The 250,374-nt window shown below is 39.3% G+C and overlaps 4 protein-coding genes and 1 long non-coding RNA gene across 19 annotated transcripts; all 5 read right to left on the reverse strand.

Moving 5' to 3' along the window:
• Window positions 1-38,779: 38,779 nt before the first annotated feature.
• Window positions 38,780-55,053, reverse strand: LOC308666870 (somatomedin-B and thrombospondin type-1 domain-containing protein-like). The gene is made up of 6 exons (XM_081325859.1): window positions 54,946-55,053; window positions 54,038-54,520; window positions 49,955-50,149; window positions 47,847-47,925; window positions 44,866-45,042; window positions 38,780-39,937 (listed from the first exon to the last, which is right to left on the reverse strand). The coding sequence occupies exons 2-6, from the start codon at window positions 54,441-54,443 to the stop codon at window positions 39,820-39,822; spliced, it is 975 nt and encodes a 324-aa protein (XP_081181985.1). The 5' UTR covers window positions 54,444-54,520; window positions 54,946-55,053; the 3' UTR covers window positions 38,780-39,819.
• Window positions 55,054-67,265: 12,212 nt separating this feature from the next.
• On the reverse strand, window positions 67,266-73,081 carry LOC308664717. Of its 2 annotated transcripts, none has more exons than XR_014025729.1 (7): window positions 72,514-73,081; window positions 70,868-70,999; window positions 70,094-70,208; window positions 69,319-69,436; window positions 68,422-68,494; window positions 68,000-68,062; window positions 67,266-67,674 (listed from the first exon to the last, which is right to left on the reverse strand). It is a non-coding gene; the product is annotated as an uncharacterized lncRNA (long non-coding RNA). The 2 variants fall into 2 exon arrangements; XR_014025730.1 differs by having other exon boundaries at window positions 70,868-70,982; window positions 72,514-73,076.
• A 3,349-nt stretch (window positions 73,082-76,430) lies between these two features.
• STAU1 (staufen double-stranded RNA binding protein 1) lies at window positions 76,431-118,566 on the reverse strand. 11 transcript variants are annotated; one of them, XM_081325035.1, is made up of 19 exons: window positions 118,372-118,565; window positions 109,743-109,760; window positions 109,556-109,626; window positions 107,302-107,394; window positions 103,961-104,135; window positions 101,149-101,426; window positions 98,834-98,958; window positions 97,363-97,519; window positions 92,667-92,805; window positions 89,924-90,089; window positions 85,596-85,694; window positions 84,040-84,270; window positions 83,478-83,615; window positions 80,595-80,741; window positions 80,188-80,260; window positions 78,929-79,245; window positions 77,749-77,871; window positions 77,272-77,357; window positions 76,431-76,682 (listed from the first exon to the last, which is right to left on the reverse strand). In XM_081325035.1, the coding sequence occupies exons 6-19, from the start codon at window positions 101,351-101,353 to the stop codon at window positions 76,595-76,597; spliced, it is 2,094 nt and encodes a 697-aa protein (XP_081181161.1). In that variant the 5' UTR covers window positions 101,354-101,426; window positions 103,961-104,135; window positions 107,302-107,394; window positions 109,556-109,626; window positions 109,743-109,760; window positions 118,372-118,565; the 3' UTR covers window positions 76,431-76,594. The 11 variants fall into 11 exon arrangements, with proteins under 11 accessions (XP_081181161.1, XP_081181156.1, XP_081181162.1 ...); XM_081325030.1 differs by lacking the exon at window positions 109,743-109,760 and having other exon boundaries at window positions 118,372-118,566; XM_081325036.1 differs by lacking the exon at window positions 103,961-104,135.
• A 2,187-nt stretch (window positions 118,567-120,753) lies between these two features.
• Window positions 120,754-152,899, reverse strand: CSE1L (chromosome segregation 1 like). Of its 2 annotated transcripts, XM_081324483.1 has the most exons (25): window positions 152,812-152,899; window positions 149,284-149,376; window positions 146,118-146,260; window positions 145,335-145,436; window positions 142,363-142,508; window positions 142,133-142,223; window positions 141,698-141,805; window positions 141,221-141,313; window positions 140,860-141,027; window positions 140,637-140,766; window positions 140,029-140,094; window positions 139,611-139,813; window positions 138,655-138,739; window positions 138,384-138,445; window positions 137,721-137,857; window positions 137,269-137,372; window positions 136,582-136,679; window positions 133,936-134,086; window positions 133,032-133,240; window positions 132,378-132,475; window positions 132,183-132,268; window positions 131,639-131,720; window positions 129,794-129,940; window positions 127,721-127,952; window positions 120,754-123,263 (listed from the first exon to the last, which is right to left on the reverse strand). In XM_081324483.1, exons 2-25 carry the CDS (start codon window positions 149,366-149,368, stop codon window positions 123,174-123,176), a joined length of 2,916 nt encoding a protein of 971 aa, XP_081180609.1. In that variant the 5' UTR covers window positions 149,369-149,376; window positions 152,812-152,899; the 3' UTR covers window positions 120,754-123,173. The 2 variants fall into 2 exon arrangements, with proteins under 2 accessions (XP_081180609.1, XP_081180610.1); XM_081324484.1 differs by lacking the exons at window positions 146,118-146,260; window positions 149,284-149,376; window positions 152,812-152,899 and having other exon boundaries at window positions 142,363-142,531; window positions 145,335-145,404.
• A 3,346-nt stretch (window positions 152,900-156,245) lies between these two features.
• On the reverse strand, window positions 156,246-215,087 carry ARFGEF2 (ARF guanine nucleotide exchange factor 2). 3 transcript variants are annotated; one of them, XM_081323376.1, is made up of 39 exons: window positions 214,801-215,087; window positions 206,328-206,358; window positions 204,608-204,731; window positions 203,933-204,079; window positions 201,721-201,900; window positions 199,994-200,213; window positions 198,543-198,611; window positions 198,086-198,249; window positions 196,665-196,795; window positions 192,384-192,618; window positions 192,023-192,122; window positions 191,021-191,160; window positions 190,537-190,645; window positions 184,802-185,003; window positions 183,356-183,467; window positions 181,558-181,763; window positions 180,673-180,757; window positions 180,410-180,581; window positions 178,935-179,086; window positions 178,462-178,590; window positions 177,907-178,065; window positions 176,830-176,977; window positions 176,329-176,428; window positions 175,731-175,771; window positions 175,476-175,645; window positions 174,400-174,551; window positions 174,124-174,296; window positions 172,914-173,074; window positions 172,209-172,339; window positions 171,918-172,047; window positions 170,867-171,002; window positions 169,401-169,539; window positions 169,261-169,315; window positions 168,698-168,806; window positions 164,484-164,614; window positions 164,088-164,256; window positions 163,733-163,871; window positions 161,406-161,523; window positions 156,246-160,955 (listed from the first exon to the last, which is right to left on the reverse strand). In XM_081323376.1, exons 1-39 carry the CDS (start codon window positions 214,937-214,939, stop codon window positions 160,779-160,781), a joined length of 5,385 nt encoding a protein of 1,794 aa, XP_081179502.1. In that variant the 5' UTR covers window positions 214,940-215,087; the 3' UTR covers window positions 156,246-160,778. The 3 variants fall into 3 exon arrangements, with proteins under 3 accessions (XP_081179502.1, XP_081179501.1, XP_081179503.1); XM_081323375.1 differs by having other exon boundaries at window positions 198,543-198,614; XM_081323377.1 differs by lacking the exon at window positions 198,543-198,611.
• Window positions 215,088-250,374: the final 35,287 nt, after the last annotated feature.

Genomic DNA, 250,374 nt, shown 5'->3' on the forward strand with positions numbered 1-250,374 from the left:
TAACACTAGAAGTGATTCCCACAGAGTTTGGCACATCACATTTGTTCTTCTGGGCTTGGAAACCATGCATGTTGCAGAACCGCAAATCTTTCAATTTAATTTTACAACATAAAGCAACTCAATTGAGTTTCTCTGTGTTATGTACTGTATTGTAAATATGCTAAGCCACTTGACCCCACCTATTGTGGAGAAGCTAAGCGGGTATTTCCTGCCAAGCTGAGGCTAGCACTCAGGGAACCCTGACGGTTAGTCCCAGCCGTTTTGGTGGGAACATTCGGATTTGGGCGGGAGATTCCAGGCAGGTAATTGGGTGAACAACTGAGGGCTTAAGTGTATAAGTACCGGCCATTACCTGTCGTTCTCTCAGTTCTGTTCCTGTTGCAGTAAAGCTATGCTATCACCCTGTGTTGCTCCTTGCCTATCGAAGCAACCCACTACATAAAACTCTGAGTACTTGATAAGTCTGCTCAACGTAACTGTAGCTCCAGCAAATAGAATGCCTGCCAAGGAAAGCACCTGGAACAAAAGGTTAACAATGCTTGACAGAATGATATGCATCCTCTGGACTAAAAGATAGACTCAGAAATGCAATAGAGAGAAAATAAACTCATTCATAGGTATTGGAAACCACTAGCTGAATAATTCTTTCTGGGCATAAGAGCCTAAGCAGCTGATACACCCCCAAGCCAAAGCAATCTTTTTCAAATAGTCCTCCAAACAATTATCTCTGTAGTTGAATCCTAGTATGAATCAATGCTAGCTAAAGAGTGCTAAAATGTTTAATGGAACATTTCTCTGCTGTTTATTTGATGGAACAGCTTTTCCCCAATTATATCTACCTATACCATTCAATCTGGCTAGAAATGTATATTATGGGTTCCCTGTAGTAAGGAATGATGATACCCAGGAGAAAAACCCTCTCTGCTATGATATCCTTTGAAAAATTATTTCCCCAGAACTTAGATTATGAGCTAATCTTCTGGTTTTAGATAGACCCTAAAGACACTGCTCTGCCACCATGATTTAGAGTCCAGTTGTAGTGGTGAGCCACTCCAATGCTTACACTAAATTGAACGTACTGGTTGTATTTACCTGCTGACTGTGTTAATTGACTGTAAAGGCAAGGAGGGAGAGATGAACTTTCAGGCTTGCTAAATTCTGTTCATGTAATCTTACAAAAAAGTTAGTACTTCAGGGTATGCTTGTCTAGACTATCTCACAAGGCTGCCATCAATCTTGCCAGTATGAAAGATACATCTCTACAGGAAGGGAGGGAGGGAGGGAGGGAGGGAGGGAGGAAGGCTTCCTTCTAAGCCATTTGCCATGATCCCATTGCTTCTTGATAAGCTGCCTCTTATCTAGTCGGCTGCTCTTTCTCCTGACTCTTATGGTCATTCCCTCATACCATTTCAGTTTCCTTCAACAATAGAGTAAACATCCCATAAAATACATTCCAGCAATCTGAGAGAGTATCAGCATGTGGATCATAGAAGCCAGGATGGACAAAGATGATAGGCCAGATTAATTAATTAATTAATATTTACCTTCTTATGAAGCCAGCTTGTTTGATATTATAGTGGATAACTCGATGCCTGATTACCAGCAAATATCTGATGATAGCTGTTTCTATTTTAAGATCATTTAGAAGTGTTCATATTGATATAAAAATATCAAATGTATGAACTGAGATTGTAGCCAAAGCAGCAATAGTATGGCCAATCCAACTCTCTGAGTAGTGAGCAAGTGCCACATTCTGGTGTGGCTTAGTAAAGTAGGCTGTTTTTATTACTACCAACAAGTAGCCAGAAATGTATATTATGTTTTTTATAATTTGGACCCCTTTAAGATCTCAGAAACCTAGCTGGAAGTGAAAGCAATAATAATGGGAAAGGCATTAAAATTATTTCCAAGTAAATCTAATCATTCTTCATTAATCTGAATACAGGTAGTCCTCAACTTGCAAGCACACTTGAGACCGAAATTTATGTTGCTAAGAGAGAAATCATGCATTTAAGTGACTTTTGCCCCATTTTAGGACTTTACTTGACACATTTGTTAAGTGAATCCCTGCAGTTGTTAACTTAGTAACAGGGTTGTTAAGTGAATCTGGTTTCCTCGTTGACTTTGCTTGTCAGAAGATCGCAAAGGGCAATTACATGATCCCACTGCAACCGTCATAAATGTGAGTCAGCTGTCAAGCATCTGAATGTAAGTCACATGACCATGAGGATGCTGTAACAGTCATTAAGTGTGAAAAATGGTCATAAGTCACTTTTTGGTGCTGTTGTAACTTTAAATGGACACTAAGTGAACTGTTGTAAGTCAAGGAATACCTATACTTCTCCCCAACCATAGAAGTGGATGTGTGGAAGTGCTGAACTCCACCTTGAACTGAGTGGAGCAGCTGAGTTGCTTGTTTGTTTGCTTTTCTACAGGACAGAAGATATGAGGCAGCAGGCAGGCATGGATTTTCCATCAACCTACAATTACTTAACAAGACAGTAATCCATATCCTGAGAGCTAGTAGTGGTTAAGCCACCTGGCCGGAAACCAGGAGACCGTGAGTTCTTTTTCTGCCTTAGATTCAGCCAGCAGGGTGAACTTCGACCAGTCCCTCTCTTTCAGCTTTAGGAAGAAGGCAATGACAAATGACTTCTGAAATCTTGCCAAGAAAACTTCACAGACTTGTCCAGGCAGTTGCCAGGAGTCAACACTGATTTGAAGGAACCAATATATACACACACAGAGACAAACGCACAGAGAGAGAAATATCCTAAGTATTCTCCAATCCTACTTTTCAAACCATATTGGCATACATAAAAGCAGTATACATATGGTTGTGTCTTTAATGTTTACCTAGTTTTATAACAGACTTTTTTATATATTTATTATGACTCCCAAAATATTGAAAACCTCAATCCAAGAAGCATTGAACTGTCACCATTGATGCTCTGTGGGATTTAAACAGAATGCCAAATTGTTCTTTCTACCAATCTATCCAATGTTTTAAATTAAAAAGCCGGATATTAAATCAGATTGCTCAGTCACTGAAAAAACTCAGAATCTGCCTTAATGGGTAACTCTTAGAAATGCAATACCAAGTTAGATGTGAGTCATTTTTGACTGATTAAAGATGATCGTTCCAGAATTTTGCTGTCTTAATTGTGTTGTTTTGACATACTGGTTTTAAAGCTGTCACTTAATTTAAGAATGCTTGCTGATACAGGAAGCAAGGACAAGTTGCAAAAAGAAAAACCCCAATCATTTGAAATGGCACTTTAATGAGATAAATATGACACCAAATTAGTCCTGCATCTGAATGTGTTTCCAGATTTTGGGATGAGATCACACATAGTAGTCACTTGGTAATTTCCATCAAGTGAGGACTTTCTATGGGGAACAGTCACTGGAGATCCAAACCCATAAATCAATATTGTTGTCATTATTATTGTTGCTATTATTATTACCAAATGGCCTCTTTTCCATATTTGCAGACAACTATACTGTTCTTCCCTTAACCATTATATATTCCCAAAAATTATTTGAGGCAGACCATGGCTGTAAAGAAATTTGATCCTAGCTCTTTCACTCTTAATTGTACTTCACCACACTGGTGTTTTGGTTTTTTTACCTCAAACTCATCATTTTTATACAATTGTTATTAAAAAAATTTAAGAGAAATAAATACAAATTTTGAAAAAAGGTAAAGAAAATAAAGTTAGAAAGAAATGTATAGCAGAAATATAAAGAAGCAGTTTTCATTTTTTTCACAGCCATTACATTTATATTTTACCCTAAGTTTGCAACATAATTTTTTTGTTTCCATAATCTACCTTTTCAAATCATCACAACCATAAATCACAAGTTAATTGTTTTTTCTTTTTTTCAGCAAAAAGACCATAAGGGGTTTCCAGTTGCTAAGAAATGTGATTACCTGTCTCTAATCAGGCAAGTCAATTTTGCCACTTCTGCTCATTCTGTCATCTCCCCCAGCCCTTGTGGGTATTTCAGAGTCATACTCGATCATTTTTGAGCGAAGTAGCTCAACTGTGTGTAATCAGATAATATATTCTGCCTGTGTAAATCAGGATGGATTTCCCTGAATACCTACTGTATAATTTCAACCATGATTTCAACATCATTCAACAGTGGTGACCGGAATCATATTGTTCTCTCATAAAAATAGTATTGATATTTTATTTTGCATCCTTCAATTAAGAATGCATAGGCATAAAGTAATTCGTCCTTGGATCAAAAGTCTTTAATGCTGAGAAGAAGCAAATCTATGATTTGTCTAATATGAGAAATCATTCAGAGAAGGAATGGGAATGGATTCCACTGAGATTTATAGAAAAGGTAAACAACTGTTGCTTTGTCTGAATCACGGCATATGTGGATGGAAATTTGATATCCCATTTGCCAGTTTGTTTTGCTTGATAGTAAAGTAATAACTCCACTGAACATTGAGATACAGTGGTACTTCAGTACTCATCTGGGATTCATTCCAGGAGGCACGATGAATACTAAAAACATTGATTTCCAAGCAAACTATGTGAATTACCATATGACCCTTTATTTTAGCCAGAAGGAGTCACGAGGTAGCTGATGACAGCAAGTTCTACCTTACGTGTTGAGTACTGGGAGAAAGATGAGTACCAGGATAAGATTTTCGCTTCAAAACATGTCAATTACCAAATTCAATGAATTTCGAAGCAGTTGAGTACTGAGGTACCACTGTATAAAGTTCTTGATTTCTCGAGATAAAGTGAATGAGGCATACATGTTCATGATGCAATATAATATTCTAAATTCAAACTCTAACGTGAACCACAAACTTTGGTTTCAAAGGAATGAGAAGAAAATGCACTGATGTGAAATAGTTCTCTTTATATAGGAATTAAGCTTGAAAGGATTGGCTAAAGAAGCTTTTACTTAATTCAGAGCGTCAGGTAATTCCCTTTGCACTGAATGAGAGATTAGCATCTTTTTGTGTTTCAGCATTCTTGATGTCAAGGAAAGTAGTTTTACAGGAAGGGAGATTTTACTATTTTCTTCCCATGGATTGTGTTTGTTGCTGTCAAAGTCAAGTCTATTGGAGCTCAGCTTCTTGCAAGTAGTTTTACAATCTGCAATAAATTGTGTTAGGCTATCTAATCTGAGCTATAAAAATATGGTTTAATAATTGTCAGAGAGAGATAGCCAAGTCTCCAGATTTTTTCAGTCCAGATTTCATTGCTCTAAAATGCATAGAGCAATCTTCCTGAGTTTCCAATCCTCTCCTATCCTCATCACTCTGAAGTTAAGGACTAACACCTCACTATCTCTTTCCAAACAGGCCAGAGAATATACAAAATGGAATGTCAAGGCATTGTCTACATTGTACCTGAGGGCAAAACAAGAAGTAACCTTGCTCTTCTTGTAGGGTCAACCTGTCTTCTAGGGTCAACCTATTCTCCAAACCACCTGAAGGAAGGACAAGAAGCAATAGATAGAAAATAATCAAGGAGAGAACCAACCAGAAATAAAGAGAAATTTCCTCCCAGTTAGAACAATTAATAAGTGGAAAGGCTTGCCTTCAGAAGCTAGGGTGCTTCATCACTGGAGGTTTTTAAGAAGACATTGGACAGCCATTTTTCTAGAATGGTATAGCGTTTCCTACTTGAACAGGGAGTTGGACTAGATTAGAAGAACTGCAAGGTCCCTTCCAACTCTATTATTTTGTATTCTACATTTGAAGATGAACCAATCACTGAGCAATTCTTCCATTCTGACATCAAATCACCTAATCTCTATGTATAAAAACATAAAATTTGCTACAGAATGGGCCTTGTGGTTTTTTTTTTTAAAACAGCCTTTACTGCTTCACAGGGGAAACAGCAAATATTGCCTTTTTTCATCACTTAAATGGTATCTACACCAGTTGTTTTCCCTTTAACTCATTTTCCGTTGCAGTGCAAAATTGTAGTTCCCATGGCACTTTGGATACATTATTATACTGAGCCATTTCTTTTGGAAGAAAGTCTAATTAACTGTGCCTGCTTGTGCCCAGCCTGCCAAATGCCTTGTTTTATCATTTCTGAACAACAACTGATGTATGGTATTAGTAGAACTGTGCAACAGTAATGGATGCATGCAAAGGTCAAGGAAAGGAGCACATCTGATGTTTCCTTATTATCACAGCAATTATAGCACTGATATCTACATGCCTGGAATCTTGTCTTAAATTAATTGTCTTAACTAACCTTCACTCCCTCAGCATTGCTCCCTTTAATTTTAGCCAAATCTTCTGAATTCAGTCACTGGCTGTATTCACTTAACACTCTTAACGTGGCCAGATTAAACTCAGAAAATGGATTAATTCAGTCATCAAGTTAAATGCATTGGGTTTAGACATCACACTAATCATATGGTTCCTTTGTAGATAATTTGGTGAACTGCAAACTATGTAAACGTTGCTATGGTTTATGATATCAATATGTGAAATTTTTCATGTTGGCTTTTCACTGCATTACAGTAAAAACAATCCATGGCTTAGTAGAATGGATAAACCCAGATATCAGCTAGAAGAGGGATAAACCAAGAACCTGCAAGCCATTTGATTGTATGGAACTGGTAAATTATTTTATTAAATGTAAATAAACTTGTCCCACAGTCACATGATCACCTTTCGTGACCTTCTGAAAACAAAGTCAATGGGGAAGCCAGATTCACTTTAGATTCATGTTATTAACTTCACAAGTGTAATGATTCACTTTGGCAAGAAATGTCATAAAATGGGGCAAAACTGACTTAACAACTGCCTCGCTTAGCAACAGAAATTTTGGGCTTAGTTGTGGCTGTAAATCAAAGACTACCTGTATACAAAAAAAGACCCTTCCAAAACAACAATAATAATCCAAAATACCCTTCCCCATTTCAATAGCTATAGTGGATAATTATGTTTGAATCCTTCCCTCCTTCCTGTGCAATAGGAATGACCAACATTCTGCGCCATATTTAGTGACATTAATTGGAGTAATTGGAAACCCAGATCATAGGTTGCATGTGGCTAAAGTGAGGGGGTGAGCTTTCCTTTAGTGTTGAAGTTTGGAAAGTTTTCATAAAGAGAGGTCCCTTTCTCTATTCCCCCATAATGCTGGTCTTGTATCCAACTTCTATGTTTTCTGCCGAATAGGAGACAAATATGCACTTTGTATTATTTGCACCGAATCCTAGGGATTTTATTCAACAAAATTACTTTCTACTTTAGATCCAATTATAACAATATTTATGAATGAAATATAGTTATCTTAGTAAAATCAAGTCTAACCATCAGCATGGTGGAGACTATTAGAACGTGGCAAATGTTTAAGTATGCAACGGTTGCCTACCTGGGCAAGATCATTTTCTTCCTTATCTCACAATCATGTGAAAGGGGCTTTGAGTAAGTAATTTTATCCAGAAGTGATTTTACCAGTTTATCTGGGGCATCCCATTATCCCTGCATCCCCAGATAACAGGTTTTTTAAGGGAATATTTATCATTTTGGATTCCTCAGAAGTTATAGAATTATAACTTTCATAATCACCAATGGTCAATGAATTATGGAAGCATTTGGGATGTAAGTTTTTTACTCCTTTCCCATTGTAAAAGGGATTTGAAGCCTGACCGAATGTGCATTTATTCAGAGGTAATTTCAGCATTATTATTTTATGTATTTATTAGGTTCACATATCACTCTAGTCATAACTGACTCAGAAGAGCTTATAGATCACAAGCAGAAGGATTAAAATATAAAGATGTCTCATGTAACAATACCTGTCTCTAAGAATTAACCCACACATTCACCCACTAGGAGAAAACAAAGCTAGCAATTATTCACATCTCAAAGGCCCACTGGAAAACCCAGGTTTTAACTATAGGATGTCTAGGAGGATCCCCAGGTTGTGGACAAATTCTGCATGAGATGTAATCCCATACAGAGCCAAAAATGGAATACGGCCTTCTCATTCAAAGTCACTCCATCTCATTGTGATTGAGTGAGTCTGCCCAGATCTTGTGTCATTAGAATAAATATATATTACTGGGTATCATTAGCATATTGATCATCCTCTATGCCAGTAGATGATCACTTCCAATGATTTGATGTAGATATTAAATAGGAGGAATAAACTGTAAATACTAGTGGAATACAGGAACTCATGTTTCAACAATGTTAGCAAAACATCCTAATAACAATTTGACAATAGAGCCAAATTAGCAATTATGGACTCTCTTCCTTGGATCTCTTCAAATAGTGATTAGGCAATTATTTGTAAGGAATGCTTTAATTTGAATGTTTAGACAAAATGTCCTAATGTTTTCTTGTAAATCTATAACTCTATCATTCTTCATAGACAAGACTATACCATATTATAGGCACTTGCTATAGCTATTTGGTTATTCCCATAGGTGTGGGTGTCCCCTAAGTGCAATTTTTCTGCATTTGAGAAAAGAATATTAAATGCACTGTTTATACATTTTCCAGAGCTCAGCTAACAGAAAATATCTTTGAGACAATGGCTTGGGATTCCCAACTGAATTTATTATAGATAGAAAGAAGCAAAATATTAGACCCCAGCTGTGTTTCCAGACACCCCTTTAATATATTTATATTTATATTTATATATTTATTAAACTTATATATCGCCCTTCTCCCGTAGGACCCAGGGCGGTTCACAAGGCAATTAAAATAACATTACAATACAAAAATTAATAGCAATTAAAATAGATTAAATTTTCCTTGATTAAAATCTAAAACCCCTATATCTCTGATTAAAAATCCATCAGATACCAAAGTTTCCTGCCCCACCTACTTTTTTTTCTTGAATAAAACATTTAAATAGAAAACCAGAATGAATTACTTATAAAGTAATAATGGCAGAGTTAAAATCTAATAATTAATAATAATAGATCTGGCAATGGCTAAGAGTAGAAAAGTTGAAGAAAGAAACAGAAGGGTAAATTCTTGCTATAAACCAAGTCTTAAAAGCAAATCCATATAAAACCATAATTGAGAAGACACCAGAGAAAGCAATTGCTGCCTCTGCAAAGAAGTTGAAGAAATAGTGGACTAGTTAGCTACTGCAAGATCATCATGCAAACTGACTACAAACAGTGTCATGACAAAGTAGCAACAATTTGCACTGGAATATCTGCAAGAAATACCACTTTCCTGCAAGCAAGTGATGAGACTATAAATAGACAAAGCAATCAAAAATGAAGAAGCTTAGGTTCTCTGGGACTTTAGAATTCAAACAGACAAGCACCTGCCACACAACATCCCAGATTTAACAATTAGAGTAGCAATAACAATAGCACTTAGACTTATATACTACTTCACAGTGCTTTACAGCCCTCTCTAGGTGGTTTACAGAGGTTGCATATTGCCCCCAATAATCTGGTCCTCATTTTACCGACCTCAGAAGGTTGGCAGGCTGAGTCAACCTTGAGCCGGTGAGAATTGAACTGCTGAACTGCTGGCAGACAGGAGTCAGCAGAAGTAGCCTGCAGTACTGCATTCTAACCACCAGGCTCATGGAATACCTGGAGACAGCAGAACAGGAGAGAAAGAACTGAAGAAAACCACAAAATACAAAAACCTGCAAATAAAAGTACTACTCCTTGGGTGCAGTCCCAAAACATCTGGAGCACTACGTGAACACAATTGGCACTGGCATTGACATAGTCACAATCAGTAAATTGCAAAAGGCAATTCTATTTGAAACAGCTTACATTCTGTACCCCTTCATGGATTACTGCCTTGTCGTGGCGAAGGGGCTTGCATAATTCAATGAAGCTATGAGCTATGCCGTGCAGGGCCACCCAAGACGTAAAGGTCATAGCAGAGAGTTCTGACAAAACGTGATCCACTGGAGAAGGAAATGGCAAACCACTCCAGTATCTTTGCCATGAAAACCCTATGGACAGTACCAAAAGGCAAAATGATATGACACTGGAAGATGAGCCCCTCAAGTCGGAAGTTGTCCAATATGCTACTGGGGAAGAGCAGAGGGCTAGTACTAGTAGCGCCAGAAAGAATGAAGCGACTGGGCCAAAGCCGAAAGGACGCTCAGCTGTGGATGCATCTGGTGGTGAAAGGAAAGTCCGATGCTGTAAAGATTTTTTCTCCATAGGAACCTGGAATGTAAAATCCATGAATCAAGGAAAGCTGGACGTGGTCAAACAAGAGATGACAAGACTGAACATCGACATCTTAGGTATCAGCGAACTAAAATGTACAGGAATGGGTGAATTTAATTCAGATGACCATCAGGTATACTACTGCAGGCAAGAATCCCTCAGAAGAAATGGAGTAGCCTTCATAGTCAATAAAAGAATAGGAAAAGCAATACTGGGATACAATCCCCAAAATGACAGAATGATCTCAGTTCGAATCCAAGGCAAACCATTCAATATCACAGTAGTCCAGGTCTATGCCCCAACCACCGGTGCTGAAGAGGATGAAATTGACCGGTTCTAAGAAGCCCTACAGCACCTTATAGAACTAATACCAAAAATGATGTCCTTTTCTTCATGGGGGATTGGAATGCTAAAGTAGGAAGCCAAAAGATAACCAGAATAACAGGCAAGTTTGGCCTTGGAGTATAAAATGAAGCAGGGCACAGGCTGATAGAATTTTGTCAAGAGAATACGATGGTCGTAGCAAACACTCTTTTCCAACAACCCAAGAGACAGCTGTACACATGGACATCACCAGACGGTCAACACAGAAATCAGATTGACTATGTGCTCTGCAGCCAAAGATGGAGAAGCTCTATACAGTCAATAAAAACAAGACCAGGAGCTGACTGTGGCTCAGACCATGAGCTTCTCATTGCAAAGTTTAGGCTTAAACTGAAGAAAGTAGGGAAAAGCACTAGGCCACTCAGATATGAATTAAATCATATCCCTGTTGAATATACAGTAGAGGTGACAAATAGATTTAAGGAATTAGATCTGATAGACAGAGTGCCTGAAGAACTATGGACAGAGGTTCGCAACATTGTACAAGAGGTAGCAACTAAAACCATCCCAAAGAAAAAGAAATGCAAGAAAGCAAAATGGCTGTCTGAGGGAGCTTTGCAAATAGCTGGGGAAAGGAGGGAAGCAAAAGGCAAGGGAGAAAAAGAAACATATGCCCAATTGAATGCAGAATTCCAGAGAATAGCTAGAAGAGATAAGAATGCCTTCTTAAATGAATAGTGCAAAGAAATAGAAGAAAACAATAGAATAGGGAGGACCAGAGATCTTTTCAAGAAAATTGGAGAGATGAAGGGAACGTTTCATGCAAAAATGGGCATGATAAAGGACCAAAATGGCAGGGACCTAACAGAGACAGAAGAGATTAAAAAGAGGTGGCAAAATTACACAGACGAACTATACAAGAATGAGCTTAACATCCCTGATAATCATGATGAGGTGGTCACTGACCTCGAGCCAAACATCCTAGAATGTGAAGTGAAGTGGGCCTTAGAAAAGCTGAGCAACAACAAAGCTAGTGGAGGTGACAGTATTCCAGCTGAGCTATTCAAAATCTTAAAAGATGATGCAGTAAAAGTGCTACACTCAATTTGCCAGCAAATTTGGAAAACTCAACAGTGGCCAGAGGAATGGAAAAGATGAGTTTACATTCCAATTCCAAAGAAAGGCAGTGCCAAAGAATGTTCAAACTATCGCACCATTGCACTCATTTCACATGCTAGTAAAGTCATGCTTAAAATCCTACAAGCTAGACTCCAGCAGTATGTGGATCGAGAACTACCAGAAGTACAGGCAGGATTTCAAAGAGGCAGAGGAACTAGAGATCAAATTGCCAACATATGCTGGATCATGGAGAAAGCTAGGGAGTTCTAGAAAAACATCTACTTCTGCTTCATTGACTATGCTAAAGCTTTTGATTGTGTGGCTCACAACAAACTGTGGCAAGTTCTTAAAGAGATGGGAGTACCAGATCATCTTATTTGTCTCTTGAGAAACCTATATGTGGGCCAAGAAGCAACAGTGAGAACTGGACACGGAACCACTGATTGGTTCAAAATTGGGAAAGGAGTCCGGCAAGGCTGTATACTGTCGCCCTGCCTATTTAACTTATATGCAGAGCACATCATGAGAAAGGCAGGGCTAGATGAATCAAAAGTTGGAATTAAGATTGCCGGAAGAAATATCAACAACCTAAGATATGCAGATGATACCACTCTAATGTCAGAAAGTGAAGAAGAACTAAAGAGCCTCTTGTTGCGGGTGAAGAAGGACAGTGCAAAAGTTGGCTTGAAACTTAACATTAAGAAAACCAAGATCATGGCATCCAGCCCTCTCAATTCCTGGCAAATAGATGGGGGGAAAATGGAGGTACTGACAGATTTTATTTTCCTGGGCTCCAAGATCACCGCAGATGGGGACTGTAGCCAAGAAATTAAAAGACGCTTGCTCCTGGGGAGGAAAGCAATGGCAGATCTAGACAGCACACTAAAAAGCAGAGACATCACCCTGTCAACAAAAGTGTGTATAGTCAAGGCTATGGTCTTCCCAGTTGCAATGTATGGCAGTGAAAGTTGGACCATAAGAAAGGCTGAGTGCCAAAGAATTGAGGCCTTTGAACTATGGTGCTGGAGAAGACTCCTGTGAGTCCCTTGGACTGCAAGGCGATCAAACCGGTCAGTCCTAGAGGAGATCAATCCTGACTGCTCTTTAGAAGGCCAGATCCTAAAGTTGAAACTCAAATACTCTGGCCACCTAATGAGAAGGAAGGACTCACTGGAGAAGAGCCTAATCCTGGGAAAGATTGAGGGCAAGAGAAGAATGGGATGACAGAGAATGAAGTGGCTGGATGGAGTCACTGAAGCAGTAGGCGTGAGCTTAAATGGACTCCAGAAGATGGTAGAGGACAAGAAGGCCTGGAGGAACATTGTCCATGGGATTGCGATGAGTCAGACACGACTTCGCAGCTAACAACAACAACAACATTCTGTGACGATACCTCTAATATCATCAAACAACATCTCCCTATCCCAGGGGCTTGGGAAGGACTCAATAGGTGGATTAAATAAATATCTGGCTGACTGTGTGAGCAATCATTATCATCATCATCATACAGCCAACAACAACCTTTGATGCAAATTAAAAATTGGAACTTACTGAATGTATAGGAAACAAAGTGTGAATATCAAAAAAACTGTAATTAAAAACATGAAAAAATGCTGGCAAGGAAAAGCTTTAAATGGTCACTTTCTACAAAAAATCAAAGGGAAAGGAGATAAAGATAAAACCTGTAATGGCTAACAACTGAAGCATAAAAAAAAGCTGAAGGCTTGATTTTGTCTGTGCAAGACCAAGTTTTTCAAATTAATGTCTTCAAGACCAGAGCTGAAAAATCATCCAGTGATTCAAAATGAACATAATGGAAAGAAGCAGAAGAAACAATAGCTCATATACTCAGCTTGCGAAAGAAGTACAATCACTCGCCCAGATTATAAATAGCAATATAGCACAGTCACCAAAATGATTCATTGAAACATCTGTAAAAATTATCATGTGACAGTAATGAAAAAATGGTGGGAGTATATAATTGAAAAAATAATCAAAAATAAGCAGGTTCAAATATTGTGGGATTTCAGAATCCAGATTGATAAAATCTTGGCTCATAATACACAGCAGCCATTTTGGAACAGGCACGTCTCTCATGACAACTGGTGTTCTCTCATAGTAACTTTTAGTGTATCAGCATATATCCTTTAAACTCCAAATATGTGCCCCAAACGACTGTGTGCCCCTGGTTGAAAGTGGGGGCAAACTAATTGCAGCCACCTATTGTTATTCTTTCAGACACTGGACTCTGGTTTAAAAATGGCTCCTATTGTTGAGAAAGTCACTCTTCCCGAAAAATAGTTACCTAACTTTGGTGCAAAGTATGCTAGTTTCTTCAATAAACTTCTTTCTTTGATGCTTTTTTCCTGCCTACACATTTCTTATATTATGAAGGGGAATTCAAATCCTTTCAGGTAAATATTATCTCCTGCCAAACTACTCTGTTCTCTACTGCACTGTATTTTTCTACCAACTTCAAAGGGTTTAAAACAGAGTGAGGGAATTGATGCAAGATATTCAGGCTTTGTACTTCTGCATTAACAACAGATGCAGATTCCCTGAAGAACATCCCGAGGTGGGGTATCTCCAAGAAAAAATGCTTGGTGTTTTCTTTTGTTTTTACTGTAGATAGTCCACAAGTTACAACCATAATTGAGCTTGCCCATCATGGTCGTAATTTGTGGTAGTGGTAAATTGGGTCACCCATGTGTCTGACCCGATTTTATGAGGTTTCTTTGCACCAGTTGTTAAGCAAATGTCATGGTCATTAAGCAAACCAATGGTTTGCTATGGGTCAGTTTTCAGCGAAAGCATAGCAAAACACAGTCATGTGACCCTGGGAGGCTGCACACGGCTGTGAATGTGGCCCAGTTGCTAAGCACCCAAAGTGCCGTCATGCAAGGGGCGTGGCCTTCAGAACTTCAGTCATAATTACCCTAGGGGAGTCCATTATAACTTATTTATTTTCTTTTAAGGAATGTTGACCTTAGCAATTAATCAATTATTAAGCGAATGGTGATAAGTCAAAGACTATCTGTACTCCATTTTCTGTGAAGCTCCATCTTTCTACTAATATACAAATGTCATGTATTCCAACTAATCAAAATCAGATATAAGAACTAACAGCTTGAATTGATTAATTGCTAAGGTCAACATTTATCAAAAGAAAATAGAGACTCAATGGTCAGCACAAAATGAAAAAGCAGCTTCTACAACAAGTACCCTAAAACTAGATGTTTCAAAATATGTAAACCAGTGCACCCTTTTTTGTACATTGCCTACAACAGGGGTGGGCAACTATATCAACTTTGTGTTCTGGGGACTTCAACTTTCACTGGCTGGCTCAGGAATTATGGGAGTTGAAGTCCATCAGTCGCAAAGTTGCCATGGTTGCCCACCCCTGCTCCAGAACATGCTTTATGTTGAGATTTTGATTGAAGCATTTAAATGACAGACCAACCAAAGCAAAGCAAAAGAGAAATCAGCTAGACAGGATAAAAGAGGGAAGGTTCATAAATGTATCTTTTTTATCATGGCATAATGAGGTATGTAGGAGAAGTTGGTCAGTGCAAGAATAACCTACTTATCCACTCTTGGAGTAAATTGAAACACTAGCCTTACTTAATTTGTAGTGTTACAAAGCACTGGACCTCAGTCCCATCTGGCATGGGTATAATCATGCTGGCAAGATATAATAGAAATTATATCTCATACATCTGGAGGATGTTATATTACAAGAATCTGGTCTAATCTATCATTTGTTTGCAAAAGTAATTTTGTCTCTTATTCCTAATAAGAGCATTAGAAACTCTCTTATATAAGTGATCCTATTTGTCTCTCTACTTCCATGTTTTCTATTCTGATTGGTGTCAGCTCTCCAGGGTCATAATCTATTGCCATCACTTCCTAAATAATCCACCAGGAGACACCAGGATTTAACTTTTTATGTGCCAAGATTCTACGTTCACCTGTGACCAAATTCAGAAAATTCTGTATTTTTAAGATGACATCAAAACCCTTGACTTCTATATCAGATAAGGCTACAGCTTCTGGAGAACTGCGAAATAAGTTAGGCCAAGAAATAATAACAATAGTAATTGTAATTGTAATAGTATAATAATAATAATAATAATAATAATAATAATAATAATAATAATAATAATAATAATAATAATAATAATAATAATAACAACAACAACAACAACAACAACAACAATGTTATGTATATAGGAGATGTTCACAGAGATAGCCACTGACACCACCAGGTGGCAGGGTGCCCTGTCAGGATTGGCAGGGCAGTCTTTGGCGGGAAATCCGGACAATGGGATTGGTTCCAAGTATACCTGGCTAGGTATATAAGAGGGGCAGTTGCCCCTTTGTTTGCCAAGTCTGTGCTACATCAATAAAGAATGTTATGCTGAACCCTTTTGTCCTGCGTCGTCCATCTTGGCCATGCGGTCCAAAGCCCACGATCTAACAGTGGCGACGAGGATGGGATGCTGTTTCAATCAGAGCTGAAGTCACTCTGAAGCGGGAAAGGCAGGAAAAAAAATTTCTGAGACCTTCCTAACGAAGCAGCATTATAGGACCAGTGCAACATGGCTAAATTTGGAGCGACCAGTGAATTTAATTTCAACATCGACGAGCCAGAGCGATGGGGAGCGCATCTGGGATGAGTCTAAGGGTTCCTGATGATCAACAAGATCACAGAAGATAAAATGAAAGCAGCGGCGCTTTTGTGCTTAAGTGGTCAGGACATGTATGATGTGGCCATTGGTCTGTGCTCTCCTACGCCTGTTGAAAACGTCTCGTATGCTGATTTAAAAAAGAAGTTAGAGGAGCATTTCATGCCAGTGAGAGCTCCAATGCAGCCAGCATCCAGGTGAGCCGACCTCGCAATTCATCTTGGCGCTGAGATAGGCTGCTCGCCAGTGTAAATTTCCTGATCTTGAAGACAGGATCAGGGATCGAGTGGTGTTTGGACTGAGAGACCAGCAATGCCGACAAAGGATCCTCGCAAAACCACCGATGAATCTGCGGGAGGTTTTAGACGAGGTGATGGCTTACGAGGCAGCCAATGACTCTGGGCAAACACACACACCGCAATAGCAGTAGCTCAGGAGCGATCATACATCACAAGTGTGCTTTGAGTGGTGGAAGCAGTGACCTGGACGAATAGGCAGAGGTAGATGCGATACAGCACAGACCTGGAAAGCACCCACCACGGTGGGACAACGACGGGGGCCAGTGGAGACAATCATCAGCCAACAAGAGCACAGCATGCAGCTGTGGATGCAAGGAACCAAGGGGAGCCAACTCATCCAACCAGAAATGTGCCAGCTGTGGGGGAAACCATCTGCGAGCGACCTGCCCATTCAGATCCATAAAGTGTCATTCCTGCGGCAAGACGGGCCACATTGCAGCCATCTGCCAGAATCGGAGCAGAGACAGCCTGAATAAATTACAAGCTATGACATCGGAGCTTGAAGGTACTGTTCTCCCTCGGCACAAACCCCGGCACAATCCCTCAGTCCCTGAAAAGAGCAGATGGACCGTGTCTCACACAGAAGTCCATCAGCTGCTAAAGCCAAAAATAACAACACAGGTCCATCTGCAAAGGGTACCTTGCATGATGGAGCTGGACTCTGGCTCTGCAGTCTCAATAATCTCCTATGAGACATTTAAAAGAATTTGTGATCGGAGTAAGCAGAGGATTCCTTTAAAGCCCACCAGTTTACAGCTGTCAGATTTTCAGCACACCCCTATTAAAATCAGGGGAAAGGCCACCGTGTCTGTGGGGTTTAAGGATTTTCTGGGTCCTTTAGATATTTTGGTAACCGATGGGCGGAGAACTAGTTTAGCAGGGCTGGATTGGTTTGATGCCCTGGGCATTTGGTTGGGGGAGTGAATAGCATCCAGCACAAACATCTTGAATCCGTTTGTAATGAATTTGCAGACGTATTTGATGACAGGCTGGGGAAGTACACGGGCCCTCCCATTAAATTTAAACTAAACCCAAACGTTTCACCGGTTCGGATTAAGCCCCAAGGAGTCCCATTCGCGTTCAAACATAAGATTGAGAGCAAACTGGACAAACTGGTAGAACAGGGAGTGTTAGAACCGGTGGACGGGGGAGACTGGGAAACTCCAATTGTGACTCCCTTAAAGGCAAATGAAGAAATTAGAATATGTGCTGATTATAAGGCTACGGTAAACCGAGCCTTAAATATGCACACTTACCCGGTTCCGTCGGTCCGGCAAGTCCTCGCCACTGTCCAAGGTGGTGCGCTCTTTGCAAAACTTGATTTGGCGCAAGCGTATCAGCAGCTGTCAGTTAATAAGGAAGCAGCTGATGCTCAAACAATAGTGACACATAGAGGAGCTTTCCGAGTTAACCGGTTACAGTTTAGTATCTCAGCAGCTCCTGGGATTTTCCAGGAAGTGATGGAGAGGACTCTGAAGGGCATTCCAGGTGTGTGTCCCTATTTTGACGATGTCCTCATCACTGGGGGATCTGAGGAGATCTTGGCTGACAGGCTGCAAGCTGTTTTAAGCAGATTTTGCTCTGCTGGGCTTAAACTTAAAAAAAGTAAGTGCAGCATTGGTGTGGCATCCACTGAGTTCTTAGGGTTCAGGATTGATGCCAAGGGTATTCACCCCACTGACTCTAAGGTGAAAGCAATTAAGTTGGCTCCAACCCCAACAAATAAGGCTGAATTGCAATTCTGTGGTTACTTAACTTCTATCACACGTTTTTAATTTAATTTAATTTAATTTAATATTTGCATTTGTATACCGCCCTTTCCCTGAGGACTCAGGGCGGTTTACAGGGAATTAAAAATCAAAACATACAAAAGTTAAAACCAATTAAAAAGCATTAAATTCACCCTGTACATTAAAACCCCAGTTAAAATTTTCTCCTCAGCCTGGGCCCGAGAGCTCAAAGAGCCAGGTCTTCAGGCCCCGGCGGAATGATCGGAGGTCGGGAGCAGTCCTCAACTCTACCGGCAGCTGGTTCCAGAGGGCAGGCGCTCCCACTGAGAAGGCCCTATCCCTGGGTGTCACCCGCCGGCAATCTCTCACCGGCGGAACCCTGAGCAGACCCTCCCTGTGAGAGCGCACTGGGCGAAGGGCGTTTGATGCCGGCAGCAGGTGTTCCCTCAAATAACCCGGACCCAGGCCATGTAGGGCTTTATAGGTGATAACCAGCACCTTGAATTTCACCCGGAGGGCAACCGGAAGCCAATGCAGCTCGCGGAGTAGAGGTGTTACATGGGAGTATCGGGAAACCCCCATTACAACTCGCGCGGCCGCATTCTGCACCAGTTGAAGCCTCCGAGTGGTCTTCAAGGGCAGCCCCATGTAGAGAGCGTTACAGTAGTCCAAACGGGAGGTCACAAGCGCATGAGTGACTGTGCGTAGGGCGTCTCGGTCCAGATAGGGACGCAACTGGCGCACCAGGCGAACCTGTGCAAAAGCCCCCCTGGTCACGGCTCCTATGTGATCTTCAAAATTTTACCCCACATAGCAGCAATTGCAGAACCTTTACACAGGCTGTTAGATAAGAAAATTCCAGATCTGGACCAAGGTCCCCTGAGATAGTGGGAGGCACGGTTTTTCAGTGGTTCTCCTCCTATCTCCTGGGACGTTCACAGTCGGTGTTGGCAGGGGGGCAGAGGTCGACCTCGAGGCCTCTCGCTTGTGGAGTCCCTCAGGGGTCGGTCCTCTCGCCTCTCCTGTTCAACATCTACATGAAACCGCTGGGTGAGATCATTCGTGGTTTTGGAGTTGGGTATCATCAGTATGCTGATGATACCCAGCTTTTTATTTCGACCCCAAACCACCCCAGTGATGACCTCAACGTGATGTCCCGCTGCCTTGAGGTGGTTCAGGTCTGGATGGGGAGGAACAGGCTTCGACTCAACCCTGACAAGACTGAGTGGCTGTGCGTACTGGCATCTCGGGATATTCAGGATATCCCATCTCTTTCTATGGGGGGTGAGTTATTACCCCCTGTAGATAGGGCTCGCAACTTGGGAGTCCTCCTACATTCACAGTTTTCTTTAGAAGACTATATAGTAGCTGTGACTAGGGGGGCCTTCGCCCAGGTTCGCCTGGTGCGCCAGTTGCGGCCCTATTTAGACGGGGATGCCTTACGTACAGTCACTCACACGCTCGTGACCTCTCGTTTGGACTACTGCAATGCTCTCTATATGGGGCTGCCCTTGAAAGACCACTCGTAGGCTCCAACTCGTACAGAATGCAGCCGCGAGAGTTGTGCTGGGAGTTTCCCGATACTCCCATGTTACACCTCTGCTCCGCGAGCTGCATTGGCTTCCAGTTGTCTTCTGGGTGAGATTCAAGGTGCTGGTAATGACCTACAAAGCCCTACATGGCATGGGTCCAGAATACCTTAGGGAGCACCTGCGGCCAGCATCAACTTCCCTCCGCCCAGTACGCTCCCACAGAGAGGGCCTCCTCAGGGTGCCACCGATCAAAGAATGCCGACTGGTGGCCCCCAGGGGGAGGGCGTTCTCTGTGGGCACGCCGGATTTATGGAACCATCTTCCGGTTGAGCTCCGGATGGCGCCTGACCTCCGCTCCTTCCGGCGCGATCTAAAGACTTACCTCTTCGAACAAGCTGGCCTGGCCTGATGGGATGGGGTTGGGTTTTATTACTTTTTAATGTGTTTTAACCTATTGTAAGAGTTGTGGGCATTTTGTTTAATCTCTTTTAATTTTTGTATTTTGTCTTTTAACATGTACTGCCCTGTTCACCACCCTGAGTCCTCCGGGAGAAGGGCGGTATACAAATAAAATTAATAATAATAATAATAATAATAATAATAATAATAATAATAATAATAATAATAATAATAATAATAATAATAATAATAATAATATTGGAACACTGCTATTGTGTCCCCCCTTGTCCTTCTCTTCATTAAACTAGACATACCCAATTCCAGCAGCTGTTCCTTATATGTTTTAGCCTCCACTCTCCTGATCATCTTTGTTGCTCTTCTCTGTACTCTTTCTAGAGTCTCAACATCTTTTTTACATCATGGTGACCAAAACTGGATGCAGTATTCCAGGTATGGCCTTACCAAGACATTGTAAAGTGGTATTAACAGTTCACGTGATCTTGATTCTATCCCTCTGTTAATGCAGCCTAGCACTGTGTTGGCTTTTTGGGCAGTTGCAGCACACTGCTGGGTCATATTTAAAAGAGCCTTGGTGGAGCAGTGGGCTAATGCCTTCAGTAACACCAGCTGCCTGCAATTAGTGCAGGTTCGCATCCCACCAGGCTCAAGGTTGACTCAGCCTTCCATCCTTCCGAGGTAGGTAAAATGAGGACCCAGATTGTTGGGGGCAATTAAGCTGACTTTGTAATAATGCCGCTTGGGGTGTGTGTGAAAGCCCTAATAAGCAGGCATATACATAGGATGAAGGCTACTGCTAAGCTTGAGTCTTCGGAGAAGGGCGGGATATAAATTGAATTAAAATTTAAAAAAAATTAAGTGATTGTCCATTAGGACTCCAAGATCCCTCTCACGGTTGCTACTATTGAGCAAAGTACCACCGTACTATACCTGTGCATTTGGTTTTTCTTGCCTAAACGTAGAATCTTACTTTTAGTAGGTAATCAGTCTTCAAAAAGTTTTAGTACAGACATGTCAAACACAAGGCCCGGGGGCCAGATCCGGCCCACGAAGTGGTTTCATGTGGCCCGCAAACCCACCCTGGAAACAGTGAAGGAACGGCCCCCGCTACCTTGGCCCTGGCCGGCCGGGAGCCAATGTACAATTTCATGGTGGCCATCTATGCTGAAACGCATTCAGTCTTAGCTCCACAAGGTCATCTGGAAACAGCAAGGGACCAGGCCCTGCCGCATCAGCCCCGCTCACTGGGCACGCGCTGGGGAGGTACCACCCTTTGTGAGGAATGAAGAAATGCACCATTGCCTGGAAGTGGCCAGCACATGACCCTGCCTACTTCGGGCAGCCTACGGGCAGGGCAGCATTGCGCTTCTCTTCAGATTCATGCCACCCGGTTCAGCCTCTGAGCACTGTGAGGAGACCACCCCCCTGCCTGCCAAAACGGGCAGGCTGGAGACTGGGCAGCATTGCGCAGTTAATGTCAACTCTCACATTGCTCCCCCAAAGCCTACCAAGCCAGATATGTGAAGTAGGTGAGGGCCATGTGCTGGCCACTTCCAGGCGATGGTACATTTCTTCATTCCTCACAAAGGGTGACACCTCCCCAGCTGCATTTCTTGCCTGTTTTTCTCCCTCTCTCATCTCAAATATTTTCCCACCACTCTGTTCTAAGGAAGGAAGGAAGGAAGGAAGGAAGGAAGGAAGGAAGGAAGGAAGGAAGGAAGGAAGGAAGGAAGGAAGGAAGGAAGGAAGGAAGGAAGGAAGGAAGGAGAGTCCTGCCCTGCTGCCCTTTCACCATCCCCTTGCCCCCCCTCCTGGTCTATCCTGGGGGTCTCCCATCCTATTGGTAAGGATACAAAGCCAGGTCTCCTCACATGGAGAGGGAGTGGGCCTCCCTCTTGACTTTGTCCTCATACCCATCATGAGCAACCTGGCTAAGGAGAGCAAGCACAGCAGCAGCAGCCTTGAGGAGGTAAGTGCAGCTGGGCACCCCCTTGGGGAAGTGGGGCTGGACTTAGTGCCACAGGTGCTTGAGGGCTGGGCTGGACATTTGACCTCCGTGCCACCCCTGCATGGCCTGAGAGGAACAGTGAGGCTCCTCCAGTGGACCATACCTTGGCACTTGCCCCTGTCCCATCTCCTTCTTCCAGAGACCCTCAGATATGCCCCACTCCTGCCCAGGCCCCCATAAGTACCCTTGATGCGAATGATGTAGAACTGGCCATGCCCACCCAGTAGGCCACATGCACTCCAGCCACACCCACCCTGTAGGCTGCGCCCACCCTGGCCACACACACGCCAAGGGCAACCGCAGTGCTGATGTAGCCTTCAATGAAATTGAGTTTGACACCCCTGTTTTAGCAGAACCGCAGGGTACAACCTGTTGTTGGCTTCTAATTCTGAAATATAATTTAAAAAAATTATGGTAATTAAAGTTTTTTTAATCCCATTTATATCCTGCCCTTCTCTGAAGACTCAGGGTGGCTTACAATCTAAGAAGCACAAATCAATAGTGCTTAGCAATAGCCTTCGTTCTATGTATATGCCTGCTTATTAGGGCTTTCGGGGGCCCCCAAGCAGCATTTTTTACAAAGTCAGCTTATTGCCCCCAACAATCTGGGTCCTCATTTTACCTACCTGGGAAGGATGGAAGGCTAAGTCAACCTTGAGCCTGGTGGGATGCGAACCTGCACTAATTGCAGGCAGCTGGTGTTACTTAAGGAGGCATTAGCCCACTGCTCCACCAAAGTTAGTTTCTGTTCCATAAAAAAATGTTTTGCTGTTCCAGAAAATAAGTAAAAATCTGAAAGGCCATCACTGCACATAATGTTTTGAATTATAACCATCCATATTTCCTGTTCTACGTTTCTCATTCTGTAGATTCAAACAGCAGTGACATCCTGTTAACAGATTCTGAAATCTGAGTCAAATCACATTGCCTCCTGCTTCAAATTTTGTGCTACACTGCACTTCCTAATAAGTTTCAAATTCCCAGCAGAACTTGCAAGTATATTATTGGTCTCATTTGTGTTTTATTTTAAACATTGCAATTTTTCCACCCAAACAAAAATCCTTTTATTGGTAATATATCTGTTTTCACATTGTCATTTCTTGCTTCCAGGAAACCTGTATTTTTCATTGTGGTTGTGAATATCAAAATGTAACCTGACAGATAATCTGAATGAATCTGTTGCCCTTGCTTCTCTTAACCATCTGTCTCTCTATTATGTGACAGAAACTCAAGCCAAGTGGCTGACATGTGCTAAGAACAAAATTAAATTGTCTTACCAACACTGAATTGACCCTGATTCTGTGCCATCTGATGTAGCTTACTTATGAGATTTTTTTCAATAAGAGGATAAAAAAAAAGCAGAGAACATCATCTGAAAAAAATGAAATGTCTGAAAGGCCTTTTTTTGGTATCTCTATGGAAAATGAAAAAAGGCTATTTTTCCCAATGAAAATTAGATAGACCATAATTAATTTAGGTAGTATTAGGAAATTCGGTTTCTCTTGTTTTTTACATATTTTGGGAAATCTGGCAAGATGGTTTTCTTTATCATTTTTGCAGATCGAACTAAGCTCAAATATGTATCCTGGTATGTATTTTTTCATGTATCTTTACAAATTTTACCTAGTATATAATACTTTCAGGAAAGATCACATCTTTAAAAAACCAAGTTGTCTCAGACCCACCATAATACTAATTACTCTTTCTTTTTTTAGCTTTTTAAAGGTGAATTAATAGTGTCTGTTTTTGTTTTTGTTTTGTAGTTCCTCTAATTCCATAAAAAAAGGTTAGCTATAGTTCCGGCATTTCTAGAAAAGGCGAAGGAAAAGAGATGCTTCTGGATCATGGAAAAACATTTTTCAAATTTTTTATTTTTTTTTTATTTTTATTCCATTTATATCCTGCCCTTCTCCGAAGACTCAGGGCGGCTTACAAGCTTAGCAGTAGCCTTCATTCTATGTATATGCCTGCTTATTAGGGCTTTCACACACACACACCCAAGCGGCATTATTACAAAGTCAGCTTAATTGCCCCCAACAATCTGGGTCCTCATTTTACCTACCTCGGAAGGATGGAAGGCTGAGTCAACCTTGAGCCTTGTGGGATGCGAACCTGCACTAATTGCAGGCAGCTGGTGTTACTTAAGGAGGCATCAGCCCACTGCTCCACCAAGGATCAGGGCTGCTAGAAATAGACTACCTACAATCTGGATGAAGAAATAACATTTCAATACTACATGATCTGGAGACCTTCCAAATATCAGATGTAGCTGTGTCCACACTATATTACAATAAATTTAGTGCTCTACTGTATGTTGGTAAAACAAATTCAGTGGGGCTGCATTCCTAAACATACTAACCTGGGAATAAGCATTACTGTATTATTTCTGTGTCACTTCATTCCCACTAAATATTCATAATATTTATGCATTGTTGGATGTTGTTTTCACACCCTGCACACACTTATCTAACTGCATATCAAATATCCACGCCAAGTATTCAAAATTATATTACATTTCAGGATTCTTTTACCTTCCCCATCTATTTCATTACTTTGATGCATTTAGTTAATCATGGATTGCTGTGTGAGGCTCGGTAGCTTAGTTCACACCTAATGATAATATATAAATCCTAGTTACAAAGCAAAATGCTTGAGAGCTTTTGGACTCTTGCTGGAGCCCATCCTCCAGGACAAGTCCAAAAGCTCGGAAGACAAAACCTCTGATCGACCCAGATTGGATCCTGCAACAATATCCTGGAACATATACTGTATATTTGCTTTCATTCATCAGAATGCTTGAGTTTATGCATCTTCCTTTGTGAATCACATTAAGATGTAGCTTGATAGGTAACTCAAAATACTGTGCTTCTGAAACAGTTTGTTGTTTTTCTGTCTCACACACAAACACACACATACACACACACACACACACACACAGAGAGAGAGAGAGAGAGAGAGAGAGAGAGAGAGAGAGAGAGAGAGAGAGAGAGAGAGAGAGAGAGAGAGAGAGAGAGAGAGAGATTCAAACACACATTTATTCAATAGGAAGGTCACCTTCTCAAGCTGATCCCTTTTGTCTTCCAAGCCAGTCTATGACAATTAATTTCCATACAAGAACACTTTTCTGTCTTTCACAAGTCATTATCAAGTAATTTGTATGAAAAGGGTAAAGCCAGGCCAACTTCTATAACAATATGACTACCTTAATTTCAGAGAGAGAAAATATAAGTTTTAGGATACCTACTATGATTATATAAAACATGCAATGGTAGGGTGGGTGGATTGCAGTATGTATATAGGTAGCTTTCCTAACTGACCTGTGCAGCAGATGCAAAGCCAACATTCAGTTGTGTAATGTCAACTGTCTAGCTGGCAGATCCAGAAAAAGAAACTCCTGGTTTTAACAACAGTATAAACTTTACTGAATAAACCATATCGGCACAGACAAAGCGAAACCAGCTCTGGGTTTCCCGCAAAAGCTAGCATAGTTAATTTCCCCCTTTCCCTATGGGCTACCCACAGTCCATTACATCCACCAATCGCTTCTGATCATTTTGTTATGGGAACCAGCGAGTCACACTAGTCCATCTGCTCGATGTGTCCTTGGGTTGGAGCACTGTCTGATGGGGACTGATGATGCTCAGATGCAATTCCCCCGAGCCTTGCATTCCATCCCACCTCTTCTCTTTTCTTTGCCTAGCTGAGAATGAAGTGGAATATAGGTGACAGTGCAAATCAGTCTTGACATGTAATCTGAGGCATCAGCACAAACGAGAGGGAGGAAGAAAGAGAAAGAGAGAGATGCTTATCCTTTAATTTATGATATTTTCACAAAAACAACTTAGTGCAAGAATTTGAAAGTATGGCAGAGAGATGGCTCTCCTGCCTCTGCTTGAACTGTCTCCCTCACTAAATGGTTGATCTGCTCATACTATTGAGCAGCCCTTTTGCTTTTTCTCCAATTTCATTCTGTTCATTCTAAGATCTGATCAGCCTTCCCACTGCATTCTACAGGATCCCACCAGCATTTTCTTAACTACCATTCTCCCTAACACTCCACTTGTTTGGCAACTTCTATTCTGAACCCCATTTTCATTATTTATTTTCATTTAATTTCTATTTTTCCCCTGGCAAAAATGACCTCCATGTAATGAACGAAGATCAAGAATCCTAAACAAAGTCAAAACAAGTGTTGCTCTGTGAGCGAAATGGACAGTTTCTAAATGTGATCTATGAATTAAGGTATGTAAAGGTAAAGTTTTCAAGTTCGTCTTGGCCAGGGGTAGGCAACCTTGGCTCTTTTATGAATCGTGGACTTCAATTCCCAGAATTCTTGAGCCAGCCATGCTGGCTCAGGAATTCTGCGAGTTGAAGTCCACGAGTCATAAAAGAGCCAAGGTTGCCTACCCCTGGTCTTGGCTATGATGATGCCAAAATGTTAAAATTTGCATCATCATGTCATAACACAAGTTCTACATTCTGTACTGGGATTATACCATCACAAACAAGAAGAGAAGAGGTGAATACCTGCTTTTTCACTTTCTTCCCTTTCCTCCTCCTTTTTGCAGATATGTATGATCATGCAGTTTTCTTGACAATAGTATAGATGGTGTTTGCAAGCACCTTCTCACAGGATATTTTTTTTCAATTTTACAGTCAAACTCTTGAGATTTCCTGACAATCTCCCATCCAAGTATACTAATGAAATCTAATTTTGCTTGGCTTTTCACAGTCAGCCAAGGTTGTCTAAGCATGCTCGTACAATGAAACAAAAAATGAAAACCATTTCATATCAGGCTAGCAAAAATAAAACCCAGATCACTGCTCAAGCCGCCCAAACCATAGGAATTTAAACCATCATCTCCAGTACTGGGTCTCCTTTGGAATGAGAATCCTAAAGGAAAGCCCTGGCTAGTTCAACCATTTCTTAAGGTCCTAATGTTCAACTCTTATAGGTCCTAAATGATAGGGAAGAGTTTATACATGCAACCACCAGGAACACTGCAAGCTGATATCTCCTCCCCAAGACCCTAATCAAATAGGCACAGTAAATAATGGCATATTCTGGAATAAGGGGAGGGAAGGGATTTGAGCAATAAGATGTAAATATTTAATTTTTATCAGCCTATTATAACATAGGATGCTAATCAATGAAAGGCAGAAGAGGATTTCATTACCTTTTGTGGGAAAACTCAGAAAAATCAGAAGTTGGAGTTAACAGGGAGATTAGATTTTCCACTAGGAAAAGTGAAGAAAGCAATGTAGATGCTGTAACTATTATAAATAAACAAATGTTGTTTAATTGACTCTCAAGTACTTGTATATAAAACAAGCAGCCATTGACCAAACTTCTCTTATATTATAAAAATAAACTGACTGATTGCAAAGAGCTAAATAGTTTGCAAAAAACATTTTGGATATAATGCTATAGGGTACAATTTGGATGAAGATAAAAAGCAGAGAGTCACAACAACCCGTAATCAGTTAGGAGTCTAATTGTGTGGATGGGAGTACAAACAATGTCTGTGACTGGTATGCATGATTGCACAGAAATCCCTTCTATGTTTGAGAAATTTCTGTGCACAAATGATGCGAGCACTATGTATAGTTTAGAAAATAGCAAGAGTGCAAATAATTGATGAAAATTGTAAGAGAATATGTACAATACGGGCATAAGAAAAGCAGAGTCCTTGCAAATAAAACAAACATAATGCTTCTTAGTGTCTATGTCGTGTGCATATCTATCTCCCTTTCACTATCTTCAGGTAGCATTTTGTCTCACCTGGCTGACCTTCTTTGGTCTCAGGATTAAGACTTGAACAGGAAGAGCATAGGGAATACCATTACTTAAGGTTTAGGCTGGAAAGTGAAAAGCCTTGTCAACAAAGCTACATAGTTGTACCCCCTGGGGATCAATTTTGACTTTAGGTCATCTTATGTTTGCCCTATACAGCATGAAAAAAAAATACCATGCAGGCTTTTATTTATATAAAAAGCATGAAAAAGGTTTTGGAAGAATTGTTTCTTATGTTTATCAAGTAAACTTAACCTGATACTTGCAATAGTGGTGAATATCTGTAGCTTGGGAGAAGGATGAGGGTAAAGGTTAGTTCTCTGAGCTTGTGGGTTGGTATCTGGATGTTTCATTACCAGTCTAGGTAACATCTTCAGCAGAGTCTAGGGTATGTCAGTGTCAGTGTTCTTCTGTTTATAAGGGCTTCAGGTATAGGTGTGTCAAGTGAGGGTCTTGGGGCAGGTCTTGTGATGGGTTGTGAGTCATCAGTGAGAGGCTTCTGATGGGTCTTGTGATGGGTAGGTTACATTAGGTCAGGTTTATTGGGAGGTGAACTCCTGGTGCTGGGCCTTGCATGGGTTGGTTGATGGTCAGTGCTGTCTCTGGTTGGCTATGTGGTTGATTTGGATTCTGAGGGGTTCATAGGCTGGTTGTAGGTCAATGTGTCAAAGCTTTCCAATCAGATAGATTAGCTCCATCTCAGATTTAAATATATGACTTGCAGACTCAAGGGGGGGAATGAAAAATTGGCGCAATTGAAATAAGAATGTCTATAAACATGGATAAATCTTGAGTCCATTAGCTCTGGCATTCTGCCACACACTCCTTCCAGTAATTCATGATGCACAATTATTAGTATGAAAGGCTGCAAGGTAAAAAAAATAAAGTAAATAAGCACTAAGCACATAATAATAATAATAATAATAATAATAATAATAATAATAATAATAATAATAATAATAATAATAATAATAATAATAATAATAATAATAATAATAATAATAATAATAATAATAAAGTTGGAAGGGACCTTGGAGGTCATCTAGTCCAACCCCATGCTCAGGCAGGAAACCTTATACCATTTCAGGCAAATGGCAAAGAAATCAAATTTCTTGACTCTGAAAAGCAGAAATGTTGATCTTAGTATAGAGGATACTTCAGGGTGGCAAAAGGACTCCCCTAGTCAGAGTGTGCTTATGTTGCTAATATATATATATATATTATATGTCATATATATACGTTCTGTTATTTGAGGCAAGAAATAAGATAGAATCCTGTTCCATATAAGAAAAGTTGATTAAAGAACTAAGTGAATCTTATTTCAGTCCTGGTAATAGGTAGCATTTTTCATCATACTAAAGGAGAAGACCAGTTTAGGAGAGCAGAAGAGTCTATATGTATGCCTATATGTACAGTATATGTATCTATATATCCATATGTATATGTGTGCCTCTCCAAAAATAGAGAAATGAAAATCACTGGTTCAAGACAAACAATGAGTTTTCACCATTGGCAACATTCTGTAAATTACAACTTAAGGCAAATGACTCATTCTGCCCATTGATAGGCCAATCTTGTTCAAAAGAGCAAAACACTTCAAAATAATGTACAAAAGCTATGAAAATCTTCCATTTGGTCACCACAGCTTTGTATTTATTCCAAGGACTCATTGACCAGCTTTGTAGGCCTTCACGTTCCAGACAAAGAAATCCTGCTCTCATCTCCAGTCAATTTAGCAAATGAGAAAAGCTCAGAGAATAAACTTGCTTTATGGCAACTTCTACAGCAAACATGACATTTACTGAGTAACAGAATCTTTGCTTATTAAAGTGGGAAGGAGGGAGGAACCTTGTCCGTTCTCAATAACCTTTCCTCACATTAAGTCATAATCTGCTTGAAATATCACAGCCATCTCCACAGCAACATCTTGCGTTGCCATGAGTAGCCGAACATAGTCATAGTAATGTGGAAAACTATGCCCAATGATTACCATTTCTGAAATACTTCTGAACATAGGCTAAATGGGTTGGGTAACCAACAAGTCATGCAAACAGCTGTCAGAGGGCCATTTACAAGATGAGAAGCTTTTAATGGGCATTTTGGCAAATATTCAGTTCTGGCAGGAAAAGATTCTATGAGACTTGCCATTATATGAGCACCGTGATGTATAAGCTATAGCAGTGAACAGACTTAATGAATATTAAAGGTTATTGGCCACATTGCTATAGAATTGACAATGTTTGGTTAATGATCACCTGCAAAATTTCATACACTCACAAGTACCATGCAAAGGCACTGATGGGACAGGGAAAGGCTTATCTTTAACTTTAGCAATCCCAAATCCATGCCAAAATATTATTTTTTTCTCCTTTTAAGAAAAAGAGAATGGGAAAAAGAAAAAGAAGAAAGGGCATTCAAAAAGAGGGGAAAGAAAAGGAAGAATAAAGTACAAAATAAACATGAAACTTTCAATTTACTCCCTAAAGACAGGGGTAGGAAGAGACACAGGAGCAGTCTTCTGATACATGAAGGAATGTTATAAGAGAAGAGGAAGTAGAATTATTCTCCTAGCACCTGAAGATAGGACAATAACCAATGGTTGGAAGCTGAACAGTGAGAGATCCAAATGTTAAATAAGGAGGAATAAGGAGAGCTATTAAGCAATGGAGCAGCCAACCTCCTGAAGTTGTGGGTGTTTCATCACTGAGGTCTTCAAGAAAAGTCTGGATAGCCATTGGTCCAGAATAGTATGAGGAGTCTCACACTGGCCAGGGAATTGGATTAGAAGACCTCCAGGCCTATCACTCTACAAACATGATAAGGTAAAGGTAAAAGTTCCCCCGCACATGCGTGCTAGTCGTTTCCGACTCTAGGGGCCGGTGCTCATCTCCATTTCAAAGCCAAAGAGCCAGTGCTTGTCCGAGGATCTCTCCATGGTCATATGGCCAGCATGACTAGACGCCAAAGGTGCACGGAACGCTGTTACCTTCCCACCGTAGTGGTCCCTATTTTTCTACTTGCATTTTTATGTGCTTTCGAACTGCTAGGTTGGCAGAAGCTGGGATGAGCAATAGGCGCTCACTCTATTACGTGGCACTTGGGATTTGACAAACATGATAGAACAAGGTTAAAATGTTCAGTATTTCATATTTAGTTTAAGCAACTGAATATGCTACAAGTTTTTTTTAAAAAAAATACCAATCATTATTAAAATGCAAGTAATGCAATCTAAATGATAACATTAGATTAAAAATTACAACAATTTTTGTTCAAGCAATAAAACCTTTTTAGAATTGACAATGAAAATATTGAAGTGGTAGATCAATTCTGCCTTTTAAGATCAATTACATTCTCAGCAGTAAGGAAAGTATTCAGAGCCATGAAGGTGTTGGAAAAGATATTTGACTAAGTTCGAATGATCATAATTCAGACACATAATGCAAAAGACCCAACTCTCTGGGAAAGGATATAATGCTGGGAAGGGTGGAAGGAAAGAGAAGAAGGGGATTACTAGCATCAAAATGGGTGTTTACGGTGATGATAGGTGCACCGTTGGAAGGCAAGGGACTGATCATCATGGAGAAGATCTATGTGATTGCTAAGAATATACACTGACTTGATGACACATAATCAATCAATAGAATCAATAAAACCATTATGTTAAGGAAAGCCCAAATTTCAGATATAATACACGCTTGAATATAGAGTTGTACTCCAAAAAATTGTTTTCATGTTGCATTAAATTCTTTGCCAAATTTATTTTTGAAATAAAAAGTTGCTTTAGCTGATTGCTAAGTAGTGATTACTTTCCAATAAGAAGTATAGAGTATTCTTGTAACACTTACTGAAAGCAAAGCTTATCCAATATACTTTAAGATTTAATAATATTTTATATAAAAATAGCAGGATGTAAGGAAAATTCAACTTTTAAAATTGGTTTCATTCTATTAGAAATAATTCTTCAAAATTACTGAGCTTTATCACATTGCCACTAAACATGGGAAAGATATTCAAGGTGACATTTTTAAAGCAGCCATGGCCCACCCTTTTAAGGGTATTGGATAGGAAGCAAAGAAAAGCAAGTCGTGGTGGGCCAGTGATCTCTTGGAATCAATAGCAACAATCTCATAGGGTGAGATTCTTGGCAGAGGCCTAATGATGCCAAATAGTGGTTGATTGGATGGAGTTTAGTGACTTGATGGTCTTTAATTAATTCTGGGGTTTTTCAATTCTGCCACCACATTTAAAATTGAATGTAAAGACAATGATGGCAGGTTCCTGCCGAAGCATGTAATTACGACTGTCTTTGGGCTATGTCATCCAGCTACCAGCTCCTCAAACTAAAACTGAGTGTTCTGTAAAAGACCTGACAATAATGTACATGCCTAACCTCACAAGAAAAGGGTTCATACAACCTACTAAACTAGGCTGAAATGAGTAGTCTGTGGTTCAGAATGTCGAGGAACCCAACTATTGTCTTCGCATGTTGCCTAAATCAAAACAATTTCTTATATAATATATATGGTATAATCTGGAGCACAATCCCCCTAGAGATTATTATATTCCCCCATCCCACCTGCCTTCAGATGACCACTAAAAATGTGGTGCTTTCACCAAGTGCTGGATGAGGGTGTGTGGCAGGCCCTTTTAGGCTGGGAGGGATGGGGGAAAGTATTTATCTGACACCTTAGAGCAGGGGTATCAAACTCGTAACATCAGTGACGTGTCACGACGTATCGCAACTTTTTTTGCCATTGCTGGCAATGGAGTGAGCAGTTTTGCTCTTTGTAAATTGGCAAGAGTACCTGGAGTTGGGAGGCCTAAAAGTGGGATGGATGGATGGGAGAGAGAAGAGATTTGTTTGGATACCTTGGCTTTAGGTTAATAATAATAATAATAATAATAATAATAATAATAATAATAATAATAATAATAATAATAATAATAATAATAATAATAATAATGATAATAATGATAATGATAATGATAATGATAATAATAATAATAATAATAGTAAAGAAGAAGAAGAAGAAGAAGAAGAAGAAGAAGAAGAAGAAGAAGAAGAAGAAGAAGAAGAAGAAGAAGAAGAAGAAGAAGAAGAAGAAGAAGAAGAAGATGGAAGGGATCTTGGAGGTCATCTAGTCCAACCCCCTGCTCAGGCAGGAAACCCTATACCATTTCAGGCAAATGGCTGTCCAGTCTCTTCTTAAAAACCTCCAGTGTTGGAGCATTCTCCACCTCTGGAGGCAGGTTGTTCCACTGGTTAATTGTTCTAACTGTCAGGAAGTTTCTCCTTAGTTCTAGGTTGCTTCTCTCCTTGACTAGTTTCCATCCATTTAAATGTCTTCAGGATGCTTGGACAAGAGACAATCTTGCTAAACTGTAGTCTGGCAAGAATTGGAGTGCCTTCTCTTTGCATTATCAGTAACAGCTGGGTAGGAGTGGGTTTTTTCCCTCCTGCTTGTCAAAATCTGATTAATGTGTTCTGAGTTGTGCTGTGTTTATCACAGATTGCTTGCATTGAAAGAGCATCTCAGTATCAATTAGATAAACCAAATTATTTAGACATCATGGTGCCTCTAGCAAATATCAAGCTAGAGCCCCCTGCTAGAAAACAAGTCTATCACATCTGATAAAATATTTGGACCATCAGCTCCATCTCTTCTTCCATTATAACCAATAGCAAAAGAGGCACACGGTTGCCATGGGAAAACTCACATTCCTTAGGGGGGGGGGAAAGCTATATAAGTAAAGCCAGCAGTCTTCTTTGTGCATAATGCAATTCTGATCTGCATTAAAAAAGAATAACTACTGCAGTTTGGAGATGGGAAGACTTGGGGGGAAAAAGAGACAGGAACTATTTTTATCCTTCTATATCTACTGTCACAGCTCCAAGTCCTTTTTTTCAGAGTATATATTTCCAGAAATATGAAAACTAGGGTGAGGGGTGGTGGTAGAAATAGATTGGGAAAAATAATAATTTTCTTTCTTTCAAATGTATCTCTCTATGTCTTCCTCCCTATCCCTGCCATTCTGATTTCAGGCACAGCTACAACATACAGTACTGGGAAAGCTGGCAAGGATTTATTAGTTGGATTGGATGTTGCTTCTTGACATTTATAGATAAAAAAAATTGTCCTTCATGAGAGCCTTTCCATCTCTTATTTTAATATTAACTTTCCATTTAAGATTTCCAGACTTTAAAAAGATAAAAGAAAACAGGATTTACCTTATATGGGCTTAGTATTAAAAGAAGAGAGCTGCCCTCTTGTGGACTACATTAGTAGATTTCACTGCAGTACCCATTTTTGAGCTGCACATTTTCGGTAGTTCCATTATTCTGTAGCACATTCAGTCTGCAATGCCTTCTGGAGTGTACGCCCATCTCTATGGAGCTTATATCTGTGTATTTTGCAAAGCAAATGACTTCTTTCCCAAGAAACGAATTCGAGAGTCAATTTGATAATGCCAAAGATTGCCCCACCTTGACATGCATGCACACCTCTTGCTTGAGCATTTTATTTTAAACCTTTATATCCTGCTTGTTCTCTGCAGAGTTCTAGGAAGCTCACTCCCATCAATCAAATTTTAATAAATTGCTGGAAAGGCTTAGTAGAGCCAAACCAGCCTCCTATAAGCATGGGTGGGGCCACAGATAGGCAGCAGCTTTGAAGGGATGACATAGTCCTGTTTAGTTGTATCTCTGTTATGCATTGTGGCATCTCTTTTTCACCCCAATAAAACCAGGATTACATCATCTGCAATATAGACTCCATGCACGTTAAAGAGATATAAACAGATACAATTCCTATCACATGAGAGGTCTGCCTACTCCAGAGATAATCACATGAGAAAAGCATTGAAATCACACCAAGCAGACCAGCAGAGCAAGCAGACCAGGAACTGCCCCCTAGACAGGAAGTTGTCTGCATAGAAAGGACTGTAAAACATTCACCTTTCAAATAATTAACTTTGCAGTACATGATCTTTACAAGGTTTATAGACTGTAAAGAGACCTAGAATTGTCCTTGTTCTTAAGGATCAGCAGCACTTTTAAGACAAGCCACTCTACACACACTTTTCTTGTCAGGAGCTTAACTTCAAGAATTGTTTATTTAGGGACAACTAGGATAGAGGTGAATCTTTTCCCCTGCAGCGTCAATGTTATGCATTAAATTTCTTCACAGCTGTGTAGCTTGAAGTCCTAGTTGTATACATTTTTTTGTTTCAAGCACAAAACAATAATTTCACAGGTAGGGTAATACTTAGCAAGAATATTGCAATTGCCTGGTTCTGGGCTATGCTCTGCTGGTCTCTTGCCTAATATGTCCACACAGAAGATAAATTATAACATTAGCATTGTATTTATGTTTGCTAGAACTTATATTGGAATCTCATATTGCCAGTTTGCTTCATTGTACATTAACCATTTTCACACACATATAAATAAACAGAAGAGTCTCACATAAAAGCACTCCATATCCATAAAAATATGTTCCATCGCAACAAACAGCTCTTTCAATTTCCTGACTATCCAATAGCAGATGGTTAAAGTTCTAGTAGAAGAGAATATTTATAACTCAGGGTTGAACTGTGGGGTTATTGGTGCTCTCTGAGCTTGGTTGTTTTCTTGCTGATGTTTCATTACCCCAAATAGGTAACTTCTTCAGATGCTGGATATTATTCAGATCCCACAGTAATGTTATCAAACTACTCCACTTTAATGCCCTTTAGGTCAGTTGGACATCTCCCAGTAGACTACCCATATAAATACAGCTTGATTCTAATCGTTTAATAAATTGCCTCCTCATAGCTATGTGTATATATGCACATAACACAATTCCAATTTCTGATTTCAACATTGCAAAGAGAAAATGTTCCCAATATTCCCTGGTTCAGATCTCTTCAATAGAACTAAGTTCCTGACCTGTAGCCTAAAGATGGTAAGACATGTCCCCTTTATTCAGAGTAAATTCAACCTGACCTTAATGACACTTTGGGAGAAGGTCCACTGAATAGCCAAACACTGGCTGATAGTATGTTATACCTATTGGCTATGATGCATTATACCTAATGGCTAATAAACATGCCAATCTGGCTTCTTTGAAAAAAGAAGAAGCAGGTGTTCACCTTGCCACTCTGTCTATTCAATTATTTTGTATAGCACTAACTTAATGTGGAGTACAAACATTGGGCAAGCATTGCTTTGGAATGGAATGGGAATTTCTAGAATTGAGCATCCCCAGCTGATATTTAGATCTCACGATAGACTTGAGATTTTTATTAGGTATTATCCAAGTGGCTATTTCACAATCTCATTGGCACAAATGACAGAAGTGGACCTGAACAGGTTGTAAAGCACCTCCCAACGTTTGCTATCTTTGATACCTTGCTTTTATCTATTGGATGTCAATCAATATTTTTATTGGATGACACATGTGGACTCATCTCAAATAATGTCTGAGTACCACTTACAATAGGGCTACGTTGGATCTAGTGTTTTTATACTGCCCATCTGGTCAAACTGGAAATTGTGGCTACTTAAAATCTCTGGAATGGAGAACAGAAAGACTGACTTCTGAGAATGATGGCCCTTCTTTGCAATCTCTGGGGCATTTTCCCCTCAGAGCCTTAACAAACCTTAGGTTCTGATTGTAATCAAGGGAGGATGGATTGGAATGTGAAGTTTATTGTGCATTTTTCCAGTAACCACGTACTTATTCCAACTTACAATCATTAAATTTGAATAGAATCTAAAATGAAGGGAACAATCTTGCTAATGTTGCTATGGTTACCTATCAGCTTCTACACCCAAAGGACACAAAAGCTTTGGAGATTCGTTTCACCTCTTGTCCTTGTCCACCCTGGCTTCTCAAATCTGCCAATGCTTTGAAAATATGGCTCCTCTTAGAAGACATATGCAAGAACCAGTCAGTTACCATAATTCCAACCAGATTCAACCAGATAAATAAAATTGGTATACATTTATATTCAATTGTTTTAGTAATCACTGTTTAGATTCTAATTTTCCATTGGGGAGTAAATTACTGAAACATATGGTGGTTTCCACTTTTAAGCAGTATTGAAGATTCTGATCATTTAGATCTATTTGTATCTGGTTTCTATTTGGCAGATGGAATCAGCTTTAATCACTCTGAAAAATTATTAATGCTGTAGAATAAATCATGCCACTCTGCTACGTTTCCTACACTTCTCAGGCACTTTCAATATAATCAGGCACAATGTCCCTCTGGTTGAATTCTGGTTGAATTTGGAAGGCACAGTATTAGAGTATAGCACTAGCACTTAGCAATAGCATTTAGACTTATATACCACTTCATAATGCTTTACAGCACTCTCTAAGTGGTTTACAAAGTCAGCATATTGCCCCCCAACAATGTGGGTCCTTCATTTTATTGATCTCGGAAAGGTGGAAGATTGAGTCAATCTTAAGCCGGTCAGGATCGAACTCCTGACGGTGGGCAGAGTCAGACTGCCATACTGCATTATAAGTACGGTGCCGCAGATTATATATAGGAAACCATTTTAACTGGAGAAAAGTGGCAAGAAACCTCAATCAAACAAGAACCCTGTAATGTTATCATCATTTAATTCTGGGAGCCTTGGCCAGTTTATGTTTTGACTGAGTAAACCTACTCAAATATTACTAACATAGGCAGTTGTCTATATAAAGCACTTCACTCACACACACAAATCAAGTTTCAAGTTTCTTAAGCTGTCCAGTCTGATATTGTCATAATTTTAAACAGGAATCATCAACTTCTTTCAGGGAGGTTGCTCTGTCCCGGAGCCCTTGGAGAGATACTGCAGCCATGGGTGATGACACCGAGGAACTCATTGCATCCCTTAAGCCCCTCTTTGTAAGCCAAAAAGATCTCAACATATGGTCCAATTTATCTGCAGCCTAATTGCCGCATCCCTGCCCTAGAGCAGAGCTCCCCAACCTTTCCAGCCTGGAAGGAAAGGGAGGAGCAGTGCAATGTACGCAAGCATGGCACAGGCAAACGGGCACATGCAGAGCAGCAGCAATAGCACACGTGTATGCGCAAGCAGGCCATGTGTGCCCAGTGGCACACTACTGCCTGCGCGCATGCACAACTTGCCCACTGGCACTGGCACAAATGGGCCGCTGGCACCCACATGCATGTGCAAACAGGCCACTGCATGATGCTGGTGGCAGTGCTAATGCACCCGCACATGTGAAAACAGGGCTGCTAGCACCTGCACGGAGGCCCTACCATGAGTGGGGAACTCTCCAGCTATTCCTGCAGCCCGGTGGCCAAGAGGCCATGGCCCAGAATGGGGCCATAAACCATAGGTTGGGGGCCCCTGCCCTAGAGCATCCCTGCATGTCAATGAGTGAAAAGTCAAGCTAGTCCAGAGACATTTGAGATCTACCTTGATCAGAAAAATCAAAAGGTATCTTATTTTCTAATTCATCAAAATCAAAGGAAGACACAGGGAGGCGTAGAAATACAATAAACAAAGATCCATTAAACAAGAATATCCATGATAGGGCTTCCAGTGGAAGAAACTTTGAAGAGGAAGTGCATCTGCAGATTAGTCATTCTTGTATGCAATTTTCCTAATATAAATTGCCTCCCTAAAGCAGCCATTAACCTTGTAGGAGCCCCATCAAACATTACTGTCCAAGAACCAATATTTCTTTGGCCTTTTGTTTTAGGCAGAAACTTAACGAAAGAGAACCAGTATGGTAAGGAATGAAAAACCAACCAGGATTAACTTCCAGTTTCACAAATGAAGCAGATGACTTACAATATACAGGATTAACTCAGATAGTCAGTTCAGTTGAATACATGCAGAACAATTATGACATTCTATATAAAGGTACAAACCCTGAAATTATGCCTGGTGCAAATTGTATGAAAAAATGGATACTGGAACTACAGTACAAATTTATTTTGCTACTGCAATTTAAATATAAAAGAGGACTGTCTATGAAACCAAATGTTACATGCCTGCAAATTATATCCAACAGTTTACAACTTCCATGTTTCAGCAGGCATTAAAAGTTCCAAGCATAACTTGGCAGCAGCCATAAAATCTAAAAACTTGCTTTTGAAATATAAGGCAAGGAGATTCTTGCAAAGCTGAGTTCTGTGATCAGTATCATATCAGTGCTTTATGTCTGCACATATGGAAACCGTCCTGTACTAATTATGAGAAATGTTACCAAAATTCCCTAAGTTCAGGCTTTGATTTAAGATTTAGGAAACTAAAAAAGGATGGACACAGAGCAGAAAGATTGGATCACTTTTGCTCCTTTTTGACTGTCTCCAGCTTCACTGCAGCTGTCTTAGGCAGATAAGCTTTGTCGAAATGCAAGAAGCGATAAACTCAGAAAGAGAACTTGGAGAGCAATATGTGAACACTACCTCATCTTGAAATATTTTAATTTTCAGAGGCAACTGCTTCATGCATTTTCAGGTTGATCCAAATTGAGCACTGACAAGGTTATCCATCTGTATTCAACCGAATCTGCCTTCAGATCAAAGCCTTACAATCCTGGGCCTCCTTTGCAGTGCTTCCTCTTTAAACTCTGCTATTCAATATACTTTGGAATATAAAATATAGGGATGAGAGGTAGGGCTTCAGACATTGGCAGAAGGTTGAAAAGTCCATGCAGCAGGTTGCATCTTATTCCCTGAATTTCTGTAAATGAGGACTACAGTAGCGCGGAAAACAATGTTGGTGGCATTATATGGAAGTCAGATGAACAAGAAGCTGTGAACCGAAGGACAGGTGCAAGTATCCCGCTGGCGAACCCTCTTCCAAGTTCCTCTACATCTTGGATTCCCCACAGCTTGCCAGTACAGTAGCTGGTTCCTGTAAAGCAAAACAAGGCATGCCATGAAGTGGTATTTCCATATCTCCAAGCATAGAAAGATAAAGGGGGCATGAATACCAGGGAGCAACTGCCAACAAGAGCAGAAAGTAGTAGGCTTGATATGACTTGATATAAAGCAACTTTATTGTTTTATATGCAACAGTGTACATCAATGTTTCGCAACCTTGGCAACTTTAAGATGGGTAGACTTCAACTGTGCTGGCTGGGGAATTCTGGGAGTTGAAGTCCACCCATCTTAAAGTTGCCAAGGTTGAGAAACATTTGTGTACATGACTGCCCTTTCTTGAGTTAAGGATTCTGAATCAGATCCTTTATATTCCTAGCAACACAGAAACGTTTGAGACCCAATGGCAGAAATATGCGATGAAGAAATGTTGGATGCAAAACTAATTTTTCTTTGACCCTACTTTAACAAGGTAGTATGTGCAGGATGGCTTTCAATCTGTTGCAAATCTGAATAGAGATGATGGCAGGTTATTCTTAGACAAGCATTTCCTTCCTTCCTTCTTTCCCCAGCTACATGCACTGTTGCAAACCTGCATTCCATAACTGCCATATCTTCCTGCAAATCCTAAGGAACAGCTAATCCTTGCAAGCACAAGGCACTGGCTTTTCTAACAGTTTCCAACACATGCTTTTTGTAAATGTCAGTAGTGCTTAATCAGGCCTGAGCCTTCCAGTAGTTTTTCATTAAAAAAAACACTCTAAATTTTACTTCATCTTTTTTAAAGGCTGCCTTTTTAAGTACCAGTTGAACACCCAAAGATGGATAGTGTACAAATTGATTGCAGCTTTTAGAATCTATTTATTAAGCACATATGTACTGAATAAATTGATAAGGTACAAAATGGACTTAGAGTCAATTTGTCCAAGACACTAAAAATGTGAAGCATCTATGTGGTGCTACTACACTGAAAGGGTATTTATTTCTGCAAACCATGGATTTCTCCAAAATGTTTTTTGGCTCCAGTCCTATTCCCATTCATCACCTAAGTTTGCTATTAAAAAGGAAGAGGAAGTCTCACAGCCATTCTATCCTTTCACAGAATTCTTTGAATAGATGAATGATCTTCAGAATGATCTTCTCCTCTTGCCCTCCATTCTAAAGATTTTTCTCAACTGTTCTATCTTTTCAAGTGATCATGGCAGACAGATCTCCATGTCACCATATCCCCCAGTAGTTTTGATCAATGTCTCAAAGTCTATTTCAGGAAGAAACAAGGAGGAAAGGAATATTGACAGATGGTTCCAGTTGCACCAAATAAGACCTCACGAGACATTCCAGACATGGCTCAGCTGATTCAACAAAATACTGCAGCTATGCTCGCGTGTGAATTGAATTAGTTGACATCCTGAAGCCATGAAGCCACCTTCATAACTGAGAAACCATATTCTTGGAGACTGGTGGTTCAACAATAAAACACTTTCTTTCTTGTTTGTTTGTTTTTAGGGAACAAAAGAGGAACAGTATCCAAACAGCAAAAAAAAATGATCTTTGAATGTTTGTTTGCCTCATAGAAAAAGGACAATAAAAAATTATGGGAATAATTGAAGGATGCATAATCTGTGCTTCTATGTCTGCATCTGAGTGACCTTATGTGTGGTCTTTAGACTCTCCAAAAACTGTCCTCAGATTCATATTTATATGTACATCCAGTCTAAACGTAATTAAATCACATTTATTTATTTTGTCCTGACTCATCTGGAACATGGTGCCCAATAGAGTAATTAGAGGCCTATGACCTTCAATCTGAAAAAATAGCACATTCCTGGTATAAAGACTTTGAATTCAAGGAAGAAAGGAAGAGTGAGGAGAAAGGGGATATTCCAATTTTCCTCAATCACTGCACATTTGAGATATTGGTGATCTTCAATTCCTAGAATTCCCAACCTGCACAGCTGTTACTGATATTTCTGGGAGTTGAAGTTCACACACATCTGGAAGACACCTAGACTAGGAGATATTGGTCCACAGTCTTCAGAGATTCTAGTTACAAACCAAAGTACAAATAACAAAGAACATAAAGCCATTAAACGGAATGAAGTAATTCAGAAATTTAAGGTTTCTCTTTCAAAGTTGTTCAGATGATTAGAAATTGACCGTGGTGGGAGAACTTCACCTTAATTAAAAATAGTCAGGTGTTTAATTTGAAAGACTGCTTCTCACATGAACTCTTAAATGATCAAAGTTCATTTTCAGATCATCATTTAGGCCAATAGGGTTGCTGCCACAAAGAATCGCAAACTGTAAAAAGACAAGAGCAGAAGAAGAAACAGAAGCCGACTTGTTCTAAGTTTTGTTTTAAAATTTTAGGCACTTACCTTTCTAAAGGCTAGTAGAGGGTCCAGCAATTACAACCAGTGTTTGGTCTTTCTTTCCCACTACCCCTCCCCATCCATTCTACTATGTAAGATTTCTAGTTCTGGAGTTGTACTTATAATGAGCAGGAATCTACAGAAAGGCATAAGAAGGATCCATGGCTGGTCCAAGTGCTTAGTGGTGGGCAGACCACCAGGGAAAAGAATGGATCAGTGAAGGCAAGGGAGGCTACGGTTAGCATGGTGGAAGGGAATGGTGGCTGCATGGTATCTGTTAAGGCACCAGAGCTTACTGGTAAGAATCGTGAGCTTTGAGAGACCCCCATTTGATCTTCCACAACATTAATATTTCTCTGACAAAATCACCAAAGGAAAAAAAAGGTAAAGGAGAAGGAAAACTGTTGTCACCACAGTCCTGGGACGAGTGGCTCAGAGGCCAGATGGGAGAGGATAGTCCTACAGTGGGCCAATTGAAGGCCAGCACTTCATTGACCCCTCCCCCCCTCTCCATGCAACCTAGATTGTCTTCACTTCCATGTAAAACAACACTTTCATGCCAGATCACCTTCCGCCTGCCTCAGCTGAGGCCTGGCATCAAGATGGAGAGTCCATTGTAAGGACATATCCTCAGTAAACAGTATGTTTCATCTTCAAGCCAGAGAAAGGAAGCTGTATGGATGAGACTTTAGTTCATCAAGAAAGAGCTGGCACAAAGTCCCAATCTGTATACACAAAAAAAGTACCAGCAGGTTTACCTAAATATTTCAAACACCGTGGAGGAAAGACAGTACAAACCAATAAGAAATATAAAACATGCTTGAAAATTTTGATTGGTACATGTTATTAAAATAATTTCTGCTTCCAAAAGTAACAGAGAGATACAAGCATAGCTGTCCCTTCATTCCTGCCCATTTTCAATTTTTCTAATTAGTTGCTTAATTTGTTTTATCAAAATTCATGCAACAGATTTCCCTAACTTGGTCCTCTTCAGATGTGTAAGACTACAATTCCCAGAATTCCCAGTTGGAGTGGCCAAAATCTCAGCTTAACAAAAGTACTCTTTATGATAATTAAGAGGCAAGATTCACTCATGCTTGAAGACATCCCCAGATGGAACAAATGAAATATGATAATCATGCATTTATGGAAGTTTGAGACCTTCTCTTAACAGCTTGAACTTCTCCGTTTTCAGTTTCACTTTATCTCATACATTTATTTCTGGTTTTCTGGGCAGAACAAAATTATATCAGGCTTTAAGTTTGATTTGCATTTTTACTATATTTTATAGCTTCAGCTGACAGTTATAATGCTTGCTGCTATTGTGCTCTATCGAAATAATTTTGCAGCTGTATGCTGAAAACAGTGGAGGGCATGCAGAAAATACTTAATCTTCTTAATACCATAAATAAATTATACCTGATGGGCTTTAAAAAATAGTTTTGCACTAAACACTACATCTATTGCTTCTAATAAACATATTTTATGTATAAAGCAAAATTTATTTCAAGTCCTGAAACAAGGCAGTTTGAGTTCATTAGCAGTGAAAGTCAAGAGGGAATTAGGCAGTTGATTGTTGTACGTTATAGACTACTATAGATGAGAACTTAGCAATAGTGTTCTCCAGGAGACAAGGGGTCCACTGTACTGCTAGTAATTTATGTCATTAAGGGATGAAGACTTAAAGTGAGATGTTGCATGGCTGCAATCCTGACTGTCCCAATTGTTCACTGAGAAGTGCACTTTGCTAAATAAGTACTGGTCTTGGTCTCTCTCAGCTTGAGCCTTAGTAAGATAAGGGGCTGCCTCCAACTTCCCCCACTCACCTATTTCCCTTCTGCCTCTGCCCAGAACCGTGCAGCTCTGGGGGTGCCTTGCCATGCCCTAGGAAGCTACAGCCACAACAGCCTCATCCATGGTCACCCTCATCACCCTGCACTCTGCCATCCCAGTTGACCTTTGCTGTCTTCTGGCTCCCTTGCTGTCTTCTTGTGGCAAGCCCAATTCACAAGAACATGTTATTAATAGCTGCTATATTGGATATCAATGGAGGTGGGGAGATTAAAAAGAATTAAAATGGTGGCCACAATCAAAGCCTCATTTGTTTTTTACATGTGTAAAGCATGTCTAAAAAGAGTGAAGCTTGGATTGCATGGTTCTTTCTCAACAAATGTTGACCTCTGCAACAGATGCCCTGGCAGCTGCTGCTGCAGCAACACCTAATGACATGAGTTGTTCATCGCATCTACAGAGTCCTCTCACATCAACACAGATACATTGCTTCATTGGTATCAAGACCAAGGAATCTGCCATCCAATGTAGGTTAAACAGGTTTTGCTTTTGCATGTATGAACAAGCCTATATTATAGCATGGGTAGACTAAACAAATTTAATACTTTTTCTGTGATAGCAGCTTCAAAGCTCCAGCACAGAGCCATGGGATATGTGCAACAACAATCTCTCTAACAGTTACCCAAGACTTTTCATTCTCAGTCTTTCATTCTCAGTATTTTTTTTCTTGCAGTGACATGAACTTAAAATGATCCAGTACACATTTCCCCACTAAGCAAAAAACATAATTGATTCTTACTTCTTGGCTCCGCTCCCATCCCCAGAGCAGTGTAGACTCTTCTGATCTAGGGCTGGATGTTGACATTCCACACACACTGTGTGTCCTTCACTGAGATACTTCATCCAATGAGTGTAGGAACTGTTCCCATTCAGGCAGCCTTTTGTGATGGCCATGAGCTGGAACTCAACACAATACCTGTCATAGAAGAGATCAAAGAAGGGGCAATGTGGAAGCCAGAATGCCTCTTCATCTCATCCAGCCAACCTTGTCTGGGCTCAGGAGTTAAGCAAGATTAGGATATAAACCCTTGGAGGAGATAAAACCAGGGAATTGTAAGGTTGAAGAGTAGGCTGGGAACTGGAAAAATATATCCCTAAAGAAGATATTGGCAGAGCAGATTTTTAGGGTTGTCAAGAAAACTGCATGACATGTTCATGTGGTCACCGGGAAACCAGGACATATTTAGTTTTATTTATTTATTTATTTATTTTTGGGACTTATATGCCGCCCTATCTCCCGAAGGACTCAGGGCAGCTTACAACAATAAAAAACAACAATACAAAAATTAAAAAAGAATTAAATAACAGCCCCAAAATAAATTAACTACAGTTAAAAATTAAAACATATTTAAAAACCCATCATCAATCCAGGTCAGCCTGATGGAAGAGAAAAGTTTTGAGGTCGCGGCGAAAGGACCGGAGGTCCGGGGCCGTCCGAAGCTCAAGCTCAAAAAAAAAATAAAAATGCTATTATGCTATTCCAGTTATTGATGAACATAATAGGAGAAATTCCCTACTACTTCCTAGTAGCAACTGATTGCCCTTGTGAGAAAAAAACATATTTAAAAACCCATCATCAATCCAGGTCAGCCTGATGGAAGAGAAAAGTTTTGAGGTCGCGGCGAAAGGACCGGAGGTCCGGGGCCGTCCGAAGCTCAAGCTCAAAAAAAAAATAAAAATGCTATTATGCTATTCCAGTTATTGATGAACATAATAGGAGAAATTCCCTACTACTTCCTAGTAGCAACTGATTGCCCTTGTGAGAAAAAAAAATGAAAGACTAAAGAAGTCTTGAATTTGATCCCCAAGACTTTTGTTCCGCAGTAAATCTCACTACATTCAATGAAATTCAGCACAAGAAAAATGTATAATGGGTTGCAATCTTTGACCTAATTCACACAACTAGTAAAGTTGCTTCTAAATGTTGAAGAAAAATGTTTGAAGAAAAACTATGCACATAAAAAATATAGACTACCGAGTTTTGCATACTTTCCCCAACACTTTTTCTTCTGTGTGCATGTGCCATGTAATCCTTCTCATTCACTTTTACCCTGCAAAGATAAAAACTAAGGACCACTTTACTTCCAGCTCTGCTTCCTGTATCAATGTCATGTACTAGATCACAGGTCTGCAACCCGCGGCTCCGGAGCCGCATGCGGCTCTTTCAGCCATCTCCTGCGGCTCCCAGTCCTCTGCCATGTGCAGTCCAAAAAAAAAAAAGTGGGACTAAAAAAGTTCAACCAATCAATTCAAATATGCAGGGTAGGTGCATATCTCACCTTGGCTCCACTCTTCAGTCAAACCCTGTTCAGCGCATGCGCGCATGTACGCACATGCGCACACATTTTTTGCGGCTCCCAGTTTTTCCTTTTGTGAGGGAACCGGTTCCGAGTGGCTCTTTCACTGTTTCAGGTTGCTGAGCCCTGTACTAGATGATAAAGGGATTCTTACTGGTGGATCCTATATTTAAAGTCTTCTTTCCAGTTGCCAGGGATCTACAACCATTTTCACCTTTTCCAGTAACATACCTATATAGTAAGCAGGGCTAGGTTAATTTTATTTTATTTTTCATTAAAGTAAAGGTAAAGGTTCCCCCGCACATGCGTGCTAGTAGTTTCCAACTCTAGGGGCCGGTGCTCATCTCTGTTTCAAAGCCGAAGAGCCAGTGCTTGTCCGAGGACATCTCCGTGGTCATGTGGCCGGCATGACTAGACACCAAAGGTGCACGGAACGCTGTTACCTTCCCACCGTAGTGGTCCCTATTTTTCTACTTGCATTTTTACGTGCTTTCGAACTGCTAGGTTGGCAGAAGCTGGGACGAATAACAGGCGCTCACTCTGTTATGCGGCACTTGGGATTCAACCCGCCAAACTGCCGACCTTCTGATCGACAAGCTCAGCGGCCTAACCCACTGAGCCACCGCGTCCCTATAATTCCTTTGTTTCAGGGTGGAGTCAGGGCAACTGAATGGAGCTGAGGATTTACTGACACCTACATAGAGTTTGTAGCAGATATTTACTTTTTGCACCCTGATAGAGAAACATCTGCCGCTGCCTAGGATTGAACTCTCAACCTTCCGAGTGGGAGGTAAACATCTTCATCTCTAGGCCACTGCACTGCTCTTTCATTTAAATTTTAATAATGACTGAAAATTATGCCATACTGGTCATTAAGCAGTTTGCCATATGAACGTGCATGATTTTATGACTTTTTTGCGGTAGTTGTTAAGTGAACACAGCAGTCATTTAGCAAATCCATTGTCCTCCATGAGTGGTTTTTGCCAGAAACAAAAAGTAAACTGGTTTCTGGCAAAAAGATCATAAATCATGATCAGATGATTACAGGATGCTGCAAACAGTCATAAATGAGGGCCAGTTGCCAAGCAACCAGATTGTGATTACAGGACGGGAGGGGGGAGGGAACAGCAGTTATTGGAACTTCAAATTCATGTTGTAAGTAGCCCATTGTAACTTGGATTAGTTGCTAAGCAACTGTAAATTGTAAATCAAGGAATACCTGTTAGTAGAAGAGAGGGGACTGAGAAGACAAGATTTGCTGGGCTGGATTTAGGGTTAGGAACATGCACTTAAGACTATAAAGTCTCTCAGTATTGAGATTGTTAGCTACAGTACTATCATTCACCATGCAGTTCAATGAGACTAAAGGAGGCCAAACAATAGGACTGGTAATAGATTTTCAGTGCTGAAATATAGAACTTACCCAACTCTTTGTCTCCCGCTGAGCACAGCACGCTTTCTCCTTGCCTTCCCATAGCCTCCAGTGGTTATTAATGCTGGTACTGATTACATGAAGGGGAGGAATAAAAACCACAACAACCACAGTCAGTGAAAACTGTGCCCTAAAACTCACTCACATCAGCAGAATAACCAAGACTGGGATGGAGTTTTTAATGCCTTGTTTTTGTTTGCAAGTGGGAAACCAAAGATAAATTTTCTCCCACAGTTCCTGATCACAAATAATTATTCATCAACTGTAGAATCGGGAAATCTTCATCCCTTTTCTTTCTTTTTGGAACAGGCCTACTTATTATCATTCTAGAAGGAAGTTATTTTAATAATCCACCATAGTTCGGTAGAAATACAATCCATTGGAACTGTTCACCAGTCCATAAATTTTATTTGGGTCTCAACCGTGTTTTTGTTTTTTTAAGGAAAAAATAGTTCATCTTAACTAATTTAACCTTCTTAACACAGACCAGGAAAAAAGCATTTTTTATTGTTTCATATAGCCGTACCTATTTGGACCAGCTTTCACTTGTACAAATTTTTCAGTAAGGGACCCATTTGCTCTTCTTCCTGAGCTAGAGTGTCATGTCATGAATTCTGCTGATACAGAGGTACAATCGCCTAACCATTTTCTGACTGGTTTCCTAGGGAATCTCAGTATTCATTGATACTTTAGAAGCTAATTCAAGGTTTCATAGCTATCATTATACAAGTATTTCCATATGCCTGTGATGAGGAACGTGTGCTCCTCCATGTGTTGTGGAACTATAATTCCCAACAGCCTTGAGCTGCAAAGACAAAGGTGTGATGTCACCATTAATATTTGAAGAGGCATTCTGTCCTGAGCATATGCCATTGGCCCAACATATCTTGCAGAAAATACTCTTGATGTTGATTTTGGACCAAAGTTTCAAAATAGAGTACGGATCCATATCCTTATTATCATAAATCATTATCTGAAGAAATCAGACAGGCAATATACCTTCTCCCGCCACAATAATTGTGGAGCTGTTAAACTGGTTTATCCTTTAGAGTTTAATGGATCTCAATGAACACCACAAAAATTGAGAAACTCTAAAGTCCAGCCTGTTCCTTGGTTCATCGAAGAAGTGGAAGTGATAAAATAAATAGCATGAAGTTCAGATGCAGGTGGAAATGATGATTTATTATGATTACAACCAAATAGGCATAAGGATACAATACCATTCCTACTTTGGTTAATTAATTCATGCCAATATAACATGAATTTTTCAGCATACCTTGTAAAATGCTAGAACAGATCATAAAAATATGTATGAGTTGGAATGTTCCATTAATCATCTAGTCCACACCAGAATGCAATGAATCATCTCTAGCAGGTAATCATTTAACCTCCTTGAAAATGGCCAATGGGGAGAAACCAGGGCTGCTCTAGATAAATCATTCCACTACTTAACAGCTCCTATTCTTGGTTTCAGCAGAGGTCTGCTCACTCTTGCGTGAATAACCTTTAAGATATTTAGAGCAGAGCAGCAACTTTGCCTTCACCAGTGACTCTTGATTAGATTCTGCCTGAATTGTTTCTAAGCTTGGTAGGAAAGGATCCATCTACCTGGAGGTTCTTTCTACCTGGTCATAGGGGCCTTTCACAATAATTATGATATTTAGCCCAGAGGTAGCAGGTTGATTCTTGCAGGGCTAACCCCAAAGGCAGTTGCCCTTTGCTGGAAACTAAAGGATAAAGTGAGAACAAAATTATATTTAATATTGCTTTTTTATGCTCCCGGGAAAGTCTTGCAATAACATCATGGAAGATAAGTTCCAATTAAAGTAATTATAGAATGGGGACTATAACACTGTCCATGTCATGTAAGGCCCCCAAAGTTGCCTATGCCCGCTTCTTTATTCCTTCCCAGAGTTGGGCCACGTAATATCCAGCTGTTATTTGAAACAGTCTCTGCGCTTAGCAGAATCAAAACTGACATTTAGTACTATGCAATATAAAAATAATGGCCATAATAAATATTCCAAAAAAAGATTTCCACTGTTGTTGCCCTCTTAAATATACTTAAATGAGGATTTGAACTGTCTTCCCCCACTTACGAATGGAGTCCTTGCACAATGTTCCTTGCTGAGTCCAATACTCCAAACAGCCAGCCTTCTCTTCAAGAGGAGGGCAGGCTTCTCCACCATTTCTGGGCTTCTGGATCACATGTCTCCTCCGGAGGCGGTAGGTTGCCTTGCAGCGTTCAGCACATCCGCTCCATTCACTCCAGTCAGAAACCAGGCAGGAGGCCTCTGCAGAAAGAATAAGAAGTTACTTCTAAAAAGCTGTGATCCATCCTGGGCGGTATCAGCTGAACATCCCAGAAGGAGAATTCAGATCTGAGCATGTCTGGTTTATAGGCTGTCCTCGAGTTCTAACCATTTAGCGATGGTTCAAAGTTGCAACGGCACTGAAAAAAGTGATTTACAATCGGTCCTTGCACTCATGACCATCGCAGCATCCCCACAGTCACATGATCAAATTTGGGCACTTGGCAACCGGCGTATATTTACAATTTTTGCAGTGTCCCAGGACATGTGATTGTCATTTGCAACCTTCCCAGCCAGCTTCTGACAAGCAAAGTCAATAGGGGAAGCCAGATTTGCTTAACAAATGCATGATCCATTTAATGACTGCAGTTTGTTTAACCACAATGACAAAAAAGGTCATAAAACTGGGTGCAACTCATTTAACCACCACCTTGCGTTGCAACAGTAATTCTGGTTACAACTATGGCCATAGATGAAGGGCTGCCTATTATTTAGATAGTATTTTAGAACCAAGGCTTAGTTTACATATTGAGGCTGATAGACTTAACTGCAAACAAAACCTCCAGATGTTAAGACGACTTTCTAAATGTCTCCGTTATGCTGATTTTCTAACTAAAGAGTTTCTTTTACGGGGGAATATTCATAAATGTGATTTCCCAGCTGCACTATAATCCATGTTCACCTACATGTTTATTACATTTCTATCCCATCTTTTCTGAGTTCAGAGCAGTGCATCACAGGTTTTCCTCCAATTTTATCCCCAAAACAATCATGTGAATAGGAGAAGCTGAAACATAATAATGGGCCCAATGCTATCTAACAAGCTGCAAGATTTTTTATTTTGTATTTTCAACTTTAAGGTTCAAAAATTGATTAGCTTCTTGAAACCCTCTAAGACACAAAGGGGTTTTAGTTAGTGCATGGCACAAATCCAGTCACTGAGATTTGTAAACCAGGGTTTGTTTGTTTTAAAAAATTGTCCCACCTTTCATGCAGGAGCTCAAGGCTTCACACACAACCCTTCCTCCAATCTTCCCCACAAGAACAATTTTTGTGAGGCTGACAGAGTTGTTCTTAGTGCGTATCTACCTTAGCTGCAAGGTCATCCTGTTTTGTGGTCACTTAATTCAACAAAGCGTATCAGTACATGATGCCAACAGGGTTTTGTTTCTCAGCTAGCTTGTTTCACAGCCCTGATACTGATTACAGCAGAGAGGGAGTGACTGGACCAAAGTCATCAGCTAGCTTCTGTGGTGGGGATAAATCAGAATTTCAATCTCCTTGCTCCTTCACTGACATCTTATACTCCATTTCATTAGTTCTGATAAAGCAGCCAACTGTGGCTGTCATTAAAACTTGCAGTACATAAGCCATGGCTGTGTTTGCATGTACTGTATACAGTGTTTTAGAAAGGAAGTAACTTCTGAGTTTTCCTGCTGAACCCAAAGTAAAGCATTTGGCAGTGCTAGCTGAGAAGTCTATAAGTTGCAAACCTAAGTAGAGACAATTGCGAAAACTGGGCTAAATCACTTCGATCTTTAGCAAAGCAAGATGACATGGAATTTAAATGAGTTCGCTTAGAGAATTGCAGAGAGAGAGAAATCAAATATAAAGATCATAGAGTACTTTGCAAACAAACATTCCACTGACCTTTGCAAGAAACACAGAGGTCACTGATATTCGACACTATTGCAAATCACTGATCTTATTGTACTCCAAAGATTGTGCTGTACCAACAGAACACCAGAAGATGGCAGTATTAGAGGATACAATACAGTACATACTTAAATCAACCCTTGATTGGTTATCCAAAATAGACTTTCAATGGTTGTAATAACCAGTTTGGGGAGGAAGAACCATAGAAATTAACTCATTTATAGGTCTGTAGGTACAGAAATCATTTATATCACAAAATGTTTCATGAACTTGTGATGAAGGAGACTACAATTACAGTAGGTGAATTACACAGCTGGATTCTGCATTAAGCATAGCCTGAGGCTTCTTTGTTTTTATAGCTTAAACCAAGATTTCAGCCCTCATGGCCTTCCCAACTGTAGTACTATCCACACAGAGCAGGCCTATGACTTCCAGAAATCCCAGTAGAAATAGAATAGAATAGAATAGAATAGAATAGAATAGAATAGAATAGAATAGAATAGAATAGAATAGAATAGAATAGAATAGAATAGAATAGAATAGAATAGAATAGAATAGAATAGAATTCTGGAAGGGACCTTGGAGGTCTTCTAGTCTAGCCCCCTGCTCAAGCAGGAGAACATACTATCTCAGACAAGTGATTGTCTAGTGGTCTCTTCTTAAAAATCTCCAGTGATGGAGCGCCCACAATTTCTGGAGGCAAGCTATTCCACTGGTTAATTGTCCTCACTGTCAGGAAGTTTCTCCTTAATTGCAGGTTGTTTCTCTTTGATCAGTTTCCAACCATTGTTTCTCGTCCTTCTCTCTGGTGATCTGGTGAATAACATGACCCCCTCTTCCTTGTGGCAGCCCCTCAAATACTGGAATACTGCTATCATGTCTTCCCTATTTCTTCTTTTTTTTAGACTAGCCAAACCCAAGTCCCGCAGCCGTTCTTCATATGTTTTAGTCTCCAGGCCTTTGATCATCTTAGTGCTCTTCTCTGAATTTTTTCCAAATTCTCAACCTCTTTTTTGTGATATGGTGACCAAAATTGGCTGCAGTATTCCAGGTGTGGTCTTACTAGGGTTTTATAAAGCGGTACTAATACTTTGCGTGATCTTGATTCTATGCCTCTGTTTATACAACCCAGGATTGTATTAGCTTTTGGGGCTGCTGCTGCACACTGCTGGCTCATAGTCAAGTGATCATCTTCAAGGCACCGGATTGGAAGGCTGTCCTAAAGAGCAGCTTCAATAATTATTTTCAGGCTAAGCATTTCCCTCTGGGCTGGGGATAATGGGAGTTGCAAAACTTTTCTGGAGGGCACCAGAAAATGCGACAAATGCTTTGCAGCTAGAGACATTAATATCAATGGAAAAAATAAAATATTGTATAGAGTAAAGGAAGGCAAAAGAAATATATACAGATAGTATTTGACTTATGATCACAACTGAGCCCAAAATTTCCACTGCTTAGCAAGACAGTTATTAAGTGAGTTTTGTCCCATTTTATGACCTTTCTTGTCACAGTTGCTGCCAAGCCAAGATTGCTCTAAAGCTAAATGCATTCTAATGTGGCCATCAAATGTGAAGACCTGTGGAGTAAAATTCCAGTAAAAGCTTGAATGTCTCTGTACTGCCTTCGAATAAATGTTAGCTTCTGGCAACTGCCTAGATTAGCCCCTGAAGCTTTTTGGCAATGTACAGGTAGTCCTCGGCTTACAACCATTTGTTTCCTGACCGTTCAAAGTTACAATGCTACTGAAAAAAGTGACTTACAACTGGTCCTCCGTGGTCACGGTTGGGTATTAAACACTCTTGGAAGGCACAACTGAAAATCTCCCATTTTTAACCAAGGAACCAGTGGGCACTGCATGACAAAAGAAACTGGATCTCTAAGCATAAGCTGTTGTCTACTTCAGTCGCCCCCAATCTTCACCCGGCTGCTCCCTTTGTATGGCGACTGTGAGGTTCCAACATTGCAAAAAAAAAAAAAAGTTCACTTTCTGGGAATCGTCAGAACTGGGAAAACTCGCAGAGCTGCCAGGCCACTCGCCAGGGCGCTGGAGTGGAGCCTACAAAGCACAGCAGCTGCTACCCGAGCGCGGGAGAGGAGAAGAAGCCGTGGAGACGAAAGAGCTTTTAAAGCAGGCGGGCGCCAGCCTTTCTCCCTCCAGGCCCGCTCACCTGGCCGGCTCCCTGCCCACCCGAGCCGGGCCGCGCGGGGACCCACCTGGGCAGAAGTGCCGGTAGTCGCTGCAGCAGTCCAGGGTGGAAAGGCAAGCCTGGTCGCAGTAGCAGAGCCCGTAGGATCCGTCGGGTCGCCAACCGGCGCTCGCGCACTCCAGGCTCCTGCCCGCGCAGCAGCGTCCCAGCTCAGCACAGCCGCCCTCCGCTCCCGCCGCGGCCAGCAGGGCGGAGAAGAGCAACGCGCCCGCCAGGCTCCGAGGGCCGCAGGTAACCGGCATGGCTGGCCCGGCCGTTTGGGAAGGGAAGCAAGGGAGAAGACACCGGGCGCGGGTTGCCGTACAAGGCCGACCCCACCTCGCGCCCTGCTGGCTGAAGCAAGCCGCCCGAAGCCAGAGGTGACGTAAGAGAGGGCGCCCCGGCCCCGCCAAAGAGGAGCGCCCCGGGGCCATTTCTTTCAAGCTGCGAGTCCGCGGGAGGAACGATCATCAGCGCAAAGCAGATTTTCCACGCGTTTCGGGCAGTCAATCTGAAAGCAGCCCCGAAGAAGAAATAATAATAATAATAATAATAATAATAATAATAATAATAATAATAATAATAATAATAATAATAATAATAATAATAATAATAATAATAATAATAATAAATAATAATAATAATAATAATAATAATAATAATAATAATAATAATAATAATAATAATAATAAACCTTTATTGTCAAAGTACAACATGCGTACATTGAGATTAGCTGAGCCTCCCCCTGTGCTCTCTCCCCCCCCAACACACAGGGACAACAAACCCTCCATCCCACCACACTGTGTGAACCAACTACACCACACACCGGCCTCCCGAGTCAATTCTGCATAAGATTATGTCCCATTTAAAAGCCAGTTTGGAGGGCGCCCGGAGATGCTCTTCCACTCCGCGAGTTCCCCGCGCAACTTTCCGCACCTAGTTGAGGACCCGACTGGGCCGCCCAGAAGGAAAAAAAGTCAGGAAGTTGATCTTTGGAGTTCGAAGTCCTCTTTACCCGGCGATTACTGCCGACTTGCCCTCCCCGAGATAGCGGGCGGCATCTCCGCCTATTCTAACCTTCGCGCTTTTTTTCTACCGGATTCAGTTCCAGGCGCGCTTAAAGGAATCGAGTCGGTCGACGCCTTCCAGTCAGCTGGCCTGGCTGGAGTGGAAGGAAGCCGTTACTTCAAAGTAAGGCATGTTTACCAAGGGAGGCAGCGAACTTTGCAGGGATTTTCTTTTGACCTGGGACACAGCCAGGTGAGCCACGTTAAAGGGCTGCCCACTAATTCGAGAGGTCGGCCGAGAAGTGAGCTCCTGTATAATTGCAGGCACTGGTTGCTGAGCCCTCTGCCCAGTAAGGAGGCTGGCTGATGAGTAAAGTGCCCTCGACAGTGTTCATCCTGGAGAAGTTAAGGAATGCAACCGGAAGTTTTTGCCAGGCTGTGTTTCCCTTCCAACTGGGAGACGCTCCAACTGTTCTGGATGTGTGAAGAGGAGGCACTGGGTGACTGGGGGCAGGTGTGCTGAAGGTTATGGCCTATTGGACTGTTACCCTGAAGAGTGCTAACCCTTGTGCTTCAAACTAGCCTGCAGAGACATTCGTATGTGGAATGGTGTGAGTGGGTGTGAAACAAGTAAAAAAAAAGTCAGCTACAATCGCATGACAAAAACTCTTGACTCTTATTTATGAGTGTCCATGCAAGTAAAAAGAGATGGTTCCCTGAACCTTTCATTATGATTGTTAGCTTGACTGTTTACACACACACACACACACACACACACACACCCTGCTAGCCTGATTGACTGGTTACAGGAATGGAGGAGGCACATGGTGAAGGAGGTGTTGCATGCGCCACCTTAGTGGCGTCCACATTGCTGCATTCTGTGTCAGTTGTAGCTTCTGAATACTCTTCAAGGGTAGCCCCATGTAGACTGCATTGCAGTAATCCAAATGGTAAGCGACCAGGGAACTGAGAGCTCATAAACTCATATGCAGAAGGAGCCTGCATAATTTGCATTAAGTGGGCAGAACTCTGCTTAATCCTGATGCCCAACCTGAAATGGTCACAGAGGGACAGAGCATGCCTGATGCAGCCTACAGTGACTAATAGCAATTGGGCAGATGCCATCTCCAGACTACACCATCAATCGCATCATTGACTAAGCCAGTAGATTTTGAAACTGTTTGACCCAATTACCTCTTTGCCCGTCTCAATGCACACAAAAAAGCCAGACAGTTTTATGCAATTATCTCAGAAGTGACAGTTCCCAACTGGATCCTTGGCTCACAAACAAGCAATTACTATACACATTGCTCCATCACTCCAGTATATGCCCCCAAAATAGCTTCAGACTAACCTTTCAGAGCTTGATGCCAGAGGCTAAGTGGGAATTGTGGGGTTGAAATTCAAAGGATCTGGAGGGCACCAGCTTAAGGAGGGCTGCCATAAAAGTTATGTCCGTGCATTTTTCTTTAGCATATGCACATTTAGGGGTCTATTCATAAATTTAAAAAGGTAAATGTTGGAAGCAAAGTCAATGAGGAAGCCGGTAGGGAAGATTGCAAGCTGCTCCAGTGAGTTGACTCACAGCAACCCCCGCTCCATAGTTCACACCTGCCCTCCATACCTTCCATAGGGCTTCCACTGACATACTCCAGGCTCCCTACCACCAATCTACTTCCTAGTGGCCGCCTGCAGCAGCCCCGTTACAACACTCATATACCCCCTGCACTCCTTCCTTGGAACTCCTGTCTGTTCTTGACATTGCTGTCACTCGTGTGAGATTGTGCTTGACAGCACTTAGCCATAGCAGTCCTGATCCCAATTGGCATCATAACCTAAGGACTACCTTAAGCTTAAGACTACATTCTTCTGTGATACACTTGAAAGTGGATCTCAATGAATCCACTAAGACTTAACAGTTAAGTTCTCTGGGCACACAATTTGTTCAGATTTTACTACACCTCAAAAAAAAAAATATCGGAATGGAACATGATTCCCTGATCCACTGTTGACCTTTTCACTGCTTCATCAATGAATTCACAAAATTTGGGAGAAAAAAACCCTGGCCCAGTGTTTAATCCTCAACTTAAATGGCCACAATTACAACCAGAATTTCTGTTGCTAAGCAAGGAAGTTGTTACATGAGCCACACCTGATTTTACCACCTTTTTGTCATGCTTGTTAAGCAAATCACTGCAATTGTTAACCAAATTATATGGTGGTTAAGCAAATCCAACCTCCTTCCCCCCCCCATTGACTTTGCTTGTCAGAAGCCAGCTGGGAAAGCTGCAAATGGCAATCACGTGACCCCAGGATGCTACAGCCATCATAAATGCATGCCCATTGCCAAGCACCTGAATTTTGATTAGTGTGATCAAGGGGGATGCTACAATAGGAATTGCAAGAGGTCATAGTTCACTTTTTTCAGGGCTGTTGCAATTCTGAAAGGTTGCTAAATGAATGGTGGTGAGTCAAGGAATACCTGTATTTCATCAGCAAAGGATGGGACTATTTCTCTGCAAAATAGCCTAGTTTTTCCCTGTACTGTGATGATGTTGAGACTTCGGAAAAAGTGCAAAGAAGAGCAACTATCATGATTAACAGCCTGGAGGCTAAAATATATGAAGAACAGTTGCAAGAATTGAGTAGGGCTAGTCTAGAGAAAAGAAGGAGTAGTGGGGGACAGGATAGCAGTATTCCAGTATTTGAGGGGCTGCCACAAAGAGGAGGGGGTCAACTTATTTTCCAAAGCACCAGAAGGCAAGATGAGAAGCAATGGATGGAAACTGATCAAAGAGAGAAGCAACCTGGAACTAAGGAGAAACTTCCTGACAGTGAGAACAATTAACCAGTGAAACAGATTGCCTTCAGAGTTTGTGGGTGGTTCATCACTGGAGGTTTTTATGAAAAGACTAGAAGCTATCAGTCTGAAACAGGTATATAGTCTCCTGCTTGAGCAGTGGGTTGGACCTCCAAGGTCCTTTCCACTCTATTTTGATTGCTTGATTGATTGAACTTCTAAAAAATGTGCCTGGAGATTGGCAACTGGTGAAAAGAAGGGTGGGCCCTTCCTGCCAGAGCAATGCAAGTCAGTTGAGTAGAGGTGTTTGTCTACAGTGAAATGATGTACCCAGCAAACCACAGAGCATTGTTTGAGCTTGCACAAGTCAAAAAGACTATTCTCAGTGCTTAGCAGAAAAAGAAGGGACTGGATGCCACCTTATGGTTTAGTGGCCCACATTTGCACTGGAACAAGCTGGTCATGTGGATCAGCCCCTAATTAAGTTGAAATTAATATTAGAGGAACTCAGGGTTATTTTATGAGAAAAGTGGATGGTATTCAAAAATAATGCTGCTTCTAGTCTGTAGGTGCCAACCTTCTGCTTGGATTGCATCCACTTTCACCTCACTTTACTCATGCCATGTTCAGAGGACTAATCACAACTTATTCATGTGATCTTCAGGCCAAGACAGGTTTGTTCAGCCATGAAATAACTGATGACAGGACATTCATCATGTCAATGACACACTGCCCCAAGGCATGTTGATCACTAATAGATGTTTTTTTATAGAAATCGATAGGGAGTAAGTCTACTGGTGGTAACAATAACTTTCTCATTGACTTTCTAATGGTATCAAGTTGGGTCCTGAGGGAAGTTAAGAGAAGAAAGATACTTATCCATCAGTTAATTTGTTCTTACGTATCCTTTTAAATTCATATAATTACTACACAGTGTAATTTTCTCAGCAAGACTGTACACCACTGTGTTGATTTCTGTATGGAACCTGCTGGCATCTCCTTATAGTTTGTTGTTTTTGTTAGTCATGATTCAAATGAGATATATTAAAGTTCTTCTGATAGTCTATACAAGACCTGAAGCTTGAACTGAACAAAAATTAAAACAGCCAGATATAATTTTAAAACAGAAACAGATTAATTAAGTAAATCAGCTACTCTGTTGTTAACATGAAGCTCATATCAGTCCACATTTGAGAAGAGGAAAAGTTATTTTAATATATTAAGAATATATTGACTTTAAAATTCTAGGGATTGTTTTTCCCCACTGACCTGTACAAATCAAAATCTTTCTCTGAATTTTAATTTTAACCTTTTGAGGACCCTATGACAGTGCTCCAAAAGAATTTTAGTGCTCATTTAATTATTTTCTTATATACAAAGACAGAGCTGTGCAGCTGTCAATTTACATCAGTCATAAAGAGTTGGGTTAAGCAGCTGTCATACTGCCAATGAGAATATTTTGAATACATCTCATTCAGTGTTATTGGACTGAATAAAATTTTGAAAGTGTCTTTCAATTATTACCATTTCGCAGTTCAAAACTATGTAACTTTACTAATACAACAGACAGAGAGAGAAGGGAGGAAAACAAAAGATTTCATGAGACTTCAGTGTTTAGAACTGTTTAAAGAGCTGGGAATTTAGACTTACACAAGCAAGACATAAAATGAATAGCTTTCAGGGAGTTCCAAATATTAGCAGCTAGAACACACAATAATATTTCCTTTGGGGTAAGTATGTGTGGTAAAGGAATTATCTAGACCTTTTACAAAAAATGAGATGAGATTTCTTAATTAAGTCCAGTTGAACAGCTTCCTTCCTGTAATTGTCCTGCTCAATCATTCTAGTTTGAAGGTCAGAGGGTTATGTCATGGAAAACAAGTCTTGCTTAGCTTAAAGAAAAAAATTTATTACAACATAAATGTTTGTGATTAGAGTGTTTTATAACTTAGGCAAACTCCCAAGAAAGTCCAGTTGCCTTTTCTAACAGTTAAACAGTAATAATTCTTTAAAAGTGCAATTAACACTTAATGCAAGAAAAATACCCTTTCACATTTAATGAAACGAAAAACAAATTTACCATCTTTCAGACCTAAGTTGGTGGAACTTACCTGAAACAAAACTGAGGCAGGCATAATTTAATTTGAGCGTATCTCCCAGTTTTTCCTCCAAGAATACATTAGAGATCCTATTTTATCACAGGAAAGGAGATCAGCCCAGTTTACTGAGAGAGGTATAACTAAGCTTCAATAGTGGCATTAACTTTTTTTTTTTAAAAAAAAAGAGTACTTATTTGCTAAGACCTCACCAAGCACTTTTATCTGATCATCTGGCATGGAAACTTTAGTGCCAGCCCCGCTGAGAAGTCTTTTTCTGTCTTAATTAAGAATGTTGCATAGTGGTGGAATTGCTTTTGACCCAGTTCCCAATAGTTCTCACTCCAGTGTCTTTTGTTAAATGATTTGGCCGGAAGATCCTGGCAGCTGGGGATTGATAGAAGGGAACAATTATTCTCACTTTCACTGCTGCTGGGAATTTGCCATTGTTAATTGTTCTTTGTTAGTTGCACCAGGAGAATTGTTGGGGTGCTCCAGGCAAGATGTTCATGCAACATCCTGATTTCATGTCAGCAGGAACAGGAGAAGCCTACCCAGAAACACACCCTCAGCATGACGCTTGAATGTCTGCAGTTGTTTGAGCTTGTCCAAAATGCATTAGGCTATACAAATAAAAGAACAGTTGCCATAGCATATGGATTTTTAATTCTCGTTTTTGTTTTTTCCAAGTTACTGCAACCTCACACTGAAGATCTGGAATACAGAATGCCTGAGGTTTCACTGTATGAGGGAGTTGATGGTCTGGTGCAGAAGGAAGATGAAAATGGAGATGAAATATTTCATAAGCCCAGTGCCCTCCAGATGGTCTACAATTTCTGTCAGTCTCATTCACTGGAACTTCAGCTTCTAAAACCAAAACAACTAAAACCCTTTGACTTTGTTTTCTAGAGACGTGAAGGAGAGCTTTCATCATGCTCATTGAGCAAGGTCAAATTGAATGTCCTTTACCTGACCTGACGACAGTAGGGTCCTTTCTGTTTGTGATTCAACCACCAAATAACTTGACAAATGCAGTTCAGGATTGCGGATATACAGCCTTTAAATACTGACTCAATAAAATCCTAATTTTTCAAAATGGTTTTGTTGGAAGAAAGGTCTTCATTGTGGTTCATCCAAGCTGGGAATAAACATGGCAACTGCTTTGGGAAGAAGATTGTATTTATTGGAGAGGAGAACCAGACAGGAAGACGTCTGGCAGACGTTGGGCTGAACACATGTAGGGGGTGGGTTTTTATACCCTCTGGAGCCGCTTCCTGTTCCTGTTTGAGGCTATTTCCTGTGTCATGAACTTTTGACCTGAGTCTGAGTGTGCCTTTCTGGTATTCTGATGGGTTAATCCTATTATGTCCAAAGGTCATGTCCTGCTTCCCTGGGGCTGGGGTATGTAGATTTTAGGTGTCTTTGTCTCCTTAGTCTCCCAGCTGGGTGCCTGCAACCTTCCTGGATTTACGTACATCTGCATTTGTGCAGAACTGCTTGGGGGAGGGAGACCTGGGGCTAACAAGAAAAACTGGGCATGCTTTCCTGCCTCTTTAAGATCCTTTTGAGGAAATATATTTTTCTGCCCTTTTAATATTTCTTTCTCTGGGGGGCTGACTTCCCACAGTTTGCAATAGAATATGACAGGCAGTACAAGTATTAAATCACACAAATAAATAAGAATTACACTTCTTTGACATCAGCTGAAAAGAAGCCTAAATATATAGACACGATATAATAAATAAATACTTGTTCTGAATATGGAATAACTTAGCTTCTACTTCCACTGGCCTTTAAACAACTTCACTTGTCACAGCACTTCAGCCATGGCATAAATATTCCCAAGAACTTTTCAGGCTGCCCACGAGTCCTATTACTTTAAAGATCTCAGGGTATAATCTTTGGTTATAGGAGGGGAAAATTCTAGTCATTAGTAGGGCAAGGAACACCTACATTCAAGCAATGTTATCTGAGCACAATTTGGTTTCATATTCTGTGCAATATTGCTGCCCTTTTGTTATATGCATGCTGGTAGGGGACACAGTGACAAAAGAAGACAGAATAGCCCGGCCTTGGTCTTCATTAAACATCCCTTTCATTCTAATTAGGTGTTTACCTCACTGACCCAGCAGAAAAGCAAATGACTGAAAGAGCTGTTATCAAGCTGCCATTGGACTATCGGGCCTCTTGCTTTTCCTTTGTCTCTTTTCTTGGAAAATAAAATCCCCTTGAAAAGCAAATTTAAAACAGTTTGTGCTTGCCTTTAAGCATTCTGGTATATAACGGTGGGGAATGTTTGCATGCCCCCAATCCAGTCAGTTTTATGAAGATTATTCTTCCTCTATTGCTCCTGGGCCCTCCCTCCCTTCCCTCATATTTATGACCACATATATGCCAATTAAAATAAACATTTTCAACCTAAATAAAAAATGCAAATCATAATTAAAAAACAATCATACTAATTCAAAGAAACAAAAATGGGGCATAATACTTCAAAGGTCCAACAATATGGTAGAAATACTTTGTAAAGCAGAATATGGAAACATTGATATCTGGTTTTATTATTTAAAAATAGGTTATCAACAGTCTAAAACCAAATACAATGTTATAGCCTCATGCTGTATATAGGTAGTCCTCGACTTACAACCATTCACTTAGAAATCATTCTAAGTTACAACAACGCTGGAAAAAGTGATCCATGATCCGTCCTCAACTGTTGTAGCATCCCTACAGTCATATAATCAAAATTCGGGCGCTTGACAACTGGCATGTATTTATGATGGTTGCAGCATCGTAGGATCACCATTTGCAAACTTTACAGTGACTTTGGACAAGGAAATGCAATAGAAGCAGCTGGATTCACTTAATAGCGCATGGTTCACTTAATAACCATAGCAAAATAAGTTGTAAAATCAGCACAACTCACTTAATGACCTCACTTAGCAATGGAAGTCCTGGGTCCAATTGTGGTCATAAGTTGAGGACTTTCTATATGAAAATCAAGATCAGATGGACTTTCAGTGAATGCCTTGTTTCACAGCTTATTGCTAAAATGAGAATTTCTTGGAAGCCACATCCTTTGCATTGCTTCTCAGAAATAAAGAAACAAAGTGTTGTGATTAACAACACCTCTCTCTGCTATTACAGCAGAGATGAATGGAATAGATTCCAGCCAAGTAGAACTCAACTGAAATGTGAACTTATCTACTCAAAACAATAATATGGAAAACGGATAATGGAACTGTAACACAGTAGGAAACAGTCTATGAGGCCATTATCTGAAAGTGGGTATTATGAGTCTCTTTATGGTTCCCTTTGACATACTGTGAACACAATGGGTCTAAGTAGTGATGGAATTCACACATGATCTTGCAGTTTCAAAATCCCTGTATGTTGTACTGTTTTTGTATGTTGTACTGTTTTTTCTCTCTCCACCATCTAACTATCCATCCATCAACTATCAATGTATCTATAGCATCTGCCTCTCTATGTGTCTACCTACCTTCCTATCTATTTAAATGTCATCGACCTACCTGCCGACCCCTTCTCTGTGTACCTATCTATCTGGGAAATATCCTAACTGCGTGAAATGCTGAAAAGCTACCAAAAAGCAGACAATCTTAACTTTTAAATGCTGTAAGGAAGTTGATTAAAGAGTTAGAGTGGATTGCAAGCTTATTTAATTCTATCACCACCACCCTTTGTAGGAAAGGTGCACTGAGAGGTTCAGAAAAATAACAAGAATGGAAATGGGCAGGGCATTTTAAGAGATGCTAACAAATGCAGGAAGTCCCACACAATTAAAAACACTTGAGAAATGTGCTTTTTGTCACATACTCAGAAATCCCCCTCCTCCCCACTTTAGCTATTCATAAATATTTTAGTGCTGAGAAATTGGAATGGCTTGTAGTTATTTTAACCACAGTGAACATAGCAAAGAAATTCACCCAGGAGACATCTCTGCTTACTTTGGGTTTCAGTAACAATTTCTAAGCAAGACAACATGAAGATTACCATGAGGTGAGGGAAGAGGCTGCAAATTGATTATTTATTATTTAGATTTATATACCGCCCTTTCCCGAAGGACTCAGGGCGGTTTACAGGATATTTAAAAGAAAATCAATACAAGTTAAAAACAATTAAAAAAGATTACATCATTCCCTGAGAGAAAAACCCGTTAAAGTTAAAAAAATTGCTGAATGACCTGAACAGATGCGAAGAACTAGGCCTTTATGACGTGTGAACTTCAACTCCCAGAATTCCTGAGCTAGCCACTCAAGAATTCTGGGAGTTGAAATCCACAGGCCATGAAAGGACCATAACTCTCCACCTCTGTTCTAGGAAACCAGCTCACTCAGCAAATTAATCTTCTGTTCACTTTGGGTTTCAATATCAATTTCTAAGCAAGATGACATGAAGATTACCATGGGGTGAGGGAGGAGGCTGCAATTTGCTGAGTGACCCAATTCCCTAGAGCAGAGGTGGGGAACTATGCTTCTTTTATGAACTGTGGACTTCAACTCCCAGAATTCCTGAGCCACTTTCTACCATTACTGCTGATCAATGACCAGATTTGCCATCAAACCTCGCAGATAAAACTCCTGAGGCATGGGCTTATGAGATACAAGTATTCTTCCAGTAATTCAGAAAGATGTGGTTCTTGACTCATTAGCATAGATCACATGCTTTAAAAGCCACTATAAAGTTGACTCCCCCCCCCATGGCTAAAAGGTTGGGGGCCTCTGATGTAAAGTAACTCTTCCAGGGAGATGGAATAGCTTTGAATTATCCATTGAAATCTAAGTTTTTATTCTGCATATTAAAGGACATGTGGTAAATAGGTGTGTTCCTCCCATTCAAGTGAATAAAATGCATGTGAAATAGTGAACTGTTTGATGGAAATGCTCTTTGCATCTGAGCAAAAAGTGGGCAAGCAGCACCCTCTCAGGTCTTAACACAAAATGCAAAACCAGAACAAATAGAGATCTTAGGGATTTGTCTTAATTGTTTAATACATATTGGGCAGAATTAAGCTATGTTTTTATAATTCAGCAGCTTTTTAAGATTAAGCCACAGAAAAGCAACCCCACTGAACTTTCTGATGTAAGAGGTACATGCTCATGTAATCGATTTAAGCATATGCTTGTGAATGCAATTACGATATTTTAACTTTTCCTTACGAAGTATGTACATGCATGAATCAGTTCCCACATCTATACCAACAGTAACATCACAGGCCCAAAGTACTTACTTATGTGTATACACACACACACACACAATTAGAGGTGCTTTTATAGGTGGTCTTCAATAATTTGTTGCTAAGCAAAGCAGTTAAATGAGTCACAATTTTACCTTTTTTTTGCCAAGGTTATCAAGTGCATCATACAATTAAGCAAATTCGGCCAAAAGCAGCTCAAAAATTTTTCAGGTCTTTTCAAAGTCATAAATTACCTCTAAATCCTACCTTTTCTACCAAAAAATAACTTAACTTCAAATCCCATAATTCCCCAGCCAGTGTCCTGGAATTCTGAGACTTGAAATTCACACATTTTAAAATTGCTAAGGATGAGAAACATGTTAGGTGAACTTTAATCATTGATGTAAATTAAATGTTGACAAATTAACCTTGATGGGGTGAAATCTTGTGGAGAGCTAAATTTTCTAGCATACATTTAAATAACACCTACTTATAAGCAAAAATGGGAATTTGGAAAGCAATAAACTGAATATTAGCATTAAACAAGGAAACTTTTCAGCTGTCTAACCTGATGTTAACTCTTTTCCAAAGGCATATGAAGTAGGATGGAAATGTGCAGTAGAAGAAACTTTCTGGGCAAGATGTGTCACATCCTGCTGAACTCCAAAAAGTCTGTCTGAAGAAATAAAAGTCCAGCAGAAATGGTACATTTTCCTCTGAAAGATACGTGGATTTGCAAAACATAAGGGAGCCAATAGCCAACTGAGTATTTGTGACTTGTGTACTAGGAAGATCCCAAATTTGATGTCTTTGTGCTTATGAAAAATTAAAAGTTGTTGGATTGCTGTGCAATAGATTTTTGTGTATTATTAAACTACTCTTAAGTCTTCCCATCAAAGGCAGGGTATAAAATTTAAATTGTATAATGGAAAGCTAATATTAACTATCCTTATACAGCAGTTTTAAAATTAGACAAACTTGAGTTTGCTGCTTCATTAAGGAGGCATTTAACATTGCATTCACTAAGGCTGGAACAAACACTAAGGATGCATTTAACTCAGTCCAATGCTTGGTTCACCCTATAATCCACTGATTGCATTGGCTGCATGTATGTAAAAACATACCAGGTCTTATTTTGCTAGCTACTTTGTGAACATGAATGGCATTAAGTTCCAATTATCCTCATACCCAGAGGGCTGGTTACAACATCTACACTCTCAGCAAGTGTACCTTATTACCCAATGCAGCACATGACTAGTGCAGAGGACAAGCACACGTTCTTCTAGGAACCCAAATAGCCTACCTTTGGGTATCTGCCAGTGTGACAAGCTGGCTCGTCATGAGACAAAAAGCAGGAAACCTCTCTCAAGTCACCTGGGCAAACTGACATCTGTCTGTAAGTTGCCCAATATGAGATGGGTAGCTATATAAATTGGAATAAATGTTCTCTCAACCTTGACCATCAATGATCTACATTAGGACACCAGTCCAGCTTAATATGCAAATACTGTCTTTTCAACATTCCCTCCTGCAGTTCTTGGTTACTAGCTGTGTGCTGTATTAGCTATGTAACCCAAAAGAGAGCACATCGTATGAATATTCAGATGCTGAGTTGGCATTGGGGAAAGCCAAGTTCTAGCCCGCTTTTTCCAGAAGCTCAATGGTTGACTTTGGGCCAATCATTCTGTCTAACATACAACACACAGAACGTTGTGGGAGATAAACCTGAACGAAAGATAAAAATCTAATAAATTTAAGAAATGAGGGATCAGCCTATTTTTACTTGTTCCAGTTACCTGATGTCATAAATCTTTAGGTGTACAACAGCACAAACTGTCCTACCAAGATACACCCTTTGTTAACTATCCCAACGAACTACTACATACCCTGCTCATTCAGGGCCAATTGTGAACCCATGAACTGAGAGACTGTCTCTGTAGAGAAGCAAAATTGCTTTTGTTCTATCATTGAGGATTCATACCATTTAATGTTGCTACAGTGTAAATAATGTATTTATTGAGCATTAGCACTACTGAATTTATTTTCCAGCCAGTTAATTTCACGCCACTTTTTTTTATTGAAAAGTTTTACAGTACATTTTATCTTTAACAATCCCCCCCTCCCCCCACCCCTACCTAACCCTCCCTATCCCTCCCCCCCATTCCCCCTCCCCCACTTCCCAGAGCTAAGTACAAGGTATAAAAACAAAAAACAATCATAAACATCCATATGCTAAAAACAATAAACTATTAATTCTATCGCCCTCTAGCTCATATAAAATGACTACAAGCAATACTAATATTACATATAAAAAGAAAAAGAAAAAAAAAGGAAAAAAAGAAAAGGAAACTTATTCAAATGCTAAATGAAACTTTTTAGTCCCATATTTGTTCTGAATATAATCAATCCACTTTTTCCACTCCATAATATAACGTTCTTGCGAATGATCTTTCAAGTAAGCCGAAATCTTTGCCATTTCCGCCAGGTCAGAAACCTTTAGAGTCCATTCTTCTATAGTCGGCAGTTCCTCCTTTTTCCAATATTGACCTATTAAGAGTCTTGCTGCTGTAATTAAATTCAACATCAACTTAATGTCTACAACAGTAGCATCTGTAATTATGCCCAGCAAAAACAATTGCGGACAGAACTTTATCCTTTGCTTAAAGATCTTCTGCATATTCCACCAAATTTTTATCCAAAAAGCCTTAACCTTTTTGCAGGTCCACCATATATGAAAATACGTTGCATCTTCACCACCACATCTCCAACATTTAGGTTGATAATTTGGATACATACTTGCAAGCTTTTTAGGATCTAAATGCCATCTATAAAACATTTTATAAAAGTTCTCTCTTAGGTTTTGGGCTTGCGTGAATTTTACGTTCCTCACCTAGATCTTTTCCCAAGTATCCATTTCACGCCACTCTTGTAAACATCACATGACAGTTGGAATCTGTTAAAGAAGAAGAAATGTTCAATATGGGTTTAAGGCAACAGAATTGAATAAAAGCCCTAAATCCTTCCCACTAACAACTTAGTACTCAATTCTCATATGCATGGCTCATTCAGTTTGTTGAATTATTCACAGCAGCTTTGTTTACAGATCAAGATAAACTAAAAACAGTACAAAAGATAGTTTAGCAAAACATCTCAGCCCAGGTTATGTGCAGCACTAGAGTTATTATGGATCACTAAGAGAAAAAGCACCATTATCTATATTCTTCCCTCCAAGATGAGATACGGGAGCCCATCATACATACAGTAGATACATTAAAAACATAAATGTACATTTGTATGCTAAGTAAAACAAACCTTTCTGGAGTAGCAATCACAGCAAAATGTGATGCAGCTTCATCACCAGCACTTCAAGCTAAGCACAACTCTCCTGAAAAATAAGCCACATGAATTAAGATTTAGATCTGCTTCAAATATAAAATGTGAATCAGGCTGATTGATCAGCATAGTCGATACGAATGTGGTACAGTCATCATGTTCCACTGAGCTACATGTTTTGCAGTCCCTGTCTTAAGAGTACTTGAATTTCAAGCACACTTGATAGGAGACAATCACATAGAATAGCTTGTTATATTTTGATTCTTTCCATTACACAGTCTGATTAAGTTCTGTGGCATTTTAAAAAACTACACAACTCTGGCAACTGCAGTCAAGCTCCTAGATCAAAGTAGGAGAATTCACTTTATAAGTGAGGTTATTTTATATGCAATAGTGCACCAGTTTAGTACAATATGAGCCCCAGGGTCATTAATTTCTTACTCTTTTTCTTATGAGTAAATTGAAAGCTTTGCTTTCAATGAATGCCTTATGGTTCTTGCCAGGTGCAAGCTTACACAAATTCTAAGCAGTTTAAATCAAAAATGGAAAACTTCCTTACAGTCCATACTGACTGGCATCTGGAATACATCACATTGCCAAAACTATGGACAGTTCAAACAAGCCACAACCAAACTGGCTTGTATCCTTCTCCATTTACTGCTACAGTTAACAGCAGAGAACATTAAGGAAAAAATGTTGAGTAATTTTCTTAGAACTGCCTTTTCAGTTGTCTGGACAACCACGGGCCAGAACAGTTAGATCAGCATTGCCCAGGAGGAAAATATAACATTTCAGAATCCTTCTGAATATTCAGTTTAGCAAACTGGATACTGGGATTACTTTTAATAAGTACATTTAATAACATAAAAAAATTACCTTTATATTTCCTGGATGCACTTGAAACAGCCAGCTCTTTTTCTTAGGTTTACATGACTCCTTTTTTCATAGCTCTAGTACAAAAATTCTGCTATTTCTTCATTGATTCATTTGAATCCTAAAATGACACAAGACCTAGCAATTACATTACAGGCTAGTCTGCCTGGAGAAGAATAAGTAAGCACCCCAGCTGATGTATCAGACAAGAACTGGCTAATACAGTAAGATCAACAGTATCGCTCTGATGGGGAAAAAAGCTTCAGTCATCATACACATCAGCTATAAAGACACCCCAGAGAAGGGAGGATTTTCAGGGTATTTGCAACCATAACTCTCCTTGTTTCGAAGTTTTCCCGCTACTTCCTAATCTAGCCTTCACCAAGAAATTACATGTAAGCAACAATTTACAGGTAGCCTAAATATTTCAATGTTTATCCATAAAGTTGTGTTATCCCATGAGCTTCTGGGAGAGGCAGAATTTGCTCCAGGACGTTCTATGGTACATTCTGCAACCAAGTCATTATATAGACAAATGCAAAGCATTGAATTCTAAAGAACTCCAATATGTTATTATTTCCTCTAGGACCAAGTCAACCCAACCATTCTGGTTTTAAAGTGTTCTAGAACTAAACTGTCTGGACAAGCACGAGTCAGAACAGTCAGATCAGCATTGCCCAGGAGGAAAATGTAACATTTCAGAATCCTTCTGAATATTCAATTTAGCAAACTGGATAGTGGGGTTACTTTTAATAAGTACATTTAATAACATAAATACCTTTATATTATTTCCTGGATACACTTGAAACAGCCAGCTCCATTTTTCTTAGGTTTACATGACTCCTTTTTTCATAGATCTAGCACAAAAATTCTGCTATTTCTTCATTTGAATCCTAAAATGACACAAGACCTAGCAATTACATTACAGGCTAGTCTGCCTGGAGAAGAATAAGCAAGCACCCCAGCTGATGTATCAGACAAGAACTGGCTAATACAGTAAGATCAACAGTATCGCTCTGATGGGGAAAAAAGCTTCAGTCATCATACACATCAGCTCTAAAGACACCCCAGAGAAGGGAGGATTTTCAGGGTATTTGCAACCATAACTCTCCTTGTTTCGAAGTTTTTCCGCTACTTCCTAATCTAGCCTTCACCAAGAAATTACATGTAAGCAACAATTTACAGGTAGCCTAAATATTTCAATGTTTATCCATAAAGTTGTGTTATCCCATGAGCTTCTGGGAGAGGCAGAATTTGCTCCAGGACGTTCTATGGTACATTCTGCAACCAAGTCATTATATAGACAAATGCAAAGCATTGAATTCTAAAGAACTCCAATATGTTATTATTTCCTCTAGGACCAAGTCAACCCAACCATTCTGGTTTTAAAGTGTTCTAGAACTAAACTGTCTGGACAAGCACGAGTCAGAACAGTCAGATCAGCATTGCCCAGGAGGAAAATGTAACATTTCAGAATCCTTCTGAATATTCAATTTAGCAAACTGGATAGTGGGGTTACTTTTAATAAGTACATTTAATAACATAAAAATACCTTTATATTATTTCCTGGATACACTTGGAACAGCCAGCTCCATTTTTCTTAGGTTTACATGACTCCTTTTTTCATAGATCTAGCACAAAAATTCTGCTATTTCTTCATTTGAATCCTAAAATGACACAAGACCTAGCAATTACATTACAGGCTAGTCTGCCTGGAGAAGAATAAGCAAGCACCCCAGCTGATGTATCAGACAAGAACTGGCTAATACAGTAAGATCAACAGTATCGCTCTGATGGGGAAAAAAGCTTCAGTCATCATACACATCAGCTCTAAAGACACCCCAGAGAAGGGAGGATTTTCAGGGTATTTGCAACCATAACTCTTGTTTTCCCGCTACTTTCTAAACTAGCCTTCACCAAGAAATTACATGTAAGCAACAATTTACAGGTAGCCTAATTTTTTTAAAAAATGGTTGTTCACCAATGCATTATATTTTCCAGCTACATGACTGCTTTTGAAAAGAATTCCTTTGGAAATTTCAGCAACTCAAAATGTAAAAATTAAAATATCTATAAAGTTGGTGTTTTTTTTAAAAAAAACTCCTTACAACAATGAATAAGCTTTTAACTAATATGCAAGGTGGTTGAACAATTGGTTAACACCAGGGGATTTAAAACAGGAGATAACAAAACAGGAACAGCATTCTGTATTCTCCTTAATAGGAAAATGCATAAGCACAATACTTGCTTTGTGGTGCTGCTGAAAAGCATGCCCAGCTTGGGAGGACATGCCTCAGTGTCATCCATCCACTGAACGAATGCCTTAGAGCATCATTTCTCAACCATGGCAAATTGAAGATGTGTGGATATCAATTCCCAGAATTGAAAAGATGACTGGGGATTTCTGGGTGTTGAAGTTCACATATCTTCAAGTTGCCAAGGTTGAATAACAGTGGCTTAGTCTCACTCTTTACACCATCTCCTTCAACCTAGGAATTTTAAAAAGGAGCAACCTCTACCATGCTTACAAGTTTGCAACAGCCAACAGAACCCGAGAGCCAATATGGGTTTTATTATACTGCTGTAATTTCCAATCAAAACTCACAATGGGTAGGATTTCAAAAAGCTGCAACAGCAAATCCTATGAAGAAAATTTCTGGCTCTAATTTCTTCTTTTGTAATAAAGAAGACAAAGGATGCACAGCAATCTTTAAAATATTCACAGGAAACACTGAAATATTTAAAGTCATTGCTATTGAGGTGGGTAGCTTCGTTTATTTAAAGAAATAAAATTTCAACAGAAGAATGAAGTTTTGCCAATTCAAGTCTATCCCTTAGGAGTTTGAGGTAGTTCGAGCACATTTAACAGGGAAGACTGAAAATGTCAGCACAACTATTGATATTCCAAGTTAAGTATATGCACGTGTGAGCGCCTTGCTGTTATATTGGGTTAAGACATCAGGCTAGAAATCAGAAAACCACAAGTTCTGGTTCCACCTCAAGCACAAAGCCCTAGGAAACAATGGCAAACCACTTCTAAAATCTTACCAAGAAAACTGCAAGGACTGGTATAGTATAGGCAGCCCCAGTAGTCAAGAACTAGTCTGTGGACCAAAACTATCTTTCGTTCCTTCACTGTTTTAAGGCAGTAATACCTCTCTATACCCAACTAAAAATAATAGGCAGCCAGAAACTCACGTGTCCCTTTAAAAAAAAATATTCGCCCTGGAACCGAGAGTGCTTGAGGCGATTCCGCATCTTTCAGCTTGGGACAGCTTTGCAAGACCTTCCTCCGTATGTTCTTCACTGAATTCTTCTCTTGCGCCTGAAACAAGAAAGAGATCAAAGATAGGATTACTCGAACGTCCCCGACAAAAGCAAGGCGTATGAAATTCCCAGCCAGTCCCCCAATTTTACTCCTCACGGTACAATTGGTGCGTCAGACAAGTTCTGGCTAACAGCAAAAAGTTCAACACTTTCGCTCTGATGGGGAAAAAAGTCTTAAAAAGTCATCACGAGCACCAAGCTAAACCTTCAAACGCTAAGATGGCATCTTGGGAGAAGAGTACCGTGAAAGAACAATGCGGCGGCGGGAGGGGGGCGGGGGAAACGGGGTACTCCTAAATACATTTTGCCTAACCTTAAGGGAAAGCAGACCAGGCTAATTTTAGGGCGTCAAAAAGAAAAAGGGGAGACGAGAAATCGGTGAGGCAAGCTAAGATCTCGCGAACAACGAAGCACGTGGCAGATGGCGGCGGATCGCCGAGCTCCACCGCTCGCTCCTTACCTTTCAGGAGGACTCCCCAAAAAGAACGCCTGGGTTTGCGTCGCGGCCTTATATACGCTAGAGCAGCTTGGTGCGCATGTCTGTCCAAGGCATTTTGGGAAATGTAGTTTTCGAACTTGCTGGTGTACGCTAATACTTCCGTGCTTTCTTTGAGAGGTATCTGGCGTTACGGGAGGAGATAAATTACATTTGAGGATTGAGCACTTTAGTTTTTTTCAAATTTGGTTTGTAGACGCTGAACACAATACTATGTGGTTTAATGAAGCTGAAATACAGCACTGGTGTGAAACGTAGAATGGCAACGGGCAATGAGCCTTTATTCCGATAGCAAACCCGCAAAGACGGCTATATAAACATAAAACATGGCAAATATGTACGGATTTGCTCTGCGTATGCTCTGAGTGGAAGCTCAGCCGCGTTCGCTTATTCAAGAATATTTCTCAAAGTTCAATAGAACCTTTAATAAGGAGCACAGACTTTATGGGATATCGCATTGATATTGTTTTTGCACATTGTTGTTGTTGTTGTTAGCTGCGAAGTCGTGTCTGACCCATCGCGACCCCATTGGCAACGTTCGTGGAGAGAGGTTTTTCCGTGTACCGGACGGGGCGTGGTTTTGTGTGCTGCCTGCATCCTGCAGATGGGGCTTTGCTTATTTGTGCGACCCGGTTGCTGGCATACCGCTGCCCGGTACTGGTCCACGGACCGGGGTTTGGGGACCCCTGTTATAGCCCACCCTAAGTAATAGTAGCAAAACCTTCGCTTTGTAGATCCTGCAAGGAATTGTACAAGGTGTTTAATAATTTAAAAATGGTTGTTCCTTAGGGTTATTGTGCTAGCAATTCTCCTGTGACTGAAAGTAATGAAGCTCTTAATCATGAACTGAAAGCCAGAAGAATCAGTGATGCTGGGTCTTTCCTACCATGTTTTTGTTTCATTGATTTCAGAATGCTTTATAATTGTGAGAGCAGATAATAATGCTATGCTTCCATATATGCAGATTCCAACCAATATAGATTGTGCTATCCTGCCAATATGGGCATTTTCCAGATGTGTTGGATTACAGTGACCCTTAACTGGTGACATGAAAATGTAGCTGAAGTTCTCATATGTAGCAAAGATGCAAAGCAGCTTGAATTTTTTTCATTTTAATTCCATTTATATCCCGCCCTTCTCCAAAGACTCAGGGCGGCTTACAAGCTTAGCAGTAGCCTTCATTCTATGTATATGCCTGCTTATTAGGGCTTTCGCCCCCCCCCCCCAAGCGGCATTATTACAAAGTCATCTTATTGCCACCAATAATCTGGGTCCTCATTTTACCTACCTCGGAAGGATGAAAGGCTGAGTCAACCTTGAGCCTGGTGGGATGCGAAACCTGCACTAATTGCAGGCAGCTGGTGTTACTTAAGGAGGCATTAGCCCACTGCTCCACCAAGGCTACAGATACATTAATCCACTTTGGTAGAGCCAAAGTCTACCCTCATGAATTTGAGCCCAACCTTTTTCACAGGATTGTTTTTGTGGATACATGAACAGCGGAAGGAAAGGAAGGAAGGAAGGAAGGAAGGAAGGAAGGAAGGAAGGAAGGAAGGAAGGAAGGAAGGCAGGCTTAGCATTGATGCATATCAACTAATTCAACCACTACATCCATTTTCCTGGAAAGGGTTTGAGAAAAGCAAAGTAATTACAAATGTGGTATCTGGTCTTTCAACTATGTCTATGAAAAAAAGGATGGCATTGAACAAGGATACACCAACTTATACTACTTAACTTGGATTGCTCCCATTGGTTTCTACCTGAACTGTTTAATACTCCAAGGGGAATGTGCTGTTGTTAGCATGATTTATGGCAGAGCTTCTCTCTTATTACTCTTGTACAAAACAGATCCAACAGATTTTTATTTAGACTTCTTTATAGCAACTCTACTTAGGTTCAACAGATTACATTGTTATTGCAGTTAGTCATAGTTTCCAGCTGAGCCAGTTGTTCCAAATTGACTTCATTTGGAAGGGGCAGGTGATCTGAACAGGAAGGATTTGTCTAGAGATTAAGGGTGTCAAACTGCTGGCCCGTGGGCTGGATGTGTCATGCTGAAACCGTGCCCACTCCATTGCCGGCAATGGAAAAAGTAGTGATACGTCACAAGAAGTCACGTGACATTGCGAATTTGACACCCCTGGTCTAGATAAGTCTATGGGATTTTTTTTCCCTTCAGGGAACATTGCACAGTTCCAGTTTCATTGGGCAGACTGGAGTCATCTTATCATATTTAATTTTTGTCCTGGCTTCAGCCATTGTTTGGCATGCTGCTTCTTGCCCAGCCCCAAAGTTGTGTACCCCTAATCTTAAGTGTTAATTAATGGGCTTCCATTCAGTTCATATTTTGGAAGGAGATTCCAGTTTACCTCTGTAAGAATTATTTTTAAGAAAGTACATATGTATTGTGTGTGTGTGTTTAAGATGAAGTATATATAACTGAGTAAATTGTTTAATGTCTTCACAACCAGTTATGAATTTATGACTCTTATATTTTCATTCATTATATTATTCAAAATCTGCTGCGGTTCTATGAAATTGCCATTTAACAAAAAAACCCTTTTTTAGTATTTACCATTTATTGGACAAACACTACGTTTTACTTACATTCCATGGGGAGAAAAAATTCCAGCGTAAACAATGAACTGAAGCAGTACTTAACTTGCAATGCTATCGTGCTTTACCTGGACCATATGCAAAAACTTTATTGCCCACGTTGCCTGTGGGCAATAAACACAACATCAAAAGCAACACAGTTTATATATAAACATAGGTAATTTTTTTCAGCCCTACATGGAGATGTAATTAAACAGTATAAAGCACTCAGGAAAATCAATCTGCAGCTTTATATGCACTACATTGAGATCATATCCTGTACTGTACTGAGTTGGTGTGCCTTTATATACAGACACACACACACATTTTTTAAAAAACAAAGATTAGCGACCATTTAAGCTTCTGTTGCATTCAGGTTTCCCTCCCTCTTCCCTACCCATCAAAAATATTCTAGAAATCAAAGTGATCAAATAAAGTTTAAAATTCAACTGTCTGAGATTTAGGTGAGATTCACCTTACTGACTTTCTGATAATCAAATGGTAGGCACACCTTTTCCAGTGAAATTATTTTTACAATTTCATTAAGAACAAAAAATTGAACACATACATGGATATGATCTTCCCAAGTTAGTTCATAGGTAAGTGTGTCAGACAATCAAGTTTCTAAACTGTGCTATATTGCTAGGTACAATCAAGAAACTTTTAAATGAAAAATTTATAGTGTCATTCAAAACAATGCAATGAAACTAAAAATTTTATCACTGTTTGAAAAGCAACGGTTATGATTTAGATGCTACAGTGGGTTGTAACAACTGTAGCACTCTAAAACAGTTAGGTTACATTATTAGGAAGCATTTGATTTTCTCTGGTGCTTTCAGGTTTGGGTCCAGTCAAGCCTGTTTAGGCAGTGGTGTCCAGTGTTTGTCCCAAAGTGTTTGAGCTAGCCGGTTTGAGGAGAGGGTCACTTTCCATTTCTTGCTTCACGCATCTGAGGGGGGAAAAACAGTACCTCTTTTAGAAGAGAGCTATATTTTGAATTATGGAAGATTCAGTTCTTCAAACTCATGGTAAGAACCACCTTTTTTCTCAGACAGCAAATTACTGCCATATGTTTGTCCATTTGCTTTAAGTGCACTACCAACAATGCAATTAAGTAACATCCGGTAAGCAAAACCTACTCCAGTGAAGCAATATAATCTACTTCATCCAAAGGGGGACATGAGCTAAAGGACATGAGCAAAACCTTCAGAGAAAAATGAACTACAGAATATTTTGCTGTAATCCAAAGTAAGATGATCACAGCAGTGGCATTGTTTTAATTGATGAGTTGTACACCATGTACATAGCCACCTGTTTTCCAATTAGTTCAGGGCAGCTTCCAATCAAAGTTAAAACATATAAAATTATATTAAAACTATAAACAGATATACATTTCTCACATCCAATCTCCACTATTTGTGACTTTCCACATACCGTAAATACACTAAGGCAAATATTTATACAAAACTCTCCTAAAATAGTAAAAAAAAAATAAACAGCCCAGATTTTGCAGGATTATGGAACATATTTTCACTCACACAGACATTGGTCCATTTCCTGTCCTTGGCATCTCTGTACTTTGTTGGTCCAACTCAGACAGCAATTTTAAGATGTTTAATGCAGCCTGGAATAGGGAAAGTAGCCCATTAAAATCAGATATCTAAGATGAGCAACCCATTACCATATTTGATTAGAATTCTATTAGACAATAATACTAGATTGGCTGGAAATGCAACTAAAAATCGAATTAGCACATCCTTAAGTTTTCCAGATGAAAGATGGGAAAATACATTCTTGCGGACAAATCTATTCTAGTTTAAACTGTCCAATAATAACCTTTCTCCAGAGACACCTTTATTTATTTATTTAATTTAATTTGTATACTGCCCTTCTCCCGAAGGACTTAGAAGCAGGATAAATAAATGCAAGTGTCAACTGTTCTTTTCTTATATAGTATGAAAAACGGAGGTACTGTAGAAGAAGTCTCCTTCTAATAATACTTATGATACTCTTACCATATCATGGCAAGATTCAACATCTTTTCCAATTCCATGACTGATCAGGGGTGGCTGAGAGGAACAATTTATCAGAGACACAAATTCATTCTTGTTGTTTTTGGGGAAATCTTTGTACTCCACCTAAAAAGGAACAATAATTACTTTCAACTGAGTGTCCCTTATCTATTTCCTATGATGAGTGTCCCAACTCTTGACCGGCAGAAATTCAACAATTCAGGCACATTTAAGTATTATCATACTGAAAAATAACCGCAGTTATCTTCTAAGCAAAAACTCATATCCAAATACAGTGGGGAAAAATGGGTGGTGGTGGGACATTTAACTATCCTAGTAAGACATTGTAGGAAGAGATCTGTGTTAGTCTATGGTAGCAAAATAATCAGTATTCACAGAAACAAGAAGCAATGCACACAATTTTAAAAATTAAGAAATCTGGTGAGTTCTCATGCAAAAACCAGTCATACTGAGCTACTTCAATAGGTTTGATCCATGTAAAAAGTGTATTTTAAAAAGCCTTTTTCTTTTTTAAAAACCATTAATAGGACAATATGGAAGTTGTATGAGTTTTATAGCACCCATGATGCTAGATTGCCAGCCACTCTTACAGTTGGGAATCTCAAATAACTGGTAGTGATGTTATTAAGCATCCAGTCCACAAGCTGTTATGATGTGGGTAAAAATATTTTAATCTTTCTACTAAAGGTTTGTATCATTAGGGACATCCTAAGAATGAAATCTTCCCTTGTAAGGTTCTCAAGACTAGCAAGAGTTAATTGAGTAATTAGATTCATGTCAGACTAATTGAGGATATAAATAGAAAATTTCAAGCATCTCTAGAAAAATTCAAGCATCTCTCAACCAACAAATCTCCTTGGAAAGATTTGATGTCGCTGCTACAATAATAATATTAATACAGATGGAGGCTATTCAATTGCAGAGTTGAAAAATGAGTTGGTAGATAGAGCAAAATAAGCAAAATAAAATATAGCAAGATAAAGTAGCACAGGAATAGCCTCCAGTCATATATGCTATAGGCCGAGATTATCCAGAAAACCTTCACACTTAAAAGAGAGGCTGATCTAAACCTTCTTCCAAAATAGTTTGTTGCAGAGTGAGTTGTTCAACTACCAAGCCCAACCCTACAGAGAGATATTGAAATAATCCATTTTTAGTTTACCTGGATTCCCTGAACACCCGAAAGGTAATCCAACTGTTCAGAGGGTCTCGTGAGAGGCCCATGGGGAACATGGCCCAAGGAACTGTTTTTTATAATGGTTTCAGCAGTAGGAGAAGTACCACCATATAACAGCTCTCTTGCAATCATGGCTGTCACTGTAGCCTTGGCAGGATTGGGGGCTGCTCTACTGAACTCTTTGGTGTGATGTCCTTGATTGACTCCTACAGCCTGTGCAACTTCAGGGACCATGGGAAGAATGCCAGCAGGAAGCTGCTGATGGCTGAGATAAGGCATCCTAAACTCATCCTCTTTATTACCTAATAAAGAGACAGAATACAAGAGTGGAGATTTAACAGGCAAATTTACTTACCTGTAAATTGGCAGATCATTGAATACAAAGTCTGAAAAGATGTTGCAAATCAAATCCATTTTTCCCCAAAATAAGAGTGAATAGTTTGGGGCTAATATCATTTTGAAAGTGATTTTCAATGCTGGTCTTCTCAAAAGACTAGAGGCTTACAAAATTAAGGAAAATGCATTTCAGCATACAATGCAAGTGATCTGCCAATTTCCATTTTTTTATCAGAATGGACAGAATTATTATTTATTTATAATGGATTCTCTATTAATTCAATATATTTCTTCTCAAGAAAACAAAACAATTTGGTTTAAAATGAACCTGAATGCAATGTACTGTATCATATTTTAAGTTATACTTTATGACCCACTTGGGGCAGAGAGCAATTTTATAGCTTGTGCATATGTACTGTAGTTTGAAACTGTGGATCACTAACTGGAAAACAGTCAAAGGTATCTGGGAGACTGTCTATTTCTGATTAATATCTACTTAATTATGTGATTTCTGAATTTATGTCATTGAAACATTTATCTTTCCACTGTTGCCAATAATCTGTGTTTCTGTTTGATATTATCTTTTTATTAATTGTGGCAGAGCAAATTTTATGACAAACTATATAAACACACATACAAGTAATTCTATTGTATATTCATCTAATCAGAAGCATCTACTTAATAGCTAATATACTATCTCTTATTTTTCAAAACAGTAACATTTATATTTAACCTCTTTAGATTCATAATGTTTTCAAATGTATAATATTTATAGAATGTATTTGTATTTTGCTTTGAATAGTTTTATATCAGCAATTTACAAGGTATTTATTTCTTGATTTAAATAATTTAAGTCAACTTACTGAATATAATTATTACAGAAGTAAAAAAATAATAAGGTCACTTACTACTAGATGTTTCTTCAGACCCAGGTTCAAAAAAAGTTACTTTCCTTCCATCACCTGGTTTTTTTACTGGCGTCTAACAGAAAATATATTCAGATTTATTATTGTAATGCAGAAGATGAAACTCTAAGTCAAAATAATGAGCTTCTTGCCTTGTTTTAATATGCCTTTACAACCCAGTTCCACAATCAGCGTGGTCATTTCACACTTGCTTTCCCTTTTCTGTGAATGGCTACGAAAGCTATAATTTCAATGTTCTTTTTCAAAAAATAATTTTCTGGATGTATTTAATTTTTCTTTCTTATTAGTCTGATTTTTTTATGGAAAGCACCCATAGTCAGCTGGAGTTGAGTGTTCATTAAATCCAGGTATTACTTCAAAAATAATAATATCCATCAACCTTATCTTACCTTTTCTTCTGTCTTTAGTGCTGGCTTTGGAGGTTGTGGCTGGGGGACTTTAAATCCTAAGAGCTCTAGCATGTTTTCAGCTGCATTGCGTTTGGCTACTTTCTTGTTAGTTCCCATTCCTTCAGCTGTGTGCACGCCAACTTTCACCTAGATATACAGAAAAAAACAAGGTTTTTTTTAAAAAAATTGTTTTGTTTTTGAACTTTTGAGTTAGTTTTCTAACTTCTGTTTCTTTCTAGGTCTGAAAGAGACTGGCTCCAAGTTCTCCAGTTGGCTTGAGTGCTTAAGACAGAACTAGAACTCGAGTTACCTCATTCCCAGTTCAGCTTCTTAATCACTATGCCAACCTGCTTCTGTATCTTTTTATAAAAAACAGAAGCACAGGTGAGCATTAGCAACCTATTTGTGCAAATATAGTCTGACGGAAGAACCATATCAAATGGAAAGATAAATTAGTCCACTCACTGCCTTCTCACTTATTATATCTGCTGCAGCACAAATAACACAGACAAATCCACAACTTGATCTCCCTTAGAAATTTCTTGCAATGCCACAAGTAAGTCTAGATTCTTAAAATCTCTGGCATATAGTACAGTATCAAGAAAACATAGCTTCAAACTCTTTATCCTGTTTTAGCAATGGATTCTGTGTCCCATATTAATCAAACTATTAGGGCTGAAAGAAAGAAGTTAGTCATTTCCGGTCATTTTGCATTTTCAAGACTCAGCAGAGATTTCAAAGGATTTAGTAACAACTGACTGTGAAAAGAAAACCTCTACTCCCTTACAGAAGCCTTGAAAAATATGAAAATCTATGAAGATTAAAAAACTTTTGGAACAGGAGCAGAGAGGAAGGAAGCAAATACGGGTTGAAGAGGTTGGACTAAACCAGCCTGGTGAACTTGAGGAGTTATAATCATGGCATAACAGCACTAAGTTTGGGAAGACTGGGCTAGCCACTCCAAAAGCCATTGTGGGAGAAGAAATAGAGTGGAAAGTACTTGCTGCTTGTAGAACACGTGATATAATAAGCTCAGATGAAAGGAAAAAGAAAGTATTGTGCACCGCTATTCTGTCTAGACAAATAACTTGATTATTAAACGTCTATGGAAGAAAGGCAGGTTATTCCAAAATTGATCAGTTTTATGTAGAACTGCATGGGCATTGAATATAAAATTTCAATCGGAATAATCCTAGCATCCATAACAATTTACTGATGTAGAGTACTGTATCAGCAGCAGCAGTTACAAAAATAGTGATGTTCACTGGAGCATCTGTAAAAACTATCATGAGCTAGTAATAAAAAATTGGTCCAAACATGTAGTTGAAACTGAGGTTAAAATATTCTGTGATTTCTGAATAAAACTGATAGTCTTGGCTCATAACACACCAGATTTAACTATGGTTGAAAAGAAGAAAGTGTGGATATTTGATGTGACAATGTCAGGGGATAGCAGAATAGAACACATAGAACTGGAGATCTGAAAATAAAAGTTGAAAGATTATGGCATAAAGCAACAGTGATTATTAGCACATTGGGTGCCATAAGCAAAAACTATTGGATGGCATGTTGAAAACTTGTCTGTTAACAGAATTTCCATCTGTCAATTACAGAAAGCCACCCAGCTTGGATCCAGATATATAGTATGCCGATACATTACAACAACCTAGTTCTTGGGAAGACCTTGATGCATATGAAAGCAACTAAAAGAACTGGCAGCTATGATTTTACATTGTTGTATATATAATAAAATAATTTATTAAACTTGAACCTCACTTTTAATTAAGGGTGAAACATGCAGGAAACCATGCAAGGACTGGAGATATAACTTTTTGTGCATATATTAGCATGGTTATCTAGTTCCTTATTAATATATAGATGCCAATCATCCATATTTTCTGACGTTTTCTGAAGTATCAGCTGATTCAGAATTCTGACCAACACATCTTTTCTCTGCTTCTTCTGTTAACTTCACTGGTTACAAGTTGAGGCCTGCTGTATTTGGATCCAAAGTGGGTAAGAAGTTCTTCAGATCCTGCATGAACATCTCTACTTGTCAGCACCATCTTAAGGGAACCATGCCCTTTCTTGTGCTTGCATGGTAGTCACATGGGCATAAGAACATATAAGTCTGTGTGAAATAGGATTTGCATAGAACACTGAAAACAGAAATTGTTGAAGCTCTGGATTCAATTTATTAAAGGTTATGTCACTTAAATAAGCATCCAGAGTTTGCGTTATAGTCTTGTAAATATATTGCTTTGGGGAGTTAGATATGAATAAATTGAATAGCAATACTTATATTTTGGAATTCCCTGCAAAGATAAATTAAAGAAATTCTTTTCCCTGAGAAGAAAGAGAAAATGCAGTTTTTACAAACAATTTAATTTTCATTCTCCCAGACTAGTCATATAGCTGAGGCAGTCAGCCACACAAATTGAGTAATAATAATAAATATTCATTTCTAATGGTTTTATTTTTCAATATTTAATTATAATTTTATTGTAAACTACTTTGAGGGGCCTATCACTAAATATGTTAAGGTTACTTTCTTTTATTTATAAGTGATATTACTCTATTCCAATTATTATCAACACCTTCGTGACAACATAGATGCACCCATGCAAATTTCTTGACAACATTATGGATATATTTTGCTATGGTCTTCTTTCAGGATTCTTTAAGACTTAATTTTACCTACTTGGTGTCCCAAGTAGGAATACTAACCAGGCGTGACCTTCCCTAATTCTGAGCCAAGACAAGGGCAGTGGATGCTACCACAGAAAAATTAACTAATATATTAATATTTAATATCATTTATGAATCCAATAATTTTGTTAGAATTAATTTATGCACAAAAAAAGAGTGCCAAACTGTTCAAACCTGCATAACGAACTCCCGACGCCTTGGCAATCCACGCTCTGTGATGAGCATGTACTCTGGCTCTTTCTCTTTCTTTGCTTGTTGTATTTGAGCCAGTCGGCTAATAGGATTCATACCTTGACCATATTCAGGACTCGTCTGTAATTTGGACAGAAAAAGCTGACATCAGCTAACAACTGTCAAGAACAATTGTAACACAGCGCAGTCACATTACACACTCTTAAGGATCATGTGTGTACTTTTTTATTATTGATTTTATAGACCTGGATAATTTGAAAGCGCCAAGCAAATGTACTTATCACATCGTGTTTGTGACAGACTTCTACATAAGACTAAACATGCAGACCAAACAAGAACAAGAAATGCCTACTTAGCAAGCCTTCATTGAAACAGAAATAGAGAACCTGGCTTACAGAGGGTAGCAAGCACACATAGCAATGTAAGTGTTATAGGAGTGACACAATGACGACAGCAGCAGGGAGTTACACTAATCAATAATGCAAGCTGAGGTCCCTTTGCTTCCCCTCTGAAATTTCCTTAGATATTGGTATTTTCCTCTCACCTTGACTATTGTTTTCGTTTTCTTTTTGATTCGTGGCTTCATTTTCTCAACTGTAGGAAGGGGAGGCAGCTTCTTCAACTCCTCTAGGACTGCAATAGCTGCATTCTTTTTTGAAATCTTCTTGCTCTTGCCTTCGCCTTCACCCATGAACTCGCCCACAGATACCTTTGTTACAAAGCTCTTCATATGCGGGGGACCGCTCTCCCGGGTCACCTGTTTCAGAGGTAAAAACTGAGTGAAAGCGTGATAAACACTTATTAAAAATGGTAAAGTACAATGGTTGTAACAAATTTCATTCATATGAGCTAAACAGAAATTTGTCGGGGAAGTATTAAGGGACGATCAATTAGCATTCCTGATAAACAGGACTTAATTGTATTTTAAAAACCTTCCCATTTATTATAGCATCCCTCCAGATTATAAATCTAAACATAGATACATATCTATAAATTTAATTATTGCATGGTTTTTGTCATCGTATTAAGATTGAAATAAAATTAGTCCCTTATGATGTAAATATTGCCGAAATGTTAAGTATTTTGATCAGCATACATTTTTAAGGATTTAAAAAATAAAATAAAACTACGCTTGGGCATGCATTCTTACTAGCATTAAACAAATATCCTTACATTAATTCACAGTGAAGAATCATATGCTGTTGCTAAAGCATACATTTTAATACACTCTTTTATATTTTTATATTTCATGCATACAATATCAGAAATATAGTACATTCATGCCAATATAATCCAACAGTTGTGATCTTTAAATTGTAATGTTCAAGAAGTATCAAACCCAATGGCAGCATTTCGACATCACACTAAAACATAGTTTACTGATGTGCATGAAATAAAAATGAGTCAAAGCTTCCCATCTTTGTTCTCTACTATCTCCACTGCCAGAAGGAGAAATTCAAACTGCTTTCTTTAATGCCTGCTGTGGTTGATCCACAGTAAACTAAACTACTTTGGGGCATTATGTGTCAACACAGCCAATAGATTCAGCAATCATTCATAGACATCCCTTTGCCAAAAGAGATTTCTGACCTTCCCCTTTCACACTTTGACACCCCTCCCATTCACACTGCAGTCCCCCCTGAGCTATTCCTAAGGACTTGGAGACTCTTCTGGAATAATGTGGGACACTTTCTAAGGATTGCAGCAAAAATCAGGAATTCCACATGCAAGTGAAAATTATCTTCAGCTCATCCTTAAATTTTAAATTAAAGCTAATGTATTTGTATATCCTATAATTTAATGAACTTTATTAATATACAATGAGGTATTAGAACAGTATACTTGTGGCATCTTTCATTGTATTCTATTCTATTCTTTATGGAATAATTTAGCTGCTGCCAGCATATTATTTCTTTTAATTTTCATACTTGTGATCTTTTAAGAGGGAAAACAATTTAACTATTGGACCCAGGAAAGAAACATATTCTAATACAGTTTTAAAGGTCAGTCAGATCTGACCCAAATGTATCCCTGTCGAATGTTTTACTGCCTTCAATATGCTAAAATAAAACCGCTTTTAGAGCAATTAACTAAACCTACCTCAAAATTCACAGGCAAGTTCCTTTTAAGTGCAATCTCAAACACTTGGCTTATTTCAGATTTATTGAGATTTTCATCATCTGGTTCTCTCCCATTTATCTAAGAGAAGAACAATTACATTGAAGAGGCACAGCTGTCATACTAGCTCACTAACAACAAGACTACCACACACAGTAGAGGGTTAGTATAGGAATGTTAAGCATGTCTTTAAAGGCAGATTAAATTGAAGGCTCAGGGATGTCTCACTAGGACTACCTAACATGCAAGTGAAGTGCCCAAAAGTTATTGTCTGAAAAATCTGTGAATATTCTGAAAGATGCAGGGATACATACAAGGAAAGGATATTTGATGTATACATGCAACAGCTTGCAGTAAGCATGTAAAAAAAATGGCAAGAAACTTTAGTTTCAGCAGGTATTGCTTGCATTTGTATTGTTTAACAATACAATTTAGCATGTACTATGTAAACAAAGACCAATAAGATTTTTTTCTATACATTTTACTCTTTCCAAGCTACTTTCTGAGGAACCATGCAATTATTGCTCTGTGTCCAAGGGGAGCTCTGAACTTGGATTGTTCTAACATTAGTCCTTTGCCCCTAGCCTACCATTATATTATAAACTAACAGCAGAAGTATGTAGCTTGGGAAAGAACACACTATTATAATAGGCAAGGCATGAACTCCTTTCCTTTTGAAAATTTCCCAACTGTTTATTTTATACTTAAAGGATTAAAAGTAATCCTATTTTGGGGCAAAATCAGTGAGATTTTTGAAACCGGGAAAAATGCAAGTATTTTTTTTCCAATTTTAGCTGATTCTATATTAAGGAAAAAAAGTGTGCAAAAGGTTCGAGTACCCTGCATATCCTGTTTAGTGCATATTTCATTTTTGGAATTACTATCTATGCTATAGCAATAGTATTTAGACTTATATATTGCTTCATAGTGCTTTATGGCACTCTCTGAGTTTACAAGGTCAGCATATTGTCGCCAACAATCTGGGTCCTCATTTCACCAATCTCAGAAAGATGGAAGGCTGAGTATACCCAACACATATTCTTATTTTAAAAATATAAGGAAATGAGGAAAAAAAAACCAGATTCATAGAATGCTGAAATTTGAGCCCAATATAAAGTTTCCAAGAGTGGACATACTTGGCAACAATTTTACAATTAAACATGTTGAAATTCTGACCAAATTGAAGGCAGATAATAATTCTGCACACATCTCAAGAATTTGAACAGATAACCATCTTCAATTTTTTTAAAGTATTACACAAAATGGAACAAATTTATGTTTTTCCTCCAGAGGAAAGGACTTGGACAAAGAGGTTCAAAATTCAACAAGGGAATGTTTGTGTAAATTTCTGGAAGAATTTTCAAATAATACAAGTTATTGGGCAGTGAACAGATTAATTTAGAAATCTGAACATTTCCCTTATTAGTAGCTTAACAAATTTCATTTATCAGCATGAGGCTAAATTAGCTTATTTGTGAGAACACTTACATTTACTCCTTTTCCAAGTTTCAGAGAGATTTTAAAAAAAATTTAAGCAAGTAAAAAACTTACTGTATATGTCATCCTAACTTTAAATGTACAAGCTTTGGTACAGTCCAAGCTGGCAACATTAAATCTCAGTAATATAGTCCAGTGTGCTACATAGTATTTGAAAATATAAATGCAAAGTTAATTCTAAAAAATGGTGGTTTAAATGAATATTCCAATGTGGATTAAAGTGATCAATTTGACTATCTCAGGGTTGAACTGTGGAATTCTTGGTGCTTGTTTTCAGACCTTTTATTACAAAACCAGGTAATAAAATTAGTGCACCTGAGTGTGAAGCTTCTGGCTTGTTTATATATAGAAGATTGCTGTGTCAGTTTTGATGGAAACGCGCTTTTCTCCTTCTAGCTTTTATATTAGAATGGTTTTACCCTCTGAAAGCATTAGAAATATATATATATATATATATATATATATATATATATATATATATATATATATATATATATATATATATATATATATATATATATATATATATATATATATATATATATATATATATATATATATATATATATATATATATATATATATATATATATATATATATATACACACTCCTATATTTTATTTTAAAAGCCATACAGAATTCTTTTTATTCTCAATTCCTGAACAAGTTTTCCACTGCAAGTTAATCACCTGGTATTTAAGCAAATCCATGCATATTTATATGTATTTCAGTAATAATGGCAAATAAGATGCTTCAGAGAATAATCACTTGTTCAAGCAATTCTGAATAAGGGAGATCAGGAGAGAAAGTCAGATTATGAGACAAAGGTAATAGATGTTTTGTATCAGCTATTTTTACGGTGTCCACTTAAAATCGGGCCCAAGCAAGCTTCTGCTCATACTTAAAAAGGACAATAACTTTAAGCCTAATTAAAATCATACATACACAAGCCTGAATACATTGTTCAGGCTACTCATAGCAAGCAGCTATCTGCTACACATGCTCTTCCACTTACAGCAGCAAAACAATATTGCTATGCCATGCAATGGTACACATCACAAGCACAACCTCCTCTCTTTCAAATTAGTTTCATGCAAAATAGCTTCATACAGGGTGAAGGGGATCATCAAGAAAGCCACAGCAAACAGCAATTCTTTAGAATTATACTGCTACAAGGCAATAATGAAGTGGTAGACAAAGAAAAAGCAAGTAGGATTGATGCTATTTAGAAAGTGTCTGTAATACTCATAGCTTTTCATACAGATGATGCTTTGAATACAGAAGTGACAAGCTCCCAGATTTTGCTATTTTGAGTTTAGAGGATTTGATAGCAATGTTAGACAAGCACCCTACCAAAGAACCTGTAGAACTGCTATCAAGTAGCACATTACTAACTATAATGAGTCCCTTGGTACCTTAGCTTAGCCAAAGTTTCTAGAGATCGCAGACCATGAAGCGCACAATATTTTTCATATAGGACAGTACTCATGCATTTGATGAAGTGTACTGTTATCCACAAAACTAATGTAATAATGAATGTTGTTAAACTTCAGGGTGCCACAACATGTTTTAATCTGCTGCAAAAAGACTAATATCTTTCTAAAAACTAGTACTAGGCTAAACAGGCAGCTTCTAAAAGTACACCAAATTAAACAATTATACATTTATCGCCTTTCACAAATGCATGTGGATAGTACCATAATTCAGTTCTGCTGCAAACAGATCACATTTTTTCCCTGTAACCTAAAATATGCAGCTCAAATAAATAATGGAATTTGTGGTGCAGCTTAAGTGTTGATAATTACACAAGGATTCATACCAGACAATTAAAAGAGAGAACCTTATCAATAACTTTGACTAGCATTGCATGAAATAGAATTATTGAATTTTTTGCTACTATGGTACTACTTAAATACACTCCCTGGGAGAAAGTATTTCTCCAATGCATTATGACTTACCAACATACTGTATTTGAATGGGTTTACTAGGCACCTTTTTGCCATCAATGTACTTTAAATTACCCACTGATTAGGATAATTGGTAAGGTACTGGCTACAATGTGGTTCAGTTTTGATAAAGTGCATCATATGCTAGCCACAGTAGTTTATAAACAAAATGTGATTTTATTGAGTGAACTCATCAAACTGCAATTTTCTTGAATAAACTATAAACAAATGTAACTTAACACAATATATAAATCGAGGCACTAAGCTACAAGAAACAGAAAGAGACTGTTTCGACATTGGGCAATGTAAAAGCCTATGAATACTGAAAAACTGATTCATGCTAAAGCCAGCAGTGTTTCCTATCTGGCCAATTTATAATCAATTCTCAAGATTACTCTCCCTGACAAGCCACACACTAGAATGGATTACAGATCCATACTGAATGTACTACTTTGTTTTCTAAGCTGCCTTGGAAGATCACGGAGCCCTAACATGTAGCCTAAAGATATTTTAAGCAAACAAAATTACAGCTTTGTTTACTGTGCCTATAATAAAATAATCTCTACTTGTTAGTTCTACTGGTTATTCTGCAATCAGCTTACATATCTCTCAGATGCTGTAACACCAGATAAGAGATTTATTTTTGATTAGCTAGAAGTACATGACAGATTCACTATAGCTAAACCGGAAAAGCCACCACAGGAACAGGATAAATGTTCCCAAAATAAAGTGCATATATAAGTCTTCAAATATCAATGCCACAGCTTTTGCACAAACTTAAACAGAACAACACTATTATTTTCAATGAACTTCAAAGCATAATCAAAAGCTTTGAATGGACTTGGATAATGCTCCAGACATACTACCTCTGGTTTCTCGGGCAGGGGCTCGTTTTGCAGGATTTTCAGTGCTTTAGCAGCTGCGTCATGCTTAGCAGCCTGTCGTGTTCTACCTTTCCCATGAAACTGCTGACCCCCTATAGAAAGCTCTACTTGATAGAGCCACGGTCCTACAGGAAATGGATAGAAGTACCTAAAAACAGAAAGATTTTACATTTCAGATTTCCAGTCCACATTGAATTTGAATTGAATTTATTAAATTTATATGCCGCCCTTCTCCCTAAGGACTCAGGGCGGCTCACAACAATAAAAAGTTAAAAAACATAAAATACAAAATTTAAAAAAGAATTAAACCATAAATGTAATAAATACATAACAATTAACCCAATAAAACCAAATTTAAAACTATAGTTAGTCCAGGCCTGATTGTTGGAACAACCACGTCTTCAGGTCACGGCGGAAGGACCGAAGGTCAGGGGCCATCCGCAGCTCTGGAGGCAACTCATTCCAGAGGGTCGGCGCGCCCACAGAGAAGGCTCTCCCCCTGGGGGTCGCCAGCCAGCATTGCTTAGCCGACGGAACCCTGAGGAGGCCAACTCTGTGGGAACGAACCGGGCGATGGGAGGTTGACAATGGCAGCAGGTGGTCTCGCAAGTACCCCGGGCCTAAGCCATGTAAGGCTTTAAAGGTAATTACCAGCACCTTGAATCACACCTGGAGGGCAACCGGAAGCCAATGCAGCTCGCGCAGGAGTGGTGTAACATGGGAGTATTGAGAAACTCCCATAAGCACCCGCATGCGGCCGCATTCTGCACCAGCTGAAGCCTCTGGTGCACTTCAAGGGCAGCCCCATGTAGAGAGCATTGCTACTCTGCCAGGAAACAAAGTTTAAGAGCTTACAATAAAAGCCAATACTGAACCAAATGCACAATAGTTGGTCCTTACATATTTGAGTGACAGATTACAGCACACAGTTGTTTTATCAGATTAGCCAAACTGGTTCTCTTCAGGAACAAAAAGGAATGGCAGCTCATAGAATTCCCAGCCAGTTAGGACAAGGGAACTCTAAGAGTTGCCCCTTTGGATTCTTAATTCAACACTGTATAATTACAGAACTGTTTCCATATAAAGCCAGTCACACAAACAAAAACATCGTGAACCCAGCCCAAACATATTTTCTTCATGTCTTTAATACATTCCATCTGATTCTGATGTAGAACCTGTGAATTCAGAAAAACATGGGTGACATCCATATAATTCCTTCAAAACTTGCATGTTAATATTGAATTTAGTGTGCACGTTTGTTTTCTATAGTAGAGAGAGGATGTGTTGCAAGGACCTATTGTACCCACATGCTCCTTCAAGTCACCATAAAGGAAAAATCAACTTCTGAAATTATAATCTGAAAAAACTGTACTGCTTGGCTCCAGAACTCATAATGTGATTAAAAAAGGGAGAAATTATGAAACCAATGGGTGGTAATCATACTAAGACCATATTGCCTAACATTCAGGACTGTAATGTAGCCAACATCTGAGGGATCGCCTTTCCCTGGTTACGGGTCCCATGTATGAAAGGGGGCCATCTGACAGGGCCCAGGAGGGGAGCTTTTTCTACTGCAGGACCCACTCTTTGGAATATTATCCCCATCAGAGTTAGATGGACTCCATCCCTGCTGGCCTTCTGAAAGGCACTAAAGACATGGTTCTGTTAAAGTACCTGGGAATCCATTTTCTTTGTTTACTTACTTGTTTGATTTGCTTGCTGCCCATCTTGCTTCAAGGCAACTCTGGGTGGCATATAGACATTAAACTTACTAATGTAAACTTACTAACATTAAACTTTTCTAATAAATGCCCAGCACCCTCTTGTTAATTTGAATTATTTAAGCTTTATTTTTAATGCTATCATTTTTGCTGGAGCATTTATTCTAGTACATGGTAGAAATACCGAACAGCTTAGGATTTTAAATGTGTTAAGCCAGATTTTAAATGTGTTAAGCTTTGGGCAACAGGGACCAGTTCCGTGAAGAGAAGTTTTTCCATGGACCAGAATGTGCATGGTTTTGTGTGCTGCCTGCATCCCAATGATGGGACTTCGCTTGTTTGTGCGGGCCGGTTGCTGGCATGTCGCGGCCTGGTACTGGTCCACAGACCGGGGGCTGGGGACCCCGGTGTTAAGCAGTTCTCACTGGAGAGAGAGCAAGCCTATTGCCCAGGACAACAGGAGGCAGGCTTCAATGGGATATTATTCTTTTCAGAATACTGCAAAGCAGAAGGCTCTGTTCAACAATGTAACACATGCTTTGCCCACCAAGTACTGTTCATGAATAACAAGGAGAGCAGGTTTTTTTTTGCCCATATTGTGTTATCTTAATATCTTTTGGCTCTCAGACTTTTTTTTTTGCATTTCCTATCCAAAAAGGGGAAAAAAGCTATGTCAGCTCAATCATCAACCTATTATCATATTTATGTTTGGAAAGGTTGCACCATTATTTTGTGAAGGTAATTACAGTGCACTAGCAGTGACTATATTGTATGAATTAGAGTGTATTTCTATAACTTTCCATTAAGTATATATTTAATTAATTAATTAATTCATGCATAAAGCTTGCTGTTTCTGGGAAGACCACTGGAATACAGTCATTTTGAAATGAGATGGGTGGCAAATACATTTTATAGTTAAAAAATTTAAAAAAAATTCTTCAAAAGCAAAACTGTTTTGGGTAATGCAGGATTTCACTACATAAAAGTGCTGAGGCATGACATACCGTGGGGGATAAGCACCGCCTCTCATATTGTAGTTGTAGGTGGACCTCATCTCTGTATAAGGATCTATAGGTTTGTACATAGGTTTCTTTCCCAGTTTCATACAAAGCGCATTCAGCTCCACTGTGGGGGTTACACTATCTAAAACAAAGATACAGCAAGTATTAAAAGTGAAACTCTTTAAAGTTTCATGCAATGCTGAGAACACTTAACCTGGGGAGGGGTTGGGGTAGGGGGAAAAGAAAAAGACTTCTATGCAAAATGACAGAGAGTAACTATATTGCAATTCTTACTGTAAATTTCCTAAGGAGAAGGTATTTTAATTAAAAATTGTTAATGGAAATGATATCTGAAGGCATTCTTTCTACAGCACATAGGTTGCTGGATATTTGCAAACAGTATTCAAATACAAGCATTTAATCAGAAAGTCTTAAGCTGCATGGTCGGGGGGGAAGTACAGCAGATATTGAAAGTTACATATTAGTAAGAAGGTTTGCATTACATATGCTTGATTAAATGAAAATGCTTTCTTCACTTCACTGAGAGTAAACACATACTGTATGCTACCTATAGCTTGCATTCAGCTTTGGCATAATAGCCAACCATTTCTTGTATGCATAGGACGATGTTTGCAAATCAAAATTTCACATAAACCTAAAGAGTAATAAATAGGCTTTTTCCAAGGACATTAGTGTTTTCCGAGGTATGTACTTTTGCTGCAGCCTAGTACATATTTCTGAAAACTCAAATGGAAGTGACACCTGGGAATGAATGAGACTGCAGCAAGAACAGAACATATAAATGAAGTTCTCTGATTAACAAATAAGATTTTAAAACCCACATTAAGAGACTCTCTGGATTATTTTGCCCAGATTAAATACCAATGTTTTATTGTGAAAGAATTGTAGAATTACCAAAAAAAGCAAGCGTTCAAGGCTGAAGTTCTCATTTCAGAGATAAAACCAATAGATCATTAAAAAGCCCACCTATACAACAACTTTACAGCAAAGCATTAACAATATTTATCAAACAATATGAAATATTTTAGGACAAAGGATTAAGAGTAAGGATGAACAGAGGCAGGCTTACATAAAAAAAATGTTCAGTATTCTCAGAATATGTTCTGCTGGATTCTTCAAACAGTAATTTTTCTTATTTTATATCCCCAAAACTGTTTAAAGCAAAACAGGAAAAGAGAAAAAGAGCCAAACATGGAGGGAGACAACTGCAGAGTTAGCTAAAGATAAGATAGGCCATAATGGGCATGTAATTGCAATGAAAGAGGGGGAAAATGGTTTTATCCTAGAGTCAGCGCCCCAAAATCCCAATCATCCCTGTAAATCTAAGGAAGCTTTCAAAAATCAATTGTTAAAGGAATATAAAGGTAGTCCTCACTTAATGACCACAATTGAGACCAGCATCGTTGCTAAATAACACAGTCTTTAAGCCAAACATCAATTGATCAAAATGTGTTTACAATGTCACATTAACTCTGCTTGTTGGAAAACCAGCTGTGAAGTGCACAAACTATGATCATGCGATCATGGGATGCTACAATGATTGTAAATGTTTGCTGGTTGCAAAGCACCTAAATGTTGATCACCTGACCATACAGATGTTATGACAGTCGTAAATGTGAGAAGTAGTCATAAAGTTGCTTTTTCAGTGCTGCTGTAACTGAACAGTTGCTAAACAGTGCAGTAGTTTAGTGAAGTCTACTTGTATATGGTTGTTGTTGGGAAAATAGGAGACAAGGGTATTAGGTATATTTGTCTTACAGAAAAAATGCAGGACGAAATAACAATTTAATTCCTTTAACATGAAACCAAAAAGCCCACCACATCCCTAGAAGAGCTATCTGAATCTTAGCCCAAGTTTCCAAGATCAGCTACTTCATGTACTCAAGGAAAACAAAGACAATTTATGAAAAACAAATTCTGCAGTCTTCTTCTAAATTTGGCATTATAACAAACATAATAGGCAAGGGAAACTATAAATGATCTAATTTTCAGGTTAGGTACATCACTGTTACTTGGTAAAAGAACACATCATGCTATATACCCTTAATGATTCTGGCAACAGTGGGCTAGATTGAAAAGATTTATCAGGTTATTCAATCAAGCAAAATGTTCCTCTTAAAGCTCTTTTATGTTTTTGATATTTGTTGCTTGTGATTCAGATATGCACAGTCACATACGCTGACATGTAAATCTGAATTGGCCTGCAACTCTCAACATGGACTGGATCAAATTAAATAGAGGTCTGGTCATTATTTTTTTTCTAAGAAAGAGTTTCTATCTATTTAAACAGACTTGAAAATTATCAGTGAATCTTAAAAGGTCATGAATGAGTTTGCTACTTTTTTGTTCAGTTCTAAAAGGATATTGCCTTGATTACATTTCAAAATAGGATCAAATAAGATACTGAATCATTCAGTGAAAGAAAGTTATACATTTGAATATTTGCATATTTGCAATTTTATAACTATTTTTATTTACTAGTACTTGCTGTTTAGAAAACCTATGTGGAAAAATATCATTTATATCACTCCAAATGTTCAGTTTTAAAATAAGATATCAGTCAGCATTTTTTTTTAAAAAATATCCCTTTCTTTTAAAGAATAACTTTAAATAACATAAGTGTGCTGCAGCTGCCAAAAACACCAAAACAGTGCCAGGTGGCATTAACAGAGGGATAGAATCAAGATCGCGTGAAGTACTAATACCACTTTACAATGCCTTGGTAAGGCCACACCTGGAATACTGCATCCAGTTTTGGTCATCACGATGTAAAAAAGATGTCGAGACTCTAGAAAGAGTACAGAGAAGAGCAACAAAAATGATTGGGAGACTGGAGGCTAAAACATATAGGGAACGGTTGCTGGAATTGGGTATGTGTAGTTTAATGAAGAGAAGGGTGAGGGGTGATATGATAGCAGTGTTCCAATATCTCAGGGGCTGCCACAAAGAAGAGTCAAGCTATTCTCCAAAGCACCTAAAAGCAGGACAAGAAGCAATGGATGGAAACTAGTCAAGGAGAGAAGCAACCTAGAACTAAGGAGAAACTTCGTGACAGTTAGAACAATTAACCAGTGGAACAACCTGCCTCCAGAAGTGGTGAATGCTCCAACACTGGAAGTTTTTAAGAAGAGACTGGCCAGCCACTTGTCTGAAATGGTATAGGGTTTCCTGCCTGAGCAGGGGGTTGGACTAGATGACCTCCAAGGTCCCTTCCAACTTTATTATTATTATTATTATTATTATTATTATTATTATTATTATTATTATTATTATTATTATTATTATTATTGTGTGATCTACTTATGGAGTTAAATGATAAATAAATCAATGGATAAAGAAGAATTCTCATTAACCGAATTTCACATTTGTAAATGAAAAATCATGTGATCATTTCAAAGTTGAATATTTATATCTGTCAAACGGGCAATTCATTTTCATATGAGTTCAGTTCTACCTAGCAATTACCACACTTTATTTTAATTTGTCATATACATTTATTTACCTGGAAGCTATGTCAGGATGCTTTTCATTGATTATAGCTCAGCTTTCAACACCATTCTGCCGAGCATCCTTATTGAAAAGCTGACTGACTTGAATTTTTCCCCCTTCATCTGCGATTGGATTAAAGACTTTCTAAGGGACCGGCTACAAACAGTGAGGGTCGGGTCTGTTTTATCCACACACCCCTGAAGCTTTGCACAGGCTCACCACAGGGCTGCATGCTTAGCCCCTACCTGTACTCATTGTATACATACGATTGTGTATCATCTGACCCATCTACTGCGATAATTAAGTTCGCAGATGATACCACCATGGTGGGTCTTATTACAGGTGGAGATGAAACAGCGTACAGGGGGGAGGTACAAAAACTATCCTCATGGTGTCTAGCAAACAACTTGCACCTGAACATCGGCAAGACAAAGGAGATGGTGCTAGACTTCCAGAAGGAGAGGAACCTGCCCCACTTTACATCGGGGGGGGGGGGCTGTGTGGAGAGAGTTTCCTCCTTTAAATTCCTGGAAGTCTACCTCTATGAAGATCTTACCTGGAAAGTCAATACAACCCAGGTGGCCAGAAAGGCCCAACAGAGACTCCACTTCCTCAGGATCTTGCGGAAGAACAGGGTAGAACAATGGCTAATGACCTTCTTTTACCGGTCTACTATAGAGAGCGTCCTCTCGCATTGTATTGTGGTTTGGTATGCTGGCCTGACAGCCGCGGATAGGAAACAATTACAGAGGGTGGTGAGCACAGCACAAAACATCGTGGGCTGTCCCCTGACACCACTGGATGACATCGCCAGGGCTCACTGCCTTGAAAGAGTGAGGAAAATTCTCAGGGATGACTCATACCCTGGTAGAACAGCTTCTATCCATGAGTTGTCAGGCTCTTGAATGGGAAATAACTTTAGGCTGGTGTGTTGTGCAATTAGTTCACATGGTGTAACAAGATGGTGGGTTTGTTGTCACTGTGAGTTGTGGGGGGACACGAAGGGAGGCTCAGCCAATCTCAATGTATACATGATTGTACTTTGACAATAAAGGTTCATTCATTCTCGTACATCATTTAAGCCAAGTCATACTAAAATGCTAAATAAATAAATGGCAAGAATACTAGCTATATAATTTATATATCACTGAAATTTCTACCTTTCTTATGGCAGCAGCTCATACTGTACCTGGATTCTTTCCTTCATTGCGAGATGGGCGAGCTGTAGGTTTAGGAAATCTTGTCCCTTCCAAAGCTTTGGCAGCAGCTGCATGTTGAGCTTTCTTAATACTAGTTCCTTCAGCTTCCCAATGCTGGTCCCCAAGAGTCAGCTGCACTGTAAACACCTGTAAATGAGAAGTAAGCTTTAAAATCTCACTGCCTGAACACATAGTGTTCAAATATAAAAGCTAAAGGTTGTATCATCCATATATTAGTATAACACACTGACTATTTAAGTCTAAAGCTTAGGATTGCTGTATAGGATATGTATAAATTATTTAGCAAAACAAACTACTAGAGCAGTAGTTACTACAACATGTAATATTGGTGTTCTGATTCATTCACACTTTATTTCTATTTCATTACTAGAATTTCATATGAGGCCAAAGCATAATTGTTTACTCTAAGGTGGCTGGTTTTGAGAAAAGTCTATATCCACATTGTTCATTGAGCTGTATCAATGAAGAAGCTGTTTTTCTTTTTAAAAAGGTTAAAAGTTTATAAATAGGAATAACACAAGTACAAAAAAAACTAGAAAAACAAGGTACACCATGAAATAAAGGTGGATAAACAAATCTGAAATATAAAAATAACATATTTCAGTGCAACATTCATGTATAGTATTATAAAATATTTTATAACCATTTTCTAAATAAAGTCTATATGTCTATGTTAAATTTTAAGCTAAAAACACTTGGTTAATGCAGTAGATATAATTCAAAAGGAAGAAAACCTATGGTTATCTAAGCATGCGATACTAGGTGGTTTTGAAAAAAGAGATAGAAAATTACAACAGTAATTAATTCTACTACATGTCCAATTTAATTTTTCAAATCATTCCATAACAATGTATTACCATGTTCCTCCCAAAATAAGATCGGGTCTTATATTATTTTTTGCTCCAAAAGAGACATTATGTCTTATTTTCAGGTTCAGTCTTATTTTGGGGAAAATACAATATTAAATGCATCCGTCTGGCTATTTCAACTGGGACTTATTTTTGGGGTGGGGCTTATATTACTAGCATCCTGAAAAATCATGCTAGGGCTTATTTTCCGGTTGGGTCTTATTTTCAAGGAAACATGGTACCTAGAAACCATTCTTGGATTACAATTTTACACATGAAATTGTGCCAATACAAAATCGGAGCTTTCTTACAGAGTTTTATTTTAATTTGATTTATAATTTCCAGTATTGACTTAATATATTAGAGTGGGATGTGTTTAAAAACTAAACTGGTCTTGTAATAGTATTATTTATTGTTGTGATTTTCTATCACTTTTTTTTAAAAAAAATCCCTAGGATCTCACACTAATATAGCTATACCACAGACTATATGTAAACTTTCTTTATGTCTTTTTCATGTACACACATAAACCCTCTTTGTTCAAGGGATCACCATTTTGCTAAATACATAACCATCATACAAACAATTTTACCTTCGAGTGAGCTGGACCCTGTTCACTCAAAAGCTTATATTCAGGCTGAATCTTGTTGAAACGGGCTAACTCATTCACAAGACACATGGGTGTTTTCTCTTTGGGGTTTGCCATGTTAGAAGAAACTGAAAAGTAGGATAAATTGTTACCTCAGTTTGTAATAATCCCTTCAATAAAACTGAAAACTGTTTGGCCTCTTAGTGATATCATATAAACTTAAGAAAATGAAATGTGATATATATTGCATGAGCCTTCAGTTATTATAACATACTTTTATACAACATGCCAATTGCATTTGACTTCTTAAAAGTTAATGGATTCACTCTAGACAATTTAGATGTCGAGACAGAATTAAGCTTGAAAGCAATATTTAAGTTCAGTGAATATTGCTATTACAAATTCTGGCAACCGAATTACAACTAATTTGTTTGGAAAGAAAATAAGCTGCACATCTAAGCCTTGATTAGTAGCTGTGTAATTTATATTTGATTGAAACATTATTACAATGTCATATTCATAATAGTAAACTCTGCTCTTAGAGCTGCTCTCACCCCAAGAATTCATTTGTCTTTACTATTATCTGCATTATTTCTTAATACTTTAAAAAGAAATCACAAAAATTTCAGTTCTCATCTTTCAGTCTTTCCCAATACTCCCTTTAAAAAGACAACTTTTTGAGTGCTTCACTCCAGGTAGAGCATTACTATTTTGTCACCTAATTTCATCCCTATTAGGAAATGATGATGATAATAATAATAATAATAATAATAATAATAATAATAATAATAATAATAATAATAATAATAATAATAGACCTTGGAGATCATCTAGTCCAACCCCTGTACCATTTCAGACAAATGCTGTCCAGTCTCTTCTTAAAAATTTCCAGTGTTGGAACATTCACAGCTTCTGGAAGCAGGTTGTTCCATTGATTAATTGTTCTAATTTATGCCAAGGCATAAATTTCAGAAAATAACAAGGTGATCCAAGTCACAAATGCACGATGTCTTTGTCCTCCAGTCTACAGTATTCTGAGATTAGAATCATATAACAGGAAACAGCTTAAAGGCTTCCTGATTTGCAGCTCTAATTGCAAGACTGGATTTTATCAAGGTTTTATCTCTTGCCTTTTAAAATTAACAGAGTTGGGAACAATAAAACTAGGATTTATTAATTGTATTAAACTTTATCAAATAGACTACACAGAATCAATAATGTTAATTGTATGCAGTACCACTCTCATAGCTAGTGCGTACAATATTCAAATTTAACACATAATGGATACATTCAGCTATTTCTAAGCATGACTTTCAATTTTAATTTGGATGGGTTCCTCATAGTGACAAATGACCATTTATATCAGCCTAAATTACAAAATGTTAAACCCTTGTTTATTAAACACAATTGTCTGGATTTGCACAAGGGATTAAAGCTATGGTTTACAAACTATGTTGGCCAGGTTCACACACTGTACCAAGCTGAAATTAAAATGATTACATTCCTGCTTAGTGTAGCTAAACATTTGATTAAAATTTGAAAATGATTAATACAATGTAACTACATCTCTTAATATTTTCAGTCTAAATCATGATTTAGAACAGACAGGTCAAACTCGCGACGTCATGTGATGTCGCGCAATGTATCGGGATGTTTTTGCCACTGCTGGCAATGGGGTGGGTGTGGCTTCCATGTGACGCATCCGGCCTGCGGGCCGGCAGTTTGACACCTCTGATTTAGAAGGTAGAGCCTTTATTGTGACTGATTAAAGACAGCTGCAGGAATAAGTTAGCAATACATCTGGTCTTTTCCTTTCTCTTAAATCAAGCAGTTGAAGTCTGAGCAATAGAACAGGTTGGGGTAGGAGAAAATTATTCAGATTTCTAGATTTACTAATCTGCCCTTAGAAGCTGTGTTCGAGTTTAATGCTTAATGAAAACATTAAAGAAAAGAAAACAAACACCTAAAATAATTTGTCAGTTGCTAATAGAACCAACATGTGGATCAAAAATCTAATTCCCCGAAACAAGTATTCTTGCATATTTTACATACTAGACCAGAATACACTGCACCAAAAAAAACCCACTCACTGATAAATGGTGAAAATAGAAAACATTTATAAAGTGAAATTAGAAAAATGTTTAACGTTTCTTTTGCAAACACTTGCTGTTTTCATACATTTCAATTACATGCAACACTTATAAGAATTTCATTTATTTAAAAATAGTCCATGAAAAGCATAACTTAAATTCAATGTTTTAAACTAAAGATTAATGTCAAAACATATCAAAAGATATCAAATATATTTTAAAGCTTACCTGCAGCAACACTAGTAGATGTAACAGATGCAGAGGGTAAAGCAGAATTTTGAATAGGTCTACCCGCATTTTCAGAGGGCAAAGAACTAGTGGGAGAAGGAATACTCAAAGGCTGTGCGAGAGATTGGTTCTTGTTTAGTATTTGGCTACTAGAAAGAGTAGCAGATGGATTCTGTATTTGAACTTGAGACATATTTATTTCCATCCAAACCTAATCAGTGCAGGTAAACTTGGCCTTGAATGCAGTTTTTTTTCTGTATAAGTGCTTGAATTTGTACCTTTAAAAAGAAAAAAAATATGCCAGTCAGATGCTTTTTCTTATTTTCTGATTAAATATACAGTTGAGAGGGCTGCCAACATAATAACAGAATTAATATGTTTTGGTTACAAGAAGCAACAAACCTATAGTTTTTAGCTAACCATTCTTGCTGGATAAATCAATAAATCAATTTACAGCTAGGCATCAAAACACATAAAAGAAGAGTAATAAAAATATATTAATGAGTTCTTAGAAGTAGTAGTTAAAATCTTTCAGTAGGCAAACTTTATAACCAATGATGCAATTTACTCCAGAAACACTGGATACTACTCACTTTAAGTGAGTCAGGTTTAACATACTGGGATATGTGAAATGTATAATCGTATTTTTTTTTAATCCCATTTATATCCCGCCCTTCTCCGAAGACTCAGGGCGGCTTACAATTTAAGCACAAACCAATGTGCTTAGCAATAGCCTTCATTCTATGTATATGCCTGCTTATTAGGGCTTTTGGGGCCCCCCAAGCGGCATTATTACAAAGTCAGCTTAATTGCCCCCAACAATCTGGGTCCTCATTTTACCTACCTCGGAAGGATGGAAGGCTGAGTCAACCTTGAGCCTGGTGGGACGCGAACCTGCACTCATTGCAGGCAGCTGGTGTTACTTAAGGAGGCATTAGCCCACTGCGCCACCAAGGCTCAGCGTGGAAACCTCTCCCTTTCCCCTCAGCATGGCTGGCTCGGGAATTCTGGGAGTTGAGGTCCACGAGTCATGGGAGAGCAAAGGTTGCCGACCCCTGGGTTAGGGAGTGATAGAGGAGTTCATTTGAAAATCAAGATTTTGGTTTTTTTTTCCGGGAGCCTTTTGGCCCCGAGTAACTCTTCCAATTTCCAGTGTCACAAATAAACATTTCTAATATTTATTATAGTTGGGTTTATTTACTTCAAAAAAAGAGTATTTTAATAGAAAAGTTTCTATATTTCTTCAAAACTATAAAGCTGACCCATTTTCAGCTTTAGGAAATATAAATACTGCTGAAACATTGGGTGCTAATAGCATTTATTTATTTCCAAGTACTCTGCAGGCTGTCACAACTGATGCCAAATTTAGAATGAATGTGTCAAACAAAGTAATTTGCAAGCTATCTCTATTTCTCATTTAATTTTCTTGTTTTTATTTGTGTATCATTTGTGCTGTAACAAATTAAAGTTATACAGTAGCAAAAATAAAGACAAATAACAACAAGTATGCCAAGTTAAAAAAATAAATAAATCACAAGCACAGCATGTATTTTCTTACAGTTCTAGGTGTCACTATGGATACATTTCTCTTGACATCTGGCTGTAAACCAGGCAAAATTATTAAAGTCTTTACTATTTTTTCTTTGGACAAACAACAGAAAAAATATTTTGTAATGACTGAACTAGTCAGTTTTTCTATAAAAGAGAGTAGCACAAATTGTGAGTAAAATCGTCTGCTGCATTTATTACAAACAGGCAGAAAGAGTTGTTATATGGAATGGTTTAAAATCTTCCTTAAAAAATACAGGCATCTTCGTTTAGTAATTGTTCAAAGTTATGACAGAGCTGAAAAAATAATTTTATGATCAGTCCTCACACTTATGACCACTGCAGCATTCACCAAAGCCATGTGATTGAGATTTGGGTGCTTTGCAACTGGCAGATGTTTACCACTGTTGCAGCATCTTGCATTTATATACCATTCAGGCACTACATACATGGCTTCCGACAAGCTGAGTCAATGGTGAAGCCATCAATAAAATCACAAGTTGCAGTCACATCTCTTTAACCATGAAGATTTGCTTAACAACCATATGATGTCTTGTTTAACTACTGTGACACTTAATGATGGATTTTTGCTGATCCCAATTGTAGTTGTTAAGCAAAGACTACCTGTATTGTTGCTACTATAATAGAATGCGTGAATGACCTTGGGTAAAGAAGGGAAGAGATGCTTCCCAGGAAACAATCAGACAATAGAGGTAGCGGCTTAAAGGTCACACACACACACACACACACACACACACACACACAGAGGGGGGAGGGGGAGAGAGAGAGACCTTCAGGAAGGATCTGCCTAATGGATCAAATAGGTAAAAGTAGTGGGGTGAAATGTGTGCCTTCAATCCTGCAAGTTTCTGTTAATGTAGTCTTATAATAAGGTAGAGTTCATCTAGTCATGCTTCCTGTCTAGTGTACTTGTGAGGGCTAACAGCCACCTCCAAAGAGTTTAGAGAGAAAAAAAAGCCAATAAAAATAAGAATTCATCATAAATAATGGGTTTTTTTTAAAAAAAAAAGTCACCAAAGCAGGATTAGACACATTTCCTATAATTCAACAACATTCCTTTACCTTTGCTTTGACTACTAAAACTGGCCTCCAAGTGCAGAAATATATTCTGAAATGGCTCATGTGAATATCTGATGCTTTATAGCTCTACTTTAAACTGCACATCTCCCCATTATATACATTAAAAATGCCACATATATGACAAATACATTGATGATCCTCAACTTATGACTATTCATTTTACCACTATTCAAAGTTATGATGGTGCTGAAAAAAAGTGACTTGCAACAGGTTCTTGCACTAATGTCCATTGCAGTCTCCCCGTAGTCACGTGATCCAAATTCAGATGCTTGGCAACTGGCATGTATTAAGAATGGTTGCATATTCCTGGGGACACATGATCACCCTCTGCAACCTTCCTGGGGGTTCAGAGAAGCAAAGTCAATGGTGAAGCTGGATCCACTTAACAACTGTGATTTGCTTAACGACTGTGATTTGTTTAATGATCATGGCAAAAAAGGACATAAAATTAGGCACAACTAGCTAGTCCAAAATAGGATGGCTTGTCTATTAATTTGGATAATAAATCTGTTTACAATTCACCTATGGTTTGGTTGCTACATTTGCTAACAGTCTGTTCCAGGTTCAATTTAAAGAGGTGGACACCACCTTTAAAGACCTATGTGGACTAAGATAACCTGCCTATATAGATTCAGTTTGCACCCATAAAAATGCCCCCAATCTCCTGGCTTTTAAGACTACGTTAAAACTGTATTTCATTGAGTGCGGATGAGAGTGGAGGATACTAGGGTAACCCTAGTCTTAATTAGCTTAGACTTATTAATGACTGTTCCTCATTCATTTTATGCAATGTAAACTGCCCCAAATCTTTATTGGTCAATAAATAATCTATAAATACTTGAAATATTCAGAATATTCCACCACACAGGCAGCATAAACAGATAGAAATAGAGACTAACTTAGATGATTTATATTATATTGTAAAGCCCTACAAATTAACTTGTATTACACAGAACATTTTAGAACTGTCCTGATAGTCAGGAGAGGGAAGAAGGTGGTTAGTTTCTGGTGTGCCACATACAAGGGCAATTCGGGGAAAAACTCCATTTGGTTATCAATGACAGATATTAATCTGTTATCAATCACAAATACATAACTTTTATTATACACATTAGAAAACTACATTACATTATTTTTTGACATACCATATTTTCCGGCGTATAAGACGACTTTTTAACCCATGAAAATCTTCTCAAAAGTCGGGGGTCGACTTATACGCCCAGTCATCTTATACGCCGGAAAATACGGGTACATAAATCAATCGAGCGCCCCCGTTCTTGCAAAGCAACTTCAAGCCTCCTTAGTCCAGTCCCCCCTCCAATGTGACCCTTCCTTCCCACCCCCAAGAGCCTCTAAGCCCCTTCCCCTTGCAAATGCCAGACCCCAGGAGTGGCAGGAAGCCCCTCCCCCTCGCCCAAGCGGCATCTGAGCATAAGCAGAGCACGCCCTGCTACCCACTATGTCTCCCGGCAGCCCGGACAGCGGTACTTGACAGCCTGGCGCCCCTCTCGCCCGCAGACCACGCAGTAGCCGTCACCAGCCGGCCTCGGCATGGCCACCCCAAGCCCGGCTCTCCAGCGTGTCTTCCAGGCCCGCCTGGCCGACCGCCTCCCGGGCGGGGCTTGGCTCCAGACGCGGCGGCTGCTCCGTCTGCAAATGCGCTCTCAAAGCCGGATTGTGCTTGGCTGTGCAAGCTGCCGAAAGGCAGGGACTCGGAGTTCCTGCGGTGGTTGCGGCTTCTGGCATGCTGTTTGCAGAGTCTGGCCTGGAAGAGCGCGTCGTGTGAACGCAGCTCTTGTGTGTATTCCAAAGGGTGGGTGGAAGGAAAAGCCCCTTTGGGCTTCAAAAGGGCGGCTTTGCACCATCTGCATCAGACAGGGGTGAATCGGGCTTGTGTTGCAGCCGGATTTAGCCAGAGGATAAAACATACAAAGAACAGTTGCTGGAATTGGGTATGTCTAGTCAAGGGGTAGGCAACCTTGGTTCTTTTATGGATTGTGGACTTCAACTCCCAGAATTCCTGAGCCAGGCAGGAATTCTGGGAGTTGAAGTCCACATAGCCGTGTTCCAATATCTCAGGGGCTGCCCCAAAGAAGAGGGAGTCAAGCTATTCTCCAAAGCACCACAAGGCTGGACAAGAAGCAACGGATGGAAACTAACCAAAGAGAGAAGCAACCTGGAACTAAGGAGAAACTTCCTGAGAGTGAGGAAAATTAACCAGTGGAACAACCTGCCTCCAGAAGTGGTGAATGCTCCAGCACTGGAAGTTTTTAAGAAGAAACTGGACAGTCATTTATCTGAAATGGTATAGGGTTTCCGGCGTATAAGACGACTTTTTAACCCATGAAAATCTTCTCAAAAGTCGGGGGTTGTCTTATAGGCCCAGTTGTCTTATACGCCGGAAAATACAGTAATCACCATTCAAATTGAGGCACTTGTCATAATGTCTTACAAGGTTTGAAATTCCTTAGTAGTAGCTGCTCGGTGCCAAATCTGGGCTGGGCTGGTGTGTGTGTGTGTGTGTGTGTGTGTGTGTGTGAGAGAGAGAGAGAGAGAGAGAGAGAGAGAGAGAGAGAGAGAGAGAGAGAGAGAGAGAGAGAGAGAGAGAGAGAGAGAGAGAGAGAGAGGAGAGAGGGAGAGAGAGAGAGGGAGAGAGAGAGGGAGAGAGAGAGAGAGATCAAAAACATCCCAATGGAACTGCTTCAAATGTTCTTGGGTGCTTTCAGCAGTGTGCAGGCAAGCATTATCATGAACCAACATCACACCAGAAGTCAGCATGCCCCGACACTTGTTATGGATGGCTCATCTGAATTTTCGTAACGTTTCACAGTAGACTTCTGAATTGATGGTCGAACCATGCTCCATGAACTTCACTAGCAGGCTCCTTTGGCATCTTCACATTTGGTGGGATTTTCTATGGCACCACTTGGTTGGTTCATGATAATGCTCGCCAGCACACCGCAAGACGCACCCAAGAACTTTTGAAGCAGTTCCGTTGGGATGTTTTTTATCATTCCCCCATAGCCCAGATTTGCCAAGTGACTACTACTAATTTCAAACCTTGTAAGATGTTATGACAAGTACCTCAATTTGAATGGCGATTATGTCAAAAAGTAATGTAATATAGTTTTTAATGTGTATAATAAAAGTTCTGTATCTGTGAATGTCTGTCATTGATAACCAAACAGAGATTTATTTCTGAATTGCCCTTGTATGTATGCAGCACACCAGAAACTGACTCTTTCTCATCTTCTCCTGTCTTCCAGGTGCAGAAAGGTTTGTTTATAGTGGCAAAACTATAGTAATGTCTGTACTATATAGTTTGGGAGGAAAAATATTATTAATTACATAAAGATGTGATAGTAGACTAGGGAGATCACTTTTAAAAACTGACAAAACAACATCACAAGTAACTCTTCCTTGATTTCCATCATAAATCTCCACATTGAGCCAATTTCTGACTTACAGAAAGAAAGAAATGACCAAGTAGTATTTCATTCATACTTTTTGTAGCAAGGATACAGCCCATTGCTTGCAGCTCTCTCCAGGAACCATGAAAGTAGAGACTTTGTATTTTCCATTTTAATTGAAATAAATCTACAAATAGTAAGTGTTCATGCGTAAGAGAGAGCAAAGTTGTCATGAAATACCACCTCAATTTATAGCTGCTTTTTATAAACTGAATTACACTAGTTGAATTTTCTATAAAATGAATACACACGTGCAATACTCTATTATGTCCTTTTCAGAAAATGTATATGCATTCCATTATCTCGACGCTACTTGATGTTTTTTATCAGACAATCTGTTTAGAATGACTCACTGGCACATTAGAAGCACTGAGTCACCTGAATATACCAAAATATAAAAACAGATTTTCTGCTGAAGGCTCACATCAATTTCACTATTCAAAGATCACTGTCAAAAATATATTCTTAAAATGTATCTTTATTCTTGCTTTTATATTTGACCTTCCCATATAATTTTTTTTTAAAAAAAAACATTTCATACAGATTTTGTCTGGCATTTCAATGGTCTATGAATAAGTGTTATGGAACTCCTTCAATTAACATTGATTTATGCATTAAATGAAAGTACTGTGACTGGAAGCAAAATTAGTGCTTAGATTTCAAAAACGAAATAGAATTGTGATCCCCCCATAGCTATTCTCAAGCACTATTGCCATAAAAAGTAGAAAGTCTAAGATTCAAAATGCTACTAAGCTGTCAAGAATGTGAAAAGCAAAAAACTGAGAGAAGAGATAATGAGTACATAAATGCAGTGGTGCTTGGAAGTTTGTGAATCATTTTAAACTGTCAATGTATCTGCATAAGTATTACTTAAAACATGATCTATTCTCCACACAAGTCCTAAAACTAGATAAAGAGAACTCAAGTTATACAAAATGTTATACTTGTTCATTGATTTATTGAGGAAAATGATCTAAAGCTACATATTTGAAATGGCAAATGAATATGAATCTCTAGGATTATCAGTTTTGAAATTAGTGTCAGTGGTTTCAAAAAATCAGATGTGAGTGTGTGGGGATCCAGTCTTATTTAGAGAATAGCATTCTGGTATTCACTATCAAAGTCCATTTTTCACCACTCAGATATGTATGGCTTGAACAAAGGAGGTGTCTGAAGAAAAAGAGATGCTTGTCAAGCTGGAAAGTGTTACAAAACTACTGTATTTCCAAAGAATTTGGACTCCACCAGTTCAAAGCAAGCAAAAGTCAAGCACATCATGTACAAATGAAGGCAATTTAATGCCATTTTGACTTTCCTTAGGAGTGATCAACCAACCAAGATCACACCAAGAGCAAGGTATGTAATACTCCAGGAGGTCACATAGAACTCCAGGGTAGTATGTAAGGAATTAAACTCTTGTATCTGCAAATGTCAAGTGTTTATGACAGCACCATTAGGAAAACACTGAACAATGGCAGTATTCATTTATCGCCCATCTCATCGCAAAGCAACTCAAAGAGAGTTGGAAAGAGAAAGCACAAAACCAGCAAATATGTTTTTGACTCACTGTTTAACTAACCTCTCCTTACAGACAGTCATCAATTTATAACTGGTCATTTAATGACCTTCCAAACTTACAGTGGACTAAAAAAAAGTTACTTACAACCCATCATTGAAATTATGACTGCTGCAGTACTGTGTTTTCTGACATTTTTGCTGTTTTCCAGCAAAAAAACACCCACATGGACTCAAACCTATGACTATGTGATTTGTTTAACAACCACGTTCACCTAGCCACCATGTGATTTGCTTCACAAACATGGTACTCAATTAATGACACCATAAAAATTGAGTCCCGTGACATGGTAAGTTAACTTAGAAGCACAATGTACGACCAAAATTCAAGACTCAACTGTGGTCATAATTCAAAGACTACCTGTATCTATATCTAGGACTTGCAATATGTAGAGAACAGTTTATGTCACATTTATACAGAAACATTGGACATGCATAGTTCACAAACCTTTAAGCAGCACTGTAATATACAAAGTAGAGCAGCCTGTATAAAGAAATCTAGAAACAAGATTTGCCTAGTGTTTTTTAAAAAAGGATAGAGTGATAAATAGGGAATCGTGTGTCACCGGGGGCTATGCAGACAGGAAATCAGTTTCGTAACTGAGCAAGCAAACTAAATTGTGGCACTGTTCACCAGTATTTAATTATTAGAACTGGCAAGGATTTAATAGGAAAAATTAGTAGATTATACGCCAAATACAAGTTTCCCATACCTTTTGGTGTTCCTGGGACAGTTTACTTTGGGTGTTAGTTCCAAGGAAAATATTTATATGATGGAAATTGCCTATAACAAAAGGAAAAGGACAGTTACAAATATGCTCTGTATGTTTTTCATACCATTTTATTTATTTAGTATATGGCATTTTTCTTTATAGTAATTTTGCACAGTATTTACATTACCTTATTCATCAATATTACCTGGAACAATGAAAAAAGGTACAATTTAATAAAATATTAATATTTTTCAGGATTTTATCTGAAATAAGCCATTATACTTCCAAAGACATATTCAATTATACCATATTTAACAATATCTGATGCCAGTTCTTTAGGATTAAGAAGCTATTTAAAAAGAAGAGAACACATTGTTTTGTTTTTATAATGCAAAAATATCCCATGCAAATGTACTTAATTTGATTTTGATTTTGGCAGCTTTGCCTTATCAACTATATCTTCTTAATATTATCTATAAAATTCATTTTCAATCCTGCATAAGTCAGCATTTAGACACACAATGATCTCTAAAGTTCAAAAATTCTTGGAAAGAGGAAAGACTTTGCCTTTTTGTCTGATGAGCTTAAGAAGCGACAAGTCCAGTTCAGATGGGAAATTCCTATTGGAATTGTGGTAAATTATGCAGGGACCAGATACAGACTGGATACAATCTTAAAAGCAAAAGATTTCTACACTAAGGTCCTGAAAGCAGGTTTACCACCATCTCCCCGAATTAAGAGAACAGAAGCTAGACAAGATGATAAACAATTGAGTGAAGGGGCAATGTTACTGCCCCCTGAGGAGATCCAGAAACCGGAGGCCATAGAGCAGAATTTGATATTAAAGGAAGATCCAAAAAAACAGAGGATGACAAGAGCTGCACATAAGCGTATGGAAAAGGAACAAAAACAGAAGTCTGCAACTGGTTCAGCTACGCAAGATGCGACTGTTTTAGAGCCCGTGGGAGGAGCACGTCCTAAGAGAGCAACAGCTGATCTTCAGGCCATGTTCCAAAGGCTCATGGTCACCAGAGATGGTGAAGTTCCTGACATGGAATGTTAACGGGCTAAATTCACCACAGAAAAGAAAGAAAGTATTTTTTTATTTGAAACAACATAAAAATGTCATTGTTTGTTTACAAGAGACACATATTGCATTAAGAGATCAAAAATATTTGACTAATTCCCGATTGGGAACATATTTTGCATCTTCTGCTCCGGACAAGAAGGCTGGAGTGGTTATTTACTTAAGAAAAGACTTTTCGGCAAGATTGATTGAATCAGATAAGCAAGGGAGATATGTTAGTATTGAATTAACATTACAAGGAAAGAAAGTTCTTCTTATTGGATTATATGCTCCAAATCAACAACAGCAAAAAATTTTCAAATTCTTACACCAAAGGCTAATTGAACTGGATTACAAATCTGTTATTATGATGGGGGATTGGAATGGGGTTTTGGTGCCATCTGAAGACAAGAAGGGGTCTTCTAAAACCCTTTGTAACTCAAAATTGCCTAAAGCCTTTTTTGATTTGAAGGAAGATCTGGAATTAAGAGATGTATGGCGGGAAAGGAATATGAGAGACAGGGATTTTACTTTTTTTCCGGATAGACACAAATCTTTTTCCAGGATTGACTTCATTTTGATTACTACTGACCTTTCCTCCTCGGTTAAGAATGTTAAGATTTTCCCTAGGACAATGTCTGACCATAGTCCTGTTTGGCTGGAGCTCTTTACTGAAGACACTAGTAGGAGATCCTGGAGGCTGAATGAGAACTTATTTACAAATGACTTGTTCTTGCAGAAATGTAGAGAACATATGAAAGAATTTTTTGTCAAGAATGGGTGTTTAAAGTTTCTAATCTTGCAGAAATGTCCAAGATTTCTGCTTATTTAAAGGATCACTCACAGGAGAGATATATTTCAGTTTGGAGGAGATGGATAAATTATATTGAAAACAAATATGGGACCAAAAAGTTCCATTTAGCTTATGAGTAGAATTTAGTGGGATATTGTTATTGTTAGTAGTTATGCTAAGAGAGAGTTAAAGCGCAGTACGAATTTGGTTGATTGTATATTGTGTAAATTTTTATTTAGAATATGATTGTTGTAACTATAATCCTGTATTTAGCTCTGGGAAGTGGGGGGGGGAAGCGGGGGGGTTGGGGTGGGAGGGATTTGGGGATATATTGTAAAATTTTGTAAAACTCTTTAATAAAAAAAAATAAAGTTCATATTATTCTTTAACTTGCAGAGATTTTATTTCTTCTAAAATTAGGAAAGCTTTGATTCTGAGTTCCACAGCTTCCTATCTACTCTTGTAAGAACTGTTCTGATTTTATGTTTTAATTTGTATTTAAGTAAAGGTGGGCAAAACATCTTGGAAGGGTAAATAATAAGCAACATGTATAGGAATAGGCATTGGACTTAAATGTGCAGCAGTAGACTAGCCAATGCATCTGTGGTGTGGATTCCTTCTGTGTCAAAATTGACATATATCAAGACTTCTAACGTAAGTTACATATACCTATAACTATGGTATGAACAACCCTGCATAAGATAGTCATTTAAAGGAAAACTGAATGCATTTTACAATGGTTCTATACAGTTGCTATTAAGATCCCTGCATTTTTAATACATTCACATTAATAATGTATATATTAATATTTCCTACACAGTAAAATAGTTTTTGTAATATTTAACTTTGCTTAATGGGTTAAACTATTTTTTTTCCTATTGACAGTTTATGTGCCCAAATGTTGCTAATTTTTCAACAACCAAACTTCACTTTTCTCTTGTTTAGTAAACTGCCTTTAGTTTTCTAAAATAATGATCAGTTAAATTCAAAATATAATATTTGTTACATAGCTCTTGAATAGATTAGTTATCACATAAGGAAATACGTACATCCTTGAAACGACTACTTTTTCATTGTGATATTTTTATTGTTCTGTAAGATGGAAAAAGTGGATTCAGACATCCACTGACTACAAAAGAATTAATGTAGCCAATAACCCTGTAAAGCTAATGCATATTATTACTAGATAAAATATAATTGTATCAGTGCACCTTTATTTTTTATGCCTATAGTGTTTTTAGGAAGAGAAAGAAAACTGGTCAGAACATTGCTGGCTGAAATTCTAAACAGTATGGGAAGTAAATAAAACCAAATTTAAACACCTTGCTGTTGCAGTACTTTAGATATTAGAAAACTTAAGCCATTAAATATATTACAGTACAACAGAATGAGATTGTAAAAGTTTTATGAAGCAGCAGCAGCAAGTTACATTACAGTAAAGAATAAATATATAATGACAATGACACAGTAATTAAAAATACTTAAGGAAGAATTGCATTGAAAAATAATTAAAAAATAGTACAAAGATATAAAGGACTACAATAATTAGCAACTCCATTAAAAAAGTGATTTGATGAATACATCAATTTGCAATTTACCATTACATCATTTGACCAAAACAGCAATTTTATCTTCTTCAATCAATTTCTGAATGATCATAAAAATGGTTCCACCCTATCTCCAATGCTTTCTTCTCTTTCTTTAACTCTCCTTTCCCCAATGCCATAAAAGTTACCTGATGATTCAAGCACTGGGGGAATAGCAGAAAAAGGAAATGCAGGAAGATTAGCTTCCACCTAACCTATTTCTCAGGTAGACCTCTGAACCCAACCTATACTTTCTTCATAAGGACATAAACTATTAAGTTCTAAACATTTAATTGCTCTAAACAAAGACTATCTAAAGCAGTCCTGAACAACACACAGCTCATTGGTGTTTTTAAAAACTCAAGTTCACCTCCACAAAATACCATAGTCACTAGGAAAGATCTGCCACTGTACCAAAAGGCATGCTGCTGAGCAGTGCTTTTTTTGTAAAAGAAAAAGGTGCCGGAACTCACACATGTCATACAACCCGCCTTGCCTACTCTACAAGGTTCCATCCAAAAAAGGTGCCGGAACTCTGTTCTGAGCGTTCTATGAGAAAAAAAGCCCTGCTGCTGAGCATCTCTAAGCTGCACCAACGCTGTAATTGCAGCTCAACCAAACCTGATTAGTGCACTAGCTATTCCCTCACAGGCAACTATTATTTTTAATTGATCCCGTGGACCTTTCCCCTCTGTAGACATGATCTATAGCCATTTCATTATGTGTAGTTTTGCCAAGTTCTTCCTGCAAGTAAGAGCATACTTTCAGATGCTACAGGAGTCTTCTTCGTTGGAAGCATATATAGTGCATTTTAAAGAAGTGAAATGAATGAAAACATAAATATTATTGGTCTACTACTATTCATTTCAGCAGGTATGTGTTGTCAAATATTTGTTGATGAATGACATTCTATGGATGTAATAAGAAACTTCAACTGTCTTATACACATACACACTTAGAAATCAAAACAATTTAAAAAGTAGCAAAGGAAGTCTAGTTGGTGGCATTGCCAATTCCATGACTTATATCAGTGTGTTCGCATTTTTAGTAATGTTTTTGTTAGAGGTATAGCATTATTTAATACCAACAACTGCATACACGGAAAACATTTCTGGTTACTTCAAGGGACAAAGTAGAATAAAGAACAATAATGCTTTTGCAGTTAGGGAAATTAATACAGCTCAGGTTTTGTGGTTTTAACCATTCAGTTGTGTCTGAATCCTGGCAACTTTATAGGCAAATTCTCTCCATGCTACTCTGTCAAGCACAGCTTTTTTCAGTTGTTGGATGTTCATCTTTGCATCAGTTCTGATGTTATCAAGCCAACTTTTTTTGTTTCCCCTTCTTGTTCCACTAACCATTCCTCGCATCATTGATTTATTCCAATGAATTTGCATGCATGGCATAAATTTGGCAAATATATTAAGCATAAATGTAAAATAAGAGATTTGAACTAAGATGCAGAACAATTGATGGGATGTGATACTCCAAGCTGGGCTACATCCACAGAACAAGGCAAAGTATGGCATATTAAAGATAAAGGTAAAGGTTCCCCCGCACATGTGTGCTAGTCGTTTCCGACTCTAGGGGCCGGTGCTCATCTCCGTTTCAAAGCTGAAGAGCCTGCGTTTGTCCGAGGACATCTCCGTGGTCATGTCGCCGGCATGACTAGACGCCAAAGGCGCATGGAACGCTGTTACCTTCCCACCGTAGTGGTCCCTATTTTTCTACTTGCATTTTTACGTGCTTTCGAACTGCTAGGTTGGCAGAAGCTAGAACAAGTAACAGCCGCTCACTCTGCTACGCGGCACTCATGATTCGACCCGCCAAACTGCCGACCTTCTGATCGACAAGTTCAGCGTCCTAACCCACTGAGCCACCGCGTCCCATTAATTCATGATAAGGAAATGTGCACCTGTCTCATACTATTATCCTTGTTAGAAATAGGAACATCTAGCAGATGAAGTACTATTTCACTTTGTTCCCTATGAGTTTAGTTAGTACATAATTTTTCTCAAGTAACAGAAAAATAGTTCTATTAAATTACTAAGAATGACTATTATTGAGTTTAATTTATAGAAGCTTTCCCAAAAATTATATCTCCATGTTTTATAGGTAAGTTCATTTTTTTTGTTTCAACTGGCATATTATCAAGTTATGTGCTAGTGCATAAAACCTGTTTAGTCCTGCTTTGTTCTTTTCTTATAGCCAAACAAATAAGAAATAGGTTATTTTTCATGTCATCCAAAACTGCTACTCCAAATCATTAAGAATCCTAAATCAAGAACTAGTTTACAATTAGGGCTTGTGAAAACATAAAAAAGCCAAGAGCTTCAGCAAGTGTCTGCTTACAATATAATGGATACATTAAGTCTTTATTATCAATTATAGCACTCCAAAGAGACAGTTCATACAGTAAGCAATTATTCATCTGGTTTAATCAAGTTATATACAAGCTACTTCTAATTAGCTTTTACTAAATCTAAACAATGTAACTTCATAATGTATTTACTTAGAGAAGTTCATTAATGTTAATTTTCACAACCCAACTGTACATATATGAAGTTCAATAGAACTTACTCCCTATAAAGCAGAGATCCCCAACCCCCAGTCGGTGGACCAGTATTGGGCAGCAGAATGCCCGCAACCGGGTCACATAAACAAGCAAAGCCCCTTCTGCGGGATGCAGGCAGCACACAAAACCACGCCCCCTCTGGGTCCACGGAAAAACCTCTCTCCATGTAACCGGTCCCTGGTGCCCAAGTTTGGGGACCTCTGCTATAAAGTGTCTAGAATTTCATATTTTCCTAGGTTATTAAACTAATACTGTAGCTTGTAATAAGGTCCAATGTTGTTCAAACCTTGTTCAAAAAAATTTGTAATTAAGTATCTGCATCAAAAGACAAATTATTGATTGCTTGATTTAACTATTAGTCACAAAAAAGTAGAATCTGGAAGGTTAGCAGAAGACTGGAATATTGTTAATGATGTTCAAAATCTGAACAGTTTTTCAAAATGCAATGCCATTCAAGACACTCAGACTATGTATGGTCTCTTGACTACAGAATAGTCTATATAAGTTTTGGTCAAATTTGTGCTGTCTCAGTTATACACACTTCAGTAGAAGACTGTTTGTCATGTCAGGGCAATGCAAAAAATTAAAAATAGTAGCGAGAATAAAGTCATATTTTGAATTGGGCCTGACTTACAAAGACACACATAATTTTCTTGGTGTGATGTGAAAAAGGCTTGCCTCTTCTTATTTCAAGTTTTTTTTCTAATTCCCCAGCCTACCAAACTTCAAATTATTTTATTTATTTATTTATTTATATTTAAATTTATATACCGCCCTATTCCCGTAGGACTCAGGGCGGTTTACAGGGAAAATTAAAAGTTAAAATACATCATATACAATTAAAAACAATTAAAACTAAGATTAAATTAATCCCTGAACTTAACTAAAACCCCATTAATTAAAAATTAAAACCCCTGTCTGGGCCAGACAACTCAAAAAACCAAGTTTTCAAGTCCCTACGAAATGAGCGAAGGTCGGGGGCGGTCCTAAGCTCCGTGGGAAGCTGGTTCCAAAGGGCCGGTGCGCCCACAGAGAACGCCCTTCCCCTGGGGATAACCCGCCGGCATTCCTTAACCGGCGGTACCCTAAGAAGGCCCTCCCTGTGGGAGCGCACAGGACGATGGGAAGTTGATGCCGGCAGCAGGTGTTCCCTTAGATAATCCGGACCCAAGCCATTTAGAGCTTTATAGGTCATTACCAGCACCTTGAATCTCACCCGGAGGGCAACCGGAAGCCAATGCAGCTCACGGAGAAGAGGTGTTACATGGGAGTATCGGGAAACTCCCATAACAACTCACGCAGCTGCATTCTGCACCAGCTGAAGCCTCCGAGTGGTCCTCAAGGGCAGCCCCATGTAGAGAGCGTTGCAGTAGTCTAGCCGGGAGGTCACAAGCGCATGGGTGACTGTGCGTAGGGCATCTTGGTCCAGATAGGACCAAAATGTTAATTAGACTGATTATTCTCCTACAACAAATAAAATATCTCCAGATTCTACCTTTGAGTTGCAATGGATTTTTTTTACTACTGGAAAGGTTTACTGTACTCTGATGCAAAGTTACCCTTTGGAATGCTTACTAAGCCTACACAAATCAATGAATGGAAAGTAACTAACTAAAGCTTGCTGATTTCAGTTATTCTCCAAGCATGGCTGAATTTCAACCCACCCTGTCAAAACCAAATCAAGCGATTCACTTACAAAGCCACTTAATTTTTAAACCTAGTTCTGATTTAGCAAGTGCTTAGTTCTCCTACAGTGGAACAACACAAGTCTGTGAGGAAAAACTACAGCATTTGGAATCCTTAAGCCATTTATTTCCATTAGGAGCTGAATACCTTACAATATGTCAATGAAAGCACACAAGGCTTTTTTTTAAAGGAATAAAATCTGCCAGATTTCAGACACCATTTTGCAGAATACTTCAGGAGCCGAATCCAATGAAAACTGTGACTGAGTTAGAATCGAATTTCAACTCTCCACCGGAACCCATCCATGCATTTAAGATAACAGTTTCTACTCTGCCACGGTTGCAGGGCCAAAGTGGAGAGAGAGATTAGCAGCTATTCTGCAGAGAAAACCTCTATCTTGTGTTGAATATGAAAACATAAAAGAAATCTGGTTGGTAATCGCCAAAACAGCCTACACATACTATCGTTTACAAATAAAGGTAAAAATGCTGCACAGCTCTAGGAAAAGAAAGCTAGGCACCAGGCAGGGGTGTATATAGTACAAGAGAGAAAGAAGAGTTGCCCGTGCTGCTCACTTCATCTAAACAGTAAGTTACAACAAGGCCTCATTTTACCTCTCCCAGAATGGGACTCTAACCCCAACCGAGCACTAGGATGCCGAGGAGAGCTGCGCTACCTCAGACCCTCCACAGTCCACGGCTTCTCTTTCCACAGAGCCCACACGACGCGCTGGGCTTCCCACATCCAGGGCCACGAGGAAGAGGAAGGCAGGGACCGAGCCCGAAGCGAGAAGCCACGAGCCGCAATCCCTGAAGGCATCTCCTGCGGATTCTCCTTAACCCCTTACAGCGAGGTGAGGAAAAGGAGAGCCTGTCAGTCAACCTCGCGTCTTCCACCTGCCGGCAGCATTATGAGCGCCGCTGCCACAGCCGCCCTCTCAGGGAAGCCCGAGCTTCTCTCCCCCCCTGGCCCGAGGCTGGCCGTCCCGCTAGGCCCCAACCTGAGAGCAGGCCCGGCCGAGGCCTCTCCCTCCCACATCCCACCCGCGCGCCCCCTCCCTCCCTCTCTTCCTCCTCCTCCCCCTCCCCCTCCTCTTTCCCCCCCCCTCACCTGATGTTTGTCTGGGCTGCGGCTCCCGGGCCGGCTCGTGTTGACCGCGGGCTAGCGGGCGGCTCAGTCCATTGGTAGCTCCCAGGAAAGGGGGGTCCGGGGAAGGGGAGGGAAGCGAGCGAGTCGCAGCGGCAGCAGACACAGGGCAAACACTAAAGAGAATGAGCGGGGCCAGCTCCGGCCGGGAAGGAAGTGACGGCACCACACGGGGAGAGAGGGAGGAGGAGCCGCGTCCTTGGCAGCTATTTATAGCGCCGCCTAGCACCACGCAGGCCGTGGTTCTAGTTAGCGGCCGGCTTTTGAAGAGTTTTTGCATTGTCGCACGGATGACTACCACACCCAGCATGCTCCAGGGTAACCACCAAGAACACGTTGCCGTCTGTCAGTGTCTCAAAGGCTTTCGCTTCCTTCCTCGGAAATTATTTTTTTTTTTAAAAAAAAACTATACTTCCCAGCATGCTCCATTCCCTCGAAAGCTCTTCCTTTCATCTTGCTTTCATCTTCCCCAGATATCTTCTGCCACGTGCTTCCTAAAGCCCTACATTTCCCAGCGTGCATTGCTTCCTGACCTTCAGCGGCGGAGGGCGTGGCTGCGGGTACTGTAAGCCGGGCGGAAGATCGTTCTTGGTGGCGGTCGCGCTGGGCTGGAAAGTGGGCACTTTGCCGCGTTCGGAAAGGCTGCCGTTGCCAAACGTGGGTCTGACGGGAGCTTGGTTTGCTAATCTAAACCAGCGTTTCCCAACCTTAGGAACTTGAAGATGCGTGGACTTCAACTCCCAGAATTCCCCAGCCAGCATAGCTGGCTGGGGAATTCTGGGAGTTGAAGTCCACGCATCTTCAAGTTCCTAAGGTTGGGAAACGCTGATCTAAACAATGTCGGAGCTAGCGGCTTTTCAATACAAAGAGGTTCGCTTGCTCTATATTTTTAAAAGGCTCCTTTGGACCCTGGGAAAACAAAGCTAAGATCTGAAGTTGGATAATATATATTATATTATCATTATGTATTATGACCAACTATAATGAAACAAAAGAGGATGCAGTTTTCCACTTTCTCTGATTTTATAAAGTACTAGAGAACTGAAAAAAAGCCGAGACAGGCTGCTTTGCGTCAGCTTTGATTGTTTTTTAGGTTCAGCTTGATCTGGAGAATGTAAGAAGAGTCGCATCTAATTGGTATTCGGGTAGGAGACAGCCAAGAAATCCCAGGGCTCTATTTGGACTGAGAAACTTAAAAAAAGTTTTTTTTTCTGGATGAAGGCAGCGGCGAACTCTTCCATATTGTTACTAAAGCGTGGAGCCAAGCTCCACTCCAGCTTAGATTTGTTATCCAGTTCTAGAATGTGGGCTTTTATTTCTCTTAATAATCCTACAGAGGGTTACAAATTGCTTTTTCCCCCTTTCGGAGAGAAATAACTGAAGAAGCAAGATCACGAATCAAAATCCTCTTTCTAGTGAATTAGAGACCCCAACCTAATACTTTCAACCTTTTTTTTTCTTAATTAAATCTGACTCAGTTTAAATCGGGTAAAACTTTTTTTATTGTTACTTGAAAGTAAATAGAAACTTTATAAGCATGAGGAAGATTTGTTAGGGAGGGGAAAGGAGCAAGTTACTTCTATCCTTGGGTAGCCCCTAGTGGATTCTGGGTCTTGTAGTTTCCCCAAGCATTCAAAAGTTGTTGATTGAAGCATGCTGCTCTGTCGAAAGTAGATCGATGGCAGACTATAGTGAAGTGCTTATGTGGCAAAGGGGCAGTGCTACAAGTTAATAGCGCTAAGTAGCCCAAGTGTTCAGTGGTAGAGACTGCAGCTAACTCTGCTTTTCAGTCCCATTTGTTCATTTCTGTACTGATTCAAACCAAGCCTGTGCGGTTCTAAAACGCTGCTCTTCTTCCAGAAATACAGTGAAATTTCAGCTGTGGCCCTAGATCTCATTTTAGCCAGTCATGAGATCTGTGGTGTCTACTTAACAGTTATTATCAAATATCAAAGTAAAATGGAAAACCTTCCCATGACCAACTTGAATTTGGCAGGAAAGAATTGTGAAGAAAGGAGGTATACCCTTTTTTTTAGCCAAAGTGTGCTTTTAGGAGGGACTCTCAAGCTTCGATCAAACTGAAATGGGCTCCTATTAGACATACAGTCTTTGGGAATATTTTACAAAAGATTTCGTTCCCAAGACATAAATGCCAATTTGGGGGTATTGCTTCTGCTGCTTTAAAATGATCATTCGGCATCTTTGGATGGAATTTAGAGAAATGGAGCAAGTACAACTTTCCTAATTGAAAGGGTCTTCGTTAAAATGTTTAATTGTGATTATCAATTTGGTTGAGATTCACACTTCTTGTAAAGCCAAAACCAACCAAACCATATTATAGCTACATTAATGTATAAACGGTATTTATTTATAAATCAAATTTATACAGCTGCCCATCACACCTGAAGTGACAAAACAATATTTATTACCTTCAGTCCTCAAGATTTTCATTTGTGCTAGAATAACAGGTTCACCATTCAAATATCAAACCCCATTTACACACCATTTTGTTTTCTAAGAATTCCTCATAGTCTGAGGGGCTACAGAAGCATTTTCATAAGTAAAGATGATGCTAGAGGGGGATTATGTCTTATTTTAAAACTTATCTATTTCCCTTTTTGAAAAATTAAATCTGTAAAAGAGGGTCCTGACAATCTGAAGGATATCAAGGGATATGCTGCAAAATAAAACACAAATCTCTAGCATTATCATTTATAAAAATGCTGTACTCAAAAATGCAGTCAATACAATGTGGACATGGCAACTGGTTCACATTTGACTGGTTACAGCATCCCATGATTGCATTTTGCTATTTTTTTGTTATCTTCCAACAAAAAAACCCATTGGATGAGCTGGATTCAAACCTACAACCATGTGACTTGCTTAAGGACCATCATAACAAGTCATAGAATCTAGTTGAGTGAGGTAAGTTTGGGTGAGAAAGTGGTCCAGTCACCCAGCCGACTTTCCATGCTTAAAGTGGGAGAACTAGGTCAACATCTTAACCACTACAGCTTCTCAATAGGCTTCAGATGGCCATCATTACTCTAACTGTAATAAGGGACATTGGGGAAAACAGCTGACAAAGCTACATTGAAGAACGTATTTAAAGCAGCGGTCCCTAACTTTTCTGGCTTGGTGAACTGGCGAGGGGGTGTGTGTGGATGGTTCCGTGCAAGCGGCAGGTGTATGCGCACATGCAAGTGGAGCTGTGCATGTGCACACACCCATTGCTTGCGTGGCCAGGTACCAGGCCGCAACCCGTGGGTTTAGGACTTCTGATTTAAAGAAAATAACTTGTCCTAAAATACTTTGATCATTGTATGTTAGCACTGTATGTTAGACTAAATCTGCTCTATGATAGAAACAGATCAATATTATGTATCTTCTTCCTTTTCAGTGATCTAGCATCCAATCTATAAATTGCATTTCACATTAATGTATAAAGCTGCATACAACTCTAAAACCCAAACAAGACTCCTAGTACATTTTACACTCAGGTAATAACATGCATTTTAGTTTTCGCTATATAAGCGGCACAAGAAATAGGCAATATTTTCTATATTGTAAATTTTAAAGCATTTCTTAATACATCAAATTCCAACCATTTTTAAATGCATTCTCAACCCAAACCATATTTACATTCACTTTGCAGACATCTAGGCATAATTAGAAAGACAACTGATCTTTCAAAGGTACACATCCTAAACTGAAATTTAGCATTCAAACATTAAGCTGAAGAAAACTAAGGTACAGGTATTCCTCAACATAGAACCATTCGTTTAATGACCGCTTGAAGTTATGAAGGCACTGAATAAAGTGACTTGCAACTGTTGCAGCATCCCCATGATCATATCAAAATTTGGTTGCTTGGCAACAGTTATGTATTTGACAGTTGCAGCATTCCTGGGTTATATGATCACCATTTACAATCTTCCTAAGGAGCATCTGACAAGCAGTCAGAAGCCAGATTTGCTTAACAATCACATGATTTGCTTAATGACCATGGCAAAAAGTTAATAAAATCCGGCATGACTCACTTTATAACTTCTATCTGTTAGTAATAGAAGTTCTGGTCCCAATTATGATCATAAATTAAGGAGTACCTGTAAAGTTGCTTAGTAGGAAATATATGCATGGATTAATACAAAGCAATTATTTTCAATGATATTTTACAGCAATACATTCTTCAAAGATAAAGGTATTAACCTACTGTCTTCCTTAGTAAAAGACAGAATTCTTTGAAAGAGCTTTTCAAAAGCCCTTAACTTTCATTATGAACAGCATTAGGTAAAGCAAGCTGAAGTGTGAGTATGGCATGGTACTGAGTTACACATACACTACTAGACAAATACTTTTTAAACAAGAACTTATTTATTCACAATTCAGATAAATTTTAGAAGACACAAAAGAAATACAAATGACAATAAACTGGAAAAAAAGAATATGTGACAACATGAGTGTGCAGCCAGTATTCAGTATATTTTAAAATGTTATTCAATCACAGCATATGTGAAATTCCAATCATTCCTAAATTATAAACTTCTAACACTATTCCCTTTGAAAACAAACAGGGAAAAGGAAAATCACTTCCTTCTTATGAACACATGAACAAAGTATCATTCAGCTACTGCATCAGGCAATAATTCTGTGATGTATTTCTGAAATAGCAACTCGTTTCATTTTGTCCGAGCTTTGTTTAGAAGACAGTCAATATCACTGCTCTTTGATGTAACTCTGAAATTCTGCCACTCAGATTAAAAATGTCAGAGCAATGTTACACTTGCTGCTTGTAAATATCCTTGAAGAAATTGCAAAGCTTCGGCATTCAGGCTGGTACTTAGCATTGAGGGAACCTTAAAAGAAATAAGCAATATATATATATTTAAAATACATTTAAATTAAAATAGTTTAAAACAAAAATCTATTATTCCACACTAAGCACCCTAGGTTCCATCAATCCCCAAGTATTTATTTGTCTCTACCCTATGAATTGTATAGCCATACTATAATTCAATTCTGTTTTCAGCATCTACACACTTTCTACTATGTTAGTTATATTTTGCCAAGTGTCAGGGAGTAAATAACCTGTCCAGGCAATTGGTTCTTTTGGATCCAGATACAAGGAGCATATCAGTGACTAAAAAGATTTCAAACTTTATTAATAACTCAAGCAAACAGATTTAAAAGCATAACATAAAAAGGAAGCATACCAAGCTAGATGGTATCTCAATTTCTTACAAACTCTAATAACGACAGCAGAGATAACAGTACCCAATGCTAGGTTCTGTGCAGAAACTCCCAGTTTAAAGGTCAGTACTAGGATGTTATTAAACCCTGGCATCATGACCAAGCGACATATGACTTTGGTATGGGAACCAAAAGTCTGAGACGTTCAAAATGATAAAAGCTTTGCAGCTCTGTGAAGATATTCCCCCCCCCCCCCAATTTCCTCTTGTTTTTAGTGAGGGTGAAAAACAAGCAGGTTAGTTGAAGATGAGCTCTAAACTTTTGGGAATGAAGCTATATTAAGAAAATTGCCTTGCAACACAATGACATCCTATTTCTATTTTTACTATTCATTAAATTTTTATACCGCCCTTCTCCGGAAGGACTCAGGGTGGTGTACAGGGCAATAAATATCAAAATATACATAAAAAAGTTAAAAAGAATTAAATAATTATGCCCAATATAAAACAATGATTAAAAAATGTTAAAACCAAATCCAAACCCCAACCCCATCAGACCAGGCCGGATTGTTCAAATAAATAAGCTTTTAGATCGCGTCGGAAAGAGCGAAGGTCGGGGGCCGTCCGGAGCTCAACCGGCAAGCGGTTCCATAGGTCTGGCGCGCCCACAGAGAACGCCCTCCACCTGGGGGCCACCAATCGACATTCTCTGATCGGAGGCACCCTGAGGATGCCCTCTCTGTGGGAGCGCACTGGGCGGAGGGAAGTTGACGCTGGCAGCAGGTGCTGCCGTAGGTAATCCGGACCCATGCCATGTAGGGCTTTAAAGGTCATTACCAGCACCTTGAATGTCACCCGGAGGGCAACCGGCAGCCAATGCAGCTCGCGGAGCAGAGGTGTAACATGGGAGTATCGGGAGACCCCCAACACTACTCGCGCGGCTGCATTCTGCACCAGCTGAAGCCTCCGAGTGGTCCTCAAGGGCAGCCCCATGTAGAGAGCGTTGCAGTAGTCCAAACGAGAGGTCACGAGCGCATGAGTGACTGTACGCAAGGCATCCCGGTCTAGATAGGGCCGCAACTGGCGCACCAGGCGAACCTGGGCGAAGGCCCCCCTAGTCACAGCTCCTATATGGTCTTCTAAGGAGAGCTGTGAATCTAGGAGGACCCCCAAGTTGCGAGCCCGATCTACGGGGGGTAATAACTCACCCCCCATAGTAAGAGATGGAATAATCTGCATTTCCCGAGATGCCGACACGTACAGCCACTCAGTCTTGTCAGGGTTGAGCTGAAGCCTGTTCCTCCCCATCCAGACCCGGACCGCCTCCAGGCAACGGGACATCACGTCGAGGGCATCACTGGGGTGGTTTTGGGTTGAAATAAAAAGTTGGGTATCATCAGCATACTGATAATAACCAACTCCAAAACCATGAATGATCTCACCCAGAGGCTTCATGTAGATGTTGAAGAGGAGAGGCGAGAGGACCAATCCCTGAGGAACTCCACAAACGAGAGGCCTCAAGGTCGACCTCTGCCCCCCTGCCAACACCGACTGCGAACGCCCCAGAAGGTAGGAGGAGAACCACTGGAGAACTGTGCTTCCCACTCCCAACCCCCTGAGACGCCGCAGCAAGATACCATGGTCGATGGTATCAAAAGCCGCTGAGAGGTCTAACAGGACTAGGACAGAGGAACAACCCCTGTCCCGAGCCCGCCAGAGATCATTCACCAGCGCGACCAATGCCGTCTCCGTGCTGTACCTGGGCCTGAAACCCGATTGGTACGGGTCCAAATAGTCAGCTTCCTCCAAGAACAAAGGGAGCTGATGCGCCACCACGCTCTCAACAACCTTAGCCAGAAAGCGAAGGTTGGAGACCGGACGAAAGTTATTTAATACAGCTGTGTCCAGGGCAGGTTTCTTGAGGAGGGGTCTCACCACCGCCTCCTTCAAGATGGCAGGAAAACTACCCTCACCCAAAGAAGCAGTTATCACTGCCTGGAGCTAGCCTCGTGTCCCATCCCGGGCTGCATAGACCAGCCAGGAGGGGCACGGGTCCAATAAACATGTGGTGGAGCTCAGCTTCCACATGATCCTGTCCACATCTTCAGGAGTCACAGGATCAAACTCCTCCCAGATAATATCGACAAGACTGCCCTCGTCCTCATCGTCAGACTCTGCCCAGTCGGAGTCCAAACCGGTCCAAATCCAAGCGATTTTGTCCGACAGATGTTGACTAAACTCCTCAGCACGACCCTGCAAGGGCTCCTCCCTCACCTCCTGATTAAGGAGGGAGCGGGTCACCCTAAACAGGGCGGCCGGGCGATTATCTGTGGACGCGATGAGGGAGGCAAAGCGATTAGACCTTGCCGTCCTCATCGCCGCGAGATAAGATCACGTAAAAGACCTTAGTCGCAACCGGTCGGATTCAGATCGGCTTGATCTCTAACAGCTCTCTAGGCCCCGTCTCCGACGCTTCATCTCCCGGAGCTCCATGGAAAACCATGGAGCCCATTGGGATCTGCGCCGGGTCAAGGGCCGCATGGGTACAACTCGGTCGAGTGCCTCCGTGGCTGCCCTTTCCCAGGCTTCCACTAGGGCATCGGCCGAGCTGTGAGCAGAGGAGGCAGGTGGGGACCCCAGCGCTGCCTGGAACCTATCAGGGTCCATTAAGCGCCTGGGGCGGTACCATCTAATTGGCTCCACACACCCACGGCGGGGAGTGGCAAAACGGAAGACCAACCACAGGAGGTGATGATCGGTCCATGACAGGGGCATGACAATTGGGGAACCCCCACCCAGATCATCTAACCACCGCCCAGATAAAAAAACCAAATCGAGCGTGTGACCCCTCCCATGAGTTGGACCCTGAATAACTTGCGACAGGTCCATGGCCGTCATGGAAGCCACGAACTCCCGAGCTAACTCAGATGATCCCCCTAGGGATGGTAGATTGAAGTCACCCAAAACTATAAGTTTGGGGAACTCAATCACCAACCCTGAGAGGATGTCGAGAAGCTCAGGCAGGGCTGCTGCTGCGCGACTAATAATTTAATTTAATAATTTGATTTCTATACCGCCCTTCTCCCGAAGGACTCAGGGCGGTGAACAGGGCAATACACAATAAAGTCGAATACAAAAATTAAAAAGCCATTAAACATCATGCCCATAAAATCAATACATAGTAAAGTTAAGACTAGGCGAAAGGTACACCAGCAGCAAGCCCAACTGAGCTCTAGGGCCGCATCTCAAGAGGAGGGACTCACACCCGACTATCTGGACAACGGTGGCCTCCCGCAGACATAAGGTCTCCCTCACAACTACCGCCACTCCACCGCCCCTACCCTGAGCCCGAGGCTGGTGCAGCACCCGGAAACCCGATGGACAAAGATCAACCAGAGGTACACCGCCCTCTGGGCCCAACCAGGTCTCCGTAATGCAAGCCAGGTCCGCATGCTCCTCCTCGATCAAATCACGTATAAGAGGAGCCTTGTTAGCTACGGACCTAGCATTGAAATACACGAGCCTGAGCTCAGGTGGCTGCTCATCCTCGCTCCTGGAACCATGGGCCGAAACCAGAGGGTCGGAGCGCATCACCGCTTGGAGACAGCGGGGACGCACTCCCGAATATTGATACGACCCTCTGTTCGCACGCCTGCTGCCATTCCCAACCGCCGTGGGAATAAACAAACCCACACCCCGCTCCGGGGCCCCGGAGGCACCCAACCCAAGCCTCGTCACGGCGCGATAAATCCTAGGTCTGAGAAACGGTTGGTGGAACCCCCCCAGTTCCCGACCAAACCTCATGTGAACCCTCCCCCCTCCCTAACCCCACAAAAAATTGAGCTAAAAAGTGCACCAGGGGCCTCTTATTAAATTTATGACAGAGGCTCCTGTCCTTGCCCAACCTTCCTAACTTTTAACATCCTAAGTTTTAACACTTTTGCAAATTCCGAGGAAATAAGTCAGGATGGCGCACATGGATGCATATGAAGTGAGCAACAGTTTTATAATTTTGGCCTCAACATTTTCAAGGAGAGATTAAAAAAAATATTAAAATACAGGTGATCCTCACTTAACAACCGCTCATTCGGCTCTATACATATTCCCACATTAAAGTAACTTACTCTGCCTGGACACGCAGTAGATAATTTATGAAGAGACTGTGCAAGATGGATTTTGGGATTATTCACAATTTGGCCAACTGGATCATGCTCCTTTTTCCCAGCAAAGGCAAGCTGAGAAAATGCGGTTTGGTATCCAGGAGTATCTTCTATATCAATGAAGTGTTCCTCATCAGGAAGGGTATCATCTTCAGGCAATTCAAAAAGACCAATAAGGGCCTGAAGGAGGGGCGTCCTGAAAAACCAGAAAATGCCTCCCATCAAATTGCTTGTTAAAATATTTGATTCATTTATCATAGCTAGAGAATGACAGTGATACAAACATGACAGTTAAATTTAGAAAAGAAGTCTCTTTAAAAACCCTGCTTAACAGCCTATTTCTAAAGATTCCCATTTTTTTTCTAACTTCTTTTTTACACACACACACACACACACACATCTATCTATCTATCTATCTATCTATCTATCTATCTATCTATCTATCTATTCATGCAATTCAAGTGTTTTTTTAAAAATTTCATTAATCTATATACTTTTTCTTCTTCCATTCAATTGTATCTGATTCTGGGATGCTGCCTGGAAAAATGCCAGTTTTCTTGGCAAGGTTTTTCCAGAAGTAGTTTGCCATTTGCTTGCTCTTCCTAGGGCAGAGAGGGAAGGACTGGTCCAGAGTCACCCTGATCTAGATTAGAACTCAGTCTCTTGCTTACTAGTCTGATACTTTATCCACCACTATACTGACTTTCCATTTCTATTTTAGTAATGTTAAATATCATTGAAGCTGTTGTTGTTAATGGAGAATGGAGCATTCTGTAATAGAACAGCACGTCAGTTCAGCGTTGCTTAATGTTATAGTACGTCAGTTCAGCTTTGCTTAAATCTACTCCTACTGTAGATTTCATTATTTTTGAATGTAGACTATAATTGTGGTGTATTTTCCCTTTATTAACACTAGACTGGATCCAGAGAAAAGTAAAATCTTTTATGCAATCAATTTTCTGATTCTTCCTCTTCCCCTCCCAAAATATCAGAGGGATAGCTTGAATCTGATACAACGGGGCACAATGGCCTGGGAAGTTAATGGGGCTATAATTGCGAAAATGAACGTAGCTTTCTGTTCATTCAATGTATTCTTAGATCCAAATCACTCACTTAGATCAATTTGCTCAGCTGGGCAATTAATAAATCATTTCCCTACTTCTCAAATATGGAATATACACTCAACATTTGCAAGCATCACCCCTTGTTTCTTCAATGGCATCATTGTAGCCACCCTCCCCTTCCTGCATGGCCTCTTTGGAATCTGAGTTCTCATCCTTTCTGATATTCCTCCAAATCTTTCTGGCAAGCTGCCATGACTCCCCTATAAAATCGGCAGTGCTGCCAGATCTAGTGTGGGTGCTGGGACGGTTGGAGGTGGAGGTTGCACCAAATTTTGCATTTGTTTGCACCAATTGGAGTATAGTGGCTGACATATTGTGCCTTTCGGTCACCAGATCATTGTGGCAGCACAGAACAGTGTCCAATATTGCTTGGTCTGCCACTGCACCAGCCTGTCATTCAGATGCCATGTTGATGTTTTCTCTTGTAATCAGTTGAAAATTTTTGAGTGAGCTCAAAAGATTAATGTCAGGGGTGACCGATCAAGTGTACACCTGAAGGTCCAATTAAACTAATTTATTGCTAATCATGCCTATGCACAAGAATCTTCTCAATTAACGGTTAACACCTACTTGCGGTTACATAAGGGTCAATGGAATTCAAGGGGGGGGGGAGTTAGACTTCACTCGTGTCTTCTGAGGGATTCTAGGCTGATCCTTGTTTTAACTAGACCCCCAGGTTTTGCTACTTTTTCCTCGTACAGTTGAGGCTCTTTTAGAAAATTAATGGGATTTTTGATGTGGCTAGATTTAAAGCTTTTGGGAAATACAGTTAGTGATGTTGCCATGCAGGAAAAGGAATAGCTGTATAATCCTTGCCACTTTAGCGGCAGATTCTAAATTAAACACAGTATTATTTTTCAATGCAGAATTAACGACCAACCTTAATTATTATTAAGGTAGTGGCTGTACCTACCATAACTTTGTGTATTCTGTGTCCATCATTGGAGGACATTCTGTGAGTAATTTTGTGATGCCAACTGCACAGATTTTCTTTTCTACTAGTCCAGATACTTTCTGTATTTCTGGTATTATGATTTTTTCCAAAACCATGCCAAACATCCTATTAAGTACAAAAGAAATAAATGCATTTTTTATTTTAGTAGGTACCTAGGGTAAATCAAAATCCAACTGTATTAAACTTTAATCAAATTCATCAGCTGTCAACCCATTTCATCAATTCTTCAATAAGTGAAGTATGTTACTTCCTAGAATTTTAAGAGGGCTCATCATTCCTTTACAATAGGTATGTCTCCAAAATTCCTCAACTATTTGAATTCATAGAACAGATTATTTTTGTTATCTTTTGCTTCGCTAAAAAAAAGTTAACTTCATTCATATTTCAATATACTCAGAACTATTCATTCATATTTTAGGGACGCGGTGGCTCAGTGGGTTAGGACACTGATTTTTCGATCAGAAGGTCGGCAGTTTGGCAGGTCGAATCCCGAGTGCCGCGAAGCAGAGTGAGCGCCTGTTACTCGTCCCAGCTTCTGCCAGCCTAGCAGTTCGAAAGCACGTAAAAATGCAAGTAGAAAAATAGGGACCACTACGGTGGGAAGGTAACAGCGTTCCGTGCACCTTTGGCGTCTAGTCATGCCGGCCACATGACCACGGAGTCGTCCTCGGACAAGCGCTGGCTCTGCGGCTTTGCAATGGAGATGAGCACCGGCCCCTAGAGTTGGAAACGACTAGCACGCATGTGCGGGGGAACCTTTACCTTTACTTTATTCATACTTTTCCAATGTTCCAACTAACATTCCTCATGAATAGAAAAAAAAATACACAATTTATCTATTCATCCTATTTCTGCATCAATCACCTCACCAGACTTAGGCATGTCACTGACTCAAATAGCCAAAGTGTGTATAAGACTTTCTGGCTAAGCAGGATTTTAGCCAATTATCAGAATGATAGTTTTTCTGTTAAGTTGTACAATTTATCATGTTAGAAAAGCTCCAAGCCTCAGTGAAACCTGTATAATTTCTTTTTGCTCAATAACTGCTAGTTTACAGGTAAAAGTTGTTTTTAGTTATGAGGGTTTTTTTTTATTCTATCCCTTCTTTACAAACATTTATCAGAGGTACTTTTTGTACATTTAACTCCAACAGACTGATGCCTTCTCAATGATTCTGGTCAAAACTGAGGACATTACTGTACCAAATTAGGGATCAAGTTTAACCTTTATCCCGTGAGATAGCCAGATGTATATATTTTTCTTCCATTTTATTTCTTCATTCTTATGTGTGAAAAAAAGAAAAACCTGCACACAGGAATACTGATCCAGCAAACAAAACTCTTGGCCTCCAGCTCCACTATAGATGTATGTTTTAACATAAGCTTTCTTGAAAAGTGTTCACAAAGTTGCACCGTTTCATCCCCATGATTCACTTAAAATATAAATCTTCATAAAAAGTGCTTTAACAAAAAAAAAGAAAAAGTTTTTATGATTTATTTTTCTTTTCTTCTGCTTGACAATGTGTTTCCATAACTATTATCTTTGTTTTTGCTCACTTTTTCTTTGTTATTAATTAAAAAGCAATAAAGTAAGTAAATAAACAAATAATATAAATCTTCCACATACATTTACTTATTAAGGAATAAATATCTGACAGTAATAACAAACAGAGATAGGAAATCTGGATACCCTTTTATGAAATTATATTATCAAATTACTGGCATTAACACATATTTAGCCCTAAGAATACAACAATTAGAAATCTGGTATAAAATTGATATTTTTTTAAAAAAACATACTAACTTTGGTTGTATGCTGTCAAATATTTCTTGAAGCGCAATTGCTCCATACTTTACACAATATAAGTTGATAAAGACTAAGAAACCTATATTAAAAAAGAAAAAAATTGAAAGTTGTAAAAGACAGGACTAACAGTAGGAGCATTTGGTACAATCTCTTTCATAGGTTATCTTGGACAAACTAAGATTATGTCAAAAGAGTTACAAGAGGGTAAGGGAGAAAATCCTCAACATCTGATGCAAGCATGTAAGTCACAGATTCTATGTCATGGTGTGTGTTTCATTACTTCACTCCCAAAATTCCTGGCTTTTAGGATTCTCCTTAAAAAAATGACTCTACCAGAATCCTCCCAACTCTTTTTTGTTGTCACAATATTTAAGCTTTCCATAGAATATGTTACTTCTAAATCCCAATACAGTACTATGGCCCATGCTACTTTCATCTCAGAAATCAAACTGAAAGTGAAGGTAAAAACATGAAGTTAATTGTATCAAGCCATCCTCAAGATGATTTCCCAAACCATAAGGGCCATTTATATAGAACTTACTTTTGATAAATTTTGTTGTTTTGGAATTTTGAAGTCTTTGGAAAAGCAGAATGAAAATTTGCTTCCTGTACTGATCAATGGATTCACTAAAAATAAAAAAGAACACAGCAATATGATTACTTCATCTAGTGCATCATTGTAGAGATTGTTTCAATAATGCCAAAATAATCAGGAGATGTGGATGTTCATACTTACGGTGGCATATGTTCTATAATGCTATTGAGAAGATAGAATCCCTGATGATCATTAAGTTTAGAAGCAATAAGTTTCTGGAATACTCCTAGGAGCCCAGGCTATAAATTAAAATAGCAAAATAATCTTGGTTACTGGCAATTGAAAGCACAATGAAGAAGCCACTTAGCTACAAAATTGTATCCAATTCAAATTTTGCAACAAAGATTGCTCAAGCACAATAATCAAAGAATCCTATTTGCTCAAGTACAACAATCAAATAGTCTATTTCCTTAACTCTGGCGTGATAAAGGTAAAAATTGGAGTACGGTATGCATAATATTATCAGCTGTGGGTTCAATAGCATTTATTTAATCAATTTTGTACAATGCCGTGATGACAAAATTCATGATGGCTAATAATATACAAAAATACAATGCAATATAAAACCATGGAAAAAATAGTTTTAACCCAAACAGAATACGTGGCATCAAATCTCAAACCCCTCAAAAAGATCTGTCTTTGCACACCACCCGCCTAATGACAGGCAGGACTTATGACCATTATTCCAGGCTAATTACAGTTGTAATGAATGTACTGTCAGACTGTAACTCTTAACCCCCCCCCCCACATACATACAGATCTAAAAATATCATTCTCATTTGAGTTTATACGTACAATTTTGTCAGCTGCTGCACTTGCTATCGTATTGGCCCCTCTCTCCAAATAGGCCTGAAGAAGTCTCACCAGAGGAGGGATGTTTCCTGACCTTTCCCACAAGATCGGCTGAAGCAGATGTGGAAATAAGGCCATATAGGATGATGGGATATCATTTTTATGCATCTCCAGCAACAGAGACATCACTTGAAATACGTATGGGATGAACTCTGATAAAAGGAGGAAATAGTTAATAGCCTGGTCTAGGGACTGAGAGATTATATTCACATACACAGTAATGCCATAAAGTAATCACATGCTACAAAATTCCTGTAGCATTCTAAACTGCCTTGTACAGAGAGACTGCAGGTCCATCCAGTTCATCTTCTGTGGATGTCATGATGTTTGCGAACTTCCAAGTCCCAACGGCTAGAGCCAACCCACAGTTCATGATGTGAGATATAGATGTTTATCAGCATCTATACCATTAGAGGCTAACTAGCCCAGGATACCTCACGGACACAATGTTTATGCTTTCTCAATAGTCTTTTGACCATCTGTTGTTGCGGATATCCAATTAAGTTGAATTTGAATCAAAAGACTTTATGATGGGAGGCAACAGCTATGGCAAGGAAATCCATTTCTGAATACAGACTTAAGAAAATGCCATTTTCTGTTTACAAACCTCATACCTAGCCCCGGCACATTCCATAAGATCCACAGTACACTCTTAATCCCCCACAGTACATCCCCAAGTTAAGATACATGCCAAGCCTGAATAAAAGATGGACTATCAATCATAGTAAATACAGCTATGTTTTGTCAACTCTTACAAACAATATAAAGACAGAAAGATCTGAACATAGACTAAAAATAAATCATTTAAAATGAGCAATCCATTGGTTCATTAACAGCTTATATGTACCTTGCACATCATTCTGTAGAATCTCAGTGAATACCATAAACAGAGCATCTTCAAAGCTTCCAACAGCTGCAGGATTTGCTCTGCAAGTTATCCGTATCGACAAGCAGATTGATTCAAACATATAATGGTTAAAGTGAGGCTTGCTTGGATTCTAAAATCAAGATATGAACAGAATAGAACTAATGCTTCAAAATGCATAACACAAAAAATAGGAAAACATCTAACACTGTGTATAATGCCATCATGACTACACAGACTATGAGAATTTTACTTAAATTATAACAAATCATATAGCTTAGCACTGATATACCCCATTGTAAGTATATTAAAAGGGACGCGGTGGCTCAGTGGGTTAGGACGCTGAGCTTGTCGATCAGAAGGTCGGCAGTTTGGCGGGTCGAATCCCGAGTGCCGCGTAACAGAGTGAGCGCCTGTTATTCGTCCCAGCTTCTGCTCACCTAGCAGTTCGAAAGCACGTAAAAATGCAAGTAGAAAAATAGGGACCACTCCGGTGGGAAGGTAACAGCGTTCCGTGCGCCTTTGGCGTCTAGTCATGCCGGCCACATGACCACGGAGTTGTCCTCGGACAAGCGCTGGCTCTTCGGCTTTGAAACGGAGATGAGCACCGGCCCCTAGAGTCGGAAACGACTAGCACGCATGTGCGGGGGAACCTTTACCTTTACTTAAGTATATTAATGGCTTCAGGTGGCAATATTTAGTTCGCATCTGACTAGAATTCCCATGATTCATTAGAGAAAAGTATCAATGTGGTCTTTGATTTGGAACTGGGCCTTGTTTGTGGCGGGTTCTCGTGAATGTGCGCAGCTCAATTTGCACAGGTGGCAGCCTGGTGCACATGCACTCACACGCAGCTCAACTTATGGAAGTTGAGCTGTACGCAGGCATGCATGTGTGCTCACCAGCCCGCCACTCTTGTAGCCCGGTTCTCCTCTCCCTCCCACCAGGCCACCACGCTGCAAAGGTTGGGGATCGCTGCTTTATATCACACTGAGCTTAAAACTTACATAAAGTACAGGGATCACAGGATCATATATTAAAAATTCCATCAAAGTATTTCTATGGGAAAATCTGAATGCTTCCAATTTCCATTCATAAATGCCTTTACATGAGAAATGAGTAACTTCCACAAGAGTTAAGACAAAATACAACAACATCAGTAAGAAATTTGCAGAGTATTTTAGATAATAAACCATCTTTAAAATTGCAAAATGTCTTCCCGTTAGTGTTTTTTAGATTTTTAACTAAACTATTTTCTATAGTCTACTTCTTTAAAGAGAAAACCAATGAATATTTGAAAACAGGCTCAACTTGAAGAATTTCCCTATTTAATTAAGTACAGCCATACAATATCTCACTTTTTGGTGGGAAGTGGGACACAGCTTATAGAATCTTCTACACCTTGCAATTGTTAAAATTTATTCCTTCAGAAAATCATATGGAGTAAAGAGCTATAGGCACAGCCATTTTTGGCCATTTCTATTGCTTACATTTAACAAAAATAAATTTCTGTAATATAAATCATGATACATTTTATAACTTTTACTTAGAACTGAAATAAAATGAGACAAAGTTGCAGGATCCAATCTGGATGGGTCACTGGGGCTCAGAAGTTTTGGACTTCTTGTGCTGGATCCCCCATCCCCTCAGGGAACATCTCTGTGTGAAGGGAAGTCCGCCCTCTGTGAGAAGATCCCTGAGGGCAGGGGCTCCAGCACGAGAAGTCCAAAAGCTCGGAAGACGAAGCCTCTCATCCAGGCAACCGACCGAGATTGGATCCTGCAACATTAAACTGGGACACGCACATTCGCCTTCAGTCATGAGACGAAGTTTGATAAGATGGCCAAGATCAATATAAGCAGATGATTCTGCTCATCCAGTAAGAATTTTTTTTTAATTGTTTCATCTTTTGAACAACAGACGTCTTCCCTAAGTTTTCTGAAATTTGTTTGCTCATTTATAAAACAGAAACATTGGGTGCATAAGATTTCTATCTTTGCAGCTATTTTCTTTCGCAGCACAAGAACTGTTACAAATCTATGAAATACTCATTATTTTGGATCAAATAATACCATTTAAGTGAAGGCTGCCTACACCTGAGCAGCCCCCCCCTTTTTTTGCTAAGAACTGTACATTTTAAGGAATCAATTGTGAGAATAGGCAATACTCTTAACGTTAGCCTAAGATAAATATTTAGAATAATTGTACATATTAAAGGTCCTACAACGTTAAAAAATATTATAGATCTAATAAAGAAGAACACCTTTCTTTTTATTATTATTTATTACTATTTACTGTTCCTATTGAAAAAAATAATAATCCCTTCATATTGTTCTAAAATTTCTTTGCATCATTTTTCTCTTCCTTTCCTCCCCGCCTTGTTACTTTGCCATCCAGTATCTGGGGCATATGCAATATAGCCTATTAGCCTATAAAAACCCTAAGTGCTTAAATTACTTTAGCAGATTTTCAGATTCTAGCAAATCTGAATATCTTTCTTCCTTATGTAGAAAAGCAATCTTTAACTGGTCATGATGGGGTATGAAAACATGTGGCAATCAATCTAATCATTTTGATAAAAGGAAAAAAGGAACAGGTGGTACAACTAGAAATAAATTTCTTCCTTACCTTACTAACAGCAAGCAATTTCTCTGTAAGTTGAGTGATTAGCGAAGGGATATATGGAATTATGGCATCCTGAAGAAGAGAAAAACTCCGCATGATAGCTGAAAATTCAGAAATTTATATCAAAATAAAGGCAGAAAGAGCTGCAATTTTTTGTAATCTAATTTTATAAACTGCATAAAAATGTTACATAACGTCAACTGCATCAAGATAATTTAATTTCGTTGTGAGTTACGCAATGACAATAAAGCTATTCTATTCTCTTCTATTCTATTAACTGAACATTAAGTTTGAATAAGTTTCAAATAAGCATATAATTCAGGCTTTACAGTTTTGAAAAAGAAAAATTATTGATCCTGGAAGCTACAGTTCTTGTGCTAGTTTCCAGTCTGAGGAAGTGATAAACAGGACAATCCTATGTTATCAAGATATTCATTACATTTTGGAGGACATCAGGTTGGAGAGATGATTATCTCTAGTTGTGGGCAGCATGCCTCCAAATATCAATCAAATATCAATCAACAATAGGGGTGGGCTATTTTTTTCCATCTCCTGCTTGCAAACTTCCCAGCACTAGTCACTATTGAAACAAAAATCTAGACCAAAATGGGCATTGCCCTGATTTAGCAGTATATTTGTAAGGTTTTTTTTAATTTTACACTTATCAGTTCATTTCTTATAGGCTCCTACCTTTCATAATATACTCATTTTCAGATGACCCTGGAAGTGTCAGAGCTTTGAAAAGATTTGTTAGCAGCATTTCAACACATGGAACCATCTCTGCAGCTGAAATTCTATAGAAGAAGAAATTATTTTAATATCCCCAGTAGACTTTTGATTACTTATTAATACGCTGGAGACAAATATTCTCACTTTCTCTTAGAGAGAAAGTAGGAAGCAGTAGAGAATGGGCAAAAATGCAAGAAACAGAAAATCATGCTATTTTTAAGCCCCTCTAAAACTGAAGTTCAATCAAGTTTTAGTTTAAGAAATGTAAAAATCAGCATTACGTATAAACGTGGATAATTTTAGAAATTAGGATTCCTAAGTCCAAGAATGTTAAAAATCATTTTTTTTCTAACCCGAGTAGTAAGAAAGCCAGAAAAACATGCTTTATACAGTACAGCCAGTCTAAAACTTACAATGTGGTATTGTTAGCTCCTTTCATTGTAAATAATCTTTCAAGAGCATGGGCTGCATATGTATGAACTACAATACTTTCTGCTTGAAGGTAATTAATTAGGAGAGGAATAGATAACAAGAGCTGTTCTTTAGGTACCTAAAAACAAAAATACATACAGGTAAAATATTTTAGAAACAATACCAACTCATCTGATAGAAGTACAGGTGAAGTATATTTAGATGGTCCACTTATTTAAAAAACATATGGAAAAAAAATACAATCAGCAAGACTCTTCAGACATTCTGCATTTCAGACTCTACATATTTTTCCAAAATTCAACTCAACATTCAGAAGTAAGATTAGAAATGTCAACAAAGGCAAGACTGAAATACCCCTTGCTCCATGTTTACACTGTGATTCTTTTTCATTTTGACTACTGTTTTCATCATCCAAGGGTTAAGCCTTTATAATACATAAGAAAACAGGGTCTCTGAGACTTGCTATACTGAAAATAAGGATCTTAAAGAGTTAGGGGGATGTTATTTAAGCACTTCCTACATATTGGATCCCCCAAGTTGCCCAATTATATCACAAGAATGGATGGATTTTAAGACTGAAAAAGCAACAGAGTCATTGGGAGGTGGCAGCATAGAAAGCTAATAAATATTTTTTTAAAACTTACTTGGTTCCTGAAAATCATGATGTATTTGATGCCATCAGCTTTAAGCACTGGAAATTCATTTACTGTAAAAATTAAATAGTTTCTATAAATAAATAAATATGCATATATTGGTAAATTAAGCAAATAATACATTTTACAATATACTCAAGTCACTTGTTGAGATGGGTTGCTACAGAAATAAATACAATGCAATGCACAGCTCCTAAATTATATCCAGGTTAATTAATAGTTAGAGATATTGAAGATATTTTGTATAGAATGTTAAACTTACCATTAGGAGACTTTAAATCTGGTAGAATATGATTCATAAAAAATTCCGTCAAATTCACTAGTTCATTGGCTTGGGTTATTCCATGCTATAGAGGGAAGCAAGATAATAACTTTTTAAAAGTCTGTGTTAATTTATTTATACCTTAATTTAAATATGCATTGTTGAAATTTGCTGTGAATGGTTTTCTACCAGTTTCTGTAAATTATCTGTCTTATTGTTCTGGTTCAAAGTTTAAACTGTAAAACAGAAACAAATGAACCCTCTAAATGAAATATTATATTTGGACCAGCATAAACTACATTAACCATGATACTTTAGCAATATATTCTGGATTTCATAAGTAACACTGCAAATAGTAGGCCCACTTAATCCAATTTATTCACAATAAATAGAGATTTTGAAAGATCTGCATAACCATGACCATTTTTATTGTAGAAAACGTCTGTATCTCTCCAATGAATGATCAGTCTGATTCTACTGCTGAAATGAAATTAACTGATAACCAGGAATATATCTGTCTCCATTTCACCAAAGTTCTATTCACTCCAGCTCTACAAGATGATGCTTGTAATCTGGACCTATCGTTACAATTTGTTTCACCTTACACATTTCCAGCACAGCTCATTTTACTGAACTCTGACACTGTTACTCAGGTCCCAACACTGGTTAACAAGTATCTTCTTTGCTGAGCACTGGAGAATAGCCACCTCAGGCGTGAGGTAATCTGAGCAATGTCCGTATAGGCTATCTCTAAGAGTAAATATGCCATGATGTTTGCTTTTTACACTTAAAAAGATTGCAATTAATATATACCAGGGAGTTAATACCTTTAAGAAGTATGCAAAAGATTAAAATAGGGCAACAAGATGGAAATCAAAGTATGAACTGATATTACCTCTTTCCAATAAGGATCCAAATATTATTATATTCTTTAATTTTTAATCAAAACCAAGTACCTTTTGTGTCTGAGCTTTTGATGCCAAAGATGTTACAAGATAAATAGCAGCATCCTTATGCTTCCAATTGACAGATGGATTTTTTGCATATTCTTGTAGCATTGAATTAACATAACCAGAAAAGATCCCAGTTACAGGTCCTTCAAAAAACTTGCATAATCCTCTTACTAGATCACAGGCTGCTCTGCGTCTGGTATCAATATCTATACCAGAAAGAGATAAAAATCAATGCATGGCAGGCTATACTTAAACAGCATCACTGTCTCTTGATTTGGATACATGGTTTTAATATTACTGAATACGATTTACCACACTGTGCATATTAAACAAGTAAGGATAGTCTGACAACAAAAAGGAGAACACACACAAACTGTATATTTATCCACTACTACTGTTTATCCACTATCAAAACAATTACCTGATCCTTCCAAATCTCTTCTAATATATTCTTCAGAATTATCTTCAAAAGCTTCTTCATCAGCAGCTAGGTGACATAACATTGTAAAGATTAAACACTTGGTTAAAAGTAAATTGTTTTTAATGTTACATATTCCTGAAAATAATTTGTTAAATCAACCACATGCATGATTTGTGAAGCAATTTTGTATAATCACCAGATACAGAAGTAAACCAGGCTTACACACTATTCAAGTGAAATGATAGAAAAGCTAAGAAAACAAAAAAACAAAAATCGTTTCCAGAAGTCAACAGCTAGATAAGCAGGGATTAACAATGACAAAAAATCAAGCAGAAAACAATACTGTAACCACAGAACTATCGAGAAAACCACACCTATACCAATACTGGGAGGACAATCTACGAAGCAAACCCCAAACGCACTTCCACTGATGATGTTATCTAGTTGGGTAATGAAATATCTACAAACAATCAAGCTCAGGAAGCACCAAGGACACCACAATTTGTTTTATAAAGCTTTAGCTTTTTTGAGGTAAAGTGCTGGAAGTCATTTGGATGTACAGAAATTTAATTTGGTTATATAGAAATATAATAAATAAATAAATGTACCTCTAAATTCCATGTTGGGAACAATAACTTTTTCACAAATACTTGTCAGTGTATTCTGATCTTCAAATAGGTGCTTGTAATGGGGTCTCTCACAAACAGAAGCCAGGAACTGGATTGCGTTACTTACCAGCTACAAGAGAAAGACATGAACAGACATTATTTGAACAAGTACCTCAATATTTATTTCTAGCATGGTGAAAGAAAGCCAGGCACTTACACTTACCAGATCATACTTAACTTCTTGACCAGTTGTGACCAATAAATTCCAAATTGCAGTAACAAAACGGGGCAAGTAAGGCTGAAATTCTTCATCATATTTTTGTGCATACAGAGCAGCATTATCACAAATTTGGGATTTCAAAAGTTCTAGGAGGCCAGCTTCTTCTTCATCCTAGCATCACCATGAACAAAAATAATCATCAATACATTCCTCCTTACTTTATTCACATTTCAACGTGCCTTATCCCCTAAAAGTACCATATAAATTTTGCTACCAATTAACATATAATCATAATACTATTTTTACTACTGAGTATAAATACCATTTCAGAGAAACTTAAGAAAATGTTTAGCATGTTACTTACATCTGTTTGTAAGAGTTTATTATCCAACGTTAAAAGATTATGGAAGTTCATCATCCAAGTTTCCATGTTATCTTCAAAAAATTCAGGAAGGTCCTACAGAATTAAGATACAAGTTCTTATTTTTAATCTTTTTATCGTAACTAATTGTGGCAGGACTTGCTCAAAGAAAAGCTTTTAAAACACAGTAATGATAAAAACAGGATTTATGAAATCAAAATTTAATTTTTTATACTTAGCATTCTAATCTTTTCATTTTTCATTCGTATAGTTGACCCAACTTTTTTGAATCAGTGAACATATGACTATCTGAAAACATTAGAAGTTTAAGGAAATGTCTGTGATGGTGGGAAGGATGCTTATACAGTCACAAAATAGCTGTCAATAGAAAAACAGTGATATTCCAGAAGGTGAAACAGAGGAGAATTTTATGTCAATATGGACTAGCATTATTAACTAGAAAATATAAAGGTGGCTTACTTGAAAATTTAAACTGTAGAACAACTTAGCAATAAGAATCAGAGAGGAGAACAGAACTTTCAAAGCACTGGCATCATTTGCATGAGTACTGCAAAGTTCAATGGTGGCCTAGAAAAGGAAAGATAAATAATAACAATTTTAAATTTAACATTTTTGCTTACTTTCTATTAAAATGCAATAATAACAAGATCTTTAAAGAATCAGCAAAACAATCACAGGCACTGCCATCAGAAGTCTGAATATTAAAAGTGCTACTTTAAAAAAAACTTAATGATTTCAATATCAGTATTTTTTCTTATCTTAATTTTCCTAGGAAGTTAACGTTCAAAGTAGTAATGCAGAAATCACGTACTCAACATATGTTTAAAATATGCTCTGAAGATGAAATACTGCAAAGTGTGTTTGTGGGGATTCAAATGTCAAAATTTTCTGTACCTTAAAGAGATTGGTCAAGGGTAGTGCAAATGCATCAAGGACAAGCTTGATCTCTGTCCACAGTTCATTTGATTTAAACTCATGACGGTACCTAACAAAGAACGGAACATTCAAGTAATTTTTAAAGAAGTTGATAAACTACACTCAAAGTCAATCAAAACCCAATTACTACAGAACAGAGCAATTTTACTTGCAAGCAAGAATAAAAGATTCAGAGCCCTATCCCATACCTTTTGAATAGAGAATGTGCTGTACGAAGAACTCCGTTAATAACATGGAAGTCACCACTCTGAAAGCGATTTACCATTTCTGTTAACAGGTCAGGCCATTTCTGAGGAAAGTCTTCTCTACCAATTATGCTAATAGCATCACTTAGCTACAAAAAGAGAATAAAGATATCTGAAAAGGGATAAATAGTTGCTTTAACTAAATGGAATACAGAATCTTGTTTAGAATAAAGAACCCAATTATACACTGTAGATGAAAACAATAAACGTGTCCACCTCTCTTTTTCTTCAAATGATCTTGGTCATGACATCAGGCTGCAGAAGAGATATCCAGCATACACCGCTGGAGGAAGTTGAAATGTGAAGAGCTAATTTGTCTGCCTTTCAAAAAGCTGTTAAAACAGCTGACTCTTCCCCTAGATATTGGATTAGGAGGTTTTGAAGCCTTTCTTAAGTGACTGTCATTATTTGAATTGCCTCTAGCACAAAATGTTTTCTTACGTTGTATTATATTTCATTGTTATAATTATTTCTTTAAAAATGTTATGGCACATTGACTAATATGTCAAGTAAATGGCTAAATAAATGGTGTGTGTGTGTGTACACACACACATACATATATACATACACATACATACACACACACACACAAACACTATTCTGCCAACCCATATAAATGGCTGCATCTAGCAAAAGGAAATAGTTCACAGACTATATCATGCTATGTTCTATTAAATATTATGGACAAATAATTACATATACAAACTGCTGTTTTCAACTTATTTTAACTAAAGCAATACCACTTTTACTATACAAAGCCAGGGAAAGATACTACATATGGAAATTAAAAACAATATCTTTTTTGGATTAAAAAACAGTTGAATTTTCATAGTGTCTCAATATTACCTGATTCTAAACCTGTCTTATAAATCTTTATTCTGCAGTGACGTGTATCTTTAGTATTACATGACATCTTTAACACTGAGGCCAATAATACTGAGTGGAGAAAAACACAACATAGAATGACAATGCAGATTCTATCCCATCTCCAATGAGAAATATTTGATGCAGAAGTTGTTACTCTTAAGAGCCACTGAGTAATCTTGCCTTGTTCTCCAGTTTTTAGAGAATTATTTTATTTTGTAAATTTGCATGCTACTCTGATAATCATGCACTGAATAGAAATAAATTTTAAAAATTATTAAAACTGTCATTATAATCAGAATCTTTTTATCATTGGCTTTCTAGGCCTGAGCGATAGGATGGGACACAAATTGATTTAGGCTTTGGAGTATTAGTCGTTATTAACTTCAGTGAGGAAAACAATTATTTGATACCCTGCGAATTTTGTATGTTTGCCCACTGACAAAGAAATGATCAGCCTATAATTTTAATGGTAGGTTTATTGTAACAGTGAGAGACAGAATAACAACAAAAAATTCCAGAAAATGCATTTGAAGTTATAAATTGATTTGCATTTTAATGAGTGAAATAAATATTTGATCCCCTATCAATCAGCAACTCTTAAAGAGAGTGCTCCTAATCTCAGCTTGTTACCTGTAAAAGAAGCAATCAATCAGATTCCAACTCTCCCCATGGCCAAGACCAAAGAGCTGTCCAAGAATGTCAGGAACAAGATTGTAGACCTACACAAGGCTGGAACGGGCTACAAGACTATCGCCAAGGAGCTTGGTGAGAAGGTGACAAAAGTTGGTGCGATTATTCGCAAATGGAAGAAACACAAAATAACTGTCAATCTCCCTCAGTCTGGGGCTCCATGCAAGATCTCACCTCGTGGAGTTTCAGTGATCATGAGAACGGTGAGGAATCAGGCCAGAACTACACAGGAGGATCTTGTCAATGATCTCAAGGCAGCTGGGACCATAGTCACCAAGAAACCAATTGGTAACACACTACCTGTGAAGGACTGAAATCCTGCAGTGCCCGCAAAGTCCCCCTGTTCAAGAAAGCACATATACAGGCCCATCTGAAGTTTACCAATGAACATCTGAATGATTCAGATGGGTGAAAGTGTTGTGGTCAAAAGAGCTCTTTGGCATCAACTCAACTCGCTGTTTTTAGAGGAGGAGGAGGAATGCTGCCTATGACCCCAAGACCACCATCCCCACCATCAAACATGGAGGTGGAAACATTATGCTTTGGGGGTGTTTTTCTGCTAAGGGGATAGGACAACTTCACCACATCAAAGGGATGATGGATGGGGCCATGTACTGTCAAATCCTGGGTGAGAACCTCCTTCCCTCAGCTAGGGAATTAAAAATGGGTCATGGATGGGTATTCCAGCATGGCAATGACCCAAAACACGCAACCAAGGAGTGGCTCAAGAAGAAGCACATTAAGGTCTTGGAGTGGCCTAGCCAACTTACAGACCTTAATCCCACAGAAAATATGTGGAGGGAGCTGAAGGTTCAAGTTGCCAAACGTCAGCCTCAAAACCTTAATGACTTGGAGAGGATCTGCAAAGAGGAGTGGGACAAAATCCCTCCTGAGATGTGTGCAAACCTGGTGGCCAACTACAAGAAACATCTGACCTCTGTAATTACCAACAAGGGTTTTGCCACCAAGTACTAAGTCATGTTTTGCGAAGGGGTCCAATACTTATTTCACTCATTAAAATGCAAATCAATTTATAACTTTTTAAAAATGCATTTTTCTGGATTTTTTGTTGTTATTCTGTCTCTCACTTCTACAATCAACCTACCACTAAAATTATAGACTGATCATTTCTTTGTCAGTTGGCAAATGTACAAAATCAGCAGGGGATCAAATATTTTTTTCCAAATTTTTACATTTGACTTAAATATATTTATTACATATGATTGCTCTTAAATACTCTTGGTCTTTACATACTTGAACTGATGTCCTTTGATACATCTAGTATTCCTTAAAACCCTTATACAACAACAAATCTCCATGCAAAACAATAGGCAGAATTCCACTTTTAGTTGCCTTACCTGTTTCTGAATTTGTTCTGGGCTGCTAAGCATGAGGTGTACTATGTTGGCTTTAATAGCTATCCGGTCAGTTTCACATATTTTGTCTGGTTCATCTTCAATCTGCAAAGTATTAATTAATTTAAGACCATGGCTTTTATAGACACTGTTAAGTTGTTTGCTTCATAAGGAGGATAAATAGCAAACAAATACTATCCCTATAGCCCTAATTAATTAATCATGTCAGGATATATAACTTTGAATAATATTAGTTCATGCAAAATCTGAAACAGTTATAAAATTAAAGTTCAATTCTAATTATATAATACCCTCCAAATCAAAGTTGCAAATCTCTGGTCCACATTTCTCATCTACTTTGAATTCTCTACTCTCAAAAATTTAAAACTGTAAGAGCAAAACTATTAGTCGTTTCTAATAGTTTCACTTGTTAATTTTTCCCCTTTCTAAAAGGGGGAAAAGAATAGACAATTTATTTTTGTGACTTATGTTTGTGCTACCTGCAAAGTGAAGGCTTCTGCATTAGTCACAGGACCTGAGAATTCAAGCATATTTTAATGCATTACCATATAATCAATTTGAATGTGCATATGGATTTATGTATAATGGAGACATTTATGTAGCTATTGTTCCAAAATTCAGGTATAAAACTGATTCTGCTTTCAACAGTATGCAGCACAAAACCTACTGGATTTCTTACAAGTCCTTTACTGAATCCTAATAATCAATATGGGGTATAATAAACAGACAACATATAATACAATATTATTAGCTAAAAATACGTACAATTCTCCAGTTTCTTTTAATATAATTTTTGAATGTGACAGAAGCACAAACTTTTATGACATTATCTTGTGATTTCTCCAATAGTGTTAAGAGTAGCAGTGGATAATTCTGGCTTCCTTCAACAGATTCAAGGAATTTTTCCGCTGTACGAAAAACATAAATTTAGTTTATAGTTTTATTACTGTCAAACCCCTATTATTTAACATCAAAAAGAAATAAAAAGACTAGGTAAGGATAATAAATTGAAATCAATATTTTTATATTGACTGTACAGTTGGCATCCTGCTAGTATTAAACATTTCTGAATGTACAGTAGTTGCTAAGCACAGATCAGGATGCTGTTCTTAGATTTTATACTCTATTATATTTTGAAAAGACATCTGTTCTGGACTACTTTCTTATAGTGCTCGAAATCATAAAATAGGAATAAAATAGACTTACTTCCATCACTGTACCAGTGATTTTTAATAGTATACAGAAGTAAGTTGGCAATACATTTAAAATTATTTATAAATGTAAAACACAGAAAACTATGGCTAGAACAAGGTACTATTCATAGAATTATTCAAATTATTCATAGCATCATAGAATATGTGAGTTAGAACCTTAAAAGACACTTAATTCAAGCTCCCATTCAGAGCAAACATTCACTAAGCCATGCACAACTATTAACCATTCAAGATACATTTGAAAATCTCCATGGAAGGAAAATCCACCATTGTTCTAGGCAGACTATTTTATTTCTTAAGTTTTTTTCTATCAGGAAATTCTATCTGACCTTCAGCCATATTCTCCATCCTTTAATTCCAATCCATTACCCTGTTTTTGGTTTTAAATGACAGCATTTTGGTTCTATATGACAGCCCATCAGATATTTGTACATGTCTGTCATATCTGTCTTGTTTCCTTTTTACAAGCTGAGCATGCTCAACTCCATCAACTATTCTTCATAGTATTTTGTTCTTCCTACCTTGATATCTACAAATTTCCATTCCATTCTCCTTCATCCACAATTATAATGCTGCTCATCTTTCACCTGAGTTTATTAAGATCTGCCTTCCTGAAGTTCAAGAACTGACATTTCTCAGGTTTGTCTCCTTTATCAGTCTCCAACACAGACCATCACTTTCCTCCAAACTGCCTAACACTTTCAGGCCATTGACCAACTTCTTTCTATTGATTTAAGATTCTTCAGGGTGATCCCTTGTTTCCTTTTTCACTTTCTGAAAAATGAAATTGTCAGCAAGAGAGATTCTAGCTGAGTTAATTTTCCAGCACTTAGCTGAGTAGTTGAGCTCTCACAAACTCTTGAAAAATTGAGTTCACTGAGTTCAGAAAGGCGCCGTCCTCTGCTTCAGTACATGCCCTATAATAAACTCTCACAATCGGCATCACTTTTGTTTCTTACTCATAATTTTATTCTAAGGTTTCAAACTATGATATGGATATAATTTCTTCAAAGACATGTAGCTTCTTTACATATGAAGACACTTCATTTTACTTTTTATCAGAAACATTAATTCTGAACAAGCAGTAATATCCTTGGAGCGATGTATTTCAATCATGACTTGTATCCACCAAGATTCTGTGATAATTATCAGATTATCTGTTTTACCATGTTAGGACACTGGAAACTTTTTGATGTTTTTCCTACTGCTATTTATAAAGAATTTGGTAACTTATTTTGCTTTATGCCTCCCTCATGATCATGTCCAGCAATATTCCTCATACCTACAAAGCCTGGATCTGCCACACATTTGATTTAAAAAGGTTACAAGGCTCTTACCTTACTTTTTTTCCCCTGTCACTGAAAAGTGCAATTTGCCCCAAAGAGCAACCTAGACTTTATTCTTTTAACGAAATTGCTCCCTGCAGTATTGTACATGCAAAGCCAATTTGATGTTGCCACGGCACCTTCATAATTTGTATGATTTAACATGAAGATCTAATGTAAAAACTAAAAACTTTCACGGGCAAAATGCACATTAGTTCTTCTTTCAGGTTTATTGAAATTTCTTTTGATTTCCCTTCATATCCCTGTGATAACTATGGGGAGGACCATAATCATTATTTCTGCTAAAGTAATTTTATGAGGCATAATACGAAGAATACCAAGATGGCTAATTATGAATAACATGTGCTAAACAGTACCATCGGGGTCACTTAGGGTTTAGTGCATGGAGTTCTTTGCATCATCTCAGTTATCTCATTATATAGAGATTTCATTAAGGATAGACAGCTAATAAGACTGGAAAAAGCTTATCCTGCATACCCCTTGATTGTATCTAGTGTATTAAAAACATGTTGATAATTTCTTAATTTGCTAAATGACTTAAAATTTCTCTGAAACTAATGTATTTCCTAAAATGACACAGGGATATAAAATCTTATCCTTCGGTTTGGCACGTGTCAGTGTCTTCCAGTCAATGCCTTCTTGTTTGATTAATACATTTTTTTTCAAAATAAGAATTAAAGTTAGAATTATTTTGCATTGTATCGCTATGAAGTGCGTTAGATCTAAAGAAAAAAAAGATGCTTTGGGGCAACTGGGACAGTAAAATAGCACTTTTCTATTGCTCCTAAAAGTAGACAAAATAGTTCATATGACTGCCCTGCAGATTTATTCTGGAGAAAGATACATTTAGTTTAAAAAGTATAGATAGGTGCTATGTTCATGCTTCACATATACTAAAACATGTTTTTGCCTTTGAATCTAAAATGTTGCATGTCTATGGAGATTCTTAATCATCCAGGTCACAGTTGTCCCAAAGATGCTTTTTACTTTCCAACTGGACTTTTGTGGGGTCTTTTTCCCCTTTTGAAAACATTTCACTTCTTGTCCAAAAAGCTTCTTCAGTTCTGAGAATGTTCTTGATTCCTCCCCCACCCCCCACCCTTTGAAAATGTTTCGCTTCAAGTGAAGAAGCTTCTTGGATGAGAAGGGAAACATTTACCAAAGAAGAAGAAAAAGTCCAGTTGCTTTTTGAAAAAAAGCACCTTTGGGATAGTGTTGCATATAGTAAAGTGGCAAGTTTGAAAAATCTCTGTTTGAGTCAGGGGAAAAAATGCAAAACACCATGTAATATTATGGTCTAAACTATCCCTGGATGTCATTTAAGTGATCTCAAGTTTTTTTATTCACATTCTTAATTTTTAAACAGTTTACCAGGACGCCTTATGGCAGGATCAGGATCTAGCGTCTTCTTTAAGTATTCTGTTAAAGTCTGCAAATTGGCATCACTCAGCTCCATAACCAAACCTAAAAATTAAGAAAATAGTGTTCAGATGCTGTACATTAAGAAAAATAAGGGCCAACCTTATTCTCAACAAAACAAACACTACAATATGCATTATTTAAAAAATACCTTTCGGGCAACAGAGAGCATGCTCATAGAAATTCAAATCAGTATTCTTTTTGCTCTCAGTTAGGATATTTAAACTGACAAGTGTCCTGTCAGTAAAGACACACATATAAACACAATTCATTGTATGGTCTCTTAAAGGTAAAGGTAAAGGTTCCCCCGCACATGCGTGCTAGTCGTTTCCGACTCTAGGGGCCGGTGCTCATCTCCGTTTCAAAGCCGAAGAGCCAGCGCTTGTCCGAGGACGTCTTCGTGGTCATGTGGCCGGCATGACTAGACGCCAAAGGCGCACGGAACGCTGTTACCTTCCCACCTTAGTGGTCCCTATTTTTCTACTTGCATTTTTACGTGCTTTCAAACTGCTAGGTTGGCAGAAGCTGGGACGAGTAACAGGCGCTCACTCTGTTACGCGGCACTCGGGATTTGACCCGCCAAACTGCCGACCTTCTGATCGACAAGCTCAGCGTCCTAACCCACTGAGCCACCGCGTCCAATAGTAAACATAAACCTAGAATTGTGAATACAAACATACACAAAAATAGTACAATAGATATAACATGCAAATTATAATTTTCATGGTCTGATATTATGTGGACTAAAATTTCAGTAATATCCAATATTATATGAACAGACTCTGGGTTTCTGATACTTTCATTATGCCACTGCTTCTATTAATTGTACCTCATATCTGATTTGGAAAATGCCCCCAATTCTTTCAAAGAAATATGAAAAGTACACGTTGTGGTGGAATTAAAGGTACATAAGCAAAACCTTGCTGAACCTAGTTATTAACCTATTAACCTATTATTATACCCTACAATATAGGTGTACCTGAACCCCCTGCTGTTCCTATTTCCTGACCTTGCTTATCCTGAAGGGCTGAGATTCACCATGAAAAATGACTGTACAACTCCATACTATGTAACATGGAATAGTAGATCATGACCTCATTGAAACTGTTTCACTTTAAACGCACACGTTGGTTGTGTTTTTAGTTCAAGCGGTTTCAGTTTTTCCAAGTTTTCCACGGTACAGAAAACTGTACTGAATCACACTTAAGCTGTATTTTTCATACCGAGTTCCAGTTCCATATCTATTTATTCTTTATTGCATTAGCATTAGATTATCTATTTCTGACTAGAACTAAAGGTTGGAAGGGAGAATTTGGGCTATCCATCCCAGACCTCCAGCCTGGGAAGTCAAGGTAAAGACAAAGATGAATGCCTCTCTAGAATCTGCTTGAACATGGGGGAAAAAATCTACCATCTTTCCAGTTAATTGCTCTGTGAGGAAGCTGGGATCTGTCTTTTTGTAATTCAGATCTATTATTTAGGTCTGCAATGATACAAAACAGGACTTGACCTTTGATGTGGCATCTTTTCATATATCTAAAAAGTGCTATCACATCTTTACAGGTGTCTTTTTTCAAACTAAAGATACTTAGTTCCTTCTGAACATTTTTCACCCTCTAATGATATCTGTTCATTTTCTTGTAACCTGTTTTCAGTTTCTTTGTTTATGGAACTATTTATAGGACTTTAAGTGAGGTTTGGAGATGCAGGAAGAATAAGGTAGTTACTTCTCATCATTTAAAAAGTATATGTTGATGTAGTGTAAAATTATCCTTACCTTTCTTTTACTCTTCTGGCTCATATTCAGTTTGCAACCAACTATTATTGTACCCGTTATATTTATTGTAACATTAAGCCACTTCTCCAACCTATTAGTATTATTTTGCATTTTATTTGTTCTTGTTAACTACAGAAATTTGTGCATCTGCAAATTTGCTAATTATTCCCTCCATCTCTGCATTAAAAATGTACAGAAGATTGGAGGGTCCAGGACTGATTCTTGTGCCATTCCACTTAATATGTCTCCCCAATTTGATCATGGATCATTAATAAGAACTCTTGGTATAATTTCACGCTAACTATTTACTTGTCATGTCACCCAAATTATACTTAACTCATTGCTAATTAAACCTGTCATGGAATACTCCAAGGAAATGCTGTTGACATATCTTAACTTCCACAAAATATCAATCATCTCAGAAAGATGTCCAATCTTTCTGATTATTAGGCACACAGTTTTTGTACTTTTTACAAAGGAGGAATATGTAAATCAACTTAAGCTTATGCATAAAATATCCTCCTATTTTAGCATTATCAGCAATAGGCCTTTGATTTACTGTTTTTGAAAGCTGTGATTCCTCTATAGTGCAGCACCCTCCCTCCAAGAGGACCAATTCATTTAAACCCTGGTAGAGACACTAGAGAAGGAACAGCAAAAATGAAAAATGAACATGCATAAATGCAATTACAAATTAGTAAACTATGTTTAAACTGGAAGAAAGGAATTTAAACAGAAGGAATATCATTCAGAATACCTGGGTTCTCCCCCCCCCTCCGAAAAATGGGCTTGGAGAAGGAGAGAAAAGGAAGGGGGGAAAGAATATAATATCAATAAACCAAGTATCTCAACCATCTTTTGCAAGCATGTCTGCAATGTTACTATAGGGTAGATAGAGCTTACTTCCAAGTAATCATTCGTACATATTGAATAATTGCAGCTGATTTAAATCTTCCCTTCACCATGACCTCACTAAGTGGATATAACAATTCTCTCCGCCCCATTTGAAAAAAATCCAAATACAGTAGTAATACTATTGCAAAGAGAATATTGGCAAGGAGCTTTAATCCTCCATATTAGCATGAAACAAAGTAACTTCTGCATAGGGCAAGGGTATTTTGTTCTTCAATGTCTGCAACAGGATTTGCTTTTTTTTTTTTGCCCAGGACGGAGCCCACAGAGCATCTTTCTATTTTGGGAGGAGGGGAGACAAGGCTGGCACCCTTCTACGCTGCAGCTTCAGGAAATGAAAAACCACCACACTTCCTTTAATAGGACGAGGAACCTCCCTGCCCTTGGAAGTCCTGCCTCATCTCCAACGGGTTGACGCGAGAGGAAACACTCGGCGAAAAGCGGGGAAAGGAAAAATGGAGAGGGTCAGCGATCGAGGTGCTCGGTTCACGCTATCTGGTTTCCAGAGGAAGTGACAGGCGAGGCTAGCCAATCAACAGGCTGCTTTTGCCGCGGGCGAGACTCGGAAGCCAACGAGGGCACGCGTAGGCAAAAGGAGGCAGGCCAAGGCAAGACGCAGCAGGTTCAGCGGCACCTCCCTCTGCTGGGCCGTGGGCCCGCACTCGCGACCGTCTCTCCAGATTCAGACGCTTGCCTCGGTCGCCCCTCTCCGCGGCTTTCTCCTCCGCAAGCTGAGAGGCCCAACCGCCATGCAAAGGGACGGTGGATCGCGCTTCACGGCTTGGCCTTACCTGACGGGTCCCCTGACAGCGCGATCAGCAGCAATTCCTCTTATGGCTCAGCTTCACATTCAAACCTCGATCAGGCGGCGCGGCGGCGGCGGCGGCGACGACGACGTGGTGACGGCACCACGCAAGTGCGTTGCCAGTTTTTCCCCGCCCTCCCGCCGCTGCCAATCCGCAAGCGACTCTTCCAAACCGGCAGCCAATCACGGGCACGCTAGTTCTGAATCTAGACTCGACTAGAGCCCTTCAGCGCAGGGACGTCTCAGGATGTCTTGCGTGGTGGCGAAAACTGTGAGGCTCACCCGAGGTCGCAAGAGGGGACAGGAAACGCGCATTTCCTCGCTGGGCGAGCCTTCAGAGTCCCGTGAACGTTGTGGGGTGGGTGTGAGTTACACGCTGGTCCTTAAATTGGCAACCACGCTTTAGCCTGACATATTTGGGAACCCGGTCTATTGCCTGTCTTACGGCTCATTAGACCACGATGAATGATGGGTATAAGGGCACGCTAACATAGCCTGGTGTAACAAGTCTTGGTTTTTTTTACCTAGAAAAGTACTACCGGTACTTACAACGTTGTTTTCCTTCGCACTGGAGTGGTTAATGGAAGATGAAAAGAAAAAAAAATAATCTTGCTTACAAAGTTTGTTAATAAAGGGTCCCTTAGATCAGGGGTAGGCAACCTCGGCTCTTTTATGACTCATGGACTTCAACTCCCAGAATTCCTGAGTCAGCATAGCTGACTCAGGAATTCTGGGAGTTGAAGTCCATGAGTCATAAAAGAGCCGTGGTTGCCTACCCCTGCCTTAGATGAACATTGTAATCGAGGAAAGCTCGTTTAATTGCACACCATTTTGGAAAGAGAGATACTAAAATTGGCTGCTTCTCCGGTTCCCAAGCCTAAAGAATTATTGATTCGTAATATCAGTCTTATCGGGATTCAGATTTGATGGCTTTCATCCAGCCCAGGACTGCCTCCAAGCAACTGTAAAACAATCCGGTGGCTGTGTTTCGTACCGTATGAGCTTCAGGGTCTTTTCCAAAGGATGCCCCATAATGCATGTGGCTAGTATAGTCCAAGGGGTTGTCAAGTCACCCATACTGAAGTTAAAAAAATAATAATGCTTTTTAGGAGACTTGTAAATGGGTCACCACCAGCCAAAGCTGGGCAAAGCCCTACTTAGCTCTTAACTCTTACTTGCTGTTTTTAAGAAGGACTAGCTCCAAAACATGATCCATCTCCTTTGGGAGGTCATGGACCTACAACTCTTAACAGAAGGAAAAATATCCAGATAATCTGCTTCCCCTAGGATTCTCAGTAGCTGATTCCCTATCACTTTCTCAATATCTCCTTAAAAAGGAAAGGTTGGATATGGGGTGAAAATTATCAGACATAGCTGGCCAATCAAGCACAGTAATCCCACAGTCATTGAACCAGGTTTTGGTGCTTTTGGCAGTGTGGGCAGGTGCCAAGTCCTGCTGGAAAATGAAGTCAGCATCCCCATAAAGCTCGTCTGCGGAAGGAAGCATGAAGTGCTCAAAAATTTCCTGGTAGACGGCTGTGTTGACCCTGGACTTAATGAAGCACAGTGGACCAACACCAGCAGATGACATGGCTCCCCAAATCAACACAGACTGTGGAAACTTCACACTGGACTTCAAGCATCTTGCAGTGTGTGCCTCTCCATTCTTCCTCCAGACTCTGGGTCCTTGGTTTCCAAATGAGATGCAAAAGTTGCTCTCATCAGAAAAGAGGACTTTGGACCACTGAGCAAAATACCAGGTCTGTTTTTCTTTAGCCCAAGTAAGATGCTTCTGACGTTGTTTGTTGTTCAGGAGCAGCTTGACAAGAGGAATACGACATTTGAAGCCCATGTCCAGGATCCGTCTGTGTGGTAGCTCTTGATGCACTGACTCCAGCCTCAGTCCACTCCTTGTGAAAGTCCCCAACACTTTTCCTGACAATCCTCTCCAGGCTGCGATCATCCCTGCTGCTTGTGCACCTTTTTCTTCCACACTTTTCCCTTCCACATAACTTTCTATTAATGTGCTTTGATACAGCACTTTGGGAACATCCAACGTCTTTTGCAATTACCTTTTGAGGCTTTCCCTCCTTATGGAGGGTGTCAATGATGGTTTTCTGCACAACTGTCAGGTCAGCAGTCTTCCCCATGATTGTGATTCCTACTGAACCAGACTGAGAGACCATTTAAAGGCTCAGGAACCCTTTGCAGGTGTTATGGCTTAATTAGCTGATTAGAGTGGGACACTTTGAGCCTAGAATATTGCACCTTTTCACAATATTCTAATTTTCTGAGATTGTGAATTTGGGGTTTTCATGAGCTGTAAGCCATAATCATCACAATTATGACAAATCACGGCTTGAACTATCTTGCTTTGCATGTAATGAGTCTATCTCATATATTAGTTTCCCCTTTTAAGTTGCATTACTGAAATAAATGAACTTTTGCACGATATTCTTAATTTTCCGAGTTTCACCTGTAAGTAGACCTTGCATACTGTTATGTGCAAGGAACCAGAGCGACATTGAGCTGATCAGATTTGCTTCTTTATTGTTTCTTTCCTATTTACATGAATCTCACCAGACTGATTGCATTGTCTTGAGAACAGCCAGCTAAGGATTTCACAGATTCTGGGGGAAGTCAGATTCTGGGGGAATATTTCACAGCTTTCTGCTGTGAAATATTTCTAAGCTAGCCAGACTCTTCATATTCTGCCCCACCCTCAACTCAAGATGGAGATTCTACTACACTTATTGACAGTAATTGGGACCAAAAACTGTTGCTAAGTGATGCCATTGTAAAAAGCAATGTGACATGACTATGTCAATTTACAATGGCAGTTCCAGCAGTCCCAGTTGCCATCATTATGCAAATCCAGGGTGATTGCAAGTGTTACCATTTGCAAACTCTAGCCAATTTTCTTTGCTTGTGGGAAATCATCAGTCAAGGTCTCAAACGGTAATCACATGACTGTGGGATACTGCAATATCATATTTAAAAGCCAGTTGCCAAACACCCAAATTGTCATGGGGACAACTGCAACTATGAGGACCAATCATAAGTCCCTCTCATTCAGTGCTATTATAATTTTGCACAGTAACAGATCAAGTGGTCTTTAAATGAGGACTACCTAAATCTTTTCAATAACTTTTGATAAGTCTTGTGCATCAGTTTAGAGAGGTTTTAGCCCATCCCTCCTTACAGAACAGTTTCAAGTCAGGAATATTGTGTGGGAAACAGGTCACATTTTGGGTCATAGACATTTTCCTCTTATTTTCCATTCAAGGAAGTTCTGAATACTGAATGTAAAATATAACCTACTGTATGTCTCTTTTCTGCAGCCTTTAGCAGTACTCCCTGACAAGGTGACAAAAAATAGTAGAAACAAGTTTTTAATCACAAGGTCAACAAAAGTATGTTTGATGTTAAACTTTATTTACCACCTGATTAAAGCATGGAATACAACATTCTTCATAATATTTTATATAAAAACTTTACATAACTTTTGTATTACAGTATATAATTATGCTATTCTCTCAAAAATGTATACATCCATCGGGCAAGGAATGCTTTTCATTAACTTAATGATATTAAATGTACTTCATAATAGAAGGTCTCTTAAGAAAAAAAGCTTATAACTAATTTTAAGCATTATATAGATAAAACATACATTTTGCACAAAGTATATTTTATTTAAAGTTGCAAAGAGATATTCTAGACAAAAATATCAAGACATTTAAAGAATTGCACCTCTCACAAATCAAAATTTTCTGTTGCTTTGCTTCAAGCCAAGAATCACACCACACCATCTCTGAACATATTTATTAATAGGGACAAATTTCATTGGCAATTTATACTGGCTTATATTAACTCAGTGGAAGTATAACAGTGGTGAATTATTCTTTAAAAATGCAATGCACCAAGCATTTAAGCAAATTTTTATTCGTTGTTTTTAAAAAGGGCCCTTATGTGCAAATTTGCAGGTTTCAAATAATTGGGTTTTTAGCCTCATTCTCAATTTATAAAGGGGAATGGAAAATTTTGTATAGGACTTTATATTTAAGAATATATACATAATACTACCCCTTCCTAAACTCTTTAAGTGATATGAATGTTTTATGCTTGCTCCACCTGATAACCCAGCAATCACTTTGGAAGTCATTTTAATGCTGATGCTGTTGTTGCTACTGCTGGGCTTCTTTCTAGCCGATTTACTGTAAAATATTTCCTCCAAGTATTTCAAGTATTAGATGACATACAACTCTGTTTAGTTTTTTGCACAGTATTTCCAACATTTGCAGCGTGACTTCACCAGAACTATTTCAGAATATAAGAGTACACGTAAGACCAAGTGTTGAATGACCAACTGAGACAGGGTTCAACAAACCTCCTTTTTTTACTACTATTTCTGTATTCCTGTTCTTTAGCCGAAATTATAGATTAATACTTTCCTATTAGCCGTGGCCAGAATTAATGGTAATCAAAGCTACTATTTTAAATAAGTGTTGCAAACCTGATTTGGTAGAATCAGTGTTGCAAACCTACTTCAGAAGGAATCTATTTCATGTTTATCACAACTGCTGCTACTGAGGGCATAAAATTAAAGCAAAGTTAATGCTGGCAAAAGAAGGGGAGAGAGGGAAGAGGCAACTATAACCTGACATGCAAGTCTAAGGCTTACTACAATTGCTAAGAGATCCACAGCAACTGCCTGTACACTGGAATTGTGTGTCACACAGACAGTTCATCTTGCACTGGATTCATGATAAAGAATTCTATTATGCAGCCAGCTCAAATGAAATTTCATGAGTGTTTAAAGAAGTGATACAAGAAACATTGGATTTACCCTGCAGAACCTGTTCAATGATCTGATCTCCAGTCAAGTACCATAGAAACTTTTAAGGAATATTCCTAACATTACGATTGTCCATGGAGGTTGGTATTGCCAAAACAAAGCAGTATTGATGCCCACAGTCATTATAAAAACACATTTAAATAATACATGTACCATTATTACCGTTCTTCACAATCTTCAGGAATATCACAAAGAAAGGCTATTATGGAACATCTTCAAACACAAACACGCACACATACTCACGTGCTACCCTTCATGATAATTACATGGTTATTAGATTCCCACCTATATGTTTTTAATTAAAGTCTTAGCCATTTGAAAATGCAACTGTTAGCTGCTAAATAAAGCTTTTCACTGAAAATGAATAATTTAATACTACTGACTAGGCTCTAAGTTTTATGTTCAGACTACTCTTGTTTATAAATAGAGATCACACAAAAGAAGCTTCTTCACAGTGCTTTTACATTGCAAAACTTTGGAAGATAACTATTTCAAACCCTATGCATATTGCACTTTTTATTCAGGTTCTGAACATTAACTGCAGTGTTGCCATGCTTCTTTAATGAAGTCAAAGAGGTGCACACCTAAACAGAAAACATTTAACCAAGAGAGAGAGAGAGAGAGAGAGAGAGAGAGAGAGAGATGAAGACCATGCTGTATTTGCAGAACATATTGACACCAGAATTATAGCAATGGGTGGGAAAGCAGTCCAATTAAAGAAGAATTCTGGTCAGTTCAAGGATTAAAATAACATGATATAAAAATAAATAACTTTTTTTTCCGCACACAGTGAAATCCCTCTTCATTGCAAACATAAATAACTAAATAAGTAAGCTAATATTTTGTCACAATCCTTTCTAATGAACTGTTTATATGTTTTCCAACATATTTCACAGAAAACAATATTTTTCACTTGTTATGTACAAAAAGTCTTTGGTAGAGAAATTAAATGTCAGAAACTTTTTATATCTACGAATTGCCAAAAAAGAAAAAAGAAGGTAAAACTTACACTGCTTTATTACTGAATTACTTTGAGACAGCGCACTAGTATTTTTTTTTTAAATATCCTGCCATAGCTCATCCCTAATTGCAACAATGATAACAGGTTAATAGTGAGACTCCATTTACAGAGCAAGAAGTTTCACTTTTTTCATCACACGTGTCACCTTGGATGGAACCTTTTCAGGACTTTTCCTTAGGGTTGCAGTCATCCACCTACCATGTCCCCCTGCTCCTCACTTCACTAGCACCTAACTGTTCATGCTTGCCAATAAGAAAAAGTATGTTTAATACTTTTGCACTTTAATACATTTGGACAGAAAGCATCTCCTTCCTGCCCTCTTATAGAAACCATTACATTATTACAACTTTACAGAATTTGCCTGCCATATCTTACAAAACTATTTCTTATTGGGCCAAGAATAGCAAGACTTAGTCTTATCATAATTATAATACTAAAATCCCTCCTTGGACCCAAATTCAGAAGCGCCAATAGTACTGAACTGTGACTTTGCTTCCTATTGGCCCCAGAAAGCAGGCTTCTTTCACAAGTACATGTGCACTTATATTAATAAATCAAGTGGTTCCAATAGGAACCAGACTCCCCTGTCTTATAGAACTTATAATAAGAAAGCATTACCCAAGCCATTAAAACAACCGTTACGCACAGTTCGGCAGCAAAAATAGAAATATCTGAAAACACATTAAAGATTGACAGTTTCTACTCAAATGTTAATCTATACATTACTCCAAAAGGGAAATACGAGTATAAATTTTGATTTATTCAATGTGCACTTCAAAATTAATCAAAGAATTTGAGTTTGTCATTTGCTTAATATTTAATAATAATTAGATATTAAGAAGCATTTTTCAAAGCTTTCAAACTTCTTAAACATTCAAGTCATGAGAGATGCAATAATTGAATTAAAAGGCAGTGTGAATTGGTTTTCTCCTACAGTTTCTGGGAAGAGTGTTTCCTTCATAATACATTTTATAGTTTGCTTTATTGATAATAACCCAGTAACAAGGGAATTTTCATATGATGAAAAAATATCAGCCCTAGAGAAGATACCGTGCTGCTCTGAAAATGATGTACCATTTACATTCTGCAAGGTACAGCAGAATTAGCAATAAGGGAGATGGAGGTAAAAGACTGCTTTGGATTTTAACTGGGTGACTACATATATTACTGCCTAGCTACCATCTTGCTACAGGTATACACAATAAAGGTAAAGGTAAAGGTTCCCCCGCACATGTGTGCTAGTCGTTTCCGACTCTAGGGGCCGGTGCTCATCTCCATTTCAAAGCCGAAGAGCCAGCGCTTGTCCGAGGACGTCTCCGTGGTCATGTGGCCGGCATGACTAGACGCCAAAGGCGCACGGAATGCTGTTACCTTCCCACCGTAGTGGTCCCTATTTTTCTACTTGCATTTTTACGTGCTTTCGAACTGCTAGGTTGGCAGAAGCTGGGACGAGTAACAGGCGTTCACTCTGTTACGCGGCACTCGGGATTTGACCCGCTAGACCGCCAACCTTCTGATCGACAAGCTCAGCGTCCTAACCCACTGAGTCACCGCGTCCCTTATGGTATACACAATAGACAGCACCAAATCATTCAAATCTGTATTGAAAGAAGAGAGCACCAAGTCGTTTTGTATGCATTCTTGGTGGAGAAACGCTCCAGCCAATTTTCAAATGAATTTTCATCTTCTCAAATATTTATTAATACATTTGCTAGCATCACAAACTTATATAAAGGGTTTCCATTCATTATTTCCAACAGCTTATGAGCAAACAGCTGGAAGGTATTAAGAGGGAACTACTGCAAAATCGATTTGAGCAGAAAAGCTGAATGGTAAGAATAACTTGACATTTACTGCAATAAACTGTCAAATGTGAACAGCTATTCCTATAGGACAGCCAGAATAATAGTAGTAATGAAAGAGCCTTCAGAAATACCAGAGTGATCAATATAACCCTGCTGTTCACATTATTGTAGTTTCTTCTTCTTTGGAGACCTATCAATTTTTCTTTGCTTTGTTTATGCTTCATTCAGTGAACTGGGCATTTTTCAAGCTTTGGTAAACAGCAGTCATAGAACTACCATGCAAGGGATTGAGTTCCTGCTGTTCGCAAGTGTTCTTCAGGAATCCAGACTCTGAACGCTACCCCTATGCGCAGGAAAAACTTCCTCAGCACAGCTCGCAGTTCCGGGATCAGATCAAACTGCATTATTTCACATAAGTAGGGGTAATATGTTGATGCGTGTGCTTTAAACTTGGGAGGAAGAGGAGAGAAAAAGTAAGAAATTATATTAGTCAGTTTCTCCAAACAGCACAGTTCAATTGAAGGTACAATTCCCACGATAAGGGAATGGCACTGCAATATCTGCATTTAAAAAACATGCTCCTGTTAATCCTACTCCACATCTTCAATTGGTCTTGACCAAAATATTTCACTAGCAATTTCGCAAAATTCTATCAACTGCAATCTACTTCTCATTACACTTCACCTTGCCACTAGAATGCCCTTGCCTTAATTATTTCTTTACAATTCTGTCACTGTCAATGATTATACCTCACAGTGAACATAAATTGTCCCCAGTCAGAAGCCTGAGTTCTGCCCATCCTATATGCCTTGCTCCTCACACAATCTACAGTTGAAGGGAGCTACAGCAGCCTGTAAAAGTTCCATGTAAAAGTTCTGAAACTCAAGTAGACTTCTTACCTTTTCATCACTGACTTTTAGTGTTTTTGTTAAAAGTAACAACAAGAGATTGGTCCAGGCCTCTCGATGGCTTTCAGAATTCACAGTGATGAAATAGGCCAAAGCTTTACTGCACACACTAGAGAAAAGAACATGTGAATATTCAGAACCACAGAAAACAGCAAGCAATTCAGTGAGGTAGGTTTTGCTAGTTCTGCTCAAATCAAAAGAAATTTTCAGGTGCATATTTGAAAAAGGAAGAACAGAAAGGGACAGAATATCAATAATTTTTAATCTTTAAAAATCTGGATTATGAAATTCAGGGGTATTAATACTTTTTCAAACTTGCATTTAATAAGGTTTCCTTTCATTTCTAAAATAATTTAAATAACCTCAATTAATTTATTAACAATTTTTCCATTTCTGTTTTCACCACAGGCAGTGAAATTTATGAATGCAATTGGGTTCAGATTTCCAAAATTGTTATGGTCATAAGTTGAGACACTCATACGACAGGACCCAATTTAATGACAATTTTGCAATGGTTGTTAAATGAATCATTGTGGTCATTAAGTAATCCATGGTAGTTAAGTGAAGGCTGTTTAAGTGTGAGCCCATTCTTTGGAATGGCAAAATTGGCAAAAAACATAGCAAACTGTAGTCATATGAACACAGGATGCAGCAAAGGGTCATAAAAATGAGCCAATTGCCAAGCAACCAAAATGTGGTCATGTGACTGCAGGGTGCATGTGTGTGGCACAATATTTTACAATGGTGGACATTATGGGCTATAAAGCACCTGTTCTGGGCCCATCATAATTTTGAATGGTCATAAGTGACCAGCTGCAAGTCAAGGTTTATCTGCAAACTATTAGTAAACCAGTGGAAAGCAGATGTTATCAAGAAATACATAGATATTGAGGATAATGATTACTTAACAAACGTTGGTCTGTCAATAGAAAAATAAAAATAAAATCAGAAGGTCATGTTTGCCATTGGTTTACATATATGCAATTGAAAGAAAGATTTAAGTTAGATAAAGAGTCGTTTTGTTAAACGTGAACTGGAAACCTACTGTGCGGTAATGATGAACATATTATTGCTAAAGTTTATAAAATATTGAATTTAAATCTGGGAAATGAATAAGTAAAACATTCTATGATTCAGTGGGCAAGGAATTTTTGTACAATATAATGCTCGAACAACTGGAAAATATGCAGAATAAAGGATTAAAATTTACATTAAATTATAATTTAAAAGAAAATTTTTACAAGACCATGTACTGTTGGTATTTAACACCAGACAAGTTACCAAAAATGTATAAATGTATTTCAAATGAATGTCGGAAATGTAAAGGTAAAGAAGGTCTTTTTGCCATTTATGGTGGACGTGTGATAAAGCAAGAAAATGTTGAAGTAGGATTCAAATGTTAATAGAGAAAATTCTTAAAGCGAATATAGAAAGAAAACCAGAGCCTTTTCTCTTGGGGCTAATGGACAAGGACCTGGAAAAAATAATATGGAACTTTGATGTTATATATGTTGACAGCAGCAAGATTACTCTATGCTCAGAAATGGAGGACTACATTGATTTCCACAATGGAAGAATGGTTACAAAAGCTGATGGAGCTAGCAGAGATGGCTAAACTGACTGTACTGATTAAACAGAAGAATATGAACATTTTTACTGGCACATGGAAACCACTTCTAGACTTTGTGCGTGAGGTTGAAAAAAATGAAATTTGATTTGATTTACCAATTAGATAGACTTGATGTTATCAAAATGGCTAGCTTATATTATTTTGTAAAAGTAAAAAAGTTGAGGTTTGAAGTTGATACTTTGCTGCACCAAAGGAAGTCAGAAGTCAATCTCTTCCCTACCTCACTTCTCTTTTCTCTTTTCCCTTCACCTTCTTTTCTGCTATTTACTTTTGTATTTTCATTGTATTGTATACTATAAACTAATAAAACTTTATATAGAGAGAAAAGGTAAAATATGTAATAAAAAGGACTGGATGAAATGCTCAGAATATTCCAAGTCAGACATAGTAACAATTTGTCAAAATAGCATTTTTCAGGATTAGGAAATTTTATGGGAGCTCTAGTGAATATTTAAAGTTTTTAAAAAAATCATGGGGTACCTATATCAGATTGTTTTCACATAAAAAATTCCCAGGTGTTCTTAATGAAGGATCGAATCTGAACAAGTTTTCCTCTGCGTGCTTTGTTTAAGCTCCCCAATTTAAAATGATTCAACAGAAAAAATTCTGTACGGCCCCTGAAATCCTGCAGAAATTGTCTTGAAACTGTCATCTCAATATTACTTTGAAATCTAGAAACAAAGCTTACTTCAGGAGCCTCTCTTGTATAGCTTCCCAGGAATCTCTGCGGTTTTCATCCACATACATTCGGAAGAGAATTCTTAGACAACAAGCCAAACTGCTGGTCTCTTGTTTTAAAAGGTTGGGCTTTGATTTACCCTTGAATCCTGAAAAGTAATGACATATTGCTTAATATCCTTAAAACTGTAACCTGAAATAATCTGTACATCTGAACATTAAATAAGATCATCTCATGTATGTTATATTACATGATAATATTATACATTAATAATTCCATGCCAGTGGTCACTTTAGATTGCAGTTTAAACCCGTATAATAGTTACAATAATTTTGTAAAATCTTCCACCGTATTTTACATTTACCTGCCCTCCATAGGACGGTCCTTTGTTCATAATTTGAGTTGAAAGCTTTTGAAAATGAATGGGACTCTTGCAGACAATCCAGTAACTTGAACAGATGTTGGGAAGACATGAATTTGTACATTCCCTGGTCTTCAGTGTCTATGTGTATATCTGTATCTAGTGTGTCCCTCTAAGGAGGAAATCCAGGGATAGGAAATATTAGTTAAGGACACAGGTTACAAGGGCTTAAATTTTAAAGAGCATTACATAATTTCCAGGAAAACTTCAATAGAGCAGACCCTAGTTATGACCTTAATTCAAATAAATTTGAATTGATTGATATTTTCATCGCTGAATCCCGCATCTGCACAATGAGAGCAGAGAATGCTCTGTAAATCAAAGAAGCAGGTGTCTTACCTGAGCAGCAGCCATGTGTTCAGCATCTTCTTTCTTACTTGTTGCTGGGTAAAATACTATATTGTCAATTGTCTGAATCAATTCCAGCTGGACCACACATTTTATGAGGAGGCTGGCAAAGAGTTTCTGGTCTAAAACAATACATCACGTTTAGATTTTACTCTAAAAAGAACATAATTTCCATACTTCAAAGCCTCAATATTTTTTAACAAGATTTCTAAGTTAGTGCACACTATTCATTTGTTTTTAGACATTCAGGCATATATGATTTTCTTCTACTACTGTGTTGTTAAATGAAAGTGATTATTATCTCTAAATAGTTTCCATGCCATTTTTAAATATATCTTAAAAATAAACCCATGATAGTTTTATAGTACCTGTGCATGTAAAAAACTAAACTTGGTTATTACTATACGGCCTTTTAAACTTAGGGATTAAATTAACCAATCAAATGGCTGAAAGAATCAACCAGCATAATTTAATTTTGAAAAACTAACTGTTCTAAAAAAAATTTCAGCCAAGATGATGTAGAGAATACCCTGTATTATTTATCTCATTACTGAATGAAACAATCTTTATACTACACCAATCAAATAACTTTGGGCAATTAACACTAAAGCCTAAAATAATCCAAAGTAAAACACTGAGCCTTCAAACCAACACAATGCAGCTAAAATCATGAGAGACCATGATCTCAGATCAAACATTTACTTTAAAAGAAGAATTTTCAGCGGTTTATCTTATTTCTCTAAGCAGCATGTTCCAAAATATGATATCAGCCACAGAGAAGTCCTAGATATCGCACTGACAGGACCTTAAGCAAGTGCTTCCTCAAAGCACTTACATACAGGGCAGGCAGAATCATAGCAAATAAAAGAATTTGTGGTAAATTGCCATTAATTGTTTCTCCGACCATTTATATTATAAAATCAAATATGAGACTAAGGAAGCAACAACAGTATCTTAATGTACCAAAAATTGGATGTAGTTGTTGCTGCAAAGATACCATATATACTTGAGTATAAGCCGACTCGAGTATAAGCCGAGACCCCCAATTTCACCCCCAAAAACTGGGAAAAGTTGTTGACTCGAGTATAAGCCGATCCGCCGTTCTGCAAGCCTTCGCCGCCGGCGGAGGCTGGATCCGCGCTCTGCAAGCCTCTGCCGCCAGCAGAGGCTCGATCCGCCATTTTGCAAGCCTGAATACACAGGAATACCCTGTGTGGCCGCGGCTCTCGGGGAAGCCCTGGCTGTCCGCTTCCTCGCTCCACGCTGCCATTCGGGGCCCGCGCGTTCCCCGGGCAAATCGCGGCGCCCAGCAGGCGAGGAAACACGCCCGCTCCAGTCGCCCCCCATTCCCTCAGGAGACGCGAAGCAAGTGACCGCCCGGAGCTTACCGAGGACTTGCGCGCGGCCGAGGCTTCGGTGCTTCCAGGATCGCGCGCACCTCTCCCAAGCCGCCGCCGTCTGGAGACCTGCCGAAGTTTGGGGAGGTTTGGGGAGGTGCGCGCGCACCTCCCCAAACCTCCCCAAACGTCGGCAGGTCTCCGTTCCTCCTGCCGACGTTTGGGCGCCTCCCCAAACCTCCCCAGGTCTCCGTTCCTCCGCGCAGACCTGCCGACGTTTGGGGAGGTTTGGGCGCCTCCCCAAACCTCCCCAAACGTCGGCAGGTCTCCGTTCCTCCTGCCGACGTTTGGGGAGGTTTGGGCACCTCCCCAAACCTCCCCAGGTCTCCGTTCCTCCTGCCGACGTTTGGGGAGGTTTGGGCGCCTCCCCAAACCTCCCCAGGTCTCCGTTCCTCCGCGCAGACCTGCCGACGTTTGGGGAGGTTTGGGCGCCTCCCCAAACCTCCCCAGGTCTCCGTTCCTCCTGCCGACGTTTGGGGAGGTTTGGGCGCCTCCCCAAACCTCCCCAGGTCTCCGTTCCTCCGCGCAGACCTGCCGACGTTTGGGGAGGTTTGGGCGCCTCCCCAAACCTCCCCAAACGTCGGCAGGTCTCCGTTCCTCCTGCCGACGTTTGGGGAGGTTTGGGCACCTCCCCAAACCTCCCCAGGTCTCCGTTCCTCCACGCAGACCTGCCAACGTTTGGGGAGGTTTGGGCGCCTCCCCAAACCTCCCCAGGTCTCCGTTCCTCCTGCCGACGTTTGGGGAGGTTTGGGCGCCTCCCCAAACCTCCCCAGGTCTCCGTTCCTCCGCGCAGACCTGCCGACGTTTGGGGACGTTTGGGCGCCTCCCCAAACCTCCCCAAACGTCGCGCAGACCTGCCGACGTTTGGGGAGGTTTGGGCGCCTCCCCAAACCTCCCCAGGTCTCCGTTCCTCCGCACAGACCTGCCGACGTTTGGGGAGCTTTGGGCGCCTCCCCAAACCTCCCCAGGTCTCCGTTCCTCCTGCCGACGTTTGGGGAGGTTTGGGCGCCTCCCCAAACCTCCCCAGGTCTCCGTTCCTCCGCGCAGACCTGCCGACGTTTGGGGAGGTTTGGGCGCCTCCCCAAACCTCCCCAGGTCTCCGTTCCTCCTGCCGACGTTTGGGGAGGTTTGGGCGCCTCCCCAAACCTCCCCAGGTCTCCGTTCCTCCTGCCGACGTTTGGGGAGGTTTGGGCACCTCCCCAAACCTCCCCAGGTCTCCGTTCCTCTGCGCAGACCTGCCGACGTTTGGGAACGGAGACCTGGGGAGGTTTGGGGAGGTGCCCAAACCTCCCCAAACGTCGGCAGGAGGAACGGAGACCTGCCGACGTTTGGGGAGGTTTGGGGAGGCGCCCAAACCTCCCCAAACGTCGGCAGGTCTGTGCGGAGGAACGGAGACCTGGGGAGGTTTGGGGAGGCGCCCAAACCTCCCCAAACGTCGGCAGGAGGAACGGAGACCTGGGGAGGTTTGGGGAGGCGCCCAAACCTCCCCAAACGTCGGCAGGTCTGCGCGGAGGAACGGAGACCTGGGGAGGTTTGGGGAGGCGCCCAAACCTCCCCAAACGTCGGCAGGAGGAACGGAGACCTGGGGAGGTTTGGGGAGGCGCCCAAACCTCCCCAAACGTCGGCAGGTCTGCGCGGAGGAACGGAGACCTGGGGAGGTTTGGGGAGGCGCCCAAACCTCCCCAAACGTCGGCAGGAGGAACGGAGACCTGGGGAGGTTTGGGGAGGCGCCCAAACCTCCCCAAACGTCGGCAGGAGGAACGGAGACCTGGGGAGGTTTGGGGAGGCGCCCAAACCTCCCCAAACGTCGGCAGGTCTGCGCGGAGGAACGGAGACCTGGGGAGGTTTGGGGAGGCGCCCAAACCTCCCCAAACGTCAGCAGGAGGAACGGAGACCTGCCGACGTTTGGGGAGGTTTGGGGAGGCGCCCAAACCTCCCCAAACGTCGGCAGGTCTGCGCGGAGGAACGGAGACCTGGGGAGGTTTGGGGAGGCGCCCAAACCTCCCCAAACGTCGGCAGGAGGAACGGAGACCTGGGGAGGTTTGGGGAGGCGCCCAAACCTCCCCAAACGTCGGCAGGTCTGCGCGGAGGAACGGAGACCTGGGGAGGTTTGGGGAGGCGCCCAAACCTCCCCAAACGTCGGCAGGAGTAACGGAGACCTGGGGAGGTTTGGGGAGGCGCCCAAACCTCCCCAAACGTCGGCAGGTCTGCGCGGAGGAACGGAGACCTGGGGAGGTTTGGGGAGGTGCCCAAACCTCCCCAAACGTCGGCAGGAGGAACGGAGACCTGCCGACGTTTGGGGAGGTTTGGGGAGGCGCCCAAACCTCCCCAAACGTCGGCAGGTCTGCGCGGAGGAACGGAGACCTGGGGAGGTTTGGGGAGGCGCCCAAACCTCCCCAAACGTCGGCAGGAGGAACGGAGACCTGGGGAGGTTTGGGGAGGCGGAAAGAAGCAGGCAGGCAGGGCGCGGAGGAACGGAGACCTGCCGACGTTTGGGGAGGTTTGGGGAGGTGCGCACGCACCTCCCCAAACCTCCCCAAACTTCGGCAGGTCTCGGACGGCGGTGGCTTGGGAGAGGTGCGCGCGATCCCGGAAGCACCAAAGCCTCGGCCGCGCACAAGTCCTCGGTAAGTTTTTTTGTTGACTGGAGTATAAGCCGAAGTGGAATTTTTCAGCCCAAAAAGTGGGCTGAAAAATTCGGCTTATACTCAAGTATATACGGTAGTTTGTGCTTCTTAATTTGCACTGAAGACTTATTTCCCAAAGGACTGGAATGAAAATGTATGCATCAATGAGATGCAGGCTTACTTGAATAAGGACCTCCTTTCCAGCTGTCATCTGTGGGATTTGAAAACTGGCTCTGTCCTCTTTCTGAAGCATTTTTGCTACTTAAAGACTGACGATCCAGGTCCACCTCCTAATAAAAAATATATACTGTGTTAATTTCTTCTACATCTTAGTCACAAATTTCAGTTTCAAAACAGTTTATATTCTTCAGACATTTCACAATAAAATTACACTATAGCTGCTCCTTAGCACAGGGGTAGGCAACCTCGGCTCTTTTATGACTCATGGACTTCAACTCCCAGAATTCCTGAGTCAGCTATGCTAAGGGAAAAGGGAGTGGTTTCCAAGCTGAGCCATGCTGACTCAGGAATTCTGGGAGTTGAAGTCCATGAGTTATAAAAGAGCCGAGGTTGCCTACCCCTGCCTTAGCATTTTTCCCTGGTTTATGTGATTAATACACTGAAATACAGATTCTTAGAAACATAAAAATGAATAGTCTTGTAATTTTTATTTCCATGTCAAATGCCAATAAACTTGAAGCTGTCTCGTGTATCTTTACTAGGTAAAAAAACTGAAGCACGTACCAGGTGTTTTTCAGATGAATCATCTTCCATTCCTGCTGGCCTCCATGTCAGCAAACTTTAGGAAAGAAATGCTTAAATCAGATATGCTGCTGGATCTAAAAATTGGCATAATCTACGCTAATGATATAATGGACACTCACACATGAGGAATGGTAGTTTTGAAGATCTCTAGCATACAATTGCAGGTTTGGTCCCATACTTCAGGACTGAATTTTTGCCCATTTAATATTACCAGACTTTCTAAGCAGTTTGTACCTGATCGAGCCAACTGTTCATTGTCTATAGAAAAATTAAATCACAGATGAAAGCAAGAACATTTATGATGATAACATCAGAGACTTCTATAAGAGTTGATAACTAGTTGTCCTGTAAGATAGTTTCTAGTAAATGATAAGCCTATTGCAAAATAAGTTGATAGTGAGAGATTGACACCGCTATCTTTCCCCTCTAAAACAGTTCCCAACCATTTGATTGCCCACTGTTCTTCATATAGTTATACTAATACAGAATCGTGGTGATTACTAATTATTGAGTTCCCTGAAAAACAGAATCCAAAGTTCATTTTAAAACTAAAAAAGATATACTTACTTTCCACTGAAATTAATGGAACAAACTACTCAGAGACTTCAATGATTTCAAAGATACTTTTTCAAAGAACCCAAACAAGAACCAAGCTTGGTTGCATAAATCCATTCCACACACACACATACACACACGCACACACACCTGTACCCCAAAACTATAAATATAAAAGAAGAAAACCAGGACTAATGCTAGAAATAAGATGATAAACTGTTTCAAGGAACAAAAGGAAGAAAACCTATCCTATTCCAAATCTGATAATAGCCTTACAGGAAGCTGCTATGATCTTTGCACCAAAATATGTTTGCACGCCAGCAATGCTGTAATATAGAAAATCTAAACCAAAAGATGCATGTATTTCTTGGTGTGAGACTAGGAATGTTAATAACCCATTGCGTCATATTGAACATACAAGAAGAGGCAAAAAAAATTGCTCACAATATTTTTTTTTTCCTTAAAGGAGAAAATGGAATGTAGTAATACTGAAAAAGCCATTCCTTTTTTCTTTTCATTGTACGAAACAGGTTTATTCTTTTTAAAATCTGCAAAACTTGTTATCTCAATCTGGCTTTAAATTATATATAAAGTGGTTATGAGTTCATTTTTCAAAAAAGAATTTAATTCTGCAGCTTGATTGCATGCAAAAAAGGTTGATATTACTCAGCCATTATATAACATTGGTAAAAATTATTTAGAAGTGCACTATGTAACAAATGGCATAGCATTTAAAACCATCTCCCAGATTACTGAAAGAACAATGCTATGCAAAAAGAATTTTTTTAAGAAGCAATAAGGAAGAGATACTGTTATCAATACAATACCACAAATGCAGCATTAGCGAAACAGAAAACATATACTATTCTTTTTCACTGTAATTGTTTTTTTAAAAAAAGATTTTTTTTCAGACTCATCCTTTTTAGAAATGCATGGAAGTATTGAGGGAAAAAGAGGAAGATTAATTGCACACACAGCTGCTCCAAAAATATTCATTCAGAATAAAGTGACACATATATAAATAAGCTACCTTGTTTTACACACCAGTGTAACTGTGTAAATATGTCAGCAAGAAGAATTTCATTCAGAGCTTCATAGAACTGGGTAAATACATCACAGATTGCATAAAGTGCATGATTACAGGTGGTAGTCATCCATTCAGACTTCTATGGAGAGAAGAATCAAGGAAGGGGTTTGATTATGTAATAACAAAAATATTGAGTTCACTCTTCTTTACAGATTCATCTATTCTTATATCAACACTTAGATTGTAAAATTCTAAGGTCTTCTTTTTTAAAAAAAAACAGCAAAGGAAACACCAGGAACTGTTATATATTGCCAGGTAAGTGATAAATGGAGGGCCAACTGAAAAACTGAATATTCACAAATATTCAAGAACTAAAGAGTGAAAAACATCACTAGATCCTTTCACATACAATGTCAAACTAAGTGTTGGGGTTTCATTCATTCTAAAGAAACAGCACAAGATAACGCAGTATGTTAATTAGATGGCTCCTTTACAAGAAAGAGGGACTCTGTACAATGAAAAAGGCTGGAAATCTTGGGAATTCGACTGGCTGACCAGACTGGGAAAACTAGGCTGGCCCTTGTCAGTGTATCTGGAGTCAGTTCTATTACTAGGCAAAAAGGTTTAGATGGGAATGCAGTGGGGCTTTGTCTGGGATAGGGAGGGTCAATTTTGGTCTGATGGGATTTGGCAAAGAGATGAACTGGATGTGATCTTGGACCTATCTAAAAGATAGAGACGTGGGGGAGTTAGTCTCCATTTTGTGTGTTAGATTTATTTATTAAAAGAGGTTTATAATTTAGCTTATTCCAACCAGTTGCCTTCCAGACATTTTGGAATACAACTCTCATAATTCTCAATTTTGCAACTGGGGTAACTGGGGGTTGTGGCAATTAAACTTTAACATACAGGGAAAATACCAGATTGAAAGTTTTAATTTTAAAGCTTTTCTTTTCTCAAACCACCAGAAATGTATTTGGCTGTTATTCTTGTTTTATATAACTTTTTAAAGCATTCTAAACCTAATTAGATAATATAACATTGCTTTCAATACCTCTGTTTGCTGCTCTGGAAGCTTCATATTGTCAAATATTCTAAATACAATTCGAAATAGATCTTGCCACCAGTGTTTTTCAAAGGTTTGGCCATAGCTCTTCATGATTTCAAACATAACTGTTAGTCCCCTACAATGTAAGAAAAACAGCCATCAGAAATAGTTAAAAATATTAGCAAAAAAAAGAAAAAGTAACATAATGTAATTTACTCTCAATATCCTGCATATCTAAACCTTAAAATGTTTTAAAAATATGTTTTACTAGCAATTATAATTACATCACTTCATTACCTTGTCCGCACATCTAGCTTGCATCGATTGATAATACAAGAAAGCTCGAACAAAATGGGGAACCATCCTCTAACCCAAACCCTGTCTCCAGGTGCTACATTCATGTCATCACTTGTATATTCTCTCAAAACCTGTGAACAGATGAGAGCTGGTAAATTAATACAAATACAGTCCCATTTAATCAGATCTTGCTGCAAGATTGATAAATGAAGGTAAATAAAAGCAGGAAATGTTTTAAACATGTTTTAAACACATGTAAATCTACACTTTACAAGAAATTCATATTTCCTAGTAACACAAAATTTAAACTGAAACATGTTTCAGTTTAACATGTTTATTTATTTATTTATTTATTTATTTATTTATTTAAATTTAAATATATTTATTTATAAATATATTTGAAATTAAGTAGGAGATTTAAGTCTTCTTAAATTATATTTGAAAATATATTGATATATATTGAAATATATTGATATATATTGAAAATATATTGATCATTATATATTGATCATCATATAAAGAATAGGTTGATAAATCAGGATATTTATATTCTCCAGACAGAATTGTACATCAGTTTGAAGTCAATAATGGTGAGTTTCAGTTTTAAAAGGGAAAAGACCAGTAAGTGCTGGTCTAATATGGAAATTTATAAAAGCTCTCTTGGAAGATTAATTTGGAGTTTGAAATACAAATTAAAAGAAATACCTGTGGTCTTTCAGAAACATATCTTGCACAGTAACGAATAAGTCTAATTGCTTCCATACTGGTATCCGGAAAGGTGGCGTTGCAGGCAAACTCTGATAAACATTTTACAGCATCCTGGAATGAATCTATGGCTGCAGGAAAATGCTGTTGAAAGATAGTAGCTGTAGAAGAAAATAAAAGGAAAAACAAGCCACCATTAAAAAAATTACATTACCATTGGATATCTTGGGTAGCTGATCCCCAAGGAAACCATGTGAATTAGAAGGAAACATTTGATCTTTGATACAATAATAAAAAGTCATGCAGTACTGAAAGCTGACCAGCTATACCAAGCCTGCCTAACTTATTTTTTATTTTTTTTTATTTTTTTATTTTAATTCCATTTATATCCCGCCCTTCTCCGAAGACTCAGGCCGGCTTACAAGCTTAGCAGTAGCCTTCATTCTATGTATATGCCTACTTATTAGGGCTTTCACACACACCCCCAAGCGGCATTATTACAAAGTCAGCTTAATTGCCCCCAACAATTTACAGGTGTAACCAATTATATTTACATGGCCCAGGAAGTAAACAGGTATACTAGAAGTGCTGGAGAAGACTCCTGCGAGTCCCTTGGACTGCAAGGCGATCAAACCGGTCAGTCCTAGAGGAGATCAACCCTGACTGCTCTTTAGAAGGCCAGATCCTGAAGCTAAAACTCAAATACTTTGGCCACCTAATGAGAAGGAAGGACTCACTGGAGAAGAGCCTAATGCTGGGAAAGATTGAGGGCAAGAGAAGAAGGGGACGACAGAGAATGAGGTGGCTGGATGGAGTCACTGAAGCAGTAGGCGTGAGCTTAAATGGACTCCAGAAGATGGTAGAGGACAGGAAGGCCTGGAGGAACGTTGTCCATAGGGTCGCGATGGGTCAGACACGACTTCGCAACTAACAACAAACAACAGAAGTCACAACTAGTGACCTCTAGTAATACATTAGTTTCACTGCAAATGTAACCATACTTTTGTCAGTGAATTTTCTTGTAGCGTAATCTGAACAGTCTGAAGAGAACTGGCACCCAGCCCACACTCATTTTTATATTGTAAAGAGAAATGAGAAATACATTTGTAACATAAGCAAGAAAACAGAATATTTCAAATTTTGTTATTTCTACGCTATAAAGATGGTCAGTATAGATTTCTTTTGGGATGTTAGTTTTCATAACACTTACTAACTATATGTGCTGTTGTTTGGAATGCCAACTCCACAATATTCCCATCATGATCAGATGCTGCTTGATGAAATACTGCAAAGATATTTTTCCACCCTGAGCGAATATTAGCAGCTTGAGAGTTCACCATCTGAGTAATACAACGTATTACCATGTCCCGAATAGTTGGGGATCTAAAAGGAAAATATTACTTTATTAGAGAACTTTTTCTGCATGGTATTTATAAATACTAGATAAGCAAAAGAAACCATTTACATTTCAAGACGCATAACAGACCTGTTTTTCTTCATGATATGCTCAAAAGGCCTCAAAAAGTCTTTCTGAAATCGGAAATTGGCTAACTCCCCCTTTTCAAGAAACTTCATTGACAGTTGCCTCAAAGAATCAACTGCAAAAATTGCCACATCTTCATTGGGATTGCAGCCAACCTATAAATGAGAAAATAGGAATTCCCTTAAAGAATAATAATCCCAGATAATAATCCAGACTACTGAAATCCAATGCTTCCATCTGTTGTAACTATCTTTGACTTTAGGCAACAGACATAATCACAGTAAGTCCAGAGTTGGACTTGTATCTTTTCAGGAAATTCTGTTCATTTATAATTTACTCTATTCTAATCAGGTACAAGCTTATGAAACTTAAGTAATTTGAGCCTGTAATCTTAAAAATATTAGTGTCTTAAGGCAAATACACATAGAATAAACAAACAAATAAATCTACATATAGAAAATAGGCCAAAATCATCAAGGAACAAAAAAAATATTTAAACCTGTAACTGTAATTATGGAAATATTTGTATGTTATGTATATTTTTACATGCTATAAAAGTGAATTTTTCATACATTTAAAAGTTTTTAGCACATTAAACTCTTTTGTCACCCTACTTGAAGAGCAAACATCTTCATAACAATTTTTCATCACCCTATGAAATCCAAAATTATGAATTACATTATTAGGGTTATTTCAGAAAACAAATGCATTTTATTTAAATACATTTTATATACACTTTCCTGTTTTAAAAATCTCAAGAAAGTTTAGAATAAAATTACAGGCAATAGATATTGGATATTTATACAAATAATGTGTAATTTTGCCTATTTGCTACATACAGTCCCCAGGTTGAGAGACCCGAGTCCTTGCAAATAGTACCAAATTGACATTTTCTGTCATAATCCATGTATAAACAGTATAGAGTACACTATAATGAATCCATGTCAAGATAATGTAAGTCTGGTACAAAACCTGCCACTAGAACTTTATAAGTCTTAAGTCGAAACAACTACATGGAAATTAATTTTCATATCTAAATTGTATCAAAGAAACTTTGCAGTGTTTAAAATTTAAAATACCTTGTTAAAATGATCTCCAATTACATGCCATATCCTGGACCACTGCAGTCTAATTCTATTCATGTTATAATAGGATATTTCAACTATTTTCTGCAAGCTGAACATCCGGGGATGGTGAGGGGAAGCCAGTTCATCCATGGAAACAGCACACAGCCATCGAACAAAATCAACTAAAAGTTTAAGAAATAAGACCTGTTAAATACAATAAGGTCTGATACAGTTATTTTTCATTTCAGAAGATATTTTTCAACATACCTATTGCATTTCCATCTAATCTAGTTGAACCAGTGAATATCCTATGAAAAACAGAGAAGCAGTATTAATCCTCAACATACAGAATATTAAGGCGTGATCATACTACAATACTGTATTTGATTTTGAAGAAACAAAATTTCTATATAGTACAGCTAGTCCTCGACTTATGACCACAATTAAGCCCAAAATTTCTGTTGCTAAGCGAGATAGTTATTAAGTGAGTTTTACCCCAATTTACAATCTTTCTTGCCACAGTCTTGTGAAAAATGGTAATATGTTGCCTTTTTCAATGCCGTTGTTAACTGTGAATGTTCACTAAACAAACTTTTTTAAGTTGAGAACTACCTATTTTCAGATTGCAGGACAACTATAACTTTAAAGTATTACATGGCATTTTGTGTTGGAGAAGGAAAAGACCCAACAACCACCATGGCATTTTTTCAATGTTAATTCTCATTTTTTGACTGAAATCTAACCAAATTGTGATATAATTGATTGATTTATTTAAAAAGTATTTAAATTAGTATATGAATCCCAAAATGAATGTTACATCCTACTGAAATAATTTATCATACTTCATACAGAAACAATACTATACCTGTCCACTGCTACCACCACACTTTGAGAACTGGTTTCTCCTACAGATTCCTGAATGCTGGCTATTTGTCTTCTATCAACACTTCCACCAACAAAGTTACCTTATTAGGAAAAGACCAAAATTAAGTTGTTATATATAAAAGATAAGTCACCATTAGGATCCATTTCAAGGGCTATTTCACTGTGATTCAATAGCATATAGATAAGAATTTGAAAGAATTACAAAACTGGCTGACTGAGGTGTATCATTTTATTATATTACATGTGATTCAGAAGCTAAGGGGGCTCATAGAATGACAACATGACTGAAGTTATGATGAAAAGTGATTTATAGGGTTTGTTCAGTTTCTTATTTTATTATCATAAATTACATTAAAAAGAATTCGTGCAAGGTTAAAATAGCTAGCTCCATCAGAAATAATAAAACTGAGCATTTACTACAGTGACAAAATGTTGTGATGGAAATAGTATAATTATAGGTATAAGAGAGTCAAATTCTCACCCAGTCCAAGTCCCATGAAATCTTCTCCTCCGGAGGTGAAACCTTTGAGACTCCCTTCCCTTTCACGACCAGACCCAGACAGATAGCGTGTTTTAACTCCAGTTCCTATCAGCTGTGCTAACTCCAGCTGGCTGATGCATTTTAGAATCTAATGAAAGCAAATTCAGTATCAAGCCCAGTAACAATAAACTTTCTAAATGAAGTAGTTCCAAAATCTAGGGTAAACTCCATATAGGCAAAGACTTCCCTTTTTGTTCCAATCTTCACTGAAGAATAGCTCTCTCTCTATAAACAGTATTTTAAGTGTGTTATATAGTTTCCAAATTTGGCTTCATCTTCCCTATTTTTGGTGTTATAACAACCATAGACTTATGGTACCCACTTTGTCTCTTAAGCCTTCGTCCCCACTCTCCAAAAATAGGCGGAAGCATATTTGCCCATCTATTTTACGGACATAACGATATTGACCATTAATGACAAAATAATCTGAAATGTAGTCCCTTTACCAAGGACTGTTGTTGTCAGGTTGTTATTATTAATTAAATTTGTTTGCTGCCCATCTCTGACAGATGGGGAGGGACGGCACAGAATGTATGGGGGGGAGGTGAGATCTGCTATTGGCCCACCAATCACCTCCAGTGTGATATTCCCCCATTGGTCCCCAAACTAATAGGCAGAGCCAAGTCTTCAGGCCCTTAAAAAAGGTTTGGAGGATGGGAGCAAATCTCCCCTCAGGAGGCAAGATGTTCCAAAGGGCAGGAGCTATGGCAGAGAAGGCACTTCTCCTCCTGGAATTCCCCAACTGATGGGGTCTACCACATGCTTCCTCTGACATCTCCTCAGTTCTAGGTTGATAAACAGCATCTTACAGGTAGTCCTTGACTTACGACCATAAATGAGCTTGGAATTGCAATCATAAGTCAATGAAACTGGAAAGGATTTTTTGCAGTTGTTGTTAAACAAATATGATGGTAGTTAAGCAAATTAATTTTCCTCAGTGGGAGTTTTTTTGCCAGGAACCAGATATAAACACTGGAAACTGGCAAAAAAATGTTGTTGCAAATGGTGGTTATTTACCTCATGCCAGGAATTTCCCAGATAATTGCCATCAGTGTGTGCCACTGTAATAAGTGTTTTAATTGTATCTATGTTCTTCTGCTTCATTTCTGTAATGCTGGAACTGGCAGTCAACAAGGAAAAGCGAGCAAGTGCCTGAACATAAGCATCTCGTTCAAGCTAAAATATAAAAAGCAGAAGTTGAAATAAACCATTGTAATAAAAAAAATCCTCAAAAGAGATAATATGGGCTGACAAAGTTATATAAGGCTAGTTAAGATGGAAGCCTGATATGCAGATGTGAATGGGCGAATATGAAACATAGGAATAAGTATTTGAATTGAGAGAATTAAAGAGAAACCTGCCATAAACCATATCCAATGACAGGTAATAGTTCTCCAAGACGCCAGAGAGAAGCCAAAGACTTAATTTGGCATATCAGGCATATCCTATAACTGCTAGATGTGTACACAACTTTAGACCAAGGCTAAGAAATAATTGATAATTTCAGAATGCTGCTACTCTGCATTTAACATTGTATAGAATATGTATTGCATAAAATAACAGTATACCAACCTGCATGCCAAAAATGCAGGCTATTCGGATAGCACATCGTATTCCTTCTAAGCACAATGAGGCCACTTCAATATCATCACAGTTCTGAAGACCAACACTATAAGCAGCAAGTAATGGAGTCCATACAAGCTAACATTGAAGAGGCAGAGAAAAAGAAATAGCTTTAAATTTATTATCAAGTAAATGCATCTTGTGCCAAAGAGCAATCTAATATAAAGACAAAAGCGACTGCTAACTTTTAACACTAAACCAAGAAATAAAGTAAGTTTTGAAATATCTTTTTAAATTCTGTCTATAGCAAAATCTAATATACATCCTCTTTCCTCCATTACTTCCAGCCTGTCTTTTACACTCTTGATATGTCACTGCATATTCTAAATATCCCATTTATTAAACACACTTATAATTTCAGTTTTACATTTGACATATTTGAAAACAGTGTTAAATATCTTTAAGTTTAATTGCATACATACTTTGAACATAGGTCTGACATGATCCAGATGGGTTGCACTAGTAAAGGGTGACTTTGCATGGCTTACTGCCTCCATAAGGGCTTTAGCAGTCTTTGCCATTTGTTCCATTTCTAGATTGTATAACAACCGTCGCTGCTTCTCATTGGCTACACCTAAAAAATATCTTGTTACCCAAATGTGTTTTTAAACATTCACACACACACACACACAATTTTAAACAAACAGGATATAGACTTTAAAAAAAGATATACTTTCTACATTTCCAAAAAAACCCCAACTTAAAATACAGGTAGTCCTTGACCTACAACAGTTAGTTTAATGACCATTCGAAGTTACAATTGCAGTGGAAAAAGTGACTTATAAAATTTTTTCACACCTACGACCAATGCAGCATCAACATGGTTATGTGATCAAAATTCAGCTACTTGGCAACTGACTCACATTTATGACGGTTGCAGTGTCCTGGTGTCATGTGATCACCTTTTGCGACCTTCTGACAAGCCAAGTCAATGGAGAAGCCAGATTCACTTAACAACCGTGTTACTAACTTGAAACTGCAGTTATTTACTTAACAACTGTGGCAAAAAAGATTGTAAAATGGAGCAACTCACTTAACAAATATCTCACTTAGAAACAAATTTTGAACTCAATTATGATCATAGGTCAATCAAAATAGAGCTGGAAGGGACCTTGGAGGCCTTGCAGGCCAACCTCTAGCTCAAGTAGGAGATCCTATACCATTTCAGACTTTAAATCTGTAAGCAATAAAATAACCAATACACTCCAAAGATAAGTTACAATCAGTAACTTATTGTATAAAGTTATTCTTCTATTACAAACAACTCAAAGTGCTCATTGGAACTCCTACAATCTTTAGCATTGGCTTCCATTGCTGTTATTTTATTTTATTATTTTATTCATTCTGGATGATCACTCTCTATTATCAGATACCCTGCTTCGTCAAACAGAAGGGTAGCAGTAACAACCTCCACTTTGGAATAATCTCATTCTCAAAACTTCCAGACATCTCTTAAGTGATAATCCGAGATTTGGAAGGAAGGGTCTAACCATCTGCTAAAATTCATCCCTAGTCCCCTACCTGCTCCTTTTCCTATCCTGGGGATCAACTGTCCAGGCTAGAAGAGTTGGCAGGTAGAAGGGGAGGAAGTCTCCAAGCAGTTCCAGGGGATCAGGTAAAAGAAGAGGCCGCTATTGCACGCCCATGGCCAGGTTAGATTCAAGTTTTTAAATGCATGATTTTAAATATTATAAATATTCTTCATCCAAGAAGTTTTAGTAGATATTTATTTTACAATACCAGTCTGGGAGGTAAGAGTGGCTGCAAAATATATTGGTCCAATGTAACAAATGAAGATTCGGCTAACACTGTACTCACAAAAGTTTAATTGCTTAATCCACAAAGTAATGGTATGCTTAAAAAAAGGCTACATATTTTTTTAGAGAAAAAGTCATACTTGGTTTAGTAGATTTGGTAGTGATTGCATATTCTTTTGTGTCCTTCATGGCAATTTTCTTTCCTTCTATTTCATCATAGATAGTAGACAAATATTCTTCTGGAAGATCTTTGCTGTCATTGATCCCACGGTTCATTTTAATGTATTGTTCTTTTGTCATCTTATTCTTTACCTGTTAAATTCAAACATCAGTAAAGAGAAAATTTTAAATTCCTAGAAATTCAACTGTACCTGTCTGGCAAAATCTTTCTTTACATGTTTACCTGAGGACTATGCAGGTCTGTTGTCAACATTATAATAGAATATGCTAAAACATAAGCAGTATCAGCACTGGCAAAGAGAGTTTGGCTGGAAAGAAAAGGAAAAAAAGCAAGATTTTAGAATATTACATCTTTGTCTCTGTTATCCTCTTCGTATATACAAAATGATTCTTACTGAATACACTCATTTTAAAAATGTCATTCAAACAGAAAAGTAGGAATTGTTTATTTATCTGTAACTAGAGGTTTTTACAGATTTTCTACCAATTTCAGCACAGAAAAACAGGAACTTGATAATTCTGAATGTCTACTATCTCAGTAATTCACGATATGAAAGAACTACCACAATATATAAGCAGAAAACCTCTAGAAAAATCATTTTTTATAGTTTGGCTTGCATCCTAGAATAACATTTCTGCTTTTAAAATATGTATCTAACTGAAAAAAGGGGTCTTAGCCTATTTTATTTTAAACACGTAAAACAAATTCTAACTTGAAACCTCCAAATGTCTTGAGAGTATACCACCCAAGTTGGCTAGAAGTTTGAGAGTTGCTGTTCCGTCCATATCTGGAGGATGCCAGGTTGAGAGTAGCTGACAAATAACTTGTGCTTATTTTTTTAAGGAAATATTTTAAAAAGAAATACTTTGTGAAACTAGGTAGCAAGGCAATTGGCGTAGCTTATCACCTCAATTTTCTTTTAATGAAGGCTTTAAAAATGCATTCCGTTGCATTATAACATTTACCATGTATTTATTCATTAGATTTCTTGTCTTGTGACTGATCTAAAGTCATCAAAGAGTTTCCATGAGTAGATCTACACCTTGTCTCCTGATCTCTTTCAGCACCTTAACTATTACACAGAGTACACCACAGATCTCAAGTTACCCTTGATTGCATTCAATATATCTAGCAGCAAATTTTTCCATTAGTCTATCAATCTTCTGAGCTTCACCAGGTAACCGAAATCCTTCCAGAAATATGCGTAAAGCAGAGACGAAGTCCTTTCCACAGAAATCAAGCAGGTCTACATAGGCGTACATCACCTCCTTGTTAAATTTGTTACTATCCCCCAGAAATTCTCCCACTTGGCTCTAACATGAGGAAAACAAAATGGAAGAAAGAGCATATTAATGCTTCATTTTTAAAACTTTACTTTACAATCTTAGCTACTGTGGATTATTTTTATTTCTACTGGTAGGACATATAATTAGAATACAACAGTACCATATTTGACTATTATTGCTATAGCAGTCACCATTTGAAGGGTATCATGTGCTTTCTGGGGGGGGAGGGGAAGAAAGATCAACATCCAAGCATTACTAATGGTATTGTTTCTCAACACAGCTAAACAAAAGAAGGGAAAAGAATTTAGGTAAACCTGCCACAGTGTAGGCCAGGGATGTCTCCTCTGTTTTTTATTTCTAAGTAAACAGTCGCATCATTTTAAACTTAATTGGCATCTGATAAAAAAGGCTATAAAATCAGAACAAGATAGCTGGTTAACAAGCTCTAAGAAATCTTAGGTACAGTAGTGACCAAAATTGTGGAAACCTTTTGGGAAAAGTGTACAGTAGAAATGCCACCTTTGGTTAAGTTTCCACCAATTCTTCTTATTTCTTTATAACTGTAGCCTTGTTCACTTAATAATATTATTTTACATCACTTTCTGGGTAACCAGTCAACTCTTTGCAGCCTTACTTTAATTTTATTACGTTTTACAAGCTCACTAAATGAAAGAACACAAAACAACCTAACCAACTTGATAGCGCTCACATAACACACTGACAAATGTCCTCCTTTCAGCTTCAATACATGACATCAATAACTGAATCCTACTGTGATCTGATTGGCTCATTGCCAAAACAAGATGACATCTGATTGGCTCTCTAAACACTCATGCTCATTGGCTACAATCAGATGAAGGAAGCTACCTGACCTAAGCAAGTTGTGCTTCCTTTTTTGGTTATTTGGCTATAACATTTCATAAAATACAGTGCACATAATTGAACAAACTTTGTTGCATTACATTCTTGATTAAATTATCTACTACTCCCCCCCCCCCGCAAAAAAACCCTGGTGTTATTAGCCATCAAACCTCAAAAATACACTTTTCCCAAAAGGTTTCCACAATTTTGGAATGTGTGTTCTTTATGTAATTTATTCAATGTGTATGGATGCCCATCTCAACAAGTGACTGTGATGAACAGTCATAAAACAAATTAAAAACAAATTCTCAGAAAAGATACAAAAATTAAAATACATAAAACCCAAGGAAGGTATCATTATTGTTAAAACCAGGAGATGAGACCTCCCATGCCCTTGGAGGCCACAGGTCCTGAAACAAAGTCAGGTCTTCAGTGGCCCTACCTCAAGGCCAGGAACTGATGCGGAGTGAATTGGAGCAATTTTATCTTTTAGATGCTCAGCATGTTCCTCACAATGACTCTGTAAGTGAATGGCAGAGTAACAACCTCCATGGAGGGTCTGTGTGACTTTGTTGCCAAACTGGACATAAATGTTCTTAAGCTCCAGTAAGAGGAAGCATCTAAATACAACTATTATTTAGTCTAATATTTAGATTCCTTTATAACATGAAACAACAAAAAACTGTGAGAATCACATGAAGATGTAAGATGCAATTTAAAGAAACCCAAGGTTTTGTTAATGCAAGATTTAGCCTTACAGAAGACAGGCGCTCTTCTTGATGCAAAAACTGTGCTATGTCTTCTGCTGTTTCTCCAAGCATTCTCTGCTCTTGCAAATATTGTAGTCCTCTCTTGGATTTCTTGTTAAATCTATTTGGTGCAGATAAGACAGAGAAGGCAGAGGAAAAAGTGTAAACTGCTTGTACTGTGACTCTTGTACTCTTGGTGCAAGGCTGGCTTCGTGCAACAAGCTTAACAGAAGTAGGAAAGTTACGTAGCTATATGTGCAACATATTTAACTTATTTTTGTCCCTTTGTTGACATATCATGGAAATCTAGACTAACATATCTGAGTTTATGATTCAAAGTGTTGACTGAACTTAGAAAATTTAGAAAATGGGTTATGTAGCATAGCGCAGAAAGACTCTTTAATATTAAAATGGTTCTACAAACTGCACAGATGTTATTAAAGAATTTTCCCACATTATTTTGTCCCCAGTTGATCAGAATGTATTATATAATTAAAAATACTGCATAATATAAATTATCCTTCAAACTAAGCTCAATTACTGTATTGAGAACTTTACCTACATTCAGAGTTTTCTTGGCAGCAAAACAGAGGGAGTTTGCTATTCCAAATCTAGTCTACAGCCCTAATATCCCAGGGATGTCTCCCATCCAACTACCAACTACATATAACCTTACTTAACTTCCAAACCCAAACAAGGTTAATCAGATCCTGCCACCTATTTTATAAGTACAACTACATTTAAATATCAATACTGAAATCCTAATTTATGTAGAAAAATATAGAAAGCTAGATGCAAACAATTAACAGTGTGGGATGGAATAATATGAGATGAGATACTGGAAAACAGCTGAATGAGAACATCAAAAGAATTCAGCAAAGATTCCTCGTATAAGCAAAAGTGCCTTTCTGTTCACCAAAGTCATTTTGTTATATGATTTTATGGAATAATTTCTTTGTGCCAAGGATCAATCAGCAAAGAGCAGAAATCAGTTAAAAAATAATAATTTGCAAACAGAGGGAGGAAACGACTACAGACTTTAACATGCTGTTCATTCAATGGCATTCAGTACAATCTATCCAAAGAAACAGTATGTGATTTAAAGAAAACATAAGTGCATTTCCCATTTATAATCATTTATAACAATCTTCATCCAAACATACATGCACTAAAAAACTGTATTAATAAAACATTTCTTCAAAATGTATATTTAGAGTTTAAAATTTGGTCATTGTTAATTTTGCATAAATGATTTTATAAATACAAATGCAAATAAAGGGCAGTCAGTAAAATTAAGTTGCTAGTTGAGACCATCTGAAGTGCACTTGATTTTTAATTCTAGCTTACTTGATAATACCTTCATTTTCTTACACAGCAAATAAAACAGCAGCGAATAAAAAGTATCTAGCAGGAAAAGACTGATTGGAAACTACTCCAGCATTAATTTCAACTCACAGTTCAATCCCATGTTCAATTATCTCTTTTTGTTGCTTGATGACCTCACATTGTTCTGGATCATCAGCAGTAGCAGACTGGATGCCAACACTCCCAATTCCTGAGGATACTGTTGAGTCTAAAGAGCTTGCGCTGCTTCTTCGTCCCCCAATCTCCAAACATCTTCCTTCCCCTATTTCTTGGCCTGAAGGCTTGTCTGGGCCTGCACATAAAAAAGAAGAGATACTCAAAACCTACATACAACTGAGAGAAATGTATTTATACCACTGCACAAACTTAAAGCTATAAAAATCAAGATGTAAGCCTATTCCCAATCTCCAAATCTCCCATTAGTCCACAGAGCCAATAGATCAAAGGGAGGGAAATTGGCTTTTCATATGTGAGAATTCCAGGAGAAAAATACTTGCTTGTCATTATGTTCTTTTTAAAAATATATATTTTACTGATTTTTTTTACAATAACAATCTTTTGGTAAACAGCGTGTTGTCTGGGCTCATATATTTAAAAAACAATCAATAATAATTAAATTCTATAGTTCCATAATCAATATACAGTTGCAAGAAAAAGTATGTGAACCCTTTGGGATTATGTGGAGTTTTGCATGAATTGGCCATAAAATGCGCTCTAAACGTCATGTAAGTCACAACAATAGAAAAACACAGTCTGCTTAAAATAATACTACACAAACATTAGCTGTTGTCATGTTTTAATTGAACATAACATATAAACATTCACAGTACAGGGTGGAAAAAGTATGTGAACCCCTAGCCTAATGACTTCTCCAAGAGCTAATTGGAGCCAGGAGTGAGCCAACCTTGACTCCAATCAGTGTGATGATATTGGATGTGTTGCTGACAGCTGTCCTGCCCTTTAAAAACACACACCTGTTTTGGGTTTACTGTTCTCAAGAAGCACTGTCTGATGTGAACCATGCCTCACAGAAAAGAGCTCTCAGAAGACCTACGATCAAGAATTGTTGACTTGCATGAAGCTGGAAAGGGTTACAAAAGTATCTCCAAAAGCCTTGATGTTCATGTGTCCATGGTAAGACAGACTGTCTACAAATGGAGAAAGTTTAGCACTGTTGCTATTCTCCCTAGGCGTGGTCGTCCTGTAAAAATGACTGCAAGAGCACAGCGCATGCTTAATGAGGTAAAGAAGAATCCTAGAGTGTCAGCTAAAGACCTACAGAAATCTCTAGCACATGCTAACACTTTTGTTGACACATCTACAATAAGGAAAACATTAAACAAGAATGGAGTACATGGGAGGACACCATGGAGGAAGCCATTGCTGTGCAAAAAAAATATTGCAGCATGTTTGAAGTTTGCAAAAGAGCACCTGGATGTTCCACAGCACTACTGGCAAAATATACTGTGGACAGATGAAACCAAAATTGAGTTGTTTGGGGAAAAACACACAATACTATGTGTGGAGAAAAAAAGGCACAGCACACCAACATCAAAAACTCATCCCCACTGTAAAACATGGCGGAGGGAGCATCATGGTTTGGGACTGCTTTGCTGCCTCAGGGCCTGGACGCATTGTTGTCATTGATGGGAAAATGAATTCCAGAGTTTATCAGGACATTTTGCAGGAAAACGTACAACCATCTGTCCGCCAACTGAAGCTCCGCAGAGGATGGGTGATGCAACAGGACAATGACCCAAAGCATACAGGTAATTCAACAAAACAATGGCTTCAACAGAACAGAATACGCCTTCTGGAGTGGCCCAGTCAGAGTCCTGACCTCAACCCGATTGAAATGCTTTGGCATGACCTTAAGAGAGCGATTCACACCAGACATCCCAAGAATATTGCTACACTGAAACAGTTTTGTGAAGAGGAGTGGTCCAAAATTACTCCAGATCATTGTGCAGGTCTAATCTGCAACTACAGGAAACGTTTGGTTGAGGTTATTGCTGCCAAAGGAGGGTCAACCAGTTATTAAGTCCAAAGGTTCACATACTTTTTCCACCCTGCACTGTGAATGTTTCCATCTTATGTTCAATTAAAACATGACAACAGCTGTTTGTGTAGTATTATTTTAAGCAGACTGTGTTTTTCTATTGTTGTGACTTACATGACGTTTAGAGCGCATTTTATGGCTAATTCATGCAAAACTCCACGTAATCCCAAAGGGTTCACATACTTTTTCTTGCAACTGTATTGATTAATGATATATTGCTTTGATCTTCTCTTCTTCCACTAGTATTCTCCTTTTGTCAACATTAAACAAATATAGTTCTTAATATTTTCAATTTTTCTTGTGTTTGTACAAATAACAGTAATATCAACAATAACATTTTTTCTGATCAGCTTATGTTTCATTCAATTTATAAAAGTCATCTTGTTAAGTCACTACATGTCCTGTTTTCAATTCTTATTTAAGCTAAATTTCCCCTCTGTATTCAAATCATTCTTATCAGTCATAATTTTCTCTAATTACCTTTAAATATCGAAAGTTTCCATTCACACACACCATCCCAATACTTTTTTATTTCATATATTATAAAAATACTATACTACTTGTATAACTTGTCCCTCTTACTGTAGGGCCCCTATAAATCCATAATATATCTATTCTTTTAACCATATTCAAACAAGTGTTTAATCATATAGTACTCCATCTGGTAAGTCGAATCAAATCTCTTGAATCTAACTCTAGCCTTCTTTTTTTGCCAAGTAACTTTCAAAGTCAGTGTGTTCAACTTGCCAGGGGATTCTTCCTGTATTTTTGTAAATGTTGTTGGGAATAGAAGAGACAAGTTAAGTAAGACATGCATTTTTTATCTCTCAAACTTTAATGATTCTCCTGGCTGCTCTATAATCCATTCTGTTAGATCTTCTTTCCTATCTTCAAGTTTGTTTTGAAGCCCTGAAAAATAAGATATCTTTTCCATTTCCATTGTTATAGTGAAATCTTACAAGTTTTCTTTTGTTTGTACTAAGCTATGGTTTTCTTCATCTGTAGCTTTGCTCTTTGGGTCACTGTCCTCTGGTTGGTGTTTTGTTACCTGGTTTGTTTGTTCATTCTTTGTCGTTGTTTTCTGAGTTTTTTAATTGTAAGTTTAGGTTAAATATGTGCTCATTTTTATATCGTCAAAGTTGTTTTTAATCTCATCATGATTTGACACCATTGTCATTTGTATCTGTTACAGCAGTGTTTTTCAACCACTGTTCCGCGGCACACTAGTGTGCCGCGAGATGTTGCCTGGTGTGCCGTGGGAAAAATTGAAAAGTAATTATAAAATACTTTCTTTGTGTTTATTTGATTCCTATTCAAGAGAATTACTTTATATATAGTCAATATAGGCACAGAGTTAAATTTTTTAACATTTTCTAATGGTGGAGTGCCTCGTGATTTTTTTCATGAAACAAGTGTGCCTTTGCCCAAAAAAGGTTGAAAAACACTGTGTTACAGCATTGCATACATTTCCTCCTGGAAAATATTTGCTTTTCCTTGGAGTATTGTTCCTGCAGGTATCTGTTATTCCAGGCTGGGGCCTTCAGAAGGAGGTATTAGGTGTGGTTTCCTGTCACTTTTAGATAGGTATGCAACATCCATTTAACTCCCCCCTCCAGATATTCTTTCACCGGTACCATAGTCTCTATGATTAGCCTTGTTAAACCAGCCAATCTTAAAATCCAAGCAACCAAATCTTATATAATTCTTATCTTTATATATGGTTTTTATCATCCAAGGCATTTCCAATTATCAAAGCACCACTGAAAGCATAATTTACAGCAGCAGTTCTTCTATTCAGGGATCTTACAGCCAGCCAAAACTGCAATCCAGAATGTTTAACCATCCAGTAAATTCCTTCTTAAAAGATTAGCCAAAAGTCAAAGTTTTTCTTTGTCTGCAGACAATTCTTGAGCTTAGAGATCACCGCTCAGTAAGTGTTTATAATCAGCAGTCAGCAGTTTTTGAAACAAATATAGTTCTCAATCTGTAGTAGGTGGCCCAGTGTATTTTCTTTCCTCTGTTCCCAGGTGCTCTCTATTAGGCTAGAAGTCACTGAGGTTGAAAGGAACAATTTGTTCTTTATTTCTGGGCATCTTGCCAATTTCTGAATCAATGCAGCTATTGTTCTATGCTCCAATCCTCCACTAGATGTCAGTAGCTATTCATTTTTCAACTTTTAAGACGAATAGTTTTTTATAATTTCATTAATACTTTTTCAGATGTGAAATCTTAACGGTTTTCATAATTTTCAGATTTATCCAGACTACAGTATTATTAACTTCATTTCAATATATTTCTGTCCCTCATAAAAATTAAATCACCGCTTCTGTCTATGGAAGGGTGGGGGTGTGATCCCCTCCCTTCTCACTTTCAGAAGATTTTTTTGCTTCTTGGGGATCTTTTCCAGGAAATCTGTTACAAATTAGGAGAGAGAACATTGATATTCTCACCCAGTTCCAAGCACGCTGTTCACAGTTGTTCTAGTTAGTGCTTTTGGACTTTGGTTGCTGGTAGCTTGGGCTAGTCACTGATGTGCAGCTAGCTTTTCTCCTGTCGGGTTTGGGGGCTTCACCTGGATCAAACGGATCAACCGCCGTCTTTCTGTGATCAATGGGGGGAGGGGGCTCTCCTTCTTTGTCGCTTCTCCAGGGTGACTTAGACCCATTTAGGGTCCCCTGGCAGGGCAAAGCCAGCCATGGGGTGCGGAGTTCCAGTACCTCGGCCAAACACTACTGCGCAAAACCCCATTATAAATGTTCTTATGTTTTGTTTGTTTGTAAAATTTTTGGACCACTCAACTTACCACAGAGTAATTCTGTTATAGTTCCCAACTTAGAAATTCGAAAAGTTTCTAGTTATTTGGAACTAGAATCCTGTTATCTCATAAAAGTACCATAGGAGAACAGCAACCCCCCTCCCGCCCCCCAGAGAAAGAAATATTTTGGGAATATTGAAAGGCAGAATATTATATTTCCCCAAAGGATCTTAAAGGCAGAAAGGCAGTCCGTTTTTCTTAATAGCCCCAGGCAGAGGCCAGGTCTGTAGAAATGCAGATTTGATAATCCCATTCAGAAAGTTTGAGGCCCCATTCATGAACAAATACTACCAGGCAGAAGCCCATTCAAGACAGGACCTTTTAAAATCCCTTGCAGTGAAACTGACAGCTAACAATAGCAGAGTGATAGAATTAGAACCAGCAACCCCTCACCCAACACAGGAAGTAAGCCATCAGCCCCAGCCCCAGAGAAGCAGGATATGATCTTTGGGACATAACAGGATTAACCCATCACCATTAGAATACCAGAAAGGCACACTGAACCTCAGGTCAAAGTTCATGCCACAGAACAGGAACTCCAAACACAAAAGCCCAAGAAGTATAAAAACCCACCGCTCCCAGCTACGTGTGGTCAGCTGCTCCAAGCCTCATGTCTTGTGGTTCAGCTCTTCAATAAACTACAACCTTCTTTCTAAAGCAGTCTCTATTTTGTTTATTCCCTGCTGATGGATATTTTTCATTCAACAGTACATTTTGGCTTTCTCCACAGCGTTGATCCCCAGACATGTTGAATTTCAATTCTTATAATGTTTCTCATTATTTTTCACAAATAGAGAAAAACTGGCATATTCTTCCACCTCTCATTACAAAAACTGCCATAGAAAATTCTAGTTTTGTGAACCCCTAACATCAAGAAACTAGACTTAATTAGTAAATGGAAAGCAAGAAAAATTGAACTAACAACTATAAGTATGTTTTGGGATTTCTTACCAATGCTGGCCTGATGATTTGGATTCACATATAGGTCCTTGCTCCATTCAACCATGCACTTTAAAATAGAGACCAAACATTCAAGACCTTTCTTCCTTAGACTTAGTTCCTATATGCAAAAAAGGGGGAACAATCAACTATACTGAAAATGGTCAATAGCTTCATTTCAAAGGAAGAGCAGTGCAAATTCACCAAAAATACTATGGATTGATGCAAAATAAAATCAATCTTGATTTACGAATGCGTAGATTATAGTGCTATCTCTTCTACTGCTAACAGTTACTCAGGCCTGGATCTGTCTCCAAGGAAAATATGCTCCTAAAATCTATGATACACAAGTTAATAGAATAACTGGGATACAATAATGCAAAGAAGCAAAAATACAAATATATATTAATATTAAACTTCTATATATATTTATTTAGGGGGTACTGCTACTGATGTGGTGAATAATTTCAGAATTAAAAAAACCACAAGATCTTACCTGCAGTGGTGTCATGCCTAACTCATGTCCACTACGTCCTTGAGCAATTTTAGATAAATCATTTACAAGCCGTTCAAAAATATTAGCAGCATTTAAGTCACAGTCATAGTTAACATATATGTCCACTACGCACTGGGCATCTAAAACGGAAATATAATTTAGGAAATTCAGTTGACTGGCAATGATTTAGAGAGACAATACAATATCACAAGGCATTTTTCCATTCTAATCAAGAAAATACATAAAAGAAAATGAAAGCTGATTATTTGCATTATAATATCAGGATTGGAATGTTTCCTAATCTTAAAAATGTCCTGGACATGAGTTTTCAAAAGAAGGAAATGTTTCATGCAAATCCAGACACTCCCCTTTGTTCCCTTGTTTGCCCTTCATTTCCAAAGCACTTTTAGTAAGACTGATTCTAAATGGTAGTTTGGATATGGTACTATTTAGCCATGTTTAAAGGCTGATTTCAATTCTTAAGTAAAACCCCTGAACAGATGTAAAGACAGATGTAAACAGAAAATAGTATACAAGAAGCATAGCAATGAGGGTTGGTCTGAAATTTTCAGCCTGTTTTAGAGGAAGAAATTTTAGTTTAGTTTTTTTTAAAAGGAACTAAGTGTACTACAAAAAAAATGTACTGCTGAGTTTTTCATTTTGCTAGTAAAATTTGCCAGTGGGATGTGGGGGGAGTTAACCTCCAGAGAACACAAATATTGACTTGGATAGTTATCTACAGTATAGCCTACCTATTCTTATCAGGAGATTAAATGGTACAAATATATTCATTACAGGAAAAGCTACCTTTGTTTCTTCATGCAACTATTTCTTCATGCAACTATTTATAGGAAAAGCTTAGACACAAACATCAAGATAGGATTACAAGAAATTCTGGGGAAAAATCTCCTCTATATGCCTACATTTAGATTCCTATACTGCATTATATATATTTTTTAAGAAAGCAGAAAAGGAAGGTTTATTAAGACATTAACAAATTACCTGCAGAAATCCTAGTCAGAGTCTGAATAACCATCCACTTGTGCTCAAAAGAGCTGGTAGAAGTTTCTAAAATATTCAGGAAGATCTCTTTGAAAAACACCTGTTGAACACACATGTAAAAAGCAGCAAACATATTTGTAGTATAAGCATAATTCCAAATGTATATTTAAGCATTGTTCATTTTTGTGAAACTCATTCAAATTTGAAAAAAAATGCTGACTTTATACACATACGTCTTGAAACATATTACATTTATCTGAGAGATAAACTATATACAGAACCAGTGATGTTTAGTACAAAGTTAACCAAAAGAGAATATAAATCCCTTAATGTAAAGGAAAAAAACCCAAAACTTTCTTACCTCAATTTGCATTTTTAAATGAATCTTAAAATTTGAAAGTAGGGTAAGGAAGATTGCAAGAGAGAGCTCAAACACATCAGGAACAGAAGACACTCCATTTTTAGACAATGCTACACAGAGGTATTGCTTGATTGCATTTATAAACATTTCATGTGTCCTGAAGACTGGACCAGCATTTTGCAAAACCGAAAGCAGCAGCTGAAGTGATACTATTTTAGAGCGCATTTCATGAGATCTGAAAATGGAAAAAAGAAAAAAACTGAATTTTTACAAAAAACCTCTTTTTTTGCTAAGTTACTTGTGGAATGTGACTCTGAAAGATGACCCTTATTCTGAAATCTCAAAACCTTTGACCAATTTGTCCCCATTTTTTGAAAATTTAAAAATGGATAGATTCTAATTCACTTCACCATAGATATCAAGAGAAGTAACAACAAACATCTCTTTTATTACATGCCATTGAGAACAGCACTGCAGCATTGGACGTCTGCAACGCACAAAGATTACTTTATTAAAGGCACTTTAAACTTACAAGCCCCTTCATGGATTACTGCCTTGTCGTGGCGAAGGGGCTTGCGTAATTCAATGAAGCTATGAGCTATGCCGTGCAGGGCCACCCAAGACGGACAGGTCATAGCCGAGAGTTCTGACAAAACGTGATCCACTGGAGAAGGAAATGGCAACCCACTCCAGTATCTTTGCCATGAAAACCCTATGGACAGTACCAAAAGGCAAAACGATATGACGCTGGAAGATGAGCCCCTCAGGTCAGAAGGCGTCCAATATGCTACTGGGGAAGAGCAGAGGGCTAGTACTAGTAGCGCCAGAAAGAATGAAGCGACTGGGCCAAAGCCGAAAGGACGCTCAGCTGTGGATATGTCTGGTGGTGAAAGGAAAGTCCGATGCTGTAAAGATTTTTTCTCCATAGGAACCTGGAATGTAAGATCCATGAATCAAGGAAAGCTGGACGTGGTCAAACAAGAAATGACAAGACTGAACATCGACATCTTAGGTATCAGCGAACTAAAATGGACAGGAATGGGTGAATTTAATTCAGATGACCATCAGGTATACTACTGCGGGCAAGAATCCCTCAGAAGAAATGGAGTAGCCTTCATAGTCAATAAAAGAGTAGGAAAAGCAATACTGGGATACAATCCTCAAAATGACAGAATGATCTCAGTTCGAATCCAAGGCAAACCATTCAATATCACAGTAGTCCAAGTCTATGCCCCAACCACCAGTGCTGAAGAGGATGAAATTGACCAGTTCTATGAAGCCCTACAGCACCTTATAGAACTAACACCAAAAAATGATGTCCTTATCATCATGGGGGATTGGAATGCTAAAGTAGGAAGCCAAAAGATAACTGGAATAACAGGCAAGTTTGGCCTTGGAGTACAAAATGAAGCAGGGCACAGGCTGATAGAATTTTGTCAAGAGAATACGATGGTCATAGCAAACACTCTTTTCCAACAACCCAAGAGACGGCTCTACACATGGACATCACCAGACGGTCAACACAGAAATCAGATTGACTATATGCTCTGCAGCCAAAGATGGAGAAGCTCTATACAGTCAGTAAAAACAAGACCAGGAGCTGACTGTGGCTCAGACCATGAGCTTCTCCTTGCAAAGTTTAAGCTTAAACTGAAGAAAGTAGGGAAAAGCACTAGGCCACTCAGGTATGAATTAAATCATATCCCTGTTGAATATACAGTAGAGGTGACAAATAGATTTAAGGAATTAGATCTGATAGACAGAGTGCCTGAAGAACTATGGACAGAGGTTCGCGACATTGTACAACAGGTAGCAACCAAAACCATCCCAAAGAAAAAGAAATGCAAGAAAGCAAAATGGCTGTCTGAGGAAGCTTTGCAAATAGCTAAGGAAAGGAGGGAAGCGAAAGGTAAGGGAGAAAAACATACATATGCCCAATTGAATGCAGAATTCCAGAGAATAGCTAGAAGAGATAAGAATGCCTTCTTAAATGAACAGTGCAAAGAAATAGAAGAAAACAATAGAATAGGGAGGACCAGAGATCTTTTCAAGAAAATTGGACAGATGAAGGGAACGTTTAATGCAAAAATGGGCATGATAAAGGACCAAAATGGCAGGGACCTAACAGAGGCAGAAGAGATTAAGAAGAGGTGGCAAAATTACACAGAAGAACTATACAAGAATGAGCTTAATGTCCCTGATAATCACAATGAGGTGGTCACTGACCTTGAGCCAGACATCCTAGAATGTGAAGTGAAGTGGGCCTTAGAAAAGCTGAGCAACAACAAAGCTAGTGGAGGTGACAGTATTCCAGCTGAGCTATTCAAAATCTTAAAAGACAGTGCAGTAAAAGTGCTACACTCAATTTGCCAGCAAATTTGGAAAACTCAACAGTGGCCACAGGATTGGAAAAGATCAGTTTACATTCCAATTCCAAAGAAAGGCAGTGCCAAAGAATGTTCAAACTATCGCACCATTGCACTCATTTCTCATGCTAGTAAAGTCATGCTTAAAATCCTACAAGCTAGACTTCAGCAGTATGTGGATCGAGAACTACCAGAAGTACAGGCAGGATTTCGAAGAGGCAGAGGAACTAGAGATCAAATTGCCAACATACGCTGGATCATGGAGAAAGCTAGGGAGTTCCAGAAAAACATCTACTTCTGCTTCATTGACTATGCTAAAGCCTTTGATTGTGTGGATCATAACAAACTGTGGCAAGTTCTTAAAGAGATGGGAGTACCAGACCATCTTATTTGTCTCTTGAGAAACCTATATGCGGGTCAAGAAGCAACAGTGAGAACTGGACATGGAACCACTGATTGGTTCAAAATTGGGAAAGGAGTCCGGCAAGGCTGTATACTGTCGCCCTGCCTATTTAACTTATATGCAGAGCACATCATGAGAAAGGCAGGGCTAGATGAATCAAAAGTTGGAATTAAGATTGCCGGAAGAAATATCAACAACCTAAGATACGCAGATGATACCACTCTAATGGCAGAAAGTGAAGAAGAACTAAAGAGCCTCTTGTTGCGGGTGAAGAAGGAGAGTGCAAAAGTTGGGTTGAAACTTAACATTAAGAAAACCAAGATCATGGCATCTGGCCCTCTCAATTCCTGGCAAATAGATGGGGAAGAAATGGAGGTAGTGACAGATTTTATTTTCCTGGGCTCCAAGATCACTGCAGATGGGGACTGTAGCCAAGAAATTAAAAGACGCTTGCTCCTGGGGAGGAAAGCCATGGCAAATCTAGACAGCACACTAAAAAGCAGAGACATCACCCTGTCAACAAAAGTGCGTATAGTCAAGGCTATGGTCTTCCCAGTTGCAATGTATGGCAGTGAAAGTTGGACCATAAGAAAGAATTGAGGCCTTTGAACTATGGTGCTGGAGAAGACTCCTGCGAGTCCCTTGGACTGCAAGGCGATCAAACCGGTCAGTCCTAGAGGAGATCAATCCTGACTGCTCTTTAGAAGGCCAGATCCTGAAGCTAAAACTCAAATACTTTGGCCACCTAATGAGAAGGAAGGACTCACTGGAGAAGAGCCTAATGCTGGGAAAGATCGAGGGCAATAGAAGAAGGGGACGACAGAGAATGAGGTGGCTGGATGGAGTCACTGAAGCAGTAGGCGTGAGCTTAAATGGACTCCAGAAGATGGTAGAGGACAGGAAGGCCTGGAGGAATGTTGTCCATAGGGTCGCGATGGGTCGGACACGACTTCGCAGCTAACAACAACAACAACAAACTTACAAGACTCCATTTTAGTTTTAACTAAATTAAGAAATAAAGCAATTTATATTGTAAAAATAATCTCACTACATGCCTTTTCATTTACTATGCTCCTTCTAATATTGTCTTTTCCTCTTTGTGCACACAACCATCTTCTATTCTAGCAGCAGTATCAATAACTCAATAACTTATCCACACAATATTTTCTTTTCTGACACTTGAGAATAAAACACATGGGTCCAAAGGCATTTGTTTGGCCCACCGGTATTTACAAGAACCTAAATTCGGTTCTTGGATAGCAAGCTTTGCAAGTTTCATATTTTGGGATGAATATACAGTGTATACCATCTTAGTACTATATGTCATTTGGAAAACAGTGGATTCAGTCAGAAAGCAAATTAAATTATTAAGAGAATGTTTCTTTTTACTAAAATGGTTTAGCTTTTCTACATAAGCAGGTAAAATCAAATTGTAAGTGATTAATTTGTTCTCTGATATTTGTACTAGCAAATGGAGAAAATACAAGTCATAATTTTTCTTTTAGTTTTTACTTGGGATCTGGAGGCCCATCACCAAGTGGTTTCATTGAAAGTTTGCACAATGACCGGAACACAAGAAAGGCATCTTTCTGAAGGATATGGGAGAACTTTGCAACGGTTTGAGGCCCAGGGACATCAGTTTCCTAAAAATCAAAGCAACAGAAGAATTAGTTAGGATGGCTAATTTTGACCGGTGTTTAACTCTTTAGTGATGATTATACTCTAACATTAAAAGGCAGAACAACTTTTTTGAGATTGAACATTACGCAAGAATGAACCTGTAACTCTATGTGTATGTGTGTATCCTCAGATTTGTGCAGCTTGAATAATGGTTGCACAATTTCTTCCCATTTTTTCCAATACAATACCATTAAAAACACGGGCTCTCAACTCAAGTGGACAGGTAATGATTAAATCTGAAAGTGAATCATTTACGCCTACAACCCACTTTAGTCAGATTCTAAATAAAGCTGATATAAAAATATATTTACTACTGTTGAATCTAACATTCGATTAATATTAAGAAATTACTTTAACATGTTAGCTCAACTAAGCTGTTTATAAAAAAAATAATTGTATTTTCTAATATTATGGTTCTCTAATATTATATTTTTTTATGAAAAGCATACATTTTTTAAAGTTAACATCCAAGCACCTGAATTAAAATATCTATTATATCTAACCAGTTGTGGTGAGTTAAAATGCATTATAAAAAAGCAGCACATTCATGTATGCTTGCCTATGACACAGCAATAAATATGTATATTTATCATTACAGTAGCTAATTCATCATATTATAAGAATATAGAAAATTTTATGCAATTCTATCTTAGCAGAACAAAGTACAACTAATTTCTATGGATGTGTTAATAAATTATAGCTACAGCTAATAGATGGGGCAAACCCAGCAAAACCTGTGAGTTCTGGTCCGAGCTTATGCATGAAAACCAATGGATGACTTTGAGCCAGTCACTCACTCGCAATCCAACCAATTTCAGAGTTGTTGTAGAAAAATAGGAGGAGGAAAAACTATTAGGCATATGTGCCATCTTGAGTTGCTTATAAAAATAATAAAGGTAGAATTTAAAAAAATCTAAAAGGTTTGACAGAAAGTAGAATTAACTGCAAAAAGATTGTTAAGCTAATATTCCAAAAATAAAGTTTTCATTTTGTTATACTTTGCTCCAAATTCATAGTTCAATAGAACAATGCAGCATCTGTTTTATCATAGTAGTAAATACCAACCTAAGTAGCTAAATTGTTAATGAAATCCATAGGTTTTGACCATTTGTTGGTTTTGGAGCTAGGTTTGCCCGTCCAAATATTTTAGTGTCTTCTCCAACCCTAGCCACAGATACCTATCTTCAAACAATCCCCTTCTCCCCAAAGTTAGGAGTTTTACATTCAAATTATTATATGTTTAAGAGCCCTACCAGATTATCTGTGGAGGAGACAGACTGTCTATCATCTGAAATTCCATTTGCTTGCTGATTTTCATGACTGCCACTTGGAGAGGCAAGAACTGGAGTTCCCAGCTCAGGTAAAATCCCACTTGATTCAGGCAGACCTTGCTTTAGAAGTTCTTCGTCTAAAGAGGCTGAAGAGTTGTATTTGTCATAATTACATACCAAACATTTTGTAAAGAATTTAATTCAGAGAGTCAATAGAAAACAATAAGAAAATAGAAATTTGCTAAAGTACTGAATCCGTTTTTCTCTAATGATATGGGAGTTGTTAGGCTGATACAGAATCTTTTATGTGAAAAGGCAGTTAGGTCTGGTTTTAATTTATTCTTACCAAGAGTGTCATCCTAAATAAAAAATTAAGAATGAGGATGTTCTTTTTAAAAAGGCAGGAAGAAAGAGAGAGACCTAGCCAAATAACGTTTACCTCTAACCGCTGAAGTGACCACATCCTCCAAGATTTCTTTAACAATTTCTTTGCCTCCATCAGTTTCTTCTTCTGATAAAATATATATTAAGAAGTTATTTGGAAAAAAATTGCGATTGATCATCTTTTTTTAAAAAAGCACTAGTCCCTGAATTTTTTTGTAAATTCATGAAGCCTAGTAAGAAAAAAACTGACCTTTAATATCCAATTTGCACAGGAGACTTACAAACTTCCTCAATGGGGCAATGAGCCACCCCTGACAGTCACAACTACTGGCTTGGACAGCTATTGCACTACTCATAAAATAAGGCTCTCCACAGAGGTGATTACAATTATCAGAAGCTTCCTGCAGATTTCTCAATATGCATGTTTATCAAGACACCTGTCTACACAACTCAAAGACAAATCGGGTGCTATGTAAAGAATATTACAATGTCACTTAATTGTAACATACATGCTACACTGAACTGCATCTCATGGGTACATTCTGCTCAGTGATGAGCTATTAAAAATCACTGAGAATCAATAGTTGTGATGAGACAGAGCCCTCCTAAAAGATTATGCCTTATAAACAGAACAATAATAGAACAGAAATTATGAAATCCTGATGTTACATAATACACTGATAATATACTGACATGATTATTGCCTGCAGATAACCATTTTTTAAAATACTCTGCGAGCTAGATTTTTTTAAAGTGGTCAATGGAAGAAAAATGATAAAATGTTAGAATAAATTCATCAAAATGTAAAAGTATACTTTCTTAAGAAAGAAAGGTAAATCAAAATTGCCATTCTAGATTAATCATTTTACTTTACTTTGAATATATTAGAAGAATTACCCAAAACTATGATTTACGCAGCAGTATCAGTGTCATGACATTACATTTCTTTTTTTATTTTTCCCCCTTCCCAAATCATGCTGTGGCTTGGATGCAACAGTCCTAATTTGTATTCAGCTACAGTTCCGCATTACTTATAAATTATGGCACTTTAACTTAATGGTGAACACTCTCAGTTTTATAAGGTACACCAGACCAATGCCATATAGATCTAAAACTACTTTTATTTAAAAAAGCTACAGTAATAGAATATTGCAAATCTGAATGTGCTACCCTTTCATATGGGGGAGGGGGCAAACAATCTGGGTCATTTACTCAAATTAGTTTCTTGGAATGGATTTGAGTCATGCTTGTCTGATCATTGCCTTAGTAGTGGCTCTTCATTTTGTCCCTTAAGGCCATCCTCAGATACTAGATACTTTGTGTGGTTTGTTGACTAAGCCAGTTTCATAGTTTTACTGTTTAGATGTAATGGAGAACTTTGCAAAATTCAAACCATGACCTTTATAATGAAGTTAGCACACAATAGGCGAAGTGAGTGGAATGCAGCATTGGCATTGAACCAGACCTCCATAAAGTTTTAAGCCACATATACTAAGGTTTAATTACCACGTTCTGCAGAAGTGGAATCATCCTGTGGTTTGTCATCTCCATTTTCTTTTTTTTCTGGCTCTCCATTAGTCAAGTCTGCTTTTACAGGAGTCGAGGGTTTGCTTTCTTGTTGGCTATTCTTCAGTCGGCTAAATTTAGGAGACCCTGACACAGTATGAATCATAGGAGATTGGGATTTTTGTTGAATTGGTTTTTCTAGTTCTCTTGTCTCTTGCATCTTAAAAAAATGAAAGTGTTTCCACAACATACATCAAAATATGTTCCAAAAAATATTTAACAGAAAGAAACATAACTAAATACTCTTAAAGTGGTTCCAAATGTTTATGTCTTCCTATATATTAAACAAATGCCTTGTTTAATGTTCCAGGACACTGTAGTATGAAGTGTTTTCCAAAATGTGTGTGTGTAGAGAGAGGGAGAGGGAGAGAGAAACTCAGGCCTGGGGTTTGGTTTCAGATATTATTTTTATTATTCTTTTAGCTTAGGCTACCTGGGTGGGGTTTGTATGCTTTTAATTGCTTTTCTTATGTGTGTGGGTTTTTTTTGTATTTATAAGCTACCCAAATCTATAAGATTAGGCAATTAAATTTAAATAAAATTATTACTATTTCACATTTCATCTATAATACATTTTCTCATATTAAAACATTTTTAAAAGGAAGATAAAAACAAATGCAAACTAATATAAATATGAGGGGGGAAAGGAAAAGAAAGAAAGCCAATAGAAAGTATTTCCTCAACTTAAGGAAAACAAAGGTTGTTTTTTATTATGCCCTTTTAATCTGACATTCAGTGCAGGAATATCAAACAATATCAGTTATAGTCAGCATCTTCCAGAAGCATGCAATCTAAAATAGGGACCGTCTTAAAACTTTTGATATAGTGAAGGCTGAAATGGATAACACAACAATGAATGTTATATCATACAGTAAATATAGAGTTAATCATTTATTTTCTCAGATATTTTGGATCAGGGTTGGGTTTCCCTTTTTTCTTTAAGCTTTGTAAAGTCTACTTAGGATTACATTTTAGTTTTCCATCACAAAATGAAACAAAGTTCCATCTGTTGTTTTAAATTTTGGAATAGAGCTGCAGAGAATCTGTTTTGACAGGATACACGATTTGGAGGATAAGTCACACAAATTAAATCATAAACTCTTCTCCTTTTCTGAGTTTGTCATCAGGTCTAAATGAAGTTGAACATAATTATCATCCAAGACATGGATAGGAAACAACAGGTTAAAGTGTACACTGTGATTTGAACGTATATTTTCAATTTTACTAACTAGATTCTTGACTGATTCAGGAAATATCACATTTGTGAATATGCCAAATAAAAAAATAGTGGACATACTAGGTAAATAAGAGGGGAAGAAAACAGCAAACACAAGTTTTATGTCTAAAGTTTATTCTAAACCCAGTGCCAAGGAACTTTTAATTACCAAGTTCCATTTTTGCCGCCCTTGGAATCCTTCCTAATTAGGATTGCTATCAATAGCACAATATGCCATCATTATGAGGAAAACAGATGACAACTGAGTTGCAAGATCTAAAATAAGCAGATTGCAAATAAAAAAATAACCCACAAACTCTCTCAATTGAGTCATTTCTTCTATTTTTAGATAATACACAACATGAATATAAAAAAGGAAAAACAATAGCATAATCAATAATCAAAGATGCATATACAGTATAAGTCAGAGAAAGAAATATTTGTTACATACAGCCTGGTTTTCCATCCGTGTGAAAATGACATTCAGCATTTGAGTGAGAGTAGCCTTGGCAGTTGTTTGATTAATGAGATTTTTACTGGCCAGGTAGATGTTGTAACAAGTTCTAACAGTTTGAAGGATTGTTCCTTCATGAATTTCTATATATGGAGATGTGACAGCAGTAAGAAGAGCCTGGAAAAAAGGCACATAGACATTATAATAAATTAACAAAACCTTTTTTTAAAATATGTATTACTCAGCACTTTTAAATAGGTGTTTTTGAAGTAAGGGTTAAAAAAGGAATAAAATTCACCAAACCTTTGCTAACATATGTTGATTTTATTTATTTATTTAGGAAAATTTATATAACTGCTCACATGGACTCCAGGCAGCTTACAGAAAATAAAGCACAATGTGTGTGTGTGTGTGTGTGTGTGTGTGTGTGTGAAGTATTGTCAAGTCTTTTGAATACACCTTGCTAATTAAATCTTTCTTTCCTGTTTTGGCCTAACCCAAGGCTATCCACAGGTTATAGTCACAACGTATGACAGCTCATTATTTGTGTAAATTATTCAAATTGCTAATAAAGAATTTAGGGAGGCTGATATGGCCATTTCGAACTTCTTATGTTCTCATCAGTCAGTCATACCCTTTATCTGAGATTCGAACCTGGGCTGATTATATATTATATATACATATTAAAATAATAAAATAGCCCCACCCCCCACCTCCTTGGCAGCAACACACACTGTTGTCCTGAAATACTTCTTTATAGAACAGACATGTCAAACTTGCGACGTCACGTGACATAGCACGACATATCGGAGCTTTTTCCCCATTGCAGGTAATGGGGTGGGCGCGGTTTTGTTGTGATGCATCCAGCCCGCGGGCCAGCAGTTTAACACCACTGTTATAGAAGGTAGGAAGTAACCCCCAAGAACAATTTCTTGCTTGGGAAAATGCTATCTAATCTGTAGCAACTATTTTATTCCAGATTTTTATCAAATAAATCATACTATTTTCCCTTATGTCAAAAGTACTTATAAATGCAAGAGGACAATTCTGCATGCTTACAGCTTGCATTTAATGTTCCTTAGGCTCACACAGTACTGCTTTTATATTACTAGTGCAAAAGTAAATGTCCAAGAACTGTATATCTATGAACTTGTTCTCTATGTGCTGTTAAAGTGACACTATTATAATCTTATCCACTTAACCAGGAATTAATATTGCATTCTTACAGATCTTGGGCTGTATTCTCAAATAATCGTATACTGTAATGTGATTTATGTGATTATGATGATGTATTTTGAGTGAACTGTGCCATTGACATTCAGTTGAATAAAGCCAGTAAATTATGATTTATATGAATTAGCACATTGGGTAAGTCATTTACTTTGGCCAGTTCAAAAGCAAGGCCAAAAAATTTCAATGGGAACTTAACTTTCCAGCCACTGTACGTAGCACTATGTTTTAAGTCTTAGATTTTCTCCCTATCTCTAACACCTTCCTTCTCAGTATTTCCCATTACCAATTTGTTTTTACTTACCTGGACAAAAATAACATGTGACTGAATGTCATATGTAGCTCAAATTCAATTTTTAAGCCTTTAAAAGAGAATGTTGCAGAATATATATATATATATATATATATATATATATATATATATATATATATATATATATATATATATATATATATATATATATATATATATATATATATATATATATATACACATACACATACTTAAAACATTTAGAAAATATTTGAAATACATGGAATATTTTTAAAATCTATTCATTGTTTGGGGACAAGATCACTCGTAAGAATTTTTAATTTGAAAAGAGTCTTAAAACAGTAGTGGTGCTTATGCAACAATCAGTTATTTAAAAATAGGCAGTAGGAAATGTGATGCCAAATGAGAAAATAGGGAACTGAGTAAGATGTAAGTAAAAGCACAGAATACAACCTCAATAAGCAAAATAACTGAGAAGGCAGAAAGTATTATACATGGTTTTCTTATGTTCCATAAGAACAGAATATGTGCCTTATTTAAGAACCTACTTCTTAAATAAGGCATACATTTATAAATATCAAGAGATTCATCAATGTTGGAGAACATAAGAAGAAAATTACTCTATAAATGAATACAAGGATTCTCTTGAAATAACAGAAGACTAACAAAATATCCAGTTTTCTAAAAGGTACATTAAGAAGTTACCTTTATTATTTGTAACTGTACTCCTTCATCAGTCTGAGGACCCTGAAAGCAGTTGCACACTGTTTCAACTATGCGGTCAATCAGGCGTTTTCCAGGAGCTCCACTGTCTGGAGCATTGCCAGTGATATGTCCATAAGCAATGAGTTTCTAGGCAAGAAATATATATATATATTTACCATGCGTATATACATGATACACACACACACACACACACACACACACACACACACACACACACAGTCTTAAGTTCATTTTCAGCTGATCAATACCTTAGATCTCTTAACATATTCAAACTACCAGAACATCTTCATGAATAAATCCAGGGAAGGAGATGGAACTATTAAAGCTGGGAGGGGGAGAAGGGATTTGAGAATAAAAATTAATCTGTTTCTATTTTTCCCCCCACAAAGCTGCATTGCACGTAAATGGCATTAAAAAGAATATTTTAAGCATGATGTGTGGGGAAATGAAGCACTTAAAAAACTAAACCAACTGATATCAACAGAAGTCAAACAGGAATGTTCAAAACATTGCTCAAAGGGACAGATAAGTTCCCAATACAGCACAGTAACATTTGTACTGAAACACACACATACATACAATTGTAGAACATAAACTCAGCAAGTAAAACCAATTTACCCAAGGGAGTTAACAGATTAAATTTCAATAAAATACCTGTAAGCAATCCAAAGAGGTGCTGACAATCCGTGGAGATTTTGACTGACAGGCCAACTCAAATGGGAGAAAATATTTATCAGCTTCAATGAAGTTTGCTTTTGGTATGGTTTCACTGCCTTGGCTAATTAGAAAAATTCAAACAAAATTATTCGATATGATAAATCATTTTCACACTAAAGCTTGTGCCAGTTCTGTATCAGATTGTCCTCTGTATGTTAAATATATCTAACTGGCTCAATACTTTCATCAATTATTGTTTCTAGGTATTGAAAGCCTACTCTTTCATACCTGCTTGGAAGTAGGTTTATCAACAGGCAGCTGAAATACTGAAGCCTAGGGCTATAATCTTCAATATCCATGATTATTAAAATTCAGCACAAAGACAAGCAGAACTCCCTATGTCATCTTACAACATCAAGTTACTACCAGTTCCCTTTTGCAAGATAATATTTTAACTCCACCCCAAGTACAAACAATTGGAATTGTTCATTGATGAAAATTTGTGTACAGAGTCATTCTCGGAAGGCAGTAATTTGTAGGTGCACAAAATAAACATTTCTCTCAAGAAGACAAATAAAGATTTCCATTTGTGCTTTCATTTATCAACTTTGTTATGGTATACTTTTGGTGTGCAAACCAATTTACAGTATTTCTTCACTGTTGTATTTAACTTAGAAGTTCAAGTATTTTAACTGATTATTAGGTTTTGGGTGAGAAAATGTCAGATGTTGCTACCACTAAAATAGTCTAAGAGACTATATTACTGCACATCACGTCAGTGCTTAAAATTTCTTTTTTAAAAAGGGACTGATGCACACATCATATAAACTAATGTTATAATTATATATTATAATTATAAATTAAAAACATGAAAGTCATAACATGTTTATGAAATATTTTTACAATATTATTTTTATGTGATTATGGAATTTAAGATGATCAAAAACCATTTACAAAAATCCAGTGAGGAAAATAATCAATTAAAATATAAAACTATTTAAAAAATCACTAACATTCTTCCAAAAATCACTGATTTATGTTAATGACAAGCAAAACATGTCATTAAGCAAACTGAGGTTTAGAAAATATTAAAAGCCAAAATTATTGGAAAGGAATATAAACAGAATTTAGCTGTAGTTAATTAACCTTGTTAATTATATCTGTGTCCATGCCATTTAAATGCCTAAATTATGATTGATATGAAAAATGATGATAGGGAATAGCAGAAAATAGATAAATTATAGGTATGGGGAAAAAATCCAGTTGAAAAGAAAGGAAGTGGTATGCATTATCTTTCAGAAGTGTGAAAGTCGTTGCTAGTAACTGAAATAGAATGACCGTTTTAAGTAGACCATACATAGCCACAAGAGTTGCTTAAACATGTATCCCTTCCTCAAATCCTTCACTTTTCTAAATAGTTACAAATAAGTTTCTGAAACTCTGAAAGTTTCTTCAGTATCCCAAACTATTTTTGTCCACCTGCTCCTTCATGTCTGGATACAAGTGGTAAACATATATCACTAGTAGGAAACATATTACTAGCAGAAGGAATCATCGAAGTTTTATCTTTATATAACTTATCAAAATATTCAAATAAATAACATTTTGCTGTATGCCAAGACCCAATCTATTCGCAATGTTTAACAAATGTTACAAATACCTCAAGCTAGATGATCAATAGTCTTTGACACATTGACATGTCAGAGAATTTACTTACCTTTGTTCTTCTAATTCTGCTTTTATTTCATCTAAGGGGAAAAAGAAATATATGTTGTTTTAAATGTTGAAGGCTTAAGACCTATGTCAGACTTGCATACAAATATACAAATTTCTTTGGAAATGTTCTTATATTTTCAAATAACTGAGTTTTTAAGGTAAATACCAACAAAGACTTCTCTATATAACAGTAGGCTAATTTTATCAATTTTAAAATAACACCTTTTTAGTAATTATAGAGTATAGTAGCATTCAGATTTGTTATGGTGTCGTATGAATACTAAGATTGTTCACATGCTTGTAAACTTTCTTGTACATGTCAACTGGCAGCTAGATACTACATCCATCCCACATACTGCATACTGAGACCACTGGAGTTATTGATGGCTATACTGTTCAATGTCTACAAGATACAATATGGAGGATGAAAATCTCAAATGATTTTCATAGTTATATGCTTTCTTCAGTGTTACTGTCTGATATTTGTGAACTAATTATTATTTCAGAAAGGTTCCTAGCCATTTGTTGATCATTGTGGGAAAAGCATGCTTGCCTAGATTTCTCAAAACAAAAGATTTAAGTAATACATAATTACAAAGCAAACAATCTATATTTCAATATCACAATTATGAAAAAACATCTGGATTTATATTTAATCTCTTGCAGTAAAAGGAGGAAAGCCTTCTCAAACCTTTAAGACTAGTAAATCTATTATTAATAAATGTATGCATAAATCATATGCTTGCCCATATCATACTGTATCTGATTAGCAGTCTATGACCCCAGAAGTTTATAAGATAATAAATGTAATCTTTAAAGTGCCACATGTACTTCTATTGATTTAAATATGATAGTAATATAGTAGGCCAAATATTTATTTGAAGATCTGAACTACCTTCTTTCACTATCAACCTTATCATGCAATTTACTTAATAAGAACACTTCTAAATTACCAGTCACTTTTTCCTCTAATTCTTCTGAAGCTAGTGTAAAATGCATCTGATATTGAGGATGGGTATTTTTATGCATTTAACAATTTACAGAATTTTTAGAAAATTATGAGCTAATCAAGTTCATGGATCTGTTCGCCCAAGAGATTAACTCACTGAAATTGCCTTACCTGTTTCCTTAGGTCTATGCCTAATCACATATCCTTTTCTCCTCTTGAGTAACAAAAAAAAAAAGAAAATAAACTTCTAATACTTCTCCACATGGCAGACTTGCCACAACGGCAGACTTCAGTTGCCTTCCAAAATCTTAATGCTGGTACTTTGGTAATTCTGCATTTGGACTCCTTACCTAATCATGCCAGCATGCAACTATCATAGGATCCTTGGAAGTGGGAGATAGGATAAGCCAAGAATCCTCTCCAATGGGAGTCCCAATTGCCTCTTCAACAGAAGCACTAAGATGTTGCTGTGTCTAAGTTTTGCTGGCTTGAAATGGCATTGTCCCATCCACACATACATTGCCAGCAGTCTGGGAAAATACTGAAATTGCTCACAATCACAAGTTCCCAGTTTCATCATTTGATAAAAAAAAAGGCAGAATCTTATCTCATATGAATTAACAGGATTGGGCCTTATTTGGAAGACCTCCAAATTTTTCAGATAAAACAATAGGAAACCAAAATTTAGAAACTATTAATCCAGTCTTATGGCTACATATAAAATCATTTGTCAGATACCATGTAATCATCCAGAATACATTTAAAGAGTCTTTCCTGAACTTCCCAAACAAGTTATCCAAACATCAATGTTCTTTCAATTGCCAATCCTTTCCTATATTCTGAAATGAGGTAAGTCACAACCTTATTGGCTTTGTAAGCTGGTTAAGAATATTTTGGTACTCTCAGTATAAGTACATTATTATCTTTTTGTACATTTATAATTTTTTAAATATATACTCTCTATGTTTGCCCAACTATGTTTTCTTGTCCAACTTCTGCTGGTTTAATTGCAAATATCAAGATTGGAACTATGATACTACATGTTATTTTAAAATATGTTTCCATTAGATAGACTTTTAAATGGCATCTGCTTTGAGAAGCCAATAACTAAGGTATTATGCTGTTGCTCTAATATTATAATATCCATTTAATTTTTTTTGGAAATATATTTTGGAAATTACTGTACTTCATAACTATGATGATGTGGCACTGAACTTTCATACCATTTGACTGATGTCTGTATTTGGAAACTCTACTTTAAAAAATCTAATCTGGCTACTTTCCAAGGCAGAATTGTTTAAATTAAGATTGCAGCATGGAAGTCTGATTAGGGAAAACTGTACAATATATGCCAGAAGGCATTGCACAATACTTTGTTCGCTAATGTTGGCTTTTTCTTGCTTTACCTGTCACATTCTTCCTTACACACACACACACACACACACACACACACACAAACTGTACATATCCATAGACAGTTCCTCTCTGTTTAACTACATTTGATATTTTGAAAAATAAGAGAATCAGGTCAGGTTTGTTTTTTTATTTGTCCCAGCAGTCCAAATTGTAACCTAAATCTTGCAGAACACCTAAGAGAAACTAAATCATTTAAATGTATCTTCCTTCTACATAGTTTTAGGATTTTGACCATAACGACTTTATGATTGCAATATAATTAGTTTTTCCGCTCTTCTGCTTCCACGTACCTATATTTCTCAATATAATGATGATGCCTAGAAGTGTGATTACAATGTTGTAATTATTGTGTTGATTCTAAGAACCATTTGCTTTATTATAAACTAGTGATTTTTTTAAAGAAGCTGCTTGTTTTATTAAAAAATAATATTAAAAAAATTAAATGATACATAATGCTTTCCATAATAATAAATGCCAAATCCAGTCTAAACATCTGGCTGATAGTGTAACCTACCATAATATTTCTGCAAGAAATACCACTTGTCTGCATGAAAAAACTGGGGGAGACCACAAATAAACAAAATAATAGAAAATAAAGAAGCTAAAGTACTCTGGGACTATAGAATGCAATCAGACAAGCATCTGGTGCACCACACTTAAGGATTTAACAATTGTTGATAAGATAAATTTTAAAAAAGCTCTGGATAGCGAACATTGCAATACCTGGAGACAACAGAAGAGAAAGAAATGGAGAAAATCACAAAATATAAAGATCTGCCAATAGGAAGTAAAGATAGTAATAGGTGCTTTGTGTGCAATCCAAATCATTCAGCACTGACAAAATCACCATCAGTCAATTGCAAAGGAAGTTTACTTGGAGCAACTTACATCCTGCAACAATACCTTTTAACATTATTGAACAACCACCTCTCCTTATCCCAGATCCTTGGGAAGCATTCAGTATAGGACAAAAATGCTCAACACAGCCTAAGCAGACTATGAGACCACCTATAATAAAAATAATTAAACGCCATCCAACTCTCAGCAACTGTGGGTGGCTTACAATTGTTAAAACATTTAAAAACAAAGAACAAGTAAAAAAACATACAAAACCAGCATAAAAGAACAGTGATGGCAAAGAAATAATTCCTTCTCTCAAAAAGCTGAGCAGAGAGCCAGGTTTTTAAAACTCTGCAATATTCCAGTAGAGTTGGAGCTGCTCAAATTTTGGGGGAAACCTCATTCCAGAGGGCAGGTGCTGCTACAGAGAAAGCATGCTTCCAGGGTCCAGACAAATGGCAGTTTAATCTATAGAACCTGGAGTGCACCAATCCTGCCAGATTGAACTGGCCAGATATAAGGCCCTCAAATAACCAGGCTCTACATCATGTAGGACTTTATATGTAGCAATCAACACCCTTTAATAACATCCAGAAGCAACCTGGCAACCAGTACAGGTCACAAAGCAGACGTGTTACATGAGGATACTGAGGCCTGCCCATCACTGTCCACATTGCTGCATTCTGGACCAGCTGATGTTTCTCTTCAATGGCAGTCCTATGTAGAGTGCATGGCAATAGTCCAGTCAGGGCATGAATGACTGAGTGCCCCTGATCTAAGAACTGGTGTAACTAGCTCAACTGGCACATTAGATGAAGCTGGGTAAAAGCCTTTTGTGTCCAGAGCTGCCATCTGCTCATTGGGCAGGAGCTGTATGTCTGGGAACACCCCCCCCAAACTGTGCACCATCTTTGAATATATTCAAATTGAATATAACTAGCCTGGTAATGAAACATTCAGAAACCAACCCACAATCTTGGAAAATGAACATTCACCCTCATCCTACACCCGAGCTACAGATATTTGCCACTATTGCAAACAGTTAATTTTAATTTGTGGAGAAGAGTAAGAATGGAAAAGAAAGTCAACAAGACTCACTTGTAATCTAGAACAGAATGCTCAATTTCTAATGCTAAATGCTGATAAAGTCACTGGGAACTATCAACCACAATCCACTCTTTTGTGAAAAGAATGAATGACTGTATTTTAACAACTATTACTTGGCAATATTAGAGTGATTGTTCCTAAATTAGATCAAAACTTCATGTTCCTCATGATGCAAAACTCAGATGCACCTAACTAGTTCAGTAATTGAAAACACATGATGATTGTTTCAATTCCAGACTGAAATATATCAGGATATAATTTGATATAAGTTTTGGGAGAAACATTACATTCACCATTAAAAAGCTATACATATTTTATAGTAAATCTTGGATCAACAATGTATTCAGTACAAAACACTTAAATTCAGTATGTGGTTGCTATTAGAAAAGATTTCAAAGAAATCTTCCATCATGTTTCCTTTCTTCCTGTATCTGCAGAACTGTAGATAAGAACAGTTTTAGTGCCTGTTGGCAGTTGAAGCCACCAGTTTGAGTTGAATGCTATCAGCTGTGGTAAGATTCTTACCATGGTTTCAACTAGTTTCATAGATATTTTGGAAATTATTCACTGTGTTTTGTGAACTTTAGGCAGTTAAGTGAAATAGAGCAAAATGCAAACAGTGTTATTTGCTACAGAATACCAAAACAGTGTTGGCAGTCAGAACAAGTTTTTTGTAATTAAAGAATGAATGGCTTTCAAAGAACATTTCAATAATGTACAGTTATCGTCCAGTACTAAGGAATATTCTTCAGCTTAATATAATCATGTTGCAGCTGTAGCTTTTCAGCTTGTAAATGATACTGATTTGTATAGCACTTTGTACCTCTAAATTGTCTAATACCATATTTACACATATCTGTTTTAAAAAGAATTATTTTTATTTTACTCATTTATTATTTCTTTAATTTATACACCACCCATCTCACTATCTAAAATGATATTATATCTAAGACTCCCAAGCAATCTTCAAATAAGACAAGCACTACAAAGGTATTAGGTTTTTTTAATCTATCATGAAATCTGTGAGCAATGGTTTGATTTTCAAAATTACATGCAGCATAAAAATCTTTGGCAAGATGTAAATTAACTCAAATAATAAATAAAATACTACCACCGAGGAACTAGTCTATAGATGCCTTAACTATGAGAGCAAATTCACTGAAAAACATAATTTTGTCTTGCTAGTTCTACCTGGAATCTTCATTCAACATATTCCTTACCATAATTTGTAGGAAAAAATAGCATTTGAACTTCCTAAGAACTCTCTCTTTATACGATAGGCCAGTAATTCATTTCATTAAAATAAGATTTAAGTCGTTTTACATTTTAAATCATCACCATACATTAACATTTCTAACTTCTATCTCCTTACTGCTCTGGGTTCAGATATGTTGGTACACCACTGTAAACATCTAAGATCACTCCAGAACCTGAGTATCCAAGTTCAGGAGTGATTGTAGAAGTAGGCTGAAACTTTGATTCTGAGTCTTCAGAAGAAAACAATAACCAACCTTACCCTATAGAAAATGAATTCTTAGTGTTTGATCTAATTTCTGACACATCAGATATAAATCAAGGCCATGTCTGACTAAATTAAGTTTTACTAATTTATATTCCTCCAGTCCTTTGCTGATATCCATTACATAGTTTTAAATTTTTAATTTGCAGAGACACCTTAGCAGGGATATGGGTGGCATATAAATTTAATAAATAAATATCAAACATTAATTCAGAAATCAACTCAGAATTTACATTTGGGTGAGAGGAGAGAGAGAGAGACGGATATCATTAACATACTGTTGGTACAAAACCCCAAAATATACACAGTTCCTGTTAACAATTTCACATTTTGGCAGAATTGCACATGGGATAAGATAAAATGTGGAACATGGCAGATCAACAACCATGAACAGGATATATTGCCCCAGAACTATTATGAATTAATAACATCAAGTTTGAGAAATTTCAGAAAGATAACATGCTCAATTATACCGAAAGTTATTAACAGGTTTGCAAAATCAAAAAGGCCACATCAAAACATTCCTTGCCAGCATCCATAACACTGATTCAGTCACTATCTCATAAACAGCCTTGAAGCCAGTTTGAAATGTATAGCCACTATACCTGTAAATGTATCAATAACCACCAGTTCTGAACTGTAGATAAAGATACATAAAGAATATTATATATGCTATTGGAAACAACTGAAGTACACTGCACTCTGGTATACTCATTTTTAATACAAATATTTATTAGTAACTTCAATTTCTATGACAGTGATCTCTCTCATTCAGCCATATAATTATAATACATAGTATTTATATAAAACAGTCAAAGTGCTGCATAAATGCAATATGAATAGGCCAATATTTTAATTGAGTACCAGGTTGACAGCTTTTTAATTAATAGATTTAAATTACATGAAAGGGCAATAACACACAAACAACTGAGCATACAATATAAATTCATCAGGATTTATTTTTATGCAAAAGATAAAATTGCACTGCAAAATAAATTATAACTGATTAGTTAAGCAGATTACTTAGCAATACATTGCTCCATTCTCATGTACCAGTTTATTGAAAGCAGAAATTGAATTCAGACAACTATGTTTGGCCATGGGCCATGGCTAAACCTGCACGTTTATAAAATCTGAGGCTATATCACACACTACACTAAGTTAAAATGTGGTTTGCTTAATTGCTTAGTGTATTATGTAAAAAGCAATGATTCATAGTTAAATGAGTGCAATATTACATCCATTAGCAAGTTCAATGGACTTACTCCTAAATATGTGCAAAAAATGCAGCTTAAAATAATCTCAAGCAAGGCTAAATTGACCATTACTCATAGGGTTGTGCAATTTTTTGCCTTTTAAAAACAGCACTGACATTTTCAGGAAAAAAAATATCTCAATGATCACTTTAATACATACACTTAATAAATTTGACTGTCACTGAATATTTGTCAAATTGTCTTTTATATTTGGATTAAAAACATCCAGAAATAGTGACCATACAATAATATAATACATGCTAATTATATTTTTTATCAGTTTCATTGAATAACTCCAAATAATTATTTGGAATAATTTTTTTAAAATACTTTGGATTTCTTTTATATTTCCTTGTCCCCAATGGATTATTCTTTTAGAAAATTTGTAATTTTTATAATAAGAGATTTTGTCCAATCAGAGCTTCAAAAAATATTACTGGGGCTATAAAAATTGTAAAAAAAACACAGCCCATCCATTTGATCAGAAACTGAAAAAATGATCAGTGCTTAGCCCAGGAAATTCATAGCAAGCAGTACCACATGCTGCAGTAAAATAAGCAAAGCAAACCTTGCTTTCATTTCCTGAATCAAAGAGAAATGTTTGTCCAAATTAACCTGATCAGAGAATTTTTTTATACTTCCTGCCGGAAGATCTGAAATAAACTCAGCTGTTTACAAACCAGGGAGGAGCCAACGTGGCAGATTAATTTACAGAGCAGGTTCTGATGACAAGTCCTGACTCCACCAACTGCATTAACTTGTTGACATTATTACGCAGCAGCTAGGGAGCCAGGAAAACTGTATGTGTATATCTACGACTCCCCAGACACTTGACAGAGAGCCTCGCTATGGGGTCACAGGGGTGAAGAACCGTATATCCATACAATTAGATTTCTCCTTTCACCGACCATGAGGAATTATCAATCTAGAACCCTGAGCAGGGTCTAACTGGTTATTACCGAGGGACTTTATAGACTCCATAGAAGCAAATCTGCAAATTCACACCCAAAGATGTGTAACTTTTACAGAAGCTGACAGCTGAGGATGCCTTGATGAGGAGAGCCACTTTTCACAATTGGAGACAAGAGTTTAAAGTTTCATATCTGGCTCATTTAAAGGTGAGCTTAGAAGGGCTGGGAGTTGATAATGCAGAAAAGCTTCCTCGGGCTCAGCTAGCGACCTTCGGTTGTCTTCCGGGGGAAAGTCGCTGGGTGAAGTGGGAGGACTGGGAATGGAAGCGCCAATTATCCCCACCTGCGCTTCCAACATCTGACAGGCTCCGGGGAGCCCTGCGAGGGCAGCGGGTGGGGGGCGGCTGTGGAGAAACCGAATTATTCAAATCTTGCCTACGTCCAAAGGGCCGATCTCGCTCGCTCCTTCAACTTACCAAGTGCCACTTGGCAAGCTCTCCTCAGCTGTCCGTGAGGGGGCCGCCTCACCTCCTTCTCGGAGAGGATTTTCTCGAGGGCCCGGGAGACGAACATACTCTTCGTGCGAGTGTCCTCCTCGCGGGCCGGGAACTGCATGGCCTTCTCGCACTAAAGGCCTTCGTCCTGGCCCGTCCTTACCGGAGCGAGAATGACGCTCAAAGGTTCCGGCCGCGGAGGAACTCCATGAGCCGGAAGAAGCGTGATTCCCTCAGAGGTGGAGGTGTTGAGGCTAGACAGCAACACGGCGCCGCCATATTGAAGCCATCACGTGACCTCCTTTCTCGGAAGCCACCTTGTGGAACGCCTCTCTCACCCTGTCGAGTTAGTGACACCAGAAGGCGGGGTTTGGCATCGCAGGGCGGGAGGAGGGAAAGAACAGGGAGGAGCAATGGGTGGAGCTTATATGGTCCAGGCACGTTCTGCTTCTTCTTTGGTTACGCGCGCGCGCAAAAAAAAAAGGATCGAGGTGTTATACAGAAAGAGTTAAAATGTCAATCATCATCGTCGTCATTTTTTTTTCTTTAGCGAGGTCTAGTTCGCATTTCCAGATAGATGTGCAATTATTAACAAATGTCTATGGAGATTCTCAATCATCCAGCCCATGGTTGTCCCAAAGGTGCTTTTTACTTAAGGGAGAACTGAAGAAGCTGGGGAGAGTCCAGTTGCCTTTTAGGAAAAAAAACACCTTTGGGACAATAGTTAACAAAATTTAATGGGAAGCTTGTATAGAAAGAGTCAGGTGAACCATTCCCTTCATTGTTAGAGCTTCAGTTTTAGAGTTTCATTGTTAGATGCAGGAGGTCATGTAAGAGCCAGGTTGGCACAACATAAAGTTTGTGATGGTTATTGTAAAAACATCAACTGTCTTACCTTCCATGTTGCCATAGGAAAGAGTGACCTTGCCTAAGCTTTTACCTTGCATACATTATAAAAGGTAAAGGTTCCCCCGCACATGCGTGCTAGTCGTTTCCAACTCTAGGGGCTGGTGCTCATCTCCGTTTCAAAGCCGAAGAGCCAGCGCTTGTCCGAGGATGTCTCCGTGGTCATGTGGCCGGCATGGCTAGACACCAAAGGTGCACAGAACGCTGTTACCTTCCCACTGGAGTGGTCCCTATTTTTCTACTTGCATTTTTACGTGCTTTTGAACTGCTAGGTTGGCAGAAGCTTGGACGAGTAACAGGCGCTCACTCTGTTACGCAGCACTCGGGATTCGACCTGCCGACCATCTGATTGACAAGCTCAGTGTCCTAACTCTCTGAGCCACCGCGTTCCTTCTGCATACATTATACCCTTGGCTACATAAATGTTTTAAATAAATAAGGCAAACGGACCACAGTGCAGACAGAAAATCTTCCACTTTCCTTACATGTCAAGGACAGCAGGAAAGTATATTAAAGGGTAATGGAGAAGAGTTCTTAGAATCAAGTGTCTCCATAAGAGAGAAATACTGCTTATCACAAAGTGAGAGATTTTATTTGTAGAGATGGGTATGGAGAAAAAATAGGTTTATTCCTTTTAAAAGAAACTGTTGGAGAGACGCCAGAAAATGTGAGGTACATCATTGCTTCAAGCATCCTCTGATAAACACTAGAATAGCTAGGAATCTGGGGGAAGTCCAGGTATATTGAAAAAACAGAAAATATCTGTTTAATTTATTTCTGTAGAAATAAATAATACTCTAGTGAGGATTTATGTTGGGATTCTGATTTATTTTTATGGTATTTAGATTTAGCCTAAGATTCTTTAAAATGCTATATAAATTAAGAAAGTGGGTTTTTAATGTCAGTGTTGGTTCATATTTCATTCATGTTCCTGATGATCTTTTTAAAACTAATATTAATCTTGTGGTGTTGATGGTAATATCTGGGAGTCTCCCCTCTCTTTAAGGGACTTTTAAAAAGGTAAAGGTTCCCCCGCACATGCGTGCTAGTCGTTTCCGACTCTAGGGGCCGGTGCTCATCTCCGTTTCAAAGCCAAAGAGCCAGCATTTGTCCGAGGACGTCTTCCGTGGTCATGTGGCCAGCATGACTAGATGCCAAAGGCGCACAGAACACTGTTACCTTCCCACCGTAGTGGTCCCTATTTTTCTATTTGCATTTTTACGTGCTTTCGAACTGCTAGGTTGGCAGAAGCTGGGACGAGTAACAGGCGCTCACTCTGTTATGCGGCACTCGGGATTCGACCCACCAAACTGCCGACCTTCTGATCGACAAGCTCAGAGAAATTCCATTTGTAACATACTAGCACCATCTTGTGGTCTTCTCAGAACATTTGATTATCTGCTGTGTTTTATTATTTTTTAAAGTCGTCATTAATCCCTGAAAAGTGCTTTAGTCCCTTTTACCACAATATAGTTTCATTTTAATATTTAAACTTAACATATATTTTTACATTTTTCTCTTTTTCTTTTCCCCCCCCAAAAAATAAAGTTTGATTCCCCCCCTCACTCTTCAGGAAGTGGGATATCAAGAAGGTGGGAAGAAGTGCTTTTTCCTCTAATCATATTTTATTTTTATTTTTTTATTTGTTTGTTTGTTTCTTTATATCCCACCTTTTTATTTATAGAAATAACTCAATATCCAACACACCTTCCTTCTCCTATTTTTCCCCACAACAACAACTCTGTGAGGTGAATTAGGCTGAGAGAAAGTGACTGGCCCATGATCACCCAGATGCCTTTCACGGCCAAGGAGGGGTTTGAACTCACATACCTCAACACTATATAGCCCAAAGGTGACACTATATAAATTATTTCACTATTTGACATTTTTAATGCCAGAAAAGCTGCACACACATAGGGAGAACCCACTTTCTATCACATATCAGCATCAGGTAGAGAAAGAAGGTGATGGAAGTGGTATCTTCCAAGCCACTATCCCAAATCAAGAAGCAAGATCAAACTGTGAAGATCCATAGGGTTTTTGAGAGAGGGCATTGATATGTTCAACCTGCTACCTAATGTATGTTGTTCATATATGCATATCCATAAGGTAAAGGTTCCCCCGCACATGCATGCTAGTCGTTTCCAACTTTAGGGGCCGGTGCTCATCTCCGTTTCAAAGCCGAAGAGCCAGAGCTTGTCCGAGGACGTCTCTGTGGTCATGTGGCCGGCAGGGGGCGGGGGAGGGCCTTCTCTGTGGGAGCGCCAGCCCTATGGAATCAGCTCCCCCCTGAGCTACGGATGGCCCAAAATCTCCAATCCTTTCGCCGCAGCCTCAAAACACTCCTATTCCACCAGGCTGACCTGGACTGACAGGCATTTTAATTAATTATATTTACAATCTTTAATTTACTCTTAGTTTTTAATTTTAATTTATTGCACAGATGATTTTAATTTTATTTTTATCTTAATTTCTGTACTTATTATATGTTTTGTTGTTAGCCGCCCTGAGTCCTTCGGGAGATAGGGCGGGATATAAATCCCATCAATGAATAAATAAATAAAATAAATGAATGACTAGATGCCAAAGGCGCACGGAACGCTGTTACCTTCCCACCATAGTGGTCCCTATTTTTCTACTTGCATTTTTACCTGCTTTTGAACTGCTAGGTTGGCAGAAGCTGGGATGAGTAACAGGCGCTCACTCTGTTATGCGGCACTCGGGATTTGACCCACCAAACTGCCGACCTTCTGATCGACAAGCTCAGCGTCCTAACCCACCGAGCCACCGCGTCCCTTTACATATCCATATATGTATGTATATCAGCTGTTCCACTACACAAGATAATCTAGAATTGAATATAGGTAGATTGTAAGGAGAAAAATGGGAGGGGGAGAACTACAGTAAGACAAATAGAATGGATTTTCCTTATGGAGCTACTATATCTGGGCTGCAAAAATCCAGATGACCAATGTATGATAACTTCTGTATGATTGCCAAGAAAAAATACAAATGCATTAATGTACTCATCAGAAGCAGAGCTCAATTCATGAAAATGATTACTTTCAAAATAAATGAAATTAAATGGATGGAACTATTGCCTCATCCTCAAACACTACATTTTAGGTGTGTATTATCCCTGAAAAAATATTAACTTACATTAATTATTCTGCAATTTAACTGAAATGGGAAGTACATATTTATTGAAACACTTCTAAATTAAAATGTGATTTGCTAAACACATAAGGGTACATGTAATCTGGCTATATAAATTCTACTATTGTAGAATATTGTGTCAGATTATACAGTATATCCAGATTTTCATTAATGTAAAACAATTTTCTGATACTGATTCTGCGCAAGGGTAAAATTGTGCTCATTCAAAAATTACTTGAGTTCCTTTCATCCATGCTGGAATCAATTCAGTGTTTCCATTTATAAGAGCCAGGAGGTGTAGATCTGAGTATATCATTATATATTTATGATTTTCAATTTCTAAAATATACCTTGTGGATTATAGAAACAGCTCTGAAGTACTGTATATTTCTCCAAGCAATTGTCTATTCTCTAGATTTCAACACTATGCTTAAGAAGAAAAAAAAGATGGATGGAGTAACAAATTGTAACAATAGTAACAATATAGCTAATTTTACTAGTTATATTTTCGAATAATTTTGGGCTATCATATGTATGTGCTATTTTCACCAAATATATTCCTAACTATTATACTAATTTCTATTGCAATCTTATTGTAATTTTAATGCAATAGATTCTAGTTTATTTAGGATTACGTTCCAGAGATTACATTGAGTTTATTCCCTGGACTCAATAGGATGTATAGCTTAGAATAGTTTTACTAAATCTAATATATGTTTTGGAGTGTAATGACCATTAATCATATTGGGCACAAAGTCTGGAGACAGTAATCCAATGTTTGGGAGAGACTGGATTGTAATGTTGAAGTAAGACTGGGGAAAATTAGCTTCAAAGGAGCCAGGAATTTAGCATGTTATAAAAGCAAGAATTGTAAACAGAAGTACAAAACATTTACTGTACAGAAGAATTTGTGGTTCTGATACGCAAAGTAATTTTATATCATTCTACTCAGCTTAGTTTCATGCTCCCTGAATATGAATTTCCCTAATATATATAGCACTTAGCTTTTACATATAAATTTCCATATAACATAATAGTATTTAGTTTTTTCTTACAAGACACAAAACTCAGTAAGCGGGAGATCATTTTGGGACCTGTGTCCACAAATAGGCTGAAGTTCCCCTTTTATCTCATCTTTCAATAACCCTGATCATGTGGGTTACAAATAGCAGCCATCATGAATGAAAGGAAGGGAGGAGCTATATATTACCTTCTCTTCCATTGCTCCTCCTAAATCAGCTATCATCTTACTCAGCAGTTGCACTGATGACAGCACCCATCTCTTCTTCTTCAAATCATTGGGATTGTCCAAAAGCAGTAAGGATGGGCTGGATCATGCAATGGAAGGAGAATGCAGAGAAGAGCAACAAAGATGATTAGGGGACTGGAGGCTAAAACGTATAACCTACAGTTGCTGGAATTGGGTATGTCTAATGAAAACAACCCCTTCATGGATTACTGCCTTGTTGTGGCGAAGGGGCTTGCGTAATTCAATGAAGCTATGAGCTATGCCGTGCAGGGCCACCCAAGACAGACAGGTCATAGCAGAGAGTTCTGATAAAACGTGATCCACTGGAGAAGGAAATGGCAACCCACTCCAGTATCTTTGCCATGAAAACCCCATGGACAGTACCAAAAGGCAAAATGGTATGACGCTGGAAGATGAGCCCCTCAGGTCGGAAGGCGTCCAGTATGCTACTGAGGAAGAGCAGAGGGCTAGTACTAGTAGCACCAGAAAGAATGAAGCGACTGGGCCAAAGCCAAAAGGATGCTCAGCTGTGGATATGTCTGGTGGTGAAAGGAAAGTCCGATGCTGTAAAGATTTTTTCTCCATAGGAACCTGGAATGTAAGATCCATGAATCAAGGAAAGCTGGACGTGGTCAAACAAGAGATGACAAGACTGAACATCGACATCGTAGGTATCAGCGAACTAAAATGGACAGGAATGGGTGAATTTAATTCAGATGACCATCAGGTATACTACTGCGGGCAAGAATCCCTCAGAAGAAATGGAGTAGCCTTCACAGTCAATAAAAGAGTAGGAAAAGCAATACTGGGATACAATCCTCAAAATGACAGAATGATCTCAGTTCGAATCCAAGGCAAACCATTCAATATTACAGTAGTCCAAGTCTATGCCCCAACCACCAGTGCTGAAGAGGATGAAATTGACCGGTTCTATGAAGCCCTACAGCACCTTATAGAACTAACACCAGAAAATGATGTTCTTATCATCATGGGGGATTGGAATGCTAAAGTAGGAAGCCAAAAGATAACCGGAATAACAGGCAAGTATGGCCTTGGAGTACAAAATGAAGCAGGGCACAGGTTGATAGAATTTTGTCAAGAGAATACGATGGTCATAGCAAATACTCTTTTCCAACAACCTAAGAGACGGCTCTACACATGGACATCACCAGACGGTCAACACAGAAATCAGATTGACTATGTGCTCTGCAGCCAAAGATGGAAAAGCTCTATACAGTCAGTAAAAACAAGACCAGGAGCTGACTGTGGCTCAGACCATGAGCTTCTTGTTGCAAAGTTTAGGCTTAAACTGAAAAAAGTAGGAAAAAACACTAGGCCACTCAGGTATGAATTAAATCATATCCCTGTTGAATATACAGTAGAGGTGACAAATAGATTTAAGGAATTAGATTTGATAGACAGAGTGCCTGAAGAACTATGGACAGAGGTTCGCAACATTGTACAACAGGTAGCATCCAAAAGCATCCCAAAGAAAAAAAAATGCAAGAAAGCAAAATGGCTGTCTGAGGAAGCTTTGCAAATAGCTGAGGAAAGGAGGAAAGGGAGAAAAAGAAAGATACGCCCAATTGAATGCAGAATTCCAGAGAATAGCTAGAAGAGATAAGAATGCCTTCTTAAATGAACAGTGCAAATAAATAGAAGAAAACAATAGAATAGGGAGGACCAGAGATCTTTTCAAGAAAATTGGAGAGATGAAGGGAATGTTTAATGCAAAAATGGGCATGATAAAGGACCAAAACGGCAGGGACCTAACAGAGACAGAAGAGATTAAGAAGAGGTGGCAAAATTACATAGAAGAACTATACAAGAATGAACTTAACGTCCCTGATAACCACAATGAAATGGTCACTGACCTTGAGCCAGACATCCTAGAATGTGAAGTGAAGTGGGCCTTAGAAAAACTGAGCAACAACAAAGCTAGTGGAGGTGACAGTATTCCAGCTGAGCTGTTCAAAATCTTAAAAGACGATGCAGTAAAAGTGCTACACTCAATTTGCAAGCAAATTTGGAAAACTCAACAGTGGCCGCAGGATTGGAAAAGATCAGTTTACATTCCAATTCCAAAGAAAGGCAATGCCAAAGAATGTTCAAACTATCGCACCATTGCACTCATTTCTCATGCTAGTAAAGTCATGCTTAAAATCCTACAAGCTAGACTTCAGCAGTATGTGGATTGAGAACTACCAGAAGTACAGGCAGGATTTCGAAGAGGTAGAGGAACTAGAGATCAAATTGCCAACATACGCTGGATCATGGAGAAAGCTAGGAAGTTCCAGAAAAACATCTACTTCTGCTTCATTGACTATGCTAAAACCTTTGATTGTGTGGATCATAACAAACTGTGGCAAGTTCTTAAAGAGATGGGCATACCAGACCATCTTATTTGTCTCTTGAGAAACCTATATGTGGGCCAAGAAGCAACAGTGAGAACTGGACACGGAATCACTGATTGGTTCAAAATTGGGAAAGGAGCCCGGCAAGGTTGTATACTGTCGCCCTGCCTATTTAACTTATATGCAGAGCACATCATGAGAAAGGCAGGGCTAGATGAATCAAAAGTTGGAATTAAGATTGCCGGAAAAAATATCAACAACCTAAGATATGCAGATGATACCACTCTAATGGCAGAAAGTGAAGAAGAACTAAAGAGCCTCTTGTTGCGGGTGAAGAAGGAGAGTGCAAAAGTTGGGTTGAAACTAAACATTAAGAAAACTAAGATCATGGCATCTTGCCAGCCCTCTCAATTCCTGGCAAATAGATGGGGAAGAAATGGAGGTAGTGACAGATTTTATTTTCCTGGGCTCCAAGATCACTGCAGATGGAGACTGTAGCCAAGAAATTAAAAGACGCTTGCTCCTTGGGAGGAAAGCCATGACAAATCTAGACAGCACACTAAAAAGCAGAGACATCACCCTGTCAACAAAAGTGCGTACAGTTAAGGCTATGGTCTTCCCAGTTGCAATGTATAGCAGTGAAAGTTGGACCATAAAAAAGGCTGAGCGCCAAAGAATTGAGGCCTTTGAACTATGGTGCTGGAGAAGACTCCTGCGAGTCCCTTGGACTGCAAGGCGGTCAAACCGGTCAGTCCTAGAGGAGATCAACCCTGACTGCTCTTTAGAAGGCCAGATCCTGAAGTTGAAACTCAAATACTTTGGCCACCTAGTGAGAAGGAAGGGCTCACTGGAGAGGAGCCTAATGCTGGGAAAGGTTGAGGGCAAGAGAAGAAGGGGACGACAGAGAATGAGGTGGCTGGATGGAGTCACTGAAGCAGTAGGTGTGAGCTTAAATGGACTCCAGAAGATGGTAGAGGACAGGAAGGCCTGGAGGAACATTGTCCATAGGGTCATGATGGGTCGGACACGACTTTGCAGCTAACAACAACGACAATGAAAACAAAGACATGATAGCAGTGTTCCTGTTGTAGCGTGGGCGACCACATGGACACAGGAACGAGTCAACATAGTGCAAGGTACCTTTATTGATTACAAGATGGAACTGAGTCCCCAACCCCCCCAGTGTCCTCTTATAGCTACTGATGCCATGACTCCAGCCAACCTGGTTGCTCTATTTTCCCGCCGGCCAGGTAACACCCAACCTGGTGCTGTATATTTCCCGCTGAACAGGTTGACCAATCAGGATGCCCGACCAATGCCACCTGGTGTTGTGGTGGCTATACTAGCCTGGAATTTCTACATATGCAACACACCTTTCCCCCCAATGAGACAACTACTACTTTACATTCCTAAACTACTCTACCTACCCACTACCCTTCACTACCTCACATAGTCCTTGAGGTATGCCGGGGTTTTGTGAGTCCTGGATGGGTACCTTCCCAGTTGCTTCCCGGCCACTGCTTCGTTTTCAAGAGTTCCCTCTCCAGCCAATGGCTGATCCCCCTCCCGTGTTAGCTCTGTGGTGAGTTCCTGTTGAGGCCGTTCCGCTGGCACAGTTTTACTGTCTCTTCCTGATGGCGTTGCCGGCCCTGATTCAGCTGTTGTTGGCTTTGCTACTTGATTAGATGCTGCTGCTGCTGCTGGGAGTGATGGTTGCCATCCATCCGAAAGATCCTGTAGTGGTTCTATAGGTGACCCTTTTTGCTGCTGAGTATAAACCTCTTGTTGTTGTGGGAGGTTCTCCGGTGCCCGCTTCCCCCTCAACAATGTATGACAATGGACCTATTTTATCCACCACCACCCCTTGTATCCACTTCTCATCCACCACCCCATAGTTCATGGCCCACACTAAATCACCAACAGACAATTTCCTGGCTGTGTTGGGCTGTTCCACCTCTGCAGCCACCCTGTCTGGGTGTAGTCTGTCCAATCTGGTTATTAGTCTTCTTCCCCAGCGTAGCTCGGCTGGGCTCTTACCCGTCACTGTACAAGGTGTAGTGTGTTGAGCCAGCAAAAATTGCGCCAGTCTCTGATGCCAATCACCAGCAATAATCCTTCGCAGTGCCTCTTTCGTTGATCTTACATTTCTCTCAGCCAAGCCATTACTGTATGGGTGGAATGGTGCAGCCATTGTGTGTCTAATTGAGTTGGCCTTGAGGAAATCCTGGAATTTGGTAGATGTGAATTGAGGCCCATTATCAGATACAATTACATCAGGTAACCCATGTGTGGCAAAGAGCCCCCTCAGCTCCTGTATGGTCTTAGCAGACATCATACGTGTTACAGGCACCACCTCCAACCACCTAGAATAGCTATCCACGACCACTAAAAATAGTTGCCCTTGAAAAGGTCCAGCGTAATCTATGTGTACCCTGGACCACGGGTTTTGTGTGGTTTCCCACCTGTGCACAGGAGCATGCGGTTGTTCAGGTCTGGATCTTTGACATTGATAGCATCCCGCTACTTGTTCCTCAATGTCTTTGGTCAGGCCCGGCCACCACAGGTAGCTCCTTGCAAGGGCTTTCATTCGCACAATTCCTGGGTGATCCTCATGTAGGTCTTTTAAGACTCTACATCTGAGTTTGTCTGGCACTATCACTCTGTTGCCCCATAACAGACATCCTTTGTGTGAGGACATTTCATTCCTCCTCACAAAATACACCTGAAATTGTGGCCCAGGGTTTTTCCCTTGCCTGCTGGATTGTACCCACAATGTCACTCTACTGAGCAGAGTGTCACTGGCTGTGCCAGCTGCAATATCCCTTGCCGTGAGAGGGCATTCAGGGAGTTCTTGTAAGGCCAAGACTTGACCTACTGGTGCAGGATCAGGGTCAATTACTGGTAAGGGCAATCTGCTTAAAGCGTCTGCATGTCCCATCTCCTTTCCGGGTCTGTAGACAATTTTGTACGTATATGCAGAGAGGAATAGTGACCATCTTAACATCCTTCGGGACATTATTTGTGGTGTTTGTCTGTCTGTTGTAAATAGTCCCAGCAGTGGTTTGTGGTCTGTGAAGATGGTGAACTGTCTTCCATATAAATAATCATGGAATTTTTTAACACCTGCTACTATTGCCAATGCTTCTTTATCAATTTGTGTGTAATTCCTCTCTGCCCTGGATAAGGTTCTGGAGTAGTATGCAGTGGGTTTCTGTTCCCCATTTGCTTCCAAATGGCTTATTACAGTGCCCACTCCATATGGTGATACATCGCAAGCTAAGCAGATGGGTTTGTTTTCAATAAAATGCGTTACTGTGGATCCACTTGACAGTAATTGTTTGAGGTTCTCAAAACTCTTAACATGAACCTCCTTCCATGCCCAAGGTGATTTTTTGTCTAGTAACCTGTGCAAGGGTTCAGCTATAGCAGCCTTATGTGGCAGGAATGTGTGGTAAAAATTAATTAACCCCAAAAAGCCTTGTAACTCTGCCTTATTTTTTGGAGCTGGAGCCAATTTAATTGTTTTAATTTTAGATTCAGTAGGGTAAATGCCCTGAGCATCGATTCTATAACCCAAGAACTCCGTGGATGCCACTCCAATGGAGCATTTTTCCCTTTTGAGCTTCAGGCCAGCTGCTCTAAATCTTTCAAGCACAGCCTCTAGCCTGTTAGCCAATATCCCCTCATCCTCTCCAGCAATTAATACATCATCAAAATAGGGACAAACCCCAGGAATACTTTTAAAGTTCTCTCCATCACCTCTTGGAAGATACCTGGGGCTACTGAGATGCCAAACTGCAGTCTGTTGACTCTGAACACCCCCTTGTGGGTTACGATGGTTTGTGCATCCATAGTCTCTTTGGTTACAGTTAACTGCTGATACGCCTGCGCTAAATCTAATTTAGCAAAGATGGCGCCCGACTGAATAGCTGAGAGGACATGCTTCACCATTGGAACTGGGTAAGCATGCGGATTTAAAGCCCTGTTCAGGGTTGCTTTATAATCGGTGCAAATTCTAATTTCCCCATTGGGTTTGAGGGGGGTGACGATGGGGGTTTCCCAGGGCCCTCCTTCCACCGGTTCTAACACTCCCTGGCCTACTAACTTTTCCAGTTCGCTCTCAATCTTGTGCTTGAGAGCGAATGGAATTCTCCTGGCCTTAATTCTGATGGGAAGGACCTCCGGGTTTAAATTAAATTTAATGGGGGGGCCCTTGTACTTGCCCAATGTTCCATCGAATACGTCTGCAAATTTTTTGCAAACGTATTCAAGGTTCTTGGGCTGGATTGAATTAATTCCCCCTAACCAGATCCCTAACACCCCAAACCAGTTAAGCCCTACCAGACTAGCTCTCCTGCCCTCAGTTACCAGTAGTTCCAATGGGCCTTTAAATCCCTTAAAACATACTTCTATAGTGGCCTTGCCTTTTAATTTAATCGGGGCTCGTTGGAAATCTGTTAACTGAATTGGAGTGGGTTTGAGGTGAATCCGGCGGCTGCTCTTTTCCGCAATGGCGGACAATGTTTCCCATGAAACTATTGATACAGAAGCCCCCGAATCGATCTCCATCCTGCAGGGAATTCCCTGCAACAGGACCTCAATTCTAATTTTAGACCCTAGCATCTGATTTATGGTAGAGCGGCCCACGGATACTACCCCCCCTTCCCCAGTTAGTGGTTAGTGCCTGGGGCTGAAGGCGCTCTGTGCCGCAATGCATAAGGGGTTTGGTACCTGGTGCCCATGCTTCTAAGTCGTGGAGGTTGTCCCGGGTCCGGATTCTGCAGATGGCCTGGATGTGACCCATCTTGCCACAGGCGTGACACTTTGCACTGCGGAACCTGCACAATGCTCTCAAGTGGTTTCCCCCGCAGCTGCCGCATTTCTGCACCACGTCTCTGCGACTGTTGTTTGTGTCCCTCTGTCATCTGGTTGTTGTTGTTGGCCTCCTTTGCCTTCCTGCAGTGTCACAGCGGTCATTTCGGATTGGTGTCCTCTCGAATCTTTGGGTTATTTCGTCTATCTCAGTTTCGAATTCAAGGTCTCCCACTCCGTCGTCCACAAGGCTTTCTTGGTGAATAGAGCCACTCGCGCCATTGCTATGATGGGGGGAATCTCGTAGGTCGGTGGTCTCGTGTGTCATTAAATCATCCAGGACCTCTTGAAGGTCCCCGGTGGGCTTCGCGATCACCTTATTTTGTAATTGTTCGTCCCTTAACCCTAAGACCACTCTGTCCTGGATCCTCTCATCCAGGTCGGCAAACTTGCATCGGCATGCAGCTTCTCATACTGCTGCCACAAAGTCTGTAAGGGATTTTCCCGGTAACTGATTCCTACGCTCAAATTTCCTTCTCCAATAGAGTTTGGATCGTCTAGGCATGAAGTGTTGGCTCAGTCTTTTGTTTAATTCTGCGTACAAAACCGAGGCAACTGCGTCAGGATGGCACAGTCCCACAGCTACCTTGTAAACCGCCGGTCCGCTGAGGGACAATAATGCTGCCACTTTCTTGCGGTCCTCAGTAACGCTGTTGACTAACAAGTATCCTTCTACTTGCCCCACATGATCTTCCCATTCTTCTGGATGCCAGACATCAAATTCCCTCACTCTGCCGAACTTCGTCATTCTTCTGCCTTTGTTTGACGGCTTTTTAAATTTCCCGCGGTGCGCTGCAGTCTCTCTGCTCCATGCAACAGACGCTGTCCGGCTTTTCCAGAGTTCTGACTTACTGCGCTTCACAAGATCCCACCTTCGTCGCCACTGTTGTAGCGTGGGCGACTGCGTGGACACAGGAATGAGTCAACATAGTGAAAGGTACCTTTATTGATTACAAGATGGAACTGAGTCCCCAAACCCCCCAGTGTCCTCTTATAGCCTACTGATGCCATGACTCCAGCCAACCCGGTTGCTCTATTTTCCCGCTGGCCAGGTAACACCCAACCTGGTGCTGTATATTTCCTGCCGAACAGGTTGACCAATCAGGACGCCTGACCAATGCCACCTGGTGTTGTGGTGGCTATACTAGCCTGGCATTTCTACATACACAACAGTTCCAATACCTAAGGGGTTGCCACGAAGATGAGGGAGTCAATCTATTCTCCAAGCTCCTGAAGGCAGGACAAGAAGCAGTGGATGGAAACTAATCAAGGAGAGAAACAACCTAGAACCAAGAAGAAATTTCCTGACAGTAAGAATAATTAATCACTGGAACAACTTCCCTCCAGAAATGGATGGTCCAACACTGTAAGTTTTTAAGAAGAGATTTGACAACCATTTGACTGAAATAGTATAGGGTTTCCTCCCTGAGCAGGGAGTTGGACTTGAAGGCCTTCAAGGTCTCTCCCAACTCTGTTATTTTGTTATTCTGAGATCATTAGAGGCCCCCTATAGCTGCCCTGACCTTCACTGTTGACTTCTCTCTCCTGAGTCACTTAAGATATTGATGCCTGATACTGTGGCAGCAGCCAAGAAGAAATGGCAGTGTGACTCTCATCCCTCCTGTCTTTTACTCACCCTCATATGCTTGGTATTTAACTCTTTCATCATTAGAAGCTTCACCTGAGAAGCAAACCAGAAAGCTCTACTCACACCTCGCTAGTTTCTGATTACACATAAAGAGCACTTTGTACCTGCTTATTTATCCAGTTCTATTTTAAATGGAAAGGTAGACATTAGACTCTATTACATATAGGGCAGTGGTGGGATTCAGCCGGCTCACACCAGTTCGGCAGAACTGGTAGCTAATTTTTTGTTGCACAGGCCCAGAAGCAGCATCCACACAACGAACCGGTTGTTCACATATTTGAATCCCACCACTGATACAGGGCACATCCTGACACCCAGTTTAGTAAGTCATTGTTTAGTCTGTGAAGCACTACAAAGCATGGAGCATAAATTTGCACTGTCCCCATGCTTTATCTCTACTCTGCCTCTTAAGGAATCTGATGAGTGGCATTCATCTGTTTACAGCATGGGAAACAAAATACAACAACTGACAAATTTTCTGTCAGTGGGAACACCATCCATCAGTTAGTGCCTCTAAAATGGGCTGGAGCTGGGAGAGGAAAAGTTTCATTCAAGGCAGCGGGGGCGGGGGGGGGGGGTAGGGGGTAGGTGCAGCAAGATTCTCTGTGTGATTGTGAGAGACAATTCTCACATGCTCAGAAGCAAACAGCCTAATAGTAAATCCGTCCTTTGCCAAATCAAGGAATAATGGAAAGTCTGCCTCTCATCCAAGTTGCTTCTTTTACATGGAATGGGCAGAAGAAAGTGGTGCCAGAATTTGAATCTTGATTGAAGTACAAATGGAACTCCTGTTCAATATGCAGCAACTACTGGAAATTCCTTCTTTATGGTTTCTTAGCTTTTCTACAATATATTGGAAGCTACAGCATCATTGTGTGCCTTTTTCTCTTTGCCCATCCAGCTTCCGGGTGGGAAACTTGATACGAGGCTGCAGGTATGTCAGCATTCATGTGGAGTAGCTCTGGCTGAAGCAAGAGAATCCTCCTGCTTGACGATGTAAGTCACAGGCCAACTTTGGAAAGAACAACATGACTTCTTAAATCATATCCCCTCTTTCCAGATGTTTTTTGTGTTGTTTTTTTTCTTCTGTTCAATTGTGTCCTCTTCTCAGATACTGCTTATACAGATCCCTCCAGTTTTCTTGGCAACATTTTTCAAAAGTGGTTTGCCATTGCCTTTTTCCTAGGCCTCAGAGAAAGTCACTGGCCACCCAACTGCTTTTCCAAGTTAGAACTAGAACTCAGAGTCTCCTGGTTTCTAACCTAATGCCTTAACCACTATACCAAACTATGTTTCCCTGTGTGGAATATTGGTAAATCACAGGGAATCTGGGAGCAGAAATTGTTTCTCAGCTCATCGCCTCATTTCTGACATTACTTTTGACTCACTGAAGACGATCCTATATTTCTGGAGCTTCTTGGAAGAACCAACAAGCCCAATACAATCAATCTTCTTCCCTCTTTCTGTGTTCCAACTCTTCTGCCATTTTTCTTGTTCTTGCAGTGTATTCACTGAGGACAACTGGCAAGTTAAAAAGGACTTACAAAAGCTTAGATTCTGTTTGTTGCTCTTTCAAATGTCATAAAGCTTCTAAATGGTTTTATTTGCAGCCAGAGTCTTTCCTAGGATCAGTGTTCAAGAGATGATTTTTTTTGTCTTTGGAAGTCTACTGGTAGTTCCTTTCCACAGCACCTGGCACTGGCAGCTGGCCCTTATAACTTACCCACAAACTTCCTATTCTTTGAAGTAATATTCTGCTATCCTTAACTGACACAGTGTGTTGACAGGTTCATTCACTTCAACCAGTGCTTCCCTCATGATCAGTCAATATGCCTGTCGGCACATGACATGGTCATTTTGAGAAGGGAGACTTCGAAGAAATACTCTCTCTTTGCAGTTTGTAATCACAAGGGACTAGCATGCCCTCGGCTGCTGAAACTGGCCAATAAGATTTGGGCATATCTCAACTCCTGATATCACTGGGACCCTGTCATCAGTCATATCAGTTGCTACTAAAACATCATACATCATGCCAATGTGTTTTGGAGAAGATGGAAAACCGCTTCCACATCAGGTTAGAAACCCCAAAGTTAGCTTGCTTTACCTATGATCTGGGGATGAAAGGAAGGACGTGTCATGTGGATGTGTCTTGAAAGAAAGATTAGTGACTCATTTTTCAGCTAAGTTAGTGGGATGTGAGTATGTGTTCTTAGAGTCCCAGTTGGTCTCACAAAAGTCACAAAGCTTTACTTCTGAAGAAGAGTTCCACTAAACCAGGCCCACATCCTAGCCCTATAGCTTGGCATTCAGTATCACACAACTATTTTTATTCTGTCATGGCCTCATGACATTGCCTTCATGCTTAAAATATCTCAAGGTTTAACATTATTCAGAAACACAATGTAAAATAATTTCCAGTGTTCCTAATTTTTTCCATATGAGGGCACCATTGAACTGGTTAAACAATTGATGGTAGTCAGCTTTGTCCTATTACTCCTACTCTGGCATAATTCTAAACTTGTTCATCCGTTTAGTTCCACTAATTTCAAGAATTGTAAAAGCTGCTTGCCAATTCAGCAATAAATGGTTATGATAAGCCACCAACAGCAATAGGATTTTCTTTGAGGAAATATGTGTTTTGAATTTCTGCCTTAAAATAGAGACGCATGTGACTACAACTACAAGCACAGACACACATCAAATATGGCCTCAGTGTGAGCAATAAACAGATCAATAATAAACAAACATATGTGTACACACACACACACACACGATGGAAGGAAGATTTTTGGACTGTTCTGCCTCATTTGCAAAAATAACTTAATTGGCTTTAATTTGGATGCAAGAAAAATTGATGTCTTATGACCTATGCAATTTGAGTCCAAGATATTATAATTCCACTATGAAAAACTCATCTAAAAGCAAAGTCACACATTTGTTTAATATCATTTATTGAATATAGGACAGTTGGATTCCCATAATATTTGAACCACAATCTAACATTTTGACTAAACCTTATCAAACAGTGCAATGTTTTTCAGATTTGGCGACTTGTACGTCTTCGGACAAGCGCTGGCTCTTCGGTTTTGAAACAGAGATGAGCACCGGCCCCTAGAGTCGGAAACGACTAGCACGCATGTGCAGGGGAACCTTTACCTTTTTTTTTTTTACTGTTCTATTAGTGATCTTATTTTAAAAAAACTGAACTTGTCAGTAATTTCTCTTCCTGCTTTGTCAGAGTAGCATAAAGTGTGAGGAAGTATGTTTTATTTCTGCTTTGCAAAAATGAGTCTGTTCTGTTTTTCAACTTCCTCCAGCTGCTTATGTCTTAATCCAAAGCACTGGAAAGTTAATTCTTTTTCATATGCTGTACATTTTTTCTAAAGCCATCTCTTCCTTGCTAGTGATTTCCCTTCAGATTCTGATGACGTATAACAAGGGTATTGCTGAAGGCAAACTATGCAGAAATAGAATTTTCTCTTACATAAAATAATCATCCACTTTTAAAATTTCTGAACTAAAATTTTCACAAGTAAAAAAGATTAGATTGTGCTTGACTGCAGGATTAGCTGCAAATACTTTTTTGGTCATGAAAGTGCTACCAATGAAACAATTTATTTGAACTTTTAATGCTAAAATTTTTGTGTTTTTCAAACTAAGAAAACACAACACTAAGACCTAATAGCTAGTAGGGTGCTGGTAATATCAATTTAGGATTTTTATTCAGGTAAGATCACTGGAGGCTTTTAAGAACAGATTGCACAACCATTTTTCTGGAATGGTATAGGGTAGTGATGGTGAACCTTTTAGAGACTGAGTGCCCAAACTGCAACCCAAAACCCACTTATATATCGTTGGGTGCTGGGTGGGCGTGGCCCATTGGGTGAGCGTGGCCCATTGGGTAGGCATGGCTGCGGTAGTAATGGCATATTGGGTAGGACTAAAAAGTTCAATCAATCAATTCCAACTTTGCGAGATCTTTCCCCCCCCCCCCCCGCAAGAAGTTGAAATTGATTGATTGATTGAACCTTAGGTTCGCCACCACTGGATAGGGTCTCCTGATTCAGGAAGGGATTGGTTTAGAAGACCTCCAAGGTCCCTTCCAACTCTGTTATTCTGAATTTAAAAACAGTGCACTATCGCTGAGAATAAACCTTGCTAAATGAAAATATCTTCAATTTTGCAATGCACCACTTCTAAGAAATATTTCAAAAATCTTAAAGGACTTCTGATTGGCTTTAAAGGTTGCTTCCTAACTATTTAGAAGCCCAATATAATGCCCTGACTTAGAGGAAATAAAATAAAACACTGCTGCTTTTATGTTATGTATCTGTGACTCAGTGAACTTTATCAGACTGATTACTATAAATCCAAACTTCCTTGATACTGCTATATCAAGAGGGTGGTGACAAATGTGTGGTCAAAACCCACCTCTTTTGACAGACATGTAAAAAGCAATGGGTGGGGCGCCAATTATGTAGCTGTGGCCACCATATTGACTTTTTTGAATCTTCCCTATGATTAACCCTTTTGAATAGCTTTGCTGCTGGGTTGGCAGCTGAAACTTAAGGCAGCAAGTTAACTGAGGGCAAGGCAGATTCTATCTTTTAACTGAAACAAATGGCTGAATACTTCAAGATGACTAGCGCTACCATTGCTACCCAATGCCAGACTCTGCCACCTAAGATTATTATAGTCCCTCTGATGGTTGTGCAACTCTAGATAGCAAAGTGTTTTTTAGTCAGGGTAAAATTATTCCAGGTATAAAAGCAGGTGCCTAATTTTGTTTTTTTGTTTTTTTTTTCAAGGTCAACAGCATTTGTGGCATCCATATCTGTTCTTCGACTTGAGTTGCTCACCTAAATGTATTTCCAGTATTGCGAGAGTAGCAGATACTGGGCAATTACACAAAAAAGGAAATTCTTCCTACAATGCCAAGAAGTGCTCTCACTGCATGACTTCTCACTGCTACTCTTTCCCCATCACTAGCGACATGCTGCTTTTTATAAACTAAGAAATGCTCGTCATTTAAGTTCTGCATATTTGGCTTCCGTCAAATTAATTTTTCCTGCTTATGTGCGTCGTCATAAAGAAAGAAAGAAAAAATTGTTAACACAAAGTAGATAAACAAGGGAAGTCAGGCAAATTGGGAGACTCAAAGTTTCTATTGTATTGTTACTGTAATTGCTTTGTTTCTTGGTTTTGAGCTATATTAAGTAGGAAACAGACTAGAGAGGTTTCTCCCAGATATGGGTAAATTGCCCAAATTGGATACAGATAGTCTTTAACTTACAACCACAATGGAGCCTGAAATTTCAGTTGTAAGTCATTGTGCTTGTAACTTGAGACACCACGTGGCTGGACTCAATTTTATGATTGTTTTTACAATGGCTGTAAAGTGAGATACCATGGTGATTAGGTGAATCATTTAGTCATTAAGCAAATCCAGCATATCCAAACCCCCCAAAATGTCACAAATTGTGGTCACATGACTGTGGAATGCTGCAACTGGTCATAAATGAGAATCAATTGCCACGTGTACCAAATGCCGTCGTGATTATGGACGAGGGGAAGCAGGCGTAAGTAGGACTGGTTGTAAGTAGGTATTTTAAAATCTATCATACTTTGAATGGTTGCTAAATGACCAGTCATAAGTCAAGGATTACCTGTAAAAGTGGCTTTTCTTTGAGTAATGACTTAAAGGTAAAGTTAAAGGTTCCCCCGCACATGCGTGCTAGTCGTTTCCAACTCTAGGGGCCGGTGCTCATCTCCATTTCAAAGCCGAAGAGCCAGCGCTTGTCCGAGGACGTCTCCGTGGTCATGTGGCCGGCATGACTAGACACCAAAGACGCACGGAACGCTGTTACCTTCCCACCGTAGTGGTCCCTATTTTTCTATTTGCATTTTTACATGCTTTCAAACTGCTAGGTTGGCAGAAGCTGGGACGAGTAACAGGCGCTCACTCTGTTATGCAGCACTCGGGATTCGACCCGCCAGACTGCCGACCTTCTGATCGACAAGCTCAGCGTCCTGACCCACTGAGCCACCATGTCCCTGAGTAATGACTTACAAACCCATTAATAGTTTTGCAGAGCAAGCGAACGAGCTTAGGTCAAGCAAGCAGTCAATGCAAAAGGTTATTTTGCATTGACTGCTGGTTATTTTGAAGAAACGAAGGAGCCTTTGGAGTCTGTTTGGTTAACCATTCACAGTGGCCAATGTGTAGAATGGAAATGTCAAAATAACAATTGATGGCAAAAAGATTGAACGCATGCAAGAGTTCACTTTCCTGGGATTGCAAATTTATCAAAGCAGTGAATGCAGCCCAGAAATTAAGTGTTGAATTCTGCTAGGTCACACAGCAATGATGAGCATTAACTGAGCATGGAAAAGCAAGGATGTAAGTTTGGCAACCAAATGCAATTTAGTCTGCATTATCATGTTTCCCATAGCTACCAACAGTTGTGAAAGTTGCACCATGAAAAATGTAGACGGGGAAAATCAACTCATTTGAGTTGTGGTGCTGGAAAAGGCTCCAGCATATTCCTTGGACAGCAAAGGTGACAAATAAGCATGTACTGAAGTGTATGAAACCAGGGACCTTGCTGGAAGGCAAAATCACAAAATTCTGCTTTACTCATTTCAGGATCAAATGCACTGGAAAAGGCAGTTATATTTGGAATGGTCAGTGGTAAAAGGAAATGAGTGCACCAAAACACACACTGACTAGGCATCATCAAAACCAATACCAGCCAGAGCATAAAACAACCAAAAGTAGCTGTAGAAGATCGGAAAATGTGCAGAGAGATGGTCCATAGAATCACACAGAATTGCACAAAATTAAACAGATAACATCATCAACATCCTGTAACAGTTGGGGAGATTAGAAAACAATTACTGTCATTTTCAAGCCCCTACACGAATGAAATAAGATTTTACCCTCTTGCCTTCAAAAAGAGCACAAAAATGTTTGCTGAAACCCTAAAATGATTTTGGGTAACAAAGGAAAAATTATGGGAAACAGTGGACTAGAGACTAGAAGTAGAAAAGGTTGTAATTTAGGTCATATGAATTGCATTTTTCTAGTGATCTCCCTCCCAGATCTCCCTCTTAGAAACAGTGAAAGTTCTCCCTAGTCCTTGAATGGTTGAATCAAATCAAAACTTCTGGAATGAGTTAATCTTGATTCAGATCAGCTAATCCTTATCTGAAGATTTCTAAGAAAGTGGGAATTTCAACTTTATTTATGCCACACTTATGCACTGTTTCCTATGAGTAAACCCAAACAGCAAATTCTTGTGGATAAATATGCACAAGTGAGGAGTGTAAATCCAGTGCTGCATACTAAAGATGGACAAGCTTTATAAGTATGTGTAGTTGATCTGGAAAGGCTGTCAAAATGATGGCAGGATGGGTATGGCCAGGGAAAACATGAGAAGGCCAAGGTTGCTCACATTAACCGCATACTCCAAGCTGCTTTGATTATCTCAGTTTTTCTGACTCCTTTGTTGAGGGGAAGTTGGACACATGTTTAGGGAAAGCATTAGACTTGAATTGGCCATCATTTTGTTTTCTATGTGTAGCATTGCTAAGGCTATTAGATCTGGGTTCAAAAAAACCTGATGTCCATTAGATGGCAGAGAAGAGGTATGTAAAAATTTGACTGTTCCTGCTCCTTAGTGGTTGTCTGAGATTTTGCAGCCCAGTTCTGTAAACAAACTTCTGAGGTTTCATAAGAGGCATTGCTGAAAATACAGATTTCCTTTGCACTGCTTCTTGTATTCCTCTCCCCTCCCATAAACAAATATAAGTGGAATAGATATTCTGATGGGTTCCAAGAAACATTTTGCAAATCCACAGTGTAAAAATGGTCTGGCTATTTATCTGGCTATTTACTATATATAGCAGCCTTGAACCTCTTTGGGTAAAAAGACTATAATTTTAACAATTTAAAAAATGATGCATAATGGAACTAAGACTAGATTCAATGTGTGCATATTAAGGAGTATATCTATCAAACTGGACAAAACCATGTTGAGTTATCTGACAAAAGAAAAGATTACAACAGTTTAATACTATACTCTTCCAAGTAATGTCCGGTTTTGTGAAAAAAAATACATTCTTCACTAATGGAAGTTTACATATTATGTAGGTATCTATTTAGAAAGAGAGAGTCAAGCAGACACATATCTGCCAGTTCTATCTGTCCTATAATATGAAGGTGGCATGCATATCATATTACTGAACATTCAACAACTATCAATGCCTTTTGCAGAATGAAATTAGAAAACCACTCTGAATTAAAATACTTTATCTTCTTCAGCTCAGACAGAAATCCTAGACAGGTTGGGAGCAATACTTCCATTCATTAGTATTTTTGCTCTTAGACCAGAAAACAGGAAACACCTTTTATTTAAAGTGTCCAGGAAGTCAATAAAGAAGAAGGGTATCCCTTCCATCATTTCCCTACAAGGCCTATTTAACAAAACCTTTTATTGTCTTATTTTCTTTCTTATTATAGCCATGGGCAGACATCTGGGGCAGCATCTCCCTTCCTCTAAGACCTAACTATAGATCGCAAGCAAAAGTAATAGCAATGAATGAGAAAAAGCAAGTGAAACATCCCATCATTGAAAGGAAGCTTCCCTCTGCCCTCAAACAACTATTATAGGAAGGATGGAGAAACCCAACTTTCCGCACGTACCTTTGAGAAGGGAAGTGAAATTTGTTGGATTCATAGGATCAAATGCAACTAAGAAGATACTAACGTTCAGCTAATGACCCAAATCCAAGAATTAAAAGGAGTTGCCCCAGTAATGTCCCACACCAAAGGTGATAGTCTCCAAAAACCAAGAAAGACACGCAAAGTTACTTCTAAGCAGATTCCTTTATTGTTTCTCGCCTATAGGCAGGAATCTTGCCAAACTAAAGTTACTACTTTCATCATTAAAGATATACTTGAGCCTTGGTGGAGCAGTGGGCTAATGCCTCCTTAAGTAATACCAGATGCCTGTAATTAGTGCAGGTTCACATCTCACCAGGCTCAAGGTTGACTCAGCCTTCCATCCTTCCGAGGTAGGTAAAATGAGGACCCAGATTGTTGGGGGCAATTAAGCTGACTTTGTAATAATGCCACTTGGGGGTGTGTGTGTGAAAGCCCTAATAAGCAGGCATATACATAGAATGAAGGCTACTGCTAAGCACATTGATTTGTGCTTTAGATTGTAAGCCGCCCTGAGTCTTCGGAGAAGGGCGGGATATAAATGGGATTATAAAAAAAAAACTTGATGAAGAATGATCTTTGACATATAACCATCAATTTATAAAATAAATAAACTGTAGAGTACTTGGGTGTTTTCATGCAGGCGTTTCATTATCAAACTAGGTAATATCATCAGTGTTAGAAGGAAGTGGGGTGTTGTGTCCATAGTTAGGGGAGTGGTTTCCCTTCGGCGGGAAAACCTAGTGCAATCATTGGTCGTTACTTCCCGGCGGGAGATTCTGAGCCGGGGATTGGTTATGTTTGAAAGGAACCTAGTATATAAGGTAGAGTTCAACGACTGTTAGCCAGTTGACCCATGTAAATTCAATAAACGTTCTCTTGTTCTACCTCGCTGTCTCCGCTCGTCATTCCGGACTTAACAGTGGCGACGAAGGTGGGATTGACGGCAGAACAGCGAAGGAGCCGCGGAAGCCAGCAGAGCGAAAGGCGGAAAAAATTTGAATCGCAGTCAACCGAACAGCAATCTAACTGAACTCACAGGATGACGCAAGTCGGTTCCCTGAAGGAGTTTGACCCGAATTACCCTGAAGACTGGGAAGAATACGTCGGTCAAGTCGAGGGGTTCATGCTGGTCAACGGAATAACGGAGGACCGGAAGAAAGCAGCGGCTCTCCTAACCATCAGCGGCACCCCGGTTTACCGGGTGGCCGTCGGCCTGTGCCAGCCTCTGCCGGTCTCCAGCGTTTCGTACGCCGACCTGCTGGCCAAGCTAAAGGCCCATTTCACCCCAAAAAGGTCGGAACTGTTCTGGCGGAGGATATTTGAAAAGCGGAACCAACGACCGGGTGAATCAATTACTCAGTTTGTGGCAGCAGTCCGAGAAGCAGCCCTGCGCTGCAAGTACGACAACCTTGAAATCAGAATAAGGAACCCAGTCGTTTTGGGCCTACGCGACGAACACTTGCAGAACCGAATAATCGCGAAGCCCACCGGGACACTGCAAGATGTATTAGACGAGTTACTCACTTACGAGTCGACCGGCAGGTGCGACCCCCCCTACAACAGCATGGCGGCCACGGCTGAAGTCAACCTCGAGAGCTATGTGGACGGTGGGGAGGTGGACTACCAGTGGGAAGCCGACGTTGCCGAAATTGCCCAACGGTTCGGAAAGATGGCGCCGAGACCACCACGCACCGACGGACCCGACCAGAGTAGAAGACAGCAACCCCCTGCGTTTCAACGACCCCAGAGGGACAACCCAACTAGGCCTCGCGACCCAGAAACGAGGTGTGGAAGCTGCGGCGGAAATCACCTTCGATCAACGTGCAGGTTCAGAAATGCCAAATGCCGAGGGTGCGGTAAAACGGGCCACATCCAGGCCATCTGCCGAAGCCGACCGCGCGACAACCGTCTCCACGAGCTCGACGCATGGGCCTCAGGTGAGGTAACCCCCAAACAGAGTGGCGGAGAGACCCCTAGACCTAAGGCACGCACTTCCAACCCGGGGGCAGGGGTGGGGGTCAATCACGTGGGAACCCCTAGATTAAATTACACCCCTAGAATCAATCACATTTTGAGGCCTAAATTAAAAATAGAAGTCCAACTGCAAGGCATCCCCTGCAAGATGGAAGTGGACTCTGGGGCCTCAGTATCTATAATTTCAAGGGACACCCTTAGGTATGTAGAAAACAGAAGCAGCCATAGAATCCCCCTTAAATCAATTAAATTACAGTTAGCCGATTTCCAGAAAACTCCTATTGAATTATTGGGTGAGGCTACCATTAAAGTTAAATACAAGGGATTTAGCGGATTATTAACTGTCCTAGTCACTGAGGGCCAGAGAACCAGCCTTGTAGGCCTTAACTGGTTCCCGGCCCTGGGCATCTGGGTTGGGGGAATTAACACGATACAAAGTAAAACCCTAAAGTCTGTCTGCGATAACTTCGCAGACGTGTTCGATGGGTCATTGGGTAGGTACAAGGGACCCCCCATTAGCTTTAATTTAGACCCCGCAGTCAGGCCCATTAGGCTTAAGGCCCGGAGGGTGCCTTTCGCCCTTAAACAGAAAATCGAGGCCGAACTAGATAAGCTAGTAGGCCAGGGCGTTCTAGAACCCGTAGAGGGAGGCCTTTGGGAGACACCGATCGTCACACCCCTTAAGCCGAACGGGGATGTGAGGATCTGTGCCGACTATAAGGCCACCCTGAACTTAGCCATGAAAAAACATGCTTACCCGGTCCCGACGGTGAAGCAGGTCCTCGCGACGATCCAGGACGGCGCCATTTTCGCCAAGCTTGACTTGGCACAGGCATATTTGCAACTTACTGTGTCTAAGGAAGCCGCCGAGGCTCAAACGATAGTTACCCACAAGGGGGCGTTCCGCGTTCACAGACTTCAGTTCGGGATAGCAGCAGCTCCAGGCATCTTCCAGGAGGTGATGGAGAGGACCTTGAAGGGCATTCCAGGTGTATGCCCTTACTTCGATGATGTCCTAATCGCTGGAAAAACTGAGGACATCCTAGCTGAGAGGCTGGAACAGGTATTGGGGAAGTTTAGAGAGGCAGGGCTAAAATTAAAAAAGGATAAGTGCTGCATAGGTGTAAAATCAACTGAATTTTTAGGATTTAGAATTGATGCACTGGGCATTCACCCTACAGAAGGGAAGATTAGGGCAATTAAATTAGCTCCGGAACCCAAGAACAAGGCGGAATTACAAGCTTTCCTTGGCTTAATTAATTTTTATCACACATTCTTGCCTCACAAAGCAGCTATTGCTGAACCCCTTCATAGACTTTTAGATAGGAAGACCCCCTGGCTGTGGCAGGAAAAACACAGGACCAGTTTTCAAACACTTAAGGACATCTTGTCCAGCAACTCCACAGTCACTCACTTTATTGAAAAAAAACCTATTTTCTTAGCGTGTGACGCTTCTCCCTATGGAGTGGGAGCAGTCATAAGCCACATGGATGAGCAGGGTCAACAGAGGCCTATAGCATATTATTCCAGGACCTTAACTAAGGCAGAATGGAATTATGCACAGATTGACAGGGAAGCATTGGCCATCGTGGCTGGCGTAAAAAAGTTCCACGATTACCTGTATGGTAGGGACTTTACCATTTACACTGACCATAAACCCCTGCTAGGGTTATTCACTACTGACAAACAGACACCGCAAATTATGTCACCCAGGATGCTCAGATGGTCAATTTTCCTTTCTGCATACACATTCTCAATTAAACACAGACCGGGCAAAGAGATGGGGCATGCTGATGCTCTTAGCAGGTTACCCCTAGCTGATACTGGCACGGACCCCGCACCAGTGGGGCAAATCATGTCGCTACAAGAACTCTCTGAGTGCCCCCTGACAGCCAGGGACATTGCAGCAGCTACCAAAAAAGACCACATACTTAGCAGAATAGCAGCGTGGGTACAAGGTGGGTGGCCTAGCAAAAACCCTGACTCTAAGTTCACACCATACTTTAGAAGGAAGGACGAATTGTCATCACACTTAGGATGTATCTTGTGGGGTAGCAGGGTTGTTATTCCAGAGAGTCATAGGAACACAGTGATGGGGGAATTACACAAAGGGCACCCCGGAATTGTTCGTATGAAAGCTCTAGCAAGGAGCCACTTATGGTGGCCATGGTTGGACACAGCAATAGAGGACAGAGTAGCTGGGTGCTATCAGTGTCAACGATCCAGACCAGAGCAAGCACACACGACGGTACACAAGTGGGAAGTGGCCAGGAACCTGTGGTCTAGAATCCATATTGACTTCGCTGGCCCATTCCAGGGCCTCACATTCTTAGTTGTGGTGGATAGCTACTCCCGGTGGTTGGAGGTCGTGCCTGTAAAGTCCATGACTTCAGCCAAAAAAGAAGTTTCTTAAAAGAAGATGGCGGACGTGTTGGGCTGAGCTCCGCGAGCTCCAGTTGTTGGGCGTCCCTTGGGAGCCCCCCAGGGGTCCTTTTGAGCCCCTGGGTAGGGGATTTGGACTATTAATTTTAGAGGCAAAGAATGAGGTAGCTTGCTGTTCGTTTTCTCCCGTCTGTGAGTGGCTGTTTCCATCTGCTCCGTCTGCTGCTTCACCCGCTGTTTCCATCTGCTTCGTTCGTGCTGCCGCTGTGTTTGCTGTGTTTGGTCTCGGCCTGCCGGTTTCTACAGCCTCGGCGTCTCCGGGCTGCTTCGCTGCTTCGCCTCGACGTCTCCGGGCTGCCTCGGGCTGCTCCTGACGGGTTGTAGCTGGTGGTGACGGCGTTCTCTGCTGTTTCGGGCAGCAGCGCTGTTGCTTCTGGCCGGCTCTTGGCGGTTTTCGGCGGCGTCTCTGAGGTTCCAGCTGATCGGCGGCGGCCTCGGAGTCCCAGCTGATCGGCGCCTCCATTTTGGCGCTTCCGTGTTGGCGGCGATGTCAGCGGCGGCCTCGGAGTTCCAGCTGATCGGCGGTGGCCTCGGAGCTCCAGCTGATTGGCGCCTCTATTTTGGCGCTTCTGTGTTGGCGGCGATGTTAGCGGCGGCGGCGGCGGGGATCTCTCTGTTGGACCTGCCTCGGGCCGCTTTCGGCGGCTGCGGCGTCTTCGGGCCGTTTTGACGGCGGAGGGGACGACCGCTGGTCAGCTTGGTGACAGGGATGTCCCTGGTATTGTTTTTCGCGCCGCTGCCGGCGGCGGAGGTGGCGACGGTGACGGCGTCCTCGGGCTGCCTTGGGCAGTGGAGAGGACGACCGCGGCGACGGCGGCGGTGCTGCTGCTTCGTTTGCCTTGTTCCGGCCTTCGACGGTGATGGCGACGACGGCATTTTCGGGGCTTGCTGGCCCGTTCCATCGGCAGCGATATGGCGGTGGTCGGTGCTTTTCCATCTGGTCTGCGATGGCCGTAGCAGCTCCGGTGGACTGCCAATTACTAACTCTCCATCTGCCTCCCTATTCCCCTTTGGACTGGGACGGACCTGGGTGCAAGCCGCAGTGGGAGAGCGGCCTGTTTTCACATCGGCACTCCCATAGAGGTGGGAGCTCTATGGGTTATGCCCCACCCAGGGTGTACATTCTGGACCATCCCCCTGGTTCAGACTCTCGACCTGTCGTGGGAGGACGGGTTGGGGTCTGCCCCCGGGAGCATCCAACCGGGTGGCAGTAGGTTGGTCGATGGCCCGAATGTTTCACTTCCTTCCTTTAGAACCTCCTACTGGACTTTTCTATTATGGGACTGCCTTATCTGGACTTGTTGGACTTATGTATAGATACTCCAGCACGGACTTGCTCGCCCTCAGGGGTGCCCCCCTCTCCTGGGTGCGTCCCGCCTTTTTTGCCACTCCCAGTCTCAATGAAGGGCCCAATTATTGGGACCCTGAGAGATGGCCGGGTAAGGTCAGGGGCTCTCGATCCAAATTTAATAGGAGGCCCCTGGTTACTTTTTTAGTTAAATTTTTTAGGGGGTTAGGGAGAGGGGTGGGGGGTAATGGTTGTTTGACTATGGGGGGTGGCCATACAACCATGGTGCAGGCCAGGCCTGGGTCTGACTGCGTTCGGGGGGAGCGGGGTGTGGTTACATCTGGGGCTCAGGAGCGGGTCGTGGGATTACCGATTCCCACGACACTGGGGTATGGCAGCAGGCGTATGGACAGAGGGCCGTATCGTTACCGGGAGGGCCGTCCCCGCTGTTTACAAGCGGTGAGGCGCTCCGACCCTCTGTTTCTTCCCCGAGGTGCCGGGAGCGAGGATGCGCAGCCTCCTGAGCTCCGGCTGGTGTACCTGAATGCCAGGTCCGTGGTTAATAAGGCTCCCCTTGTGCGGGATTTGGTGGAGGGTGAGCATGCGGACCTGGCTTGTATTACCGAAACCTGGTTGGGCCCAGAGGGTGGGGTCCCTTTGGTTGATCTTTGCCCACCAGGTTTCCGAGCGTTACACCGGCCTCGGGCTCAAGGTAGGGGCGGGGGAGTGGCGGTAGTTATCAGGGAGACCTTATGTCCGCGGGAGACCACCGTCCCTCAGATAGTCGGGTGTGAGTCTCTCTTTTTGAGGTTTGGTTCGGGGGCGCAGTTGGGCTTGCTGCTGGTGTACGTTTCGCCTAGTCACACAGCGGCAGCCCTGCCTGAGCTACTCGATGTCCTCTCCGGTTTGGTGATTGAGTTCCCCAAACTTTTAGTTTTGGGTGACTTCAATCTACCATCCCTGGGAGGGTCATCTGAGTTGGCTCGGGAGTTCATGGCTTCCATGACGGCCATGGACCTGACGCAGGTAATTTCTGAACCAACTCATGAGGGAGGCCACACCCTGGACCTAGTTTTTTTATCTGGACGATGGTTGGATGATCTTGGTGGGGGCTCTCCATTTATCATGCCCCTGTCATGGACGGATCATCACCTCCTGCGGCTGGTCTTCCGTTTTACCACCCCCCGCCGTGGGGATACGGAACCAATTAGATGGTACCGCCCCAGGCGCTTAATGGACCCCGATGGGTTCCAGGCAGCGCTGGGATCCCCACCTGCTTCCGTCGCTCACAACTCGGCGGATGCCTTAGTGGAAGCCTGGGAAAGGGCAGCCACTGAGGCACTGGACCGAGTTGTACCCTTGCGGCCCCTGACCCGGTGCAGATCCCAACGAGCTCCATGGTTCTCCGCGGAGCTCCGGGAGATGAAGCGTCGGAAACGGGGCCTAGAGAGCTGCTGGAGGTCCAGCCGATCCGAATCCGACCGATTGCGGTTAAGAACCTATATTAGGTCTTATCTCGCTGCGATGAGGGTGGCGAGGTGTAATTACTTCTCCACCCTCATCGCGTCCGCAGATAATCGCCCGGCCGCCCTGTTTAGGGTGACTCGCTCACTTCTTAATCAGGAGGTGAGGGGGGATCCCTTACAGGGTCGTGCCGAGGAGTTTGGTCAGCATCTGTCGGATAAAATCGCTCGGATTCGGACCGGTTTGGACTCCAGCTGGGCAGAGTCTGACGATCAGGACACGGGCGGTCTTGTCAATGTTATCTGGGAGGAGTTTGATTCTGTGACCCCTGATGAAGTGGACAGGATTATGGGGAGGCTGAGCTCCACCACATGTTTATTGGACCCGTGCCCTTCCTGGCTGGTTTATGCAGCTAGGGAGAGGACACGAGGCTGGTTCCAGGCGGTGATATCTGCTTCTTTGAGTGAGGGTAATTTCCCCACCGTCTTGAAGGAGGCGGTGGTGAGACCCCTCCTCAAGAAGCCTGCCTTGGACCCAGCTGTGTTGAACAACTTTCGTCCAGTCTCCAACCTTCGCTTTCTTGCGAAGGTTGTTGAGAGTGTGGTGGCGCATCAGCTTCCTCTGGTCCTGGATGAAGCGGATTATCTGGATCCGTACCAATCGGGTTTCAGGCCCGGGTACAGCACGGAGACGGCATTGGTCGCTCTGGTGAATGATCTCTGGAGGGCTCGGGATAGGGGATGTTCCTCTGTCCTAGTCCTATTAGACCTCTCAGCGGCTTTCGATACCATCGACCATGGTATCCTGCTGCGGCGTCTCAGGGGATTGGGAGTGGGAGGCACAGTTCTTCGGTGGTTCTCCTCCTATCTCCTGGGACGTTCGCAGTCGGTGTTGGCAGGGGGGCAGAGATCGGCCCCTAGGTCTCTCGTTTGTGGAGTTCCTCAGGGGTCGGTTCTCTCGCCTCTCCTGTTCAACATCTACATGAAACCGCTGGGTGAGATCATTCGTGGTTTTGGAGTTGGGTATCATCAATATGCTGATGATACCCAACTTTTTATTTCTACCCCAAACCACCCCAGTGATGCCCTCGCTGTGATGTCCCGTTGCCTGGAGGCGGTTCGGGTCTGGATGGGGAGGAACAGACTTCAACTCAACCCGGACAAGACTGAGTGGCTGTACATTCCGGCATCCCGGGACATTCAAAATGTTCCATCTCTTTCTATGGGGGGTGAGCTGTTACCCCCCGTGGATAGGGCTCGCAACTTGGGAGTCCTCCTAGATTCACGACTTACTTTGGAAGATCATGTAGCAGCTGTGACTAGGGGGGCTTTCGCCCAGGTTCGCCTGGTGCGCCAGTTGCGGCCCTATCTGGACCGGGATGCCCTGTGTACGGTCACTCATGCGCTCGTGACCTCTCGCCTTGACTACTGTAATGCTCTCTACATGGGGCTTCCCTTGAAGACCACTCGGAGGCTCCAACTGGTACAGAATGCGGCCGCGAGAGTTGTCTTGGGAGTTTCCCGGTACTCCCATGTTACACCTTTGCTCCGCGAGCTACATTGGTTACCAGTTGTCTTCCGGGTGAGGTTCAAGGTCTTAGTGATGGTTTTTAAGTCCCTACATGGCATGGGTCCGGAATACCTCGGGGACCACCTGCTGCCGGCGTCAACTCCCCTCCGCCCTGTGCGTTCCCACAGAGAGGGCCTCCTCAGGGTGCCTCCAGTCAGAGAATGCCGGCTGGTGGCCCCCAGGGGGAGGGCCTTCTCTGTGGGCGCCCCGGCTTTGTGGAATCAACTGCCGGTGGAGCTCCGGATGGCACCGGATCTCCGCTCCTTCCGACGCGGGTTAAAGACCCACCTGTTTGAACAAGCTGGCCTGGCCTGATGGGGAGTTAATTTGGGTTTTAAATATTTGTATATTTTATAGTTTTATCTTGGGCATTAATTTAATTCTATTTTAACTTTTGTAGTTTTGTATTTTTATTATATGCCCTGTTCACCGCCCTGAGTCCCTCGGGAGAAGGGCGGTATAAAAATTTAATAAAAAAAAAAAAAAAAAAAAAAAAAAAAAACCATACAGGTCTTACGGGGACTCTTTGCCACTCATGGGTTACCAGACGTAATTGTTTCTGACAATGGGCCCCAATTCACATCTAATGAATTTCAGGACTTCCTCAAGGCCAACTGGATTAGGCACGCGACATCAGCACCCTTCCACCCCTCCTCCAACGGATTGGCTGAACGAAACGTCAGAACAACCAAGGACGCCCTCAGACGAATAATCCAAGGCGACTGGCATCAGAGACTGGCTCAGTTCCTTTTGGCCCAACATACTACACCGTGCACGGCCACAGGGAAGAGCCCAGCTGAAATGAGGTGGGGCAGACGTTTGATAACAAAATTGGACAGACTACACCCTGACAGGCTACCAGCGGAACCTGAACCGGTCACTCCGACCCGGTCTCTGAACATTGGGGACACTGTGTGGGCCAGAAATTATGGACAGGGGGACAAATGGTCAAAAGGAGTAGTCATTGACAAAACTGGACCCTTATCTTATTTAATTGAGGGGGAAGGGAAGCAGCTGATCAGGAGACACATCGATCAGCTAAGGAAAAGGGCCCCTGAATGCGTACAGGCTAACAAAGAGAGGGAAACCACTACATCTGACACTGTTTTTCCCCCTGCCAGGGTTAACACAGCACCTGGGGGTGAAGGGAGGGGAATACAATTCAGGACAGTGGAAGCAACCCCCCAGAATTGTAATGCAGAGATAGAACTAGCTTCCCCAGACAGCCCACCAGGGTCCTCCAGTCAGTCCAATGAACAACAACAACCCACTAGGGAAATACCACCAGAGCCAGTACCACACACAACAGAGTCTGAGGCGTTAGCAAATGGCGGAACTGAAGACACCCCAGCAGTTAGTACGGCCAGCAGATACCCAGCCAGGAATCATAAGCCTCCTAGCTATCTGAAAGACTATGTCAAATAGTAAATTTCATTCCAGGGGGGAAGGGGTGTTGTGTCCATAGTTAGGGGAGTGGTTTCCCTTCGGCGGGAAAACCTAGTGCAATCATTGGTCGTTACTTCCCGGCGGGAGATTCTGAGCCGGGGATTGGTTATGTTTGAAAGGAACCTAGTATATAAGGTAGAGTTCAACGACTGTTAGCCAGTTGACCCATGTAAATTCAATAAACGTTCTGTTGTTCTACCTCGCTGTCTCCGCTCATCATTCCGGACTTAACATGGGGTTTGCTTCTATTTTATATTTATTTATAGTGGCTTAGGATCTAAAATAAGAGCAAATCCCACTCCCTTCAGCACTAGCACTGATGGTGTTGCCTAGTTTGGATAATCAGATGTCTTCAAGAAAACAACCAAACTCAGACCTCTCATATTTCCCCCCTTTTGGTATTAAGTTGTAATATTAAGTTGTAACTCAGTGACAGAAAACAGACATTGCATACAGAGGACCCGAGCATCTGTCTCCATCACTGGCTACTTTTAAAAAAAACTGGCTACCTTGGTTATCTTGGATTCCTGCTTTAAGTTGAGATACACTAAATGGCCCAGTTATGCCACACTGTATATGTTTCCAACTGTTGCTTGAACGGAAAAGTGTTCAGCCTAATTCATCAAAATTTATGCAGATAGCAGTTGTGGCATGCCAGGGATGTCAAACTGCCAGCCCGTGGCCCAGACGCCTCATATGGAAGCCACACCCACCCCTTTGCCGACAATGGCAAAATTGTCCCGATATGTTGAGTGACGTCATGGGTTTGACATGTCTGAATAGGCATATCTTATTAGTAACTATCCTGTCGTGGTTTTTATGCCCCCAAAAATGTTTAACTCAGTAGATATAGAGGAAAACCACAAAGATTTACAATATCATGGGAAATAAATCTTTTCTGAAACAAAGGTGGAAGGAACAGAGCTTATTTCATCTAAAACAAAAACAAAACAAAACAAAAGTGTGATTAGAGATTTGATAGTATTTTTCAGTGCTTGAATAAATGAAGCAGAAAATTGAGCAAAAGTTTGTTCTTTGCTGGCCCAAAGGGCAGGATTAGACTTAGCTAAATTGGACATTAAAAGCATGAGAATTAAGCTCTTCACAATAAGAGCAGTTTGACAACAGAACTAATTAATTTCCTAGCTGGAGATCTTCTGGAAGAAATTGAATGATCTTAAAAGGCTAAGATAATGATTACAGCTCCAGTTTCCATGCGTATTCCACATTGACTTTTCTCCTACTGTAACTTAGATTTCATTTGTTTTTAAATAAGACTTCTAGGATTTTGGTGCTGATTGTTTTGTAAAACTACTGATATTGAAATACAAACAATGTACCACAACTCAGAAAAAAACCTATCTCACTAGGAAGGTATACACACTCTTACTTGAAGTAGACAGCATGAACCACATTCTCCACTTATCTCAGAGCAACTCCCTCCTGTAATGGAGTACATGTATAGAGACCGATACTCTGTGCTGGCCTTCTGCAATCAGTAACAAAACTGGAGTGACTTTACTACCAAAACTAAAATAAGATCCTTTTTTATTAGTTTTCCTGCTGGCTTTCCTGCTAGCTGAATCCAAACAACAAAGATCAGGAGAAAGATTTATACTAGGATGTTATCGGTGCCTTGACTTTCTTTTGTCAGTTCATCTGGGCTTCAGCAGCTCATGTGACTAGAAACAGGATGCATATGTTGCACAGAATTTCTGCTTTAAAGTGGCATCCTTCCTGTGAGGAACTGCTTTGGTTAGCTAAGTTGCTATTTAGACAGACTTTCAGTTACTAAAGTTGTTTTTCCTGATTTATCACCCTACTTATCACTTTCCTTTAAATAATTTTTCACTCTTTAAATCAGCGGCTCCCAACCTTTTCTATACCCTGCACTAGAACGCTTCTGATATATTCTCGCACCCTTTACAAAAGTTCAAAATAAAAGCAACAAATTATGCATATAGACTTATAATTTTGAAAACCCAAGTTTTCGCACCCCCTGGAATATCGTCTTGCACCCCCAGGGGGTGTGAGCACCCCCGGTTGGGAACCCCTGCTTTAAATGAACCTGTCTCTTTGCAAAATAGTGCCATGAGATCTTTGATTGACCATATGTTCATGTATTTTTTTTAATCCCATTTATATCCCGCCCTTCTCCGAAGACTCAGGGCGGCTTACAATCTAAAGCACAAATCAATGTGCTTAGCAATAGCCTTCATTCTATGTGTATGCCTGCTTATTAGGGCTTTCGGCCCCCCCAAGCGGCATTATTACAAAGTCAGCTTATTGCCCCCAACAATATGGGTCCTCATTTTACCTACCTCAGAAGGATGGAAGGCTGAGTCAACCTTGAGCCTGGTGGGACGCGAACCTGCACTAATTGCAGGCAGCTGGTGTTACTTAAGGAGGCATTAGCCACTGCTCCACCAAGGCTCTTGGTGTTTGCCTATGTGTATGTGGTTG

Source organism: Vipera berus (assembly GCF_964194415.1).
Source record: "Vipera berus genome assembly, chromosome: 3".
Lineage (NCBI taxonomy): Eukaryota > Metazoa > Chordata > Lepidosauria > Squamata > Viperidae > Vipera > Vipera berus.

What these genes read in the sequence shown, in the direction of transcription:
- LOC308666870 (XM_081325859.1), bottom strand. Translation starts at nt 54,443, where the DNA reads ATGGCCCCGGGGCGCTCCTCTTTGGCGGGGCCGGGGCGCCCTCTCTTA. An exon ending in CTACCGGCACTTCTGCCCAG is followed by an intron (nt 50,150 to 54,037) that starts GTGGGTCCCCGC and finishes TTCTTTCTGCAG; the next exon opens with AGGCCTCCTGCCTGGTTTCT. An exon ending in AGCGGGAGACAAAGAGTTGG is followed by an intron (nt 45,043 to 47,846) that starts GTAAGTTCTATA and finishes CTTCTATGACAG; the next exon opens with GTATTGTGTTGAGTTCCAGC.
- STAU1 (XM_081325033.1), bottom strand. Translation starts at nt 101,353, where the DNA reads ATGGAAATAAATATGTCTCAAGTTCAAATACAGAATCCATCTGCTACT. An exon ending in CAATGAAGGAAAGAATCCAG is followed by an intron (nt 92,806 to 97,362) that starts GTACAGTATGAG and finishes TCTTTGTTTTAG; the next exon opens with ATAGTGTAACCCCCACAGTG. An exon ending in GTCGGGAGTTCGTTATGCAG is followed by an intron (nt 80,742 to 83,477) that starts GTTTGAACAGTT and finishes CTGTATATCTAG; the next exon opens with GTGAAAGTTGGCGTGCACAC.
- CSE1L (XM_081324483.1), bottom strand. Translation starts at nt 149,368, where the DNA reads ATGGAGCTGAGTGATGCCAATTTGCAGACTTTAACAGAATACTTAAAG. An exon ending in TTAAAAGAAACTGGAGAATT is followed by an intron (nt 145,437 to 146,117) that starts GTACGTATTTTT and finishes AATACTTTGCAG; the next exon opens with ATTGAAGATGAACCAGACAA. An exon ending in AATTGCTTGCTGTTAGTAAG is followed by an intron (nt 134,087 to 136,581) that starts GTAAGGAAGAAA and finishes TCTTGATTTTAG; the next exon opens with AATCCAAGCAAGCCTCACTT.
- ARFGEF2 (XM_081323375.1), bottom strand. Translation starts at nt 214,939, where the DNA reads ATGCAGTTCCCGGCCCGCGAGGAGGACACTCGCACGAAGAGTATGTTC. An exon ending in GCAGAATTAGAAGAACAAAG is followed by an intron (nt 204,732 to 206,327) that starts GTAAGTAAATTC and finishes TTTTCTAATTAG; the next exon opens with CCAAGGCAGTGAAACCATAC. An exon ending in ATTCATCTGAAAAACACCTG is followed by an intron (nt 168,807 to 169,260) that starts GTACGTGCTTCA and finishes ATTTTTTATTAG; the next exon opens with GAGGTGGACCTGGATCGTCA.